The sequence below is a fragment of the Eretmochelys imbricata genome, chromosome 18 (assembly GCF_965152235.1).
Source record: "Eretmochelys imbricata isolate rEreImb1 chromosome 18, rEreImb1.hap1, whole genome shotgun sequence".
NCBI classification, from domain to species: domain Eukaryota; kingdom Metazoa; phylum Chordata; order Testudines; family Cheloniidae; genus Eretmochelys; species Eretmochelys imbricata.
The window spans coordinates 17616972-17838448 of NC_135589.1; the positions used below are offsets into that span (position 1 = coordinate 17616972).

The 221477-nt window shown below is 41.7% G+C and overlaps 3 protein-coding genes across 9 annotated transcripts; 1 reads left to right on the plus strand and 2 right to left on the minus strand.

Annotated features, from left to right (window-relative positions):
* Positions 1 to 424: 424 nt before the first annotated feature.
* On the minus strand, positions 425 to 83557 carry GNB1 (G protein subunit beta 1). 4 transcript variants are annotated; one of them, XM_077837518.1, is made up of 11 exons: positions 83304 to 83557; positions 34395 to 34502; positions 26632 to 26670; positions 24775 to 24881; positions 19085 to 19148; positions 16799 to 16961; positions 9273 to 9339; positions 5901 to 6102; positions 5089 to 5305; positions 1106 to 1221; positions 425 to 632 (listed from the first exon to the last, which is right to left on the minus strand). In XM_077837518.1, exons 2-10 carry the CDS (start codon positions 34449 to 34451, stop codon positions 1115 to 1117), a joined length of 1023 nt encoding a protein of 340 aa, XP_077693644.1. In that variant the 5' UTR covers positions 34452 to 34502; positions 83304 to 83557; the 3' UTR covers positions 425 to 632; positions 1106 to 1114. The 4 variants fall into 4 exon arrangements, with proteins under 4 accessions (XP_077693644.1, XP_077693642.1, XP_077693641.1 ...); XM_077837516.1 differs by having other exon boundaries at positions 1110 to 1221; positions 83385 to 83555; XM_077837515.1 differs by having other exon boundaries at positions 1110 to 1221; positions 83304 to 83555.
* Positions 83558 to 83604: 47 nt separating this feature from the next.
* CALML6 (calmodulin like 6) lies at positions 83605 to 145103 on the plus strand. 4 transcript variants are annotated; one of them, XM_077837520.1, is made up of 7 exons: positions 83622 to 83635; positions 84746 to 84835; positions 126163 to 126309; positions 137923 to 138097; positions 138274 to 138418; positions 141571 to 141671; positions 144738 to 145103. In XM_077837520.1, the coding sequence occupies exons 4-7, from the start codon at positions 137974 to 137976 to the stop codon at positions 144782 to 144784; spliced, it is 417 nt and encodes a 138-aa protein (XP_077693646.1). In that variant the 5' UTR covers positions 83622 to 83635; positions 84746 to 84835; positions 126163 to 126309; positions 137923 to 137973; the 3' UTR covers positions 144785 to 145103. The 4 variants fall into 4 exon arrangements, with proteins under 4 accessions (XP_077693647.1, XP_077693646.1, XP_077693645.1 ...); XM_077837519.1 differs by lacking the exon at positions 83622 to 83635 and adding an exon at positions 83776 to 84090; XM_077837521.1 differs by lacking the exon at positions 126163 to 126309 and having other exon boundaries at positions 83605 to 83635; positions 144738 to 145102.
* Positions 145104 to 154045: 8942 nt separating this feature from the next.
* TMEM52 (transmembrane protein 52) lies at positions 154046 to 159458 on the minus strand. The gene is made up of 5 exons (XM_077837471.1): positions 159405 to 159458; positions 158790 to 158833; positions 157619 to 157663; positions 154999 to 155168; positions 154046 to 154359 (listed from the first exon to the last, which is right to left on the minus strand). Exons 1-5 carry the CDS (start codon positions 159456 to 159458, stop codon positions 154046 to 154048), a joined length of 627 nt encoding a protein of 208 aa, XP_077693597.1.
* Between the last annotated feature and the right edge of the window lie 62019 nt (positions 159459 to 221477).

Consider the following 221477-nt stretch of genomic DNA (forward strand, 5'->3'; position numbering starts at 1 on the left):
TCAATACCATGTACAGCATGTGCTTGGTTACCTTACTTCTTAACATTATTCTATAGATGCCATGTTTTGTGCAACAATTATTTGTGATACTAGACAGAAATAAAAAAAAGTAGGGACTAAATTTACAGCATTAACAACCCCAGACGCTCTGGGCTAGGACTCCCTTGTTTTACTCATTTATTGACCATAAAGAAATGTATTTAAAAAGGAAATGTGGAAAAAAAAAATGAAATCCTTCTACAAACGTGACTTGAAAATTTGAAACCGTGTGAGATAAAACAAAGTTCTCAACTTTAACTTGAAAACTACAGTGAAGTTAAGTTTGTTTCACAATTATGCTCAAGTTTACTTTCTGGTCATGCTTTTATGATAGTGTTTCTTTTTTAAATTCTCAAGACAAAAAATGGTCCCAAACGGAATGCACAATTTCATTTGCTTACAACTGCAGAAATTCTTCTTTGAAAAGTAATTGTGCTCTTCATTTCAGCAATAGGAGACGGTAAAAGATCTTGCCCTTTGAAGTTTTGAGGAGAATGGGGGGTCCAAGTTAGTATGGTTGGATTGGATATGCTATCATTTTAGTTTTCAACCGTTGGAAATGTCTTCCAGTCACGGTGGAGTCCGTTGCTTGTCTGACACACAAAAAGTTTTGTTAAAACTTACGTTCGGACACTAACATTAAGTTCTAAGCTGGATGAACTAACTTCTGTGTCTGGTAAAACCGTTTATTCTCCCACACCCTCTACTCTATCTTCCCACATCAACATTTACATCCATTATTTTTATTTCACCGTTTTCAAAAGATTTAATAATATTTACCAGCCCAGATGTGAAAGCCATTAACCCACCCTGTACCATGATGATAATGAAAAAAGTCAATGATACCTATAAAAAAAAAATTACTTCCCCTTGGCAAGTAGAATTTTACAAGGCAGAGTTAAACTGCAAGAAGTTAATCTTATTTCTAGTGTTTTAAATTAGTTACTTTTCTAAACCAAACTGTGAGCTTGTAGCATAAAAGCAGTTGCAATGTACATTTGAAATGAGAAAAAATGAGATTATAAACAAGATAATTAAGGATGTTCTTCCCTACCCTCCCAAATACCTACAGACTTCAGTTCCAGATCTTGAGGAAGCTATCCCATGACCCTGTTGCTACTGCCATACCATCGTCAGTCACACCTAAGCAACTGACACGGTTATCGTGGCCAGCAAGGACACCTAGAAATTAAACAAAATACACACGCATATTACAGAATCTTGATGAATACATACTTCATTTCAAGCAACTCAATGATAAGGGCTTGTGTGTTTGTATTGGATACTCTAGTGATCAGAAGAATGGAACATTAACTTGGTTTAATATTTACACAAATCTGATTTTGATAGTTTTCTTTACCCCAAACTTTTGGCAGTATTCACTTGGAAATGATTGTAGTAGCCAGTGAGGGACTCCCAAATGAAGAATATGACAACATGAAGTGTTTCGGAGTAGCAGCCGTGTTAGTCTGTATTCGCAAAAAGAAAAGGAGTACTTGTGGCACCTTAGAGACTAACCAATTTATTTGAGCATGAGCTTTCGTGAGCTACAGCTCACTTCATCAGATGCACAGTGGCACCTTAGAGACTAACCAATTTATTTGAGCATAAGCTTTCGTGAGCTACAGCTCACTTCATCAGATGCATACTTTCCACAGTATGCATCTGATGAAGTGAGCTGTAGCTCACGAAAGCTTATGCTCAAATAAATTGGTTAGTCTCTAAGGTGCCACAAGTACTCCTTTTCTTTTAACATGAAGTGTGTTAGCCACAAGATTTTCACTTGATAGGAATAACCTTCAATAATCACGTCAATTACAAAGTCATCACCAGTTTCTCAAAATACTTCTGACAGCACACCCCAAGCAGTTTTGAATTCTATATTAGTCCATTGCTGCTAAATTCAATTACTTCCCCTCCTACAGTGTTATAAGTGTTATTTGTCTTGTAAAAAACCCTAGACTATAAAAAATGCAGAGTTAGGCTGGAGCATCTTAAACACACTTAATCTTGCATGAGCCCTAGCCCTCCTTTTGGGATTACAAGCATATGTATTACGAAAAGGCAAACAAAGACCGGCCACCTACCTTCATTAGATTTGCTACTATGGAAGATGATTCCATTCAACCAATATGTTATTTTGAAAAATTGCATTAAGAGGGACTGAAAGAGACACTTACACTTAAAAAAAAAAAAAAAAAAAAAAGTAAGGGAGCTGTAGAACTACAGCTCTAGTTCTAATACTGTAGAAGTATTAGAGAGTCTCCCATTTGAATCAGTGGGCTTCTTAATACAATGAATTCTGCATTTCTGGAGCAGCAGACACATGAAAAATGTACAAGTGGTTAATAGCATCTTTAAAAATTCATAGTGCCATATAGGAAGCCTGCTGTCACTGCTGATGAAATGGCTCGGAACTCTTCTAGGGCACATTGTAGAAGTAGTGTGATACACTAAAAGTGTGTAAAACTGAGATTATAGTTGTGAGATTTAATGTAGCAAGACCCCAAGCAAAGTACCCGAGGAAGCTTGAGCAGTTAATTTGTGACCGATGAGTCAATGCATGTTAGGATTCTAACAACTGATTGCACACATCTGCAGACTGTCCTCCCTTCCTCCTTATTAAGTACTGCTGCTCCTTCGGACTCTAACCACACTGGTGATTCCTTTTCCCATTCAACATCCCTCTACGGTGAGATTTATGCAGGGAACCAATAGGATTTCTGGGAGAGTGGGAGACAGATCAGTTGTGGTGGTGCATCTATTTTCACCCTTCCACTTTCCCTGCAGGAAGGACATGCAAAAGTCACTGCCTCTTATCACCCAAAACCCCAACAAACCAGGAAACTGCAGAATCCAGGTCTCCCAAGATAAACACTACCCTAATGAAACAGATTTGTACTGAGGCATGGTAATTTATTCTATAGGGACTGAAAAGTAGTTTTTCCTACTTAAAAGTCAACCAAAAGTACAACCTAGTACATTAGTAAACAGGCACTGAAGACAAATCACACTGCATTAGTATAGTATAAAATCAAAGCAGGAAATGGAACTAGCATTAGTCATTTCAACAGGCCAGCGAACTCATCGCTTCCTCTTAATCAGCTTCAAAGAAAAGAACGGTCATCAGGGACCAAATATAGTTTTCCCCAACAGAAAAACTATGAAGTGTAGTAATATGTCACTAAGAGTTCCCTAATCTGCTTGGATCACCCACCTAATAGTTTATCACAAGAAATTACTGTAGTGTTGGGAGCAACACTACCATGGAGATACAATAATTTACAAACTGAAATCCTGCAGATAATCCAAAAGCAATAAGTAACACCTTGTATTCATCTGTTCAACGCATTCTCTGGTGGAACAGCAAGTTACTTTATTTCTACAGCACTTGATTTAAAGCCAGTAGTAAGGAAGATAACACATTTATGAAAGGAAAATTCTCTGCCTATCAATATATGCTATTTCAGACTACCAATTTGTTTTCATTTCCATGTCTCTTTTTGGCCTCAAGTATCAACTGTAAATCAAGATTTCAACTGTAAATAACCACTGTGGGGAAACCTTGAATAAGGTGCATTTGGACAGCATAACCATGTTACACTTATTTGAAAAATACGTTCCTGGTACAATTAAAATCATAAACAGCACTGAAAAGTGAAGTAACCCGCTCTACACATCAGATGAACTTTGAGCTACTACTGTGCCAATTTCTGCACTGCACTGATAGAAGGTACATTTGTTGGGAGAGGCAGGGGAAGAAGCAAGCCATGGGAGCACTGCTGTTAGACTACAATGAAGGTACTAACACCACACAGAACGTCTCTGTTGCTGGTGTCTTCTCTATTCTGAGCACAGTCTCCCCCTCAGCCGTGATCAGGTTTGTACCAATTTTTGTTTATTACCTTTCTCCAGATGCTAAACAGAACCTAGCTTTTTGTTCTTGTGCTCGTTCCAAGAATTAATTTCTCCATTAATCTATCTAGTTCCTCCTCTGTACATTCTATAATCATAAGCAGAAACTTTGTGGTCATTTATGATAATTTGTACTTTCCCTGTTCTAATATCTAATTAGTTTATATTTTAGGAACTGATGGCATCTATACTAGCTGGGTTGGTAAATTCAGTACCCATCTCCTCCCATTCATTATACCCCTAAATAAAGTTACATAACCTCTTTTTCCTTTTCTCTTGTTATGCATTTTATAAATACTGCCACAAACGCACATTATCCAGCTATGCCTTAGAGATAAGGTGTCATGTTAGCGAGATAGGTACTGATACCCTTACTGAGATAAGGTAACAATAGCATAAGACCCTCCCCGACCTTTGACAGTTTCTTCTTCCAAAACATGCAAAGTCACATTTCATATTAAATACACAAATAAGGCAGCTTTAGAAAATGTGGAAGATGAGGTAATAAAGGGCGAGTTTTTAAGAAGTACTATCCAGAACTGTTTGCTATGTGAAGAATTTTGAGGTAATAAATCAGTGGCTACAAATCTCTGCTTGACATTTACACTACCTAAAAATCAGTGCAAATTCTCAGAGGAATACTAAACAGCTTCAAGCACTGCAGTACAGCATAGCAGCCAACTCTTAACCTGAATTGTTTCAGTGAATTACTAATGACAATTATCTTCATATAACTATTACACAGTTATAGACCCTCCATACATGAAGTGATTAATAGTAGGTGTTTCATAAAGTGTCAAATACGTTTAAACAGTCCAAGTGTAAAATAAGCTCTTTGAAGGTAAAAATATATTTAATTTTCCCAGATGTCATTCTTTTACTGAGTTCTGTTTGCAGAGGGTAACTTTCTGTTCTCAGAAACCCCATATTCTTCACTAACATTTACAAATCTACCAGCATGTTGACAACACAAGTAAAATACCTTCACCTGGGGTGATCTCACAGCAGACCACATTATTGAGTTAATTACAGTAGGCTAACAGCACTGTGCTAATGTTTGATAAAGCACTGTCAATAGGTCACCCCTTTAGGTGCAGCTGATAGTATTTAAAACCCAACACACAAACTATTTACCTGCTCTATCAGCTTTCAGTGTGTCCCAGACGTTGCAATTAAAGTCATCATAACCAGCTAAGAGGAGACGTCCGCTTTTGGAGAATGCTACAGAAGTGATGCCACAGATGATGTTGTCATGTGAATAAACCATAAGCTCCTGGTCAGCACGAAGATCAAAGAGCCTGCATGTGGCATCATCGGAGCCTGTGGCAAATGCATTGCCATTTGGGAAGAACTTTAAAACAAAACAAAGATATTATAGAATAAGATACTTTGTGTTTTGCAGCTTTTGGGAACAGGGCTTTTTCCATTTGGCCAGCTACTATGAAATCTTAGATAATGATCTAGCATGTTTTGCACTTTCATTTGGTACCGTGGAACACTCATGCAGGCCAGTCGTCTTATGCCCAGAATTGGGAGCTAGGAACTCAAGATCTACTCCTGGCTTGGTTTGACTTTCTTTGTGTTCTTTGCCACATCCCTTTGCCTGCATGTTTCCCTATCTGTAAAATGGAGCTAAAAGTACATTATCTCCATCACAGAGGCACTAATGTTTTTAAAGCCTTCTGAAGATGAAATAATAAGTATTACCATCAACAAAACTTTAGTAACATACTATTTAAGCACCTAACAAATTGCCATGTACTGCAATAAACTTTATGCAATACAACTAATTGAATGTAGTTTTGTCAAATGTGGAAAACACTGTGTTTTGGAAAAACTATGCTGTAATACTACAGGATACACTATGTGTTAAATTCTAACAGCTGACTGCAGAGTATACATCATGAATTTAAATCCCATTCCCCCAATTCAGAGTTCATACGCACACAGATGGCATTGATGTCTGACTCGTGGCCAGTGAATGTTTGCCGACACATTCCTTCTCTAACATCCCACAGTTTGGCAGAGGCATCACAGGCACCAGAAACAAAACACCTGGCATCAGGAGCCAGGGACAAACTCATGACATCCCCGGTGTGTCCAGTAAAGGTGGTCGTCTGCTGGCCAGTTTCAATATCCCACAGGGCGCTTGACAAAAGGGGGGAGGGCAGAGGGAGAGATAAAATGACAAAAATTAGAACCATCGAATAAAACTGATTTTTTAAAGTAAGTCTCGCAGTACATTACCAGAAGTTCAGACAGTGTCAGACAGGGCTGGTTAGCCTGGACTTGGCTGGTTTGTCACTTGTTTTCTCTGGTTTAATTTTTGTATTTAAAATTAAAAGGGGGAAATTAATCCCAAAGTATGTGGGAAGAAGATGCTCTCCTTTGAGACATTTCAGTATATCATACACAAACTCTCAGGCTTTGCCTTAAAAAGGCACCAGTACTTTCAAATGGAGCCACATATTATTTCTGGTTACAGAGGATCTGCTTCTTGGCTGGGTTACCAGCAATATAGACAGCATAGTGACTAATGTTCACCATTGTTGATACATGGAGTTCTGTAACATGGCAGTGCTCTAACACTAGCATAGAGCTGCTTTAGAGTAGCACCCACTACTGCTGCTATAGTTAAGGTTGAGTCAGTGTTTCCATTTTTGAGGCTTTTTGAGGGTGTATAATTCAGCCAGAATAATTCACTGTTGCCTCATGGCTGTCAGTGCCCCCACTTTTCCATTGACAGTAAGATCACCACAGTGACAATCACATAGTATAAAAAGGGGATGAAATACTGACTGCATCACCCACAAAAGCAGCAGACTTTCCAGAGATGTTTAGAAGAAAGCATTTAACTTGTCTGTTCTCTTTCCCAGTAAGTGAGCATAATGTAGAATTCTGCTTTGGCTTAGAACCAGTGCAGAAGCCAGTTTTCTTGTTTTCAGGTTCCCTGGTTATGTAAACCATATGTTCAGAAATTAATTCTGTATCAGCCTTCAGTAGTCAGTTCCAACTAGGATATGAAATTTTGCTTAGTATTCCAGCCCAAATCCATTTGCAGCTAGAAAACATCATGCCCTTCATGTCAGTCTCCTCTTTAGTTCCCCATTCTAGGGGAGTGCAGGTTTAGAGGAAGGAGACTACTGGCTTCCTCCTTCCATAAATGAAGGGAACCATCAGCACAAAAGCAGAAGTTTTTTCTTAATAGAACCAGCTTTCATTATGAACCATGTGTGTTTCAGAAATGCATATGCAGAAAGAAGAACAAGACAAAAAGGAATCCCTTGCCAGTAGCGAGGCCATAAGAAAAGGCCAGAATTTGTGTACTCAACACCCTACCTGGACTTAGAAAAATTATTACATGCAACAGTCAAAACCTGCTAAAGCTATATAATCAAGTACAAAGAGCATCACTTTAGCAATTTTTGGTGTATTTAAAAAGGTTTCCATTCCATTTTGAAAAATCATGTTAATATTAAAGAAATTCATGTACAATCAACATCCATCTTAAGCAGCCACTCAAGAAGGCCGTTTAATAGGAGGGTCCTTACGCGACCAACATAACCGTAGTGAATGTCTTAGGAAGACTTCAAAATAATTGCCGTAAGGACTGCTGCCTAGTGGATGTCCTACTATTTTCTCTTTAAGATTTATTTATTCAGTGAGTGAATTTTTTGTTTACATTGAATTTTTTGATAAAATGAGTATTTATTGGTTAAGCAGTTGTTTAAACAGGCCACACTACAAGCAGCACAGAAATGCTGTGCAAGTCCAGAAATAGAGCTAACTTTGGGGTTACCTTTCCAGTTCTGATGGATTAAAATTAAATCCATTTTAAGTAACAATTCAGTGAAAACAGAACACAGACTGAATCTGTTGAACATCTTGAGTCTTGTTAAGCCTTATTCTATAGATCTGTTACCTAAAGGGGCTTTTTCTTTTGTTGGTTATGGCAGAAGAGATAAAACTACATAAAAAGTACAGCCCACAAAAACGAGATTTCTTTGCTAGTGAGACTAAAGCATAACAACCTCTAGAAGCAAATGCACTACAGACAACTCCTATAGGAGAAAGCACCTATAAGTGTTTTAGCTGATCTCTGAAAATGGACTATGGAGTATACAAATTACAACAGAACATTATGTTTATATTAAGCCAGTGGACCACAGAATAGAACATTTTTCAAAGACTGATTATTTTTTAGTTTTGTAATTAATGTTTTGTTAAACGTTCAGTGATATTCCTTTAAAATTCACTTCTGCTAACTTTTTGAGAAGATTTTCTGAAAGCTATTCATAATCTTACAGATTTAAATAAAAATAATTTTACCAATGTGATTCAATATTTAATATTTATTTTCTATAATAGTACTACAGAGCTTAATGGAAAAAAGTCATTAATTCACTCAGCCTATCCTTCCCCTGACAACCAATTGTCTATGGATCCATAGTCCATCTTATCACCAATAAGAACATATATCATGGACTTCAAAATTTGAAACAACGAATCAGTAACAGAATGCAAAAGAGAAGTGCAAAATGTTGGGGGGGTTTAAAATGGCACTGGCATAAAATAACTGTAAAACATGCACTAATTGTGACTCTTTACTGCCTGTATACATCAAGTTCACTCCCCAATAATTTGATAATGGATATTTAAAAAGTACACAAGACTCAACTAAACAGACATTACCATTCTGTGGGAGCTATTTCTTCTGATCAGACACTGGTCCATAACTAACCATTGGTACAGGAGACTTGTTTGAAGCTATAACTCCAAAATGTATCAAAATCCATATTGTCAAAACTTTAATTCTTTCCTCAGTGAGCCATAATTGCTCTGAATGAGCTCTTATAGACCACATGTAAAGAGTTTTACATTTTAAAAATACTGCATTCTTTTTATCAGAGATGTTAATAAAAAACATCAACGATGAAAATTACTTAGCACATAGGTCTGTCAGTACCTAAATGGTAAGAAAAACCTATGGTCTGACAAATGCAAAGGAAAAAATTCGAAGTCTGGGTCTTCACACACCCAATGCATTTTATTTAAAAAGGGGGTATTCAAAAGCATAGTTTGTAGAGCTTAACAGCAGTATTTCCATTTGCAATTTCCTCTAAATTGCAAGCCATTAGAGGTTTTTATCCAGGCTATCCTATGAGATTTCTACACCAAAGACTGCTTACATAGGATTCATACAGCACTAACACTATTGCTATTACTAAGTGTTATGACAAGTTCCCCCATAATATATTATCTATATTTTTGAATATGCAGCCATTAGTACAAATGTTACAGTTCGTAACACTGCTTACCAAGTGGTGTCTCCAGAGCTGGTAACAATTTGATTATCATCCAGGAAACGGCAGCATGACAAGTAACCTGCAAAAAGTAACACATGGCTGAACAAAGCCGCAAATTCCTGTCTACTTTTCAGATTGAGTTGGTCACGTAGCGAAGCATCTCCTGCACATACTGGGCAATGTCTACGCTGCAGTCACAGATGTGACTGCAGCACATGTAGACATAACTCAGATAGCTTTGATCTAGCAAGATAAAATAGCACTGAAACTGCAGCAGCCTAGGATAGCTGTCCAAGACCATAACCTGGGCCCCAGGTGGGCTTGTATATAGCCTTTACTTCTGTGGCTTCATTGACACTGGTACACAGCTAACTAGAATATGTCTACATGTGGTGCAGTCACACCTCTGACTGCAGTGTAGATACACTCAGACAGGAAACCATCAAGAATAGTCAGAAATTCCACAAGTAGTACTGATCACAGTAATTGGTTGAGGACCACTTTAATTTATAGACTGAATCTTACAGCAATCTGATGTTTGCTGATCTGCTTATCCAAGCAAAGAGTAAAACACTAGAAAACACAAAAAGTCCATTTGGTTGTTAAAGAAAAAAGAAGAGACCAAAACGAACAGATGATAGTCTTTCACATAAGACTAGGATTGAAAATTCTCATAGGTCTTACTTGAGACAACCTGGGCTGTGAGCATCATAAGGATTCACATTCCAAGCAGAAGAGAGTGTGAGAAGAGATGTATCTTGCTTCATAAGTACGAAGACAACAAAAAGAGAGGAAACTGGTGGCCTTATACACAAGGGCAACAAACCCTCATGACATTACTTGTATCAATCTAACTCTCCTCTAGGGGGAAGCTGCTCTCTTGGGGACCAGCTGTGACTAGAAGAGCCCCAGCAGAAAGAGGGAGAGCACTCCCTGAGGAATGCAGGGGGGCCCCTCCTCCCAAGGCTTTACCCATTCATTAGCCAGCCAGAGGAGGAAGGGAGCTGACTCATCCCTTGCTCTCCCTTTTCATTAATTTAAATCCTAGCTCAAACTACGGGGAGCCTCTTTTTGCTTTATTTCAGGAAACTCCCCACTCCTTCCCCGTGACTGTAGTTTTAAAAAAAAAACGGTTACTCATCTTCTCGTAACTGTTCTTCAAGATGTGTTGCTCACGTCCATTCCAATTAGGTGGATGCACAGTCGTCGGGAGCTTTTTCCCCTAGCACCACCCGTCTGATCAGGTGTGGACCCCCTGGAGTGGCGCCTTCATGGCAGTGAAAATAGGTTCCTGCCGACCCGCCGCCTCTTCAGTTCCTTCTTGCTGGCTACTCCGACAGAGTGGAAGGCGGGCGAGTCTTGGAATGGACATGAGCAACAAATCTTGAAAAACAAGAGTTACGAGAAGGTAAGTAACTGTTTTTTCCTCTTCAAGTGCTTGCTCATATCCATTCCAATTAGATGACTCTCAAGCCCTAACTAGGAGGTGGAGTCGGAATTCACTGAATTGCTGATTGAAGCACCACTCTGCCAAATGCTGCATCGTCCCTGGCGTGCTGGGTAATAGCATAAAGTGTGAACTGAGGACCACATCGCCGCGCTGCAGATCTCCTGGATGGGGACCTGGGCCAGGAATGCTGCTAAGGAGGCCTGTGCTATTGTGGAACGTGCCATTAGTGCTGGGACTGGAACCTTTGCCAGCTCGTAGCATGCCCCAATACAGGACATGATTCATGATGAAATTCTCTGTGACAAGACTGGGAGGCCTTCCATTCTATCCGCAACCGCCATTAACAACTGGATCGACTTACGGAATGGTCTTGTACATTCCGTGTAAATGGTCTTGAACGTCCAAGGAGGGTAGCCTTTTGTTCTCTACTTTCTGCGTGACGCTTAGGGATGCAAGTTTGGGAGAAAGGCTGGATGACGCCTAAGCTGTACCTTGTCTTTATAAAAATAATGGTATAAGGGGGATGGGAAGTTAGGGCTTTAAGCTCCAAGAGTCTCCTTGCTGATATAATAGTGACTAGGAAGGCCACCTTCCATGAAAGGTAGAGCAATGAACAAGTCACCAGGGGTTCAAACGGTGCCTCTTAGCTCCTGAGGAACCTCCTCCACTGCTCCCGCATCGAGGAGTGTTTGGACCTCCTACGTGAGAAAATGCTCATGAGAAGGGTCCTTGAAGAGGGACAGGGAAGGGGGTAGCAGGGAGGGGAGGAGCAGTATTAGAGAGAATATCCCATTTCTACCGTGCGAAGGACTTAGTGGTCTGAGGTTATCTGGGACCAAGAACAGTAAAAGTGGGACAGACGGTTCAGAAAACAGGGGGAAGGATCCAGTGAGTAGACTAGTGCATCACCCTTGGGCACACCTTCAAAAGGCTTGCTAAGAGCCTGATAACTGCCTTGATGAGCTCTGGCCTTGGCTGGGCTTATGCCTACCATTCCTACCCTGCTTCCTTGAGAAGTCCTGCCTGGGCTGGGGAGGACAGAAGCGCTGCAGGGGCTGAGGTTTGAAATGATTTCGCTGCGTAGCTGGGGTATGTAGCCCCAGTGATTTCTATGCAGCCAACGAATCCTTTAGGCTGTGAAGCCTGGAGTCTGTCTGCTCTGCAAAAAGGCCCATGCCTGCAAAAGGCAGGTCCTGAATTGTTTGTTGTACTGTCTGACCTGGCCGCACTCAGTGTGGGTGAGTGCCCCCGTCCATCTTCTTGTGCTGCTTATGTGGCACCAGAGAGCGCGAGCGGTGCTGTACTGCCTCCTCAGGCTTCGGTGCTAGGGAGCACTGGTGCCAAGGGTCTCTATAGCCAGGAATCCTTCCTTGGCCCCGTTTCACGTACAGAGGTCGGAGCGCTCTGCATGGAGGTGCTCAGTGCCGGATCCTGACAGCTGGAGCTGGCTGGTGATGGAGGGCCGATTCCAACAGGATCTGTTTCAGCCTCAAGTTCCGTTCCTTTTTAGTCCTTGGGCGGAACTCTTTACAAATCTTGCACCACTCTGTTTGGTGCGCCTCCCCCAAAAACTTGAGACAAGATTCGTGGAGGTCGCCCATTGGCGTGGGCTCGTGGCAGGTTCCACAGGGTTTAAACCCTTGGGACCAAGGCATGCCCCATACCCCAAAAGGGGAGACCAACAGGGGAGGGGGAGAAACCCCTGGCTCCTAGTTAAGAAACTATCTTAAACTAGAAACTATTTACAGAAAACTGAACTACAAGGACTAGGGGAAGCACTTGCAAAGGCAAGCGATGGCAGTTCTAACAACTGTCACTGGTGGTAAAAAGGAACTGAAGAGGCAGCGGGTTGGCAGGAACCTGTATTACCACCATGAAGGCGCCACTCCAGGGGGCTCCACAGCCGACCTGATGGGTGCTGCTGGAAGGATTTTCCCCTGACGACTGTGCACGCGGCACGCACACACCTAATTGGAATTGACATGAGCAAGCATTCAAAGAACTGTTTTTGCAGATGCTGCAGGTCTTACTGATCGCTTGCTTTGGGGTGAGGAAGAAATTTTTTTCTTTGTGTTGTTGCCAAATTAGCATAGGCCTAGTGGGTTTTTTCACCTTCCTCTGAGCATACTCCATGCATGGTCAGGTTAAACAAGGAAGAGGATTTAGTAATTCATGGTAGTACTTGGTAGTAGCAGGGATGTTAGTTTGTTACAACTTTCAGCCAGTTTCCAGTGCAGTTAGAAGGCTAAAAGGAATGGCTCCCAGAAGTGAAAGACCTGGGATTTTGCTGAGTGGCCTTGTGCTCATGGGATAGGGGGAGACCTAAGTAAGGTCCCCACCTTTTAGTCCGATCTGTACCCTTCGCTGGGGGTGGTGGTCAGATTCAGAAGAGCAAGCTGAGTCCTAGGGGTAGGTCAAGGAAAGTCTACCCTGAGTTCTGGGTTATATGGGAGGAGCCCTGTAACCTCTGCACTGGAACCATTTAACATACAGGTGACTAGGAGGGTAGTGCCCCTCCTCTCCATTAAGTACAACAGAGTTGCACCCTGTTGCTTAAAATCCATCCGTGTCCGTCCTCATTCACTGCCAAGTCCAGATCCAGATGTCACCCCCAATTACAGCTTTATTGCAGCAGTCCTGCTTAACCCTGCACTAGAAGAGCAGTTAATTAAAACTGACTCTCTAAGATTTCACACTAACAAATGAAACCAATCACCTCTTTTGATGCATCCTTTCTAGGCGTCTACAATATAGTATAGTCTTTCACCCTCTGTAGAGGCCATATTCACCCTGCCATGAACCCACATACTGCATTTTAGTGATCTTACTAACTTACAGGGCCCATCTCTAAAAGAGGCCACTGAACAGCTAAGATATACTGTAAAGATATTCTTGGCTTTTTATTGCTCAAATCTTTTTTTTTAGGATTTTGACATGCACATAGGCTGCATCATGGATACCCAACAAAAATGCATGTGACAGCTAGTTCCATTTTTCTTTACAACAGATATTAAAGAAAAGTACATTTTATGGATCATGGTGTGCTTGGTTATCGCAACTACTCAATATCTGTTTTAGTGGTCAGTCAACATCTCTCTATTTCAGACAGAGTACACAATTCCAGTGAACCAGGTAGCTAATCCATGCTTTGAAAGAAACACAAGAGATAAAAAGAAGTTAAGTGCCATCTACAATATAGTTAGCACATTTTAGTTATTCTTTTCAACAAACAGAAGCTTTGGAAGGTTTGCCTGATTATAACGATACATGTATGAATAACCTTGGTTTCCTTCAATGAACAGTTTTCAGAGGGTTCCCTTTACATATATAGGCAGAGGCTTGATCAGGCAGAAAACCAGCAAGAGACACAGCTCGCCTGATGTTTCCTCTTAGAGCTGTTAAAGGTTTTTCCGGAGCCATGCTGGCAGCCTCTGGACTAAGAGGTCTCTGTTTTGCTGCATCTTGGGATTTTGTTCTTTACAGAAACAAAGGCAGCATAAAGATGACACACAGTTTCAGGGTTCCAACCTTGACAGATATGACTTATTACAAGCTGATTCCCTCCCTCAGGTTGCTGGGTGTATTATTACTGAATCTGCAAGTGAACAAAGGCTTGCTGATGTAACACTGAGTATGTCACATACTATGATTATAAGCACATAGCTACTGAAGTGACTGGCACTATGTAATATCTAAGATAAACAGAGTCCTGTTACGTGCAGTCCAGAATCAGCACAGGCACTCTTTGAACCAAAGTTCCAGCCCAGACCTCAACAAGGAAGATATCAAGCCAATTTACATCCTATTTCTGAGTGGCTACTTCTTCCAATTAATCTTTCAGCTTCCTTTCCTTTCCCTCAACCGCACATTCCTTCAGCAGGTAGAAGTCACTCTAATGAATTACCATTTCAACTTCTGCTGTGATATGGGATGTTACCACTGCAATGCTCTTGGACTGTAGAGGGGGAAGAGAAAAATCCTGAGCTCATCCCCTCCGCTTTTAGCTGCCTTGGTGGATCTTCTTATTTCAAGGAAAATGGAGCCCTTATATGGGTCCCTTTGTTCTCACAATCATAGCTCATTATCCAGTTTAACTTCTTTTTATTTCTAGTTATCACAGTCATTAGTTACTTTGATGAAAAAGAGTGGGCCAGATTCTGTGCTGCACCTCTGAAGAGAGAACCCCAGGAGGGCCAAATGTAGCCTTGTAGTCTCCAGGATTCTGGCATGGCCCTGATGTAGGTTAGAGAAACCCCAGAAGAAGCTGTAGTGCAGAGTACTCCGACCACTTTCCCTCCCTTCTGTCCACTTCTACCTCCAGCACAGGGCAGCAGTGTAGGACAACCTACACCAACGTAATGCTGAGGGGCAATTCCCAAGCATCCAGTTAAACTAGCTCTGTGCCCTCCTTCTGGAGGCGGAGCCACTTTAAAGGAGCCACTGTGGATCCTAGAACACTGGGCACTACAGTCCTAGTTTTTAGAGATTAAAAGGATTTTTTAAGGCTTTCAGATATTTCTATGGCCAGCCAAACATCTCTACAGACTTCCAAGAGTAGTAAGATACAAGTCATTCTGAGGTTTAAATCTGAAGTTCAGGTCAGAGGTTCTTAGATGTCAGTACCCTGAGCAGCCAAGTAATTAATTTTGGGGACTCCAAAGGAATTATCCAGTATCAATGACTGAACATGTGGGGACAACAGGGTGGAATGTGGGTAAGTACCTGCAAAAAAAAAGGAAGACCTTGAAAAACAGACCATGGTTTACACTGAAACTCAAAGAGCCATTACTTCTGCCTTCCAGAACAACAAAGGTAATTTAGAGACCAAGACTGGAAACAATGGGCTTGATTTTCAGGAGGTGCTCGGCCCCCACAGCTCCAGGTGAAGGCAACGAGTTAAAAGGGCAGCATCTCTGAAAAATCAGACCTCAAATCTTTGGGACCTAATGAAAACCCAGCAAGCTTGTCTAGTTCACAGAACTAAAAATTGGCACCAGCAGCCAGTCTGAGATATCTGATTGTACTCCACAATAAAACAAATGCATGACCAATTAGGTTTCTCTCTCCAATTTGAGTTTGTAAATGAAGTGTCCTTTCAATATCAGGAAAGAGCTTGGATACAAAAAACAAAACAAAAAAAACCCCCAAGCTTTAAGCAGATATGCTATACTGTAGCAGTTTTACTTTCCATAAAGAAAAAAAAGAGTTGCAAAATGAAATAATTCCCTTTTGTAATCACTAAATCTTCCCCTTCATGCCTTCCAAAGACTAAATATTTTGACCAAACTACATTAAGCTTCCTAGGATATGGTTTTACAATAAGAGCCCTCTCTAATAAATCAGCACCAACAATGAGGTAAATAAAGAATAATTTAAGACTGTGGACAAAGTGTAAGAAGTTGGGACTCATGTATTTAAGAAAAAAATTTTGTCCCATTTTCTGCCACAATATTTATTACATATAACAAGAATTTGATTATTTTCAATTTGGGCAATGCTGCACTTGGCAACATGTTTTCTGTAAGGGATCATTGTCTCTATTTGGGGACGTGAGCAATAAAGATTTATGAAGCTGTTAGAAAGATTGGTGAAGCCATTATATTCATTATTTAAATGTTTAAAGTGTTGCAAAAGTTGTGAGCAACAAAGAACAATTTTTGAAGAAAGATTAAAAACTAAAGATGTATAAATTGGCAAGGTGATGACTGATTTTGGCATGGGGTGCGGGAGGAGGGAATGTCACCTATTTGAAAAGTCAACACACAAGGGGGAAAAACGTATTTAACAAGGTGCAAAAAGGTAGACACAAAAGCTACAGGATCACACGATGACTCTTAACTTTCTGGTTTAATATTAAAGAAAAATGTCTTGATCGAGACTAGTCTATGGAGTAGTCTTTCAAGGGAAATGATTGAAGCCTCATTGCTTGAGGCATTTCAAATAAGACTGGACTGTATGTTGTAGGAAACCAGTCCTCTGGCATTGCAGGATTGAGTAGATGACCTAATGTATCTTTTCCATATCTAGTGTTCACGATTCATCATGCATTCAGCTCACAACTAGTTTACCCTTCAGAACTGATGCTCACCTGTGTGACCAGCCAGCTCACGGCTGACACGTACATTTCCTTCACGAGTTTTCAGGTTGTAAATGGAACAGATGTTATCAAGACCACCACAAGCCACATAGTTTCCAGAGGGGGCATATGCACAGGTCATCACCCACGATGAACGCAGCGGAATGGCATGGACCTGGAGCAGAGGCAGAATACATAATTTATCTTTAAGTCAATTGACCATCAGGAAGTTCTTATTTATATCTTCTCTGTAACTACACTACTCTCTCTTTAAAGGTAGCAGGAGGAAGAATAATGAAAAAGATGAAAAGTCCTTGTACTCCAAGGGCCAACCTTTTTTCAGAAATAATTTGCGCATTTAACTTGTCAAAACAAATAGTATCTTAATTAAAACTTCAGAGTTGCACTCTAGCAGAGAATCCAGTTTAATAGGTAGCGCTATGAAAAGCCACAAGAGCTAGTCAATGGTTTTATGATTATAGATTGAGCACTATGTTCTAGCTTGAGAAAACACACTGGTGCTCAATTTATGGTAGGTAAAAAAACGTTGATTCCAGGATTATATATGACGAAGGAACAACAAACAGCAAAAAAAGACTTACTTTGACCCTCTTTTAATCCTGCCTTAAAACCCACTTCAACACTTACCAAACAAGTTAGCAAACCAAGGCCTTTCACTATTTAAACAAACTCCCCTTTTGCTCCCACATGCCATATACTAGCCTTCGCTGAGTAACCACAGTCTTATTAATGCTAACCCTGTCTTTCCTTCTCTAATCCAGACCTACTGTCTTATTATTCCTCTTGTTGCACTGTGTTTGAAGTTAGTTTGTAAACTCCTTGAGGGATGGATCATGTTGTTATATCTATTATGAGGCTCTGTGAAATATCCCTGATTTCCTCATATTTCTTGACTAGGGATTAGAAAGGTGTTTGTCCCTCTGTGCATACAATCTCCATCTATAGCCATTACAAATCCTGCGGTAATGGGTGTGATATAAAAGTACAAATAGCAGAGTAATGCTCTGTGCTAAAAATACAGCCAACTAATTGCAAAACATGTATCTTCTACCATGAAGCTAATAAAATGCCTCAAGATGGTTGTTCAAATCTCATCCCTAGGATAGAACACATTTACGATCGCATTCTTTATTACTACTAACATCGTGCACAGCATAATTGCAATGAGCACTGCTTAGCCATAATGTGGTGCTAGAATATTTTTAGACAACCTGTTTTCAGCTGTAGACAAACTGTTTTCAGGTGTAAGCTATTCAACTATTAATCAAAAACTTTCTAGTAATAAGAAGATGCCCTCAAATTTCCTGGATTGGAAAGTCTTTCTTTCACTGAGTGGATCTTGTTTCAGGGGGATGATGTACTTGTAACTAGAGCACTTGATAAAGAATTCTATTTCTGACTCTACCAAAGACTTCCTGTGTGACCTTAATCAAGTAGCAACATCTCTGTGATTCAGTTTTCCCAATTCTAAAATAGGGATGCAAGTCGCTGTTTTCAAGGGATGTTGAGTGTTAATTAATGTTTTCAAGAATATTGAAATCCTAATATGGAAATCACTGTAGAAGTATTTATTTCCTATTTCTGCACTGTCTTTTTCAATTAAAAACAACACTTCTGCTTATTTAACTGCCATTTACCTGCTGAAAATTTTTATTTTAAGTTCTCCACAACCAGTTTTGTAATAATTTACAAGTATTGTTTTTTCATCCTTCATGGAATTTATTGGAGAGCTCATAACAGTAGCCACTGGACACCAACCATAGCCATGTGACCATAAACCTTCTGTAACCCTTTTTCATGTCATGTTACTACAGCCAGAAAGAGACCAGTCTCTTACCTGCATTCTTGTAATTCTCTGCTTTATTACAGAGCCCCAACTAGTATGGCTGTGCTTTGTCTCACATCGCACATTTCTGGGAAACGTTTGCTAATTAACTTCTACTCCCTCTGATGACAGCTGCTCCTGCAGCAGCGAAGCAAAAATACACTCACTGAACAATGAAATATTTTTAGTTTCTCGGAAGCTGGGTAAACATATTTTATATATAAGTAATGTGTGTGTGTGTGTGTGTGTGTGTGTATATATATATATGTTATACAGACAGTAGCTAGGTCTCTAATCACATTGTTTAAAATCATAATTTTAGAGGTCAGGTGTTAGGCCTAAACTAAGTTTTGGTTGTATCCCTTTAAGAGCCAAGGTAGGTAAACAATATTCCTCTCCCTTGTATTTTCAGTCAAATTTTAATTAAGCAGCAGTATGTCAATTACTCTCACCTTGTTTGTGGTGTAGCTATCCCAGATGATAAGTTTGCCATCCTGGGAGGCACTAACTAGAAGCCTGGAGAGAAAATAAGAACGAACAAAAACAATCATTGCAGGCAAATATGGAGAAAACAAAGCCAATTAGTTTCAAATGAAATGTTATGATAACTACTAAGATGTTTACATGAATGCTTTAAAAAAGTACAATGCAACATCAGTATTCTTTTAAATAACGTGCCTCATAGAAACAAGAGCAGATGCACTTCATGTTAAGTGTTAAATATTACAGTAGTTAACAACAAAGCAACTCAATAGTTGTTGCAATGTTATGTGGTTAAATCACAAGATAGGGAGTCAGGAGATCTGGGTTCCATGCCTGACTACCACTGACTTTTGGAAAAGTCACCTACCGCTCTGTGCCTTCCTTTCCCCAAGCATGGTATTTTTATTTTATTTTTTTTAAAACAATTTTTCCTCTCCCAAAGACAGCAAGAAGTTCACTTTTTTCTGATTGTCAAAAGATTCTGAGGGTGGGGGTTGAGCAAACGCACACAGAGTTATTAGTAAAAGCCTATTTTAACTGCTTCCCAGTTATTCTCAGAAGTTCATCTTGTTTCCACATACTTTGCATTGTCTTCTGCAGACCTTCCTTATTAAAGGAGTCTGGGAAAAGGACCTGAGAATTCTTCTTCCCACCCTCCCCAGCGGATGATCTACAGATGCACAAATCAGGAGAAGGAGAAGTAGCGAAAATAATCCCTAAACAGCAGTGATGTCTCTTGATCCCTTTGAAACCTTGGAAATCACAGTGATAGGCACACTTAAAATAGGCAGACCCAGCTAATTATTTGGACTCATCTTCCCAATTTCTGCTTATTCTAACACATGGTAAAAAAGGTTGTTTCAGGATGAAAGCCAATAAATACATAAAAATAAATAAAATCCAGTGTCTGAGTAGAGTTAAAACCCAGGCCGACAGAAAATTTAGTTTACAGAGAAGTACTCTGCATAGAAGGGTAGAGTGCAGGGAAGGAAGGGGTGGTTTTCTTTTGTTTCCTTTTGGGGCGGGGGAATCTCTCCCCTCTCAATGGAGACAGACTGAAATACACCATTTTGTCAGAGTGGTATTCTTGGTCTAGTTTAAAATATGAGCTTTTGTTTCCAGGCTTCTTTTATTTTTTAAAGAACAGCTTTTCTAACGCCAAGAACAAAAAAAGTTCAGATTGCAGGAACAATCAGACAAAAACAGCTGAGAGTGCCTTTTTCTGTATTAGGGAAGCAGATATAAAATAGAGTTCAGATATGTAATATTTCATGCTCTGAGTCCTGACCTTACACATTTTCTTTCTGACTTATTACTGGGGCTAAGAGTTTGGCTATTCATCTTAAAAGGTTCAAAGTATTGTGCCAAAGCACCACATCATTTCAATTTCCATCTTAATATCTGTATGTGCAAACCTAATTCAAGTGAAAAGTCCAAGTTTCAACACACAAGTACTGTGTGATAATACCTATCACTAGTGTAACAGAATACTGGTCGTTTTCTAACTTTCAAAGCTGCTACTATCCTAAGAGGCCTTTGTGAAAAGTGTCATATTTAATTGTTTATTTTAAACACACACAGTCGTGAGAAGGGTCCACATCTCAAGCCAAGTCTCTCCTTTTAAAGATACATTCATTTAAAATCCAGTGCCTGGCTATGACAAATCACCTAACCAAACACACTACTCTGAGCTTGCTATTAGATCGTCTATTCACAAATCTGACTGCTCTATTTTTCAGATTATGGTGTCAATACAAGGGCTAATTTAAACAGTACAATTACAAATTTGGGGTTAAGGACTTTCATACTGTGTGTACACAGTGCCTTATCCTTAATTGGGGCTTTTACGTGTTTCTACAATACATGCTCAGGGTCTAACTGACTGCCATATTTTGAGTCAGGAAGGAATTTTCCCTGAGGTCAGATTGGCACAGACCCTGGGAGTTTTTCGACTTACTCTGCACGGGAGTGGCTAAGTCATTATGCAAGGTAACCTATTTCCCCTTGTTTTTTCCTACCCGCCCCAGATGTTCTTGTTAAACCCTGGATTTGTGCTGGAAATGGCCCACCTTGATTATCATACACATTGTAAGGAGAGTGGTCACTTTAGATAAGCTATTACCAACAGGAGAGTGGGTTTGTGGGGGGGGGGGGGGAGAGGGGGAAAAGAAAACCTGGATTTCTGCTAGAAATGGCCCAACTTGATCATCATACACATTGTAAGGAGAGTGATCACTTTAGATAAGCTATTACCAGCAGGACAGTGGGGTGGGGGGGGGGAGGTATTTTTTCAGGCTTTGTGTGTATAAAAAGATCTACACTTTCCACAGTATGCATCCGATGAAGTGAGCTGTAGCTCACGAAAGCTTACGCTCAAATAAATTGGTTAGTCTCTAAGGTGCCACAAGTACTCCTTTTCTTTTTGCGAATACAGACTAACACGGCTGTTACTCTGAAACCATAAAACATGGGTCACTTGCAGGTTTAAATGGCAAATTCTCTGTAACTTGAAATCTTTAAATCATGATTTGAGGACTTCAGTAATTTGGGCAGTGGTCATAGGTCTATTACAGGAGTGGGTGGGCAAGGTTCTGTGGCCTGCAATGTGCAGGAGATCAGACTAGATGATCATGACGCTCCTGTCTGACCTTAAAGTCAATGAGTCTCTGAGAAAGAGTTGTGGCTGCGTTAGGCTACTCTACTGTGCAAAGGTAAAACATAGTTGCGTCACTTGAGTCTGAGTTTTGAACTTTTAATCCAATTTAATGAAAATAACCTCTAGTCAGCTCCCCTTAAAATTGAGTTTGCTGATAAATACTACACTTACCTTCTGCGGATAACAGTATTACCTGATTTATCTATATATTAAAACTTCACGTCATACACTTTTGAGCCTTCTACTTCCGCAGGGCAGGAACCATGTATCTGTACAGTACTGAACGCTTCTAGCACTTAATTAAAATTTCATTTAAATGTCACTAATTTCAAAAGCTTTGTTTCCAACAGATTCCATTTCAAGTAGCATGCCCTGAAATTTGTTACAAATCTTCACACTAAAACTAACAGAAAAAGGAGATAGTTTTCTCTGACCTTTCCATTTTAGTAATCTCAGGTGTTACTTACATCTATTTATGGTAACACAAACAACAATTTTCAGATTTTCAACTTAATTATGTCCCTTCAAATGACAGCATAATCAGTAAAACATTCCTACTGCATAGTAATCTTTTGAATCTCTCCTTTATTGTTAGGGGTATCGGCGCCTCCTAAAAAAGGATAAAGCTGTTTCAGAACTTGGAGGGGATGCATCATGTGTCAATTGTCTCTAGTGAAAACAGCTTTGCCTGGAACTTAAAATGTAAGTATCGTGAGTAGTGGTGTCTGTTTCCTACATGACTTTCTAAATATGCTAACAGTCAGAGTTATTTCCTGAAAACTGTATAAACAGACTGATTGGAAAGGGAGAAAATGCAGTGGGATGGAGATTGTTTGAAGTCAGATTTCTTTTTAGAAATCTGAATGAATTTAGTGTTCATAAAATGCAAAACTAAAATGCACTGGGTTTAAGCTGACAGTGAGGTAAGTGCTAAACTGCCTTCAACAATATAGCTCTGCGAAACCACCATCATGGATGTACTCTATAAAGATGAGACTATTGTAGACACGTAGCTTTAAGGCTATATACCTGTTAAGGAGTGCTGATATTATGTTTGTGTGAGATCACTTCAACCAGAAGATGTATGTAAAGTCTTGTTCACAGATCTCTTAGGTTGTTGTATAATATATTTGAAAGGAAAATTTAAAAAAACCCACAACTTTGTTTTTATAAAAGTTACAAAAATATCTGACCGCCTTCACTTTTTGAAAGAAAGAATGTTAGATAAAAATAGGACAAAACAGAGATCTATGATCTTTATTGTGACATCAGAACTAATTTGGTGTTTCCTCTGGCTGGCTTTGCTCTAGTTGTACAACACAATCCTATTGCTAAAAATGCTTAAGTTACTGCAGGTGGGGGGAGACACTGGGTCATCACCCACACCAGCCCCTACTCTGTGGCTGCCTTCTACCTGTGTCAGATGGCTGTAGCTCCCAGCCCTAGCTCCACAGGTGAGACCCTCCTGACCCAAGTGGGGGAGGTCCCAGCACTCCAACTGGAGTGTCCGGTTTTTAAATTTTATGAAGTTGGCAACCCTAATATGCCATATCATTTGCAACATTGGAAACTATATACTTATGACAAGCTAATATAGTACTCCTATGAAATAAAATGAGATTCTACAAAACGTATGAAACTTCAAATGAAACTGTTATACTGTGTTTATCTGTTGCTCTGCCAACCCTGAGCAATTCAGAAACTGAAAATAAAAACAAGTACCACTCCTTTAAAAATATTTTCCTCTATATCTCCCCCCCCACCCCACAACTAAGCACTTTGCTACTTTTGCACTAGGTATACAGTAGAACTTCAGAGTTATGAATACCAGAGTTAGGAACTGACCAGTCACACAAACACACACACACACACACTTCATTTGGAACTACGCAGTCAGGTAGCAGCAGAGACAAAATAAGTAAACAAACAAATAAAAAGCAAATACAGTATAGAACAGTATTAAACAAACTACTTAAAAAAATAAAGGGAACATTTAAAAAAGATTTTGACAAGATAAGAAAACTGTTTCTGCGCTTGCTTCATTTAAATTAAGATGGTTAAAAGCAACATTTTTCTTCTGTATAGTAAAGTTTCAAAGTCAATGTTCAGTTGTAAACTTTTGAAAGAACCATAACGTTTTGTTGAGAGTTATGAACAACCTCCATTCCCAAAGTGTTTGTAACTCTGAGGTTCTACTGTATAAACAGACCTAGGATTTTAAGTTACTTAAGAATAGAACTGCTTATCAATCTTGTGTAAACAAGCTCTGTACTTAAGACTGAATTAACAAGATCACCTTCATTAGATTAACAAGGCTCCCTTCAGTAATTTCTGTTGATTAGAAATGTACTTGCTTTGACCAGATTAATTCACATATTTACAAGATTAAAAAGAAGCTAATTCACCTATTCCTACAATGAAGGAATACCATGTCTACTCATTTTAAGATGGACAATTCACCGGGGTGCGTGCTTTAAGATTCTTATAAAACTACACATTATAGTTGTCATCGACAGGGATACCGTTAGCATCCATTTTTTAACTGTCTGGAAATCACAGAAGGACTAATATCCTCAGAAAAAAGTAAGTGCCTATTTTAAAATGCTTCCTCTAAATCATTGACAACAGTATTTTTCAGGCAAGAAGGGGTTGATATTTTGTATCTGAATTTAGATTATGATGCCAAAAATATGGAGATTAAAAGGGAAAAAAAGTGACATTTACTGTTGCTAAATTCTCTTAGTACCAGAATAGAAGCAAAGGTTATGCAACTTCAAATGAAGTAACCACCCCCACCTGCATCCAAGATCCCCTGCTCCTCAAAAAGAGCTCTGGTATTTTAAAATTCCACTTCTAGCGGAAAGGACTTCAGATGGATTATAGGCATGACCTGAAATGATGGGACTGAATTTCTAACCATACTGTATGAAAAACCAAATTGAACTTTTCCACAAGATCTTAATGAAACCCAAAAGATTATCCTTCTGTGCCAGTGACACTCACCTGGAATCAGTCCCCCAGTGCATTGCATAAATTTTAGCCAAGTGCCCCCTCAATGTTCTTCTAGTACGCATCTGAATTCGACCCACTGGATCAATGTTGGCTGTGATCTAAATAGACAAGTTATTATAGACCTTAGATTCTGCATTTATCTTACTCACAGAATATTCAGATACTTATTAATGCAGAAACACTGATAGTAGTCTATTGCAGAAAACCAAAGGATTCAATGCACACATTTTGGACATGTTCAGATTTAGACAAACAAATTGACTAAGAAATATGTTAGTGCTATGCAGTATTTGCTTGGTTATTCTCTCATTTACTATTCTTCCCCAGGCCCAGCTCTTTATCTGAGCATTGTAGGCAAAGCCCTAGCTAAATATAATTGCACAATATTACTCTGGAAGAACATGCATGTTATCCAGGCCCAGTGGGAAACAACTGCATGCATTAGAAACTCTCAGAACCCGGGGCAGGATTATGTTCAGTTTCTATCTTCTGAAGCCTCTAGTTTTAAGATTACTACAATTTGTGGCAGAGGGTTCCCGCTGTGTCCCCCCCCCCACAATAGAGATGCATTCAACAGAATAACGCAGCTTTCTGTTTTTAAAGAGGCTGGGAAGATGGGGTGTTTGTATCTGAGGCTTTAACTGCACCTAACATTTTGAAGATAAACTCCCAATTTAGATCTAGCATAAACTGCCTTTTGAACAGAAGATTTTCAAATGAGAATATTAATATTTTATCTAACTTTTAAAGCATAAAAGTGTATTCTGGAATGAGTAAGTGAGTAGCAAAGTGAGGAAGAAATCAATACATTGTCGTTATACCATTACATTTAATATAAATAGTGTCTCTGGCCTGGAGCAAAGCGCTCACTCAAAAAATAGCACATAGCACATTTCCAGTAATATACGGAACGAACGAACACACATTAGTGAATCCAAACCAGTTTATAACTCCATTTTACAGGTAACGTCTGCATACTTGTCCTGTCTCCACCTAAAAAAATTATTTAGCAGAAACATTTGAGTAAAGAACTCTGCTTCATTTTGAAAACTGCCCAGACAAATTAACGTTCAAACTAACAGATCGGGCCAGATTTAAATTCCTACACAATGCCCATCCCTTGTACAAATACAATAGCTTTTTAGAGACTTCTGCACATGGGAAATATTTTAGATATTAAACTTAGCACATTTATTTTACATTTATGGGCAACTCTCTTTGTCACATATAAAAATGTCCCCAGTAATTTAAATGCTGAAAGAAGGCCTCTTGCTCACTGCCTCTCTCTTGCTTGATGCTGCAGTGCTGAAGTTGTAGCACTGTATTTGTAGCATTACTCACTTCCACAGCAACAAACTGATATCAGACACAGGATTATTACTCCCAGTTCAAGCAAAAGGGATTAAACTGGGTGGTGAAAGGTAAAATCTGATTGAAAACACATCTGGAACAATAGCTCCTGGCAAAGGCTTCTTTATAAATGGCCTTCCAGGTTGCTCCAATGTGAGGGTCCTTCAAATTATAAATCCATCTGTAAAATACTTGTATTTAAAAAAAAAAAAAAAAAAAAAAAAATCAGGGAAAGGAACTCAGTGACCTACCAAGGAAAGTACTACTTGATCCTACTACTGGCAGTAGTTCGCCATGCATAAGCAGCAGGATCTGTGTGTAATCAAAAAAATCACACCATGCAAAGAGTCAAAGGAAGCTAATGTTGCCAAGACTAGACTATAGGAAGAATTAAGATATTGTTCATAATTTTACACACACACAAAACTTTCTGTATTTACATTTTCCTTATGTAGATTTTTTGCAAATAAAATGTGAGCATCTGAAATGAGTACTTACCTGGGCCAGAGTGGCATCTGCACACGCTTTTCTGGCATCCTATAACAAGGGAAAATTAGAGACAACACATCAGAGACAGCTTAATATGTGCTGAACCATTTATGCTGACCATTCTGCAAAAGTTACTCGGAAGCAAAACCACTAGATTTGGGAAAATCTTGCAGTTATGATCACCCCAAGGAGAGAAATTGGCAGAGGAACCTATCAAGCCAGACTCTGTTGCCAATGTGTGTCTAGTATTCTCGCTGGAACCTTTATTTATTGAGAAAATAATTCTAGCATTTAGTGGGCAAGGGTAGGAAGGAATGTTTAGCAGCAAGTTTCAAAGTGTGATTTCTGGGGTAGTGGGTTATCCTTGAGTACTTACTGCCGACATTCTGTGCATCTTATAATGGATGGCCAAAATCCAAAATGCAAAGTATAAGGGGAAACTTGGACTCAACAGATGCCTTAAATAGGGGCTATACACAATATATATTTCCAACTCTGTTTAAGGAACCTAAAATAATTTGTTACATAGAGCTAGAAAACACTTCAGAATAAAAAAAAATCAAACTAAAGGAGTCTGAAAGTACACTGCTCTTCACCTGGCCAACAAATACTTTAGTCAATGCTTTAGTGTTTAATGCTCCATACCTCGCGGGTTTTTTGTTTTTTTTTTTTTTTTTTTTTTTTAACAAGCAGAGATGAAAAAATGCAGGAAGTCTCTTTATTGGCGCCAAGCTTTTGTTCTGTTTAAAGAAGTTTAAAATTAATGAAGACAGGAAGACATGACATTAATTTCTTAAGCTAGTTATGTACACAAAAAGTCTGGATAACTTGTGAGTTGTCCTAGAATGGTCATTTATATGGATGGAGTCAGCTCAAAGAAAGACTCAGCTATTTTATTCATGTTGTGAAAATGTATGATTGCTTAGGCTTCTCATTGAAAATACTTCCAAGCGCATACTAGTAAGAAATGGTGGTGTTTATCATTTTAATTAACAATCTGGAAGAGGAAGTAAACAGCACATAAATAAAATATGCAGGTTATAAAAAACTGGAATAAGTTTCATTCACCAGCCAGAGGACTTAGATTAGAAGCAAAGGCTGCCCAGGCAAATTTGGGCTGTCTATTCAGAAGTATTAGTCACATATAGGAAGAGAACTATGGCTCTACCGCAATCATACTGGACAACATTATTCAGTTCTGGGCACCGAATTACTAGTAATATTGAGAAATTGGTAGGAGTTCAAACAAAATTGACCAGGGTTTGATTTATAAAGAAAGACTACTGGCTAAGTGTAGCTTGGCTAAAAAGGGAAGGGGATATAATATTCTACAGTTATGTGAAAGGTGTAAATACCCTGGATGGAGAAAAGTGTAGGAAGGTACAGGGAGTTACAATTAAGTAATGGGAGTAAGAAAAAGAAGTGTTGGCTAAATACGAACTGCTTGTCAGCAAGAGTTATTGGCCTGTGGAACAGCCAAGGGAAGAGTTGGAAGCCCCACTGCTGGAGACTTAAAACTAGAACAGACATAGCACGAGAAAATGTAACCGAGGGAACAATCCTGAATCAGCCCCAAGGAAATTAAACAAGTACATCTTTTCCATCTTTAAATTTCTATAATTGTATCCATGCAATTTGGCAATAATTTGAGAAGGTTCTTTACTCTATTTGAGCTTTCTTCAAAAGCACGTGCACGCGCACACACACAAGGACGTGTTTAAATTATATCATAACAGGATTTAATCTTAAATACGTATCCACGGTTCTGCTCTTAGTCACTTGCTGACAATATTAAACAAAAACTGTAGGGAAATAAGTGAACTCTGTCACACTAATAAATTTCTGTCTGTTTATATTTGTGCTGCCATGAAGTCTATACTATAATCACAAGATACTTGCACATTTTCATGGTGCAATACAATATATTCCACTTTTCTAAATAAAAGGGAAACTTTTACCCACTACAGCACAAGGTTTTTTCATTCATTTTCTACTCTCAAATTCTGTTTATGAAAAATTCTATTGATCACACCCTGCAAAGAACAGTTACTTATTCCACAGCAATACTGAAGATCTTCTAGATGTTGTCTGTGTGGAACCTACTGTAGATGTGCATATGCCTCGTGTGCAAGATCAGAATTTTTTGAACAGGTAAGTTCCAAAGACAAAGGATAGAACAGCCATGACATTCCCTCAGTTCCCTCTCAATTTGAAGCCCATAGTAGATGAGGACTCTGCAAAATGGGGATGAAGGGGAGTCATGAAATCCCTACTGATAACATCTCAAAGAACCTCAAAGAACCATTTGAGTAGTGTGGATCCAACTGCAACCAGCATCCCCTCATGACGGTGGGATTTGAGGAGTCTTAGCTGCACCAACTGAGCAGTGATTGACGTATTCCTCTCCTGAACATAGCATCCAATATAGCAGCTGAATCCAAGGCATTGGGTTGGGCAAATGTCATTGGGTTACTCCACGTTGCCACCTTACAGATTTCCAATATTGGCATGTTACATGAAACAGTTAGGGCATGTTACTTGTGTTCTGGAGGAGTGAACCTTGATGTTTGGTGGGAGAAATACACTGTCCTCCATTTTAATATTCTTGGTGATTAAATCACCTGATCTTTAGAATGTCCTGCTATGCCTAGACTGACAGGCTAGTTCAGACTATTGCCCCATCCACGTAACAAACCAAAGTCCTGGATACATTTAGCGTGTGCAAATTCTCTTTTCCCAGTGCTAAACATGGCTTCAGGAAGACAACAGGAAGGTTGACTGGTTTAGATTAAATTCTGAGACCACTTTAGGAATGAACTTCAGGTGAGGTCTTTGCACCACCGTGTCCCTCTGGAATATCATATGAGGGTTTGGCTATAAGTGCCTGAAGTGCACTCACTCTTCTGGCTGAAGTGGCAGTCACTAGGAAAACATAGTCTTCAGTGTGCTGGTGTAAAGAAAATTCTGCAAGAGGTTACAATGGAGACTCAGTGAGCTTCTGGAGGATTATACTGAGGTCTCAGGCAGGAGAAGGTTTTCTGATTGCTGCATAAATTATTTTCCTCAACGAGCTATTCCAGGTGGGTTCAGAAGTGCTCAAAACCCTCAGGGTGGGGTGCGGGTGCTGATCCCTCTTCTCCACTTGCTTGGGGGAGAGAGGAAGAGTGGCTGGAGTTTACCATAGTCCTCTGGCCAATTCCAGGATTTCTTCATTAATTGGGAGGGTGATCCTGGCTGGTGTTGTCACACTCACATATTAAATGTGTCATGAGACTGTTCCTGTATGAACGCAGTCCCAACGTGCAGGGTCTCTGCAATTTGAGACAGGAGGTCCTCAAAGGCTTTCTGCCTGGGGACTGGTGTCACTGCCCTGAAGAGGATTCCTTGGGTAGAGGCAGGAGTCATTGTTGCCTCCCTGTCGCTTCCTGCTCCTATGCACTCACATCCAGTTCCAGTGTGGCCTAGCCATTGATGCCATTAGGCAAAAAGGAATAAGTCAGCAATGGCAAGAAGGAGAATACCTCCTCTTCAAAAGGCAGCACCAAGAGGTGCTATGGAGCAGGTTCCAGTGCTGGTCATATCTGTGACACCAGGAATGTCTCCAGAGACATTATGGATTCCTCCAAGGCAGATCTCAGGTCTTTGCTCACCTCCATCACAGGTACCAGTGCCAGGTCTCTCACTCTGCCCTACTGCTTGGGGGATTTGTCCTTAGATTAATGTGTTTCATGTCCCTCTCTGGAACTTCCCTTTGGTTTTGGAACTACGTGTAAGCTTGGTTCAGCTACATGAGTTGGTGTCCCATTTGTGAGCAGGCACAGGTACCTACTTTAACACCTGAGGTGCCACGATAGAGGCAGTCAGTACAGATGCCGAGTCCATCAGCCCTGGGGTAGTCAGTGCCACGGTCTTGTGTGCAGCAGACTTCAGCAGTTGCTGTCAGCAGCATCACTGCTGACCACCTCAACATCAGTGGAGTCCTCTTCACCCACCTTCCTTCCACTGTTCAATCTTAGAGTGTGATGTGTGCTCGAGGGAGTGCTGGCCAACACTGGTTTGTGTGGTCTTGCTGTGGTCATGATTGTCACCTCTGGGTCTGCAGTAACCTGCATGAACCACTCTAGCTCATGTAGCTTGAACTGAGCTTGCAGGTGCTGGAGGAAAAGGACTTCCACACAGAGCACCTGACCGGGATGTGCCTTTCCCCTTGGCAGAAGACATTTGCTGTGACAGGTTTCAAACCCCGAGGGTTTGATTTCACCATGGAATGTGGCAAGCTGGTGTGAAGCGCCTTGCCCTGCTGTACAGCAGGGTGTAGTGGGGTTGTTGATGGACTTCCTTTAAAAAAAAAAAAAATCCTTCAGTTAACTTGCTTAGGATCTCTGAAAAGAATAGTGTGTCACACACTCACTGGCTTCCGTCTCATTGCCACAGGCAGTAAGAGGAAAGTGAGAAAGAGTCGTAGCCACTCCATCCTTTATGCCCTTGTGCAAGAGCATGAGGATGCCAAGGGCATATGCACGGCTGCCAATACTGCTATTCAAAAAATCCGATCTTGAATGCATGAGTACCTACTCTGGGATTCACACTGACAAAATAATTGAAGAACTGTTGACTATGTTATGTATTATGTGTAGAGACTTCTATTCTCTTGAACAGCGATGCTCTGATTTGATAATCTAAAGTTGTTTGGCCAAAACTATTGTACGTAAATCCCAAATCCTTTCCAAAAATTGTGTTCTTTAACAGCATAGTTTAACAATATACAGGTTGTATAGTTTACAGTGATGCACCGTTGCCCTTTTAACAAGGTGGCTCCACAGAACTGTCCCTCTTTATGTTGCTGTAAGTCTTGAGCACAGTTCGAAAAACAGCTGTGTGTGACTTAGGATGGGGTCAGGGATTGGAATTTCTTCTCGTTTACAAAAATGATTTGTTAAAAATAACTATGAAGGGAGGCAACACCACCTGGCAAACACACTTTCATTAAGTGTACTCTCTGGAAAGGAAATTGTTCCTGAAAAATATACTGCACTATGCCATCAGTGTTCAGGGGTGCAGAGAATCTGGACATGAGGGAGACGTGTATTCTAACCCAAGGACTTTTAAAAACAAAAAGCAAACAAAAAAAACCCCCAGACTTGTTGAAATCAGGTGTATTAAAAGGCAGCACATTTGCTCTTCAGAAATACTTTTATGAGCCCTGGGAATATACTGACTCTGATGGGATAATTAGCAGCATTTAAAGAGAGTGAATTCTATTCTAGTCAAGAAAGATACCCTAACCTCCTCTTCAGTTTTCTAGCATCGTTTTAATAAAGTAACCCTGAAATCCCCCTGCAGTAGCTGACATACCATTTAAACTCTTAGTAAAATGTGCTACATCTAAGAACAATGTAATCCTACTCTTATTTTGGTGGCTTTAAAAAAATCTAACTGCAGAATTACATTGGTGAGGTCCAACATGCTGTTTACTGTACAGTACTGATGGCATCTAATTTCAGTGTACATTGATATTTATTGGTGTGAACTCTTGAAATTAAGGTCAGGAATTACAATTACTCACATCCTCTCCCTCTCAACTCTGGGACGCTTGCCTTTTGCTGCTCCCTCATTTTAAGTTAAAAAGAGGTGTGGGGTTGAAAGGAAGGCGTTTACAATGTGAAAGAAAAAGTGACCGTATCAGCTCACTTAAAACCAGTGTTTGGCAGTGAAGTCAAGTTGTTCTTGTGTCTGTATACTTTCACATGAATGCCAGTTTTCTGATTTGGCAGCCCTGCTATCCCAAATAGCACAGACATGAAGACTGGTGTACAAATCACCAACCCAATAACATTTCAAATTAGATTAAAATTACTTGAAGTTTGGGGTTTCTTTTTACTGTATAAGTGATGAAAAAGTCATCTTTGCACACTTTTTAAAGAACTTACTCGGTTTACAAACGAATCACAGCGCCATACAATAGCAGCAAGTTACACGTAGCAATAGCAGTATTATGAACTCAGTAACATAGGTGTTTAAGCAGGCACGGAATATGGTTCCTGTCACAGAAAGTTTACAGAGACAGAAGGGGGAGGGGTTGGGATAGAATGCAATAAAAAGCAAGTGAGAGGAAAACTTCAGCATGTGTCCTGTTAGTACTACTTTTCTATGCACACTGTGAACAATGAGACGACTAGGATATAAATCTCCACAAAGTGCTTCCATAAGAGGTCTCAGAGAGGGTGAAGACCCTAGCACACTGGGTCAGGAAAAAGCGATCCAGGTGCAGGAGATTCAAGTAGAAGGAGGATGCAGTGCAAATTAGTGTGGCTTGGGTGGAACAAATGGGGTGGTGAGGGTCAAAAGGAAACACAACCAGAGAGCTTGTCTGGAGAAAAACTGTACATCACCAGTGTCAAGTAACCTACATTTTACTTGAATGAGGTAGAATGGGGGTCCAGACATTTTCATTACTTTTGTTGGTTTGGGTCTGAATCCTGTGTGGTATTAGAGCCATTATTTTGGGGCCTAAAAAAAATTGGGGGCTGTCAAAGTTTTTAAGACACACATTGCCATGATGACAACAGTTGCTGACAAGCACAACCTGCAGGAAGCAGAAGTGATGTTCTCTCCCTGCACTAAACCTATTAAGTCTTGCCAGTGTAAGTACTATAACTTGGCTATTGTGCCTCACTTTACTTCTGAGCTGGAAAGACAGAATGTATTTTGAGCAATAATCCAGTGCCCACTGGATCACAACAACTATTTTGGAATATTTTAAAAAAACCTCAAAGAATACAAAATCTAGTTAATGTAAGCTATTTATTTTTTGGACTTGTCACTTTACACAAACTGAAATTAAACTGATCAATTTCACTCAATTTATATAGTCAGTTTCTCTTTCTGCTTCATATGTGCTAGTGTTTCCAAAGAATTAAAAGACTTTGGGAATAATTTTGTTCATGTTAAGTTTCATAAAATCCTTTTGAAAGAAACCTACAAAATGTCCATTTGACAATAATCCTCTTTTGGAAATATTAAAACACTTCTCTTTTATTTCACTCAGCATATACATGGTGAGTAGATGTGCCAGCAAGTGAGAAAGAACCAGAGTATGTTTGATGTGATCTATAACTTAACAACAAGATGACCTAGTTTTACTGCTTGTGTATACCTTTGAGCATAAAGCAGGAAATAAAATCTAGACAGTAAATAAAATATAATATTGTACTTCAGCCAGTCTTTTTAAACTACTTTCTGAGAGGGCTGTGAGGAAGTTTATTCATGCTAAACTTCATGGCAAGTGATGAATTATAATTTGTTTAGTACTAGACGCTACTGGTCCAAAATACTAAACCAAGATATTATCTATCTAAAAGTGTTTTACAAATCAATCTGAAGACTTCATAAAAATATCAGATACTCAAACCTGATGCATTAGAGATCTCGACAGCTTAAAGTTTCAAGAGAAATGTATACTGGCCTTAAGGTCAGGTTAAGATACAGAAATGCTTTTAAATATAATCTATACACTCTTATATTATTCTGTGTGACTCAATCATAGAGCTCACTAGAAACTGGAATGGCTAAAAGCAACTTCCTATGGAGTTATCTGTGCTTACGTTTATAAGATATCCCATATATTAACTTTTGAAATATATTTCGCTTGTTAGGCTGAAACTTTCACGTCATTTTTGTCCATCTCCCATCCTGTTCCTAAAAGGACACAACTGGCATAAGTATCACTTGCATTAACCTAAATACACACATTGATTTGATTTAATACATACTCTGATTTGGTTTTTCAGTTGCTCAGCCTCCTGGCGTAACTGGTCAAGTTCACTCATCTTCCTGTGCTAATGGTGGGCTTCACTGCCACCTCTGAGACAATCAGAAATCTGAAATACAGACACACGAGGATTTATTACAAAAATAAAACAAAAATCAAAGTTTGATAAATTAGTGGAGCAGAATGTCCTTTCAATATAGCTAGAACTCAACCCAGATTTTTTTAACGATGGGTAAAGTCAGCTACAGTGGGTCCAAGGCCATTTTTCTCACATCTATTCAGAACAAGGTATAGTCACAACCCTTCATATCTACTGTTTCATTCTTTATGCCCAGGACTAATAAAATATGTGTAGGAATGTTTCCTCTCCTTTCCCTCCGGTCCCACTGCATTTTTCCTACCATAAAATATCTTCTTGATTGCATTTTGCATAAGCTGTAATACTGCATGAGCAAAACGCTGATTTTTTACAAACACTAATTGTGATAAACCCTTTTTCCCTTGGGGTAAAATTCTGTGTAAAAAATCAGTGGAAGATTTGTTTTTAATCAGAGAAAAGATAAAGATGTCTCTTTAATATTTATAGACTGGAGTAACAAACTGAGAAGCCAGGAATACGATAATACAATGAAGTTTCCTGAAATTTGGTGATTGTGAGGAATACGGTCTGGATAGCTGAGTAAACAGGGATTGTTCAGGTCCCTATGAGGCAAAAGAAACCAAAGGGACAGTATATTTGGGTGAGAAGCCCTGAAGTACCTGTTGGGGAACCTCATTTAGTTTTCTCTTGCTAGGTAGTAAAGTCGTACTGGAATAGATATTTGTAATGTTATGTGCAATTTCTACTGTAAATATACTTTCTGTTTATCCTGTGATGTAACTGAGAAGCAAATATGAACTTACAGAAATTAGATGAAATATTAAAATGTTTCGTTTTATACAATTACGTTTGTTCTCACGCTTGCCACAGAGCCCCACTGTAAGGCTTTTCATGTAGTACATAATTGGGGTTGGGCTAGCCACTACAGAGGACTAAACAAAACAAGTTCAACTTAATACAAATAGCTAGGTAACACCATTTCTCGGTTTTTGAAATGTATTCTAGACACTGTTTCATACAAAAATTCACCCAAAAAACTGTGGATATGACGACTTATACCTGCTTTAGGAGTTCAACTAAGTTACTTCAGGCATAATTAAAACTGTCAAAAGAAAATAAAGCAAATGTGTGGAAAGCAAATGAGGTATTTCAGAAGCTACCTTGATCTTCCATATTTAGTATTATCCACGCTGCTGCTGTTCATTGTTTGCCAGTCATAGACATTTGATTCCTCTATTCCTCCACTGTATGGCCATAATAGATTATGCATATTTTATGTATGTATTATCAATGGACACTGTCTTGCTTTTAATTGCTACCCTTGTGGCCATCATTACCTCTTTTTCAGCAAATCAAACCTTCACATTCCTGAACTTTGAAAACGACAACAGATATAACTTCTTATACTATTAAAATCAGTGTATAGAAATTGTAGTAATGTTCAGAGAACACAAAGCCATCTTCTCCAAAAGAAATTCTGGCAATTGTTTTAGAACAGCAATGAATGGTCGTCTACTAGGATAATGACCTAAGATCTCATTTACACTTTCTATAACAGTGTTAAAACGGTTTCATTCTGTCTACAGAATCAATTACACAGTTTAATGAGTTGGAGAACCTGCTGCTGACAGCCATTTTATGCAATAGCTGGTTTTCCTAGTGTAGATCCTGAGTTATTGGCTAGCATACATGCCTCTGGCTGCTGCATCCTAGTAGGAGATTGTCTGTAAACAATCTAGAACAGACAGAGCTAAAACACCATCCCTGAACCACCATGAACTTCCCACAAAGGCAATTTCACTCCAAGATGTTACTCAAACTATTTAAATATCTTCTGCTAAGTTTACAATACTTAGCCTTAAATAGAAATATTTTCCTAAACAAAACTATCATTTTCCTTTAGTGTTCTGGCCTAAAAATTCATAGTTACCCCCAAACTGAGTTTCTTTTAACGTGGTAGTACTAGGCACTAATGTAAAACTGCAGAGGTACAGTAGCAATTCTAATGAAATTTACATTTAGCTGGGAGGAACAAGGCATATGGCTGTGTCAGAATTTTAGAGCTAACATAAGAGTGGAACATTAACTCAATTTTACAGGCAGATTAAGTCACTAAATTAACCTTTTTAAAATACTTCAATAGCATAAACATCCAAACCAATTTATAAACGTGACATTATCGCTGGCTAAATTCTTAAATTAGAGCACTTGTTAAAAGACTTATTTTAAGAACAGTGTTTAGTTTTTTAGATAGATAGATAGATAGATAGATATAGGTTATAGCAAATTTTTCATTTAGCAAGGCTGTTAAATTTGAGCTAATAAACTGCTGTCGTATTTGTTTCTCCCTTTAAGGGCTATCTATAGCATGTATGAAAGTCTAAAGAACAGAACTGGTATTTATTTTTGAAAAAGTAATTAGGTAACTAGAACGGATCCATCACCACTAAAGAACACAAATGCTGTGCTAGCAGCTTCAGATATTATTCTACTGGGATTTAATCCGCCTTTTAAAAAACACCCACCTCACAGGTAGCCCTACCCAGGAGGAAAGATAAAGATAATTGCAAAGTCCCCTGCTAATCAGCGATGAGATGGTATAGTAAAGGCAACTCAACAAGCAAAGAGATTCTAATCCACCAGTAAAGAAGTGGAAAATAGATGACGTGAAAGTAAAGTGCTAATGCTCTCTAAATAGGGTCATTCTGTTGCTTTCTTACAGCTTTCTATCGTAGTAAAAAGTACTTTAAAGTACCTCAGAACTTTAAACAGCTCCCAGAATCTATCAAGACAAATATCAAATGTCCAAAACTTCTGACATCATTACTTACAAATATACTGGTTTCAGAGTAGCAGCCGTGTTAGTCTGTATTTGCAAAAAGAAAAGGAGTACTTGTGGCACCTTAGAGACTAACCAATTTATTTGAGCATAAGCTTTCGTGAGCTACAGCATTCCAATGAAGTGAGCTGTAAGCTTATGAAAGCTTATGCTCAAATAAATTGGTTAGTCTCTAAGGTGCCATAAGTACTCCTTTGCTTTTTACAAATATACTGTTCTCTTCAGCACTCCAAAATATACTTACAATAGAAACTTGAGTCAGCTCCTACCAAAAAAATCTCCAGTCATACTGTTCCAGAGCTCAGACGCTGTGTTAATGTGGAACTAGGTCTCTTTCTCCCTTCAGATTCCAGGGTCATAGTTAAGCCCTTGTAAAACTGTTGGTTTAGCTTAGTACCCCATTCAAATCCAGTTAAGACTAAACCTGCTGAGAGCCTTATGCTGTCCACTATCCTTCTGACCCATATTCACCATTCTGTCTTCTTTGGAATATTCTTTCACTTCAGAATATTCTCCACTCTGAGTTCAGTACTAGGGACTCATGTGCTGAACCACACACCAGTCTTGAGAACGGAGCAGTCAATGCTCATCTTGTCTCTGCAGCTCAGCTCTCTTGCTTGGAGTTGTTTGTACTGCAATTTTGACAATGAAAATCACTTCAAAGCAATACAGGCACTTGACTAAACAGTGTTCTTTAGCATACAGGGTGTCAAATTTGTCACATTTCAGCTTCACCACAGATCAGTTAGACTGTAATTACAACAATTTTAAGTTATTGTTTAGCTCTATTTTAGCTGGTCAAGAATATAGAAATATCTACCATCAAGCAGAAATAATAGTCTCTGGTATTATACCTTTCGGACAACTAACTCCTCACCTCTGTGAAGTGGTGGTGTCCTCATTTTACAGGTGGGGGAACTAAGGTCCACAGGTTAAACAATCTGCTCAAGGTCACAGTAGTGTAATGACAGAATCAAGAATAGAACCTACGTCTTCTGGCTTGCAGTCTCCTACTCCAGTCACTGGAGATGCCATCTGCAGCTTTATCTTTAAAAAGTCTGGTATGGACTAATATAGCAGCAGACAAAGGACTAGCTACATATCTGTCCTGCTACAGCACATGGTGTAACATGGTTCCAATCTTCTACTCATGCCAGAAATTATAAGATTATAAACAATGGAATTATATTCTTCACCTACTTATTGAAATATAGTGGTGTTGTTTTTTTAAAAAATCCTTAAAAAGTCTTGAAAGGAGACAAAAACTGATCCTAAAATCAGAATATTGTTGAGGAAGTTCACCTTACAGTGACTGAGCCTAGTAGTATCATTCTGGATCATCTGAATACATTCAGCAGTTTTTAAAGATATACCAGATGTTGCTTAATGAGGTGTGCAATGAAGGATACTACTGCAGATGTGTAAACCAGCTGAAGTGGGACATTACTATGAAGTGCCACATAGCCATTAAATATATAAATGTAATAGTATGAAGTGAGTATAGCCCAATATGTTAAATAGTTAGTTTAGTGGACAAGTCTACAGATGTTAGGACACTCCAAAATATGTACACACATTTCTTTCCACAAAGAAAAGCCTTCATTAAAAAAGTTAAGATAAGAAGGGTCCAGTGATTTAAACTCCTCTAACATACCTTAATTCCCACATTCACCACTTTCACTGACCGACGCTGCCCACCCTTCTATAGGTCCCACAAACCTCCAACACCACACTCCTAATGGATTCTCTGTGCTGTGAAACCTTGATTGTAACTTGATATTTTCTAACAAGAAACCATAACATCATACATTAACTTACCAGCATATGGGTGTTTAAAGATGTGTTAATGTTGCTGAATATGAGTTAACATTTTTTGTGATCATGAGGAATGCGGTGTGTACATTGTTTTCCTGTTAATGATTAGAGATGTGACTTCTTTATAGGAGGGGGAATCTGACAGTAAAAGTGGTGAATGATGGGAGATGAGGAGTTAAGTGTTGTATGGAAACCTAAACTTGACATTTCCTGACCTTTAAGGGTTGGAGTAAGTGGTTGGTCACCATCCGTAATCTTAGCTATTTTAAAAAATATTCTATTTGTGGCAATCTTCGTTGAAGCGGTTATGTAGGTCATGTGGAAAAGAGGAAACAGACCCTTTCACCATTCAATATAATATATACATGTAAACAGTAACGACAAAAATACAAAGTGTATAGAAGGACAAATCTTTGATACACAACGTGCCTAATAGGTAAGACTTGGTTCTACTATAATTAAGAGCTGGGTTCCATTTCTAGCTTTTTTCTAGGTCAATCTTCTCTTCATATTGAAGACACTCCGAACTTCACTCCTCCTTACTTCTTTCTCTGCCTGCCTCTCCTCCTGCATTCCAAAAAGTGCATTTAAACAGGGGTACCTCCTATGTATCCTGTGAAAGAGTACAGCAGCTTTCCAAATCTCTTCATACTTTTTCGAGGTTCACAGGCATTGAGTCAAGGTCTCTACAGGAGCCTCTGCCTCAGAGTCACATCTCCCTTCAGTACACTTTTCACTGTGCAGTTCAGACAGGTACTCCCGTAGAATTCAACCTTCCTTATCTACAGTACCTCTAAGCTCAAAAGTGCCTTACTTAAGCACTTTGTGAGCTTAGTGAAAACCTCAGCAAGTTGTTTCCTCAATATAGGATCTAGAGTACTAATGAACACTTCACCTTTCATCCAAAGGTCCCAAAGTGCTTTACAAACAATAAGCTACCTTCTAGGAGTGTAGAGAGGTTATTGCCCCCATTTTACAGACAGATAAACGGAGACAAGGCATTTAAGCAACTTGCCAATGATATTTAGCAAGTGAGTTGCATAGTCGAGACAGTACCAAAGAGTCTGGATTTTTACTCACACGCCTCTAGACATATTGCTTCAATTAAGCAAATACTATACTTGATTTCATGGCACTCCACAGCTAAAAGTATAAAAAATGTAAAACAGGCAAGCATCCACATCACAATATATTGTATTAACAAGATTACATCACAACAGTGAGTTCAACACATTCCTTCATTCAGAGTTAAAAATCAGCCAGTATACATTACAAACAACCCCAAATCCCAAACTTGATTTCTAGCACAATGCCACCAGAAACCGTTTAACCCAGATTTCCCATTTCCTCTGCAGGCCCTTTTTTGGTTTAAATATTAACAGGAAGTTTAACTCCTGCCAAAGTGACTGAGAATTCCCTGGCTAACACTCAGGAAATGAAAAGCCTAACCCAGCCATGGGCATAAGAATACAGAGGTTCTTCAAAACAGATGGTTTAAGATTTATGGGCGATTGAGCCAGCCAACCATCTTTGTGACTTTTCCATTCCCTTCTTACCAAGTCTCACAAAGTATATTTTATGCTCATATCAAACCTCACGGGAAGGAGGTGGGAGGGAATATATACCTTTTGTGCTAATTTGAATCAAACATCACAAAATATTTTTGTGGCTCTATACAGAAACAAGTCAGCAGAGCTTTTTGAGGCTCCAAAAATAAATTCACCTTCTCTGTAAAGCTAATTAACCCCAAAATTTGAGGTTATTAAACTGGGAGGGGCATTGTGTGGAAATTAGTTATTCTTGCTCCCCATATATGGACCAATACAATACAAACTGCCATGCAAAAAAGCTTTAAAAAGCACTGAACCGGCTATGCTGCTATGTCAAAGCTGTCAGCTTGAATGGGAAGACATTACTGTACTTCAATTTCTGTGGTTCTGAAACATTTTGCGCCTGAATCAATAATACTGTTGTCATACAAAAAGCCATATACATGCATTTTGTTTTCAAAATTATCACCTTGGTGGGTAAACAAACAGATATTATCCATCAATCTCACACTTACCTCCCTTTCCCTTCAATGTGCTACTGTGTCCTCGAGAACAACACACATCACTTCATCATCACCTTCACTGAACTCATTCAAAATCTCCTTCCATAAGCTGAACTGCTTAATTGAGTCTTTCTGCTGCGAGACTAAATCCCCCTAATCTTGTTGACAAAAATATATCTTGTAGTTGATTCTTTTTTTGTAAGAGACATTAAAATACACACTTGACAAGGTAGTTTATTATTCCTTGCAACTTCAAATGACCCACGTCCCTCAATTAATTTGTTCAGTTACTTGCACCACATACATAGTTACTTCATCGCCCCTTTTCCCACATTCAGAAGCTAGATAACACACCATATTGGTAACTTATTAATGTAACATATGGAGGCTTTTACCTCTTATCATAAGAAACTATTTCAATACTCTTGCTGCACCTCAAAGTTGCATTTTTTAAACACTAAAAGGAAAAAAATGTGCAAGCAATATATTTAGGTATTGGAGACTTCTGAAGAATCACCACCTATGGCGTAATGGATTCTTGCCATTTCTCTTACAGAGGAAAGGGAAGTTACTTTCGTGTGTTTTTTGCAAAATAAGCAACAGGCAAGTTATCTATACAGCTGCAGTAGTAGTGTTTGAGCATTAAAATCTCCAGCTACGTACTGTAATTTGTAGCCATTTAAAACTTTATAAACACCACCATGAACACAAAATAGTTATTGTGAATAGGGAAATAAACTCAATAAAGAGTGCCCCAGTACAATGTTTCTGCCCTGAAGATAAAGCTCACGCATCGTAATGAACAGTAACACACTAATGAAAGGAGTGATGTATTGTTTAAGTCCAATCATACTAGCACTATAATTTTAATTTACAAAGTCTAAATAATTTAAAGTGCTCTATACTTAGCTCAATCTAATACACAGACTGACATTTACCTTAAGTTTTGAGTTGTGAAAAAGTCTAGCAGCTCTATTTTAAAATACATCATTCTTTAATCTACTTGGCATAGGCTGCAATAGCCTCTTCAGAGGCTTAAAGAAAAGGAGTACTTGTGGCACCTTAGAGACTAACCAATTTATTTGAGCATGAGCTTTCGTGAGCTACAGCTCACTTCATCTCACAAAAGCTCATGCTCAAATAAATTGGTTAGTCTCTAAGGTGCCACAAGTACTCATTTTCTTTTTGCGAATACAGACTAACACGGCTGTTATTCAGAGGCTTAGTGTGTGGTTATACTCTAGAAACGGGGGGAAGTGACAGTGGGGCAAAGTTTACTGCACCTCACTTATTCAATTTCAATTTTTCCTCATTTTACAAAAAAATTAAGTTACTCTTTTTTTAAACAACCAGACTTGTGAACTCAACCCAGACTTTGAGAGTCAAACTGGGTTCTTTCCCTTCTACAACCAGTAAAGAAAAAAAAATTGTGCAAGGTGAATGATTCCCAATTTCAAAACTTCAGTAGAAATACAGAAAGCACTGACAGCATCATTTTGCTTGCAGTTCTCTCTATTACTGGTGATGATGCATGAGAAGTAAAATAATCCAGCTACACTGTATTATTGATGGTGTTAATCATATCAATGTATAAAGGTTAATAATTAATGACTGCCATATGACTGTTCACCTCTTAAAATTGTTATAAGACATGGTGCTGACAAAACTAATCTCATCTCCCAAGAAGAGCTATTTTTAGGGGCTATTGAACATTGGTGAAGTCCTAGGTGGCTGTTGTACTTTTTGAAACATACAAGAAGTCACACTGAGGGACCTACATTATGCCCACCGGACAGATTAGCAGATGCCTTTCTAATCTATCATATGCTATAAATCCTATTAGTAACACCAATGATAGCTTGTACACTTTCACAATGGTAGAGTCTGCATGCAATGAAGTCACACAAGTGCCACAGTTTAAACAGAATTCTGAGTTTTCTTCAGCAGTTGCCTTAACATTGATATTTCTTGCAACAACCTTCTCAGTTCATCAAAAATTTAGCCTGTTCCTAAAGGGACACCAACATTCTACGTCACATCTCCTTCGCAAAATTGTACCCCTACTGTTCTAAGTTACCCCTAAGATTACTATCAGAGAAAATGAAAAAAAATATTTTTCTTTAATTTTATGCATGTGATAGCACTTTTTAGGTGATCAGTTGAGTTCCACTTTTGTTGATAGCACATGCCTTTTCACACTCCCCACAAGAGGACATTTACCAATATCAACAATAATAGAGCTGATATGGAACAGGAAGCAAGTTGTAGCTATATACAAAGAGAAAGGGTAGAAGAGCAGAGTCAGACTGAGTAAATTTGCTGATGAAGCTATAAGATCCACACAAGAGATGTTCTAAACAAAAGGAGAAGAGCCATAATATTTTAGTCTTTCCATAGTTTCAGAATATATTAAGGTGTATTCTTCTAAATATTCAATTTTCTGACAATCAGTCATTACAAAAATCAACTTGAGAGCATTCCTTTAAGGAGTTCTGATCCAAATTGAAAGAAGTCTCACTTATTTCTCAGGGCCTCCTAAGATTGGACTACAACAAATTACTCCTGGAAGAATTCTGCGTCACTGCGCATGCACAGAATTCATGTCCCCCACAGATTTCTTTACTTCCTCGCAGAAGAATGACTATCAGGGAAGCAAAGGGACGCTGCAAGAGCAGTCACGCACCACTCACTAGCTGCGCGGGTCCATTGCTTCAGGCACCCAGAGGAGAGGTAAATCACTGCAGGGCTGGGGACACCCCAGCCAGTGGCTCCTACCCTGAGCCAGGATCAGCTGCTAGTCCGGGCTGGGCTGCAGGCAGGAGAGGACGGGACCTCCTCTTCCCCTGCAAGGAGTGGCTGGGGCTGTGTCAGACCCTCCCTCAGAAACCTCCCCCAGCTGCAGAAAGCTCAGCATCCTCCTTTGCTTTCTGCCTGCATTGCTCCTCAGCTGCAGGGGGAGGGGGGGTCACTGTATGGGGAGCTGCTCCCCCATCCACCTGGACCTCCCAAACAACCCCACCAAGCCTCACCCCGTACAACGCCTGGCCCTCCATACCCAAACCCCACTCCACTGAACCTGAACTCCTGCATCTGGAGCCCCCACCCCTGCACCCAGACCACCCCACACCGAGTTCCCTGCACTCAAACTCCCACCCTCATGAGCCCCAGCCTCCTGCACTACCCTGAGCCCCCATGCCACTGACCCCCAACTAGTTGCACCCAGACCCCCCCACCCCACCGAGTCCCACTCCCCCAGCACCCAGACCCCCCTGCTGAGCCCCATTGTCCCTGCACTTCAAACCTCCCCCTCCCGCCCCCGCTTCAGTGCATCCAGTTCCCCCCCCCCCCCAACTCTCTTCACATACACACACACCCCTGCACTGAGCTGCCTGCACCCAAACTGTGCCACACAGAATCCTCTCACCCCACACCTGGAGCCCCTCCACAATTGGATCCTGCCTGGTTGAGCCTGCCTGCCCCACACTGGTGTACCTGGTGCAGAGGGGCAGGGCCCCAAGGTGTTTCTGAGGCAGGCCCAGGCCTTGTGCTGTGTCAGGGTCAGGTGCAGCCTCATCACTGAGTCTGTGTCCCGGGATGGGGAGGCTGCAGGGTAATCTCCCACCTTCTTACAGCCAGTGGCCTGTGCTCCCCACTGCCATGCTAGAGCCTCTGCATTTATTTACTGACCAATAAAACTTGAAAAATTTTGCAGAGATTTAAAATATTGTGTGCAGAACTTTTAATTTTTTTGGTGCAGAATGCCCTCAGGAGTAACAAGTACTCTGATAATGCTTTAGAGAAGATTCATCCACACCTGAGATGAACACAATCTCAAAAACCATATAAGTCACTATTTGTCTCTTCATCTATTGTAGGATGTATGTGTGAAAGACGAGTGTCATGGAGGCACAGGCAGTTCTCTCAACTGTTCTCCAGTCTCACTTCTTCAAAAGAAAGAAAGTGAAGTCAAGCTATTAGGGTTGCAGAGAAAACCTTCAAAACATGGAGCGAAACCAATGCAGAAGTCTCATCCTGAGTTGGCAGAAAGCCTCAAGTAACAGTTTGAGGTGTCAATGAGCCCATTATTTCAGTGGGTGCTAACTTAGATGCCCACAACAGTTAAAGTATTTCACTGCTTATAAAAATGTGTAAGAAAAGAGAGGAAGAATCATATTATGGAAAGCTCCACCAGTGTTTCACAAAATTGGAAAGGAAATACTAGGTACTAGCCATGGTGGGGAAGAAGGAGGAGGGCAGGAAGATGTATGCATTAAGATGGGTAACGGGCCTTTAATACCACATGATGGCATTATACAGAGGATTTGGTAAAAATCTGACAGTTTTCAAAGTCTGGGAAACAGTGATCTAGACGGATGTGTCCTCCACGTGTCTATGAAAAGGACGCAGGAGTTTCTGCTTGAAGAGAGCTTCACCGTCAAAGCTCTGATATGACACCATCCTATAGTCAAAGATTAGGCAGAACTTGCCTTCACAAGCAGTCAGTGGAACATGTTAAAGTGAAGGATAAAACAATGCTAAAAACCTAAGTTCTTCTCCACCACACAGAAGAACTAAGAGCCTATCCCCTCTGAAGCCATCTCCCTGTCAGCAAGGGACAAGACTGGGATCAAATCTTGTGGCCGTGCAGAGTACTACAGTAGAACCTCAGAGTTACGAACACCTCGGGAATGGAGGTTGTTCGTAACTCCAAACAAAATATTATGGTTGTTCTTTCAAAAGTTTACAACTGAACATTGACTTAATACAGTTTTGCAACTTTACTATGTAGAATGAAAATGCTACTTTCCCTTTATTTTTGTTAGTAGTTTAGCAGTACTGAACTATATATTTTTTATCATCATCTCTGGTGCTGCCTGATTGCATACTTCCAGTTCCAAATGAGGTGTGTGGTTGACTGGTCAGTTTGTAACTTGGAGGTTCTACTATATCTGCAGATCAATAAGGCTGGCTATAACTTTAATTTCTGTCATTTACAGCACTTCTGAAGCAATTTTTAAGAATATTAAAAATTACATTTTATCAATCAAATGTAATCTTAACTTCACATAGAGGAGACACTATCTGATGTGTTCCCTTCTGTGCTCCAATGGCATTAGCCTTTGCCGGCTCATTTGTCAGTTTCTCACACAAACATCCCTATGGCTTTCATATGCACAGAATGCCCTCCCTGAACTGATCTGTAAGTCCATTGCCCTCTTTGGCAAATCTTTCAAGATTCACCTCTGTCACGATGCTTAAAAATCCCTAATTAACGAATGATGGTTTGAGGGACAGATGGGGTAGTTGACAATTACAAGTGTATGTACAAGCACTGTGTTTGATTGTATCCCTCTACCTCCAGCCTTCCAATATCACTTGTTCTTGATTGGGTGCTTCTATTTTATCAATTTACTACATGAAAAAGCAGCTTCTCGTGTTAAATAGAAGTCATTACAAGAATTAAGTACTACCTATAAAAAGATACTGAATATTAATTACATCTTCAAGACACTGCATAAAATTAACACCTCTGTGAGGTAAGTGGTGGTTAACCCTATTTTACAGATAGAATAGCTGGAGCAAACAGCTTGAGCCACTTGCCCAGGCCACAAGAAGAGACACTGTCAGAGGCAGGATAACAAGGCAGGAGGGGATTCTGGCTTTCAGTCAAAATTCCCAACCCATACTGCATTGCCTCAAGTTACTCGAAAGGCAAAAGAAAAACCAGGGATTGGTTTTCAGAGGGGCTGATTCCCTCACAATTCCCAATGAAGTCTAAGAATCAAGGCCTTAATTTTTAAAATCCTGATATAATAAATTTAAAGACTAACACAATGGGTCAAAAGAACTTGAGAGAAATTCATCTTTAACAAAAAATTTCAGGCGACCCTCAAAACACATGAACTTTTTCATTGGCACATAGCCAATTCTAATGATATAATTTAGATTTAAAAGAAAGCCTTGTCACACTTACACAAGATTAAAAATAATGTTCACAAATATGTAAACACCCACTAAAATCTGCATTGTGAAAAGTTAAAACATTGTTTTCAACATTAGCATTATGTGCCTCATGCCTTCAGTTCCAAAGCACTGCTAATAGTAACAACTGAAGTAGTAAGAAAAGCTTGTTATCAGCACTTAAACAAGGCTGTTACTATTGGTCTTAAGTGAAAACAAAATATTGGGAATTACAAGAAGAGGAAGAGGTAAGACCTCAAAATCACCAGAAGTAGCACTGAGGAAAATAAAAGGATTTACAGTTGCAAAGTATTTCAATTTTCCCCCCAGAACTCCCAGTTTAGAGGATATTAACTGTTTGTACAAAGAAGTTTTGAGGGGTTTTTTAAGACTATGTACCACCAGCACCATATGAGACTAACTAGTGGCCCACCTCCACATCGATGATATTGACATCCACCTTCCCTTAGAGCTGTTTGCATGTTTAAAACATTACTGTCTTCACTACAAGGGTGTCAAATGCAGATTAAGGAGATCTTTAAGCCTGCTGTGTCAGGATAATAGGGGATTTTACTAAGTATAAAGCAGGAAGGCAAACTGAAGTGCAGTAACCTGAGATTAAAAAGCTAGTTTTGTAACAATCTTGACTTATTTTAAAATGTTGACACACAATTTTAAATGTGTTTTTCTGCTTGTATAGTACACTATTAGCGAGAGAATTCACTTCTGGGGACCAACACTAAGGTTAAGCTACTTTGCATTTGGGGTCAGCCTCATCAAAACTCCAATTTAAAGATGAATAATTTAGGAGGGACCATGAATTTGCCATCAAAAGTAGAGTATAAATATATTTCCATGAAGATTTCTCTGTCTCACATTCAATCATTTCACATTTTAAAAAGAAATCAGCTGGTTTATTATCTAATCTTCCTAAAAGCTGAACAGATGAAATCTCACTGATTTCATCTGCAGTTAGTTTTTGGCATAAAATTAGGTGAGAACATTGAAAAGTAAACAACCCTAACTGAAGTGGAACTATAACAATGATGCACATCAGAATATGTAATATTAATTTTCAAATTAAAAACACTTACTCCAGCAGTTCGCTGAGCCACACCCTTCCTAGTACAGGACAGAAGCCACAGATCGTTCATACATTCTGGATAAAAACTAAGTTATTTGCCAGGTCCACATTAACTATAAGTAACTCAAAAAAGTTATACAAGTCTATTCTGCAGAAAGTTTAGTTTCATTTTTGGAGCAGATACTCCATGAGTATCCTGAGATGGCTGCAGGAAGCAACCCTGGTATTGGAAAATTTATTTTCAATGTAACACTGCAGTTAGTACTTACTTAAGAACAAACCAGACAAACCATAAAGAAAAAGAAAGATTTGCAGTGCCATAAGATTCCATTTTTAGATAGAATATAGTCTTGTAAAAGCAACATTAATAATTACAGGCCAACTCATTTTCATCATGCCACAGCACTGATTCAGTGAGGGTGTTTTTGTAATTCAACTGCCGGAGGCCCTGTCTGAAACAGCATTTCTACTCCTGGTAAGCAGAGAGCTTACAGCTCTCATCATCACAGTCAAAGGAATGGGTTTTTAAAAAACAGAAGAGAAAGGAAATAAAACCATAGAAGGAGAATGTGTTAAACAAGGTTTAGTCAGTTAGATCATTGCACCAAGATGGCTGGATGACAGCCAACAGTGCAGAGCATGGTGGAAGTAATGTCCCAAAATACCCAAATCTTCCACCTTCAAGAAAGGAGATGGAAAAGCTGGGGCTAAGAACAAATACACTGCTTCTGAGAGGGTGCAAAAATACAAAAATAGCCATTTCAGAGATAAAACCTCTCTACTGAAGACTGAGAAAATTGCCTTCTCTCATACCAAACCAGTATTCTGATTCCCAGTTTTTCAAAGATTTAGAGAATTGTTACACTGGTAACAGCTTGACCAGATTGTCTACTAGAAAGTCATCAATATTGAGGTATCCATTAAATAGAAGTCTTGGTCTTTTCCTTGGAGATTTCTGCCCCGCCCCACCCCCACCACTTTTCCTTGGGAAAAAATATTTTGAAGAAAGCTCTTAGATTTCCATCATTTTCCACATTACCCCAAATCTTAACATACTCAAATGAAAATAATTAATAGAAAGAACTTGTTTTAAAATTATTAGAAAGAGTTTTAAAAAACTGACTCCAATGATATACTAAACACTCTTCTAAGCCATCAGATGTATGAACAGGTGCTTCTCTAATTCTGCTTACACCCTCCTCACACAGCAGTATAAACACATTCAAACACAGGATTTAGGAGCCAAACATGCTGCATGTTTGTCTGAATACAAACCTCCACCCCTTCCTAAGGTGGTTTTATATGTACACTGGCTACCTCCCAAAGACTGATATTTGAGTTTTATCAGGATTAAATTACCCTGATGGAGGCCTTTAAAAGCAGTCTACACCTGAACACTGTGAACATCTAGCATAACCATATGAAGTATTTTCAACTCAGCGGAGTACTACATTGATAGGAACTGCACCAATTAACCTCACAGGCCCGTAAAAGGTTGAGTTGGCTCCTAAGGTGGAGTATTTGGAAAGCAAGAGCAGAGAACCTCCTCCACCTGTGCCCAAATCTAACCTACCTGGGCTGCAAAGGAACCTAATGCTTTCGGCAACTCTTTAGTTTAATATTTCATTTTTAGGTGAATATTAAAGCATAAAGGCAAATCAAAATATAATGGCTGATCAAGAATTTAAGCACAGAATTTTTTATGTCTAGAAATACCTGACAAACTTTAAGGATTTTTATTCATTCGAGCTAAGAAAATATTTATCTGAAGTTTATAGTATCACAACTGAGCCTGGAATAATTTCAAAAATTGTTGTATTCCATTTAAATTTAAATTATTTCACTGCTGCCTTGACCAGTTAATGCTTGTTCTTTAGTGATTTAAAATAGAAAGCACGTTTCCTAAGCATCTACTGAATAGTCATCAGTGCCTGAAGACTGTCAACAAGACACAAACAACTCCACTCCTCTTCATTTTCTCTAAGTAATAAATATTATATCCAGACAAAATACTTGAGAGTAAAACCAAAAGTGGCTGTATTACAGGATTCTCCAGTAGCAGTGAGAAATTCACAACAATTTGCCCATCAAATTAAGGTGATGTTTCTGTAAACAAGTGTTCTATGATAAGGAAGTGAAGATACTGCTACAGGAAAATAAAGTTAATTTTTCAGCAACATGAATTTATACAACTGATCCACTCAGAGCCTTCAACAAATTTATATCTATCCGAGTTCTGACTTGTTTTTGTCAGAGTCCTCTCATCTCGGGAGCATACTGCTGCAATACTAACTTGTAACAGGTCACTTAACTGCAAATGGTAGAGTTTGATACTATGCATGTATTTACGGCTGTACTACAAACTCACAGATGTATATTGTTCGTTTCCCCTTTTACCCAGCCTCCAGATAAATGCACAAAGCTGTAGTTTAATTGGAAAGGTTGCTGTGTAAACTATTTTATCTTTGGCTTGCCACCCACCCACCTTTCTGTATCATTTATGACCTTATATAGACACTGTCTTCAGGAAATGTATTAAAGCCAATAATTATTTAAATAAAATGATTCTAGTGTGAACATATTTTACTAATTTAAAAGTGTGTCTAAAAAGTAAATTTCTCTCATTGTGCAATACACTACTGCAGTTGATGCATTCAGCCACAATACCACATGGCTCTATAAACAGGAACTACAGTAGTAAATAAGTCATGGGTGTGGTCTCACTCAAGACACCAAATAGAATATAAAAAAAGTTTGCTTGTCCAATATACATACAGCTAATCTATTATAATTCAATATTAATTCTATATAGAACTGTCTACTTCTCAGATTCTCTTCAAAACACAAACATTTAGAGAAAAAAATGTTTATGCTGCTCCATGTGCTTGAACAGCTTCTTACTATTCAGCAAGCTCTTCCAAAGTCTTGACACCACCTCTTCTGTGAAACTGTGTGCTTTTACCTGCATTTGGATTGCATTGTAACATATCATAGCTGTGTAGGTGCATGACCATATATGTGTCTGGCAAACTCACTGTTTGTAGAACATATATATACAGATGCTGCACACAATCTGTTGAAATGAAACCTCTGTAATGAGAATGCCTACTTCAAATCAAAACTCAAATGGATAGTTCTGAAGGAGTAACATCTTCAACAGCTTTATCTGTTCCACAAAAAGATTTTGCAGCAGCTGTATGAACAAGAATTCTCCAAATGAAAGCGTACATACATTCCAGTTTTGTGTTTATTAATTTTCACTAAAGGAATAATCATACCTTGAGTAAAGTTTTTACTTTCATCTCATACATATCCAGTAAATCTTGCTTTAATGTACCAGCTAACCATGACTCAGCTAATTTAACCAACCCTGTGAAACTTAAACAAAAGTGAAGTTTTACATAGCAATTATGTAGGGTACCACATAAAAAAGAAGTATTCCTAAGCTATGTTCTAGGAGTCCACATAAAATAACCTGATCAAAAATCAATTCCAATGTGGCAGAACAAGTATGCAAAACACACACACAAATATACCTGTTTCAGTTAACTGTTTTTCCACTATTAAGGCAACTTTAATAGTAATATACAGAAATTCAGCCACAAAGATTTTCATTAGTGTTGATGTGGGGATACTAAAACCAAACTCGCTTGTGACAGCTCTGGTGGGCAGGGTTCAAGTACATTAGATTAGTGCTGCTTTATTTGTTTTTCTTCTTTAGCAGGGTACAGAGCAGAACGTCTGACAAAAGCAAAACTTAGAAAAGATAAATTAAGAAATGTAGAGTGTAGAGTTGAAGGACATGCCAGTTGGTCACTTCCGCAATCTTATTACGAACTTATCACTAAACACATTTTAGGTTTTCACAATACTAAATGGAAGAGTGCTAACTTCTGTTAGTAAGAGAGACGTTTAAATCTCACTTTTGCCTGAAATAATGCACTGCCAGTTGAAGCATCTTGCAGGCTAGCAAAGGCTGAACAAATTGAGCTAACATCTGATACCTTCAGTTGGTCCTCTTCCCTTCACAGAGAAAATAATTTAAGTCAACGAAGTTCATGCCAGAGCTTCCCCCTTTTTTCAGGGGAGAAAACAGCTTTTGTGTCAGATCACCACACTATGCAGAAGATGGTTAAAAGGAGTGTTTTTCTTCTGAATAGTAAAGTTTCAAAACTGTATTAAGTCAATGTTAAGTTGTAAACTTTTGAAAAACAAAAATCACCATAACGTTTTGTTCAGAGTTAGGAACATTTCAGTTATGAACAACATCAATTCCAAACGTGTTCGTAACTGAGGTTCTGCTGTACATACAAGGCTTGAAAGGTTTTAACTGTGCAAAACACGTTTTTTTGCTTGCTTGTTATCTTATAAGTATTAGGAATGTCACGTCTGGTCTTCCCTAGTTTTGATGCAGGATTGGAAGTCTCATATGTGATTTGAGCTCTTTCACCCCTTAACTGATAATACAAGGTGTGTGGAATGGTCCTCACATTACAAGGTGAATCTAACAAGAATTTCTTTCCCTCCCCCCTGCCCCCACACGTTTACTATGTGTTTGAACACTTGATTCTAAAACCCCAAACTGGTGTTATTTCCCCCCTTTGATGGTTACCTGTTTTCATAAAGCACCATTTAATTAAAGGAAGGGTGGTCTTGTGGTTAAAGTACAGGAATAGGAATCAGGATGTCTGGGTTCTTTTCCCAGCTTTGCCACAAACTGTTTGACACCTTTCCTGTCTTCTACGTGTGTTGATGTAATGGGTTACAGATGTCATTCAATCAATGTCTGTCACCTACTATGAACTCCACAGAAATTACTATAAATACCTTTCATGGTGCTGCATAAATAAAAACAATTAAAGGCGTAATCCTTGCTGTTAAAAGGCTTGGAGCAACTTTTAGGAGCTGTATTACTGCAAAGCTGTCATACCAATTGCTGTAGAACAATTATAATATATTTACTAAGTAACTAATATTAATAAACCAATATGAAACCTCCAACCTCACTTACTAATAGCTCTCAGCCCCTGAATTTACATTCTTGAAGTAACATTTTGGCTTCTGGAGTATTTTAAGTTTCCCAACACGGTTACTTGTGGTGATAAAACTGGCCTGCCAGTTCTGAACCCAAAAATAAGATTAAAAACCAAAACATGATCATTTAAATATTACATATTAGAAATCTGTAGATGGGTAAAAAAATACCACTGTTAAGAAGAATTAATTGACTGAAAGCCAGAAAGTCATGGACAGCTTGAACTGGCAGCTCTTGCTCAGTAAATCTGGGTAATTTTTATTATTTAAAGAAAAATATAAAGTGTACTACTTTTGAAAAACTAGTGAAGAGAACTTTGATATTTTCTACTAGGAAACGCTAAGGATCACAAATAAAACAATGCCAGGAGTGAATCATCACAGACCAGAGTCCAGCCATGCAATTTACAGAATATGACAGTAAGGCCTTGTCTAAACAGGAAAGGTTCACCAGTTTGACTTAAGTCTGTTTCTAAAGAGATTTAAACCAGTGCAAACTTCAATGGGTATGTCTACACAACATTTTGGAGTGAAGCTCCCAGCTCAGGTTGACAGGCTCATGCTAGTACCCTAAGAATAGCTGTATGTACAGTGCTTTGAAGTTGCTCGGGCTGGAGTTCAGATTCTGAGGCCTAGTCATACAGATGGATTTCAGAGCCCAAGCTCCAGCCTGAGCCCCAAATGCAAAGCGCTGCCTACACAGCTATTTTTAGAACACTAGCGCAAGCCTTAGTCTGTCTACCAGGGCTGGGAGGCTCGCTCCAAAATGCTGTGTAGACAATTTATTTTAGTTTAAAAATGGCTTATTTCGGTTTTCCTTAAACATCCTCTGAATCAACATACACTAAACCAAACTAAGCCTTGTTTAAACCAAGTGTCCAAACAGCCTTTCGCACCAGTGTCCCTACACTGATTTTTTAAGTGACAGCTTCAGTTACCTGGTTAACTTACTTATATGCAAAAAGCACTAACAGTTGGGGATGATTCTGCTGGGAAAAGACCCCTCTACCACCACACATTTCAACTTACAGATAGATAGAAAAATATTATTGTTGCTGGAACAATTGTGCTGAAGGAAGAAACCATAAATTTGTGTTATTATTATTACTTCAAACCAGAAGGTGCGACAGCCGTTGCAATACGCCCCTCCCAGTTACAACACCTATGATTGTTGCTGTTAAGGTAAAATGTCCATTTTTAACTGAAATCTGCTAATATGCCTGTTCTACTTCGTTTCATGGCACAAACTAAAAATTTGAAAGGGCTGTGTCCTACATCTTCCATGGAAACTGCACAGAGACTGAAGGCTTTATTGTTGATGCTCATGTTTAATTATCTAAGTAGTCACATTCATTTGTAACATTACATATAATCACATACTAGAGATACATCATCTTCAAGTTGACAAATCCAAATTAACAGGTTCTTTGCTACAATAATTTCTTATCATCTACCCTGCTGGTCACTAGTATGTGGCATCATTTCCAAAGAGAACGAAAGTCAAAAGAACTTTCAAATTCTATTGTCACTCATCAGAAAGCAATAATCTGAAGAGTTACTGATTGCCTAGTCACAGTGCTACATTAGAATTAACAGCTGCATTAAGTTGTAAATGTAATGAAGTTTTCTGGTAAGAATATTCAGCTAAGCTAGAACGTAGTATGTCAACCTCCTAGAGTGTGGTTCAAGCCTTGGATTATTATTTATTGAAAATGTTGTGAACTACACAGTTCTTGAGGGACACAGTTTATATACAGGTTTCAGAGTAACAGCCGTGTTAGTCTGTATTCGCAAAAAGGAGTACTTGTGGCACCTTAGAGACTAACCAATTTATTTGAGCATGAGCTTTCGTGAGCTACAGCGGAAGTGAGCTGTAGCTCACGAAAGCTCATGCTCAAATAAATTGGTTAGTCTCTAAGGTGCCACAAGTACTCCTTTTCTTTTTAGTTTATATACAGACTATCTTGGCTACATCCACTGAATCAGTCTGGATGAAGGTGCACGTGACTTCTCTCCACCATTGGACTGAATGAGTACACTGGCCACATTAATAGGATACAGCTGACAACTTGACTGGGGTTCACTGGCTTTACCATTAATGATGAAATCCAGAGTGTTACTGTTCACACTACTTGAGAGCTATGGAAGAAAAAGCAATGTAAGAACCAAGTATTTTCCTAGCTAACTGCTCAGAGTGAATTCTATAGCAGCAGTTCTCAAGCTGTGGGTTGGGACCCCATTTTAATGGGATCAGCAGGGCTGGCTTAGACTTGCTGAGGTCCAGGGCCAAAGCCCGAGCCCTACTACCTGGGGCTGAAGCACCACCTGCCAGGGCCAAAGCCCAAGCCTCAAAGCTTTAGCAACCCTTTGGATGGCAGAGCTCAAGTGGGCTCAGGCTTCAGTCCCCCCTCCTGGGGTCATGTAGTAATGAAGGGGTTGCGGTGCAATGAAGTTTGAGAACCCCTGCTCTATAGCATACAGGTGCAGACCATTCCCCTTAAGAACATTCTTCCTAAGATATCTGGGTTATCTTTTTATGTTTATAGGTTTTGTTCTCTTTAACTGCACTAGGTGTTAAATTTTCTTTCCTCTGTCCCCCCCCGCATAGTTGTAGATTCCTTTTAGGACTTCTTCGGCTGCACAATCCTTCAACTTCTCCTTGATTTAAGCACCCTTCAGTTTCAAAATCAATGGAGGAAGAGTTTCTGGAGTTTATATATAGGCCTTCTTGCTTGAAGAAAAAAGTTGTTTTTTTCGAACTGTAGGACTGCACTGTGTATACAAGAATTCCCAAATTGTTGGTTTGTTCGCAGCTTTCAACATTAACAGTTTTATGAAATAGCTGTAAGTTGGAAGGACACTTTGGGCATTAGTATGTAACAAGCTCATCCAATTTTGTTTCAGAATTCTCTTGTTCAGTACAGATCTCCATTATAAGAGTCTTAACTGTCCATTAAATAGGCTAGCCATCTATGGTTTATTTGTTTTCAAATACTTAATGTCTAAAGATATTAAACTGAATTTATACAAACACTTCCCCCATCTTCATCATCCACTTGCCATTTCCTTCTTGGAAACATTTTATTCAATTCACAGCATATTACTGAAGATATTCTTGTAGAATGATGTCTGAAAGTTCAATACTTGGGAACCCAAGGTTGCAAAGCAGCATTGCTCCTATTAGAAAAGCAAAACTGCACATCTATTTCTGGTTACTGTAAATGCTGCTGTATTCAGAGAGATGTTTTACAAAGGTTAGTGTGGCTGGGCACCTTCTATGAGATATATTCATCTCCATATGCTTCTTGTTTTTCCTTTAATAACAGTATTGCCAGACTTGAACTTGAAGCAGATATTTTGCTTAGCAGACAATTTTTCAAAAGCCAGATGGAAATACACATCAAATAGAGTATTAGTAAACTTTCATTATGTGCAAGACATGTGATTTATTAAGTGCTTAACTAGCTATATTTCTATTCTTGTTTTTTATAAAGCAGGTAGAGTACAAAAAGAAATAGTAAACTACTACATAAGTTAAAGCTTAATATATCTAATTGAATGAACAATGATTTGCATAGTGCATAGTTTTATTCATTACCCTCACTTTTTACAATACAAGTTTCACTGTGATTAGATTTTTTACAGGGGTCACCAGTAGTAATTTGATGTATAACAACTACAAAGTGGATTCTAATATAACTTCTAGTTTTACAAGTCTTCAGGCTGAAGATTCCTATGGAGGTTGTTGTCTGAAGGTGAATTTTTTGAAGTCTGTATCTTCAAAATCCCTGTATCTATTTTTGAGATACCAGTAATGGGGAGCGGGAGGAGTGGAGAATCAGGCATCTACTAATTGCTGTGTTTTATCATTAAGTCAATCAGGCCTTGCTGAAGACTTTTCTATCATTGTACATTCTCTGCCATGCCTGACAGGTCTAAGGGCTGATAATGGAACAGTTTTCATGAGAAGACATTGTAAACTCCCTCTGAAACAAACATACTGTGAAATCTTCCTATAAAAGTGTCTTACAATAAAACAAGAAAATATTACTGGCCCCAAAAGAAAGACTTACTTTTAGTCTCTCCCCACAATTTTGGCTGTATTCTGTAAACCCTACATCTTCATTTACCTGAAATAAACATCTATATTTTACTGTTATAAAGTCAGTCATCACAACATAAAACTATTCATGTGCTGCTGCCTTGTTAACATAGCCTTGCGTGAAACTGCTGCCAGTCAAAAAAAACAGCAAAGATGGCATTCATCCATTTTGCTTTTTCAGTGACTTAACTGTTTCAATCCCCAACAAAAACTACACTACGATGCAGTTAATGTTGTGAATGCAACTCAGTAAATACGGGGTAATATATCACACGTGACACCATTCAATAGCGATTTGATTATGATTACGGCACTTTAGTGTTTGTGGTCCCCAAGGCTGTTGCTACAGAGCAGAGTTAAGGTGCCAAACAAATCATTTTTAAAATTTTAACTTGTATATCTAGATTCACCAGTGCCTTCTCACAGCTTTAGTACACACTGTAGCAGCACAAAACAACTAAAGTACACTAGCTAATTAAAGTGGGTTTACAGAGCAGTACAAAGTGGTTGGGACTGTGAACCGCAATTTTGCCCTCCTTCATCCCAACATTCCCTAGCACACAGAAAACTTAGTTAACCCTCTTTATCTTGTCCTCTGTTGATTAGACTGGTGCAACAAGGCAGTTTTGGAAAATTAGGATTAGCGAGCATTTTTGGCCTTTTCCCCCCATAATGGAATATCTGTCATGGGATGGTGCATAACATCTCCTCCTGCAGAGGCACTCATGAAGAGCTGCCTTTCCCAAAACACCCACCACATTCCATCGTTACTAGCAACAGTGACACCAAGCTGTCCCCAAAGACTGGGTGGCCCCCATACTGCCAGAATATTTGGGATTAACACCTTTTGCATTTTCTGACTGATTTTAATCATCATATAACTGTTGCATCAATACTGTTTTTAAAGTATATAAATATACTGTATACTTTGTGACGGGGCAAGACCAGATGGCTATGGAAAAGTAGTGGGAGATAGCTATATTAGCTCCAGGCTAAACAAATCCCTGGTACCAGGGTAAGTGAAATGGCAGCTGCTCCAGGTCAATTAAGACACCTGGGGCCAATTAAGAACTTTCCAGAAGGCAGGGAGAAGGCTAGGTTGATTGGGACACCTGAAGCCAATCAGGGGCTGACAAACTAGTTAAAAGCCTCCCAGTCAGTCAGGTGGGGGTGCATGTCAGGAGTTGTGGGAGGAAGTTGTGCCGTTGGAGAGGCTGAGTAGTACACACTATATCAGGCACAAGGAAGGAGGCCCTGAGGTAAGGGTGAAGTGGAGCTAGAGGAAGTGAGGGCTGCTGTGGGGGAAGCAGCCCAGGGAATTGTACATGTTATGTTTCTAAAAGGTCAGCTACCATAGCTGATACTATTAGGGTCCCTGGGCTGGAGCCCGGAGTAGAGGGTGGGCCCAGGCTCCCCCCCCCACCTTTGCCCCCGATTAATCACTGACATTGAGAGACAACAGAGACTGTGCAAGGAAGGATAACTTCTCCTTATCTCCCTCACTGGCTTATGATGAAAATGGTTCAACAGACTGTGACCCTTGTCTCTAGAGAGAGAGAAGGGTTACGTGGAGGGTTACAGTGAACCTCTGAGGCTAGCGAAATCCGCCAGGAAACGCGGGACCCACGGAGGCAAGGACAGAGCTTTGTCACAACTTATAGAAGTAATATAAATATGGACTGTGTAAGGTTACTTCCTTAACTGCTTCCCAACATTTATAATTGTATCTCGTAACTGTGCACATTGTCAACACAAACCTGGATGTAAATATTAAAAAGCCAATGACTAAATTTAGTCTACTTATAAAATTTAAATTCATAAGGCTACTGTAGTGTTAAAATTCTTACTCAAAAAGCATTACTACTGCTATCTCAAGAGACTTGACCACCACCATCATACATCTCTCCACTGGGCAAAATTACCATAATAGAAACATTAGTAAAAGACTAGAAAATTCTTTTTATTAAATATATATTTTTTAAAATCTTTAAAGTTAAAGTTCCTTGCTCACATAATACAATTATCTCCCTACCTTTTTCATAAGCTTGGGGAAGCCTGCATGAAACAGAGAAAGAAAAATGTTCATGATTACTAATGGAAACTGGAAAGGAATCAGAATGAAGAAAAGCCACACCCTAAAGCTGCACACAATTACATACTGCCTCTAAGTTAGCTTTTTGTCTTTGTTGCTTTATATATATATTATATATATATATATATATATATTTTCATCTTAACAAAACCAGAGAATAATATGTCTTAGTGTGGCTTGGTTTTTCTTTAGATTTCTAAGATTACTTGAGATCAATATAAAGATTTACTTTTCAAAGAGAAGAAACATTTGAGTAGTGTTAAGAGTGGATGGAACACAGCTGTAAAATAGCATATTTTGGATCTATTCTACTTAAACTCTAACATATAGCAACACTAGCTGTACATATGGAATGCAAAGGCTGTTATTTTGTTAAGCAAGTTATATTACACTATCATTTTAGACAAATAAAAGGGTTTAAAGTATTTCAGAGCTGGAATTTCTTTATGCAGTTACCAAAACAAGAAATGCACAACTATTAAAAGCAAAACCACACTAGAAATTAAAGGTTTTATATGGAAGTTATATGTAAAATACTCAGCATTCTACATGAATGTATCTAGCTGACACACTGCAATTTCAGACACACATGAAGAATGAATTAGGTTTCCAAAGGTATCAATTCCTCTTTAGGAGAAACCTAACTTCATAGCACATACATGGAGAAATAGATCCTGGAAAAGAAGTAGATTACCACTGTTGAGAAGAGACCTCTGTGAGGATGGTTTTTAGGTGACTAGATACAATACATATTTAGCAATTGGCTCATTCCTTCATCTTCTGCATGAAATTTCCTTTAGGAACACTTCCCTCAACCCAGTCACCCACCCACCTCCAAAACTGGCACCTTTAAGGAGACAGTAAGTTAATGCCTCACACAAGACTAAGGGAAGTCTAGTACCCTTACATGAATGAATATAATTTATTCAGAGGTGTAGACATTAGAAGTAACTGGGCACCAGGACTGAGGGTATGAGTTAAACCATCATCATAATGAATAAAGGAGCTCAAAGGCCACATGTGTCTTCTAAAATATACCCAAAAGCGTTGCGACAAGTGGTATTTTGGCACAGAAAACCTGTTCAGCGTTTCAAACACGAAGCTGGAATCAGAGATTTGACTACCTTCACTGTGATGTTGATATTCTGTTGTTGTCATTGTAGGTTGCAGTGACACTTGAGAAGACTGGATGGTTCAGTGTACAGAAAATAGGGTCTTTTTCCTCAAGATTGTTTGTTTAAAACACTACCCGTGAGTTGCGATTCAGACCAGCTCAGGAGACAATTGTCTACACTACAAAAATATCACAAATGGCACTAACTGCAACTCTTTTTGCAGTCCTAGAGGAGAGGCCAACGGCACAAATGTGAACCTCCCTCTCATTCCCAGAGCTGGCATCTCCAGGTCAGGCTAGAAGCGCATCAGTGTCAAGGGGAAGATGGATTAAGAGGTAGTTTGTACTGCTACTCATGATTAACCTGTTTGTTAAACTACAATTGTGGTCTCCCAGCTCCAAAAAAAGGTAGGCCTATGCTACTCACAATTAACAATCACACCAAAAATAGTTTGGGGGGGGGAGGGGGAAGGGCTGGCTGGAATCCTTTTCCTTAGGATCACATGGGAAAGTTATACTAAAAATCCAACACAATAGAACATAGCTGCAGTGACAAGTAAGGAGAGCAAAGAAAATCTAACCATACTTGAGGAAATCTAACCTCCTTACCTGAAAAGTAGAATCCACGTTTCCAGGTAAAAAACATGTTAGTTGCAACCTTAGATTCAACTAGTCTGAACCAACTGAACTTGTAGCAGTCTGTCAAGACAACACCAGACAACAGTTCACTTAGTAATTCCTTGTCAAGACTGGAAGAACCAATTTTGGCCGTAACAACTCTGGCCCAATTTTCAATGGATGCAAAGAAAATTGCTCCACTCCACAGTTTTTTTTTCTATAATTGTAATAAAAGACCTTTAGCTTCAAGAATGCTTAAAGCACATTTAAAAAGAGAACAAAAAATTATAAGAGCCACTAGGAAACCTGGGATAATGAGAAAAAAATATACGCTGTGGATTGAAAACTGCAAGACTGCAAAGGGGGGTAAACTTGTAAAGGATACATGATTATAATACACCCCAGTTAAACCTTGTTTCATGATATAGTAAAGTATCTGCATCCGATGAAGTGACCTGTAGCTCATGAAAGCTTATGCTCAAATAAACTGGTTAGTCTCTAAGGTGCCACAAGTCCTCCTGTTCTTTTTGCGGATACAGACTAACATGGCTGCTACTCTGAAATCTACATGAACATGCAATTTCCGATGCATGGTTGTCTGACAACTATGCAAAGGGAAGATTAGAAGCAATTTAATTTTTAGAAAATTTAAAGTATGGAGACAACATATGTTTAGAATTTGTGTCATCTCTTATTACTAGATCAGCTGAATCAATGAGTTAATGGTTTTGGAGAGCTTAAAAGAAAGGAAATTCCAACAGCAGCGTATTTTCTTCTAAAAACAAAAAATATGCATTAAAATCAAAGGAGTGGAAGCAGTCTGTGTTGTTGATCCAAGCAATTTACAACTAATTCCAGCTGTGACAGAGCAACCAATGACATCATCATAACCTAGCAAATACTTACAATAACACCCCCTCGTAACCAGTTTTCAAAGATAAACGTAGTTCTAGCAAAAAGTTGTTTCAACACATTTAGACACCTACTTCATCAACCATTTTGAAATGTTCCGTGCATTGAGCGCTCACACACATCTTTGCTAGGCTACTGAAAGACTGAGCCCTTCTTAAGTTATGTGTCCTCCATCAGACAATGCACTGAATTAGATTTTACACCAGGTTATGCTGCTACCATAGTTTTCATCTCCTTACCTGATTGCCCCTAATACTGAACACATTAAACCAGTGAAATGAAGAATACAGGCTACGAGTGTTTCGTGAAAGCGCAGTTGGTTTTTACTGAAGAGGTTGTAAAAGCGATCTTCAAGAGATAATGTATATTTGATGTATCCAATGAAGTGAGCTGTAGCTCACGAAAGCTTATGCTCAAATAAATTGGTTAGTCTCTAAGGTGCCACAAGTACTCCTTTTCTTTGTTCCTTTAGTAATGTGAAACTGGTTTGACTAATACTAGAACCCTATGCACCAAGCCAAATTATACTACAAAAAAGAGTGTTCTACATACACCTAAAAGCAACAAAATAAGATCTCACCCAAACTATATTCTACACTGAAAAGCGTACAACTTCCAATGGCAGCAGAACCTAGATGTGTTGCAATCAACTTACACAGTTCTTGAGAGAAAGCACAGATTCAGAGACTCCCTCTCCCCTTGCCTAATATTGACCCCATGATAAAATTAACAAGTTGGACTAACAACAAAGGGACTACATCATCCAGTCTTTGGGGACTCCAACAGTGATTTGAACAAACATTCATCCAGACAGAATGGTCCTATTGATGCATTTTCTGAAGCCACAATGAGGAGTACCCTCCTAAAAGCTCCATCAGCTGATAGCTGCAAGTGTAGCTAACTGCGTAAACACATTCAAAAATACACAAGATGAAGTTCCAGCCCAGGAGATCACTTCTGTTGGACAGCATGCTCTTTTTGCCCATAAAGCTACTGCTTGCATAGAGCACAACTTTAATGCCTTCAGATAGTTACATATTGAGGATGCTTCTGGTGGAAAATAAAGCATTTCTTCTCAATAGCTCAGGGCCCTTATGCCAATACTCTCTACAGATGTTCCTGTAATCATAATGCTGCTTATTGAGAAGTACAGGGAGACTAAACTCATGGAGTGTCAGAAAAGAAAATTAAAAGAAGTCAGCCTACTTGGGATGGAAAGTTGGTGGTGCCTTTCTCAAATTTAAAAACAGCAGATATATGTTAATGTGGATAATGTGTGAGCTGATTTAACAAGTTTACATAGACAATCGTTCTAAAATTGGATTCTGATTAAACTAAACTCATTTCCCAGAATATTCACTTCTTTAGAAATCTCATTTCAAAGAAGACTTTTCAATTCCATGTTCAGACAGAGTCTGGTCAAGGTCTGAGATCCTGACTCTTGTAGGGCCCTCCTATATCAATATAGCCCAGTTATAACATCTATTTCAATTCCTTTTTGACTGACTGCTGCTATTTTAATCCTCTCTCTATAATAATGGAGCTGTGGCTGAAGGAGAGAAAAATCCATTCCTTGAAGAGCTGAAACCTCCAAAAACTGCCCACTGAAGGAGGTAAAGGCCAATTAATAGGGGAGCAAAAAAAATTGCAAAAGTATATAGAGTTTTCCCCTTTATATGCTCTATAGAACAGACAGAAATCGAGAAACTATCCAGAGACAGAAGTAATACCGTTCTGTTCAAAGAGGTTGAACCCTGTCACACAAGAAAGACTGACAAAACTAATCTGTTCTTTGTTTCTGGAGAGTAAAAGGGAAGCCCAGAACCATGAATGATCTGAGAACTGGTGTGATGCGTTACATTCATGGGAGCACTTGCAGAGATATTTTTCTCCTATCAGATTCTCATGAATAAGAAAGCAAAAGTTAAGATTAGCTGCTCACATAGGACAGCTTCCCAAGATGAAGAGTGAGCACTTTTTGGTGGTTATGTGCATCGTCAGCACTAGAGACTGATCACTTTTTACCTGCCTCTGAAACTTCACACACAAGAGCACAAATTCCATAAAAGACCTAGTTTCAGGGAAACTACTCCACCCTTTCATGTGCTGAGAACTTATGGAATGGGTATGATTTTTTTTTTTAAACACCTCTTAAATTTGAGTTGATTTTGCTGTAGTAAAAGTGAGAAAATAAGTGGAGCCAAGCTTACTGTGGACAAAGCATTGTTTGTTTCCTCACACACAGTTCAGCCAACACAGTATATTCCTGACCTGCAATATTCATGTTGTTCTAGTGAAGGGCTTCTACTAAGCCTCAGTTGACTATCATGCTGACTTGCATGAATAAGGCTTACTCAAATTAAAGTATGGACATTGTTTTTGCAAAGATTCCTAGACGTCTTTAAATGACAAGACTCAGAGGCAAAAATCCCACTTGATTTTTAAATATTAAAACACCTTCAAGGTTCTCTGTTCATACATTAGTTTCCCCAACTAGGCTAGTAGTGTTCAGTGAATCGTGAAAGAATGAGACCTCCAACCTGATGAACCTCATTCACAGTTACAAATACAATTTTTATAAAAGTAATGATTGTTTACACAATGCCAATTTAACTATAAGAAAAACTGGAGTGATCAAGTTTATTTTTCTCTTTACTATAGGTTTTTAAGTGGCATTTTAGAACAAGTTTCAGAGTAGCAGCCGTGTTAGTCTGTACGCGCAAAAAGAAAAGGAGGACTTGTGGCACCTAAGAGACTAACCCATTTATTTGAGCATAAGCTTTTGTGAGCTACAGCTCACTTCATTGGAATGCATCCGATGAAGTGAGCTGTAGCTCACGAAAGCTCATGCTCAAATAAATGTGTCAGTCTCTAAGGTGCCACCACAAGCACTCCTTTTATTTTAGGATAAGCGTTCATCACCGGACCTGTGAATATCAGGTAACGATGTAGGGTATACTCAAGTCATCTACTACATCAAACTTGAAAGACATGTAATTTGCAATTTTCTTGAGGTTTCATTAAGAAAGAAGGATTTTCATGCCCTTGGTTACCAAATTCTGGAAACTGTATCACCTCTCATGCTTCATAATCTTCTCTGAACTGATAAGCAATTCTGTCTAAGTGTGGTCAAGTAGCAAAGAAATTACTTATTTTAACCCTTCACTGTAATATACTCCAAATAAAGCAAACCTATATAGATATGTGACAACAGTATCATAGGACAAACTAGCAAGCAGCAGAAAATTAAAGATGTGCCATACTATATACTTTTATCCAGCTGTTCATAGTAAACATAGTATGTATAGCAACCACTCTGATCTAATAAGAGATGCCTTCAATACTGAGGTACGACAACTGAATACAGCAGCTATATCAGAATATTTGAATTGATTCATACTTCAGCAAAGTTCAAATTTGTATGGTAAGTTTGTTGCATCCTCCCCTTGCACAAATCAGTGTAAAGGGAATTTGTTAAAGATAAAACTTTGGTATTCTTATTTTTTGAGATAGTACACTCATTAATTACAACTCAGCATCCCCTTATTGACACACTCATTGCGTCATTGCAAAGACGACCTTACATCTCAGTAGCAAGAGACAATGGCACTTTAAAGAATCAAGCTACTACCTCTTTTTCTGCTCTGATGACCCATTAAGTCAATTTTCACTTCTGATCCATTAGTACTAATAGCAAACTGAAGCCATCATTTCCTATAGTACTTATAATTGATGTTACAGGAACATAAAGCTGAATATCAGGTGGGGTGAAAGGAACTGCAGAAGAGAAGGAATACAATAATTTAGGAAGATTTAGAATAAAAATGTATTATTGTTAAGCATTATCCGTGTTTGCTGTTGTACAGCACAGAAGATAAGAGTTCCTGCCTCAATGAGTTTATAATCAAAGAGATCACACAAAACACAGAAAGAGTTTCTACAGCATGTGTATGTGAGGGTGACTGAATTTTTGATATGGGTGGATCAAAGCGACTATTCATCCACAAAGAGATTAGCAGAGGACCATACAGAATGGGCTACTTCCATTACAAACTTCCAGCAATGAAGAGGACACCTAAGACGACAGAATTTTTACTTAGAACAACAAAATATGGGATATTGCACATAAAGCCATAGCATTATCCCTGGTTGTGCCTGAACTGAACTTTTAGGAAATCTATCATTTCACTACAGCTGTTAACGTTAGTGCAACTCTGCAGGTGGCAGCAGGAGAGGGAAATACTAGACCGGGTCCTATTTATTTTTGTTTTAAAATCACCATGTTGTCTAAGTGCACTCTGAGGCCTGGTCCACTCTTAAAAATTAGTTCAACCTAGTTACGTAGCTCAGGGCTGTGAAAAATTTAGTGCTGTAGGTAGGATGACCTAACCCCCAGGGTAGACCCATCTAGGTCCACAGAACAATTTTTCCATGGCCCTAGCTACCACCTCTTGGAGAGATGGATTAACTAACATTGGCAGAAAACCAGCAAGATGGGAAGTGTCTGTTACAATGGCACAGCTGCAGTGCCGTAGCTGTGCTGCTGTAGTGTAGATATGACCTGAGTAGGTATGGATCACATGGCAGTAAGTCATTCATCACCTGAGACATGCATTCCTTAGTGCCCCTGCCATGGAGCTGCTCTAACATTTATCTCCTAAAAATGCCTGGTGTAGCTGAGGCCTCAGGCTGAACACAGAATTAGCAATGCTGTTTCAGCCTAGAGGCTTACAAGAACAACCTGCGCAAGTGATATTAACCACAACAGAAAGAACTTGACTATTTTTAACGTGACTATTTATTCCTAAAAAAGGCCTCCTGACCAAAACTTTACTTTCCAAAGTAAGCATTTAAGATAGCACTATCCGAAAGTATAAAAACTAACATCCCTCAAGCGTTGAAAAAAACTGCGGCTGCAATTTCCTAGCTGACATTTTAAACTCAAGTCATGGTTCATATCATCGCTTGCTGTGGAAAAATCTTTGGAGGGGTAAAAAAGTTTGTGCATTTCATGACATGGAATGCCCAGGGTTGCTGCCTCATGGGGTGGAGGAATGCTAGCTGACACAGAAGTGATGCAAGGCATGGGCTTGCAATTGTATCAAGGCATCATGAAGAGGCTGCCTTTCAGCGTAAGCTCTGAATGTGGCCACTCTACCATTGGTTCCTGTCTGCTACTAGCCCCACTGAGGTGGGAGGAAGCTCTGATACTTCAGGGTTTTGTGCCATATAATCCACAGGATTTCAAGAGAACACGTGCTATCCAGAGAAGCCACTCCACAGTTCTGGCTCCCTCCAGAACCCCAAACTTGTAATGCTCATGGAGGGGGGCTCCTACCAACTTGGTCATATCAGTTGTGCTCCCGTCCTGCAATAGTCAGCCCCAAATCTCACTTTTGGTCTGTTATAGTCCCTTCTAATGTGCAATGTATGGGGCCTTAAGTATCTGAATACACAAATCCATCTTCTTAGTACTTAAAGTTCAGAATTATTCTGTGGACACAAGTAAAATGTTTTTATATCTCTTACTATTATGAATTCCAATTTTTTAGAACTGAATAGGAAAGTCAAACAATAAGAACTGAATGCCCCATTTCCTTCTTTGGGCACATGCTATTTTTAGTTGTATCTGCTTTTTCCATGTACATATATCCAATACTACTATAACTCTATGTGGGCTGAGACATGCTCCCTGAAGATCAACTAATTTAAAGCGCTATTCCTTAAAAAAAACAGATGAATTATTGGGCTACATGCTTCGAAAAACAAAGAACTCTCACTCTGAAGATTCCTTGCAGGAAAAAAACCACCCCAATGAGCTATTTGGTTAGTTTTTCACTTTCTGTGTCCCCTTCCCAAATTGTGGTTCACATCCTTCTGGCTATGTGACTCCAATTCTCCAGCCCAAATACAGGCTAAACAAGTCTTGAAAAAAAGTGGTGCAGTTCCACCACAAAAGGATGGCAGGATTCTGAGGGATCATGCCACTGAAGTTCTATCTATGGGCACATGGAGGGCATAGAATAGGCCGAAGGAGGTGCAGGGAGGGACATGGCCAATAGATTCACAACTATGTAGATCCATTGACTACATCCTCAACGAAGGGGTGACAGTGGGTTAAACACACTTAAGTCTGGTCTACACTAAAGTTAGGTTGATGCAAGACAGCTTACATCGACATAACTATGGAATTGTCTACACTTACATTTCACTCCTCCCAACATAACTGCCCTGCTATGCCAACTTAATAACTGCACCTCCACGAGCAGCACAGAGTCAATGTTTATGTAGTCATGTTGACAGTGTAGACACTGCATCGCTTACGTTGACCGTTACTGGCTTTCAGGAGCCATCCCACAATGCCTCACATGGACTCTACAATAAATACAAATGCTCCTGGTGAGGACAGGCACTGCTGACACAAGGAGCAAAGTGCAGACATGCACAAGCGGTGCAATTACTGTGGCAGCTGTATGCCAACATAAATTAGGTGGGCTTAATTTTGCAGTGTAGACATGGCCTTAGAAATATTACCAAAACCTCAGGTCTGCAGCAGAAAATATGGATTGACTGCTGCTACTTTACGATAGGGAGGAACTGTGCTCCCAATGGCCTATGAAAAATCAATTTGAGCTTTGAACACAATAATGCACTTGAGTCTTAACAAAAATGCTTTCCCCTGCTGCTTGACCTTGATAAAATCATAAATCATGCTGTTGATGACATTACCACTGCACTGGAAGTGACATCAATATAAGTATTAGGACCTTCATGGTGGGATTAAATTGGAAAAGAGTGGTTGTGTTGGAACAATACCTTGTTTAAACACAGATATTGGTAGTCAAAAATAGGAACATTAAAGACATGAAAAATTAATTTATATTTAAATCTAGATCATAAAGACTCACCCAGCATGCAATCCATCAATGCTCAAAAGAAAGTGATAGCAAAATTTAGTTTATTTCTTTTAAATGATCACCGTTTATTCTGTACACTATGCTAATTAAATACTTAGCACAGTCTCAAAATATAAAATTAAAGATTAAGATTTTACTTTAGATATTTTAATTTGCTGTGTACACTATATTTAAACTAGCATAATAAACCTTTTCCCTTTACAAATACATGCCTGCTAATCAGGAAATGGAGTCAAGTTGACAAGAATCAGCTATTGCTCCTGTTCTCATCACATCACTTAGGCTACGTCTACACAAGCATTTTTGTCAGTCAGGGGTGTGGAAAAAAAAAAAAAACACACCCCTGACCAAACATAAATTTCACTGACAGCAGCGCAGGGGTGGACAGTGCTATGTCAGCGGGAGACTCACTCCCATTGACCTACCACTTCCAACAAGCAGCGGTAGCTTTAATTATGCCAATGGGAGAGCTCCCTTCTGTCGGCATAGAGCAGCTACATGGGAGACCTTAGAGTGTTGCAGCTGCATCAGTATAGCTGTGCCATTGTAAGGTCTGTCATCTAGACACAGTCTAAGAAGAAGCTCTATGTAAGCTCGAAATTTGTCTCTCTCACCAACAGAAACTAGTCCAATAAAAGATATTACCTCACCCTCCTTGTCTCTCTAAGGTATACCAAGGCAGCCAATAAAATTTTAACATCTTCTACAATAGTACTTTTAGCAGTGTGAATTAAACCACAGATTAAGATTCCAACAATCCAAAAATATGAGAGATGGTCACCCTAAGCAAAGAGTTCTTAAACTCTTTTCTCAAGTAGTGCGAAGCTCAACAACAGTGCCTAAAAAACATCTAGGCATATTTTCCCATGTGCAGAATTAGTGAAAAAGTGTTCTGGCCACAAGCCCTTATCCAGCAAGGCATTTAAGCCCATGTTTAAAGTTAAGCATGTGAGTAGTGTCACTGACTTCAGCAGAACTATTCACACTTAAATGTCTTGCTGGACTGGGACCTTAGTGCTGTAAAGGAATACAAACTGTATTGAAAATTAGTTTGGCTACTTATATTCCACCATAGATAAACATTATGCTTTACTACACAGATAAAGACACATTCCCTGCTTCAAAAACCTTGTAATATTAGGGCCTGATCCTGCAAAGCACTTTGGCCATGTCAATTCTTACCACTGACTTTAACGGAACTACGCAAGATGATCCCCTTGCAGTATTACGGCCTTAAGACAAACCAAAAAGGACTAACTGAGGGAAGGACTGAACAATGGTACTTGAACTGCCTTCCATCCATCATACTTATCACTCAGTCCTGGCTATACACTAATATGGAAACTGTAGCTTGTTCAACTGATCTGAACATCTCTACCCTTGCTCTCCCACCCATCCTTACCGAATATAGGACTAGGAAGAGAGATGTCAACCCCTACAAGTATCTTTTGTGCAAAGACTTGAATACACAAACTTAAAAATTACTAGCTTATTTGACAAATTTCAATGACTGAAATGTAAAAATTCAGAAGCCCAAACAATTAAGCTAGTATGCCAGTCTTAACAGAAAGAGAAGGACGCCAAGATTTAAACCATTCCAATTGATCTGTACTGATTTACTACTTATAAGTTCTCTGAAGACATACATTTTCACGCTGGACACCAAAGCTAACAAATATTTTTAGACGCACCCACTAAATAACGATCCTCAGAGATTTAAATCTGACACGGTTTTTCCTATTTTATAACAAACCTTGCACATTGTAAGCAGCACAACTGTTCTGTAACTCTTCCAATGCCATTGTCCACAGTAAGCATACAAGCAGAGAAAGTTCTCATTCCATCAGCCTTTATGTTGCCAGTTCATACACCCTGATTGCTTGTAGTCTCCTAGTTATCATTACATTTTGTCCTGCAAAGCCAATAAAAAGCTACATCAGAGCTCAGGAAAGTGGCAATGGAAACAGAGCTTTTTTACCTCTAGGCCACTGGTTCACATCCAGTTCAAGTTGGTAGTCACCAAAAGTTATAGCCATCTTAAAAGCAGTTCAGTGACCCCCTATGCGAAATGTACTGGTCTCAATACAAATCTTGGTGGACAGGTGTCCACATCCCAAAATCATAACTGCCATCCTTGTCACCAGTGGTACCAAGGACTGAACAGAAGGCTAAGGAAGGGTAGAGCAGTAGAGACTTCCAAGGTACTTAATTATGGAGGAGGGGGGTGTCTGGGAACACAGAATGCTTCTTGTCTCAGCAGCCACTGGGTTTGGGGGAGTGGGGCTGAAGAGCGGTGTTCAAAATTTATCTGATGCCTTCCAGTCATAGGCTGCTACAAAAGATAGAATCTCTGAGTAGAATCTAGGGACAATACCACAGCAGAAGTTGCAACATCTGGAAGGTGGGGAGCCTCAGCTTCTCACCTGGGTATTATCCCTCTTGGCCAGCGCCCCCTATCACAGGCGGATTTTTTTTTAATAAATATTTCGTTAACGGGTTTATTCCTCTAGATAGTACATATCTAGGGAAGAGTGGGAGAAGAGGACAGAGAAGACACAGAAGCACTGAATGCAATGTAGAAGGGAAAAAATAAGGGGAGGAGGAAGAGAGAAATAAGAGCAGAAACCAACAATGAGAACATCACAGAAAAAAAAAGTCCGATTTATTTTAGGGAAAAAAAGCATACATGGAAGCGAGGAAAGGAAAGATGGTCTAACAACAGAGCAATATGATAAATTGTTAAAGGACCAGGAAACAAGAGATCGATGTTATCTCCCAACTCTTGCTCTGCATTTGTACAATGGGATTCCAAATTCTGTTGCTGCTTCTAAGTGCTATTGTAATACAAATAGGCTTTTTTTAAAAAAAAAAAAAAATACAGTAAAGAGAAAGTTATTTGAAAATATATTCCAATTACTTATAGTACAAGACAGCCAGTACATACAGCGGACCCTCGCTAGAGCGGACATTGCTCGAGCGCGGATTCGCATATAGCACGGTCGTGGCAATGGATCCCAAATTTAAATATTTAAATTTTAATCCATGGTAACGCAGCCCCGCACATGGATCCCGAACCCCGCATTCTAGCGAGGGTCCGGTGTATTCTTTTAAACTGTAAGGGGACATGGTTTCAAGGCCCAGCCTGGAGACATGCTATTTTTCACTCTGGATAGTAGACTGAGTCCTCAGGCTAATAGGCATCAAGGAAATTCAAGACCTGGCTTAGTATATGAGTTCATATTTAGCTTTGTGGAAAAAAAAGAGGTTGCAAGTGAATAGAAACATTAAAAGATCACATTATATGCAGGCCATCCTCTTATATCTGGAGATTTGCCAGGATACTTTACCACAAAACTTTGAATGTGGTTTGAAACATCTTCCCCATTGTCAAGGAATTTACACAGCTTAACACACACACACACACACACACACACACACACACTTCATTTTCTCAGGATATTCTATTCAATGAGAGAAAGTGGAGGATTTGAGGAAAATGCTACAAAATTGCATCTAAAAAACTTATGATTAAATCTTATGTATACAACACTAAGATGCAATAGCAGGTTAGAGAACACTCAAGTAGCCACACCTACAAACTACTACACCTGGGTCTAAAAGCCCTATATATTTAGGTTTAAGTGTTTTTGGATTTCTTTCTGCTACCAACAAATATGTTTGTATTAACAAATGTGTTTATATTAAGGAATAAAAGCATTTCCCTACAGTGCTGAAAATCCAAGTACAAGGCTTTTCCCAGAATTAGAAAGTAAACAGATTATGAAAGGAAAGTGAAATTGACTAGTCTAGCTTCATTGTCTAAACTGAGTGAAGGATAAATTAAATTTTTAAATATCTGATTACACTTTATTTTTCTCCATTTATACTATGACGATGACACAGGTAATAAACTTTTAATTTTTAACCCAACACTGTCTCTTTCAACAAAAAGACTTCACTTTCAAACAATTTTATGCAGCTTCTAACTAATTCAAACTTTTTCTACAAAGAGCTAATAAATTGTCTAACAAAACCTGCAGTAATTGCAGTGATTGTAGTTTGATTGTCCATGAAGTCCCAATACTCCCATAATAGTTGTCATAAGCATTCAAAATATGAAAGAGCTACTGCATAACACAATTGGAAGCTTATTTATGGACATAACTGGATATTTTTAATCAAAAAAGCTGATCAACATGTTTGAAGTAATTTAATTTTTCTGCTCAGTTGCTAATCTCTGAAAATGTCCTAACTGTGCTATTAACATTTTATATTATTTGTTAAACAGCAATAGTGGGCTTGGTACTGTACACGACATGGAATTTACAAGCTAAGCACACTTATGTTCTGCACACTGGACTGGACGGGACCTTTCTGCATTAAAACCCTGATTAGTGCCTATTCTGCAAAACCAGCAAGCTTCAAGGTCCAAAACTTGTGAACCCAAGGCAGCCGAGTATAAATTCAATCTCATTCTAAGGATATATACAATTTGTTTCTAGCCCTGACAAGTAATACAATCTCAAACTTCAAAACACAGCGATTCTTAAATAATCTTATTTTCCCATATCATTGCCATACACAATTACAGCTACTTCAAATTAGTATAAAGCAGTATTCTAATTAGAGGATCATGATATATTGGCTGCTAAAATCATATATGCAATGAAGAGATGGCAGAAAGATAATGCCGTATTTTGAAGTATGGGATTCACTTACTGGGCCACTGGAGCTCCTCTTGAAAGTGAAAAGAGGAACTGCTTATGATGTCAGCAGCAGCACTAGACTAAAAGGGCTTCTCAGAGTGTGCTAGGCAAGGGAACTCCCACAGAAAAAAATAAATATAAACCGCTAAGGGTTTTCTTAAACCATTGAGAAAGTTTAAAGTGCGAGCTTGGACCAACCTACAAGAATTCTCTAGTCATCCAAGTTACACTTTTGAGCCTGATGAATTCAGCGTAAGATCCAGGGAACTACAAGACATCCAGTCTTTCAATGTCTGCATCCAAATGGTATGAAGTATTCAAGTGAGGATAAAAGCTGAAATGACTGCAGTTTCTGCCTTCTGTCATACTGACTTTCAACACATGTTCATGGGTCAGCAATACTTTGACTCTAGTGTATGGCTCCAGCTTATGAAATTTATGAAAATAACTACATCAATTTAAAAATTAGAACACTGAATTTATGGGTCATTCAGCTATAAGTCCAAGAAATATTTCTTATCTGGTTTTAAATAGCAAACGGAACAGTCGTAACAATAAACAAGTTATCAGGCACAGATGAGGTGCATACTGATTGCCAGGCAGTGTGTCTGCCAACGCTTAAGAAAATTCAGGACTTCGTAACCTGCAGCATAATTAAATTGCTATAAATATCAAGCAAGTTGTTGGTGATCTTTGTACAGACAACACTTCTGCGTAACAGACAGTGGTCTCTATCCACTAAGATCTTCAGTACCCCTAATATTCATTACCTTATGAAGGGTGTGTGACAGGATTATCACCACTGCAACACATGCTTATTCTTTCTAATAGTTTAATAAAGTACAGGAATTTTTACTTCCTTGGTTGGCATATTATAATCTGATTTGGAGTCTCGGAGATATCAGCAGGATACAACAATAGGAACCCTTGCCCCTATTTGTCTGCCTTATTTTGTCAGCCCTGTGGAAAGTAACAAGTCCCATTTTTTGTTAGCCCACTTTGACAAGAGCATCTTCTAGGACATGCATCTAATGGGAATTTCTACAATTTAAAATTAGCTATAAGAATTAGATTTCTTTTTAGTTTCTTACAGCACAAAAATGTCTACTTTGTTAAATTTTACTATGTTATTTATTATGACCAGAGCCAGAAGATTAATTTATATTATTCCATCATAAACCTCAGTGTGACAAACTTGATGCTTATGTTGACGCATTTTAAATACAGCAAAAGTCTACTGTAAATACAGCACAATACTTTGCACCAAACATGCCATATATCGAACCTCATGGTCTGACCTAATGAATTGTCAGCCCAACAATTTAAAAAAAAGGTATACAGAGAACAAGGAAGAGGAAGAGAATTCATCTTGAGCCTGTCAATATAGCTTATTCTCCTGAGATCAAAACAGAACTTATGGCATAAGTCTACAAAAGAAAGCTTGCAACAAAATATCACAGAGTTTCACAATGCATACATAAATACTAAAACAAGAGGAATGATATAGCCATAGTCTCTATAAGTTCAAATCTTCAAACTGATCAATGTTCTTGTCTGCCCTTAGATTTTCTACTTTTAAAGCCCTAACGACAACATTAATTCTTGCAGAATACCATGTAGTTCAAAACCATACAATAACCTACATATTTTCCCCTAGTAAACAAAATGTCTGGGATAATCAGTGTTGCCACAGGCATTCAAATGACAAATTCAAGTTGTCCCAAGAATGTGCCGACCATTACTATTGGTCATTTAAATTCAGTCTCTAAAGCAGCTACCTTGTAATTTGAAAGTCAACAACTGTATATTCTTCTGTCAGAAAAATCTGTTAGTAATCTGTCTGAGCTTCCCACACAGCACAAAAAACCGACCCACAGTAAATACCTGTGTAAAGCTCCATAAACTTTCAGATAAAATTCTAGAGCACTTCTATTTATAGACAATGTGATTTCAGTAACATTCTCAGTTGTTGTAATTTATTTCCTCAAAACAACATGCAGGCTAGCTAGTACCCCAGAAGTGAAATTTACATGAGTTTGCTTATAAACAAATAAGCAAACAGAACACAAACGATAGAGATATTTGGAATATAAAATGCAGAAAGCAAAAGGTCTTACATAGTTTACATAACAGACAAGAAGTATAGAAGTATTTGACTTTAGGGAAAAATGAATTCTTCTTTATGCAGGGGGAAGATCATTACAAAAGCAGGTAGCAGTTAAGATTATTTAGAATACGAATAGAGTGGTTTACAACAGCAACAATGAAAGGGTACATCACAATCTTGACTGTTAAGAAGAAATAGGTGAAACTTTCATGTCAGCAATGCCTACCCATCCTTGGTGGTTGTGATTCTTTACCTCTGTCATAAAGTCTTATGGCAGCCTTGCAAAATTCAACTCACTCAACTTTCCTGGACCAAGTAAATTTTTGATTACTGAATAAGGGTGAACAAGCAGCTTTGGTGCCTTACCTGGTAGAATGCTCACAACAAGTTTGTAAGGCCGCATTAAGGAGTTTGTGGAACCGCATATTTTGCTATTATAATTTTTTTCCTTTCTTGAAAGAGTTGTAGATAATGACAATATATTTTAATTATGATCCTTCATACTTGTATTCAGCCATATGGAATCTGCCATTGTAATAAAAGCAAACTAAACATTCTAATTATGGACAATCCAGATTTTATAATCAGGAATGCTGGTGAATTTTGCTCAGAGGAGTGTGGTAGCATTAAATATTCAACCATAAATACAACTGACAACAGCTGGAGCACAAATCAGAATTACTCGCAGCAACAACAGGACATATGTAAAATGCTGTTCAGCTATCCAGCATTCAAGTAATCCTTAGCATGTGTCAAAGATGCTTCCTTTTCCACACAGTTACCAGAAATTAGAGAAATTTTGCAGGCTAAAAATTTAAATACATTAGGTACTTTTTACAAAGCAAAGTTTTAATACTAAAGAAAATATATATATACCTAGAGCAGTACATGGTGTTTCTACAAGACTAAAATTTACACAGTCAGACATGGTTTCTTCTTTTATCATTCTTTTCTTCTGCTGCTTATCCTCAGCACCTGGCTTTCCCTTTAAGTTATAAGTATTCTCTATGAAAATGTCAAACTGAAGATAATCTGGTCCTTGTCACTTTTGCTCCGTTATAGGGCTAGCTGCACTTCTGGTACACCCCCTCAGGTCTTAGGCCTCGCATCTTTAGATATCCTGGGGTGGAATTCTACAATTCTGCCACTCTTGGGCTTCTCTACACAAACATTTAACCCCTGGCAAGATGGGGTGTGCACTGGCACACCAAGCACTGTCAGTATGTGTCAGCAAGCTTCACATGAACAGTTCGGGAATGCGCTTTGATCTAGTCCTGTGTCAAAGAGAACTAAATTAAAGTGCATTAACAAACTATTAACATGCATCAGCAGGGTCCACATGGACAGTTAGTCCACAGCAAGCTAGCATGGAGTAGATTCATGCTCCTACTTGCCATGGGCTAATTGTTCACATAAATATGACCTTAGTTAGATCAGGCCCCGAGCTGCAATAACCTGTGTAACAGTGCTTACTCAGAAGGTCTGAGTCCAGGAACTTGCGGCTCTTCTCTTCAGGAATATACAACCATTGGCTAACAACAAAACACCTTCTTACAACAAACTTATTTATTTTGCAGTAGGAACAGAGCCTGTTGACAAAAAAAGATTAGAAAACAAGGTACATCCATCTCTACCTTATCATGCTCTGATGGTAACCTAAGCAGGGCTAGCTTCTTTAGACTCCCATGATAGATGTTTGTCTCTCACCCTGGCTGCCCTGCACAACTATCTATCCCCTTCTCTTTAGGGGGTGTTAGCTTTTAAACCGTCCCTAGTTCTTTTGATCTCCTGGGTTTGCAGGCCTCTTCCTCTCCTAGCATTGTCTGAAGTGTTTGCTGAGAAGGGACTTATTGGCCATTCTTTTACCTTCCTGCTTGTTTTTTTTCCTGACACCCCCATATTAAACTAACTCAATATATTAATATAGTAAATGCCAGAACATACAATATTCATAAATTACAGAGCAGCTCCAAATCAGTCACAGATCTAGAGAATCAACAGAAGTCAGTGTTCAAACTAGCATTTGAAATTACTGTGACTGACCAGTGGATGATTATTTTGGAGTCTCACCACCAATCATGTTTATGCTTCTGTGAAGTTTCAGAAATTTTACTATGATTTACATACAAGAATGAAAAAAAGCCAATCCCTAATTACAGTATGGCTAGGAAACAATGAGTATATATGCAATGTGTAGCAAATAGGCACTGTGTCTTAAGATGTTCCCAGGTTATAAAATGTAGGCTATGTGGTTATCCTTTAGCTAAACATCTAAGACTTTATTGCACAGGAACTTAAGGCACAGAAAAGAAAAAAAAGACAAAAAATCAACCAGTGCCCTTTATCACACTAGACTTCCAGCTGGAGTCTTCAACCTAAATACAAGTAATTCTTTCTTAAAATTGAAATACTTTCACATCAGCGTAATCTAATTTCAATACTGCAGTTCAACAATTATCATATAAGCACCAGGGTCAAATTACATATACAAATATTAAAAAACTTGGATACACTATTGTTACCTGAGGTTCACAATACCATTTTTTTAAATGGGTAATAGAAATCTGTCCTTATATAATACTCTACCTTTAAACATGTATGCATATTTTTGAATATCTACATTTTTTGCTTGTATTGGGAAGCCTTCTAAGGAAATGCAAATTACCATTAGATGCACAAGTAATCAAAGACACAGTTAACAGTCAGCTCAAATCTTTTAAAAAGCTTTTAATGTTCTGCTAAACTACCAATTGGCTCAAGTATGTACAGATTGTGTATATATTTTTGGTCAATGCAAAAAAAAAAAAAAGTTTTCAGCTGAGAAAGCTGAAAAACTAATATAGATATGTTACACACCCTTTGGAGATATATTAAATTGTGATCCAACATTAAACTGATCCATATATAATTTTTTAAAAGTTAATTAGTGACTTTGGTTGCAAGAAAAACAATCCAGATTTTCAATTGGGTAAACTATTTTTTAGCCTGCACTTAAGGCTATAGTTAGAAAACACCCTTGCTCTCCACCCTATCCTGACCATCAAAGTAACAGAATCTAACCAGCACAGGGTTATCAACGTTCTGCCTACCACAACCACTAATATGTTACGGCAAGAAATGTTGGCATTAGTCAGTGTAGGCATTGGGGGGGGGGGGTGTGAAGAGTCCTAAGAAGATTTGTCTAATAGTAATTCAACCATATGATTACATGATTTCTCATTTCCATTTGTTAGTATCAAACTAGTTGCTAAATGGGAGTCTCAAAACAATACGGTATGCCATATGGCTAAAACTGGATATTAAAATTGAGAATATCAATTACCAATCCACTAATGCTGAGAGCCAAAAATCCATGGACAGTAAGAATTTAATCCAATTCAAAGACCGCAACATGAGCCAAGCCTTATCTACAGGAGGCAAAACCTACAGTCATTTTAGCAGAAAGCTACAAAATACAAATTTCAATCACAAGAATAAACTCAATTAGTAAATGCATCACCTCCTTAATACTTCTGTACCTTTAACCTGGAAGTTGCAGGGAATCAACCTAAGAAAGAATTTACCTTGCTTTGTTAAGAATATATTTCTGGATCTCAGCTTTCTGAAGGGATCTAACTTAAAACCCTTCTTACAGGAACTACATAAAAAGCACACATTTTAGCAAAATTACATATACAGTTTATATCCCTACATTCTGATTTTATATAGTTACCGGTATCTAATTTCACACTGTGGTTGAGAAATCATAACTCAAAACAGAACTGCTAAGGAAGATCAGTTAGTTGCTTCCTACATGACCTAATTTAAACCTTTAGAACACCAGGAAGTTGTTACACACAACAGCTAGCAACATCTTGTTTGGTTTGGGGGAAGGGTGTTATACACAAAAAAGATTATATATATTTGTTGTTAATGAATATATTCCAAAGCAATCACATTTACATGCTGGGTATACAACAACCAAAAGTCAAACTATTCTTCATATTCCACAATAATTGCTAATTTCCAAGGATATTAATACACGAATAAGGACAATAGTTTTAATTGTTTCAGTTTTTAAATTTAAGATCGATTTACTAAATGTTCACAATTGGATTAAGTTATGCATTCAAATGGTGGGAAACACTGCTAGCTTTTTTTACCTTAAGAAATTGTGAATTCTTATTTGGTTTAACATTCCATCTTCAAATATGTTTCTCCAAGTGAGGGTAAAGCCTCAAAGCTGTTCCAGCTGGATTTACAGTAGATTCTGAACATGAGGCACCAACAAAGATTTCATGAAAGGATGCTTGCTACACAATGACCTGACAACTATAAGGACTAAGCAGGGATAAATGTATATGATCTTAGTCGCCCAATACAGGAACCTACTTTATTTTTCAAGTTCTTACCATGAAAAACAAGAAGAATCTGAAATATTAAATACTAGTGAAGCTAGTTTTAAATTCAATGGCATAAAAAAAAAATATTCAAACTGAAACAACACTGACCGGTTCTTAAAGAAATGTCCTTCAAATGATTTATTGAACTAATTATATAGATGTAGTTAATTTCTTCAATATTTATCTTCATTTTGAAAAATGCTAACATTATGCATTTCCAATACAAAACACAAAAACGGAAACAAAAACCTTAGTCACAAATAAGGTTTTTGTAGCCCAATACAAAAGTAAGCTATAAAACAGATTGGTTATACTCTAAATAACCAATGGCAAATGATGGATTATAGAAAAAATAAATCCACAGAGCAGTACTAAAACTCCTGATCCATTATCAAGAGTTTAGAGGTCATCTGAATACAGAAGACATATTACAAAGCAGCAAAATATTTTTAGAATAGGGCAACATGTATTTTAAACTTATTAACAGTCATTTGAAAATGCTTGGGAGTAAATCTATTTTATTAAATACTAACTGGAGAGTTTATTTTATTGAGGATGTGAAGTTAGAAATAAGGTTAACACTAGTATAAATAATAAACAACATCATAAACTACCAATAGGAAATTTATACCTTTCTGGAATATATACTTTTTTTAAAAAGTCATCTTGTAATGTAATTTTAAAATATGACATGTACCATATAAAACACAGAAAAAGGTTTTAATATCCAAATAACCTTTTTCTTCCACCTCTCTATAATGGAAAGAATAATGCCCTAAGTATGACAACTATTTCAGGTCAAATGCAGTTTTAAAAGCCTCCACATATCATCTGAACATTCTCAAGCAGAAGGGAACTTCTCCTTTGTATCACAAAAAATGACTACTTGGGGTCTGATTATTACTAGACTGGTAAAACAAAATTTTACCAAGCTACTCATACAGGATTTTGTATACACATTCTGGATTATGGAAAAATGTTTTTTTAAAAGTCTATTTGTGGCTAAAATAGAAAACAAAGAAAAACGTTCCTAAATGCCATTATAACGGGCATTAGATGATAGAACAAAATCACGTTTCTGTTTTATTCAGTCACAGCCTATGTGAAAATTTCAACAAAACTATTTACTCCTCCCACCTAGTCTATCCTCCCATGTATTTGGGGGAAAACCTACAAAAATTAAAACAGGAAGAAAAACGTTTGTTTTACCATTCCCCCAATCCCCTTCCTACCACAAAAAAATAGGAGAAAGCAAACAAAAAACAAAAGACATCCAAAATACAAGTAAGGAATAAGATCTACTTTGGCAGAGCTATGATGAGGAGGAGTTGAAAATGAGAGAGCTGCCTTGCTGCAAACGCCATCTTGTTGCAGTTATTGGGCCCAGGCACAGAAGGATCCATTCATTCACAGCAAAAAGAAAATCAAACACACACCCTCGGTAAGCTGCAGCCACCAAAACAACTGCACTATTATCACCTCGCTCCCCAAAAATACACTCTTATCTAAAAAGACTGATGCTTAGCACTTAAAAAGAGTTTAGATCTCAGTGCAATATCTTATTTTTTCACATGCATTTTACATATAAATCGATAGCACTTTGTCTTGATTCACATCCTTCTGCTCAGCAAACAAGCTTCAAAATGTGGAATAAGCCTCCAACGACTAGGTGCAGAAATGATCAAACTGCAAAATGTTTGTCTCTCATTTCAGTCAGTTGTCTACAAGAACAATTTTGCTAGATTTTTTTTTTTTTTAACGCTTCCTTTTATTGTCAGATGTTCTTTCCTCTTTGTTTCTAGTGTGTAGACAATACCTAATAATGTGGCAGTTAACATCATGGAAAGGATGCCTTATTTGAAATGAGTCCCAAGTAGTGACTTGGTAAGAGAATATTGAAAAATCACATTTGTTAAAATTTCAGCTAATCTTCACAAGTGATTAATTGACATCTTGGAATAACCTCTATGTCATCCTGACTCTCTTCTAGACAAGATTATTTTTAAAGTCTTGCCTATTCCCTAATTTCATATTCATTACTTAAAATATACATGACTGTACATCCTTTTTCATTTTTATATGCAGTTTTAGAATTGAAATTTAAAAAGCTACACTTTGAAAACACCTTTAATGGATAAAAAATGTACTGAAAACCTTTTCACAACTAAGCTTTGAATTTGGGGGCAGGAGTTGTTTTTAATATTTTTAACACTTCTTCCATGGAGAAACTCCCTTATTCTGCTGTTGCAAACATCCTCCATGATCTTCGATATTACACTTACAGGCACACAAAAATATGCAGCACCATAACAGATGGAGGAACAACAAATATGCAAGCTAGATTAAAAAAAAAACATAGCTAAGGGATTAACACAACTATAGACCATACCCACCCTTCCTCCCACAGCAAAAAACAGTGTGAACCCATCCTCCAAGCCTCAGATGTTCCCTTTTCTGGGCTAGGGTCTGCTTGGAGCAGCCTTACCCTGTTTGTCACACCCTTGTCTCCTCTTAATCAATTTTCCACCATTACAGCAGAAACACACCACAGCATTTCTTGAGACTCTCCCTCCCCCAACACTCCCTCTGTAGGGCTCGGTTTCTTTGCCAACTCACCTTTATACCTTAACGCACACACACATATACACACACAAAGAACAGCACAGTGCCTAGTGCAAATCACTCCAGCCTAATTGCAATTAAAAATGGAACCCTGCAAAACCCCGGGTTCTCTTCCCTTCTGGTCTTAAAAAACCCTTCAAAAGAAAGACTCTCCCACTCCTACCCCCACCTCTTCCTCCTCCAGCAGCTAGAGAGAGACTTGCTAGGGGAAGCTGAAGGGAGGTATTTTCAATCTCTCTATGCTAGTAGGCGCTGGACAGGCTGGGGGCAGGGGAGATCAGGGGGCATGGGGGGCTGTTAGCGAACAGGAGGGGCGGAAGAGGGATTGATGAGGGGGGCAGGAGAGGGAGAAGAAGGCGCGGAGACACAGGGAGAAAGGTCCTGGGGAATCTGGGGAGTGGGGCAGCCGGGGAGGAGGGAGTGTCCGCGGGAAGGGGTCCCCAGGCCCTTACCTGCCCCTCCGGCCGCTGCTCATTAACGGGGCCGCTGTGTCCGCCGCCCGCGGCCCCTGCCCACTCCAGCTGCGTCCCTACCGGGCTGGGGGAGCCACCCGCGCTGCGTCTGGCCGGTCCCGGGGAGGCGGCGGCGGCTCGTGGGGCGCCCTGGCTCTCGGCTCCTCCTCGCGCGCTTGGTCCCCGCTCAGCTCCCCGCAGCCATCGGGAAGCGGAGCCAGGCTGGGCGCGGTAACCGCCCCGCCCGTGCGGCCCGGCCGGGAAACCCCGGCTGCCGGTCCCGCCCCGCCTCCTGGGCCGGCCCCCGAGCCCGCCCAGCGCGGCTGAGGAGGGTGAGGCGGGCGAGGGCGGTGGGAAGGGCACTGAGGAGAGGGGGCATGGGAGGAGGGGAGGGAAGTAAGAAGGGCAAAGGGGGAGGCGGGGAGGGAAGTGGGGTGAGATAGCAGCAGCGGTGAGGGAGAGAAGGCGAGGGGCACTGGGGCTAGGGAAGCCAGGGCCACCAAGGGACTGAGCAAGAGTTGGGGACGAAGCCTTGTTTGTGGGGTAAAGCTCCGGGTAGTTTCAGGCGCTGGGGCTTTAGCACGACACTGGCCACCCCCAGCACCATCCCAGGATTCATGCCCCCCAGACAGAGCCAGCCCATCTCACCCAAAAGCTCTTTAATTAGCCTCTCATACAACAATGGGGCCGAAGGGAGAGGGCGATGAGGAGAACGGAGATCAGGCCAAGTGACGTTTTTCTGGTGGAGCAGTTTATTTCTCTCTTCGGGACCATGAAACGCGGAGTGGTCAGTTTCACTTTCTGGTTCCCTGGCTCCATGCAGCGGCTGGACTTCTCCTCCGGAGGACTCTCCGGCCCTGCAGTGCTATGAGTCTCTCGGGGAAATGTTTAAATCCGGAGGTAACGGTCTCCGTGTCAGCAGTTGAGGTTTTGTAAAGGATCACCAACTTTTTAAAAAAAATTAAATTTTGAGCTTCGCCTAAGCAAAGGTGCCCTTGCAAAGAAAACAATTCCTTTTATTACAAAGTTAACATGAGAATAAATTATCCCCCCAAAAGAAAGTTGGGTTTGAAGAAAGAAAAGGACGCGACAATAGTCAGAGACCTCAGTGAGGGGTTTTTTTTTTATTATTATTTTTAAAGATATAAGAAACCTATTCGCTTTCAGGATCTTGGAGAAAAAGCTACAAAGCAAGAAGGTTGGAAGTAGTTCCCTTTTACTTTACCCCTGGGACTCAGAAACCAAGCAGTGACATAATCTAAAATAATCAAACACAGATGTCCCTGTAGGGTTTTATTTGTATTGCAGCAGTGCCCATAGCCCCAACAGATTGGAACTCAATTGTACAGATATATAGTAAGAGATAGTCCCTCCCCCAGTGAGTTTAATCTAAATAAGCAAAAGCAAGGATGGGAAACAAAAATATTATTCTTATTTTACAGCTGGGGATTAAGGTACAGAGAGATCAAGTGATCTCCTGCATCCCAGTTTAGTGACCTAGCAACAAGACCTGCTTTCCTTATGGCAGAAAAGTAAGTATACAGATACACCAGTCTTTTTTCATTAACAGTCCCACGTGCATTTTCCTGTACTTTTACATTAAGTCACATGTGAGGACTTCTCTTCTCGCCTAACTAATTACAATGAAGCCCATAAGAACCAAACAAACTCTTTAAACTCTTTACCCAGTAAAACCCACAGAAAAAAGGTGGCTTAAAATCCTGTCTGTATGTGTATTGATAAAGCTAGAAAAGAAAAATAACACTAATTTCTTAATAAACCAAAGAAAAGAAGTTGCTCCTTGTAGCTTCAAAACTTTCCTCTGTAGGTCTGTAATTGTCTCCTTCTCCAGGATTTAAATTGCCAGGTATGTGAGGAAGTGCATGCTGGGAAATGCTTGTTTAAAAAAAAACAAAAAAAACCACAACCCTCCACCCCCTCAGAATTGGATGGTTATGAGTAGTTACTAAGAAAGAGTAAGGATAGTTTTGGTGATTATGATTCAAGAGAATGAGTTACTTGATGTGTGGTAGTATAATATGAAATAACTTAGGTAACTATATTTTTATTTTTGTTTGTATAATAAATATTCAAATGTGTTTTGAAAAATCTTACATCTTGTGTTTGATGTTACTGGTAAATTTGAGGGTGGAGTCCTGAACAAAACAGGAAACTTTACTTAGGTGTCTAGATCAGAGGACTGAGCATCACAGTTCTTGGGTTACATTCCCAGTTCTACTATTGTTCTGTTGTGTAACCTCAGGCTATTTGCTTATACCCCATTCCTACAAACATTTATGGGTGTTTATCTCTATGGACAGGTACAGTCCCACTGAAGTCAATGGAACTACTCATGTGTAAAGTTGGGCATGTGCCTAGAGGTCCCAGATTGTGGCCTTGATCTCTTTTATGCTTAATTTCTCCCATCTGTAAACTAGTGATGAGACTTAACTATTTCAGAGGCTTATTGTCTGCTTTACTGGGTGTTGGTAAAGTGTTTGAAGTGTAATTATAAACACAACTACTGCAATGTTCCAGTCAAAACAGCCTCTCCTCTGAGTGGTAGGGTTTCTTATAGGGTATGTTTCATAATTGTTTATAGATACTGTATATAGGTGGGCATTTTTTTAAACACTGAGATTAAAATGTCATTTTTGAGACCCTAAACTTTGTGTTGAATGAAGGGGAGACCACCCAGTATTCAATATACAAAAAAGAGATGGCATATAGAAGCTAAAAACATGTACTGTTAAGCAGAGTTCAGGCCTGAGTGCTCTTGTGGAATTTCATCAGCTTTAATTGCCAAAACAGATTGGCCCCTTTCCAGTCTGTGTCCAGAAGTGTCTTGGCAGATTTAAAGTCCAAAAAGGTACTTTGTCTTTAAACAAGGCTCTGAGCTTGTTCAGAATTAGAAAACCACCTTTTAGTCTTCTGAGTGGTATCTTTCCCTGGGGTTAGGTCCCATCTCCTTCCCTGTGTTACTAGACTTAAATATATATGGCATGAATCGTTTGTTATAACCATACAATAACAAACCAGTGAACATTTCTTCCCCTTAATTTCAAGCACCTGTGACACTAGATGACACACATTACTACTGCTTTGCCCTGCTTTATATGTCTGCTCCATTCTTACATGCTGCTCATAAAGAGAAATTTACATGAATCCTGAGCTTTTAGAAAATATGCCATCAGAATTATAGACTGCTCCTCAACCAGGAGTCCATTTCATTTTTACCTTTTTCAGTATTGTATGAGAACTATGGACTAAATTCTGTGCTATGTTAGATGTGGGCTGTGCAACCTACTTCAGTATATGAGGGGTTTGGTAAGAGAGTTGAACAGACAAAACCTCGTCCTAGTGTCTAATTTCAAGTTCTTCCTCCCTAAGTGCATACTCGCAATGCAGCTTTGGAGCAGTTCCTGTAAGAAATGTTCCCATTCCAGTTGCTTAATTATAATTCTCCTCCCAACAAAAATTATGAATAATAAGAAGTTATACTATTAGCCTGAAAATAAAAAAGGGAGGACGTTGTCTTATTTATTTATTTATTTATTTATTTATTCATAGACTAACTAACTGGACAAGTTAGTTCTGTTGCATTTTAAAAACTGTCAGAATGGTTTCTCTTTGCTGTCTGCACATAGTGACAATTTGAAAGTTAAGGTGTACACATAATATCCATTTTGCAACACAGCAAATGCCTAATTTTTACATAATATGTTACATAAAATGAAATGTGCTTAATACTATAACCCAGGACAAAAGAGTGCTGTAGTCCCCAAAGAAAAGTGAACATATTATAGGAATCTAGTAAAGTTTAGCTGTCAGATGCCAGGTGAAACAATGGTTGGAATCTTGAAACATATTTGCTAGTGTAGCTATGGCCCAGCTACCTAGGCTTCAGAAGAAACTTCCTCTCTGAGCAGGTTATTCCATAATTCTCCGTTATGGAATTTCTTGCACTTTCCTCTGAACCATCTGGTATTTACTGCTGTTAGAGACAGGATACTGAACTAGCTGGACTTTTGGGCTGATCTGGTATGGCAATTTCTATGTTCCTTTGAAAACTGCTTCAAACGTGGCTACAAGGCTTCACATGGTTATAGACTGAGGCTGTTTTTTACTATTACGCTCCCAGAAACCCTATGATCTTGGGAAGCAAGAGTCTTGCAGGTTGCACTCTAACATAAGATTAGTGTGTTACGGTGCATTGCACATTGCTAGTAAAGCTGTGAAAAATCGTTGTTCAATTGCACAGGAACTATAAGCCTTTTGTGTGGAACACAAAGAAGCTGGTTGATAAAAATGAGAATATTCTACTTAGGGTAGTGTCATTATGAAACATTTGCAAGTAGGGAACAATTGTGCCACACACAATTTTAGTTAGCTGCCAGTTCCAGACTTAGAGGACTTCCCCTTTAGACCAAGATAGTATTTAATTTCATACACAGTGAAGAGCTATATTCTAGCTTTCAACCTCCAGACTTCACTCACACTCTTGCGGTCGTGTGATTGCTGCTAACACACAAAAAATTGAGGTCCAAGGGTTAAAAATGTCCGTGCAGACATTAATGTGTAAACATTAACTTTGGAACCATTGTGTACCAGAAATGCTGTCTCTGCCCTGCCCCCTAAAGGTCTTGAACTGAAAGGTGGAGTTGTCAAGTGGTTAGAGCAGGGAAGTGGGGTAACAATTACTGGGTTGTTTCTTGCTCTGCCACACTTACATGTGATCTTGGGCAAACCTTTTCACCTGTCTATGGCTCAATCACCCCACCTGTAAAAGTGTTACAATAATACTTGCCCACAGGGGTGTTGTGAGACTTACTGTTCATAAAATGCCTTGAGATCCTCGCTTGAAAGGTGCTAGAGAAGTGCAAATATTTTCATTCTAGTGCTTAGTTAGGATTGGTTTAAAAATAAATGGACTCAGATATGACAGTTTCTTCTTTTGTTTGTAGATCTTGTTTGGCTTAGCAATACTTGGGGTTCAGCAGGTCTCTCTTCTTCACCAAAATTACATAATATTTTAAAAGTTGCAGGGAACTGGAAGTGTTATTTACCTGAAGGTTATTTTATATTTCAGATTTCCAGATGCCTAGAATTAATACACTGGGACTCAATATTAAGCAAATAATTTGCAACTTTTCAGAACACATAACGTTAGTCTACCTAAAACTAAATTCCATATCTTCTGTTCCCAGCATGCACTGGGGCTTCTTGTGCAAAATTTGAGAAAACCTCTCTACTTTGATTGTCCTAAAATATGGTCAGGAACATATGGGATCATTCTTATTCAGTAGGTTATTACAACTAAGCTTAACCTGCTTCATTTTTACAGAACTAATATACACTGATTATCTACATCCACAGCAAGTGAGTTTTGGGTCAAAAGCTATATATCGAATGAAGTAGCCGAAAGAGAGAAGTGTGTGTGTGTGTGTGTGTGAGTGTGTGTGTGCACAAATGTGTCTGGGCACAAAATCTACTTTCTTGCCCTTTATCATGTTGCAAATGAAAGAAGATAAGTAACATTTTTGATAGATAGGTGAAATATTATCTTAAATCAGTAAGTAGAATTTATAGTACTTGCATGAATGATAAAAGCCCTGATCCTGCAATAAGCTCTGTGCTAGGCCCATTGCAGAACTCGGGCCTAATTTATTATATCAAATATCTTGCATGTTATAATGAACTTAATTCCATTATCATTGCAAACAATGAATAAAGTAACATTTAATAACCCATTACAAATTTTAATCTGGATAGCCATTGTTTAATGTTGCAGATGTTATGGATAACAATTGCTATAAAACTTAGTGGTAAAATGGAATTATTCTATTTATTACACATGCTTAGAATTTCAAAATTTTATTCCTAGGGCTTGACTGTGATAAGTGCTGAGCACCTGCAGCTCTCACTGACCTTAAAAGGAGCCATCAAGAGCATGCAGTTAGTGACAATTTCAGTAGGGGACTCCAAAACTGGGTATGTGATTCAGTGACAACTTAAGTCAGTTGACTTCCATTGGATCTATTGATTTCAGTGGGCATTGACTAAGGTCTTTTGAGAGAAATAGTCTTATCTCAGATGACAGGTGTCTTAAAAATATAATTATATGGACAGTAAGATTAGGTGTAAAAAGCAATTTGAAAATCATCAAATAGGGCTGTGAAAAAAGAGTATTGTTTAGATAGCAAATTACCAGCTAAAATTCAACCAACTTAGTTTGGGGAATATAGTTATTTCCCTATACCAATTATCTTCTCTTTTCTATTGCCATATATTTAATTAAAAAGAGAAATTGTATAAATTAAATATTTCTAACTTCAGATACTCTTCCAGGGAATAATCTGAAAGTGTGATGTAAGAGTGTTGGTGTGATTCTGGAATATGAGGTGGTCTCTTAGTTTATTATTTTGGTTGTTTTTAGAAATTTTAGTCCCCTAACATTTCTCAGTTGGAAGTCAACAAATAGAAGCCTTAGCAATATGTACTTTTCTGCTACACGTTCATTATTGTTGTACATTAAATGGAGCCATAGAACCTTTTCTTTTTTCTGCCTTGTCTTAGGGAATGGTATTTATATCTGTCTGGTGATAATCACCTGCTTATCCCAAAGTCTAGGAGCAACTGAACTCATCATAAGATTCATATAGCATTTTACTTGGATATAATTTGTAAGGTTGAAATCATTCAGATAAAAGAATAATACTATTTGTATGCAAAAATTAATCACTTTCTAAGAAACGGGAAAACTGCTGACAAAATACTCTACAATAAAACATGTTATATTTCTAAACAATATGTAATAATGTCACTTGCAAACAATCTCTTTTGTGAACTGAGTTATACTTTGGGGACTAAATTAGGTCTTTACTCTTCTTGTTTAACAAAGATCATTCTCTCTTGGGTATATGATATATCCCTCCTTCTTTCTCTCTTACTTTAAATGCGTTTCTCTGACTCCTGCATACTTGGAAAAGGATAATGTTCTCACTTTAATTGTTATACAGAAAAGACCTAATACAGATGTCTCTGAAAAGTAGGTACTGCTACAGATTGTTCGCTGAACATTGTTGGTGTACTTGAACCTGCACAGAATTTAGAGAAAAACAGAGTCCCTGCCTGCCATGTGTTCAACAGGGCTATTATGTTTTGGTTTAGTGAAAAAGTAACCTTTATTAATCTTTTAAATTAATAAAATTTGTTTTACAACACTTAGGGTAATCTAAAATGATTTGATTGAGTTCTTTATCTTTCTTTCTGTCTAAAAATTTATATAAGTTAAACATGAGTTGGAGAGTATTTTATATGTATTTAAGGATGGCAGAAAAAGTAGAAATTTGGCAAAGGAACTAGAAAGAGAACTTGAATGGACTATTAATAGCCAATCAGGTATCACTGGCTGATTAGTAGTAGAAGTAGTCAATATTTCTATTATGGCAGTGCTCAAAAGCCCCAGTTAGGGGCCTCGTGGTGCTGGGGATGTACAAATACAGATAAGAGGCAATCCTTGCTTTCATTTGCAGTCAGGGACTGTAAAGAACCCAGATTTTGGTGATGAGAGAGGATTCTGGAACTGGAAGATTTTAGAAATAGACTGAGATTGATCTTCAAAAGGGAAATATCAGAAAAATGGCTAGGTGAAAATTACACATTATTCAACAGTCCTGCTTCTTGTGGTATTCAGAATCTTATCTGCTTATCTAACTATTAAAAATAAGATTTTATTACTTTTTAACCAATTTACATTACAAAGCCACCACAGGAGTGGGAGAGCAAGCTGGATTCTATTCTAGCTCATGCAACACCTTGAGAATTGTTAACCAATTTCCTGTTGCAAATCTTTATTAATAGTGATAGTGCATAAGCCAGAAAGAACCCAGCTTTACTTTCAGATCGCAGGTTGAGTTTGCAGGGCTGTAGCATTAACTTGCTATGGCAAATTGTGCTGGGACTTCCACTGGTTTGGAGGGGGTCCCTGCCCAACCCCAGCTCCCTCGGAACTGCTAATGACCCAGTCAGGTGGATGGTAGCATATGAACTTCTCTCTCCCCTTTATATACACCTATTACTTCAACTTTTCTCCATCAGAAATTTAGGAATGGATGAACCATCCTTAGCTTATAGCCTTTAAGGCAGAAGCTGCAAATGAACTCTCTAACAGAGGTCCCAGCTGAAAGTGCACTCCAATTTGTGCAGTCCTTTTATTGGATGTGTGTATTATTTAATATGTGTGACCTCCCTTCCTACTGCTGTTTCAATAATTTAATTTAATCCATGTACTTACATATTCACGTATATTTACATTTGTACCTAATACGTTGTCTAAACCATGTTTAAAAACCCATAAAGCAAAAACGTTAATCTTACACTTCAGTCAAAACACAGTCAGGCTTGGATTTAGTCTTAAGCTGATCTCTTTCAACCAGCAGTTTCATAGACAGTGTCTTTTGTCTGAGAAACTGTACACAAACAATTCTGGGAAAAGTTCAGTGCCAAGGAAATTATTGGCAAAGGTTTACAGACCTATTCAGATTTTGTTAGTAGCCTTAGTAGGGGTGGAATGGTTATTTCTAATGATTTTTAATGTCTAAAACACTATGGCCAAATTTTAATATAATACATTATCTAACAAAATGTTAGTTCCATATCCTGGCATGCAATTTTCTGCAATTCTTGTACATAGCATCTGAATTGGCACAACATAATGTGGCATTGTTTTTATTACCAGGGAGTATACTTGGTATATATATGTACTGATTAAATGTTTATACATATCTGTGTTTATATATAACAGGGTTCAAAAAAGAACTAGATAAGTTTATGGAGAATAGGTCCACCAATGGCTATTAGCCAGGATGGGAGGGATGGTGTCCCTAGCTTGTGTTTGCCAGAAGCTGAGAATGGGCAACAAGGGATGGATCACTTGATGATTACCTGTTCTGTTCATTCCCTCTGAAGTATCTGGCACTGTTGGAAGACAGGATACTGGGCTAAATGGACCTTTGGTCTGACCCAGTAGGGCCTTTCTTATGTTCTTATATAACTCGGGTGGAAGTGCAGATAATTTATAATAAACTAAGGGCAGAATTTGCCTGTAAAGATATTTCAGCAAAATCTTTGTAAAAGGTTAATTCAAAATCAGACGTTTTGAGTAAACTCCAATATGACTAGATTTACTATACATATCTATTCTCTTACGGAAATATTTATTTTCATCTCATATAGTGATAACATTTATTAATATACTGTGGGGGGAAGGTTTTCACTCGAGGTAGCATATATTGTCGTAGAGTCCATGAGCTCCTTTCATGATCATATGTTAATATATATATGAGAAATTCAGAACCATATTCCCCACCATCAATACAGCTGGTGAACCTCCCAAGTCAGATCCTAAGCTGGTGTAAATTGATGTAGTTCCATTTAAGTCACACAACTATGCCAGTTTACAGCAGCTAAAGAACTAGGATCCTCCCCAGAGTGATTTCTATGAGAGTTCCCAATTCCAGCAGCCTCCTCCCTAATCTTGCTATCTGCAGGCATTGCAGTGGGCCACCATCAGACTCTTCTGATGGTGTGTGTTGAAACAGAGCAAGGACTGTAACATTTCCTGTCTGTTCTGTTGTGTATATGTCTGTGTGAAGGCAGGTGTGCAATTCAGTGGTCTTGTAAGGGGATTGATGGAAAAGTTAGCCTTGATTTTGATCTGCTTTGAAGTCTTATCCCATTTGGTCCAACAACAAAAAAAAGAAAAAAACAAATGTAAAAGAGACACACCCAAAACCCTCACTCTGCCAGAATCATTAACTTGCCTTTCCTCAGAACTACATGAAACTTTGAGTTTTGCATCATTTTAACTCAGAACCATACATTAGCCCCAGCACCATTCAAAGGGATCACAAACCTTTTGCCTATGCTGGAGCTTTCTAGGCTTGCTGCTCTTTGCCATCTCTTATCAACAATGCAATGAAAATCATGGCTGTTCGTTTCTGAGGAGGAGCCCAGGTAGCAAACTGTCTAGATCACATTCATTTTTTAGATTTTTTTTTTAATTCAAAGTCAATACTCAGTGAACAGAGGAGGAGGAAAAGGTGGGAGTAACTAGCTCCATCTCCTTAATTACATTCTTAAGTTCCAAGGTTTTTTCAACTTGCCTATTGCTATGGAACCCCAATCCCGGACACCTGCCCCTTTTGCGGCGTGAAGGAAACCCTGGCGCACGTCTACCTGGAGTGCGCCAGGCTGCAGTCCCTATTCCGGCTCCTCACGAATATTTTGTTAAGGTTTTGGTTGCACTTTTCCCCTCACCTCCTTATCTATGCACTCCCTGTCCGTGGCCCCACTAAGTCGCGGGACCTCCTGGTCAACCTCCTCCTGGCCCTGGCTAAAGTGGCCATCTATAAAACCAGGGTGAGGAGGTTGGCTGATGGAGTCTCCTGCGACTGTGCGGCCTATTTCCAATCCTCTGTCCGTTCACACCTCCGGGCAGAGTTCCTCTGGGTGGCGTCCACTGACTCCCTTGACACCTTTGAGGAGCAGTGGGCACTGTCCGGGGTCCTCTGCTCGGTGTCCCCGTCCGGTTCCCTTCGTTTGACCCTTTGACCGCACTCCTGTCCCTGTTGTTTATTAGTTGTCCCCCGTAATTATTTGGTTTCCCAGGTCCTGTGGACCCCCCGCCCCTTAGGCTGGGGGGGATCCTTTAGCAGTGGGCGGGCTTTGCCTGCCCACTTCCTGGATCCCAATAAGGCTATGGAACAAAAAAGTTATTTTAAATACTTTCTGAGACTGGAAAACAGAAAATTAGCAACAGTATTCTGGCCAGGAGGGAGTCTTCAGGGAGGATCTTTAAGGAGGAAAGTGGGGTGCAGGGAGAGGAGAATCTAGTTAGGAGGGTTCTAGCATGATCTAGTAGTAAGAGCAGGAAGGACAGGGAATCAGGATTCCTGTGTTCTATTAATAGCTTTTCCCTGACATGTAACAGGGCTTTGAATGAGTCACTTATCCGCTCGGTACTTGAAATTATTCATCTGTTAAATGGGTACATCTGGGAAATGAATCCTAGCATGAAACGTGTAACTGCAGCATCAGTATGGACGTGGGTGTATGGAGTCTGGGTCATGCACAGCTCAGCAATGTGGACTCTCAGAGGCCGGTTTGGGTAGCATATGCCTGTATGCATTGCTAACCAGGACCTGGATACATATTGCAGCGTAGATGTATTCTAAGAATATTTACTTAATTCACAGCGGTGTTGAGATGCTTTCGATAAGCCACCCTGAGATCCTTTGAAGAAAGGCACTATATAAATATGCACAGAGGTATAAACAAATGGGAAAAGGTGCCTTCTTCCCAAATAGGTGTGAAAGCAGTGTAAAGAGATGCACAGTTTTGGTTGAAGGTAGCCTAAAGTCTGCTGCATGAAGAAGGCAGTGGGTATGGCTTGGAGATCCATTCCCCAACCACAAGATAACAAGGAGAATAAAGGCAATTGAAGGACAGTAGTATTCCTGTAGGCCTCATCCTATTACCTTAATGGGCAAATGAATTACCAGTAAGTACATGTAAAATACTCCTGTAGATATGTATCTCCCCTTATGCATCTTCCTGGTTTGAGATTAAATAAGTTATATGGGGACAGTGCATATTGCTCTACCTTCACATGCTCTCCTGGTCCTCATACATACAGTTGCACTTCCTGGCAGACCTACACCAAGCAGCTTTTATTTCAAGGGGCAACCCTCATTCATCATCTAATACCCTGCACCCACATTAAATCAATGTAGTCAGCATGCCATACTTCAGCTATATAATGCCACCCAAAAGTTCATGTGTAGTGCTTTTCATGAGTAAATCTCAAAGCACTTTACAAAGAATGTTAGTGTTATGTCCATTTTAGAGATGGGGAAATGGGGGCACAAAGTCATGAAGGGACTTGGGCAAGGTCACCCAGTGGGCTAGTGACAGAGCTGCGAACAGGACTCAAGTCTTATGAGTCTCAATCTAGTGCCTTGTCCGCTAGGTCACTAGTTTTGCAAGGAGCCCCATACTGTGATACAAATGTATGATTCTGCAGTGTATATTATTTTGTACCACAAAATAACAGAAGGTGCCTGTTAAACCAAGCTTTGTTCTGTATTTTTCACACATTTGTCCATTTTTCCCTTTGAAACATAGGGGATTGCCCAAGTTGGTCCTGCTCACTTGTGCTTTGCCCTTCCTCTTTTACACCCCTTTTCATTTTCCATTTGTTCAAACTGTGCTGGAAAGTCCCTGTGGAACAGTCTTTTTGTATGTTTCTCTGCAATCAGAATTGTGGCCAGGTACTTCTTCCATGTACTGATGATTATGCATCGGGGTCTTGCTCTGTTTTTCCTTCTTATTCATGTGTATATCCTTAGCCAGCATTTTGCCCTATACTTTTAAACTCAGTTGGCCAGATCTTTGCCTCTAGAAGAGCTCCTTTGTCCCACCCCAGCTGTGCAAAGGGTCTGTAAAGCTGCCTAGCTGGATAAATGGATATTTTTTCATCACAGGTGAACCTCCATGTGGCATAAAGCCAATATAGCTGGCTCTGTGCTCCCTCTTCTGCCCCTCCCTCTGCCCACTATAGGGAGCATGACCAGACTGCTGCTATGCTCTAGTGATCATCAGCCAGAGTATTGATTCCTTGAGGTCTGTTTGTTAGCTGGTACAAATTAAAGCAGCCCAGCAGTTGATCAAACTTGTGCTGAGAGCTGAACCAGCCCCTGGCAGCCCCAGGTACTGGGAGAATGCAAAATTGATGTATAGACACCTTTTTCCATCACCTCAGGTTATGCATTGAGCTTAGGTCAGCTAAATCTGGGGATTTGACCCTGTAACTATGCCCTGTCCTCAGCATATATAGGGAAATTAAAGGAGAGAGGGTGAGGGTAGCCACAGTTAGGTGTATAGAAGCCTGTCTCACCTTCCCTCCCACCCACAATTACTGTAAATGTAATAATGATGCTGGATACAGCAAAGTGAATCCCAAGTGATAAATGGCATTATCATCATGATCAGACCCTGTGCTATATATTTCTGTGTTTTCTGCTAACTAAATGACCTTTTTATTACCATTTCAGTGGCATGAATTCAAACTCATGAAGCAGCTGATGAGTAAAAGTTAATACTAAATATTTTTTCCCTTTTAAGGGGCTTTTCCTCCGGGGGATCATTGCCTCATTGAACAACTAACAGATAAACAACGGGTACCTTGGAGATGCAGAGAGTTTAGGATCCACTTTGAGGATTCAGCCTAACTACTGAAATTTCCATGATGTTAAATGCATCCGTCCTGCAGTAAAGTGTGCCCATGGGAAATACCTCCAAATACAGAGGAGAATCCGCTTATCAAGTTGCATGTCAGTTTCCTACAGAGCACTCTTTACTTCTTGACAGAATGCAGTTTCAGGAAATGGCCACAGCCATCACAGGGAAGCTGTTACAAAACATGCTGGAATTATTGACGAGAGCGCTGTTCCTCCAAATAGACCATGTCTTATTTTATTGCTGCAGTTGCAACGTAGCTTCAGTGCTGCTGCAGATTCCAGGATCTAGACATCAACACAACCAGGTTTATAAAGCAAAAATATTTCACTTGGTGTTAAGACAAGAAGGATCCAGTGCACAAACTGAGGAGTTTATTCCAGTGTCCATTCATTAATAATCAAACAAGGCCCATAGAGCCAACATTTGTGATACAAGAAAGGGCTAACTAAGGGAGACTCAGAAAATAAATGCCCCTTCATTTTATTGTAACAGATAGTAAAATTAATAGATTCACTAAGGGCGATTCCTGTTCCCCAAGAGCCAGTTTTGGTGCAGGGAAACTTCACTAGGGCTGCAGCTAGGATGGTGGTGAGAGGGATTTTGCAGAACATCTGGCTTCTTGCATCCCATTCCATGGGTGGTCATTGGCCATGAGTAATGGATCTGGTTCTGGCAATGGAAAACAGCTCAAAGCTAAGAAGGAAAAACTCCTGCCTAGCTTGCCATGTGGACATTTAAAAGGCAATTCCAAAAGAAGTTGCTGTGAATGCTACATAATGTGCACAGATGTTTATCAAAGCCTTTGCTAGTGCTCCACCTGGTAGACTGTTGTTTAAACTGCCCTGTGAGCCCTAGGGGCTGAGGGTACAACATGGGAATGAATAAAGAACTGGTTAAATGAGGAGTGCAAAGAGCTGTTGCAAGAGGAGCTGTGGGAATCATTAGACACCAGGTCCCATGGTATATGAGCTTAGTTACTTTTGTTCCCTCTTGTGAACATTTTGGACAGAAGAGCAGTGCATACCGGGAAAGGTAGAGAAAATTAGTTCAAAGAGTGCATTAAATCAGGATCAGTTAATCCTTGTGATTTGAGCCCAGCAAATTGGGGGAGTCCAAATGCAGCAGTGATTATGAAAGTGATCCGCATACTGTATTTCCTAACTCGACTGGGGCAGGAGGAGCTAGGATGGGAAATTCATGGAGATCTTGGGAGGAACAAGAATGAAGAAGTCTGTTTCGGGGGCAAGGCAGAGAAAAGAAGATAAATGAGCTGAGGAGCCCCAGTGTTTGGTTCCAGGTTCCATTCCATCTTGGTCTGTGTTCTTGCAGTGAAATGACTGCTCTATGTATCTCAGTCTCTCTGTGAACAGAGGGCTGAGTCCTCCAAATGACTGAATGAGAACTTTCCCTATGGCCTCCAGGATCTGATTACAAAGCATGGCCCAACTTTCAAACCACTTGTTAGCAAGGATCCCAGTTCAGCGATGCCCTCTCTGGCAAGCACCTGTTAGAAAAAAATGGCCGTTAAAAGCCGGGTTTCCATGCAACAAAACAAAACATACACAAAGTAAAACTTGTCCTAAGTCACAACCCAGGGGAACAGCTAGAAACAGTTGCCTAGCAGAGCTGGCTCTTTAACTAAAGGTCGAATGAGAGAGTACTGGGAGCCTGGGGAAGACTTTAAAGTGATTGTTTACTCAAAAAGGGGCCTTCAAGGCAGGTTCCACAGTATTCAAATAAAGTGAAGCCCTTTTAAAAAAGCAAATGGTAAACTTGGCCCATGCTCTCCTCCCCCTTCCTGCACTCCTCTATCTCCCTTTTCATTTAACCTTTCTCTCTCTTCAGACAATGACAGACCATTGAGCACTATAGTACAGAGATTTGAACACCCAGCTCCCATTGACATTCATGGGAATTGGGGATGAAATATTCATTCCATTGAAGTCAGTACGAGTGTTGCCACTGGCTTCAACAGAGACAGGGTTTCACCCTAGGTGTTTAAATCCTCTAGGTGGCTATGAAAATCCCATCCTGTATGACCTGTGGTGCAAATGGCAAACACCATTAAGGAAAGGAGGCTGGAGCACGTGCTCAGCTTTATGGATAAGACCTACCACAAACTGAGTGATTTCAATTATTCAGGGTTGGAATGATTTAAATCAAAGGAACCTCATGGTAGTAATCAGGAGCGCATTTGAGGGGATTTTTAGCTGTATTCTTATACATATTTTTGTGATACTTATTATAGCTTTTAAAAAATAATAAAATAAGCCAAAATTTATGAACTGTTGGGAGTGTGAAATCCCGGGATAAAAGCTAGAAAGAGATTCCTTAAAATGCCACTGAATGGGCATTGGCTTACCTTTTCTAGCCCACTCTTGCACCTATTTAGTCTATAGCAAAACTCTCATTGATTACAGTGGGAGTAGGGTTGGGTTCATATTCTTCTGAGCTGAAATACATGCTCCTTCACAGAACATATCCCTAATATCTCACCATTGTCACACTTTAGTGGCTGTTATATGTGAGTAGTATCACCCTCTTAACTGAAGATCTCTGCTGTCTTTCTATTATCTCTTTGGTTTCCTCCCAGGAGTCACAGCACAGGGTTTGCTATTTTAGTGGGTAATCTTGTTTGGAGATAATCCCATTTACAGGTTATCCCTCCTGCAAAACAATCTTGTTAATAGAAAAGGAGTACTTGTGGCACCTTAGAGACTAACCAATTTATTTGAGCGTAAACTTTCATGAGCTCACTTCATCGGATGCAGTAGCTCACGAAAGCTTATGCTCAAATAAATTGGTTAGTCTCTAAGGTGCCACAAGTACTCTTTTTCTTTTTGCAAATACAGACTAACACGGCTGCTACCCTGAATCTTGTTAATAGTTCCCCCACAGAGCAAACAAGGAATGGATAGCGGCAGCTGCAGGAAGGTTGTTGGGGAATTAAGGCACAGGAAAGGGTATGTCTACACTGCAAATAAAAACCCACCCGTGCCAGCTGACTGTGGCTCCAGGGTCTCGGGTTGTTTCATTGCAATGTAGACTTCTGGGCTTGGGCTGCAGCCTAAGCTCTGGGACCTTCCCACCTCACAGGGTCCTAGAGTCAAGTTCCAGCTTGAGTCCAAAATGTCTACACTGCAAGGAAATAGCCTCTTAGCCCAAGCCCCATAAGCCCAAGTCAGCTGGCACAGGCCAGCTACAAGTGTCTAATTGCAGTATAGACATACCAGGAATCATAGGAGTCCTCAGTTCTAGTTCCAGACTTTGCATGGCCTTGAGGAAATTACATCGGCGACAGAGAGATTAAGTGAACAGGCATAGTAATACTCCTCTGTAGGGTTGCCAACTTTCTACTTGCAAAAACCAAACACCCTTGCCCCGCTCCTCTGAGGCCCCGCCCACTCCATCCCCCATCCCTCTGTCGCTCGCTCTCACCACCCTCACTCACTCGCTTATTTTTACAGGGCTGGCTCACGGGCCTGAGGTGTGGGAGGGGATGAGGGCTCCAGCTGGGGGTGCAGGCTCCAGGCTGGGGCCAGAAATGAGGAGTTCAGAGTGTGGGAGGGCGCTTCTGGCTGAGGCAGTGGGTTGGGATGTGAGAGGGGATGAGAACTCTGGAGTGGGGCCAGGGATGAGAGGTTTGGATTGCGGGAGGGGGCTCTGGGCTGGGGCAGAGGGTTGCGGTGCGGCGTGTGTGAGAGATCTGGCTGGGGGTGTGGGCTCTGAGATGGGGCTGGGATGAAGGGTTTGAGATGCAGGAGGGTGCTCCGGGCTGGGATCGAGGGGTGTGGAGGGTGGGAGGGGAATAAGAGCTGGGCTGGGGCAGGGGGTTGGGGCCCAGGAGGGGGTCAGGGATGCAGGCTCCGGGTGGTGCTTACCTCAAGCAGCTCCTGGAAGCAGCCGGCAGGTCCCCACTCTGGCTCCTACACAGAGGCGCGGCCAGGTGGCTCTCCACTTCCCCATCCACAGGCGCCACCCCCATCGCGGTTCCTGGCCAATGGGAGCTGCAGGGGTGGCACTTGGGGCAGGGGCAGTGTGCGAAGCCCTCTGGCTGCCCCTCTGCGTAGGAACTGGAGGGGGACATGCCAGTTGCTTCCTGGGAGCTGCAGAGCGTGGAGGCTAGCAGGGAGCCTGCCAGCCCCACTACACGGCACCGCCAACCGGACAGTCAACAGCCCGGTTAACAGCGCTGACTGGAGCTGCCAGGATTCCTTTTCGACCAGGTGTTCCCGTCGAAAACCGGACACCTGGTCACCCTACTCCTCTGCCATACAGAGGTGCTGAAAAGCTCAATTCAGTCATGCTTGTGAAGTGCTTTGAGATCCTTGGTTTGAAGGAGCTGTAGATACAGAAACCATTATTGTTGTTACTACTGAATTACTCCTCACAGCCCTAGACATGAGAGCTGAGATCCAATGACAGGAGAGTGGCATAAGAGAAACTTGCACTGCCTCAGATCCTGCTCTACCTGTTTTGTGACGAAATAAAGGACATCACTCTCCAGTCTAATCAATCTGGTCTCAAAATTCACTGAGGAATGTAAAAGAAAATAATGTTTAATAGCAACCAGGCATAAATATCAAGGCAGATGTCTAAGAGCTTCATTTAGCAGAAAAGTCTGGTTAATTACTTGGGAGAACTTTTTCTTGAAGGCAAATCAAACAATCATACAGCAAAGAAGGAAGCATGTATCATTCTTCATATAGTGCCATAAGTATGCATTAGACAGACAAGGTGGGTGGGATCTCTCGCCTATTGGGCCAGCTTCTGTTGGTGAAAGAGACAAGGTTTCGAGCTTGCACAGAGCTCTGAAGAAAGCTTGTCTCTCTCACCTGCAGAAGTTTGTCCAGTCCAATAAAAGAAATTACTTCATCCACCTTGTCTCCCTAATATCCTGGGACCAAAACAGCTAACATGTACAGTGCTAACAATACTGCAAACATAAATGTGCACGGCATTTAACAAACAAATGTGCATGACAATTAGCAGATAAATATAGACAACATGGCCCCTACTCCAAAGGGTGTACAGTACTGGATAGTGGCCTAATCCTTGTAATGGGACTATTCTCAGTAGTAAGAGTATGCAGAATTAGTCCCTAGGGCGCTATTTTTACAATGAGCTCTGCACAGCCACAAGGCTCCTTCCGCATGGAGCTCATTGTTGGATTGGGGCCTATGTATGAAAGTTTTTGTCACAATTATGTGCAGCTTGTGAACAGTACCATATTCTGGTACAAAGGCCATTGATGAGATGTTGACAGTTAACATTACAGTGTGATTTTTTTTTAAAAGCCAGTTTTTATGCTATCTGGAAAACGGGAAAATGTGGGGGAAAAAACATGTAAGGATATATAAAGACTTAGAAGGGCTGCAAAATCCACGTTTAACATTAAGTACAAATTCAGTTTTAGAGTATCCAGATGTGTCTGAAATTTTTTTATTTTCACAGTTCTAAAGTCTGGAGATTTCTGACAAACTCTGTGTGTGCGCGTGCGCATGTGTGTGCTGGTTTGAAAACCTGGGTCCCTCCACCCATGGAAAATTTCAAGCTTTATTAAAAAAACAGAAGATGCCAAAACTGAAAAGCTTTTGGCCAAAACCCACACATTTTTGGGTTTGGAGTTTTCAGTTTTTCAGTGAAAAGTCAAAATTTTCAACAGAAATAAGCCACTTTACACAAACATTTTTGTTTCGCCAAAAATGCAATTTTCCATTAAAAACTGTTCTGATGGAAAATTTTTGACCATCCTAAAATCTTAAATCCACCCAACTGTCAAACCAAGAATTTCTAAACAGGACAAATGATCCATTAATAAAACAGATACTCAAACTGGCATTAATCACTCCCCATCTCAACAACAATAAATAATTGATCTCCACAGACAAACAAACTAAAAAGGAAAACCACTGTCAAGCTGTATGATTAGTTATTTGTCCAAAAGCCTTTAACTATAAACTAGCCAAACAGATTTGTTTCAAATTTTGTAATAAATTCCCTTTTAAACTTGACTATTGTAATGTGGGTTTCACAGTAGGATTGAGGACATTTTTACCTCAGAATTCTAACTGCTGAAAACCAGGGAGTTTATACTATACTGCAAGGGACATACCAACACATCCCTTAGCTACTAAAGCCCAACAACAGGGCTATAATATTGCCTCTGTGTGTTTAGGCTGAATTATGCTGATATATTACTGATGCGTATCATGCTAATCCAGCAGAACATAAAGACCATTGTATTTTCTGTAACTTCTACCACACTGGTACCAGTAGAGATTTGCATTGGTAATATAACAGCAGCAAAGCAACCCAGAGAATTGTTAGATATGTCCTTTTTTTTTTTTGTCCCCTGAAACTAAGGACCCAATCCTGCAAATAATTAAAATTCCCACTGACTTCAAGGAGAATCTAAGGCTCAGAACCTCCCAGAAAGGACACAGCACCATGGAGGTTTGAGATCTAAGGATGTTGTTCATTTCCCCATTTTAAAAAATGCTAACATATAATACAGTGACTGTCTCAAACACTCGAGTTTATAATAGTGTTACTGCAGTATTTTGTTATTTGTTTGTTTTGAGGGTTGATTGTGTATGTATTTTATTGACTTTGGAGTCAACAATTTCAACTTTTTTATTTAATACAATTAAATAGTTACATTTTCCCACCTCTTCCTTTTGATTTCCTTAATCTTGTGGATTTTGGGTTAACATCATAAGGTAACTAAAACAAAACCGCTTTCATAAGTTAAAAAGACAGTTAGGAGTAAAATCATATTTAAAAATAATTCTTATCTGCTTTACTAATAACATTGTAGACTATTAGAATTTTAAAGAGTGAATGTACTTTTCACCATTTAAAATATTGGCTTACTTTGTGCACTTCACTCAGTGTGCACGATTAAAATAGACTGGTCAGTGTCATTTTCTTGGTCTCACGTGCTAGTACAGTGGTTCTCAACCAGGGGTATGCAGAGGTCTTCCAGGGGGTACATCAACTCATCTAGATACTTGCCTAGTTTTACAACAGGCTACATAAAAACTACTAGTGAGTTCAGTACAAACTTAAATTTCATACAGACTATGACTTGTTTATACTGCTGCTCTATATACTGAAATGTAAGAAAAATATTTTTATTCCAATTTATTTATTTATTTTCGAATTATATGGTAAAAATGAAAAAGTAAACAAATTTTCAGTAATAGTGTGCTGTGACACTTTTTTATTTTTATATCTGATTTTGTAAGCAAGTAGTTTTTAAGTGAGGGGTAATGTGGGGGTACACCAGACCAATCAGACTCCTGAAAGGGTACAGTAGTGTGGAAAGGTTGGGAGGCACTGAACTAGTACAGTGGGGTTTAATTCTCTGCAAGAAACAGTTTTCATAGTAATAAATAAATGAAACAAATGAAATCTTTCCAGTCATTTTTGTAAAACCACCCCCCCCACACACCCCTCCAAAAATTAACCCGGGGGCCTCAACTAAGAGCACTATGTTGCTTTTACCCATATGCATCAGTCAGCAGATATGCATCTGAGTACAGCATAGCTCTGTGACATTTGGTATTGACTGTGTTGCTATTTATTATTTATTAAGTTCTGTCAGCATGAGCATTTACAGTGCTGTTGTGGCTCATTTATTTTGTTTCTCATAGGCATGCATGCATGAGTGGGTGGTGTGGTATGAGTTTTAAACACATCCTGCCTCTGAAAGGCACTTGAACCCAGATGCAAGCAGTGGCATGTCAGGCTGCGGGGGGACAACCCCCCTTTTTCTAAATGTAAAAATTCATAATAAAGCTTTCAGGTTTTGAAGTCCTGCCCATCTTATGTTTGTACCATGTTAGCGAAAATTGTCTTCAGAAATGGTAGTCAAGAATTATTCTGACACAGTGGCTCTGTGCATTTGTGTGGACTGGATTCTCTTTCTGAGAACCACACTTGCTCAATCTCTGCTAGAGACTTAGGGCTGGTTTACACTATTTCTTAAGTTGACGTAACTTACGTCACTCAAGGGTGTGAAAAGGACATCCCCCTGAGCGACATAAATTACATCGATCTAAGCGCTGTCCACACCAGCACTATGTCGACGGGAGACACCAATGTAGTGCTCTAGTGTAGACTTGCCCTCAGTCCATGTCAACACTACAGACTTCTGCCAGCACAGCTCTGTCGGTCAGGGGTGTGAAGAGGTGTGATCTCTGACCAACAGAGCTGTGCTGCCAGAAGTCCCTAGGGTAGATGCAGCTATACCAGCAAAACTAGTGGTGGTTTCTACTATGCTGGCATAGTAAATGCAGGCTGCAGCTTCTAAATGCAGGCTGCAGCTTTGCCGGTATAATTGTGTCCCCATTAGGGACATTTTGCTGATATAATATATGAAAATTTTTATACTGGTTAAGTGCTCATAGTGAAGACATGGCCTGAATGTTAGAGCTGAGTGCAGCATAAAAGCCTAGAGAGGTAGATTTTAAATGACTACAAAACCTGGTTAAAAATCAGTGGGTGAAATTCTGTCCCTATTTAAGTCAATGGGAATTTCACCACTGACTTTGGTGGACCCAGAATTTCACCCAGTTACCCCAGTTCTGCAGTTGCAGTCCTTACTCAAGCAAAACTCCCACTGCATTCAGTTAGAGTTTTGCCCAAGTTCATAGTATGGACAGGATCTAAACTACACTTCTGGATTGTCTATACCATCTGTTCTGATCATGGTTGGTGTAGAGATTTTACAAATATCCGGACCCAAATTGTGTCTGTGGCTACTACAAAGCAGCACTGCAACCTGGGGTATTTCCAGAGGGGAAGAAATATCTTGTCTTCAGCACTCCTGAGCTTCCCTCTCGGGCTGTTTAGTTGAAGCATTTGGGTGAGGCTACAAATCATGTTAAAGCCACATTAGGATGTAACCTGAACAGACAGGGCCTAAATGTATTCTGTGCTGTTCTGCATTCAGAGAGGTGGTGAGGGAAATCTACTGGAGAGGAAGTTGAACTTCCTGTACTGAAGTTTGTACTGGAGCCTCCCCTGAATTCAAGACAATGCAGCAAAGGCCTCAAATATGAATCACTGAAGTACAAGGCACACAGGACTTGATTGCCTGCCAGAAATGCCCTTCTGAGTCCCTAACTGTGGTTGGGGAGTTATGTGTTTGTAAATTCATGTCCAACCTGTCTCATTTTTGGACTCTTATCAGCTGCCTCTTTCTCCACCCCTGCGAATGAGAAGAAACTCCCCCTGCCTAGTTTCATTTCTGTGAATATTGCTTCTGATTTGTGAAGAGGCTAATTTGGGCATCTGGGTTATAATGGGCACATGTATAAATGACTGCACAGGCTGAGCTATGAGAAACAGGAACTAAATGGCCTACTTGCAGGATCAGGGCCTAAGTAGGCAAGTGACATACAGTACAAGGATGTGTCAAATGTACATGCTTGTTATATACCTGGATTCATTTGCAAATTTATTTTTCATAATTATACATGGATGAAGAAAGTGCCAAACTATCCTCATCTGTCTCTCATGCCCTCATGAAGTGGCTGATTTCTTGTCATGGTGCCGTAAAAATGCAGTGCTTCATAGTACAGTGATTCCTTACAGGTCCGTACAAGGAGGGTCATCCACGTGTGAGAAATCACAGAGATATTTATGTGAGATGCTCAAAGGAGGGAATGAGTATGGTTTTTATCCTTATGGTATGGTAACACACACTGGCTGCTTGGTTATACTATCATCGAGTCACACCGACAATTCACACTAAAAAGTAAGGGCTAAGATCTGGTTTATGATTGACTCTTGTGGGAGCAAAATCAAGCCCTGAAGAAATATAGTTTTCTCCATTGTGTAGAGTCACAGAAGTTCAAGATGGGAAAACCTATCCCGTTTCCAGGCCGGAACAGCATTGATCCCTATTCGCTTTTGTTACTCCAAGCAATTTCTTGGACCCATCAAAAATCCAATCGCTTTCACAAGGGATATTTATATAGCATCTTCCACCCAGAAGCATTGCAAAGTGCTTTGTAGCTCATATGCATTTGCTTTTCCTATTTTCAAATGTTTCATTCATTTCTGAATGATGAAACAGCAGAAGTGGAAGTCTCTCTCTCTCTCTCATCTCCCCACCCTTTGTCTGTTTCCTCTTGCAAGGCCTCTCACCAGAGGGACACAAATTAGCAACACTCTGAACCAGCTCCTGAAATCACAAGGCTGTGTTGAACTCTCACTGTATGAGCTGATGCAATGTCAACCTTAATGGTGCAATAAAAAAATATTGCATAGATAGCACCGGCAAAGCACAGAATTGAGCAGCTCTGTTTGTGAAGGTAAACAGTGTGATTAATTATCTGTCTCATGTCACATTTCCCATAGACCACTTTCCACAGCTGTTTATTACACCACCATGTTCAATAGAAATACCACAGAATACCACAGTTAAACCAGACCTGTGAGTTATAGGATATACTCTCTAAGAGCATTATATCACTCTAGTTGATAAATAGGTGGCAATGAAACTTTAATTGAAAAGTTCCTCAACAAAGCATTTTAGCTGGGGGAATGGAAAGGGAATAAAGCACGAAAGACTCATTCGATCAAACCAAAGATATTCTAACTTATTAATTTTTGCATTACAGTAACATCTAGAGGCCCCAGCAGAGATCAGGACCCAATATTCTAGGCTCTGTACAGACACACAGTGAGAAACTGCCTTTGCTCCAAATCACCTACTGTCTAAATAGACAAGACAGTCAAAGGGCAAGAGAAATGAGATACTATTATCCCCATTTTACAGCTGGAGAACAGAGGCATGGAGAAGGGAAGTGATTTGTCATAAGGTTACACAAATAGTTTGTGGAAGAGCACAGAATTGAACGCAGGTATGCTGAGTGCCAAGATAGGGTCTTAACTGCAACATCCTTCCTGTTGATAGTAATGTCTTCTCCTGGGATGTTTTGTCTTCTGGTTCTATTTTTTAGAGTGTAAGCTCATCAGGGCAGTCTTAATTTCTACCTGACAGTGCCACAGACAACACATAATAAATAACAGTGTGTGACACTGTCCACAGTTATGTAATGAAAAAGTCTCTTGTAGGGAAGGAAGTGTAGTCCGGTCATTAGAGCATGGGACTGGGAGTCATGATTTTGGAGCCATTTTCCCAGCTTTGTCACGGATATACTTGTGACAGTGAGTAAATTACTTAAGTCCTTTGTCACTCTATCTCCCATTTGTACAGTTAGGATAAACAACTGATTCATGAGGTATAGGAGGTTTGTTATGAATTAGTGTTCATAAAGTGTTTAGAAATACTCAGATGGATGACACTGTGGAAATGCAAAGTTTTAAAATATTGAACAGGCAGGTGGCAGTAGAGAAGAAGCTGGGCTTGGAATCTGATATGAAAATTTCCCTGATTTCTTAGGGACCAAAATCCATTTGTGTGGAGAAAGCCGGCAAAAAGACTGTGTATCACTGAAGCACAAAATTTTGAGGGCTTAAGTGAGGCTTAAGTGGTGCACAGGCCTTGGCTCCTTGCACAGAGTGAATTTCACCCTAATGGTGTATTTGTGCTGAGAGTAGGGTTTTTTGCATCAAGAAAAATGAAAATAAAGAGTCTTTGGCCCTTGGAGTTTCATGTTATATCCTGCTACAAAGAACTTCACCTGATATCGCAAGAAGCAAATATGGGGTTAAAACAGAGTGAAAGGTCACAATTGTAAAAATGATCAAACTGAATGAATTTAGCCACTTTCTCCCCCTCCATCTGCAGTACAGTCCACCATGTACTTTACAATGAAAAATAACAGAACAGATATTTCCTTCTTTCCTTCCCATATTTCACATGACCCAACTCCACTGAATTTCACGATCTCAGAGCACTACAGCCATGTACAGACACAGTTGTGGAGATTAGATAGTTCTTAAGGCTGCTTGCACCCATTGTTTCATGTTCTCTGTGTATATAAAATCTCCCCACTGTATTTTCCACTGCATGCATCCGATGAAGTGAGCTGTAGCTCACGAAAGCTTATGCTCAAATAAATGTGTTAGTCTCTAAGGTGCCACAAGTACTCCTTTTCTTGTTGTTTGATGTGTGTATGTGAGTCAGCAGAAAGTTCCTAGTCTGACTGGAAAAGCTTTCCTGGGATTGGAGTCTCTTACTCCTGCCTGTCTCATGAGAGAATGAGCACCAGTGTCTGTTGGCATTTTGTGGCTGAGATCTATATCCATGAGCAGGAATGCATGTTTAGTAATGGGTTCTGCTACTAACATCAGCAGTAAACAAAGAATATATGCAAGATGAAAGCATTCTTAACCTCCGAGGATAGGAGAAGAAACAATGGGCTTAAACTGCAGCAAGGGCGGTTTAGGTTGGACATTAGGAAAAACTTCCTAACTGTCATGGCGGTTAAGCACTGGAATAAATTGTCTAGGGAGGTTGTGGAATCTCCATCATTGGAAATTTTTAAGAGTAGGTTAGACAAACACCTGTCAGGGATGGTCTAGATAATACTTAGTCCTGCCATGAGTGCAGGGGACTGGACTAGGTGACCTCTCGAGGTCCCTTCAGTCCTATGACTCTATGATTATTGTGCTCCAAGGCTGCTGAAGTGGGCAGCTTCACTGAAGTGAGTGCAAGCATGGTCTGGCCGTGAAACTAGATTCAGCTATTGTATGTTTCATAGGCTTGCCAGGTGTCCCTTTTCTGGAACGTCTGGTCGAAAAGGGACCCTGGCAGCTCTGGTTGGCAATGCTGACTGGGCCATTAAAAGTCTGGTCGGTGGTGCAGCAGTGGCCCGGGGCAAAAGCAGGCTCCCTACCTGCCTTGGTTCAACGCAGCTCCCAGAAGCGGCCACCAGGTCTCTGCGGCCCCTAGGTGCATGGGTGGCCAGGGAGGCGCCGCCCGCTGCCCCATCCTGAGTGTTGCTCCACTGCTCCCATTGACTGGGAACCATGATCAATGGGCACTGCAGGGGCAGCGCCTGCAGGTGCAAGAGCAGGGCGTGGAGCCTCCCTGGCCACTCATGCGCCTAGGGGCTGCAGGGACCTGGCAGCTGCTTTCTGGGTGCTGCAGTAAGAGCTGCAGGGACCCCACACCCCAAAACCCTGCCCCAGCCCGGAGAATCCCTTCCTGCACCCAAACTCCCTCCCGGAGCCCGCACCCTGCCCACACCCCAACCCCCTCCCTCAGCCCTGAGCCCCCTCCTGTACCCCAAACCCCTCATCCCAGGCCCCACCCTAGAGCCCACACCCCCAGCCAGAACCCTCACCCCCCCACACCCCAACCCCCTGCCCCAGCCCAGAGCCCCCACCTACACCCCAAACCCTTCAACCCCGGCCCCACCCCAGAGCCTGCACCCCCAGCCGGAGCCCTCACCCTCCTCCTGCACTCCAACCCCTGCCCCAGCCTGGAGTCCCCTCCTGCACCTAAACTCCCTTCCGGAGCCTGCACCCCCCCATATACACACACCCCAACCCCCTGCCCCAGCCCTGAGCCCTCTGCTGCACCCCAAACTCCTCATCCCCGGCCCTACCAGAGTTCTCACCCCCAGCCAGAGCCCTCACCCTCCTTCCACACTCCAACCCTCTGCCCCAGCCTGGTGAAAGTGAGTGAGGGTGGGAGAGAGCGAGCGACAGAGGGAGAGGGGATGGAGCGAGTGGGGGCGGGGCCTCAGGCAGGGGGTGGGAGAGGGGTGTTCGGTTTTGTGCAATTAGAAAGTTGGCAACCCTAATGTTTCTGGGTGCTTTGGGAACTCTAAAAACAAGCCACTTTTGTGTTATCATAGATGGTTAGTACTTATAATAGAAGAAAACCACGATACCTATAAGGCCAGTCAAGGAGGGCTGAAGAACCCCAGAAAGAGAGCTGTGAGCAACACTAAGAGGGAATAGATGAAGCTATGTGAAGCAAAGAGAAGACTCTAATGGTGCCCTTCCAGAATCTGGGGAAACACATTGTTGCAGCTGTCCGAGGAGCAGAAAAGAAGTTGCGACTGGGTTCTCAGACCACCACACCAATGCAGCTGTGCTCCGGTAGCATTTCTAGTACAGACGCACTCAGCCTACGCGAGCGGCCGTAGCTGTGTTGGCGGGAGAAGCTCTCCTGCTGATATAGTGCTGTCTGCACCAGCACCTAGGTTGTGATAACGTACGTCGCTCATGCGGGGGCTTATTCACACCTGTGAGCGACTTAAATTATGCTGAAGTAATTTCTAGTGTAGACAAGCTCTAAGGTGTGGAGCTGTGGACAGATCAAGGATACTAATATTCAACAGCCACTGGCAGCTGCTTCTTCAACATGGGAACATTTGATGATACCCCAAAGTCTCTACTGAGAAATGAAACTTGCCATCCCTCCATTACAGATGTTAAATTTGCACTTGCTCTCAGATGGTGCCAATACATGTGAAAAGAGGAAGTGGGGTAGAGACCCAGGCAAGCAGCTGGGTGCAACATTATCAGACAGAGATTTCCTAGGCTGGGCCATGTTTATAATAAACACAGAGATGCTCACTGAGTTCTAAGCAACAAATTGGCCTCTTGGAAAAGGGAGATGACTAAGGGGAGAGGCAGATGTTCTATCTGGGATTTGGCTAGCATCTATGGGCCAAGAAAGAGACTAAACTGAATGGTGAGGAACTTGGATTGGTGGCTTCATTAGAGCAGGGAAAGTACTTCTTTAGTCTGCCCACATTACAGTCAGGGGAGTTTACTTAAGATTTATTTACACTACACTAGTGTAAAGGAGATCAGAATGTGGCTTATTGTCTACACCACTCCTACAGCTTCTTTCTTTCTTTCTTTCTTTCTTTCTTTCTTTCTTTCTTTCTTTCTTTCAGAACACTTTACAGTGTGTTGGCCAACTGTGCTTGTCTGAGGCCTGGTCTACGCCTCAAACTTAGGTCAACCTAGCTACATCACTCACAGATGTGAAAAATTCATACCCCTGGGAGATGTAGTTAAGCCGACCTAATCCCCAGCATAGACATCATTAAGTTGACAGAAGAATTCTTCTATCTACCTAGCTGCTGCCTCTCAAGGGGTTCATTTACTACACCAATGGAAAAAACCCATTCATCACTGTAGCGAGCATCTATACCACAGCGGCACTGCAGTAGCTGTGCCACTGTAACACTTGTAGTGTGGACATGCCCTTCCTCACATCACCCACTGGCTTCAGATGGGGCAAATCACATGAGTGGATCATACCGGATTTGGCCATGTACGTGCTATGTAATAACACCATTACACTGCAGCCAGCTCTGAGGTGGAACACTTTTGCTAGTGGAACAACACAGCTTGTCTTTGTATTTATTCTGGTAAGTGAAAAAATGACTTCTTTATATGAATCTTGTCAAAGTCTGGCTGGCCCTTAAAAGGGAGTCGGGCTCAGCTTCCCTCATGATGCAGCAACTGTCCCCCAGCTGATCCCAAATGGGTGGCTTAATAGCAGTTGTCGGACATAGCTGGATAAGGGTCATAAGGCCTACAGAGAGAGAGAGAGAGAGAGAATTCAGCTGGGAAGGAGGGGATGTGAGAAAGAAGGTTGGATGTTCTTGCTCTTGGAAGGGGCTGATAGGAATCAGGTGGAAGGAGAACTGGTGAAAGCCACAGGGAGAGAGTTAGCTCCTGTCATGGCAAGACTGCAGGGGAGGCAGCCCTGAGTGTTGGTGTTCAGTTGAGGAATGGAACAGCAGGGAAACTTAAGAGGGACAAATGCTCAAGCCAGGATGAGTGGAGGTTGCTTTAGTTGGACTTTTTTTGTTTGTGGTTTTCTGTCTTCTGTTGGGGGATGCCTGGGAACCTGAGAGTAGAGTGGGACTGCAGAGGAGCCCAGGATGGGTGAAGATACTGTGTTGATAATTAGATTTGTATGGGACACTGGTTATATGGGACCTCGATACCCCATCAGGATTGAGACTTTAAAGAAGTCTGGCTGAAGGGCAAGGCACGAGATGAAGCAGACCACTGTAAGGATGGAGTGGTTGGTGGCAGGGCATCAGATGAAGAGAGCTTGCTAATGCCCAGTCTTGGGGGGCATGTTGTCCAGTGAGTCACTCTTCTACAATCTACATATGAAATTTAAAGGTAAGCAAGAGGTATGCGTTCAACCTTCTCTCTCATACAAAACACTCTGACTTCATTTAATGCTCTGTTTAGACCCCTAGTGTTTGAAGAAAGCTACATGCTTGCCAGACTGCTTCAGTCCATTACAGGACCAAGTGGATATGACTACAGTGAAGAGCTGGGAGTTGAGGGCCCTGGATTCAAGCCCTGCCCTTGACTGGCTACTCATGTCCCCCACAGATTTCTTTGCTTCCCTGCAGAAAAATGACTTCTGATGGGGAAACAAAGGGAAGCCCGCAAGAGCGATCATGTGCCCCTCCCTAGCAGCACAGGCAAGTTGGTTCAGGTGCTTGGAGCAGCCGGTAGAGACATAAATCACCACTAGGATGGGGTGGCAGGGCCTGGGCAGTTGTGTTTGAGTGAGTGAGTGAGAGAGAGAGAGAGAGAGAGAGACTATCCCTCTTGTTTGCTATTGCAGCACGCTTGGCATGGAGAGGCAGGACTTTGGGATGTTTCTGAGGAGGTAGACATGGGGCAGAGAAGAATGTAGCAGCCTGCCTGTTTAATGAATTGTTCCCATTGTCTTTGAGAATTCCTCCAGGAGTATAAAACAGGTGTAAAAGTGTTAAGGCTCCTTTACATTGCCAAAGTGGTGTAAAGGACAGTATGGCCTTATAAATGCTTATGGTGCTTTCGTGATTAGAACTGGTCTAAATTTTTTGACTGAAAAAAATTTCTATCAAAATGTGCTCCATGAACTGTTTGATACTGACCTTTCTGGAGATGGTCAGTAGCCAGTATACATTGTGAGTTTGATTCCCCAGTCCTCACTTGCTCTTCAGTTGCCTATGATGTAACACTGAGCATATGGCTGCATATATTTGTTGGCTAATCATAGAATCAAATGACTGGAAGGGACCTCAAGAGGTCATCTAGTCCAGTCCTGTGTACTCATGGCAGGACTAAGTGTTATCTAGACCATAACTAGAAATAAAGGTTCAAACCTAGCTACATTCCTGTTAGACAAAAGGGGGTTGGGGATTTTCTCCCCCACCCCATTCCCCATCCATTGTATTGTAGTTTAAATAAATTACCAAAATAATTGAGACTGGCATGATTATGTTGCATTATTTTGACAAATAAAATATGCAGAATTTTAAAATATTGTGTGCAGAATTTTTAATTTTTTGTTGCAGAATTTTTAATATTTTGGTGCAGAATTCCCACAGGAGTAACTGGCTCTGGGCCTTTAGGTGGGTCATTGTACATCTCTGACTTGGTTTAGCCCTTTCTAAAGGGGGGTGGTAATATTTACCTCCTCACAGTCAGTCTGGGAGTGAGGGAGTAGTCACAAATTCATGCAGATATTTTTTCATTGGTGTTTTTCTCTCTCTCTCACCCTTCGTTTATCTCTAGCTGTTTCTCTCTCTACTCCCCTTTTCACACTCTTCCTTATGCAGAACGTGAATCCAATGATGTTTTTGCACCAAAACCTTTTTGAGACTGTTCAAAATGGGGCAAACCAAGTCTTCCCCCTAATTACCACATGGAGCAACCCTGACTAGCCAAACCTCGTTTATGCTCAACTCTCTTCCCCCCCCCCCAACCCCCACCATCATGTCCCCTGCTACCATCACTTACTCTGAAAATCCCCTAGATTACCCACACAAAACATTCGGTGTCTTCGCCCCCCATGCCATTTGGATAACTGAGCATGAGCTGTGTTGTAAAGAGACATCCGTTCCTCTCTAGTTTGCCCTAGTGTGGCTGTCTCTCTCGAAGGCAGGGTGTTTATCTCACAGTACAGACGGGGGGCTCTTGCTCAGCTGCTTTTCACCTTCAGGGATGCAGATTCCCTTGTAATGAAAGCATTACTAAGGTGGGGTGGAGGCAAGAGGAAGAATGCAGCTTTCTGGAGGTCCTCTGTCGGGCAGAAATTTCACAATACCCTTCAAAATACTTCATTAAATAAATCACTTCTCAGGATAGCAACTGAATGGGTGTAGCTCTGCTTTCACACTTAGGCACACTGATGCCATCTTGTGGAAGAACAATAGGATAACAGTGGTTGTGTATATACAAGGAAGGTTTCAGAGTAACAGCCGTGTTAGTCTGTATTCGCAAAAAGAAAAGGAGTACTTGTGGCACCTTAGAGACTAACCAATTTATTTGAGCATGAGCTTTTGTGAGCTACAGCTCACTTCATCGGATGCATACCGTGGAAACTGCAGCAGACTTTATATACATACAGAGATCATAAAACAATACCTCCTCCCACCCCACTGTCCTGCTGGTAATAGTCACTTTGGATGAGCTATTACCAGCAGGATAGTGAGTTTGTATGTGTGTTTTTTGGAGGGGGGTGAGGGGGTGAGAGAACCTGGATTTGTGCAGGAAATGGCCCACCTTGATTATCATGCACATTGTGTAGAGAGTTGTCACTTTGCATGGGCTATTACCAGCAGGAGAGTGAGTTCGTGTGTGGGGGGGTGGAGGGTGAGAAAACCTGGATTTGTGCTGGAAATGGCCCAACTTGATGATCACTTTAGATAAGCTATTACCAGCAGGACAGTGGGGTGGGAGGAGGTATTGTTTCATATTCTCTGTGTATATATAAAGTCTGCTGCAGTTTCCACGGTATGCATCTGATGAAGTGAGCTGTAGCTCACAAAATCTCATGCTCAAATAAATTGGTTAGTCTCTAAGGTGCCACAAGTCCTCCTTTTCTTTATACAAGGAAGGGTTGTTCTCAAGTCTGTGCATGGCTTATTTATTTTTAGGGCCTTCTGGCTGGCTAGTAGCACTAATGCTGCTAGTCTAGTGTCAATAAAAGGAGCTGTTGTGGCCTTCATAGCTACACAACTATCTTCTACCTGTTTCTCAGAGTTCTGAAAATTCCCCTGGGCTTTGCCCCTTCCCTCTCCGCTTGTGCTGTGGCAACTGTCTTTCCAACTTGGGACACATGTTCTGGAGGAGCTGCTGCAGTGCAAACAGCAGCACTTCCTATCCCAAGGGCCTGAACAGAGCTGTAGAGCCCCCAGCACCAGCTAGATAGACTGAACTCCCATGCGGCAGGGTGGAGCACTAGTCGCAGAGGCTACTGAGCAGTCCAGTAGATTATATATCACAGAGCAAGGGCTGAGAGCCCTCAGAAAAAGACAGATAAACAGGATACACAGGTTGAGTGAGGAGTGGTGTTTGGATCCAGATCTGCATTAGTCTAGAGTCTAGATCAGATTTTAGGCTGAATCTCAGGAGATTCAAGCCCCAAAATGTCAGCAGTTTCACTTGATCAGCTGCTATCACAAAATACGAGCCATCTGGTTAGGCAAGTTGCCACTGCTCCTGGGCCTGCCTTTGAACTTCTCTCCCCTCAGCTTCTTTCCTCTTCCTGTAGTTACTATGTTGTGTGATAAGGGGGTTAGACACCTGGATTCTGGGGGCTGTTACTCATCCTCACAAGTTGTTTACATTTGTTTGGGTCTCTCCATTCTCTGTACAACTAGTGGTATTAACCAGATGTTCTGATAAGCTTTACTGCTGCTTTGGATGTCCTTACCCTCCCCCGCTGTTCTCCCTCCACCCCACTTCTTTCAATTCTGCTCCCTGATTCCGAATAATATCACAACTTAGATCTTATGACTGCCTCTCCTTGTCTTCCCTAATTCAATCCTGTCCTCTACAAGCCTTCTAAAAATGGTTTTCAGTAACCAATTTGCTTAGAAGTTAACTTGCAAAAGCCCTGCAGGGATTTTTGCAAGCACAAAAAGTGGGGATGGCTTGGTGCATCCCAGAGCTGCGTTTTATTCAGAGTATTCCCCTATCCCTGAGACTCTTCAGCCTTTTGATGGCCTGAAGATCAGGAACTTACACCGGATCTACTGTAGTACAAGGAGCCTCCAATTCCTCACAAAGCAACTACCGAACACTGCTCATGCCGAATCCTCCACTCCCTTACCTGAATGGTAGCATTTCATATCCACTTTGCAAAGCTGTAAGTGACAACACAAAGTGCAAGGTGCTGGTCAGTCAGGCCTGATGTGTTCTCATCAGCCTCTCTGTATATTAAAGGGCTCACATCACCCCCCATTATTGTAATATCTGAGCACCTCACAATCTTTACTGTATTATCCTCACAACCTTTCTGTGAGGCACAACCTCCTGCCCCTCCCTCATGGCACAGATGAGGAATTGAGATACAGAGAGACTAAGTGACTTGCCCAAAGTCATGCAGGAAGTCCAGGAATTGAGGCTGAGTCTCCCAGGTTAACGGCCTAAGCACTGGACAATCCTTCTTCTCTTGTGGAGAGGAAGTGGCCTGTGCCCATTGGCAGACTGCCTGCCATCTGAGTATATATTGGGCTGTGTGTCCGCCTATCATCAGCCTATTATTTCTTTTTTCATCTATAGGCTATTGGAAAGCTCAATGTATTTGAAAAACAAAACAAGACAAAACAAAAACACACACACACCCTGAAGGAAAAAAAGGAAGTGCTGCAATGCTGAACCACTGTACTGCTGGCTTTGAAACAGGAAGCTTTTCCACCCTTCCTCTAAGTACCTGAAACACGTTAACTAATAAGCATTTGTATTCTCCAAAAGATGCAAAATATCTCACAAAAGACCTCTCATTTCCCCTGTCCTTAATGACCAGTCTTTCCTCAGAAAGTCAAACTCTACTTGTCATGAGCTCTTGCATTTTATATCTTAGTATTCATATAACGATTGTCTGGTAAAATTTAATTGAAATTTTTTTATGCCACACAGTAAGAGCTCAGTAAGGAATAAGGGAGAATCTGAAACTTTTCCCAGTGGTGTTTTGATGCACCACAGACCAGCCTTTTGTGCACTGGATTTGATTTTAAGATTTAGTATTCCATAAAGCATTTATTGCCTTCTCCATTTTTATAGAGCATAATTCCCCTAAAATACTTGCTGTTTCATAATCCACTCTCAATCTGATTCAACAGCTTTACTCACAGTTTGAAGCTTAGTTGCAGGCAAACTAAGGAGCCTGAGACATTTACAAAAAAAAATTAGCAAAAGGCTCAGTGAGCAAGGATGTTTCCAGCAGATAAGGATGATTAGAAGCAGAATCAAGGGAGAGCTGAGTGCAAGAATCTGAAAAATGAATGTATGCCAAATATTTTTATTTATATTTAATTTAAGGGAGCAGGTTTTATGTGTGTTCCACTCACCAGTGTTGTCAACTCTGATTTTCTCACCAATTTTCGTATTTATTTCTGTCTTAAAGCTCCAGCTCCTGGAGTTCTGTGGTCATTTGAGAATCTCCAAGGTGTGTTTTTTTAAATTAAAGTGAAGACCCTTAGGTTTTTAGCCTTCAAGGTTGCTGAGAAAAGCTTGAAAGCATGACCTCACAAAAACCTTGGACTTATTTATTTTTAAAATTTTCATGACATAAGCCAATCACATGAAACACTTGGGGTTCGCAATACTGTATTTGCACAGAGCTGTTGGATTAAAACAAGTCTATTGCCATGAACTACTGCAGAGGAAGACTTGGGTTTTTGTAACTTTGGGTATGTCTACATAGCAACTAGACACCCGCGGCTGGCCTTTGCCAACTGACTCGGGCTGTAGGGCTGTTTCATTGCTGTGTAGACTTGTGGGCTTGGGCAGAAGCCCAAGCTCTGGGACCCTCCCATCTCATGGGGTCCTAGAGCAGGGGTTCTTAAACTTCATTGAACCGCAACCCCCTTCTGACAACAAAAAGTACTCTACAACCCTAAGGTGACCAGATGTCCTGATAAAATCGGGACTGTCTCGATTTTTAGTTCTTTGTGCCGCGTCCCGACTGATGCACGGCGGGACGCCATTTGTCCCGATATTACGGTTTTGGCCACTCCAGCTGGTTTTGTTGTTGTTGTTGTTACTTTGGCAACTCCGCTCCAGCTGCTTTTTTTTTTCTCCGCTTCCCCCATTGTGTCCCGATATTTTGTCCGTTTCATCTGGTTACCCTATACAATCCTAGGAGCGGGGGACTGAAACCTGAGCCTGCCGTGGGGAGACAGGGGAAGGCAAAGCCTGGGATGGGGCAGGAGAGGCGAAACCCAAAGGCTTCAGCCCCAGGCAGGGAACCTGTAACCTGAGCCCTGTTGCCCAGGGTTGACACCCTCAGGCTTCGGCTCCAGGGAGTGGGGCTCGGGCTTCAGCAAGTCTAAGCCAGCCCTGGTGACCCCATTAAAACAGGGTCGCAATCCACTTTGGGATCCCGACCCACAGTTTGAGAACCGCTGTCCTAGAGCCTGGGCCCCAACCTGAGCCTGGAAGTCTACACAGCCATGGAACAGCCCTGCAGCTTGAGCCCCGTGAGCCCAAGTCAGCTGGTACGGGCCAGCCACGGGTGTCTAGTTGCTGTGTAGACATACCCATTGAAGGCTTCATTGGCAACTTCCCTGGAGCCAGAGAGCTGTACCTGAACTGTGCCTGCGAAGGAGCGGGGAGGTAAGGGGAGGAAAGCATACCAGTAAGGACTAAATCCTGGTCCCATTGAAGTCCATGGGAAGATCCCATAAGGGATCCTGATTTTCAGAGGACATGTGCTCAGCAGAGACTTAAATGGGACCAGAGCTTGGCCGTAACTTGCAAGCTGCTGAGCAGCCCCTACTGCTATTAGAGTCACTGGTAGCTGAGAGCACTTCTCGGGAGGTGCTCCTCACCTGCAGGCTTAGGTCCATTTTACTCTGATTAAACAGGAGTAAGTTGCCTGCACCAACTGCTGTAACTATGCTCAGTGGAGTCTAGCTGGCAGCATCGTGACAGCTCATATTATACCCTACGCAGATCCATGGTATCATCCACTGTGCTTTTTTTGTGGGGTGGATGGGAGAGATGCAGCTGGAGTGCACACTAACTCCACTGGGTGGTGCTGAGCAACTTTGGGACATAGGTGCTGGAACTAGGGGTGCTGTCGCACCTCCTGGCTTGAAGTGGTTTCCATCATATACAGGGTTTACAGTTTGGTTCAATGGCTCTCAGCATCCCCACTATACAAATTGTTCCAGCACCCCTGCTTTGGGATGTCACAGGAGGCTTAGAGGCAAGTCTTGGAGTTTCATTCTTTCTGAACATGGATTCAAACCGCTCCTCTTTTCTGTTCTGAGGCAATGGGGGATGGAACTGAAGATCACATTGCCACTTTCTCATAATTATAGCCTTTTGGAGCAGTAAAAAGCTTCTGCTTTCCCATTTTGTTAAAAAGCACATGCCTGATTCTCCCCTCAGTATAGTATTATGCAAGTGTTTGGAGTTTACTCCTGATTTAAGGTCTGATCCAAAGCCCATTAAAATCAATGGGAGTCTTTCCATCAACTTTGGATCAGGAGCTTACACTGGTGTAAAAGGCCCCTTGGACCAAGACACCTGAGTAATTTCACAGTCTTCCAAACAGTCCTGGATTCAAACCAGTGGCAGAAGTGAAAGACTCCATATCCCATTACCAAAATTCCCTGAGCCAGCCAGTCCCAGAAGCACAGTGACATTTAATATAATTTCAACATTAAATTGAATGTTTAATCATCCACCCCCCACTCCAAGCCTTCATGTAAAGCAGATACTGCACATCTTCCCAGGAGGCTGGCTCATGTTTGGATCATTCCTTCAGCTGCACATTTACTTTTCTCTCTTATATTCTAAATAAAACCTCCCTCAGACATTGATCACTTCTTTGCTTGATTCAGTGGAATCTCTCCTTCCAAAGCACTTGCCATTTGCTCTGTATGGATCCCCAGTTTCTCTGCATTGTGGCCACCTACCCAATCAGTTCGGGCTAGCTTTGTGTGTAACATTTCAGGCAACTGCATTATCACTGAATAACTATTCCATTAAAGGGAAAAAATGAATAAACCCCACACAGATTAACACATGCTCCTGCTCTGAAGCCCATCTGTGTGCAAGGCTGAACCTCATTAGCTGTAGCACTCCTCCAAGGAGCAGCATCAGCAGATTTCAGTCTGAACAGCAGGAGTAAACTTATTAGTGGCTTTTCATATCAAATAGTGCCAATCCCCCTGACAATATACTTAAATAAACTTGCTCTTGAACCACTCCCTTTATTTGGCATTAGCCTCAGAGGCTTCTTCTCTGGGGACTGGCATCCACCTGTCATTTCAATGGCCATTTGAGGAGCGCTGGCAGATTCTGGAAGGAACAGGTGCTGAATGTGGGGCCTGTCACTTGTTCCTCTTGGCAGAGGCTGATGACCAAGAGAATATTTTCATAAGAAGATTTACAGCAGCTAAAGCTATCTTGGGTTTAGCAGACTAGCAGTGTCATAATCCTGAATACTGAGCAGACAGCTTTGCTTACACTATAAAATAAGATTCCTTGTCCTTTGGTTGGATTTGCAGATGGGTATTTCCTGAGATGGAGGGCGCATGTTAAAAGGGGTGGATTTTGTATGAGACCTGGCCCTTGACTTGTTATACCAGCCATCTATTCCTTTTCAAAAGCCCCTTCATATTTGTAAAGTGACCAAACAAGAAGCTCTTTTCTGTGGCCTATCTCTGATCATACACAATACCTTGCACCTGAGAATTTCAAAGCACTTTACAAATACCAATGTATTAAGCCCCATAGCCCTGCCTTGGGGGAGAAGGCCAGTATCATCCCCAACTGGGGAAAAGGAGGCATAGAGCTGATGCTCATGCATTGAGCTAAGCATCAAAGGTGAGACTAGAACCTAGAAGTCTTGCCTCCAGTCCTGTGCTTTATTCAGGATTGAACCTGCATTGAGAGTGTAGGTAGAAAGAACATAATTATCTGAGCTAGAATTTGGCTAAAACCCAAAGGACTGTATCCATAGGCAATATGGAGCTGATCCTACTCCCAGTGACTCTAGGCCCTACAAACACAAGTGGCATCAGTGAGAGATTTAGGATTCTGAATTGCTATGATTTTTATTTTTGTTCTTTTTTCTTTAAAGGAAAAGTTTGTCTCATACCCTTTATCCTCTGTATCCTTCTCTGCATGTGTTTTTCCATACCTATATATTGTTCATGAATGGTGGCTAACTGGTTAATAAACCTGAAATAAGCAGGTACAGAGTGGGTAAGAATGAGTCATTTGAGTCATTATCGCTCTGCTGTAGGTAGGGTTGAGTGTCTCTTTCTGTTTAAAAGTGGACAATTCTCTATGCTCTAAAGTCTACTTGCTGACTCAGATTGACTTGAAATTTGCTGTGCCTTTTGGGAGTGATCGGTAGTTTCAGTGATCCAAATTTGGGATCACTTAAACAAGGGGTACATGAAATACAGCCCCCTTAAAACAGAACTTAAAATCAACTAGTTCTAAACTTTTTTTATGCACACCTGGTACTCAAGTCATAACTCTAATCACCCTTGAAGTAATCTCAGTCACTTAGCAGCTAGCTCAGCTAGTGCACAGTGCCAATTGCCCTTTGGGGAAGAACTCCTGGAAGTTACTAACCTCAGCATTTGGAGCTATAGGTCGGGGTGGGTAAACTGCCAAGCCAAAGAGACTGCAGTGCACATCTGCAACAAAACTAAATGCTCTGTTGAAGCAAGAGGATTTGCAGGTAGGCTGTTGTCACAGTTCCTAAGCAGCTAAAGGTGATATGACGTGTTCATTGAACCCGAGCTGTGACCGTGCACTGAGTGTGAGCCCTACCCTGGCACTGTTCAGAGAACGGCGTGCTGTGAGTGCTTACACTCAGGATATGTCCTCTCTGCAAAGTTAACTCAGGTAATTGGCATCTGGGTTAGCCTAGCCTGGGTGTGAGCAGCTCCAGTGAAAAGTCCTGCCCAACTTACTGTGTTCTCACTGGTGCTGAACTCCCATGTGGCACTAGGACATCTCGGCGCACATCCTAGGAGTCCTTGTGCTGCAGTCAATTGAGCTTCTCTGTGAATTTTTCCCAATGAATTGTGAGAGCAACTGTTTGTCCTTCTGCATGAAGAGAACTGTGGGAAGGCATTGGGTGACTATCAGCATTTTGGTGAGTTAGTCCCCATCCTCACTGCAAAGCAGATGGGTTACTAGCCTAAGCAAAAGTAACATTTGGGCTTTAGCTTATAGCTTGGGTGGAAAGAAGCACCAGACTTCGATGGGAGGGTTTAGTGTGTGAACAGAAGGGGGAGGCCTAGTGGCAATGCCTGATTCAACTCTGCAGACCCTCAAACACCGAGCCCGCTCCCCGTAAGACACCCCAGACTTGCTAAATGTTGCCTCCCATTCACCTAGGCCCTGAGGATTCCTCCTGAGACACTGCCTTAGTAAGCCTTGGCGATCACCAGCCTGCTGTCTGTCCCCTGGCAAGAAGATACCCTTGTGCACCTCTGTGGACACAACCTACAGAACTGAGGCATACATGATCCTTCAGTGCACACATTCACCTCTCGTCAGTCACAGCTCTGCCAAGCAGCTCCAGTTATCCCCTCCACCATTCAGTACATCTACCTCTAACAGTGAAGGCAGTTGAGTGTGTGCAGATAAGTGATGCAGTTCCAATCTGTGGAGCACAACAGAAGTAATGGTATATTCCTGTAGACCTTCCCCATGTCTCTTTATTGTGGCACCCCCTTTACTGATCTATTCCCAGGAGCTATTGCCAGCTCCTAGGGTCAGAGTTAAGGTGGCATTGCTGGCGTGGCATATACCTTAACTTTGTATTTGCTGGTTGGCTAAATTTAAGCCCCTGCAAATCTCCCCATGCTAGAAGAACAGGAGCTCCCACTGGGCAATCTTAACACTGTATAACAAAGTTTGGGAGGCATCTGAGAAACAAAATGGATCAGCTTTTCCATGTCTCTGTCTCCTGCGCTTCATGAAACAGCTTTCCAAGTACTGTGCCACTTGTAAGGGCAGATTTAAGCAGTAGAGGTGACTGGAAGTTTGGACACGTTATCAACCCTTTTCTTTCATCCAATTTATAGTCTACACTACAGCAGTAGGGCCAATGAGGAAGTGTTATGTAGTGGCTAGAGCAGAAAAATGAGAGTTAGGACTCCTGGATTCAATTCTTGCTTTTACTACCAACTTGCTGTATAAACCTTGGGCCAAACTTTCAAAAGCACTCTCTAATTTGGGGATATCACAGTGTATAGAAGCCTGATTTTCAGAGGTGCTGAGCACCTGCCAATTCCAACAGAAATCAGTTGGCACCCAGTATTAGAGGCTACTTTTGAAGACATGGGCTTTAGCATTTTTGTGCCTCAGTTTCCCCATGAAGGGAAGAGAAAACCAACAGCTATTATTATTCGTTATTTGTATTACACAACTGCCTAGGAGCCCCAGTCAAGGGCCAGGACCCTATTGTGATAGGGGCTGTACAGACACAAAACAAAAAGAAAGCCTTTGCCCTAAAAAGTTCACAATCTATACACACATTTCTAAGAGGCATATGCAGTAAGTGGGCTTTGTTCTGAGGGTCTGATGAGTTTGTTATGCTTCCTAGAAGCTCTTCACAGCACTGTGTCAGGTAGGTAGGTAAATATTATTGTCCCATTTTATACGTGGGGAAGCGGAGGCAGAAAGGACAAGTAACTTGCTTTCAGCTGGAAGCAGCAGTGTCATAGCTGTCAGGAGTTCCTTGCTGCCAGTCCTGTGCTCTTTCTCAAACTTCAGGTTAGCCCTGCATTCTGCCATTGCTGAACACATAGGTCTTACAAACCTCTAAGTAGGTTTTGTTCATGTCAGTGCCCTGCAATTTCTCTGATGTCAGTGCGTAACAGGTTCCTTAATCTCTGTGCTCGTAAAGCAGAGCAGTTATGGCACATTTGTCCAATTACTATATAATCAGTTCTGGCAATTACAATACACTCATTTCTGGCTCATCGGAGCTGCTATTCACGCCCCCATGATGAAGCGATCTGCCCCAGTCTCTCTCATTTAGGATGACAGCCTGATTTGTGCAGCTTTAGCAGAATGGGAGGGGAGGTTACCCCAGGCTGTGGTTATACAGCTGCAGGAAAAGCCGACAACGATAATCAGAAAAAAACATTTTTCCTTCTAAAAAAGATGCATTTTTCCCTCCCATCTCACACAAAGGAGAAATCCAAAATTTTGTTATCGAACCAAGTGCACCCCAACTGTCACAAATACCCATTCAAATAAATCATTGAATTTGCTTGACCTGCGTCAGGGCCCCTTGCCCATTGACTTCTTAGGAGTCTTTTAAAGAACAGGATTATAGGCAGGACTGTTTGCAGAAACAGCCAGTTGTACACACCTATTAGAGAATTTTGATAGAAAGTGAACTGTGAATTTGCAAATGCAAAGGATTCACACTGGAAGTGTGATCCTAAGAGGCATATTCAGCCAACAAAGGCTCAGAAACACCACCACATGACCAGTCCGTTCACTAAAAACTAGCCAACTCACCTTGAATTTCAGATGCTTGTGCACAAGCTAGAGGCCATGTAACAGTCCAAAATTATTCTCGTAATAAATTTTCAGTCACCAAGAAAATAGAGAAAATTGTCATCTGATCGCAGATAACTTGGGAAAAACTAAATATTTGCTATAATTATACATTTGCTTGAAATATGAGCTTAGGCCAGATCCCCAGCTGGTGTAACTATGATGATTTATGTTAACTTCAGTGGTACTATGCTGACTGAGGATCTGGCCCAGTATTAGGGGAACCTTTCTTCCCAAAGCTCTTTCTGAACTATGTAAATATACTCTGATTTCATCCACTGTTAAATGCAGCCACCTCTGGGCTGGAAGCTAGGCAGACAACCAGTGCAAACCAATCGCACAACAGGTTGTGGAAGATGTGTGGGAGAGGAAATATTGCTCCAATCAACACAATCAGGACAAAACCTGCTTTTATGAAAAATACCAGGGGATTTTTAATCAAAGCAAACAGGACTTTGACTTTAAACATCTGTTCTGAAAATGACCCACAGGATAAACCATATGAAACTAAATCCCCTACCTTGGGAAGATAAAGGGCTGAGCCCTATTATTATTATGTTTTGTGGAAGCATCTCAGACATGGGTCCCACTGTTCTAGGCACTGAATGAACACACAAAGAGACGGTCCCTGCTTCAGAAGACCAGACCTGCTGACGTTAGAATGTGAGTTCTAGGCAGTCTAAGTATTTCAGACCTGCTGCTTAATCCACAAAGCCAGCCCCTCCTAGATAGTAATGCATATATTATTGATAAGGAGAATGTATTTTGCATAGTGAATAAATGGTATTTGAAGGCAGTGCAGGAGGCAAAGGCAGGACCGGGGATGTCTTCTCACTGCCTCCGACTGCGTTCAGTGTCTACTGATGCTTTACTTTGGATGTTGCAGGTTTATCACTTAATGTTTTCCAAAGATTATATTGCAGTGATCATAAATACCATTATGAATAAACCACTTTGATATTATTAAGGAGCTTTACTATAATGGGACATGAACTTGAATTTTATGACAGACCCTGGGTATAATTTGCACTGGGCTATAAAGCTCATGAATTATTGAGACAATTTACTTCCCTGCCTGCATTTCCTTCCTGAGTGAGCACATGTGTTATTGTGCTGCAAGCTGCTGACAGTGACGCCGGCGCAGACTTGCTCCAGCAGCATCTCTTCTCATCCCTGGCTCCAGCACAAGGCTGGCAGATCACAGCTCTAAACAACTGGCGAAGCCAATCAGATTGGACAGGTAAGAGGAAAATTGTATGCTGAAGAGGAAAAAAGTGAAGGTTCTGAGAGCTCTGAAGAGCACCCTTCATTGGAGCTGGGTGGGGTTTTACCCCCATCTGAGACACCACATGTGGGGAGAGGGGTGTGCGTGCACACTAATGATTTGTAGAAAATTTTAGTGATTAGGAAAATGGCTGGACTGCAAGCTCAGAAGTTTAACACCCTTTAGCCAAGCTGTGGATAAAGCTAATCTGTGGGACCATGTCTGTCACTTTTTTAAAATTAATTGTTTGCATTACATTAGCACCTAGAAGCCTCAACTGAGACCAGAGCCCCATTATGGTAGGTGCTATACAAACACAGAGTAAGGGATTCCACTGCCTCAGACTCGTGAAACAGATGAGACAGGATGGGAGGAGAAATCAAGGCACAGAGAGAGAGAGGAAGCGACTTGTCCAAGGTCAGCCAGCAGGTCAGTGGCAGAGCCAGGAATACAAGCCAGAGGGTGTGAGTCCCAGTGGAGTGCCCTACCCACTGGCCCACACTACATCTCCTCTTCCTCCCTCCCGCCTCCTTCCACACACAGACATTGTGTTCTGTCAGAGTGTAAACTCTGCAGGGCTCAGACTGCGACTTCATGGGTGTTTGCACAGCATTAACTCCACATGCCCTGATCCTGACTGAGACATCCTAAACACATAGCAGCACAAGATAGGCAGCAGCAGACACCTCGCTTGACTTGGAGGGCACCCTTTTAGGGTGGGCTGCATTAGGAAGTAAAACCAGTTCCCACACCAGTGCTGCAGGGAGTTAACCAGTTCCAGCACCCTTCCAGAAAGCATGATAGAGACCAGGTGGAATGTGGTCTCCATGGTCTTGCCAAAAATGCCCCACCATTGCTAACACCAATACAGCTCCCGCATAGCCCTAGTGCAGAGGGGCTGCTGGCACTTAAAACACTATATCTGTAAGACCTAGCTCAAGCAGTGAAAACAACATGGCGGTTAAGAGTCTAGCAACCGCCAGCAACCTGTCTGTACAAGGGGTTCCAATACTGCCGGCGCCAACAGCGCAGAACTAATGGCTGATTTTCGTAGCATAGATGGACCCTTAGAGGTGAAAGGTGAGTTTTGTATAGCACATTTTATCCTTGGCTTTTCTGCTGAAACTCCCAACATGTGGGCTGGTAATGTTCATTTTGTAAAATAGTTGGTCTAGAGACACATCTCTTGTGCATGCACAGGAGCTACAAATGATAAAAGTGTCTGAACAGAAGTCCAGTCAGAACATCTGGATCAATCAGAGCCTAATCAGAAATGAGTGCCTTGGGCCCATCTCTAACACAATCCATCCTAGGCATAAAGCCAGGCAGCTAGCTTGCTCCTCCTCATTTCTCAGGGTTCAGATTGCTCTGGCCAAATACAATTAAACCAGATTCATGGCCATTTAAAAAAGAAAAATCAGCTAAGTCTGAAAGCATCCCTGGCTTTCTTTCATTGAAACAATAAAGTCCTTTCCTTGTATTGGAGAAGAACAAGGTCCAAGAGTCATAAAGCAATGTCCTGTTGGTTGAACTATTTTTATTTCTGGTCATAAGATTATGAAAACATTATGTTTAATAGTCCCATTAATGCTACTGCTTTCCCAACCTCATGTCCTCAGGCCCTGCCATTTATTTCGCTTCCTTTTCTCCCGTTTGAATTCATAGCACAAAGGGACCATCATCCCAAGAGGTTTATTATTTCAGTTGATGCACTTGCTATGCATCTTTCTGTCTTAAATCCATTTGGATATTCATTGGCTATAGAGCCCATAATGTGCAAGTAGACACTGACAATGCGGCATTGTATTTAATCGCCCAGACTCCTTGCATTGTGTCTTAGATCTTCCCATTGGCTCATTCCTCCTGTCCCCAAAGAGAAAAGGGAAAGTCAATCTTTTCTCTTGTCTATTTTTTTCTTCAGTGGTGTGACTTTTCCTTCCCTCCACACCCAAAGGCACTAGCTTTTTAATCCATCTAATCTTCACTCATCAAATGGAACTGGAGTTTCTAATCCCCTCCTCATGAAGGAAGAGCCTCTGGGCAGTGCACAATTTTTGCTGGGAATTATTTAACATATGAGTAGGAACCTATAGCATGTGGGCAAAGGTTCAAAAGGAAAACGTGCTACACACACACACAGTGCAATGCATGTACTCAGGTTAAAGGGATGCTGCCAAAGGGCTTAGGGTTCAGATTGAAGCTACCAAAAATCTGTAAATATGGCAGGGGATGTCACCTAACCAACTAGCTAGCCCCCGCCCCAAATAATAATAATAATTAAAAAAATCCAAAGCTTTGTCTCCAATCAATTCTAAGAAAGCTGTGAATATTGATACTCTGTTGCATTTCTCTACAGTTTTACATTGGAGGGTTTCTAAGACTGCGTTTACACTAGAGAATTTTAGGAAAAAATATTGGCTTAGTGAGACCCCTAGTGTAGACAAGACTTCAGTGGCTTCTAAGTACTTACATTTGCTGACCGCCATTTCTCTTGCTGACCGCCATTCTCAGTAATGGGTCTCTTTGAAGCCTAGATAACTCTTCAGGTCCTGTAATTTCTGGTCTTCACCAGGACTAGCCGCAGTTCCTTAACATGGTGGTAACATATTTTGGTCTTGTCCACATAATCAAGATCAATACATGTTATATCATGGAATGGCCACTGCCACGCTTAAGCACTGTGCTGTACAGTTGTATGATCCCCACATTCAGTGAGAATTGGATTTCTCTTCCTCATCAGGACAATAAATAAAACTTTGCACTCACTAAAATAAACTCAGCACCTTTCAGCTGATGATCTCTAAGCACTTTACAAACATTAGGTAAGCTTCATATGAATTGTGCTTTCATCACTATAAAGTAGGTAAATAAATTCTTCCTATTTTTTTTAGATGGGAAAACTGAGACCAAAGTTGTTCAGGCCAAAGTTTTCAAAAGTGGCCACTGATTTTGGGTGCCCAAGTGGGGACACCAGGGTCTGATTTTCAGAAGTACTGAGCACCCGTCACCTGCACCTGCAGTTCAATTCCAAAGGGCCTCGTTCAGGGATCGGCAGCCTTTGGCACGCAGCCCGTCAGGGAAAACCGCTGGCGGGCCGGGATGGTTTGTTTACCTGCAGCATCCGCACGTTTGACCAATCGCAGCTCCCACTGGCTGCAGTTCACCGTTCCAGGCCAATGGGGACTGTGGGAAGCAGTGTGGGCCGAGGGATGTGCTGGCTGCCACTTCCCACAGCCCCCACTGGCCTGGAGCAGTGAACTGCGGCCAGTGGGAGCTGCGATCAGCTGAACCTGCGGATGCTGCAGGTAAACAAACCGTCCCGGCCCACCAACGGATTTCCCTGACGGGCCGCGTGCCAAAGGTTGCCGATCCCTGGCCTGGCTGATCAGGTTCTCCATGTCTTGACTTGGGCACCCTGAAATGGAGACACTTCAAATCAGTAGCCACTTTGGAAAGGGTTCAGCCCATGTGACTTGTCTGCAGTTACAGAGGCTGGATTATCAGCCTGGTATAGATTATTGATGTGTTACACTGCCATCTTCACTTATTAGAATACCACCACCCCCAGGAAGGTGGAGAATGTAAAGAGAAAACCATCCTTAAAAATGGATCTTGGCTGTGAGCTGACTGTCTCACTCATGTTCTAAGCAGATGTAGTTAGAAATAAAATTCTTCCAAAAATAGGGTTCCCTGTCTTAAGCTCTTGAAGCCATAAAAGGTTTCCAAGACTCTATTTTTCCCTGGGGACTGATGGCCTAACCTTCTTCTACGATCTAAAAGGGAGAGATCACTTTCCATCTGGGGCAGACACTGTTACTGGTAGGTTACTGACATCCTGAGCAGCCTTCCTAGACACTGCAAACATGGTGAGTGAACTGTCTTTCCTTGCTATCTTAAACTGTAATGATTGGAGTATTTCTTCTGTGGACCTGTGATATTGATTAAACACCTTTCAAACAACCTGTTCAGGACTTCATGTGAAAACCTATTACAATATGGACCTTTCTAAGACAAACGATATAAAAACAATGTTGAACAGCTCTAACAGACAGTAGACTCATATTTGGTTAATTGCCTCATCTTGAATGACTACCTCATTAGAGAATTCTTGAATTTTTTAATATGTCCATTTAAATTCATTTCTCTTGCAAACTTTAAAAAAAGTGTTTAATATTTAAAGCATTTTCTAGGAAAAACGTGCAGGATTAATTCTTTATGAGTGGAGATGTGGTGATCCTGGAGCTTTCTGAAAGGTTATTTAACACCAACTCAGCATGTACTCTATGTTTCACAAAAGGAAAGGATGCTGTTTTAGACATTCAGAGTTTAGATGACTATAGCTCTAATAAATAATTACTGGCATTTATGCTGTGTCTTGTCTAAAGATCTCAAAATACTTTAAAAACTGGCTATAAAAACAGTACAAATACAGAGAACACTTCACTCATTGCTGAATGCAGCCACCTCTGGGATGGAATATTGTGGCTGTTTAATAGTACACAGCAATATTACATAATACTTTGATAGAAAGCAGGGAGCGTCCTGTGTTGAACTGAAAATACAGGAGGAAAGTACTAAGGATCATCCATACGCAGCTGGGAGAAGTGAAACCATAAATGTCAAATGGATTGTTCCTTTGTATTAAGGATCTGCTCTTGGTTTCATTGACCGCAATGCACAGAATCAGATCCTAAATGAAAATCAGCCATAAGTTCCAAACACCCCCTGCAACAAATAACCAGGGAACCAGCCGTTGTGGGGAAAATAGTAACTGAAATCATGAACAATTAAGCATCAATTTAAGCTCACGAAAATAAACTCAAAAAAACCCATGGCTGGGTGGGTGGCTTCACTAACTTATCAGTTTCTTTGTTGGGTCTCATTGCTCTGCCTTTTCTTCTGTTAAAGATTTCAGGAACTGTAGAGTCAAATATCCAGACTGATGGCTAGATGCAGTTAGCATCAGGACACAAGGCAAGAACTAGGAGATCAATGCAACTTTAGGGTTTCTGCCTCATCAAAGGAAAGTGGAGCAGGAGTTGGAGACAGAACATTAGTCTCCATTGCACATTCCCAGCTTTGGTCAATTAATGCCACAATTAATATTATTTTCAAATAGGAGGTATCTTTTTTATTTTGGTTTATCTTCAGTAGTTGAATTACAAATGCCTGAAAATAGCGATTTATAATGGAAAATCTGACATCCCCTTTCTGGCAAGGAGAATGGAAGGTGGCAGCTAAAAAGACTCTATTTGGGGCCCAAATTCATAAACATTAATAACCTACATGAGTTCAGAAATCCCATATTTTTCCAGACTTGCCCTGTACCATACAAGGTGAATCAGGTGGCTGATTATGAGGTATCACGCTGCTTGCTGCCATTAAGGATATGCTGGGCATTTAGGGAATTAAGAGATGCAGCATCAGCTAATGGCTAGAGCACAGGACTAGGCTTCAAGAGATTTGAGTGTTAATTCCATCTCTGCCACTGGCTTGCTTTTTGACCTTGGTCACTTTACTTTGCTATATTTTAACATCTACAGTGGGGGTTGTGAAAATCAACTGACAGGTATAAAGTGCATTGATCTCCTCAGAGCGGAGATGCTAGACAAATGCAAAGTATTATTTTCACAGTGGAACGAGAGCTCCTTGTTTGCTACAGGAATTTAGGTGGAATTCCCGAATCCCTCATTCACAATCTTATTCCCTGGTGGAACGAAGTGTTTCCAAAACTACTGAGTTGAGGAAAATCTTTTAAATGAGGATTTAAACAGTGAACAACTGCCTGTATCCTGGCATCTGAAGATGAGAAATTGATGAGCAGCACCCAAGCTCTCAGGAGCTATATGGTGAAATTTGAAAGCTGCTTAAAGCAACTTTCCATATGAACTGAAGTTCAGGGGATGTTGAGAACCTAATCCTGCCTTTGCTAGCCACGCCCAAAGCTCTTACTGACGTCTGTTGCAGTATGTTCGCCTGAGAATCTCTGCTAGGTCAGGATAGGGTTGAAGATCTGTAGGGGCATAAAGATAAGTAAAAATGCACAGAAAAATAATCAGATACTTTGCACATTATTTATAATAATCATTAGAACTTTAGCCCCACTCTAGTACCTCTGATCTTGAAGAATTACAAAACTTTCTACAGACTATTAACCTGCATATTACAAAGGACCACTCACTCTTTACCAAAATGCCAGAACACAGCAGCAACATTAGGGAGAGAAAAGGAGTACTTGTGGCACCTTAGAGACTAACCAGTTTATTTGAGCATGAGCTTTCGTGAGCTACAGCTCACTTCATCAGTATCTGATGAAGTGAGCTGTAGCTCACGAAAGCTCATGCTCAAATAAACTGGTTAGTCTCTAAGGTGCCACAAGTACTCCTTTTCTTTTTGCGAATACAGACTAACACGGCTGTTACTCTGAAACCTGTCATTAGGGAGAGACTGACTTTGGCAATGCCAGCAGTGGTAGATAAATTGGAATTCACACTTAAGAAGCAGGGAGAAGGGGAAGAGTAGAGAGCATAAATAGGAAAAGATGCCATAGCCTCAGTAGCTAAAACAAGCAATTAGAGAGAGGGGGAGGGGAGGCCCTTTAGAGAATAAAATACTTTAACTTCCCTCCTGCTAGGAATGCAGGAGCCACGCCTTGAATCTGTGCCTTTTCTCCACTCTATCTGAAACCACGTTTCCTTCTTTCACTTCCTGCACTGTCATCAGCTCTTTCCCCAAGATGTGCTTTGGTAATGAGGATACAGGGAGATCTTCCTTGCCCTGGACTCTGGACCACGGGAGCAATGCTATAAACTGAAGCTCTGTGGTGAAATGCAGGGCAGATTGCTACCCGTGGCAGTTGCTTTTAGGCTGGCTTTGCAGAACTACCCAGGAGTGAGGCTGACACAGCTCCCGAACACAGATGAGCGCAGGCAATAATATTTGGATCTGGATCCAGATATGGATTTTGAACAGCCCTTTGGGATTTGAGATTTGGATCTGAGGCCTTATGTGGTATGGTAGCTTTTCAGGGTCACTCTGCTTCAAATGTTGTCTCTGCTAGGGACTATCAGTCCCCAGGCAAGTTCTGGTGATGACTTACAAGCAGGAAGAGTTGTAAAAGTGAAAGCATTCTGGGGAACAGAAGTCAGACTGGAATTGTTATTACTCCCTCAACCCCCTTAAACAGGCACCAGCCTCGCTCTAGTCAGAGGACTTTTGGTGGTTGCAAAACTGGGCCTTAGCACGGCCATTTCCCCTTGGCAAAACTCCAGCTCTCATTGTTCACAAACCCATTCTCATCATTGCTGTAACAATGCAAGTCACTAAAAAGTGCAGCACCGCCCTCTAGTGTCACCCACTGGATTTGTTGTTTGTCGGTTATGTCCTGTCATGTACTGTGCAGCACTATAAATGTGGTTAGAAGTTTCATCCCAGCAGTTTTGACAAGTTAAATCTCTTACCAGGTTGATGTTTGCAGTGGGAGACCAGAGACAGAAACATTCAATGATCAGTATAAGCATTTACCACTCTGGACAGACACTAACATGTTTAAAACCTATTCAGGCTTTGTCTAGATTAGGATGTAAAGGTGTGTTAGAACAGGTCAGCTATCGTGGGCAAAATTTTCAAGTGATTTCAGCTCTTACATCTCATTTTCAAAAGTGAGTTCACCAGTTAGGAGCCTAAGTCCCATCAATGGCATTTAGGCTGAGTGCCTCAGTTGCTTTTAAAAAGAAAAGGAGTACTTGTGGCACCTTAGAGACTAACAAATTTATTTGAGCATAAGCTTTCGTGAGCTACAGCTCACTTCATCGGATGCATTCAGTGGAAAATACAGCGGGGAGATTTTTATACATAGAGAACATGAAACAATGGGTGTTACCATACACACTGTAACGAGAGTGATCACTTAAGGTGAGCTATTAAGCAGGAGAGCGGGGGGGGGGGGGGGCAATGGGGGCGGAAGAGGGAGGAGAAACCTTTTGTAGTGATAATCAAGGTGGGCTTTTGAAATTGCTTTTGAAATTGAGACTTTGGCTATTGGCAAATTTTCCTCATAGCCTCTCTCTGTAACCTTGTCTTCCAAAATCTTCCTTATAACCTCTCAGGTTCCCCCTTAAACTTCAACTCTTACTTGTATGCTGTCGTGTCTTCTAGAACATATGAGCATGTGGGTAAAATGTTCAAAATGCCTACCTGCCCATGTTCTATGACCTCATCAGGATCATCAGAACTCAAAACTAGGTAAATGCGCAGCATGATGGCACAGAGAATTTAATAGGTTTCAGAGGGGCAGCTATGTTAGTCTGTATCAGCAAAAAGAACGAGGAGTCCTTTTGGCACCTTAAAGACTAACAAATTTATTTGAGCATAAGCCGATGAAGTGGGTTCTAGCCCACGAAAGCTTATGCTCAAATAAATTTATTAGTCTCTAAGGTGCCACAAGTACTCGTTTTTTGTGGGGTTTTTTTTTTGGGGGGGGGGGTTAGATAATTTAATGTTGATTAGAGCTGCTTGAAAATATTCCAATTTTTAATGAAAGTTTTTGACAGAAAAATTCCTCTTTTTAATGACTTTATATTATAGGCTCTTTATCTTTTAATTCAAAAGTTCTCACACAAAAAATTAAAAATAATTCACAATTTTTTCTGTTTTTCTACAAGCTCTAATGTTGACAAATGAAGTAATAAGGAATAATTTGAACCACCCATATACACTGCTGTTTTTTAAATTAACTAACTACTCAGGGAGAAAGATCTGGGTTTACTGTTGGTTTCAGAGTAGCAGCCGTGTTAGTCTGTATTCACAAAAAGAAAAGGAGTACTTGTGGCACCTTAGAGACTAACCAATTTATTTGAGCATAAGCTTTCGTGAGCTACAGCTTATGCTCAAATAAATTGGTTGGTTTACTGTTGGCAGCTCAGCTGAGAACAGCTGCTCAGTGGCAGTTAAAAAAGCAAACATAATGTGACAATGTTTAAAGAATGGGATGGAAGATGCTTAAAATATCACCATGCCATTTTCTAATTCAGTTCTGTTCACACTATCTCTAGAAACAGAACACTTTTGCTTCTTCTTTCAGAGATGGGTGATAGAAATGGGAGGCCTGGAAGGATGTCCCTGTGAACAGAGACTATGCAGACTAAGACTGTTTAGAGAGGAGATGAATAATAATTAATAATACTTAGCTCTTATACAGTGCTTAACAAAGGAGTAGGCATGGTAGAGGTACAAAAAGAAATGAATAGCAAAGGTGAATTGGTGAGACAGTTTCTATCCACCCTCTCTCAGTACAAGAACAAGGGAATTTCAATAAAATTGAGAGGCAAAACACTTAAACCTGATAAAGGAAATCCCTTTTTTTGGGGTACACATCACAATCACCCTGTGGAATTCACTGCCACAAGACATCCCTGAGGCAGGAAGCTTAGGAGGAGTCAAAAGAAGATTAGCCATTTATCTGGATAACAAGAACACAACAGTTACATCACATATCAAACCAGGATGGTCATATCTAAATGATATTTAATTCTTATGCTTCAGGGCACAAGTTAACCTCCAACTGAGGGGAATGAGGATGAAATTTCACCTGTGGACCACCTGTTCTTTATTGTTCACTAAGAGGACTCTAGCACCTTCCTCTCAAGCATCTGATTGAGGCCACTGTTAGAGATACAAACGAGACAGATTACTAGTTGATCTGATATGGCTGATATGTAGTAGGAAGGGTATCTGCTGGGTCATGCAATAGACCATGGCTACATAACATGGTCATCAGCAGGGTTTGAACCTGTGACCTACCACACCAATTGCTACCCTTTGAGCTATAGTAATACTGTCTTTAACTATGAGTAGGTGGCAGGATGTTGTCGTCTCTGAGGCCAGCTACTTTAGAGAAACAAGACAACATTCACTCAACCTCTCTGTTACACAGAACTCAGAAAAATAACTTCCCAGGCTGGGCTGCTATAGCAAGTGGAAAGCTTATTACCTTGTAATTGACAATCTCTGTCAGTGAGGAGGATATGGTGTTGCTTTTAGGTCCACAAACTATTTAAATGGCTTGCTGGTTGCAGTGACTGAAGGTGGGCTACCATGAATCAGAAAAATTCAATACAGTCGGGAAATACGTGGGACTGGGCACTAATCCCAGGTACTTCAGGGTAATAGAGAATGCAGTGCTGGCTTTGGGAAGTGGCCTTGGGTACTTCACTATGATAGGGAATAAAGCACTGGCTGTTTGGATCAAATGGAGCCTGCATCTGAACCACCCTGGATATGGTGCAAGACCAATTTCCAGCCTTCCTTTAGAGAGGATGTATATATCCCCCTAGGTGCTATTCTGATAGAAAGGCTGCGTGGATAACAACATGTCTGCCGTACCACTGGCCTGGGGGTGGAACAAACAACTCTCTGTACTGTGGGGGGGGGGGGGGGATGGTAAAGAGAGAGAAGGAGCAGACTCAGTAAGTGTTCCCTGCTTACCTCCCCTTTCCCCCCCAGTCAACTATGAGCAAGTTAAATATAGACCCAACACTTCTCCGGGGAGCCGGATGCATGAACTGATCAAATGCCACAAATCTGTAGCAGAGACTCCAGTCTCCACTCTGTTAGTTGGCAGGGAGATCTTCATTTTCAAATTTTTAGCGCAGGTCTCTGGGCAGCTCTTACTGTAACGTATGTCAGAGAATAGTCTTTTAAAAGCCATGTCAGATCTTTCTCCCATCATGGCTCCTTTGAAGACTCTGGGCCTACCATTTAAAAAACAAATACTTGAACACCTTGTAGACAGCTACCAGACACCTCCTACAGCTACCAGGCTGGCCTCAGCAGAAAAGACCATCAGTCATGTTCTTATTCTCAAAAGACCAGCTAACTTTAACCCCATCCTAACACTCCCCACTCCCTGTTCTAATCATTAACAGCACTTGGCACTCAGACTCCCACTCCTCACTTAGGTCATGGTTCAGGAGTGGAGTAACATGAAATTCTTTAAAAAAGGAGGACTTGTGGCACCTGAGAGACTAACCAATTTATTTGAGCATGAGCTTTCGTGAGCTACAGCTCACTTCATCGGATGCATCTTCTACATTTTCCACAGTATGCATCCGATGAAGTGAGCTGTAGCTCACGAAAGTTCATGCTCAAATAAATTGGTTAGTCTCTCAGGTGCCACAAGTCCTCCTTTTCTTTTTGCGGATACAGACTACTACTCTGCGGCTGCTACTCTGAAACATGAAAATTCTTTGTATACTGGAAAGCAAGCTGTCCTGTTTGGTAAATGGTCTCTGATGGCCCACATTTTTGGCTGGTCTGAGGGACTAGTAACCATTTCAAGAGTCCCAGCTTTCAAATGATGTATAGAATAATGTATTTTTCCTGTCACTGGTGCTTCATGAGATAGCAGACCATAAGAATCACATTAGTTAGATTACTCTCTTGCACATACTCTGTGTTCTGTGCTTTTAGCTTAGCCCCTTGCCTGATGACCCTGCTGGTTGTGTTTCCTCCTGCACATTACTGAGTACATCTAACTAGAAAATTATTGGAAGCTGGCACAGACCTTTTGATTTATTCCTTTCCACACAGGCTGAGACACTGACACCAGAGCAGATAACAGAGTACAAAGGCGTCTTCGAGATGTTTGATGAAGAGGGCAACGGGCTAGTGAAAACAGATGAACTGGAGAAGCTTATGAGCTTGATGGGAATCAACCCGACCAAGAGAGAGCTGGTGACAATGGCAAAGGAGGTGGACAAAGACAGTAAGAACCTCCCCCGGTCCTATCTTTTACTATATTTCCTACCCTGAAACCAGTGTGTTGAGCTGCCCAGGTTCTGTGGTTCACAAGAGGAATCTACAAGGCAGGATAGACCCTAACTAGACTGCTTCTCAATGACTAGCATGTTAATGTACCCTAGTGCTTTGTTGTTCTTTTAGATAAGGGCACCTTCAACTGCGACAGTTTTCTGGTTTTGATGGGCATTTATCATGAAAAGGCTAAAAACCAGGATGAAGAGCTGAGGGCAGCATTCAAGGTCTTTGATAAGGAACACAAAGGCTACATTGATTGGAATACACTCAAGTAAGTAGCAGACTTCCTGAAGGTATGAAAATATGGGCCTGATTCTGCATGATGCTGAACATACCCAACTCCCATTGAATTACAAGTCAGGAACAGACCACGCCTTTAAAGTAGGAAGAGGAATGCTGAAGCTTTGGAAAGGCAGAACAGGTACTGGGATCTCAACACCCAGTCAATATCTGAGTTTGCCACTGGACTCCAGATTGACAAACTGACTGATTTAGACCCCGAAAATTGGATTTATCTTGATGTTATTTTACTGTCCAGTTGAGATGTTCCAGACAGGATTTTTTCCTTGAATGTTCAGTGTTTCCAAAAGATCAAGGTCCATATGTCTGAATTACACTGACATACAGATCTATGAAAGTTACATTCCAAAGAACACATGATCAACTGAAATAGCAATCAGAGCTGGTGAATAATGAAAAGAAAAAATTCTCATGAATCTTCATTCAGATTTTTAGATTAACATGTTTATTCTATGTTTGCATGACTTTTTGTTATCTTTCAGAGACTATGTTAGCAAACAAGTTTACTGGTAAGAATATTGGCAGAAATAGTGAATTTAAGTCAGATGTGGAGAGACTATTTTCTGAAATTGTAAAATCATATTGGAAACCTTAGCTACCATGCATAAAACAAAGATACCATGTGACCGATCAAACCATTCAACACATCTCAAAGATTGAATAGTAAATGAGCAAACTAGGAACCAAGAATCATTCACAGAAATTATTCTGTTAGTCATTTAAAATAACTAGCATATTGAAGAAAAATCTTTAAGCCATTAGCAGACAATTTGTGAAAAGAAATTAGCCAAATAAGTCATTTGCTCAGCTCTAATACGAATGAAGAGTCTCTAGACTATGTCTTCAGAAGGCATAAAATGACATCTCTCCATTGAAGTTATGCTGATTTCACCAGCTGAGTTTCTTGCTCTTTGTATTATCAACAACAAACAAAACTAAGAATTTACCAACACAGTAAGAACAAAAGAAAAAGGCAACAATAAAAGAAAAAAAGGATAAAAAGAAACGAAAAAAATTAAAAGATCACTTTATAAAAGTAGCAAATGTTTCTACTCTTCACTTTGAAATTAACCTAGATTTCCATATGGATATGAAAAAGATGTCTATTAGGCTGGAAAAGATTAATGCATTTAGCTAACTCAAGGTCATATCATAGGCAAATATTCCTCTGGTTAATGAGTATTAATCAAGCTCCTGTTCATAAATGTGTAAAAAAGGAGGCATGCAGCTGGGAAATGTTTGTGTTTATCATTCAGACACAAGGTTCCAGATTGTTTAACATCCTCAGAACTTGTCCTTGATAAGGAAAGAAAACAAACATTCTTTAATTTAAAAAGCCTGGGATTTGCCTCAAAGCTTCAAGCTACCAAAGCTGGCAGAATCAGAGGAGCTATGCAGTTTGTGCTACAGTAAGTTCCAAGAGAGCTAGTGCAGGCTTCAGGCTCCTGTAGAATCCTAAAAGAAACCTTCATTGCTAGCCATTCAAAAGGAAATGAATACATTAGCCATAATTCCGCTGGAAAAGCAAGATTGTTCTGACTGTTCTACCCTTTCATGGGCATAGAGCTAGGACAATCAATGACTTGGCCAACAAGGCCAGAAAGTGCTCAGCACCCAGTTGTTTCTCATTTTCACACTAAAGGTCAGATTTTCAAAAGTTCTCACCAGGTTGGTTGCATTTTTTGTGCTGGGTTCTTTTGAAAATCTGGCCCCAAGAGGGTGCTGACCACTTGGAAATCTGACCTTGAACTCCTTGGGAAATGGCTTCAGGCCCCAGCCTGTGCTGTTCTAATGATTTCTATTTTCCCAACTCACATGATGTTTCAACAAAAGAAAAAAAAACTTTAAATATTACCTTGACATTATTTCAACTCAAGAGTGAACAGTGCTGGTGCCCTTATTCCCCTCACCTTTCCCCCAAGGACAGGAACACTGCTTTGAAGATCTTTCATGGTTTGTATATATAAGAACATCTTCTGTATTTTCCACAGTATGCATCCGATGAAGTGAGCTGTAGCTCACGAAAGCTTATGCTCAAATAAATTGGTTAGTCTCTAAGGTGCCACAAGTACTCCTTTTCTTTTCATGACAGTGAGCTTCTCTGACTGCTTTGGTCTGTGGATCATCAATGTGCTCTGATGATGGAAATTGCCTCGCTGACTTTGAATTACGCACCAAGCACATGGCAGGCATGATTGCCTGTGTGCATTACAACTCAGCAAGCAGAACATAGCAAGATGGGTCGGGGCAATAATATCCAGCACGCTTTTGTGTCCTGACACGTACAAGATACTACAATCCTTACAAAGCTGCAACAGCCCCAGGGACACTTGGATAAATGTGTGTTTTCTTACATCGACTAAAGATCTGTATGGAAGTATCATGCCTTGGTGAATTAGGTTTCCTTTCATGCTGAAAGCTGGTGTTAGCTGTTCTATGCCCATGTCTACAGATACACACAGGATTAATTCTGTATCTGAGAGTTTGTGATTGGCCAGTCCAGGCTTTATTTAGGATCAGAATTCTGAGACTCATGGACGAGATTTCAAGAACTATTTTTCTTCACTAAGTGGGATCACAACATCTCAAGTTTCTGTTTGTGTTGGGGTTGGAAATAGACAATGCACTAGAATAGACACTGTAAGGAACAATCTTAATCCAGATCACTTAATAGGGCCTTACCATCTCTCACTTGTGTGATACTGTGTGTGGTCACTTGAATGTTTATTGCCATAATTCTATGCAGGTTTTCCATTAGAATATGAACAGAGTACACCATAAGTGTGGGCTAATGGTTAAAGTAGGGGACTGGGAATCAGGACTTCTGGGTTTAATTACTTGTTTTACCATTGATATGCTGTGACTGAGATTTTCAAAGGTGCTGATCACTTGCCGCTCCCATTCACTTTAATTGGAGTTGTAGGTGCTCACAACTTCTGAAAATTAGGTCATGTTTGACCTTGGCCAAGTGACATATCCACTCCATGCCTCAATTTCCCCACTTGTAAAATGCACCTAAATACCTGCCTTTGAGAGTTGACAGGAAGAAGTTCATGTTTGCAAAGTGGTTTGAAATTTACCTATGAAGGGCAAAGTATTGCCAGATTTGGTCTGTATTTTTAGGTATGTACTGATGAATGCTGGAGAACCACTAAATGAACAGGAGGCTGAACTGATGATGAAAGAAGCTGATAAGGATGGAGATGGAACAATTGATTATGAAGGTATAGTATCCATACACAAGACTCTTTAGCAAATGAAAGGTGCACTGGGAAGATTATTCTGAATAGCCTGTAGTCATCAGTCTTGGATCCATCTTGCCTTACTCAGAAGCTTTGCCCAAGGGAGTCACCCATTTTGACTAGGTGGGTGTATTCCACACAGACAGTGTCATGCAACTGTGAGAGGGATGTGTTGTCTAGGACATAGGGCTGAGTTCTAATGCTGGCTTTGACACCGACTCCCTCTGTGACCTTGGGAAATTCACTTAACCTCTTTGTGCCTGAATCCCCATGACTTTGTGTGGCCCTCCCTCCCCCTCTTCCTCTTCCCTCCTTCGCCCACCCAAGTGAGGAAAATATTTTCTTATCTCTTAGGAGGGTTTGTGAAGGTTAATTAGAGAATGTTTGTGAAGTGGATTTAACAAGACTTTTAAAAAGTGACCAGTGATTATGATTGCCTCAGTTTTGGGTACCCAACTTGAGACACGTTAAAGGGGCTTGATTTTCAGAGGCCGGGTGTTCAGCACTGTCTGAAAATCAGGCTCCTTTAAGGTGTTTCAAGCTAGGATTCTAAAATTACTAGTCATGCTTGAAAAGTATGGCCTCTGTGTGTGTTGCGAGTTCTAAATAGATGTGACTTCAGGACTGATAATCTAGCACCTTTCACCAGCACTAAATTAACTTTAAAATATTGATTAAGGAAACCAAACTCTCCAGTTAAGTAGTTCTTCCTGTAACAAGAAAAATGGGGACTAAAGTACATGAACATTCATTTGTCAGCGATGTGATTTATATAGCAGAATTCAAGAGGATTTATCTGCTCCTCCAAAATAATTTATCTATATGACATTTATGGTCTGTGTGAAACCATTTTTTATTTAGAATCATAGAGTATCAGGGTTAGAAGGGACCACAGGAGGTCATCTAGTCCAACCCCTTGCTCAAAAAAATTTCTGTGCCTTCAATCTTCAACCTTCACAGAAATCTGCTGCCATTCCCAATGCAATCGGAAAGCATTGGAATAATATCTGTTCATGGTTTGGATTGACATTAAAAGACTGGTCAATGAGTGGTAGAGTTTAATGCAACCACAATGCATTTTATCTGACCTTTCAGCAGAAGGCAGTAGAATCATACAGCAGAAAGAGATCACAATACCAACCCATTATTGATACATTAGTCAGACTTCCTGGAAAGACTTTGGATTTGTTACAGAGATTTTGGATGTCTCACTACACCGTCTTTTTATTAATACAGTATTGCTTTCAGAAATTTAATATTTCTCTGTTCTTCATTAGAAGATGAACAGAAATTTGGTTTCATGAATGAATATGCCCTAATAATACTGAGTCCTTATACTGGGTAGCTCTTTAGAAACACAGGTACAGCTGCACCAGCTCAGACATGTGGTTCATCTTGTCCATTATCCTTTCTGTCAATGGCTGGCCCCAGCTGCTTTAGAGAAATCCCATAGTTCAATAATCTGCCCATCGAGGGAGTGCCTTCTCAAACCTCTCATTAGTTAGAGGTTGGCTTGGGCTGTTAAGCATGAGGGTTTACATTCCTTTTCATCCTTGGGATGTTCTACAAATATAAATTAATCCCAACATCAAATTACCTCCATTTTATAGATACCTTCATAGTGATGTGCCCAAGGCCAGAAAGTGAGCCAAGATTAGAGCTTAGGAGTTCCTGGCTTTCAGCCCTGTGTTTAGATCATTGGACCACATTCCTCTCTTTAATATAACCACCTGCTCCCTGCCCTAACAACCGCCATCCTGCTCCTCCTACTCCGACGTCTTCTTGCCGGATCTCTGGTATGTTCACTACCATCTCAAGCAGGCCATTGTGGAGCAGAAGGAGGTAGGGAAGGAGGCCCTTCAACTACACAAACGGATGTACAAAAGAAAAAGGGGGGTAGCAGAAGGGCTCAATATGCAAAGTTTGGATTCAGGTCTGAACTTCCCTAAGGTTTGGGGAAGTCCAGATGCAGGAGCGCAATTCAGGCCCAACTCAAACTGCTTTTTATGTCGACATGTTCGGTTTCCACCTCTGTTTGCCACAATGTGAAATTCCCTGTTTATCACAGATGTATGTTGCCAGTGCTGGGGGAGCGCTTTGTCTGGAAGAAGCAGAGGCAAAGCAGGGGTGAGAGGCTTATCTCTAACAATGGCTGACAGCTTAATTAGCTCCTCAAAGTTTGTTACAGCATAGCAGAACTTGCCTTGACAGCCTGACAGCACCAGCTTGGCACAAGCCATTTTCTCACTAAAGAGCCAGAGGGGTGAAAATGAAGCCATCGGGGCTGCATTGCTGCTGGTTTATTTTTGAATGCTCCGGCATTTCATTTGAGGTGCCATGTAACTAAGGTTCTGTCAGTTTCACACTAACAATTCTCTTCAGGTGAGAGCTGAGCAGGCAAATTCCCACTGAAAGAGGGAGGCGAGATTCTTGTGAGATGTGCAAAAGAAATTGCTCATGCCATTCTTTAACTGGAAGGGAAAATATTACAGTATCAGAGGCAGCCCTCCCACTGCACTTAGCCAATAAAGCCAATTAAAAAAAATTTACCCAAGGCAATTTAAAGACTCCCATAGACTCCAATGGCCTTTGGATGAGACCTTCATCTTTGCTCTGAACTAATGATTGTGTCATGACACTAAAAAACCTACTACATTTGCAAAGATTCCGGTAGGGCTTGTTCTCTGCTGTCATCACCCTAGTGACTTCAGTGGAGCTGCATCAGAGAATTTGCCCCGTGGTCTGAGCATAGAACTGGGCAACAAGGATGCATGTGATGTGACAAAAGAGGGGATCCCCTTCAACTTCTGGAGCAAATCCCAACCTCTGGAAATTCAGATTTCAATGAACAAAGCACCATTTAGCCAAAAAGAATCCAACTCCTGTCCCTGTGGTGCGTCAGGCCCATCTTGCTGAGTGAGCGTTATAGAAGTATCCTGCAGTGCTCCTTGCCCTGTCAACCTGTGATGAACCCACTCTATGGCTTGTGCCAACAGCACAAGTTGAGGCTAATAAATCCTGCCTTGTCTATGGTTCTCTCCCTCTCAGAGTTTGTGGCCATGATGACTGGAGAATCCTTTAAGCTTGTTCAGTAGAGTCCTGCAGAAGAACCATATCCTTTGTTATAAAGATCCTTCCTAGACACCTTCACCTGCAAGGGCTGCAATTCCTCTCAAGATGCTGTGATCTGGAGATGTCTCTGAACACCACTCACACACTACCCAAGTCTGAGGAACTTCACCTGGCATTCACAGCAGGAGGAAGCTACAGACCAGAGCACAGCTGAGAGACTCCTCTCACAGCAGGCGTGGAAGCTCTTGCAGGACAGATTCAGTTATTCAAGGAAGCTGTTTTGGGCCATGGAAATTGTACAAGAGCCATAATTTATGTTTATTAATAAACTTTATAAAGAAGGTTTTTCCAATATGGCTTTAAAGAGTCCTGTGAAAGGAACATAGTGTACTTAGGAAAGGAATGCATGTGCTTTGCCAGGACTCTCACTTCTCCTGCATAAATCACTCCTGGGACTGAGAATTGCTCCCAGGTCCACACCTACTTTTATCCATCTCAAAAAGAGTTCACACCTTGGTTAGAAATGCCTAAACTTCACTTCTGCATGGCGGACTAAATAAAGCTACCCGAGGGAGTGCATGAGAACATGAGTCACATTGCACTGAATTTCAAGCTCACAATAATTCAGTGTTTCAAGTGGGCTTGGAAAAACATTGAGGAAACCTGTGAAGAGATGCAGTCAGGGTTGGGTAGCAGATGGAAAAGTTTGTAATGCTGCAAGCTGGTTCTGAACCAAGAGCATAGCACATAAGGGGAAGGGCATTGGACTTGGGGAAAGCAGAAGGAATCCTTGTAACACTGCATGTCTGTGCTCCAGAGTACAAGTGGGTTAAAGCAAGCTATTAAATCAGGAGAAAGCACTAGGGAATTGGTCCGTCCTGGCACATGCACTGTTCATTGTGGGCCAAATTTTCAAAAATATTTAGGCACCTAAAGGTGCAGATGGCACTTTTGAAAATCCATTTGGTGCCTATCTGCCACTTTAGATACCAAATACCTTTGAAAATCCAGCTGTTTGCCCCTATATTTTAGAATGAACTAGAAGTTATTTCTTCTAACCTATCTGTACCCTCTTGCTCCATAAAGCTTTTTAAATTCAGAAGACCCAACACTCAACTCTTGCTGGTGGGGAGGAAGGGGGAAGCTCATAGGATCTCTGGCCAAAAGCATGTGCTACCCTGTGAACTGAACATAGTGCTTATTTCTGCATAAGAACTAGGACTCTTCCTCCTGCATCAAGAGGTTATTGAAATGAAGTACTGTAGTCAAGTGAAGATATTCACCTGAAGACAAACACGCAAAAGGCAGCAGTTGTGGTTTTGGACTATATTTGAGGAACATATATGTTGCAATGGTTTAACTAAAGATGTGATTTTAAACTGATTTAGTTAATCTAGTGCAAACCCCTGTGCGGACACTCTTAGTTCAATTTAAACCAGATTTATTGCAGTGTAGCTTAAATAAATTGGGAATCAGCTTAAGCTAAAACAGCAATGAGCCACTCTTAACCAAAATAAGAGAGTCCAATTTTTAAACTGATTTAAGTTAAACAATCTCAACTCTCTTATGTAGACCACGCCTAAACAAATGCTATCTCACAGGCAGGAGTAAAACTGAGCTCAGTTTGCAAGTGACACAATCCAGTGGCTTTTCAGAAACCATTCTTTCCATGCTGATTCAGAGACCTGAACAGAGAGGGGTTTTTTTTGGCATCTACAAAGCTCAGACATCATTGAAAATATGATTGACAGTCTTCTTTAGCCTATTATATATTTGCATTGCACTAATGCCTAGAGGCCTCAGTGAGGGATCGGGGCCTTCTTGTCCTAGGGTAATTATGAATGGGTCCATAGTATTTTCCATAGCACACAACCCTCCAGTACAGGATAGTTCAAGCAGGCAGAGTACACATATTCATAGATTTCAAAGAGGCTTTGCTTTTATCCACAAAACACTGTCCAGACCAGTTCTTGTCTTACTCCAGCAGCCACGAATCACGTCCTCAAATGACTCCTCAAGCTCACCACACTTGCTTTGGTCAGTGAGCAAATGTGACTTGTTTCTACCAGCTCTGAGACAACATGAAGAGCTCACACAGCACCCATCTGATGCTCAGCTAAGGGTACCACTAGATTTCTTGCACCTATATGCTCTTCTTATGCAACAAAAGGCCTTCACTCTGTTCCAGCAATGCAATCACAGAAACATTCCTCTAGAGTCCATGGTCATCTCCCCTCCTTAGGAAATTTTCCGTGTCCCAATCACTACTAGTCTGAACAGACCCTGTGTCCAAACATGAAGGATTCTCTCTCTCTCTCTTTGATTCCTAATATCTCATCTTTATTTACTAGCTTGGTCTTTCCTTTTAACTCTCTAGGGCTCTCCCTTCACTCACCTCTTAAGTAAAATAAGCAAATATTTTTTCAAATCTATCTTTATGTTGATTTTGAACAAGCACAGTTCACCAGGGGGTAATTCTTTCCCTAAGCTGCCCTGGGGAAATCCCCCAGCTTCCTGGAAACCACCAGCCTCCCCACCAGACCAATTATAAGATAATTGAGAGCAGGTTTAATATTTCTTCCCATCATGGCCACAAACCTTCACTGGTGGTAACTTCCCAGCACTTGTTTGCTAATAAAGCCTTCTATGCAATGCAGGCTACTGGCTCTTTTGGGAATAATTTTATTGCCTACTTCACAGGGTTGTTGGGAGGGTTCCTGACATGGTTTCATTATTCAGATGGTGCCAGTCCGTACCATAAACAAGCACAAGTTGTCCTGGGGGGTGGTAGGGAGTATCTAGCTAGCCCTTTGTACCTTGGCAATGGGCAGCAGATTGAAGAAGCAGGGAGAGCTCTCACCTCGCCAGCCAAGGAGGCTGGGGGATCTGTGGCGGGGAGGGGGAGCTGCACTCCCCACTTGATCACATGGGAATAGGAGCTAGAATGTGAAATGAGTTGAGCAGTGAGCTGTAGGCATCAGTCCTACAATGTGAGCAGGCCCCAGCATCTGCACAGAGTCCCACAGCCTTCAGCAGGTCTCTGGTCAGGTGCAGGGGTTCATTTGCATACAGTGCTTTGCAGAATCAGGGCCTTAGTCCAGGTGGTAGCCTCCATATCAACAAACCTCCAGCCTGTTTTGGCAAGTCTCAGCGGCGATATCTGGGACTCAAATGGCTGTAGAGACTTAATACACCTGAAAGCACCACCCTCCAAATCAGTCTTGAGGAACAGTGGGGCAGGGTGCCCTGCCTGACCTACCTCAGGCAGTTCTATGGCCTATGCCCATAGAACCTGAGCACTCTCAGTCACTACTGTATTTATCCTTGCAACATCTCTATGAGGCAGATCCACAGAAGCCAAAGTGAGTAACAAGTGGTGGAAGATGGAGATATACCCCCTCTCTCCTTACACTAAAATCTGGTTTTAATTAGGACAATTTCACAATGACCAGAATTACAATTAGCACATTGCAATTCATCGTGTAACGTCCTGGGCCCATCTCATCATATCCATGTACCTCATCGGGACTCTGGGATAGGCAAAAGAGACACACCACAGAGACTCCATCAGGTGTTACACTAATCCCAGTACGGAACTTTGAGAATTTTAGCTTGGGCTGTCTGGATACAAGTAGAGTACAAACACAACCAGTAACTGTACTGAGAGTAAAAAAATTTCATTTGAAAAATTGGATGGAAAATGGCCATTTTCCTCAACAAACCAATGTGCTGAAAATTTCCATCTCTTTTGAAATTTTCCAATTTGTTTGTAAAAAAACAAAACCTGAAAATCCCCAAATTTGGAGGGCAGGGGAGGGGTATTGTCAAACCAGCTCTACTCAGTACTTAACTTAGTTTTGAATCTCAGTGCTTTGAAGTAAGGAGTTTCCCGGTAACTGCATCCTATTAGATTGATTTCAGAGTAACAGCCGTGTTAGTCTGTATTCGCAAAAAGAAAAGGAGTACTTGTGGCACCTTAGAGACTAACCAATCACTCTGTACAACAGGAAAACTCTGAAAGTCAACTACAGTATCGTTGCAAAGTGCAGTGTTTGGGATCATTACCTTAGCTCTGTTTAAGAGGGGAATGTATGTAAGCGAAACAGCAGGAGTCTTTGTAGATAGAGGAGGCTGTGTTGCAGATAGGTTGTGAAAGAGGCAGGATTAACTTGTGCAGCATTTCAGAACTCATGTAGCTTTCTGCAAAAATAGCACTACGTGTCAGAAACCATACTGGCAAGTTAGAGTGAGCATGAACACTGAATTCCGTATCAAGTTCCAGTACAAAATATGCTAGCACTGGCAGGGAAGATATGATACTCATTGTACTGGCAAAAATGTGGGCAACCCCTAGAGAGCACCAGTTTCCTAATCAGAGCACAGCTATGATATTTAAGTTGCTAATTTAGCACCCCCAGCAGGAGCTTCCTGCACATCATTTGCAGAAAGGGCCTGCTGCCAGGCTTGAGGGTGTAGACCTTGGAGATTGCTTGTGCAAGATCTCTCACCAAAGAGGATGGCAAGCTTGGGGAAGATAAGACTGGGCTGTGAGCCCTACCTGCTGTTATTTTAATAATACCTAGCTCTTATCTAACACTTTTCATCAGTAGAGCTCAAAGCACTTTACAAAGAGGTCAGTATCATTCCCATTTTACAGATGAGGAAATGGAGGCACAGGGAGATGGCAGCTCAGATCCTCAAAGGTATTTTAGGCACCTCACTCCCATCAAAATGAAAGGAGGATCTAAGATGAAGTGACTTGCCCAATGTCACCCAGCAGGCCAGTAATACAATCCAGGTTCCCTGACTTCCTAGTCCAATGCTCTGTTTGCTAGACCACACTTCCCAGACAGGCCAGCCTGCTAAACTAATCCACTGAGCAAAAGACAAGTTGCACAGGCCAATTACCAGGCTGGCTAGGAAATCACTAGTCAACACAAGTGAGAAGGGTTTAGCATTGCGGGAACCTGTTGAGGAGTCTCAAAATCAATTGGCTGGCAAGGAGGATGTTTAAGAATCTTGTTCTATCAACGTAGTCACGCACAATAGCCTTGGACTCAGGAGACCTGTGTTGATTTTCAACTCTGTCCCTGGCCTGCTGGGTGACCTTGGACAAGTCCTTGTAGATCAGTTTACAAGGGAGGTACGTGCTGGTATCCTTATCTTCCAGATGAGTAAAAGTTTGAGACCTACTGATAAAAAGTGTGATGAAAGAGCTAGGTGTAATTCACAGTACTATTTTCCCCCTCTCCTTTGGGATCAGCTGTACTGGACTTTCCCCATTTAATTATTTTAAAAATGTGAGGTAGGGCAAAACTGACTAAGTAAACAACCAAAACATTTTAACAGCTCTACAGCATTTAGGGTTTCACAGATGTCACTTTACTTAACAGCAGGAAGTTACACTGGGGGTGAAATACCAGTGCAGGCACAGCCAAGATGGCAAACAGTAACTGGTCACTCGATTACAGACCTAAAAGGTGCAATATTATTTTTGAAGTTTTTTTTGTTGTAAACTCCAAAGAGAGATTGCTGAATTGGAATTAATTTGCAAACTGGACACTATTAAATTAGGCTTGAATAAAGACTGGGAGTGAATGGGTCATTACACAAAGTAAAACTATTTCCCCATGTTTAGTCTCCCCTACCCCCCACTGTTCCTCACACGTTCTTGTCAACTGCTGGAAATGGCCCATCTTGATTATCACTTCAAAAGGTTTTTTTTCTCTCTGGCTGGTACCCATTGTTTCATGTTCTCTGTGTATATAAAATTGTTCTACTGTATTTTCCACTGCATGCAACTGATGAAGTGGGCTGTAGCCCATGAAAGCTTATGCTCAAATAAATTGGTTAGGCTCTAAGGTGCCACAAGGACTCCTGTTCTTTTTGCGGATACAGACTAACACAGTTGCTACTCTGAAAAAAGTAAACTGCCAAGATGGACCCCAGGCTGGAAAGCATATGGGGCCTACTCCTATTTCTTTTGAGGTCTACAGCCAAAGACTTCCAATGTACGACAATAAGAACAGGCCCTTGCTCTGTTATGTCTGCAGCTAAGTGGAGTCAGTGATGTGGTGTGTCCCTATACCATTTAATCTCCAGCAGGGAGGAATGTAAGTTGATCAAGAAGGCTACTTGTCAGCAAGTCAGCTGCATGTGATCTGAGAAAGGCAATCCCAACCACACTGAGGTACCAGGTGCAGTTCAGGGTCTATATCATCAGCATTTCCCCTCATTAAATGTCTTTTACAGCAGCCTTAACTCAGTCATTAAGTTTCCATTTGGGCTGGAATCAAACAAGTAACTTCTTGTGTTAGGGGTGTTTTGTACAGCAAACTTCACAAATTGCTTCAGCCAGCAGAAGAGTGTTCCATATACTCATGAACTCCTGTTACCAAACACCAGGACTTCTGTGCCAGTTTGCAGATGTGCTGAACCAGGGACAACTCCAACTGAAGCCAATGGGAGCTGCAAATCTGAAGTACAACTCCTCTTTTGGCAGCCCTAGTTCATCCAGTACCATCAAGACTGGCAAAACAGGAGTGGTTTTTGCAAAGCTAGGTGCAGCTGTTCGGAGCCAGATTCCAGCTATTCGGTTGGATCTTGATTTTCTCTTTCTACTCTTTCAAGCTGGTCTCTGAAGGCTCCTCACCCCACTACCAGGGCAGGGGAAGGCTTAACTGAGCCTTCTACAACTCAGGCAAAAAAAAAAAAAAAAAATCCCATAGAAAACAGTTTAAAAAAACCTGATACTAAATGCCAAAAGTTGGTGCAGAATTCCCTGGCTTGGTAGGTTTGTGTTAAAACTACCACTCACTTCCAACCGCAGCTGAGCCTCTTTGCTTCTTCTAGTACAAGTCAGACTAGTCACTAGTTCCAGTCAGTAGGGAGCTTAAGAACAAAACTTCACCAGTGAGAATAGGGCTAGGAGGGACAAAAACAAACAAACAAACAAACAAAAAACAAACAAACCAGCCCCAGGGCCCAGCCAAACACCTTTGTCAGAACAGAGGACAGCATCGGAAATACAAGTTTACACATCACTCTTCCCTCCCGCCCCCCTTTGTACCTGCATTCCTTCACCTGAGAGTGAGTCCCAGGAGTGAAATACCAGCGGAACTGGTCTCTGCAGTAATTCCAGAAACTAGATCAAAATAAACCCTCCCTAGAGAACAAGAATAGAAGTGGGAAAGGCATAACATCCACCCTACCTGCCAAGGGGCCTCGTCACCTCTCAGCTTAAATGGTACTAGAAAATGCTAAAATGATTTTGCGACACTTTAATCTGGCAATTATAGTGCAGCCTGAACCCCATCTACAAAGACCATTCCCCTCTAACGAAAGGCTGAGCTCATAAGTCTGAAAGCTGGTGATGGCTAAAGGAAAAACATGAAATGGGAAAGATGACCTGCATTCCAAAATGAAGAATTTTTAACTGATTAAGCCAGGGCTGCTTCCCTTTGTGCTAGGCATTTAAGTAGCGGTAAACAGCTTTCCAGAGCAGTGCAATCATACATTAGTCCCCACAGAGCAGTGGTTCATTCATATAGAAACAGAGGATGTTTTCCCCTATAGGTTTATTTCTTGGCACTGCAGCTTCCCCCACAAAGAAGATATTTTTCTGCAATAAACACGCATTTGCTAACTATGTCACAATGAACTACTTACTTTTGAGACTGGTGTGGCTTCCCCTCCCTTTTAGTCTTGGTCCTGTGCATTGTTCTGCTAGTTCAATCATTACCAGTGTGTAGGGCTTCAGTTCCCAAACAAGCAGCTACTAGACGGGTACTGGAAATGCTTACTGCTGGGTAAGCAGCAGCAGTGCCCTATTCAATGGGGATTTTTGCCCAATACAGTTGTTGCAGCTGCGGCTTTTCCTACCTTCATCTTTTTCCTCGTCCTGAGTTCACTTTACCCTTTTTTCTAAAAGATTTTGTGCATTCCGTTTCCTCCCAACAGTTGCAGTAAAGAGGAGACAGAAAATCACACTGCCACTGGAAAAAGTATCCCAACAATCAGAACTTATTCAAGCTCAAAGGACTAGGATTTCTTGGACCTGCAGTTTTAAGGGATAGAAGGTTTATATGGTTCCCATGCACACACAAACGGTTAGCGCGCAAGCCCCACAGTCCCAAGGAAATATAGTGTGGAGTTGAACTACATGGTATGAAAGATCCCTTCAGTGCTCATTTCTATTGTTCTATGCTTCACATCTCTTTCCTTGAAGAGATTTCTATTGGATACTTTTCTGTGTAACCCTTTCTTAGGTTACTTAGATCTCACAATGGCAGATGGTTTCCATTAAAAAGTTAAAATTTTATTTATAGTTTAAAAAAAAAATCAGTGAAATAATAAAAATCCCATAAGAAGGTCAAGCACTGCAGCTTTATAACTTAACTTTTTCTGAAATTCATACTACTGACAAGGCATTCAGTGTTACCAGATCATTTAGTTTTTCAAACCCATTGGATTCAGTCAGCAAAAAGCATGAATACTTGAAATATTTTAATACCAAACCATGTATAAAAGTTTCTTCCAGGAGGCTAATTTGTACTGTAACTGACAAAACCAACAAGCATCAACCCCCTGCCCCGCATCTTGAAAATGATGGTTTTTTTAACGATTCGGGTCTCCCATAATTGGCACAAATGCCTTTTCCCTTGTCTCTCCCCACCACTGTGGAAATAACAGTGTGGATTTCAATTCATGAACTATAGTAGGGTCCTTGGGTGCCATTTTCCTTCAGTTTAAAGAAACATTCGCCGTTACGTAGCAACGAGTTCAGTGCTTCAGCAATTTGCTGGACAGTTATCCTTCTCAAAAGAAGAGACAAGCTATAGAAGCTCTTGAATTTGCACTTACTCAAGACTCCATTTCTGCCTCAAGTTTGGGAAACTCCATCTTCTGTTCAAGAACAATGCACTGTTTGCATCATTCTGGCATCTAATGAAGGTGTCACTATCGCAGTACCATGCCCCTGCCCTTTTCATTGCTATATCAGTACAAGGGATTATTTTTCATTGGCAGGACACAAACTAGCATCCATGTATCACCCACATAGGGTATTTTTAAACTGCTGTCCTCCTATTTCATTTAATACCCTAGAAGTGTCAACAGAAGATTACTGCAATTGCAGGAAACATTCCTTCCACATGACAGATCATTGATAGGGACATCAGATTAGGCCTCTTCCCATGGTTACTTGCATATAACATCAAACTTTTAATGTCTTTAGTACTTCTCAAGGTCCTTGTATTGCTCTATCTCCCTCACCCCTAAATGGGCTAGAGCTGAGGTTGGCCTTGCGTTGCAACTTGTGGTTCTTCTGAACTTGGCTGTGTCTCCGGTTCACCGGTCACAGGAGCAGAAGAACCTTGGTGCTGATTTGACTCTTCTGGTGCCACTGACTCAAGGATGTCATTGAGTTTCTGGCCCACCAACACTGTCTCGATGTAGGGCTTAGCCATTTTGATGGCCTCATCATAGGAGGGAGGCAACTCCATGGCATAGAGGCTGTAGGCTGGGGGAGACATCGTGCTCCTATCCATATCCCCAAATGGAAGTGGGGCACTCTGAGGGTACTGGAAAGAGCTGTATGCTGTAAAGAGAAGGCACAATAAGGCTTGAACAAGTGAATAAAATACATCTTTGTATAAAGAGCGACATTATTTTTCCAGTAAATTGTGCATCTATAACTGTGACATAGATGGAACCCACCCAGCCCCACCCGGAAAGCAATCAGGAGAAAATGCTTTTGTTTAGACCCATCTAATTATTATAATGAGGTGTCTGACATAATGGGTGCATGCTGTAACCCAGACAACAGGATACTTATTAGTTGGGCTTCTACCATTCTGGTTTTGTGCTATAGCACCTATAAGAAGCAGTTTGGCTGGGACGGACAGAACAAAATGGCAGGGCAAGAATGGATGAGAGAGAGAACATGCACAAGGCCAGCCCATCAGGGATTTATTTGAACCGTTAGTGCACTAAACCCCGGTTGCCTTCTGCCACTTGCTCACTGTGTAGACTTGGGCAAGTCACTGAGCCTCTCTCTGCCTCTGTTTCCCCATTTACATGTGGGATGATAGTACCACACAGGGCCTGAGGTGTTGAGGATTAGTTAGTATCTGCTTTAAAGATGTGAAGTGCCAGGAGTATTGCACACCCAAGTGCTAACATCTCCAGGATTAAAGCCTGAATTACCCCCGAACAATAGCCCCTGAAGAACACTCACAGGTCACGGTGCTGTGGGCAGTGCTATCGCCATCAACGGCGATGACCGTCATATCGTAGGGGCGTCTAGGGAATGTCTGAACTGGGGGTCTCTTCTTCCGGCAGCAGAACTTCACGCAGCTTGCTGTGATGCCACACAGCAGGAGCATGAACACTGTCAGTAGAATCAGCCTAGGAGATGCAAGGAGAGAGAAGCCCATTGCTTTATTATTAATGCTTTTTCTCTTCCATGAATAGGAGAGCTTTAACTCCTAAGGACACTCTTTGCAAGGCCTGGCTTACCTACTACATAGGAGTCTTTTTTTATTGGTGCTGGCTCTGTGTGTGTAAATGCCAGCATGAGAAAAGCCAGTTACAAAACTGTCAGCTTAATGTCCCCAAGCTTTGGTGCTACTGATCACTTGTTAAACCCTTCCTGACTCAGGGATGGTGTTAAGTTAAAAAATTCACAGGCCAGACTTTTTTGTATCTGTTGTATAACCTTATAATACACAACACCTAAATCAGTATTCTACTGAGTAAATGAGGGCAGTGCAAGAGTTTGGACTTCAAAAGGTGCTGTTTTCCCAGCATTCCCATCTGGACTTCGACACAATACCAGATCTAGACCTCTGAACCACTTCAGTCCTCAAAATAGTGCATAAGTGAGATTTCATGGGGCATAGGCATTTAATGGTGTATTGGCCCTCTACTCAGGGGTCAATTCCACCCAATATACCTAAAAATCTAGATTTTGGTGCTTCTGGCTCCCCTCTCAAATTTAAATTCTGGAGTTTTCCCCATTCTTGAAAGTGTTCTTGAATGAGTTAAGTGTTCTCATGAGCTAGTTAAGCAATAAGGCATGCCAGGCGGGATTGGGTTGCAAGAAGTGCCTAGGAGTGTTGTAAAGAGAGACCCAAAGTCAAAGATTTAAGTATTCTCATGGTACATTGGAGGGAACTTCTCCAGAACAGCTGACACACCAAACTTCCATGTTCGGATTCCTTCCCTCCCCCCAACTACTCACACAGGTCAGAAGAAGAGACCCCAACAGTATTGTCTCCCTCCTCTCCAACCAATTTAAAGGTAATACTGACAGATCAAAAGCATGCCTCCAAAATAATTCCTTCTTAGCACCCCTAGATTACTAAATATGACAATTCAAAAGTAACCAAGATTATACTGCAGGGGATGTTTAAATCCAAACAAACTGTTTTCCTTTAATTTTAAAAAGAGCATTTCTATTAGTATGAGGATCACGCAAACATATCCCTTGTCCACAAAATCTGGAATTTGGAACCTACACTGAACAACAGCTCAAATTCCATACCACAGGCTTTAGTACTCCATGGGAATCCAATACCTTCCTTGACCCCGGGGATCTGAACCACAGTTTCCTGCACTCTCAGGACAACCCTTATGAAATTGCTGTTTTAGCAAACCCAGGTTTCTTTCCTGCTCAGAAGTGAAGTTAGATTCTTCAAAACTAACCTCTGATCAGCAGCTATAAATTCCTAGAGTTTCAGGCCATTTAAGATTACGTTTAAAAATAAAACGTAGAAAATTCAGAACACAGCAATGGCAGAACAGGAAGTAACTGATATTCAGGGCTCGCTTTTACATTTCATAGTATAAAACTTTGCTGGAACTTTGTAATAAACATTGCACCAGAGAGTCAGCAGAATATGACCTCATCACCAACCAATTAGATCATCCTAGCATTCCAAGAGCTTTATGATTCCACATTCTGAGAGTGACCTCTGAGGGAAGTGATGATTACTGTACACTGCTATAATAGTGTAACAGTTCTGAACAGCAAACTATGATACATTAGTTTTACTGTTTATAAATGCTGACAGCTGCCTTCAAGCCGGTCTTAAAATGTCAGTTAGTTTTTGAAACAGTTCTGCATATCAACTGCCACTGAGAGGGTTTAGAGTATTTGTAGAAGCCTAAATTAGTCCAAATGCTAAACTGTAGTTAACACTGGCCAATTTGCACCGTATTCCCTCATTAAGTTTTACAGCATACATCCTGACATGTACACTCTGAAGCTGCAAGCCAAGATGCATATAGCCTGCAATATAATGGAATCACTGATCTGTCTATTACAATAGTGTTTGCCTATTTGTTTTCTCCTTTTTAAGTCATAAAATCAGCCAATAAAAAAAGGTTACCCATCAGTCAATGACAAGGAGTTCAGCAAGCCGTGAAAGAAAGAACAACATCATAACCCAACCATAAAAGGGAGAGGGGGATAAGCAAAACCTGATGCAATGCCAAGAACTGACAAGTCCACTACACTGCACTGCTGATCCCTCTCCAAGCAAAGATTCAGCAAGTTGTCTGTTTAGAAGGGGTGCACAATGGCTTTGGACTCAAACTGTAACATATCAGAGTTATGGGGATGGAATACTCATCTAGGAACATGTCCCACATAGAATGGAATTGATTACTTTTTCATCTAGCTAGTCTAGGTTGTATTCCACTGGCACCTTTCATTTAGCCACAGGCAGACTTTTTGACATCCTCTTTGATTCAGGATCAGAGACCTTTGTCTTTATTCATCCATTCCTACTATTTATTTGTTTACATCAGCTCCCAAACATCTTGTATGTTAAGTAAAATAAATCTGAACTTACCAGACATACCACAGGCTAGTCCAGTTAGAATTATTCCGAGCACACCTGGAAATGAAGGTGAATAACTAAGCTCAGTCTCTACATTCAAATACTAATTTCAGTAACAAAGCAACTAAATTTCTCACTAATTGCAGAGTAGAAAGGGCAATTAACAATTTAAGAAAATGAAGCTAAAAACAAACTCTGTACTTTGTTTCATAAGATTATCATAAACAGTTTTAACAGTAAACAATTGTAAATGTTTAACAGTAAACATTGTAAACAATTTTAACAGTTTAAAGACAACTCAGATGCTGCAATGAAAATTGTAAAACAAACTATTCCTAGGTTTCAGAGTAGCAGCCGTGTTAGTCTGTATTCGCAAAAAGAAAAGGAGTACTTGTGGCACCTTAGAGACTAACCTATTCCTAGTTTCTTGAGTAGACAGCTATTTAGGCTAAGGAAATTAGCCATTGAAATTCACAACTCCCTTAGATGCATCTGAAAATTTCCAGCCTAAGGCAGCTTTTTCATCCTAAATTATTCTTATAGTACTCTTGCCATGGCTGTAATGCAAACAAAAGTGCTGTAATGGGACCTGCCCATAAATACAAAAAAGATGACATCACTTCTGTAACAGCCAAATTGCCAGAGTGGGAGAAAAATAGTATTACTTTAGCAAGTTGTATCCATTTAGCATATAGAAAACCAATTTATGCATCCAGTCACTGGGCTGTATTCACTCTTTTGTGCCATTTTAGCATAGTGGATATAATCAGAATATGAAGATTGAAGGGAGTTACTTTAAAGTTAGCTGACTTTCTGGAGTGAAGATGTGGGGAGGCTGCACTTATTTTCACTACAAAAATAAGCTCAATCCACACCCGGTGAGAGGAAAAACGGCAAAAGGGCATTTCGAAGAAGGGAGTCAAGTCTGAATGAAAGGATCGGTCACCCCAACCTCCTCAGTAGGTAGGATTGAAAGGAAAAGAAAAGAAAAGATGAGCTGAATTGGCTTGATCAAATTCGTGGGTTGTTCTCCTAGGCAAAGGCTTTCCAGAGAGAAAAGATCAGCAGCAGAAGTCCAGACAACCACCCAAGTATAATCAAGTAAAGAATTCCACTGGGCCACATCATGATTAAAACAGCTTCAGACCTATGCCTTTGCCATAGCGAGAGAGGTTTTACTTACTGGTCGGGGCTATCGCAGTTACTCTGGGAAGAGCAGAGCGCTGCCTGGGGAAGGAAGGAAGGAAACAGCATCAGATACAAACCCCGAGCGTGCATGGAAGCAGACAGCCAAAGGCAGAGAGCCCCGATCCTCAGAGGCCCTTGCTTGCCTAGCTGCGTGTAGCTTTGTCGTTCGATTTAGAGCCTCAGCCTCCCAGCGCGTTTGCAAGAAGCTAAACCCACCACACGGGAAATAACCGTGCAAGCACAATCAAATATCCCCGCCGCGCCCAACGCCCTCAGAGGGCTCCCGCCACGAACCCTGGGCTTGAGCCCGTCTCCAGAGAAGGGAATTTACTCAAACAATAAAAGAAACGGCCGCTGGTGAGAACAAGCCACCACTGCCGATCAGCTGAGGGAGAAGGTAGGGGAAGGGGCATCATATGCAGTGTACGTGCCTAGCTAAGCAGGCTGCACAGAGCTGCCCCAGAGGCCCAACAGGTTTTAAAGCCACAGGAAAGTTTCTTTAGGCTGGGGCTTGTCTGCGAGAAGCTTTCCTCGCCAGGCGAGCCCGCAGAAAGCAGCTGGAGCGAACGCACGTGCTCCCGCCCGCGAACAAAGAGCTCCACGGACCCACCTGCAACAACAGCAGGCTCCAGCCCGTGCACAGTCGATGCACCTTGCCAGCCATGCTCCAAAGCAGCCGGGGGAAGAGAATCGGGTCCCCTACGTCCAGAAATGCCTCCAACAACCCTGCGGAGATCAGGTCTTGCAAAGCCCGAGGAACGCGCCTAGGATTGCACCCAGCTCTGCCAGCCTCCCTAAGGAACAGGCAGCTCCCGGCTGGCGAGCTTGTCGCTTCTGGGCAATATTTATCACCCTCCCTCCTCCGACGGCGGCTCACATGCCTCTGAAGCCCCGCCCACCAGAGGGGGAGGCCCGCCCTTCCTTTTGCTGGCCTGGTTCGTTGCAGCAGGAGGGGGCTGGCACTGGGATGGAGCGGGGGGGGGTCAAGCACAGCAGCCGCTCTGTCTGCACTCACACGCAGCCGGAGGAGCGATTCCACCCTCCTCTGACTACGGGAGGATCCCGTGCTCTCTGCAAAAACCACCCCCCCGGACCAGTTCACAAAGGGACAGCATCCTCCTCCAGCGCGTTTGGCAGAGCCCTCCTAGGGAGGGTGCTCGGAGCTGGCACCATCTGCCTTACAAAACTGGGGCAATCCCTGGAAGAATTGAGAAGCAGAGGGGGCTAAGTAACCACTGCCAGCTGCAGTCAGACCCCATCAGTGCGTGGCCTGTATGATTCGGCTGCTGACAGCATGCATATACCTGTCTCAGTTCTAGTGGCTTGTTTTACTAGAGCACTCTAGGAACGGACCCCCTTCTTTACAGCAGCCTCCTGTCACAATGACTTAAAGCCTTTCCACAGTTCCCAGTTTCACTGATTTCAGAGTAGCAGCCGGGTTAGTCTGTATCAGCAAAAAGAACGAGGAGGACTTGTGGCGCCCTAGAGACTAACATGTTTATTTGAGCATAAGATTTCGTGGGCTAAAACCCACTTCATCAGATGCATGCAGTGGAAAATACAGTAGGAAGATATATATATATATATATATATATATATATACACAGAGAGAACATGAAAAAATGGGTGTTGCCATAGACACTATAATGTGATGCATGTGACCGATGAAGTGGGGAAGTGGGGGAAATAAGCATGGGGAAATAGTTTTACTTTGTGTAATGACCCATCCACTCCCAGTCTTTATTCAAGCCTAATTTAATGGTGTCCAGTTTGCAAATTAATTCCAGTTCATCAGTCTCTCGTTGGAGCCTGTAAAGTTATCTTCCAACTTGATTTTACAGAGGGGATTTTTACCTTTTTTTTTAAATAAAATTCTTCTTTTAAGAATCGATTAATTTTTTTTTCAGTGTCCAAAAATCCAGGGATTTGGATCTGTGTTCACTTCGTAACCAATTGGTTAGGATATTATTCTCAAGCCTCCCCAGGAAAGGGTTTGGGGGGATATTTTGGGGGAACAGGAACTCCAAGTGGTCCTTTCCCTGATTCTTTGTCTAAATCACTTCGTGGTGGCAGCATACTGTTCAAGGTGGAGTTTGTGCCTTGGAAAAGTTTTTAACCTAAGCTGGTAAAAATAAGCTTAGGGGGTCTTGCATCTATACCCCAGAGTTCAGAGCAGTTAAAGACCCAACTACAATACACAACTGATTTTTGCTGATCCCCTGGTTAGTCACTGTGGGCAGGCTACCCTGTGTGTTATGAAGCACCATCTACAGTGCTGCACACCTTGGATAACTTTATATGGCTTTCCCCTATGGGAATTTCACAGATGAATCACTAGAGTTGGGAGATGGGGTCTGAACAGTGCACAGTGATGTATGGGATAAGAACATAAGAACAGCTACACCAAAGGTCCATCTAGCCCAGTATCCTGTCTTCTGGCAGTGGCCAATGCCAGGTGCCCCAGAGGGAATGAACAGACCAGGTAATCATCAAGTGATCCATCCCCTGTTGCCCATTCCCAGCTTCTAGAAATCAGAGGCTAAACAGAGGATCACCCAGGGAATGGCACTTTCAGGGAATTCACTGTAGTTCTGGAACAGGATTGTGTTGCTAATTGTGTCAAATACTACACAGTGCTTTCTTTGCACAGAGTGCATTAAAATGCACACTAGTACATTTGAATAGTCTGTGCTTTTATGTTTTGTCACTAGGAAATTGAGGCAGGATATAGGGGAGAGTAATGAAAGAAATATGAAAAGGAGTACTTGTGGCACCTAAGAGACTAACCAATTTATTTGAGCATAAGCTTTCGTGAGCTACAGCTCACTTCATCGGATGCTGTAGCTCACGAAAGCGTATGCTCAAATAAATTGGTTAGTCTCTAAGGTGCCACAAGTACTCCTTTTCTTTTTGCGAATGCAGACTAACACGGCTGTTACTCTGAAAGAAATATGAAAATTTCAAAGTGAAAAAAGCCTGGAGAATAGAGGTTTTTGCTTTTTGTTTCAAATATTCAAAACTGGTCCACCTTTTGGGAAAAAATGATGGGAAATATCCATTCTTCATTTCAAAATCAGAGTGAAAAGGAGCCTGTTATTCACTCAGAATTGCTCTGTTTTGAGGAATAAAAAATAATGCGATGTTGTTGCAGGAATGTCGTGAAAATTAAATTTCTGTATCACAAATGGCCCAAAAAATGAGGTGCAGATAACTTTTTGCTTGAAAATGTCACAGAAAAAAATGTCACCACTTTCACACAGTTCCAGTCATGGCATCTGTATGTAAATAAAGGAGACCTTTTCCTCTCCAATCCCTCCTGTGGTTCTCTTCTCTGCAGCCTGGACATCGGCTGATTTCAGTGGGACTGCTCTCAGTCAGTGAAGTTAAAAACGTGCACAAGTCTTTGCAGGATAGGGTCCTTACCATGAGCATAGAACTTCCACTGATGTCAAGAGAACAGAACAAGAACAGAATGTGCAGAAGAGATCTATAATGCAGATAAGAGATCCACACAATGAATCAGGGAGGATTATTTTGCCCTTAAAGTATAAGGGAATATGGAGTTCAGTCACCTTTAAAGAATGACATCCTTGCTGCAACAAGACAATACTAGGTAGTAGGAGAGATAATTGGAAACATGTGATAATGATGGTATATGGCTGGGAAAACAAGGAAAAGGAAAAGATGATTAGGGCTGAAGAGCAGAGTTTATTAGTTAATTCAGGTGAATGGTGCAGTGGAAAAACAAACATTGGTGACGAGTCCTTTTCCTGGGAAAAGTGTGCTGAAGATATGGTGGAAGGAGAGACGGAACTGATAAAGGTTATGACTGTGTGGAATAAAATTAAGATCTGTCTGGAGGAGACAGCATTTTAAGACATGCAAAAATTCCCTGAAGAGGCTGCTCAGGTGCCTGCCTGCTTCTCAGAAGCATGTATCTGAGGGCTCGTCTACATTAGAAATGCTACAGCAGTTGCGACGCTGCAGTGCGTCTGGTGAAGACGTTGTATGCCAGTGGACGAGAACTCCAACAAAACCACCTCCACGAGAGGCAGCCAGTAACACTGTAGGTGAGACAAGCTTTCCTGCCAACGTAGAACTGTCCACACCAGCGCTTAGGTCGGTGTAACTTACGTTGCTCAGGGGGGTGGCTTATTCACACCTGAGTGACATAACTTATACCAACATAAGTGGTAATGTATACAAGCCCTGAGTAATTGCAATGGATGCATTACAACATATGAGATTCTTCCTGACACTTTAATGTAACATGAGACTGATATGTTTGGACGCTGGCTTGATGGAAGTTTCTTTGTTTGGAAGTATGAGTGGATTTCAGAAACATTATGGCATCCATAGGGAGAATAGTTTGGAGGTGCCAAGATTTTAGGATGCACCCTCAGAATGGAAACAGTTGGTAGAATTATCCTGTAAGCCTCATGAACTGAAAGTGCTTTGTGGATCATGGCTGGGATGTGTCATTGACTGAGACATTTACCTACAGGGACACCAGGGTCATGGGATTGTTGCTCATGGAGGAAGTGCTGCATTCACTAAGTGTTGAGTAACCTCTCAGAAGTCAGTGGCTATGCAGAATATATCTAAGTGATGTAGATATGAAATTAGGGATTACTCCATGTGTCCTCACCAATGTTCCCTCTAATTTTTGACAGGTTGTTTGCGCAAAAAATGTCTTCTGTGCAAATTGTTGTGCTTCTGTGCAAATTTTTGTGCGCGTGGTGTTTCGCCATATGCACAGGGTTTAGGATCTGTGTGCGCGTGAACACACGCACAGCTTAGAGGGAACAGTGGTCCTCACACTTCCCCTCCATCACTAAAAATAACAAGATAGATGTTGCTCTCCAACAATTAAAGAGTCAAACAGGATCTACATTTCTATTAAAATGAGAGTGGGGCCTGAGGCAGGAAGTTCAGGTCCAAACTTCTCCAAAAGTACAAGGAGGCTTGGATCTGGTGACCGTGTTTGGACCCATCTTACAAAGATGCGTCTGAACTTCTGAAGTTCAGATCCAGATCTGGATCCAGATCCAAACTTCTCCAACGTTGTGGAGGGAAGAAGTTTAGGGTCCAAAGAGATTTGGAAACAATGATCCAAGCCAGGGCCATATTTAACAAATAGGGGAGAAGTCTTTTGCATATTCCACCTCTTCACCCATCCACATCTCAGCCCTACCCTTACTCACATGAGTAGTTCCACTGACTTTATAAATGTTGGACCTGATGCTGGTCTGACTTGCACTGGAGTAAATCAGGAGTAACTCTGTTGAAGTCAGTGGAGTTATACTCCTATAAAACCAGATGAAAGTCAAACCCAGTTACTTAATTCAGTCTGATCACATGAGTAAGGGCTACAAGATCGGGCTCATGATAGTGATTTTAATAGAGGTACTTGATCCAGTAAAATGTAAAAGCTGTGGCAAAAGAGAACACATCCAAGTTTTTACAGGTAGATTCCAATCTCTGATTTCATCATGTACAGAGAGACCTGTTCCGCTTAAGGTACTTTGCATTGTTGGACTGATGTGAAGTACCCAGAATTTAAAAGATTCCCAGGAACATTGTTGTATATGCAACAATGTGTTTCCTGTTCAAGAAACAGTTCCACAGATGTGAAGTTTAACCTATGAGCTTTAAGCTTCTGCTGAAGTGTTACGTGAATGAATGCCTGAGGGCAACGGGCTATACCTGGAGCTATTTAGGGGATTGAGCAGAAAGAGTTGGGTTGGGAGCAGAGCTCTGATAATATGAATTTAAAGATCATATATTTTCTTCACATCCACTCCCAAGCTCTCTCTCTCTCTCTCTAGGTTAGATAAACAGCCCCACCTACATTAGTGGCATAGGGCTTGATCTTGTGAGGTGCAGAGTGCCTTCAGTCTCCATGGAAGCCAATGGGAGTAGAAGGTGCTTGGTAACTTTGGGAGTGGAAGATGCTCAGCACCAGACAGGATCAAATGCATAGCAAACCAAGCCCATAAATAAACCTGCCTTTTGTGATTACTTAGGTCCTAACTCATCAGGATATGTTTCCTTCACATTCATTATTGTACATCTGAGTCAGATCTCTTTGAAACATCTGATGTGACAGATACATGTGGCAAGCCCATGAGTCAACAATGCGTTCAACTGATAAACAATGGTGCCTTTTATAGTCCTTGATAAACATGAAGCTTCACAGTGCCTCCAGAGAGGAAAGTAAGGGTTATTTTACAAAATGGGTAAAACTGAGGCACAAAAGTAAAGTGACTTGTCCAAGGCCACAGAGTCAAGAATAGAACCTAGAAGCCCTTATTCTTAGTTCTCTGCTCCAGTCACAAGACTATCCAGGGGTTGAGAAGGGATTAGTTTCTAATTTTCTCTTTATGTCTCCTAGTCATAGTCTTTCCCCCTAACCCTTGGGTCTTCTGTCTTTTGCATATTGTTATTAATTATTATTATTATTTGTACTAGTTGTGCCAGAGGCTCCTGTAAGAACTGGATTCTTGTGACATTAGTTACTGTACAAACACACAGTGTGACCCAGTCCCTGCCTGGAAGGACTGACATTCACAAATACGTTACATGTTTTGTACCCTTCCTAAAAAAAAAAAATCTAAACAAAGAAACTCAAATTGATTTCAAAACCCTCCTGCTGCTGATGGAACACTGGGAACTTTGGAAAAACATTCCATATGGAAGAATATTGTGTTTGTTATAATTTGGATTTACTGCCCCTTTTTCATTTATGGATGTGACTCAGGAGTAATTCCATTGAAATCAAGGGAGATATTGTAGGGAAGGTAAGATCAGAGTCAGGTGCAAGTTCTGTGTGCCCATGAAGTCACTTGCTCAGGTTGATTAAGTGAAAGTTTTTGGTGCATGCTGTCATCATCAGGATTGTCACATTCCCAGAAACCATTGCAATGCCACAGACCAGGGTAGAGAATGAGTCTGTGGCAGATGAAGGGGTGAGAAGCAAATTCCCTGTTTGCATGCCAATGTCCTGAGCTACAAAGATTAAGGACAGGGAAATATGTGAGAATAATTGGAAAATTACACAGTGCAGGGCCCAGTTCAGGCCTGGTGTCCGCAGGTGCCTCCTTATTAACTTGCACCTGCTCATACTTAGTCTGAACTAGTCTTGCAAAGCTTACCATGGGCTGGCATTTGGGTTCCTTTTACATCTGTACAGGGACATAGGAGAGAGAAAGGACTCACTCTCCCCACCTTGCAGAGGCCACTGTATGGCTACCTGTGTTGCGGCTCCAGGTCTGCAACTGGAAGGGAAGAGGCAGGGAATAGACAGAGCTATGGTGCTGCCAAGTTATGTGCTGGCCTACTTTGATGTCTGGCTCTGCAGAGGGAGTGGGCTACACCTGAGCAAAAAGTACCACAGATTATTCTCTCCCCCATCCCCCCCCAGGGAATCTCACCTGGAAGAACACCACGCTGAGTCTTACCGCTGCTCCACTGTCCTCCCTCTCAGAGCTTCTCATGGAGCACTTGTCTACATGCCATCCCCTAATATGGCTGCTTGTAAATAGCATGTTTAATGGAAGGAGCACAGGGGTGGGGGCCAGGAATCCTGAATTCTAGTCCTAACTCTGATGGGCTAGGTCACCGAGGGTGAATCACTTCCTGTCTTTGTGCTTCTGTAAAATGGGGGGAATGAGCCAAATCCTGGCAGGTGCTGAGCCTCTGAAATTCCAAAGTGAAAAGTATTAATAAATAAAATAATTAATAATGTTGGTGCAAGCTAACAAAAGCATAATATATAGGGTCAGCTCCCCAGCTAGTGTGGATCCATTGCAGTTAAAAGAGCAGAGCTGATTTACAGAAGCTAATCTGACTCAAAAAGTTTAAAATGTCCCTTTAATAGCAGAGGAATCAACCTTTACACTGATTTTCTTTGCTATTATATGTCTGTGTCAGAAACCCTGATGGTTTCACGCATCCGATGAAGTGACCTGTAGCTCATGAAAGCTTATGCTCTAATAAATTTGTTCATCTCTAAGGTGCCATAAATACTCCTTTTCTTTTTCCTGATGGTAAAGTAAGTTTTGCATGTACTAATTTGAGGTCTTCACACCATAGTCCTGCAGTGAAGAATCAAGGCACTCCCTTTTGCATTTGGTTTTCAGTTTCCAGCAATGGCCGCTTGTGTTGGGCTCTGCACCATGAATGAAAGTCTGGTGATATAGTGCAAAAGGCAGAGATGGGTATGGTGTGAACACAACCTGGGCAGCCCATCATCCTTGAGTCCAGCTTTGTCAAGCAGGGCTTATCTATGTGGGGACACTCAGAAAATTAATCTGAATTAACGAGTGTGTTAATTTAAAGTGGTTTAGTTGAACCCTTGTAAATTGTGTGGCTGTAACTCAGGTTATCTGTGAATTAAACTAAACCGAATTAAGATTACTTTAATTCTGAATGAAAGTGTCTAAACAGAGGTTTAATGCAGTTTAATTTATCCACTTCTTCTTCACACTTCAGTTAATTCAGATAAATTTTGCTGAGTGTCCCCATATAGATAAATCCTCAGTTCCTCTGGCTCTGTCTACACTTAAAATGCTACAATGGCACAGCTATATTCACTATCGGGACAGGAGAACCTCTCCTGTTGCTATAGTTAATCTACCTCCCTGAGAGATATTTGCTAGATTGACAGAAGAATTCTTCTGTTGTCCTAGCGCTGCCTACTCTGGGGGTTAGGTTGGCACAGCTACATCTTTCACACTCCTGAGAGATGTCGCTATCCCAATGTAAGTTTTCAGCGTAGACCAGCCCTCTGTGCCTTTGGCCAAATGGTTTATCCTCTCTATGCTCTACTTCCTCCATCTGTAAAATGGAGTGACTACTATTTACTGTGGGGCTGTGAGAATTAATTATAGTATTTATAAGGCAGTGTGTCAGTGCTAAATAGTGGCAATATTATTGCTCCCTGGACCTGTGTTGCGTGACAGTAAGGAGAAAATGTTTTTAAGATGTCTCAGATCACGTACGTTCACACAGAGTGCAGTAGTAACAGGACTTTACTGAGCTCTGCATTATTTTGAGACCATATTAATGTTTGCAGAGGTTAGAAATAGGCCTACCTCATACCCCTTGGTTTGGACACACTGGCTTGTGGACCTGCATTTGGATCTGATTCAGAATTTTGCAACCCCAGATCATTTCTAGGTTTTGCATCTGTTAAGCCTGTTTCTGCTCCTGTTGAAGTCAATGGCAAAATGGATTTCAATGTGTGTCTGAGAATTGGGCTCTGTTGAAACTAACTGGAACACAGAGTGCTTCTCATGGGGCCCAATTTCCTTGGTAAATTCTGACAATTCAGTCTTTTGAGTGGTTATTCTATGGACAGCTGCTGCCACAATTGTGGAACATTCCTATAGGATTTAACAGATTGCTAATCTTTCTATAGATTTTTTTTAACCAGTCTACAGGCTTTGATAACTGGGATGTCTGGGGGAGATGGTGTAAATCTTATGCGAGGCCTGCCATATCCACAGCAGGTCTCCAATGTGAACAAAATGTTGGTAAAGAAAGTCAGTAAGCCAGATCCATAACTTCGGGATAAGGGTTAGTTCTAAGGGCAGTGTTGGTTGGGCTAGGGCACTATGGTTTAAAAGTAACATAGAAAAACTCCACAAGTTTTCAGAATAATTTTTATAGACCTTTGAGTAATTGAGTAATAGAATCATACAGGTTTTATTGCTGTTACATTCTACAGGAATTTTCCATGAGGACCAGGACACACACCCCAGGGCATTGGAGGAGGAGTTAGAAACTTATCTTATCTTTTGTAATGCCCCATTATCTAACCTCTCATGCCAAAAGTTCACAATGACTTTGGTCCATCTCTTGTGGAGCATTTCCCATTTCAGTCAGCAGACAGGTTTCAGAGTAGCAGCCGTGTTAGTCTGTATCCGTAAAAAGAAAAGGAGGACTTGTGGCACCGTAGAGACTAACAAATTTATTAGAGCTTAAGCTTTCGTAAGCTACAGCTCATTTCATCGGATGCATCCCATGAAGTGAGCTGTAGCTCATGAAAGCTTATGCTCTGATAGATTTGCAAAAAAGAAAAGGAGGACTTGTGGCACCTTAGAGACTAACCAATTTATTTGAGCATAAGCTTTCGTGAATGCATCCGATGAAGTGAGCTGTAACTCTCAAAAGCTTATGCTCAAATAAATTGGTTAGTCTCTAAGGTGCCACAAGTCCTCCTTTTCTTTTTGCGAATACAGACTAACACGGCTGTTACTCTGAAATCTAATAGATTTGTTAGTCTCTGAGGTGCCACAAGTACTCCATTTAGTCAGCAGACAGTCAGATATCCAAAAGTCCATGAATGTGACCATCAAGTACCTGTGCGCCTTCAGGCACTCAAGTAGTTAACTTTATGTCACCACATGGAGTTAGAATAACAATGGACAGTGTTCAGAAGGGACTTTTCAAAAGGCTGATCTCTCTGGGAGCACACTGTTGTGCAATTTCAGGGTGTAAAGCAAGCCACTTGGCTGATAAGGCAGCAGTCATTGTTTTAAAAGCCTTCAGGTCTGAACATTTACATATTTACCCTTTATTGTTAAGAGACATTACCTTACCCTTGTTCACATCTTGTATTCTTTCCTCAGGGACATGCTAGAAGAATACAAGCCCCTACAGAGGAAATGGAGTATCATCACCGTAGATTAAATACAAATATCCTGTCTTATGCTGAGTGTACTGAGGAGGCTTAGGGGTCAGGAATAGAGGAGTGAAGAGATCTTCTGTCTCTCATTCAAGCAGCAGGGCAGGATTCTTAGTAAGCACTCAGAAGAACATAAGACCCAGGGCCTCGCTTCCATACCAAGCATCCAAAGAAAGTGATGTACACTACAGCCTGCATCAAGGGCTAGTCAAAGGAGCATGTGCTACTTTTCTAAAGGAAGGTAAACTATGCCAAGTTGTTTGTCATCCCATCTCACTCGGTGATGCTCTGATTTGTGCTGATCTAGTGGCTCAGGTCCCAGTTAGGATCCCTCAGAGTCTACTCCACACCTCTTCCATGCACCTCCATCTTGTTAAGATGTGGTTCTTCTTAGCCCAGGTCTGCACTACACACTAAGAGCTTGTCTACACTTACATTTTATAGCGCTCTAACTTGCTGGCTCAGGGGGGTGAAAAATCACCCCCCTGAGCGCAGCAAATCTGAGCACTTTAAAGTGCTAGTGTGGACAGGCTCCGAGCGCTGGGAGGTGGATTACCAGGAGCGACCACACTCGCACTTCAAAGTGCTGTCGCGGGAGCGCTCCCGCAGCAGCACTTTGAAGTTTCCAGTGTAGCCATGCCCTTACTTTGGTATAGCTACAATGCTCAGGGGTGTTAAAAATCCACATCCCTGAGTGACATAGTTACACCGACCCTAACCCCCGTGTAGAATGGCAGGAGGAAAAAGCAGTACAAAATTATTTTTGTCACTAAACTCAGCAGATCTGTCTCTGAATCCAGACAGGGAGCAGATCTGTTAAATAGGAAGATGCCTTTTTTACAAAATCACTCTAGGACTGCTCTTTAAGACTAGCCTGTTCAATTAAAGAAGTAAAGCTATTAATAGCCCAATAAAGATAACTGCTAGGGTAAATACCTCAGGAGATCAGCATATTACTAACTGCAGACACGCATTATGAAAAATCTTAACAGGGATGCTATCAACATAAAGCTAATAAAAAGATTCCTCACCTATGTTACTAAAAACACCAAACATTTGTATTAAAACTGCAACAGTTTTAAGAATCTGATTTATTGTTCACTCTTTATGTTGCTTGTTTAAGACCCAGCACTGCCAGTAGGATGTTGCTTTAGGCACATGAGTAGTCCCAATAACTAAGCATGTGTGTCAATGTTGGCAGGATTTGGGTCTTGATTTTTGCTCTTCAATAAGCCTAGACAAAGAAACCAAACTAGTCAAGCCCACTGTTGTTTCTACTCACTTTCTGATTGTCATGTGCTAGCAAGAGAGACAAGGTGGGTGCGGTGTTTTTTTATTGGATTAACTTCTGTTGGTGAAAGATAAAAGTTTTGAGCTACACAGAGCACTCTCAGGTGTGGGAAAGGTTTCAGAGTAGCAGCCCTGTAAGTCTGAATTCGCAAAAAGAAAAGGAGGACTTGTGGCACCTTAGAGACTAACCAATTTATTTGAGCATAAGCTTTCGTGAGCTACAGCTACAGCTCATGAAAGCTCATGCTCAAATAAATTTGTTAGTCTCTAAGGTGCCACAAGTCCTCCTTTTCTAGGTGTGGGAAAGGTACTCCAAGTGTCACTGCTAAATGCAAGATGGAACAGATTGTTTAGTATAAGTAGTTAGCACATATTCTAAGGGACCATTCAAGGTGAAGTGGCCCGTTAACACCTCAGCAGTCATAGAACAAAAAAGAGGGGTTAGTGGGTTACAGATTGTTGTAATAAGCCATAAATCTAGTGTTTAGCAAAGTTGTGAATTTAAGCGCTCAGGCTCGTCTTTTAAAGGTATAAACTGTTCCTTTGAGGATGAGGACTGAGAGGTCAGCTATGCAGTGATTGTTCTGTGAACAGTGTTAGCCCACAAGTGATTTGGTGTTTTTGTCTTTTTCATTTTTCTGTGTGAGTTCATTCAAGAGTGCAATGATTATCTGGTTGTGTTTCACCCACATAGTTCTTGTTGGGGCGTTTGATGCATTGGATGAGGTACACCACATATTGTGATAGGCATGTGTAGGACCGCTGCATCCTGAAGGGTGTGTTGTGAGGGGTAATGATCATTGCAGCAATGGAGATATGTCTGCAGGTTTTGCATCTGTTGTTATGGCAGGGTCTGATACTGTTTTGAGCTGGTGGATCCTTGTCCGGGGGGGGCGGGGGAGCTTCCAGCTGCTGCTGAGCTTGGCGAGGTTGGGGGGCTGTTTGAAGGCCAGAAGAGGGGTTTGGTAAAGGTTTCTTTCAGGATGTGGTCCCCATGATAGGCCTCTATACAGTTTGATTGCATCTTGAAAGCAGTGATTTTTTAATCACGAAAGCTTATGCCCAAATAAATCTGTTATTTAAGGTTATTTAAGTCTTTAAGGTGTCACCAGACTCCTTGTTGTTATCCTGAAAGAGTTAATTACTAAATAATGCTTAAATAGTGCTGCAAATGTACCAGAGGGAATTGATTTTTTCCCCTCTTGAAACTTTCAAAAATCATATCACATGCTTTCTGCACCTGTTGGACAGGCAGCATTGCATGTAAACAATTTCCTGTCAAATGGCAATAATAGGAGATCTCAGGGTGGTATTTTTCAGGAAAGAGTAACTATGTGTGCATCTCTCAGATTTCATTTGATTAGGTGGAACTCCAGATTAGATCCAGACCAAGAAACAACTTTGCAACCCAGCATATGGTTTATGGTAAATGTATTATTTTTGTATGCCAGCCAGTTACTGTGGGATTTTATTCTACACAGGAGCCACTCCTGTTCTATTTTTGGCTGAGTGCTGCTTCACGTGAGGTCTGGGAATGTTGCACAAAACACTTCCTGCCACTCACTGAGGCAGGAAAATATTTCAGACTGTCTTCAGGGCCCAATCCTCCTCCTGCAGGAAGCCAAACTGCATTTAATTATCGACTTCCAGAGACATATGATCCAACCCTTGTTGTATTAAGTTGATATCTGAATGATTGTTGTTCTTTAAGTGCTATACAGAAATCCAGTGGTATCTCTTTTGCCACACATATCATAAGTTCACTGACTCTTATTGGGAGTGCACCTGCACAAAGCAGCTGTACTCTGTGATTCTGACATACTAAATGCCTCATCCTGCAGGCTTTGATGCACATTTAGCCTTTAATCATGTGAGTTGTCTTATTGAAGTCAGTGGCTTACATTAATTGGAGCCAGTGTGATTGCTCACACTTGCTTGTAGGATTGGGGCCTAAGAATGCAGCCTGATACTGCACACTTGGAACCTGGTTTTATGTCCTTAATCTGTTTTGTTCACATTTTGCAAATCACGATTTGGTGCAGACAATGAGACGACACTGGTCAATTACCCCTGCTCTTTCAAATCAGCTTCATCTTCCGGTTCTCATATGTTAGCATAAAGCTGCCCTGTTTGGGATTCTAATACCCTCGGGCTGATTGACCTGATCCAAAGCCCACTGATGCCAGCAAGAGTCTTTCTCATGGGTTCCAAAGAGCCTCACAAACTCCTTTGTTTCTCTGTAAAAATATATATATAAAATATTTCCATGCCTGTGTTTTTAATCCCCCTCTTCTTTTCACCTTTTTAAAATATAAGCTAAATCTTGGACCTTAATTGCTATCCCCTCTGCATTCATTTATTCAGGTATTAAATCTAATCTAAACCCTGATTGGAACCACATAACGATTTGCATCTGGCCATTAGTATTTCAGTCCTGCAATTTACAGGCTGCTGGATGATGCTGCAGACATAGCTCAAAGCTCTTTAATTTAGACTGAGCAGGGGTGGATTGGGCGTCCAAGTGCCTGGGTTCTATTCTTGGTTTGTCTCTGGTTTACTGTAGCTTAGAGAAGTCACTTAAAAGGAGCTGATTAGGTGAGGTGCTAAGCACCATAGGGTATTATTGACTTCTGTTAGAATTGGGGGTGCTCAGAAGCTGTTAAAATCAGCTCCCCAGTTTCCCTGCCTCAAAGGTGTGTTGTGGAGATTAATTAATTCATGTTTGTCAAGCACTTTCCTTGGAGGACAGGTTCTGGGGACCTACGCAGTGTTACTATTCCTTCTGAAACGATAGATATTGTTGCATAAGCCGTTTGGATTGGTGCTGGCACTAATTATAATAGCAAAACAAATGTTTTGCATTATTGAAGTGTTAAACCTCAGGCTCTGGGGAAAGCAAGAATGATCTCTTTTTAAAACCCAGGGACTAAATTAATCCCTAGTGGAATGCCACCAAAATCAAATTGCCAAACTCCTATTGACCTCACTGGGGCCAGAATTTCACCCCAGGATTTTCTGTTGCACAGCACTGTCTCCCAGTGGCATATGGTCAATGCCTGGTGGCTTTTGAAACTCTAGATTATTAATCTAAGTACTGTAAACTCCATTTGTCTGTCAGGAAAAGCCTTAATGGACTGCATTAGAAACCCCTTGTGAAAATTCTGACGCCATCTATTCAGTGGGATGCTTTCTATGTCCCTAAAATTCACCTCCTCTCTGTATCCTGAGAAATCATCCCTGCCTGGGATTAAAAGCATACTTGTCAAGAGCAAACATTTAGCCTTCAGAATGCACCAGATTGCACAAAGAAGCAAATTGTTTAAAAAAATCCCAGGAGCGTAAAACCCCCGTACAAGGTCTTTGCTTCCCCCTCAGTTATAACAGCTGAACATTGTGCTGTTCTATTAATATTGACAGTGGGCAGATCCTCAACTGCTGTAGATTGGCATAACTGCGCTGAAATCCAGGAGCTCTGCTGGTTTACACCAGCTCTGAATCTGGCTCAATATATCTGTCAGGAACAAAGTTCCATCAAAGTCCATCTCAGCATCAGTTTACCCAATATTGCTGCCTCCCTCCTCAGTAATAGAGAAAACCTGTTTTAGGCTTTCCAGCCCCTCCCTCTCCTCCGTGCAACCCCTGGTACTGAGGGAATTATGTGCTATGTGCTATACAAATATATACCAAAAGATAGTCCTTGCCCCAGAAAGCTCTACATGACAAGCAGGACACGACAGGAGGACAAAATCGACTAATAGGGTAGGAGGATGAGGTCACAGAACTCACAGGACTGAACACAAAAGCAGAAGTCAGAGCTCATCAATTGCTAGAAGATCCTCCAAAATTTCTTCACAGTCCAAAGTCATGTTGAGTCTTTTCCATCAGTCCCTTCCTGCTCCTCCCCCAAAATTCCTATGCCTCCTCTTTAAGCTGATGTTCTACTGAAATCAGGTATGTCTGGTAATACAAGAGGTACATGCCTGCGGTATATGCATGTCCCTCATACATTTGGCAGTAATCAACTTATTAAAGTAGGTCAACTCATGGAAATCTCATTATGAACACATAAATGCTCAGCCCTCTGCAGTAGCTGGAAAGGCTAAGGATGAACAATTACTTTGCTTGTGGCTTTAAGTTGTCCAAAGTGTGGTAGATCCTGGAGGTCTCCTGGCAGCTGTCTACAGCTGTGTTGTCAAGTGGGACGAAGGTTGGGAGGGCAATCAAGAGAGTGAGGAAGGTTTGGGGTGGCTTATTTCTTCTATCTCATTTCATAACAAAGAGGCTTTTATATTGCAAGGGGAAGAAGTTGGGTGACTGTCTGACTTTATAAATATGCCTTAAATGTTTTGTTTGCAGAGGTATTTTAACTGTGTTGGTCACAGGATATGAGAGAGACAAAGTGGGCGAGGTAATATCTTTTATTGGATCAACTTCTGTTGGTGAAAGAAACAAGCTTTCAAGCTACACAGAGCTTAGACCTGAAAAAGAGCTCTGTGTAGCTCAAAAGTGTGTCTCTTTCACCAACAGAAGTTCAGGAAAAGATATTATTTCACTCACCTTGTCTCTCTTGAATGATTAGTGTAAGGAGAAAAGGGTGAAACTGGACTAATGTGCTCACATGGCCGTTGGAAGGGAAAACACAAAGTTCTTTGTGCTACCAGTGTTCTCACAAGCCCTGGTATGTGTTATGCTGTGAATGGCAGTGACAGGTTATTCCAGAATAATGTACTGTGAATGGCAGTGACAGAGGTTATTCCAGAATAATATGCAGACCAGGAGTATAAATGTCTCTAAAAAGGACTTGGAGGGAATTTAATGCTTGTGAAAAGTGCTGGCTGCTGATGTGTTCTGTTTAACCACAGAATAGAAATAGTGACAGGACAAGATTCCTTTACGCTACCCAGCCAACACACCACGCCCATCTCCCAAAGCAATCACCTTGCTGGGCAAGAGAGGAGTCCAATGTATGGGGCCTATTCAATTCCAGGGTTCTCTGCTGAGGCTGACAGTGTGATGTGACCAATGGGAAATGCCCTGAGATTCACAAAACATATTGGCACACTGACCAGCGATCGGATGATAGACACTTTGGGTCATTATTGCCTTACGCTGAATACCAACTAGTATTTAGAGGTGAAAGGTTCTGTACGTCTGGCTAACTCCTCACCCCCAAGCCATCTCCCTCTCCCAAGAAGATGCACCTCTTTTTATAGCTAATATAAATGTTTTTCTTTTTCACTGGCTTTTTAAAATCAGAAAGCATTGCCCCATATACGTAAAATGAGGTAATCTGTTCTTCATGTCTTTCAGAAATCTTCTCCAGTACACTGCCTAATGCTAAAGCATTTCTCTTCCAGGGGGATAATGTATCACTGTAAAAGATTAGCAGTAAATAACAAGAAGATGTATGATACTAAACACAATTCAGTGAATCTCAGCAAAGCTATGAAGCTATCACAAGGATGAATTTACTGAGAGGATGTATCCCTCTCTCTATACTTTCAACGAGTTCAGGGTGTATTGTAGCTGGACATTTAGTAAAATTCTCTGTTTCTGTGACTCTGGCATCCCAAGTTGTACTCCCCAGTGGGTCAAAAGTGGAAGGGGCATGAAGCAAGGAGTAAATTCTCCATTGCTTGGCATTTTTAAATTGCCACTGGATATTTTTGAAAAGACAACCACAGATGCCAGGGTTGGATGCAAGAAATTGCTGGGTGACATTCTCTGGCCTGTGCTATGCATATAGGAGGTCAGCCTGGATGATCAGAATAGTTCCCTCTGACCTTTTTTATGGGCCAGCTTCTCATTAACAATCTGGCCTCTTTAAGACACTCAGGTGGTACAAAGGAGCCAGAATCTGGCCATAAACAACAAGTGAAAAGTTACCCTTGTAGAGGGGAAAGTGTCTCTGGAAAAATTGTTGGACTGGTTACTTTGCCAGCCACTTCCATGCCTCCTGGCTTAGGCAGCATGTTAAGGAATGGAGGAGGTGTGCCAGGGGCAAGCGCATGGTGCAGTATAGTATAGCTAAAAGCTGCTCTAACTTACGCCAGAGCCAGGCTGACTCAGAATCAGAGTTTCATAATGGACACAGAGCTCAGACTCTGGGGAAAACTGAGCCCTATTAATCTCAGAAAACATGCCGCACAGACCAGAGTCTGGTTTCAGGTACCAGTGTAGATATGGAGTAACTCTAATGACTTCAACAGAGTTAATATGACACAATTTAGATCAGACTCAGGCCCCACATCTCTTTTATTTATAAGTCCAGTGCATGTACTGGTTCATAATGGGCATGAATTGACAAGAGACCATGGAATACAACCCCTTCATGAAGTACATTCCAAGGTGCTGGGCAGAGAAAACCCCCACAATCCAGCTGAAATGAACATGTGAACTAGAAATAACAGAGAGGAGGGAACTAAGTTTTCAAACTTGCAGATTGAAGATCACTAGTACAAATATCACAGCAAATCCCAAAGTCCTTGGTTACACAGCTGAATTACTTTACTCCTGTAAGTAAGCCCATTACTGACATTAGTGTTTGCAGGATCAGGCCTTATTCATTTTTTCTTGTTCATCATTGGGCAACACTCACTGTATACTAGAAAGTATAAGGCTGAGGGGACTGAACCAAAGCCTGCTTGAAGTCACTGGGAAAGTTTCCACAGATTTCCAGTGGGCTTCAGAGAAGACCCTAGATGTGTCTGTGAATTAGAATAGCACCTGCAGTCTCACCAGTTACAGTGGATTGAAAATACATAATGCTGTTTAAGAACCTAGAAGGGCTTTATGATGGGTCCAGTGGCTAGAGCAAGGGTGTGGGAGCCAGGACTCCTGCTTTCTAACCGTGGCTTCATCACTGAGTTGCTGTGTGACGTTAAGCAAGTTGCTTTATCTTTCTGTACTCCGGGTATCCCATCTCTAAGAAAAAAAAAAAAAAAAACAGGGATAATGATCTAAGGGCTTGTCTATACATTAAAGTTGTTCTGCATGAAGGCAGGGTGTGAATTCAAAGTGGAGTAGCCATGCCTTGAGTTTTATAAAGCACATTGCTATCTGTGGATGGCAATTGGTATAATGCAAATTATTGCTAGGGTGACCAGATAGCAAGTGTAAAAAATCAGGACGGGGGTGGAGAGTAGTAAGCACTTATATAAGAAAAAGCCCCGAATATCAGGAATGTCCCTATAGAATCAGGACATCTGGTCACCCTAATTATTGCTGTGATTATCATCCAGCATCTGGCAAGGATGGGGTTAAAAGCCCATCTCCAGCAAAAGAACTGCAGCAGGTGTTGGCCCCCTTTGCTGATGGATGGTCACATGGCTGGTTTCAGCTAAAACTGCTAACCTCATAGGGTAGAACTTATGGGTCTTTAGGAGGATCTAAACAACTGCTAATTGACCTAGGAACTGCCTGAACTATTAGACTTGTTCAGTAGTTGGATCTGGGGTGGAACTGCTTTCCCACTGCAAAGGACAATACTGAGGTGTATCTACCAGTAAGAGTGTAAACAACAGAAGTTTGACTGTTTTTTTACCACTAGGGCACCTGACTGTGAAATGTATGTTCTGGGCTAAAATAAGACCCTGATCCTGCAGTCTCCTACATGTGAGTGGATCCCCACCTCCATGATGACCCTGTGGAAATCAATGGGGCTCTGCACAAGTGTTGAATTATGGGAGAGCGGAGGGGTGCCAGGGGCAGGAGCATGGAGGAGCTAAGCTGAGCTCTGGTAAACCTTCACTGCTCTCTAGAACTACCTTGGCTCTGGACTTTGTAGGATCGAGGCCCAAATATTTTTCTTGTCTGGCATGTGCACTGTGGGGTTTCACTTTTGCCATTGGCTGGTCATGGCTATGAGATTTAGGTCCCAGTCCTGAATAGATTTCATTGGGTTCTACCTGGATGGTTCATTCTGTAAGATCAGGCCTTTTTTTATTGCAGGGTAGTGTGGGGCTGTAGCATTGACTCTGATAGGATATAATTTGCTTTCATTTCTTTATTTTTAGAAAAAACAATGATGCCTTTCTTTATTGGGAAAAGAAAATGCCCATGAAGGATGACTTGCACTTTCTCAGGAGGGTGATGACACTTGTGTGAACAGGTAAGTGGTGGGGTTGATGGGGGAAACCCTGGTTAGCTAACTCCAGCACTTGTGCTGGATGGAGTTCTATGTGCACTTCCCTGTTGTTTTTCCTCTGTTAATTATTTATTAAATCTATGTACTGAGCATCATTCGATAAGGAACTGGGGCCAGTTCCAAGACTACGATGTATGGTATTTGTGCAGTTTTCATGTGCCCATCTCTTGTGTGCATGAAAGGCATTTGCACAGCTGTCTAATGTTCATTAGGGTCATTTTGTCTTGTTTCCCTTCAGTCATCAATCATCCTCTCCCCTCTACTTCCAACATGTAGCAGAGGGGCACACCAGGAATGAAAATAGAATGGGCAGGACCAAGAAAAACATTTGCTTTAGAGAAATGTGTCACTTAAATGCACAAGACAAAAGGAATTTGCATGGAGCCAGGGTGAAAAGCTGGGCTTGTCAATAACATACTGTTGATTGCTTCTCTGAGCAGCTAGGGATGTCTGAGAGATGGTGTCACTTAAACAGTAAAGCAGTGGCATTGTGGCTTAGGGGGGATGTAGAAGGTAGCAAAACAAGGGTGTGATGGAAAATAACTAACAATAAAATTCCTATCTGCTTGGGATCCCCCAAACCTGTTCTGCTACTTAAGATTCTTGACATTGTGCCTAATCCTCAACATGCCATTTCAAAAGGTAAACCTTGAAACAGGCCAAGCAAAGAAGCTCTTTCATCTCTGCAGTGTTTGCTGCCAGGCAAATTTGGCTCCCTTAGCTGCTGTGTTGCCAGCGTTCCCATGCTCTTGAGGTTTTCTCAGATGGAAGCACTGAAAAGATACACCAGTTTCAGAGTAGCAGCCATGTTAGTCTGTATCCACAAAAAGAAAAGGAGGACTTGTGGCACCTTAGAGACTAACAAATTTATTTGAGCATAAGCTTTCGTGAGCTACAGCTCACTTCAAGTCAGGAGTAACTCCACTGTATGAATGGAGTTACACCAGTGTGAAACTGCTGCAAAAGAAGAATTAAGCTGAATCACTTTCTGGAGGGGACTGAATCGGTGGGTCTGATTCTCCATTGCCCTGCCCTTCGTGTACTCACCTACAGCAGTGCAAAATGGTACATTCTGATGTAGTAGTGTTTTACACCTACTGTGCACTGGTGTAAATCTCTATGTAAGGTGTGGGTCAATAGAAAATCAAGCCATGGAACTTCCCAATTCCACTAAATGGTGGTTTCTCAGGCAACTTTTAGACTAACCCTAAAAATGTGTATTTACAAAAAGTTCAGCAGGAGGATTAACTGTTTGCTGCTAGGAGGTGTTCTGTAGTTCCTCTATAAACAAAGCCTGTCATCTGACTAATTTTGCCGTGCAACAGAAGTGGGAAATTGGATGAGATTATTAAAACCAGTTTCATGCTCCAGAGTGCAGAGATGTTGGTTGGTTGGCCTTTGAGCTGTTACTGTTTAGGATGAATGCAAAGCCTATTATTTATTATTAACCCCTTTATTGCACTAGGGCTAGAGTCCATCCAGGACAGGGCTTCATAGTGCCAGGCACTGTGCAAACATATTTGTTACAGTATAGCAAATGGTCCTTAAAACTTACCAGTCCATACACAAAATTATTCATTTATATTACTATAGCACGTAGGAGCCCTAAACATGGATCAGGACCCCATTGTCACTAGATGAATACAGGCGAGGAAACGACAAGACAGTATTGGTCAGCGTGGTAGGCAGCGCTCCAAGCATACCAGCAGTCTAATCACTGCTAACTTTTTATAAAAAGAACAGGAGGACTTGTGGCACCTTAGAGACTAACAAATTTATTTGACCATAAGCTATTGTGACCTACAGCTCACTTCATCAGATGCATGCAGTGGGGAGATTGTATATACACAGAGAACATGAAACAAATGGGTGTTACCATACACACTGTAACAAGAGTGATCAGGTAAAGTAAGCTATTACCAGCAGGAGAGAAAAAAAACCTTTTGTGGTGATGATCAAGGTGGGCCATTTCCAGCAGTTGACAAGAATGTGTGAGGAACAGTGTGTGTGTGGGGGGGGGAGGAAATAAACATGGGGAAATAGTTTTACTTTGTGTAATGACACATCCACTCCCAGTCTTTATTCAAGCCTAATTTAATGGTGTCCAGTTTGCAAATTAATTCCAATTCAATGGTCTCTCGTTGGAGTCTGTTTCTGAAGTTTTTTTGTTGAATAATTGCGACTTTTAGGTCTGTAATCGAGTGACCAGATAGATTGAAGTGTTCTCTGTCTGGTTTTTGAATGTTATAATTCTTGACGTCTGATTTGTGTCCATTTATTCTCCCCACTGTATTTTCCACTGCATGCATCCGATGAAGTGAGCTGTAGCTCACGAAAGTTTATGCTCAAATAAATTTGTTAGTCTCTAAGGTGCCACAAGTCCTCCTTTTCTTTTTGCGGATACAGACGAACATGGCTGCTACTTTGAAACCTAAGTTTTTGTAGGCATCACAGCAAAGGAGAGTTTTAAGGAGGAGGATGAGTTAGCTTTGCAGAATGTACTTGACAGCGCTTTAGCATGATTATTGATAATGAAAACACTGCCTTCTTTACTCATTTTAAAAAAAATACCGAGCGCGTGCGGTATACTTATGGCATGTTTTTTGGCAGCTGGCTATGCGATTGCTTTGTGTCTAAGAAGAAGGAGAACCGTGTACCTGTGGTACGTCTGTAACCCCCTCCACCCCACCAACTGATTTTTGTTCTTAATTTTCATGCATAAATCCCACTTCGTTATAACTCGTCCCCATAGGCTGAGTGGTGCGGAGACTGATACGGCGTTTTGGAGAGTGAAGATGGTGACTGGCCTCTGGTTTTGTGATCTTAGAACATCCATGTCCTGTGGCTTAATTACTGTATTGCTCTCTGTGTGGTGGATAGAATTTTGTACATGTAAAACATTTTTTCTTCTGTTGGAGATGAGGGGGGAGTTTGGCATGGGATTCACACATCCTTTCCCCACAACCAAGGCCCCGCTTTGCTGGTGACTTTCTTCCAAGACGGGCAGGATGGGATTCCCTTAAAAACCCTTCCATGTGGTTCCTATGACTTCAAGGGCCGAGAGTCAGATTTTTTTTCAAAGGTGCTAAGCACCTGAAACTTCATTTGAGCTAAAAAGAAAAGGAGTACTAGTGGCACCTTAGAGAGTAACCAATTTATTTGAGCATAAGCTTTCGTGAGCTACAGCTCACTTCATCGGATGTATACTGTAGACGCTCAGCACTCCTGAAAGTCAAGCCGTTTACCCATGACTGTGGGGCTGCACTGAAACCCCAGACCCAAACATCCCCTGAGCTTTGGGGAAGCTTGAACCTGGCTGAGAACTCTATGCCATTGGCCTATCTCCACTTTTACTTGTTTTCATTTAATTTTTCCTTCCTTCAGGTTCCCCAGTCAGCCATTGCTTCTGCATGTTAGCATTGCAGACTGCATGTGATTGCTGCTCAGAAGCAGTGTCTTAAAATAATCCTCTTGACAACCCCTAATTACATTCAAGAAAAATTGCATCCAAAATGCACCCACTGTCTCCAAGTTTAAATTGGTGCTCTGAGCTATCCCTTCAAGTCCTGCCAGTGATTGGTGCCTGGGTCATTGCACAAAAACAGAACTGCTGTTATCCTGGGACACACTTGAAGCACTTTCCTTTACACCTAACAATGTTGAAAGGGATTGTTTAAAGTGAGTGAATTTAAACTGTATCCAGCCAACTAGACAAGCATGTGACAAAATTCTAATAAATAGAAGTTTACTGGTGTGTGCAGTATAATTTATTTTCCACAGTTCAGCCTCCTCTTGTGATTTTTTGAGTCATCTTATAGCCTTAAGCCTCCAGCTTATCATTCATTCTGAGTCTATAATAAACCTTCTATAGTGGCTGTATGTGACAAAGGTCCAGATCCGCCCCCCAGTGTAAATTGACAATAGCACCATTGACTTTGGGTGAGCTCTGACAGTTTAAACCAATTGAGGGTTTGGTCCAATATGTTTATTCCCTGCAGATAAGTGGTGGTTGTTGTGGATCTGTGGTTCAGTTCTTAATGGCACTTCATTGTGGCTACCTAATATCCAAAATAGACTTTTTTTTTTCTTTCCCAGAATGGCTGAGCAGGGTCTGGATGTTTCAGAGGATTGGTAATAGGTTAAAAACGTCTGCTGTATGTATCACTATCTTGAATCCAGTGATGGTCAGGTGTGTTTGTTAGAGAATCAAAGCAATACTGTAGATAGTCCTTGGCCCTACAGTTCACGAGCCACTCATGACTGGGTAGTGGGAATAGAACAGCCAAGGTAACTTAGCTAATTGTATAGTTGGTGTGAGTTGCGTTGTGCAGCCTGTAGCTGTAGAGGCTGGGATTGAAGCTGCAGGTGTACTGGAACTGCAAAGCCAGTGCATCTCCTGAATGTAGAATATCCACGAAGCTGACCCTATGCTTACCCTCCATGCAGCCCTTGAGTGAGGGCATGGCCTAGGGAGGGTGGAGGCATGGCAAAAGCATTCTGCCTTTTAGTTGCACTGGACTTCTGGATGGTTCCATAGGGGTGTCATAACAACATAGGTTAGAGACCCCTGGGGCTGCTCTATCTTATGCTGGGAAATTCCCTGCTAGCTGGCTGGCTTCCAGAATCTGGTGTTAACAGAAAGGCGGCTGATCCTGGATGGCCTGGTGGTTAGGGCACTCGCCTCAGACTTGAGAGACATAGATTCAAGTCCCTGCTCCTCCATAGACTTCCTGTGTGGTCCTGGAACAGCTGCTTGGAACAGCTGCTTAGAACTCTCTGCCTCAGTTTCACACCTGAAAATTGGGATTAAAGAGCACTTCCCTGACTCTAAGGGGTGTTGTGAGGATAGATACACTGAAGATTGTGAGGTAATGGGGACCATGTGAGTACGATAGAAGAATGTGGGAGAGGTGATGCCACACATTCTGAATTCCTTCTGAGCTCTGAATCTGGCCCTTAATGGGTAGAGAAATAATGGTGTGAGCACAGGGAGCTGGGATCTCCTGTGTGCTAAGCCTGGCTCTGACACTGTCCCTCTGCATAACCTATATAAGTGCTAAGTAGCAGTAACGCACTCCAGGATTTGTTCTGGTCTTATGTACATATTGGAGTCGGCGACATGCAGTCAATGTGGAGTGTTCATAGCTCATCCATCCAATGCACTATATGCTACGAGTGGGATTTCTAAAGGAGCCTAAGGGCTTGTGTATATGGAGGATTTGCACATGGCATGCTGATGTGTAGATCGAAAGCACTCCAGGTGCACTAACTGGCCGTGTGGACCCTGCTATCACACTACAAGTTCTGAACAGCAGAAGATCAAAGTGCACTACAGAACTTCTAGTGCACGGTACCAGGGTCCACAGGGCCAGTTAGCTCATGGCAGGCTGATGCGCAATAGACTTCCATCCCAGAATGCTGTGAACTCTCTCCATATGGACAAGCACTAAATGATTTAGTCATGAAGTGAGTCACAATGGTGCTTATGAACCTTACAGTATGAACCTTACCCACCCTACGGTAACAAGCTAGACTGCATGCACAATGTGGGAATGGGGAAAATGTCAGCTGCAGAGTTTCATATTTACAAAATCTGGAACCCCCAGAAAGTGCCTGCATTGCTGCATTTTGGTTATTTATTTTAAACATGCTCATTCTAGTTTCTGGCTTGTTTGGATACACCTCATTAATACTGTTTTCTCTGTGTGACTCTTCCTGTAAGTCATTAAACTTTACTTCCCACATTGACTAGTTAGCATAGGGCAAAGTCTTGCGACTTGACTTGTGATCTGGTGTTCAGTTTGGTATTAATTCTTTAGGAGAATCTACCAATGTATCATTTGGTATAGAAGCTAGGTGATGCTTGCACTTTCTTACACCTTAGCAACAAACTCCTGTTCAAGGTCTTACATATCATTAATTGAAATTATTTATTGGAAGTCAAGTTATCATAACCTTTCATGTAGCCACTATGACTACTGGTGACCAAAATGGTTGCATCTCGGTAGCCCCATTGGAATATATAGTAGCCCAGATGAATCAGGGAGAGCAGTATCTTGTCATGTTGTACGCTTCTGGAACCTGCATTGGCAGCTTTGTGGACTTTCTCATTATAAAGTTCTACAGCCAAATAGCTTAATAATATTTTGCCTTGCTGTATAGAACCTTACATGTGAGGATCCTGAAGTGTTTGCCAAACACTAAGTCTCACAATACCCAGGTAGGTGGGTATTTTCCATGTGTTACAGATGGGGGAAGAGAGGATGAAGTAATTTACCCAAGGTCACATTGCAAGCCAATGGTAGAGCCAGAAATAGAACCTAGGAGTTCTGTCACCCTACCTCATTCTAACCTCTAGCCTTGGACTGGATTTCCCCAGTGTGGAATAATTAATAGTTTCTGATTCTCTTCTCCCCACCGCTCCCAGACTTTCTTTCAAACTGTGTATTCCAGGAATAGGAATGGTATGAATGTTCTGAAAGCTCTTTTCATAACAGGTGACTGGCAGGAGGGGACTTATCATAAGTTACATAGGCCTGTGTCCAGTGAAGGTGCCAAATATACCTTAAAAGATTTTACTCCCCACAGCTCATTGAGTACTGGGCTGTCTGCTACCAATGAGTTTGACCTAAGAGGTCTCCGTACTCATGGGAGGTCATCACGACAAATAAGGCAGCAATCTGGCACTACAGTTCTCGTCTCCTGAACTAAGAATGTAAATCTTCAGTACCCATCATCTCTTGTGAAGCTCAGCTCACCAGCCAGAACAGATGAAGGTCAAGCGGAAACTTGGTACCTTCTATTTTCCTCTGTGAAAGAGGCGACATCAGATCTTCATGCTTTTGATGTCAAATTGTCTCTGACTGACTGCAAATATTTCTATGTACAGTTATTTTTTTTTATAAACCCAACTGGGAAATCAAGTTTGTGACATCTAGATAGGTTAAAATTGCAGAGACATTAATGTGCTTTCTCTTTAAATGAATAGATTTAATCTTTCTCACACCCAAAGAATAAGGAGCTACCCAATGACAATTTCTCTTATCAGTTTAAAAATATACTGCTTGTTCCTCAACCCCTAACCACATGGGATCAGACTGGAGTTTCATGTATGGCACATGTCAATGCATGACTGTCTCATATTGGGAAATGATACCATTCTCTGCAGCATCTGGTACTGTCAGAGACAGGATCTGAGGCTAGATGGATGGTTGGTCTGACGCAGAATGGCTGTTCGAAAGTTCCTAGTATAAAGCCCTATTTAACGTGGCTGAATGAACTTGACCCAATAATACACATGGCATTTCCAAGTCATATGGCTAAGTGCTGACACATGGATGGCTTTAGTTATTGATGAAGTGTCAAGAACACAGAGGAAACCTCAGGCCTTATATTTTTTTATTTATATCGTGGCTGTAACCTGAGCTAACACTGGAAAAGTTCATCTCTTATTTTTAATGCTGTCTGTGGCTTTGGAGACCTAATAACTTTACAATATACCAAGCCCTCAAATGAACGCTCACTTTCCTAACAATTAGTTCTGTGCCTTAAAGTTTAACCAGGGTCCAAGGTGCATTTGGATGCAGTAAACAGTCTTCTGTAGTAGATTAAATATACACAGGACTAGGAGGTAGGGGACTTGAGTTCTAATCCCAACTCTGACACAGGCTTTCTGAATGGCCCTGCCCAAATCACACAGCCTCTTCCCAGGAGGTGCTGATCCCTCACCAAGTCGCACTGAAGCCAGGGGGAATTGAGGGTGCACAGCAGCTGGGTAGAATGAAGTCTTCAACCTCTGTCTGTTCCCCCATGTGTAAAACCGAGAGGGCTGCTTATCTCCCCTTTAGCATGGAGCGTGGTGAGGATTTATTTTTGTTTGTCCATGTCAGGCACTGTGACCATGAGACACACTGCATGGCTGTGTCTTCACTGGACTGTATGTTCTTAAAACTCCCACCTTTGTCTACCTGAGCGCAGTTCCCCGTTGCTAGCAGCAGTGGGAATCCTAGCATAGACACGTGTTCTCGATCCCATGCTCTCTAACTCTTCTTGGAGCAGGTCTAATGTCAACAACACAATGGGTAAAACGCAGAGAAGCTAGGGTGCTGGTGGCACCAGTTCTCTAGCAGCTTTTGATTACTAGCAACCGAAAGCTCTGTGTGTGGTGGCGGGGGGTGGGGGGCTGAATGGAGCATATATTTATGCATCTATCTCAGGGGTGGGCAAACTTTTTGGCCCTAGGGCCACATCTGGTACAGAAATTGTATGGAGGGCCAGGTAGGGAAGGCTGGGGGAGGCTATGCCTCCCAAAACAGCGGGGTGTGGCTTGGCCACCGCCCCTATTCCAGCCCCCTGGAACTCCATCCAACTCCCCCCCCCCGCTCCCCCCCCCTGACTGCCCTCTGGGGATTCCTGTATCTTATCCAAACGCCCTTGCTCTCTACCCCCTGACCATCCCCCCCAGGACGCCCATCCCCTATCCAATCCCCTCCCCCTATCCAACCCTCCCTGCTCCACATTACCTGTGGGGTGGGGGAAAGGGGGGCTCAGTCCTTTCCCTGTGCGTTTCCCCTGCTCATTTGGCTGCTCTTCCTGGCAGTCGGGCAGGGCTTGCTCCCTGTTTGGGCTTGGCTGCTGGGGATAGGGGCCAAGCATGCTGGAGGTGGAAGGGGGCCTTGGCTTGCTCTGCCCCTGTCCCCAGCAGCAGGGCCCAGGCCCCTTGACCGCGCACCCCCCAGAACTCCCCTTGCTCCTCGCTCCCCCCCGCCAAACTCCCCCTGACCGCGCCGCCCTGAAGCACCAGGTCTGACGGTGCTATAGCTGTGCTGCCCGGCTGGAGCTGCAGCCTCGCTGCCCAGGCACTGGGGAGCTGTGACAGCGAGGGAGAGAGGGGAGCAGAAGGGGATGGGCCAGGGCCTAGCCTCCAGCCCGCTCACCGCGCGGCGGGGCAGCTGGGCTGGCTTCTCTGCAAGCCTGTCCTGACTCAGCTCCCTGGCAGGAGCTCAGGGGCCAGAGGGAAGGGTCCTGCCAGCTGGATGTGGCCCATGGCCCATAGTTTGCCCCCCTCTGATCTATGTAATCATCATATCTGTGCATGCTGTAACTCTCCCTTCAAAGTGAGTGGCACCAGTTAGTATGGTCACTAACCCATACTGACGATTACTACTGGAGTTTTATTGTCCTGAGAGAGAAATGCCAGAGAATCAGCCCCCTGGTTCTTCTCTTACAAAACATAGTTTAAATCCCCATGGGGACTTCAGGCCTCCTGAACCTATCAGTCTTTCTCCCCACTTTTGGAGATGTTCTGAAAGCTACCTCCTCCGACATCTCTAAAGGCCGGGCCTTGATGGACTGGTGCCACTGAAACAATGACAGGTTTCAGAGCAGCAGCCGTGTTAGTCGGTATTCGCAAAAAGAGAAGGAGTACTTGGGGCACCTTAGAGACTAACCAATTTATTCATCGGATCCGATGAAGTGAGCTGTAGCTCACGAAAGCTTATGATCAAATAAATTGGTTAGTCTCTAAGGTGCCACAAGTCCTCCTTTTCTTTTTACTGAAACAATGCTTCATTCAGTGCTCATGAGCATCCAGTCACACACACATGCAGCCAGACCATGAAATAGAGGCACGATCCCCACAGCAGTCCTTCGCTACCTGGATTTGAACAGTGTCCCTCTCAGACAAGGACTCTCTGTGTGAATCTCAACCAGATTGTAACAGAATCATTCTGCTCAGCCTACAAATCTTTCACATGACAGACCTTGCTTCCCCTTCTCCTCTGTTACTGTTCAAATATTTCTTGCCACATGCATGATTTATCAGTGGTGCTGCTACATTTAGTGCAGGCAGGCCTGCTTCCCCACACCAGCTCCTAGTGAGATCACCACCAAGTTGAGACAAGTAGGTCAAGCAACATGGCATATTTCCAATGTAGAGCACTATGCTTTTCTTGCTATAAATCAAGACTTTGTTTTCCCTTCAGATCCTGCTTCCCCATCTCGCCATTTGGAAGCTGCTCTGTGAATCGTTAATGGAGTATGCGGTCCAGTTCTGGTTATCAGATATCCCTGTTCACTGCAATAGGATCATGGTTTCCTGACATCTCTTAATTGCATTTGAAATCCCCCTGGTTAATGAATTTATCTTCATGCCTGTCAAACATTCACTTAACTGATCTTGTGCTATATAATTTATTTTCGTTTCTTCTCTTTGCTATTCAGAAACGTACTTCCTGAAACCTTCCCCCTTCTGGAGAAAATGTGGTCTATTTGCTTCCGTTCTTACTGTTTTTTAGTTGCAGATGATGCTTTTTGACAGCATCTGTTTAACAAACTTCCTGTCGCTATGGGACTGTAATTCTGACTTTTCCCTTTGGAATATTTTGCTAGTTGATCAGTTGCTTCTTACGTCTGGCATTCCCCATATAAGAATTCTTCTTCTCCATGGTGCATGTATCTCAGATCCTGAACTTGGAGTCGAGACTCCAGGGTGTCTCACAGACCTGTTGTGCAACCTTGGGCATGTCATTTAATCTCTCCATGCCTCTGTTTCCCCTGTGAATGTCTGTTTTGTCTACTTAAACTGTAAATTCCCCAGATCATTGACTGTTTCTTACAATGAGTCTGTATAGCACCTAGCACAATGGGGCTCCCATCTCAGTTGGGGCCTCTAGGATCTACCACAATGCTACTTCAACTACAAAAACAAACGACAAACACCCTCTGCCTTTCTGGCCACTCACAGCATATGGAGGTATCCTGGTTTTCCTGATGTGCTGCAACTAGAACTTGGCCCTTCACTAGCTGAAACGCACCCTGGATGTTGTCACACTAGTCATGAGGATTTTGCCAAGTGAATACTTCGAAGTGTGTAGATAAGGTAAAGGTGAGGGTGAGATAAAAGAACTGGCTTTGCAGGGCCAGGGTGTTTCTATTATTATTAATAATACCCAACACTGATGTAGCAATTGAAAAGATAAGTCCTGTCCTAAAGAGTTTGCAATCTAAATGATCCCTACTGGAAAAATCCCTTTCCAGATGATAAAGGGAGTATTTTATTGTAGGCCTGAAACTAACAAACAATATGAGAAGAGGTTTCAGCTGTATTTCAGAATAATCTATATTTAACTGGTTTCAGAGTAACAGCCGTGTTAGTCTGTATTCGCAAAAAGAAAAGGAGGACTTGTGGCACCTTAGAGACTAACCAATTTATTTGAGCATGAGCTTTCGTGAGCTACAGCTCACTTCATCGGATATTTAACTGAAGTTCTTAGAACTCTTGACTCCTCTTAACCCCAATGACTTGTATTTGTTTTTTCTAGTTATTACTTGTTCATCCCTAAGTAAGGCTATGTCCAATCCTACGGTCAGATCTGCTTTCCTGGGACAGAGATGAAGCTGAACCTTAAAAATTATCCTTTCTCTATCAGGGGTAGTCAATTGTTTTTTGTCAAGATGCAAATTTCTTGGTCAAGGTATAATCAAGGTCCTGACTCCAGAGAAACATTTTTCACACCACAATAATAATAATGATAATAAGTAAATACAAATATTTTGTGGTATATTCAAAAGCATCTGGCTGTTCAGATTTGGCTCATGGTCCACCTATTGACTACCTCTGCTCTAGATGCTTCTGCCAGAATGACCTGAGGTTGGCAGTCATCAGAATGGGCTGGGAGGTGGATGCAGAAGGAATCTGCATGAGAAGAGCTGGAATGATGTTGACTGCATTAATGGTAGGCAATAAAGAGGCTGCCCCTCACTCAGCTATTACTGCCGTTGGAAACAGTCAATGACCACTACAGCCTCAGTATCCAATCCATCAAAAATCTATGGCAATGCCCTATGCTGGGAAGAATTAAGGTGAAAAAATAGGAACTATAGAAAGGCTCAAACTGACTGTAGGGTATTGCATGTGAGGTCCATATTTGATTTATTTCTCTGCCAGGAAACAAATCCATTCTAGAAACAGGTTTTTATGGGCACAATGTTCTTTTAGTTCTGTAGTTTAAAATAGGCTATTGTCTTCTTTGCTTTAGGCTTGTGCTTCACAGGCAGGTGCACACCAGTTGGATGAGTGCTGCTTATTCCTTTCATTTCTTTAGAGCCTGGTCTTGCCTCTGCTAAAGTTAATGGCAAAATGCTTGTTGAACTAAAAGGGATCGGGATCAGGCCTTTAAATAAGTCTATACCAAGTGCAAGGATTAATTTGCATTATAATGTAGCTCTTTGCTGCGATCCCATTTGAGTTGGCTTTGTCCAACTCAACATATATGTTGCAGCCATCTTAAGGACTATTTCTGTTTCAATAAGGAGAACTCTGTGAAGCTTCTTAGTATCAGTCAGCTAATAGAGTCGATTGTTTCTCTGACCTTTTAATCTCCTGACTCCTCTGATAAAGCTCACATCACTTTTGAACTTGCGATGTCCTAAAGAGGTTGAGATGCCTATGTCCAGCATTCAAAAGCTTGATGCCTCCATAGCTGATTGGCCCTAGCACCCTAGGAAGGCTGCCTCCTTAGCAATGGAGTTGATAAATATGCCCATCTCTGGGTGTCATAGCAGATCTCGCTTGCCCTTTCATAGGGCAACAATTGTTTAAGTCAGTCCTGAGTTCCAGCTGGTTGGGCCAGTATGGGAAATCTTACTGGAGCTGAGCTGGAAAACTTTATTGAAAACAAACAAACTGTGACTTGTTAAGATCCCTGATCCCAAAGGTCTGATTTTTATGCATACCTTACTCACCTCAGTAATTATTACTCTTGTTGTGTAGCCCTGCTGAGTTACATTTGGTTAAGTGCTATGTGATGTGAGTAAGACATGTGGGACCTGTCCTGTTGGGTTGTAATCCGCTTTATAATTTATAAAATTTCAATTTCAGTCCAATTTAAACTTCCAAAATACATACATGTGCATGCGTGTGTACCCGTGTACACACACTACAATATATAAGCTGCAGAGAAAAAGAGCAAGACCATACTGTGGAAGCTAGCAAATCCACACGACTTCTAGTGAATAGGTTGTTTCAGTTTTTGGTGCTCCTGGATAACTGCTCTTTTTATGAGCAGTTACTTAAGTTTTCTTTCCTTGGTCACACAAACTAGTTGAGTTTCATTATGTAGGCATGAGAGCCTCAATGACTCCATGGATAACCAAAAGATCCATTGCAGATGACTAAATGTCATCAAATCTTGCAAATTAGCAATTGTTGTTGTTAACAGGGTTTGCTCACTTCAAGACTGCAGTGTCACAAAACAAATGTACGGTTTCAGAGTAGCAGCTGTGTTAGTCTGTATTCGCAAAAAGAAAAGGAGTACTTGTGGCACCTTAGAGACTAACAAATTTATTTGAGCATAAGCTTTCGTGACCTACAGCTCACTTCATTGGATGCATGCAGTGGAAAATACAGTGGGGAGATTTTATATACACAGAGAACATGAAACAATGGGTGTTACCATACACACTGTAATGAGAGTGATCAGGTAAGGTGAGCTATTACCAGCAGGAGAGAAAAAAAACCTTTTGTAGTGATGATCAAGGTGGGCCATTTCCAGCAGTTGACAAGAACATGTGAGAAACATTGGGGTGGGGGGGAATAAACATGGGGAAATAGTTTTACTTTGTGTAATGACCCATCCACTGCCAGTCTTTATTGAAGCCTAATTTAACGGTGGTCAGTTTGCAAATTAATTCCAATTCAGCAGTCTCTCATTGGAGTCTGTTTAAGTTTTTTTTTTTGTTGAAGAATTGCAACTTTTAGGTCTGTAATCGAGTGACCAGAGAGACTGAAGTGTTCTCCAACTGATTTTTGAATGTTATAATTCTTGACGTCTGATCTGTGTTGATTTATTCTTTTACGTAGAGACTGTCTGATTTGGCCAATGTACAGGGCAGAGGGGCATTGCTGGCACATGATGGCATATATCACATTGGTAAATGTGCAGGTGAACGAGCCTCTGATAATGTGGCTGATGTGATTAGGCCCTATGATGATGTCCCCTGAATAGATATGTGGACACAGTTGGCAATGGGCTTTGTTGCAAGAATAGGTTCCTGGGTTAGTGTTTTTGTTGTGGTGTGTGTGGTTGCTGGTGAGTATTTGCTTCAGGTTGGGGGGCTGTCTGTAAGCAAGGACTGGCCTGTCTCCCAAGATCTGTGAGAGTGATGGGTCGTCCTTCAGGATAGGTTGTAGATCTTTGATGAGGCGTTTGAGAGGTTTTAGTTGGGGGCTGAAGGTGATGGCTAGTGGCGTTCTGTTGTTTTCTTTGTTGGGCCTGTCCTGTAGTAGGTAACTTCTGGGTACTCTTCTGGCTCTGTCAATCTGTTTCTTCACTTCAGCAGGTGGGTATTGTAGTTGTAAGAATGCTTGATAGAGATCTTGTAGGTGTTTGTCTCTATCTGAGGGCTTGGAGCAAATGCGGTTGTATCATAGAGCTTGGCTGTAGACAATCTACCATCAAGAATTATAACATTCAAAAATCAGTCCAAGAACACTTCAATCTCTCTGGTCACTCGATTACAGTCCTAAAGGTTGCAATTCTTCAACAAAAAAACTTCAAAAACAGAGTCCAATGAGAGACTGCTGAATTGGAATTAATTTGTAAACTGGACACCATTAAATTAGGCTTGAATAAAGACTGGGAATGGATGTGTCATTACACAAAGTAAAACTATTTCTCCATGTTTATCCCCCCATCCCCCCACTGTTCCTTACACGTTCTTGTCAACTGCTGGAAATGGCCCACCTTGATTATCACTACAAAAGTTTTTTTTTCCTCTCCTGCTGGTAATAGCTCACCTTACCTGATCACTCTCGTTACAGTGTGTATGGTAACACCCATTGTTTCATTTTCTCTGTGTATATAAAATCTCCCCACTGTATTTTCCACTGCATGCATCCGATGAAGTGAGCTGTAGCTCACGAAAGCTTGTGCTCAAATAAATTTGTTAGTCTCTAAGGTGCCACAAGTCCTCCTTTTCTTAAAACAAATGTAGCTTGTTTGTAATGACTTATGACACTTCATAGTGCTACTGTGATGGGGGTGATGAGCTTGCATGGTCTGGAGTGTTGATATGAGTAAGTACAAGTAGATGGGACAGAGCTACTCAAAAAAATGAAGTCAAAATGTTGTCACAAGGCTTATCTCAGCCTCTCTCTATCCCTGCTTGCAGCACATGGATTCTCCAGTGTCCAGTCCGGTTCTTTCTTGCAAGTGATATGAGGTCCCTAGAAACAAGTTGTTCCTCTCTTTGTCATCTGAGCATTTATAGTAAACACACCATTGTGAGTGCCCAGGCCAAGCTGGCATTATTGGAACGGTTCTCCAAGCTGCACTGTCTCAATGAGGGTAGCTGTTACCACAAAGATGCAAAGGGATTCAGAAATGCTAAATGAAAGACTTAGCAGCTATTAATTTGACTTTCCCAAACAGGACTGAATGAGACTGTTTCACAGCCCTGGATAGGAAATCCTGGAGCTGCTGAATTACAGGCAGCTTCCCTCCACTCTGGTCTGCTGCAGAGTTTTATTGCTCCTGGGGGAATTCTGCACCACTGTGCAAGTGCAGAATTCATGTCCCCCGTAGATTTGTTTGTTTTCCCTGCAGAAAAATGACATTTTGACAAGAAGCAAAGGGAAGCTTGTCGCTATGTCTGAAGCTTTTCGACTTGGCTCTTTTTGATCTTTTGTCCCCGCTCTGAGGCAGAACTAGGGTGAAATGCTGCATGTATTAGTCAGTGTCGTTCTGATGGCTGCATACATTCAGTCCTACATAACACAGAGCTCTTGTTTCATTGTTCAAAGTCATGTTCAAGTTGACTGGGAAAACAATACATCTGCAAAAGGGCAATGCTTGCTCCGCTATGGGCCAAATTGCAGTTGTGCTCACAGTTTTTTGTTTTGTTTTTCATATGCTGGTAGGGGGATTTGCTTGCCTGTTCTGGGCAAGCAAACTGGAATAGTTTTGTATTGCTAATTGGCAGTGTGACTGGTATAGCTCAAAAAGAAAAGGAGTACTTGTGGCACCTTAGAGACTAACCAATTTATATAGTGCAGGAAATTGCTATCTTGGGGAATCTTACTGTATTAAGTTTATATATCATTGTGGGCCAAGGGTTGTATAATTCTGTGGGGGAGGGTGACCACAGCCCTCCAGTGGAGGGTGATGAGGCAAAATTCACTCAAGTTGTAACAGCTCTGGAGAGATACTTCCTCTTAGAGAGGCTCACATATTCTGGTTCAAACTGGATTCTCCAGAGACCAACAAACAAACAAAGGACTTTTTAATAGCCCAAGTTTAAACTGACTCGGGGCCGCCTTTGTGATCCAGCAAAAGGACAGAACTTTCTGTCTGAAGGAGGGGGCCCAATCCTTAGCGAAGGGTTGGAAGGACTGACACCTGCCAGAGCCTGAGGTCAGAGTTGGGGTGACCTCAACTAAGCTTTTTAGCATGTGCCTGGGTTCTTTTATTGTTTTGAATGTTTTCTCTGTATTGCTCTTACCATAAGAATAAATGCGCTTGCTTAGAAAGAGCTGTGTGGTAACTGATGACTGTGAGCAATCATGCTGCTTATAGCCTCTGGAGAGACAGCAAAGCAGACACTGGCCTGGTTAGGCAGTCTGACTTGCTGGGAATAACAGTGTGGGCAGGGAACAGTGCAGCCTGGAAAAACCCTGGTCAGGAGGAAGAGATGTGGGTTCCCCCCTAGAGAGGTGACTGCTGAGGAGCCAGGAGCCTCAAAGTGGATGCCCTGGCTGGACTACAGAGGGTGAATACAGGTGCAGTTGCCCTGAGCTGTGACAGACAGTATAAAGGTGCCTAGGAACTCCAAAGGCGATTGTGCGAAGCACTGTACAAACACATAGTAAGAGAGTCCCTGCACCGAACACCTTCCAGTATAAATAGACAAGACAGATTAAAGGTGAGGGAGAGGAAGAACTGTGACCTCATTTTACAGGTTGGGGAGCGAATCACAGAGAGATTACAGAGATCGCCTCAGGTCACATCTGGCATCTGTCAGAGGCAGGAATTGAATCCCCACGTCCTCAGTCCTAGTCCAGTGCCTTCACCACCAGACCGTCCTTCTTTTCTACAAGATCATCCTCCTCTAATCTAGAGGCTGGGTTGAAGCCTAATTGGAAATTTAGGAGGGAGCTTTCCAAAGCACCTACGTGATTTAGGAGCACAGGTCCCATTAAAAGTCCTTGGGCTTGTGCTCTGAAGTGTTGCTTTTGAAAATCTGCCCCGTAGCTGAAAAGTTGAATTCATTTCCCCACACGTCTTGTCTATTTTAGGTTTGGTATTGATGATGGTCTATGTATTGTTTTAACCATTGATCTTTGCTAAGGAAATTGTTTCCCAGCACACTCGAAAGGAAATTCCAAAGGTGAGATCAAGTATGTATTGAAGGAGTCACTCTTCTTTTTTCAGCTTTTGTTGCTCTGAGGATTTTTTCTATCGGGAAGAAAATGGGGGATGTCTTTTCTGAGAAGAGCAAGCAGGAAACATTCAAAGGTCACTCCGGCCACACTCGTAGCAGCTCGCTATCAGAACTTGGCAAGGCTGAGCTGAAGTCTAATCGTCTAAACATCCCAGTATCTCTCTTTCTTCACAAACATAAGGTGTAATGACCTGCCTGTGGGAGGAGATGAATGGGTGCTGTGAATTACCTTGCGTAAATGTTGCTGCTTGTGACTCATACTTGCGCCGATTCCAAGCCCTTAATGTGAGCAGAAATCCTCTTTAGGTGAAATGGAAGGAAATGCTGACGCTAAAAGCAGCTGTGTCTCAGACTCAGACTCTTACTTAGGGGACTAGGTTAGTACAGTTCTGGAGGAGTGTGTTCTGTCAAGCAGGTCTGATCCAGGGGTGAAAGTAACACAGAAGACTTACTGGTACAGGGAACCGGCTCCTGGGCCTCGAGCAGAAGGGAGCAGGGTGTCAGGCTCCCCCAGCCAGCCCCTCTGCGCTGCCTGGCCCATGCCGCCCAGGGCTCCGGCAGCGATTTAAAAGGGCCCAAGGCTCTGGCTGCTGCTGCAGTAGCATCATTGTCGTCCAGGAGCCCTGGGCCCTTTTAAATCGCCAGGCCCTGGGGCAGCTGGCACTTTTACCCACCCACCCCCTTGTCAGTGGCCCTGCCGGTGGGGTCCCTACTGGCAGGGCTGCCGAAGGGGGAGAGGCAAAAGGGGCAGTGATGTTAAAGCGTTGCCGCGGCAGCACTTTAACATCGGCTGTGTACGGGCCGGTGCCAACGGCCACTTCTTACTGGTACATTGCACTGGCTTCCTTTCACCCCGGATCTGATCTCTCTGGTCCATTCTCCTGTCTGGTATATTGTCTTTGTGCCATTGGAGGGAAAGTCTGGCTCGTTTGAATTCAGGAGAAATGCCCATCCCTGGCTCTCACTGCTCCCAAACATTTCTCTCTGCACCAAACTTCTATTGCCTTTGAAGTGGATTTTTTTTTTCCTGCATGGGGAATTGCATTGTCATAAAACTTCTATGCTTCCTGTTTCCTGCTGTTTCACCTGCTATGATCATGAGGCCAAACTGTGGTGAGGTCACCCGGGAGCAACTGATCATAATCTCCAGGGGCCTTTCACCTGGTTAAACACACACAAACTTCATTTAAAAGCAAACCAAAAATTTCCTTCCCTGGGCTCCCACAGAGGGGAGATCCACTGGCAGAAAGCTGCCATTCTGACCTTCAGCTTGCTCCTCAATTGTCTGAGAAACCTGTGTAGGAGATGGTAGGCAAAATATCAGGGCAAAGGAAAGAGACCAGTGTAATAGCAATGATGGAGTGACATCCTGCTTTGAGGATCTTAGAAGGAAATCATAGCCATCTGACCTGCAGACTCAGGGCTCGCCCAGCCTCTGTCAAAGTCAGAGGGGCACTTTCCATTGACTTCCAAAGGAACTGGATCAGCAGGTAGGTGAAGCTGTCCCTTTGGACATCAAGGAGATGTCCAGCCAAAGATGTGTTGTGTGTGTTTTCAGTATGATGGATTTGGGAAAATTCCAAGTCATCCGGAGTAGTTAACCAGCAGCCCATCCAAAAGATAGTGTGTTTGGCATAGATCTTTCATTCAAAAATTTCAAATACTGAACACACTTGTTAAAAATGAAGGTTTGTTTGTGGATGGAAAGAAAGATTACCTTTCTTGAATGGATGGATAGCTGTGAATGGTAGAACTGCTAGGAAATGCTTGTTCCTGTGGGGAAAAAAACTCAATTAAAATGGGAAAAAAAATTCAAAAATTGAACAAAAATCCACATTTTTTGTTTTGACCACAATTTTTCAGCATTTGGTTGAAAATGTTTTTCAATAATCCCCCTCTCCTCCCCAAAAAAGTGTTTAAAATGGACATTTTCCACAGAAATTTTTATTTAAATGAAAAGGCTGTTTTCATAAAAAATGTTGAATGAAAAGTTGTGACCAGCTCTAGCGAGCAGCCAGCCTGGTGTACTCTTTTGCCTTTCAGGGTTATGTCAGATGCCCACTGAAGAGTATGTTATGACCTCTCCTTATCTTTGCCTTTCCTGTAGACACATGTAGAAAGAAGCCAGAAGTAGACTGTAATCTCTCAATGCCTTTTAAATATTTGAAAACTGGGGGCATATTGGACTGAAATCGCTGGGCCAAAACCCAACCCTACACTTACAGTTCTGGTGCTCGGTTGCATCCAAAACTGGATGGGGCCTTTTTTCAGGTTCCAGTTCACTTGTCATTGAAATCATATGAGATTTTGCTGTAGAGACGGCAGAGATCTCACAAGAACAACTGATCTCAAGCCTTCTTCCACTCTGGATGGTGGAAAATCTGTCAGAATTGTCGGTGAGACCCCCGTGAACCTCAGGCTCAGCCTAACCTGGATCAATATCCAAGCTAAGCCTTCTGGACACAAGACAGAGTTATACCCAATGTTTATCTCCTCTTTTTACCACTACACAGATGAAGTCAGTGGCAACCAGGTATTTGAAAAAGAAAATATCTTTTGCAGGGTTGCTAGTGTCTGTGGGCAGACACGTTGTAGGGGGAGGAGGGTCACAAGTGGCAAGGGCTTGATCAGTGGCTTGGGTTTAGGAAAGACCTAACTGGTTATATTTCAGGTTTGGAAAACCAGGAGGTGGTTCAGATCCAGAGCCCACTGTCCCGCAAACCCTTTTAGTCTGGGCTCATCTCCTGTCAAAATCCTCTTCTGGTGCCGTCAGCAAGTATGCAGCTGGAGAGCAGAGAGAATAGTGGTCCTAATATAAAGTCAGTATTGACTACTTCCACCAGTTTCCTACTCTTAACGGGCTGGGCGGGGGGAACAACGATATTTTTAGACCATTTTAATGATAAGCCCCATCTGTCAATCTAGTTTGAGGCATGTTGGTATCAATCCAAACAAGACTTATAATGTGACTGAGACCGACCAAGGACATGCAGTGTATGCCCTTGAGCTCAGAAGAGTTTGCTCTGTAGCCTGGTTTGTTCAACTGTTAACAGATCTTGAGGGAGTAACTCTGAAAGCAAGGTCAGATCTGATATGAATGCTTTTCTGTATGAAGAAATCCTGGCTTTTTGATCCGCCTCAGAGGTAGCTCCGTCCACCTCCTTGTTCTTGCTCATATCCTAGGTGCAGATGTTTTAGCCTTTTTAAGAAACGGTTTCAGAATGTTCTGATTTGCAGTAACTTGAATCACGTGAAGGTAGTCTAAATGCTGTTCTCTGCCAAGTGAAGGACATTCATCCTGGTGATGACTTGAGGGACAGTTTCACAATCTTGCCATACGAATCACTAGGGGCTTGTCTATTGCGTCAGTGAGACACTCCCTGTGCTGCCGAGATGGGGGAAACTCCCTGAGGGGTAATCCACCTCCCTGAGAGGCACTAACTAGATTGACTGACAGAAATTCTTCTGTCTACCTAGCACTGTCTACACTGGGGATTAGGTTGGCTTAACTATGCCACTTATGGATGTAGATTTTTCACAGTCTTGAGCAAAATCACTGGGTTCACCTAACTTTTTAGTGTAGACCAGAGGTCTTTTTTTGTTTCATGAAGTGCAGAAGGTGGCAGAAGCCCTGCTGTGGGAATGATCCAGGGTCAAGAGGGCCACAGAGAGGGGAAAGTATCCAGTTTACCTGAGATCATGTGAGGAGAGTACAGAACACTGCAGCGTGTCACCTTGGCAAAGCAGGCTATTGAGAGCACATCAGATGTCCTTCACCCTCTGCACTGGCTTTCAATAGGATATCAAGGCAAGAACAGAGAAATGAAAATAATTTCTGCTTCTAGAACTCCTTTCAACTGGGGAGCTGAAATCATTTTGCAAACACTAATTAAACTTCTCAACACGCGTGTGAGATGAGAGGAGGTGGTGATGATGGCACTTAGCTTGTGTTATAGTGCTGTTTTCAGAAACATTCAATACTGGTCTAGCTTTGCTCCCATTGAAGTTAATGGTAAAACTCCTGTTGATGCCAATGGTTGCGGAGTTAGGTCTATGCTGAGAGCTTTTTGGTTAGTCTCTAAGGTGCCACAAGTACTCCTTTTCTTTTTGCGAATACAGACTAACACGGCTGTTACTCTGAAACCCCAGGTTTGTAGCTTTTCGAGTTGGAAGGGACCCTTACGACCACATAGTCTGACCTTCTGCATAATACAAGCTGTAAAACTTTACTGAGTCCAATAGTAGATCAGTATCACTTCAGTTTTACAGATGGGGGAAAACTGAGGAAGAGGTAGTGACTTGCCCAAGTTCATAGTGACTGAGCTGAGAATGGAGCCCACATGTCCTGACTCCCATTCCCTTAATCTAACTGCTATGTACATACCCTAACTATGCTGAATGTAAACCTCAGACTTAAATATTTGAATAAAATGGGAATCCTTTTATTCCTTCAAGGGAGAAGTAGATACTGTCTGTTTACTTTATTAATTGCCATGAGATGCAGAACTCTGAATGCAATCAAAATGTACACATCTCTTGTGATCTGAATTTATGCCCACTAGAGAATGGGAGTTAGGACTTCTTATGAGTTATCGCATAAAATTAATGCAACAGATTGGAAAACATATTCACATCCACTTAGACTAGAAATGATTAAGGAAGTTAGGTAAAAGAGCTATCTGCAAATCAATGGGACTGTTTATGTCTAGATGACCTGATAACTGTTAGTGCTGTTACATAGCTCTTTAGTGGGAATGTCTTCCTTGTCCCCCACCTCTCGTATTTGCAAAGGGTGATTTCAATAACGTGTATTTAATAATTTTTGTCAATGAAATAATACCTTTTAAATGTATTAGTCATCTCAATATTCTCCAGCAACAGGAACATTCAATAGAGTACATAGCAGACTTAGCTATGTAGTGCAGTGTTCAAAGAAACTTGCTGTTAAGCAAAAAAGAAAAACTAAGGCCCTCCAGAAGGTGTAAATTAGCCTAGCTCTATTGACTTCAGTGGAGCTGTGCTAATTTACACCAGATGGGAGTCTGACCCTCTGTGTCTTGTAATCCTAAATATGAGTTTAATATGGTACCTTTTTAATGCTCATATCTGCTTCTCTGCATCTTTGAATAAGATTGTCAGCTTAGACACAAGTTTCTGTCTCCATCATGGGTCTGAAATAGTTTGACTTTGGTGACCGTCTGTCACACTGCAAAAGGCACCTGCTTTGATAGGGTTTTTTGGGGAAGGTTGAGGGTATTTTTCCTATGGCAACAAAAGGGCAGGAAGGAGTTTTTGTAGGTGGGTGACTGGCTGAGTCCCTGTTGCATTCATCATTTTAATGCTGTTGAGATTTAGTTATATCATTAATGGTGGTTTTAAGGCACCTGGAGCACTGGCTTTTTAGTTGTTGTTATTTTAGGTATTTAAATAAAAATAAATGAACTTGAGTGAACTGGATTCTGTGTCATCAACTGCATTAACTTTTTCTGCAGTCAGAAAAACTGCTGCTGGTGAAGTAAAAAGGAGCATTAGCATGATTTGTAATTTAAAATCTCAGCTAGAATTTGCTGTATTGTTAGGTGGAGCAAATCATCCTTTTGATTTGTAACACTGAGCAAATTTGATTGGGAAGTTGCTGATGTAAGGGAAGAAAATACTGGAAATTCATCAGCAATGTCTCTTATAAAGTAACTTTTCTGACTTTGAGTTGCTCTCATCACTTCCATTATTGTAGGAGAAGCTTGAGATATAACAAGGCCAGAGGCAAAACCCCCCAAATCCCTGAAAAGGGAAAGTTCCTTGGCAAATTGCAGCTGGAGGCTCCCACAGGCTGGCTTTTCTCGCTCACAGTATATGAATGGCTTGCAGACCACTCATTCCTTAATTATGCTTGGATGGTTCTTGACCAATATGCTAATGCCACAGAATACCCGCAGATTATGAACCAACCTGAGCAATGTGAGAAGTATCAGGAAATAAAGATGTCTTCTGTCAGACCCATGTTACACTAGGCCTGTCTCTTGGCTGGTGCCTCTAGCAAGGGTGGGAGGACACCAATAAGTGCTGTTTGTGATGCTGATACCTATCGTGGGCAGAGACCAGCAAAGCTCATTTTCACATGTATTTCCCCCATCTCCCTGCTGGAAAACTTTTTTAATTGGAGCAGAGAATTTGGGATGGAAAAATGCAGGGATTGGGCAGAGAGGATGTGCTAATGTTCGGATAGGTACTTATCCCTGGTTCTCTTAGACAATGCCCTTGTTTTCCAGGCTTGGCTTTTACTGTGAGAAAACCTCATACATTGAAAGTGAGTAATTGCTCAGTGTAGCAAAGTCTATGGCTAAATCTACACTGAGTCATTCTTAAACTATTCTGTTGTTTTAACTTGTGCTCAATAAAATGAACACAGGATGTCACCCAGTAAAAATCAGGTTTGAAATCACCACACGCCTCTCTGCTAACTTCCAGATGAAATAGCACAGAAATCTGAGAGTGTTTTTTTTTTTTTTTTTTTGCTTAATACTCTCATCCTGTTTCAAAATCCTGCAGGGGCCAGATTCTTAGCTGGCATAAATCAGCATTAACGTCAGTGGAACTTAACATCAGCTGAGAATCTGGCCTCTATTATATATTTGCCTCCTACCCATAAACTAAAAAATTAGCCTGCCCGAACTGCTGGTATGTACTACTGGACACCGCACTTAGTCGTATAAGGGGGTGGGGAAGAACTAGGCCTGGGAAGGGGGTGTTTGTACAGTTGGCAGGCGCTGCCATTTAAGCATAAAACTATTGTTTTATAGGCGAAGTTCTGGCCAGGGCGCCGCTCTGCAAATATTTAATTCTAGGTTTCCATGTGTGCAGAATATTCATGAGAGCGAATGGCAAGAAGCCAAACAGAACCAGCCTTCGCCTCCGGGCAAACCATATGTTTCTCTTGCTCTTTACCTGCCCAGCTGAAGCTATGTGTGTACATTTGCTACTTAACTCCCGGCATGATGCAGCTATAAATAAAACCAAACCCAACCTAATTAGTGGCACATGGAGATATGCAAGTTAATTCTCTTGTTCTGTCATTCATGTCCTGCATGCTTGGAGCACTGCTTGCAAAGGGAGGGTTAGAGTTGGAAGGAGTTACCATTTCTGAAGCTCCCCGCATCTGAGAAGTACACTAACAGCTGTCTAGGAATACAGGGGGTGGCTGCTAGAATGTGTGTCCTGAAGGCTTCCTTGGGGTGAAGGACAAGTGGGTCAAATACTGCTTTCAGGTGGTACTTGCTCTGGATATAGGCCAGTACAACAGAAGAATCTGGCTTATTCTCTTTTGTTGTAAAAACGCACATCTGAGTTCGTTACAGTGAATCTCCTATTAAGATTGAGTGATTTTCAACCCCCAGAATGAGTTCTGTGACCAGAACTATGGTCTGCACATTGCAGTGCATTGAACAGTCCACATCTTCTGTTCCATCTCACTGTACATCTCTAGGCACATGGATAGCAGGGGGATGAGTGCTGTATAAAAGATGTTTCATTGTACCAGGATTCACTAGGCGTGTCCCATTGCATAGCCTGCTTCTGACTCTGTAGAAAACAAGTGATCTGTTTATATAATATAGAATTGCATTAACCCTTTGACATGAACATTATGCTTTCCACAGCAATGATCATTAGCATGGTCTAATGAATAATAATCTAATATAAATAAAAGAGATCTATCTATCAATGGATCGATCGTATTAGATAGATACCTAAAGCAAGTGAGAGGCCAGGGAGAGGAAAAGGTCTTAATTTTAAGCTTTGAGGAGAGCTGACATGTTTGAAAACCTTTGGTGAAATCCTGGCACCAACAAAGTCAAAGTCAAAACTCCCATTGGCTTCAGTAGGGCCAGGATGTCACCCTGGGTTCTGATGTTACCTACACCAATGTAACTAACTCCATTGATCTCAGTGGAGCTGCTTCTGCTTTACTCCAGTGTGAATCAGTCCCTGAGTGTCTCCTCTCCGGGTGTATTTGTTACTTGACTTCTAGTGCATCCCCATAAACATACAGCCCAAAGACTTGATTCCTAAGCTTTTCACATTTTGATTTTAGCTGCACTATTTGACTGCTCAATGCGACCTCGCAAGATGGGTGGACAGATCTGCAGACAGAGGTATGGATCCTACAACTGACTTACAAATCACAGGAACAATCCTTAAAACACAGTTCCAGTTCCTGTTGAAGCCAGTGGGAGCTTCCCCACTGAGTTCAGCAGGGGCAGGATCAGCTCCCAAGAGACGGGTAGGACTTTGGCCTCCAGGTGACGTGACTCATTTACAACCTAGGGTGCCATGAAGCTTGGTTGTCAGGATGTGCATTCTCCTCCTTCCCATCCCACTCCAAAGGTCTCAGTTACAGTAGCAGTGGAGGGAGGAGCTGGCAAACAAAAGATGTTGCTGGCCAAATTCATCCCTGGTGACAAACCCCATTGACCTCACTGGAGTTACAGCAGAGATGAATTTGGACCCATGGTTTTAAACAGAGCAGGGCATGCTGTTCTATAGGGATTCCCAGTAGGGTTCCTGAATCTCTGTGCTGTGAATGAGGCAGGTTCCCCTCTGGGCACATGGCTTGTATGTTCTCTTTCCCCTTTGTCTTGTCTATTAGGATCCTAAGCTCTGTGGGGCCAGGATTGTCTGCTGCTGTGTCTGTACAATGCCTAGCACATTGGGGCCTCGGCACTGCTGTAATGAACAGGCATTATTAATAATGAAACCTTTTCCCTAATGTAAATATTCTAGTGCCTGTGGAAAGCTTTGGGGCCATAGGTGCTGGAACTAGGGTTGCTGTTGCACCCCCTGCCTTGAAGTAGTAATAACAACCCAAATACCTGGTTTCTGCCTTCAGGACATCCAGATCTAGTACCGCTGCTGGGGCCTGATTCTGTCCCTCCCTTCTCAGTGTATCCTGGCCCACACCTGACACCATCTTCCCCTCTACTCCTTGGCGTGTTCTACCGGTGCCACATTTCCTTTTGTTTCTTGCCACACCTTGATTCCAGTTCCCAGCTTGCCCTGGGTGGGATTAGATGGATGGAGAGTGTGGGAAGGAAGTCTGGTGGCGACGAGGAAGGAATTAACTATTTTGAAGGCAGAGAGGATTCCAGGACAGTAAAAAGAAAAGGAGTACTTGTGGCACCTTAGAGACTAACCAATTTATTTGAGCATGAGCTTTCCACAGTATGCATCCGATGAAGTGAGCTGTAGCTCACGAAAGCTCATGCTCAAATAAATTGGTTAGTCTCTAAGGTGCCACAAGTACTCCTTTTCTTTTTGCAAATACAGACTAACACGGCTGTTACTCTGAAACAGGACAGTAAAGTCTCTCCTAGTTCCAAAAGGTTAATACATGACTCTCGGGTGGCTGGGTGTGAGTTGCCCTGAGAGAAAATAGCCCTGAAGGAAAGAAAGGAGGAAGCTTTTTACCATTGCCCACATGCTGTGAATACTCTGCAGAACTTTCTTTCCCCTCATAAAGTCCCATCAGACAAGCCCTCCTTCTACCCCTACATGGAAAAAGAGTCCTGTCAGGAGTGGCCCAAGGAGGGAGGAGGTGTCTTTCCTGCCCTGTGCTGACGTTTGAGCAACTTTGCCCTGCTATAGATAAAGGAATGAAACGTCCCCTGCCTCCATGCACTCAGGCATGGTGCCGTCTCCTTGACCTTTTCCCTGTGAGCTATAGAGATTAATGCCCTCATTCAGCAGAGCGTGTCCGGAAGTCTATCCCTTTTCTGTCTAGTACGTAAGTGTTTTTGCTGAATAAGGATGAGCTTAAAGTTAAATGTGAACTTAAATGCTGTGTTGAAATGAGGCCCAATGTGGTTGCTTACAGGAGGAAGGCAAGAATAATGTACTGTTGTCTTGTAATGACGATGAAGCTAGACAGCGTTGTAGTGAGGGCTCGGGTGCTATTGAATCTATACGCTGCTATGGTGAGAGACCATTGCCAACCAAGATTTTTACTGTAGCTGAAGAGGAACTCCCATGACCACTGTTTCCTCTAAGCTGTGCGCGTGCACACAGATCCTAAATCCCACGCACACGGTGAAACACCGTGCGCATAAAAATTTGCACAGAAGCACAATTTGCACATAAATTTTTTGCGCACATGACCTGTCAAAAATTTGCACAGAAGACATTTTTTGCTCACATGGACTGACAAAAATTAGAGGGAACATTGCCCATGACCCTCCACACCAAACTGTGAGGTCAGTGGTGTAAACATGATCAGATGCAGCCCAGAAAATCAGATCATTCTTTGAAAGTCTGATGAAGATTGGACATGTCCAACGTTAGGGTGAGTTTTAAGCTTTATTAAAGAAAAATCATGCATCCGAAGTGAGCTGTAGCTCACGAAAGCTTATGCTCAAATAAATTGGTTAGTCTCTAAGGTGCCACAAGTCCTCCTTTTCTTTTTGCGAATACAGACTAACACGGCTGTTACTCTGAAACATGATAAGAAAGTTGAATTTCAGCTCCTTTTGCCAGAGGTCTGATACTGAGCTGCATTTCCCTCTCCTGATCCAGGTCATCAGACCAGACTTCCTTCTTGTTGGTTTAATATTCCTGCTAGAAACTAGCAATAAACAGTAAAGTGACAACTCTTAGTGCAGTGAGGAGCCATGCTTTTCTCTCAGTTACAGTGGTGTGTGCTCCTAGTAAACCCATTGAAAGCAATGGGCTGGGGTCACTGAAAGCAAGTGATGCTGGGGTCACGGATCTCATTGTTTCCAAGGGGTTACTCCAGATTTACTCCCATTTAATGAATCATTACTGGAAACAGCTAATCGGCTACTCTCTCTTTTTGAAATCAAGTGGCATTATTCACAATCTCAGAGTTAGGGGGCAATGGAGCATTCATGTGTTTCTTTTTAAATTAAACTTAGTTATGTCAAGGATTACCTTCCTTTGCAAAATGAGTGAAACCAATTCACTGGCTTACTGTGCATGGCAGTGACTTGCTGACTCATTTACTTGCAGCAACAGTCATGATTTGAAAGTGCCTTCAGCCCACGGTGGGGAGAAAGGGCCCATTCTCAGAATCTGATACTCCTTTCTGACACCCCGTCAATGGCTGCATTTTATCTTGGTCAGCCTTTCACCACCCTAATAACATTAAAATACAATTTAAACTGCTGCTGTTCTTTATTTGCTATTCAGGCCTCTGGGAGCAATAAACCAATCAAGGGCAAGGAGAAGGCTTAAAACACACAAGCATACCCTCAGACTTCCAGTGACTGAGGCTTAGTCCTACAGAATGTGTGTCTGCCCGCACGTGTGTAGGAAAAAGGGCGGGTGGTCAGCAGCGCTCTCTCTCTTTCTGACAAACAGCATTCCAGGGAAGAAAGGGCACACTCAGGCTTTTTCCATCGCTTTACTCAACTGAAGACTGTCAAACATGCACGTTCCCCAGACCTCTGGTGTTTGTGGGCATGAGCAGTGGTACGCAGATAGAGATGGCTGTGAAGAAATAACAGCTGATTTGACGTGTCCCCATTCCTATTTGCGTGTTGATAGACCAAAGTATAAATCATCTTATGACGCAGGTGGGTCCAGGCCCCAAGTCCTAACTTCTGTCAGGGTTAATAATTTATGTATGGATGTGAAAAGGCAATGCTTAAAACATCCGGATTATGTGTGCCCTGCACCTTTGACTCCTGGGATTTTCTCTGCCTTCAAGAATTACAAGCAGGGGTTTTAGACAAACAGAGCTGTTCTTTCTGGCAGGCAGAAGGACACTACATGTGCCTAGAATGGCAAGTGTAGTACATCTGTCTCCAAACGGGGCACTCTACCACACCCACCCCGGCCAACGAGTAAACAGGTGTTTTGTCTCCTGGCTAACTAAATACGTGGACCCCCCCTAGTTAAACTCTATCTCTACTGATGCCAGGAGCAGAACTTCTCTTTCCATGGCATCATTCAGCTTCCAGTGATGTATCTACAAGCGATGATAACACTTTACTGTGCTCCCCAAATAATCACCAACTTTTGCAACATGCCTGGCTGGCAGGTTAGTCAGTATCATCCCTATTTTATAGGGGGGTGGGGCGGGAACTGAGAGGTAGTGCTGTTAAATAACTTGCTCAAGGCCACACAATGAGTTGAGACTTTTCTATGATGGAGGAGGGGTTTGCACCAGCGTAGCTATACTGATGTGCAAACTGGGAAAATGTGGGCTGGTACAAGTCACTTTTTTCACTGGTGCAGCACATCTATAATAGGCGTTTGAACCAACAGGGCTACATCAGTGCAAAAATGCACACGAGTCTGTAGTGGCAGGAGTTACTGGCCTTCAGACCAGAGTGTGTGTGTATCTCTTTCTAATATGCCTTTCCTTCTGGTGAATCTACACATTGCCCTGGCTACCTTCCTTTTTCGACACTCCAAGAACTCTGCTTGCAAGACACATTCAGTATTTCACCATCAGCAAATGGTGACCTTTATTTAGACTCAAATGAATTAAAGTAAGCAAAATAGGGTGGTATCAGCTGTAAACACATTTTATTCTTTCTTCTGTTCTTTTCATTCAAGATTTTATTCAGCGCTTTAAAATGACAAACAGAAGTTCTGAAGGTAATGAGTCTGGTCTATATCACAAAATGGTAGGAGTCTTACAACATGATGCAAATGGCGTGCTCATAAAGGCCTGGCCAGATCAGACTATTTTCTATCTAGAAATCGGTAAACAGAAGTTGATGCATCCCATAATGGAAATCGGGCAACTAGACTGGAGTATTTGCATTTTTTGTTTTCCCTTCCCCTGCATTCAGAGATGTGGTGTGCACAGTTTTAACAAGCCAGCCTGGCTTATCTGTGCTCTGGTCCTTTAAGTAAGAATTCTTGAATGATGCACAAGAAAAACACGATGTGTAGCAGCTGGCTGGCAGTCATCTTGGAACTGAACAAATCTAATATCCTGCTGTGTCTATAACATACTTTTTGTATATAATGAACCTCATGCAAGCAGATCACACTGAGCATTTAGGTAACTCCACGTTAGTGGTTATTTGGGAAACATACTGCTGAGAAGCCATTTTCTGAATATAGCAAAAAATGCTGTCAGGATCTCAACACAACAAACAGCCTGTTATAATGATAACCCCTCATTCCACAGGCCTGTCCTCTTGGGCTTTTTCCGTTGTGATCTTGAGATAACAGAGTTAATGACTCTATATAAACACCCCCTCTAGCCTTCATGTCAGATAGGTCCTGGGTTGTTTAAAATACCACTAAACTGTGCATACGTCAGAAATTCCTTTTTCACAGGTAAATTGACTTTAAAAATGTCCAGTTGATTGACTTGGTTTTGTAACTTATTTGTACAAATGAAAATTGTCTTTCCCCATAGTCTTGCTCCTTTGTCCTATGCTGTAAATATCAGGGGGTTTATTCTGACGTAGCAAGAAATGGTCGCTATAACTTTAACTATGGTCTCAGTCCATTATGTTAATTTCACACTTGTGGCTGCACTGTTTATCTCTAGATTTTTAGTGTTCTGGATCTCTGAGGCTAGAATGAAGGATTCCCCCTCCCCCATCATTAAAAACTTTATCACAGTGAATGGAAAAGAACAGAGGGATTGAAATTAATAATTTCTGTTCTGTGGGAAATTCCAGCATTTCCATTCATACATACTTAACTGGGAGAAAAAGTCACTATTTCCTGCAAAATGAAACTTTTTAGAAATTTCATTTTGGGAATATCAAAATGACCTTCTTAAAGCACTGTATTTTTAGAAGGTTGAAGCACTTCATTTAGACTTTTATATAATATAAATTAGTCAAAATGACCTTATTGAATGAAACACGACTCAGGTCAATTTTCAGTGAAATCAATGTTTGTTTGAAACATTTCAATTTTATCAAAACAGCATTTTCTGAAGGAAAACTGTTCTGTCGGATGACTTTTGACCAGCTCTTGAAAAGACCACACACAGCATTGTTTATTGGTTCAAACACTGATTTACCCTTTGTGCACTTTGCACTTAACAGTAAAATAGGTTAGATCAGTTGAGGGAAATTTTCTTTTTTTATATTAATAATGAAGTTGGTTGAAAATTTTCATTCTGAACCTTTTTTAAATACAGAAAATTGGCTTTTAAATTAAATGAAAACTTGAATGCAAAGTGTCTGCTTGTCTCAGAAATTTTGTTGTTGGAAAACTAAAAATTTTCAACTGAAATTTTCTCATGTTTTGGTCAAATATGTTTGTTTACCAAAGATGGAAAAATTTTGCTTTCAGGTTTTCATTTTTTTGTCAACTAAGTAAAATGTTTTGATGAAAATTTTCACAGGGGGGAAAGACCCATTTTCCAAGCAGCAATAGTTATTAATGAAAGATCTCTCGGAAATATCCATTATTCTTTCTTTCTTTCTGTTCTCCCATGCTAGAAAAATTAGACTTTTTTTTTCTTCTATTCTCCAATCTCTTTCGTGAGTCTAATATTTTGCCCTCTATCCCTTTGCTGATTTCTTATCCTCTTGTCTCTGGCTCATCTGTAGAGGGCATTTTATCTTTTACTTTGTCACACCTGTGAGTCTACAGTGTTTTGATTCCTGCAATTCAATATTCAATATTTCCCTTTTGCTCCTGTAATTACCCTAAAGTGCTGCTGTTTTTCTAGCTCCCGGTCCTTAAACATGCCATGTTCTTTCTGTTTCTTGCTCTTATTCTGTGTCTTATCCCGTTCCAAGCATGTGGCCTCCACCACCTTTTCACATATTTGCAGCCTTCCTAAATATTCTTGCAATAATTTCCTTTAGTCCACTGGACACTTGCCCACCGGAGTCAAAATTGAAGGTATTTGGGCTTCTTCCCGAAGGAAGATTCCTAAACTGGGTGTGTTGCCTTCTGATATGTAGCCTTGTATGTATTTTTAATAATATTTTATATGGTTACAAGAGGTCAGAGTAGACAGAGTATTCCTTTTTTCTTATCAGCCATCACTTCTCACGTCCAAGGATTAAATCCAAAAGAACCTGAGTTTATTGCCTAGGAAATCAATTTGCCGCCTTTCTAACAGCTTGTGCCCATCCTTGCTTTTTGCAAACACCTCAGTCAGTAAGTAGCCATCACTCGTGCAATCACATTTCTGACTGCTTTTCCTTTGATGCATCGTTTTTAATCTGCTTTCTTTAACTGCTTCAAGGACTACAGGAGAATTGTATAAACATGCACCTTCGTTGTCCTTAACCGCAATCCAAACTGTCTCTGTTGCATCAGCGAAAACATTGAGTATCTCTCTCTGCACAGGTTGTGCCCTCTCCTTAGAACAGCCAGCCCTCCCCCTGCAGTGGCTCCTTGTCATGTTGGTCTGCTAAGTTCTCAGTCATTTGATCTGTTATTAAAGAGAATAGACATAGATGAATGCAACACCCTTTAAATCCTTGTAACTCTGGTTCATCAATGTTATGTAGGCTCTCAGTGCACGGGTGAGAGTTTAATGTTTTTCTGTGTTGTTCCTTTGCCGCCTTCTCCTACACTCGGAGTGGTTGATATTTGCAAACCCCCCCGTTTCCACCTCTGCAGGGCCAGATTAACCTTTTGTGCGCTCGGCGCCAAACATATTTGTGGGCCCCCATGGGGCAATGGAGCATAGTGCGGGGGGGCCAGGGGTATGGCATGGCAGGGGCGGCCCCTCTCTGCCCAGCCCAGTGCAAGGGCACTATATACAAAATGGTAGTTGCCAGATTCACACTGGCCCGCCCGGCCCTGTGCTGTCAGCATGCCCCTTCCTTTCGTGGGGCTAGCCATGCCACGCCACACATCCCACCCCCCCCGCCCAACACCGGAACACCCCCACCCCCAATTCCCTATGGCCAGAGTCCTCCTGGACCCACTATGCCCAACGCCGCCCCCCCCCCGACCCTGCCACAAATACACAGCACCCTGCACACCACGACCCCTGTCCAGTGCCCCCCTCCCTACAGCCCCACCACAACTGCCCAGCACCCCCCACACAACCCCTACTCCCTGCTACTCCAACACACACATCTTCCCCGCCCCCTCACAGCTCAGCACCACCGCAGGTCCCCCAGAGACCCACTCCGTCAAGCCCTGCCTCCTGGCCCCACTCATCGGCCCTGCTGGGAGGCGACTGTGTCTGCCGGGCTGAGCTGCCAGTGCAGCCAGGGCTGGTCCCGGGGTGGAGAATCAATCCAGCCCCCCGGGAGTGGCATGATCAGCCACGCCAGGGCCTGCCCCAGCCAGCCTCCCTCAGAACCCACTTGCCTGGAGGGGCCCAGCCAAGCCCCCCACACTGCCCCCCATCAACTGGCTGAGACTGGCCAGGCTTCTGCACTAGTCCCAGGTGGCTCAGCTCCAGGGAGACAGGTGGGGCCACACAGGTAGTGGGAAGCAGAGACTGCCCGGAGCCGGAGGTGCCCTGCGGTCCGGCCAGGGGGCAGAGAGAATCCTAGGATCATAGATTAGAGTTGGAAGAGACCTCAGGAGATCATCTAGTCCAACCCCCTGCTCAAAGTGGGACCAACCCCAACCAAATCATCCCAGCCAGGGCTTTGTCAAGACGGGCCTTAAAAACCTCTAAGGATGGAGATTCCACCACCTCCCTAGGTAACCCATTCCAGTGTTTCACCACCCTCCTCGTGAAATAGTTTTTCCTAATATTCAACCTAGACCACCCCCACTGCAACTTGAGACCATTGCTCCTTGTTTTGCCATCTGCCACCACTGAGAACAGCATAGATCCATCCTCTTTGAAACCCCCCTTCAAGTAGTTGAAGGCTGCTATCAAATCCCCCCCTCACTCTTGTCTTCTGGAGACTTAACAAGCCCAGTTCCCTCAGCCTCTCCTTGTAAGTCATGTGCTCCAGCCCCCTGGTCATTTTCATTGCCCTCCACTGGACTCCCTCCAATTTGTCCACATCCTTTTGGGGCGGCGCAGACCCAGGAGTGGCCCGGCCCAGCCCAGCCCCAAGCACAGACACAGCAGCCCACCGGGCACGGCCCAGCTCAGACCCAGGAGTGGCTTGCAGGAGCACGGACCCAGGGGCAACCGAAGCAGTGTGGCCCTGCCCAGCCCTAGCTGCGGCCAGGGCAGTGTGGACCTAGGCGCGGCTGGAGTGGCCCAGCCCGGCCCCAGACACAGCCAGGGCGGCGCGGCCCGGAACCAGGCGCAGCTAGAGTGCCCCTCCCCTGGCCTGAACCCAGCCCTAGCCCGGACCTGCTGGGGCCAGGAAGAGGGGCCTATCCTGCAGCCCCAACTCCTGAGCGGCCGCGGCGGGGAGAATCGCCTCTCTCTCACAGACCAGGTGTTGCTGCGGGGGAGAGAGAGCTGGGGGAGTCCTCTCTCCTCACCGTAGCCCCCCAGAACCACCTCCCGCACTCCAAATCCCTCATCCCCAGCCTCACCCCAGAGCCTGCACCCCCAGCCGGAGCTCTCTCACCCCTGCACCCCAACCCTCACATATCACCTCCATATTGGTGCACGTAACAAAATTAATTCTGCACATGGGTGGGAAAAATTAGCGGGAACACTGCCCAGGATCGACCCCCGGGGGACTCCGCTTGATACTGGCTGCCAACTAGACATTGAGCTGTTGATCACTACCCATTGAGCCAGACGATCTAGCCAGCTTTCTATCCACCTTATAGTCTATTCATCCAATCCATACTTCTTTAACTTGCTGGCAAGAGGCCGGCTGATGGGGGCAGGGGGTGGAGAGGAGCCCTTGGCCGGCTGGTGGGCAGGCCAAGAGGAGCAAGTGGTGGGTGGGGTTGGGGGGCTGGCGGGGTATCGGGGCACAGTGCAAGCAGAGCAGGCCAGGGCCCCTTCTGAGCATGGGCCTGGCTCCATGGAGCCACTGATGCCATTGTAAACCCAGCACTGCACCTCTGTATTCTAAATCAGCAGCCAAGTAGTTTGCCATGTAAACAGCCAGACCCTTTGCTTCGTTGAAGGTGAGATGCAGCCATTCCCCTTTACCATTTTCTCTCTCCCTGTTTTGATATTAGAAGGGAGAGTGCTAGTGTCTGGAAGCAAACTAGAAAAATAAACAAATAGTAAAATAAATGCTTTGGGCTGTGGGGTTGGGTCTTGTGCAGCACTGTGTAACCTTCACAAATCTCAGCTGAAACTGCAGGTGCACGACGGGAGGGGGAGAATTTCCATCTTGTCTGATTTCACAGAAACTACCTATGTACAGAGATAATATCGTGCTACAAACATTTATGGGCTAGACTCTCCGTTGGTGTAAATCAACTGACCATTCACAGATTAAAGACCAGAAGGGACCACTGTGATCATCTTAGCGTGACCTTCTGTATCGCACCGGCCAGAGACCTTCCCCAAAATAATTCCAAGTGCAGATCTTTTAGAAAAACATCCAATCTTGATTTAAAAATTATCAGTGATGGCGAATGCACATGACTCTTGGTAAATTGTTCCAGTGATTAATTACCCTCGCTGTCAAAAATGTACGCTTTATTTCCTTAATGGAGCTCTGCTTGCAACAGCTGAAGATCTGGCCCTATATCATCAGAACGAACTTTCATTAGTTCATTGCTCCTTTGTAATGTGAGACTGCTGCTAGCTGTGTTGATACCATTGCCTCATAAAAATTAACCCTATCATGGGTGCTTGAATACATTACCGCCAAACATCGGCGCTGACTCTGTGGGTGCTCCAGGGATGGAGCACACAGAGGGGAAAATAGTGGGTGCTCAGCCCCCCTGGCTGGCAGCCCCGTAAATCAAATCCTACCCCTCCCTCCCAGTGCCTCCCACCTGCCGCAGATCAGCTGTTCAGCAGCATGAAGGAGGAGCGGGGGCAGGAAGAGGCAGGGGAGGGGGCGGAACAGGGCGGGAAGAGGCAGAGCGGGGTTTGGGGACTTGGGGGAAGAGTGGGAATGGGAGCCGGGTCTGGGGTTGAGGACCCCCTGGGAACTGAGGAAGTTAGCGCCTATGTTAACAAAATCTTAAACACCCTGGATAGCTGTCCATCTTTTAATAATATTCCCCCCCCCCCCATCCATGTCTGCTCATCATTTCTGTTAGCAATTGGTAAGCTATCAGGAAATGCAGTTTTACATCCCATTTCGCTGTAAGTCCAGATAAGGCCCCAGCATCAGCTCTGCAGCATCCTTGATCACTTGTCTGTTCAAACAAGTGTCTCTCCCCCAATTTTAATATCTTTGACCTTTGCCCATCATCATCATCTCTTTATCTCAGCCCATTTCAGATGGAAACAGCTAGCCACTCAGAGGGCCAAATTCTGTAGCAGTGTCAATGGGTGCTGGTCCATTGGCTTCAGTGGAGTTTCACTGATTTACCCCAGCAGAGAATTTGGCAATATATGTCTAACCAAAACTTCTCTCCACTCATGTTAATCATGCTTGTTTTGTGGACAGCTGAATTAATGTACTTGTGAGATGAGCCTTTTCCCAAGCACATAAAGTCCAAATCGCTGGGTCACAGCTCACCTCTTATTGCTTGTCTGATTCTCTGTGTTTGCTATAGTTTGTTGAGCTAATGTTTAGTTACAGCTGAGATTTAGTTTTAGGAAATATTGTACCGGTGATATGCTGAATAGAGGACGCTGGTTAAAATTCTACCGCCAAACTGAAAGGAAGGTTGGGGCAGGTTCCTTGCCTTTGATGGAGTCATCTCTACCTCACCCTCCACGCCTGGATCCTAATAAATCCCTTCTGCTCGAAAAAGCTTATCCCGAAGGCTCATAAAAATTCTTCTGAAGAGGAAATATTTGCCTTTGGAATAGGGACATAGCAAGTACCCTATTGAATCACACCCATGGCACGTCTCCTTCAGTGTGCTGTTTTCAAAGTGGTCAGCCTATATATTTGAGGCCCGTGGACATATAGAGTCCACGCTGAAGCGCTGTCTGAGTATAGCCAGAGAAGGAAGCAGGACCCAATTGGTGAACAGACTTCAAAATCCTAAATGACAATGTACCATTTTGCATTAAGGAGCTAATCCAGTGTCCACTGATGTAAAAGGTCTTTTTAATTGATGTCAGCTAGTGTTAGATCGGACCTTAAATGTCATGTAATTTCAAAACAATGGAAGATATCATGAGTTCGTCTGCCCCTGCTACTGGCCAAATCCCCATTTCAAACCATGCAAGTCAGGTACTCTGAGTTCTAGTGATAATGTAGTATTTTTCAAGAACCACCCATTTCCAGATAGATGTACTTGAACAGAAGTATGTTCATCAGCTGGGTGCGCTCAGAGCGCCTTTTAATGCTGGCTACTATATTTCCCCAGATCTTTGCTTCTCTGCAGTCATGTGCAGCTCTCTGGTACATGGGGACGTCACAGACTAACGGAGAGCATTTTTATGAGAGCCCCACGTTAGCAGCATGCTGCTGACTATAGCTATGCAGAGGAAGATCCTTGAATCTTGGATTTGTTTCCTTGCAGAGGGAGCATACAAGCTCATTAAAATGGGTGTGTGACGGGTTCCCCCTGGGCTGCCACTGAACCAGCCTGACTCACCAGCCTGGGCTCCCTTTACACTGTAGTGCTGTGACAGACCCTCAAGCCCCCTCCAGACACACACAGGGAGGGACACACCCAGCTGCAGCTACGCACAGATGCTGAGATCAGCTCTGCATGGGAAGGCTCAGCTAAGGCACCTCCCAGTTCCCAAGGCACGCACCCCACTCTGGAGTGTAAACCCAAAATTATACCGTCTTGCGCTGCACAGAGAACTGTACAGCATAAGCTCATGAAATTCACCCCCTACCTCAATGTGGAGGAAAATATTCAACAGCTTTTTGCCCCCCAGTTATGATGTCCACACACCTGGTTTTAAACAAAACAAAAACACGTTTATTAACTAAAAAAGATGGATTTTAAGGGATTATAAATGATTACCTAGTAAATAAATAAAAACTGCAAACTGATCTTAACACACTAGACAGGTAGGAGATGAATTGGCAAATTCTCACCCTGACTGATAAACAGGCTGGCAGATTCTTAAGGCACAAGCTGCCTTGGCTTTGCAGCTTGGCTTTCCCAGGTTTTCATACGTGGCCTAGAAATCCATTAGCCTGGGACCATCACTTATCTCTGTTCTTTGTTCCTCAGGTGTTTCCAGGTGTGTTGTTGTAGGGAGAGTGAGGTCCCCCATGCTGTCCTTTTGCACCTTTTATATCTTCTCCCCACATGCCTGAAAGGTCTTTTGCTGCGACCTGGGTCAAACAGTTCCCATTGTGCAGTGCTATCTCTGAGAGGTTTCTATTGTACACAGTTCCTGGGTAATCCTGGTGCTTGTGTGCATTTCCTCCATGAGCCATTCATATTGTTTGACCTTTTTACTGTTGTACCTGAAAGGATCCTTGGGGGTGTTCTTCAATCTCACCACGTTTCAGTAAGACGTACATAGCTAAACTTCAAAGACGACAGTAGCACCTACAATCCAGTGAGATATTAATGTCTAGCAGATCAAGACTTTTACAATGATACCTCACAAGGCATCCTTTGTACAAAACATATCCTAATGACATGAGTGGTGAATATTGGAATGCCGGGGTGTCACAAGGTGGATCTTAAGTTTGTTTCCCCAACTACTGCCAAGTTTTAGGCTAAAGGTTGATAACTCGTGCTGTATCCAAAGAAGTTGAAACAGGCTCATTGTTACCTGTCTGTCCTGATGTGCTTGTTTGCATGTCAGCAACCAGAATTCATTCACAAGGCTATTTCACAGCCGTACTAGAGTCTGAGCTCTGGAGAGGTTGGAGGTTTGACTTGTATCTGCATGGAGTTCTCGTTCTGTAGGATTGATAAGTCAGAAATGTAAAAGGCGTTTACCATTTCTGCTCTTACTACCTTCATTGTTTGTTCTTTGGCAAATGCAATAATCTATAAACGGTGTGGCCGTAAGCCGTTCTCAGTATTGACCAGGGCCAACTCTACATTATAGCCAGGACAGATGGTTGACAGGGCAAGAAGTATTTTAGTGACTGCTTGAATGTTCAAGTGAGTAATTTTGAGGAGTGGACACTTTTTTTTCCTTTTGCTTAGGAAGAAAAAGCCCAGGGGCAGGGCCCTGTCCATAATTGGTCATAGTAAAACTCCAGACACTGAAACACCTTTGGGGTAGACAGACTATAAAACCTAGTAATTATAGCAAATCCAGGATTTATGGCTCTTCTCACACACATGCACAGTCACACACCTGTTCTAGTAAAGCCATAGGCAGCATTTCCATTGTCCCTTGAGGCAAATAAAGACCAGCTGAGCTTGTTTTTGTGCTGCCTTCATAGTCCACAGAGCTACAGAAGATGCAGCTCTCATATATCCACCCACCCAGATGATGTATCGGACATTAAATTGACCTTCCCAGCTTTAAAGTTTGTGGCCTGGGCAGAAAGCAAGATTGTCTCCTACGGGAGAAACATTGATCTGAACAGAAGGTTAGTCTCGCTGCTGGCTGAAAATTTTCCAGTGGAACAGTTCTGTTGGGAAAATGTTGATTCACTGAAATCAAAATGTTTCACAGGAGCGTGTGGATTTCAATGAAATTTTGCTTTGGAAAAACAATTGAAATTAAGATTTCATTTTTACATTTGAAAATAACACTTCATTTCAAATTTATATTTATTATATAATTATAACAGGAAAAAGGTCAAGATCTGAATGAAGTGTTTCAATTTCTTCACAATGGAACATATGGATTGACCCAAAATGAATGTTCTTAAAAAAAAAAAAAAAAAAAAAAAAAAGTGTGTGGGAAATTTTGGAATTTTTTGGTTTTGTTGTGATTTGGAACAAAACCAGATTCTGAAATCATGGAAATTTCCTGTGAAATGGAGATTCCAGTTCCTGCACAGCTAGAGTTAAGTAGGCTATTGCTCTTTGATCCATTTCACTCTGCATCGCCGCAACAGCCTGCAATATAAACACTGCAGATTACTTTATTAGTACCCAGTTGTGCCAAGTGCTACAGAACCTCAGTTGCCAGTGAAGTCTCCAGCAGGATCAGACCCTCATGTCTCAAGCACTAACCATTTGTGTACACTCTATCAGTCATTCTGATGCTCACAGTATCCTCCTTCACCCTGGCCTGTCAAATCTGTACTACAGGGCCTGATTCTGATTTCACTTATGGTGATGTAACTTGAAGTCAAGGGATGCCGCTAAGTTACACCAGCCTAAGTGAGGTCAGAATCAGGCCCCCACTGATATAATCTAGATGCATGGTAATAATGCATATGGATTGCACTACAATATGTCCTGTGTAACCTACATAGATTGTAACATATAGTTATCTGCCATTTGCATAAACAGACAGTAAATCAGCTGTGCAGAATGCTGCGGTGTAATTTAGTTTTTTACAGTATTGTACTATTGCACCTCCCTTGGTGGGCCATTATCACCCTGAAGGACTCTGCCTATTAAAGCCTCCTGGCCTCGGCAGAGAGATTGGAATGTTTTGCCAGCTGAGTGAGCTCACTGACTGGCCAACACCGATAAATAATAATTATCTGACTTTCCCTATGATTGACGGCTTTGTACAAAATTCATGGATAACCTCAGCTGGTGTTTGTGAAATGTCGGGATCCTCTGCCGAAGGCACGAGAGAAGCACTGAGTACTGCAGGGTCACTACTGAAGTATCAATGCTCAGGCTATGGCTACGGCTACACTACAGAGCCTGTGTCGGCACAGCCCCCTAAGTAAGCGCAGTGTGTGCTGACAGAAGGAGTTTTCCTGCTGGTATAGGAATAGCACCTCCCCAACAACACTAGCTAGGTCAGCAGAAGCACTGTTCTGTTGGCATATTTATGTCTACACCGGGGGCTTTGTCAGCAGTGACATCAGCCAGGGGTGTGGTGTTTTCACATCCCTGACCAACAGAGCTACATTGGTATAAGTTTGAAGTGAAGACCAGACTGCACTATGCTGTGCCGTTGCCTAGACTGAGACCTGGTATAGACTTAAAAATTGGATCAACCTAGCTACATCACTCAGGGCTGTGATAAATTGCATGCTCTGGGCCTGGTCTGTGCTAAAAAAGTTACGTTGACTCAGCTACATTGCTTGGGTGTGAAAAATCCACATCCCTGAACAATGTAGTTAAGCCAATTCTTCCATCAACCTAACCTACCACCTCTGGGGGAGGTGGGTTAACTGCATCGATGGAAACCCCCCTTCCGTCGCTGTAGGAAGTGTCTGCACTACGGCACTCCAGCAGCACGGTTACAATGTACACATACCTAAGTATAGAATATGTCTTAGTAGATGAAAATCCTGTGGCATAGCTTGTAAACTCTGAGGAAGCAACTGTCTTTTTATTTCCTGTGTGTGTACAGCACTGAGCAAAGGGGGGCTCTGGTCCCCAGTCAGAGCCTCTAGACACTGCAAATACAAATAACACGGCGCATTTTTCCTTTTACAGGGAATCCTGCAGCAGTATCGTGCAATCAGATATACTTTATAAGGAGATATCTCTGTGTCCCTCACTTCTGGCTTGTTCCCTGTGTGTGTAACACCGATAGACCCCGGGTCGTCAGTGGGCGGGGTCAAACCGGGGACCTCTGGAGCGTAGTGCATGAGCCTCTATAGCATGAGCTAAAAGCCAACTGGCTGTTAAGCAGACTCATTCTCTCTCTAAGTGGTCTTGGTGCCTGTCAGGGTTCCCTCCCCACTCTGAATTCTAGGGTAGAGATGTGGGGACCTGCATGAAAGACCCCCTAAGCTTGTTTATAGCAGCTTAGGTTAAAACTTCCCCAAGGCACAAATTCTTTGCCCTTGGAGGGTATGCTGCCACCACCAAGTGATTTAACAAAGAATCAGGGAAAGGACCACTTGGAGTTCCTATCCCCCCCAAGCCCTTACACCCACTTTCCTGGGGAGGCTTGAGAATAATATCCTAACCAATTCATTACAAAGTGATCACAGATCCAAACCCTTAGGTCTTAGGACAATAGAGAAATCAGTCAGTCAGGTTCTTTAAAAGAAGGATTTTATTTAAAAAAAAAAGAGATAAAAATCACCTCTGTAAAATCAGGATGGAAAATAACTTTACAAGGTAACAAAAGATTCAAAAACACAACAGAATTTCCTCTAGGCTTAGTTTCAAAGTTACAAAAAACAGGA

Bases quoted from the DNA above. Each gene is read 5' to 3' on its own strand.
- GNB1 (XM_077837518.1), bottom strand. From the start codon at position 34,451: ATGAGTGAACTTGACCAGTTACGCCAGGAGGCTGAGCAACTGAAAAAC. The intron at 26,671-34,394 runs GTATGTATTAAA...CCCTTGTTATAG, and splicing joins AACTGAAAAACCAAATCAGA to GATGCCAGAAAAGCGTGTGC. The intron at 1,222-5,088 runs GTAAATAGTTTG...TTTAATTTCTAG, and splicing joins ACTGAAAGCTGATAGAGCAG to GTGTCCTTGCTGGCCACGAT.
- CALML6 (XM_077837521.1), top strand. From the start codon at position 137,974: ATGTTTGATGAAGAGGGCAACGGGCTAGTGAAAACAGATGAACTGGAG. The intron at 138,098-138,273 runs GTAAGAACCTCC...TTGTTCTTTTAG, and splicing joins AAAGGAGGTGGACAAAGACA to ATAAGGGCACCTTCAACTGC. The intron at 138,419-141,570 runs GTAAGTAGCAGA...CTGTATTTTTAG, and splicing joins ATTGATTGGAATACACTCAA to GTATGTACTGATGAATGCTG.
- TMEM52 (XM_077837471.1), bottom strand. From the start codon at position 159,458: ATGGCTGGCAAGGTGCATCGACTGTGCACGGGCTGGAGCCTGCTGTTG. The intron at 158,834-159,404 runs GTGGGTCCGTGG...TTCCTTCCCCAG, and splicing joins GGAGCCTGCTGTTGTTGCAG to GCAGCGCTCTGCTCTTCCCA. The intron at 154,360-154,998 runs GTGAGTGTTCTT...TTCTCTTTACAG, and splicing joins TGCCCACAGCACCGTGACCT to CATACAGCTCTTTCCAGTAC.